This window comes from Podarcis tiliguerta (genome assembly GCF_965153285.1).
Source record: "Podarcis tiliguerta genome assembly, chromosome: 6".
Classification (NCBI taxonomy): Eukaryota; Metazoa; Chordata; class Lepidosauria; order Squamata; family Lacertidae; genus Podarcis; species Podarcis tiliguerta.
The window spans coordinates 42,373,682-42,634,904 of record NC_139539.1 but is presented as its reverse complement, the minus strand read 5'-3'; the positions used below and the strand labels follow the sequence as shown (position 1 = coordinate 42,634,904).

General features: G+C 43.2%; 11 protein-coding genes and 2 long non-coding RNA genes across 26 annotated transcripts; 5 read left to right on the top strand and 8 right to left on the bottom strand.

Moving 5' to 3' along the window:
- Window positions 1-3,288: 3,288 nt before the first annotated feature.
- On the bottom strand, window positions 3,289-9,528 carry LOC310679910 (pepsin B-like). The gene is made up of 9 exons (XM_083445855.1): window positions 9,399-9,528; window positions 8,927-9,080; window positions 8,048-8,165; window positions 6,755-6,873; window positions 6,171-6,367; window positions 5,596-5,718; window positions 4,752-4,896; window positions 4,442-4,540; window positions 3,289-3,634 (listed from the first exon to the last, which is right to left on the bottom strand). The coding sequence occupies exons 1-9, from the start codon at window positions 9,452-9,454 to the stop codon at window positions 3,482-3,484; spliced, it is 1,164 nt and encodes a 387-aa protein (XP_083301981.1). The 5' UTR covers window positions 9,455-9,528; the 3' UTR covers window positions 3,289-3,481.
- A 3,145-nt stretch (window positions 9,529-12,673) lies between these two features.
- On the bottom strand, window positions 12,674-21,873 carry LOC310679909 (pepsin B-like). Its single transcript, XM_083445854.1, has 9 exons — window positions 21,750-21,873; window positions 20,953-21,106; window positions 19,703-19,820; window positions 19,395-19,513; window positions 18,594-18,793; window positions 17,703-17,825; window positions 16,112-16,256; window positions 15,495-15,593; window positions 12,674-14,830 (listed from the first exon to the last, which is right to left on the bottom strand). The coding sequence occupies exons 1-9, from the start codon at window positions 21,803-21,805 to the stop codon at window positions 14,678-14,680; spliced, it is 1,167 nt and encodes a 388-aa protein (XP_083301980.1). The 5' UTR covers window positions 21,806-21,873; the 3' UTR covers window positions 12,674-14,677.
- Window positions 21,874-27,006: 5,133 nt separating this feature from the next.
- LOC310679907 (gastricsin-like) lies at window positions 27,007-36,736 on the bottom strand. The gene is made up of 9 exons (XM_083445852.1): window positions 36,504-36,736; window positions 34,096-34,246; window positions 33,566-33,683; window positions 32,889-33,007; window positions 31,530-31,729; window positions 29,988-30,107; window positions 29,218-29,365; window positions 28,373-28,471; window positions 27,007-27,387 (listed from the first exon to the last, which is right to left on the bottom strand). Exons 1-9 carry the CDS (start codon window positions 36,560-36,562, stop codon window positions 27,232-27,234), a joined length of 1,170 nt encoding a protein of 389 aa, XP_083301978.1. The 5' UTR covers window positions 36,563-36,736; the 3' UTR covers window positions 27,007-27,231.
- Window positions 36,737-40,641: 3,905 nt separating this feature from the next.
- FRS3 (fibroblast growth factor receptor substrate 3) lies at window positions 40,642-63,344 on the bottom strand. 2 transcript variants are annotated; one of them, XM_083445785.1, is made up of 8 exons: window positions 63,047-63,344; window positions 58,475-58,568; window positions 55,717-55,853; window positions 55,245-55,333; window positions 54,198-54,384; window positions 50,132-50,293; window positions 48,973-49,130; window positions 40,642-47,642 (listed from the first exon to the last, which is right to left on the bottom strand). In XM_083445785.1, exons 4-8 carry the CDS (start codon window positions 55,308-55,310, stop codon window positions 46,701-46,703), a joined length of 1,515 nt encoding a protein of 504 aa, XP_083301911.1. In that variant the 5' UTR covers window positions 55,311-55,333; window positions 55,717-55,853; window positions 58,475-58,568; window positions 63,047-63,344; the 3' UTR covers window positions 40,642-46,700. The 2 variants fall into 2 exon arrangements, with proteins under 2 accessions (XP_083301911.1, XP_083301912.1); XM_083445786.1 differs by lacking the exon at window positions 58,475-58,568.
- Window positions 63,345-70,464: 7,120 nt separating this feature from the next.
- On the top strand, window positions 70,465-96,622 carry PRICKLE4 (prickle planar cell polarity protein 4). 3 transcript variants are annotated; one of them, XM_083445766.1, is made up of 8 exons: window positions 70,465-70,870; window positions 86,634-86,802; window positions 88,002-88,109; window positions 89,511-89,648; window positions 90,282-90,485; window positions 92,556-92,742; window positions 93,874-94,197; window positions 95,290-96,622. In XM_083445766.1, exons 2-8 carry the CDS (start codon window positions 86,650-86,652, stop codon window positions 95,859-95,861), a joined length of 1,686 nt encoding a protein of 561 aa, XP_083301892.1. In that variant the 5' UTR covers window positions 70,465-70,870; window positions 86,634-86,649; the 3' UTR covers window positions 95,862-96,622. The 3 variants fall into 3 exon arrangements, with proteins under 3 accessions (XP_083301892.1, XP_083301893.1, XP_083301891.1); XM_083445767.1 differs by lacking the exon at window positions 70,465-70,870 and adding an exon at window positions 71,050-71,135; XM_083445765.1 differs by lacking the exon at window positions 70,465-70,870 and adding an exon at window positions 71,470-71,537.
- A 2-nt stretch (window positions 96,623-96,624) lies between these two features.
- Window positions 96,625-130,891, bottom strand: LOC310679857 (uncharacterized protein). Of its 2 annotated transcripts, XM_083445691.1 has the most exons (21): window positions 130,289-130,891; window positions 129,990-130,228; window positions 123,206-123,278; window positions 121,940-122,022; window positions 120,889-121,046; window positions 119,072-119,124; window positions 118,509-118,619; window positions 117,508-117,633; window positions 116,301-116,426; window positions 113,265-113,408; window positions 111,427-111,549; window positions 110,873-110,971; window positions 109,284-109,424; window positions 107,094-107,192; window positions 105,962-106,317; window positions 104,632-104,756; window positions 102,578-102,633; window positions 101,313-101,402; window positions 99,571-99,669; window positions 98,205-98,345; window positions 96,625-97,399 (listed from the first exon to the last, which is right to left on the bottom strand). In XM_083445691.1, the coding sequence occupies exons 3-21, from the start codon at window positions 123,266-123,268 to the stop codon at window positions 97,220-97,222; spliced, it is 2,373 nt and encodes a 790-aa protein (XP_083301817.1). In that variant the 5' UTR covers window positions 123,269-123,278; window positions 129,990-130,228; window positions 130,289-130,891; the 3' UTR covers window positions 96,625-97,219. The 2 variants fall into 2 exon arrangements, with proteins under 2 accessions (XP_083301817.1, XP_083301818.1); XM_083445692.1 differs by lacking the exon at window positions 113,265-113,408 and having other exon boundaries at window positions 130,289-130,696.
- On the top strand, window positions 102,164-102,894 carry LOC310679978. Its single transcript, XR_014512577.1, has 2 exons — window positions 102,164-102,552; window positions 102,754-102,894. It is a non-coding gene; the product is annotated as an uncharacterized lncRNA (long non-coding RNA).
- On the top strand, window positions 119,120-171,166 carry LOC310679992. Of its 2 annotated transcripts, none has more exons than XR_014512595.1 (3): window positions 119,120-119,246; window positions 119,541-119,809; window positions 170,845-171,166. It is a non-coding gene; the product is annotated as an uncharacterized lncRNA (long non-coding RNA). The 2 variants fall into 2 exon arrangements; XR_014512596.1 differs by lacking the exon at window positions 170,845-171,166 and adding an exon at window positions 122,668-122,713.
- Window positions 134,834-138,835, top strand: TOMM6 (translocase of outer mitochondrial membrane 6). The gene is made up of 3 exons (XM_083446002.1): window positions 134,834-135,048; window positions 136,107-136,211; window positions 138,476-138,835. Exons 1-2 carry the CDS (start codon window positions 134,927-134,929, stop codon window positions 136,201-136,203), a joined length of 219 nt encoding a protein of 72 aa, XP_083302128.1. The 5' UTR covers window positions 134,834-134,926; the 3' UTR covers window positions 136,204-136,211; window positions 138,476-138,835.
- USP49 (ubiquitin specific peptidase 49) lies at window positions 138,832-192,090 on the bottom strand. 8 transcript variants are annotated; one of them, XM_083445715.1, is made up of 8 exons: window positions 187,782-187,877; window positions 159,015-159,157; window positions 157,169-157,347; window positions 153,670-155,080; window positions 151,870-152,074; window positions 149,452-149,560; window positions 147,644-147,849; window positions 138,832-146,786 (listed from the first exon to the last, which is right to left on the bottom strand). In XM_083445715.1, the coding sequence occupies exons 4-8, from the start codon at window positions 155,050-155,052 to the stop codon at window positions 146,596-146,598; spliced, it is 2,094 nt and encodes a 697-aa protein (XP_083301841.1). In that variant the 5' UTR covers window positions 155,053-155,080; window positions 157,169-157,347; window positions 159,015-159,157; window positions 187,782-187,877; the 3' UTR covers window positions 138,832-146,595. The 8 variants fall into 8 exon arrangements, with proteins under 8 accessions (XP_083301841.1, XP_083301845.1, XP_083301842.1 ...); XM_083445719.1 differs by having other exon boundaries at window positions 147,795-147,849; XM_083445716.1 differs by having other exon boundaries at window positions 157,169-157,344.
- A 4,802-nt stretch (window positions 192,091-196,892) lies between these two features.
- MED20 (mediator complex subunit 20) lies at window positions 196,893-212,793 on the bottom strand. 2 transcript variants are annotated; one of them, XM_083445939.1, is made up of 4 exons: window positions 211,900-212,793; window positions 208,432-208,586; window positions 204,926-205,179; window positions 196,893-201,741 (listed from the first exon to the last, which is right to left on the bottom strand). In XM_083445939.1, exons 1-4 carry the CDS (start codon window positions 211,911-211,913, stop codon window positions 201,526-201,528), a joined length of 639 nt encoding a protein of 212 aa, XP_083302065.1. In that variant the 5' UTR covers window positions 211,914-212,793; the 3' UTR covers window positions 196,893-201,525. The 2 variants fall into 2 exon arrangements, with proteins under 2 accessions (XP_083302065.1, XP_083302066.1); XM_083445940.1 differs by having other exon boundaries at window positions 200,662-201,741; window positions 204,926-205,174; window positions 211,900-212,310.
- A 621-nt stretch (window positions 212,794-213,414) lies between these two features.
- Window positions 213,415-223,613, top strand: BYSL (bystin like). The gene is made up of 7 exons (XM_083445575.1): window positions 213,415-213,769; window positions 215,556-215,718; window positions 217,770-217,908; window positions 218,321-218,454; window positions 220,115-220,275; window positions 221,236-221,338; window positions 221,799-223,613. Exons 1-7 carry the CDS (start codon window positions 213,430-213,432, stop codon window positions 222,145-222,147), a joined length of 1,389 nt encoding a protein of 462 aa, XP_083301701.1. The 5' UTR covers window positions 213,415-213,429; the 3' UTR covers window positions 222,148-223,613.
- A 2,302-nt stretch (window positions 223,614-225,915) lies between these two features.
- On the bottom strand, window positions 225,916-247,450 carry CCND3 (cyclin D3). The gene is made up of 5 exons (XM_083445598.1): window positions 246,616-247,450; window positions 243,888-244,103; window positions 236,315-236,474; window positions 235,332-235,474; window positions 225,916-227,867 (listed from the first exon to the last, which is right to left on the bottom strand). The coding sequence occupies exons 1-5, from the start codon at window positions 246,802-246,804 to the stop codon at window positions 227,697-227,699; spliced, it is 879 nt and encodes a 292-aa protein (XP_083301724.1). The 5' UTR covers window positions 246,805-247,450; the 3' UTR covers window positions 225,916-227,696.
- Window positions 247,451-261,223: the final 13,773 nt, after the last annotated feature.

Here is a 261,223-nt window from a genome sequence, read left to right as displayed (position 1 = left end):
TTCTGATGAACATCTGAATGCAATAAGAAACAATTTAGCAGTGATGTCCCTGAAGAAAGATGCATACATCATGTGTCCCATAGCTTACTGGCTGTAACCAGGTTTTTATTAAGAATCACTCTTCTACTTTGCTTTGTAGATCCTGCAGTAGCTTCCAGAGAATAAGAAATGGCCACATGTTGCTCAGCTTGACATCAAAAAAGCCCTTCCCCATTTTACCATTTGTGCCAATTGTAAAGCAATATAATAGTAGAAGAGATTTGGCACTGCTGCTCCCCCACTTTTTGGTTTTCCTTATAATGTTTGAATTTCTTAAATAGTGCCCTTTCCCATGCCAGATAAAGCCTAAAAAATAATTCTGCCATATTCTCAATTGTTCTTCCATGATGTAAGCTTGGAGTGTTTGAAACAAACACAGAAAATGTGGTGTGGTGTATCATTTGGGCTGGGTGCTCTACCTCTCCTTCAAATCTGAACCAGTGAAGGCAGTGAATGTCCTTTGTGAGTGTCTGGAGGTGGTTGGAGGATGGATGGCGGCTAACAGATTGAGGTTGAATCCTGACAAGACAGAAGTACTCTTTTGGGGGGACAGGGGGCGAGCAGGTGTGGAGGACTCCCTGGTCCTGAATGTGGTAACCAGGTGTGCAGCCTGGGAGTCATTTTGGACTCACAGCTGGGCAGCTGTCTACCAGCTCCATCTGGTATGCAGGTTGAGACCCTACCTGCCCGCAGACTGTCTCACCAGAGTGGTGCAGGCTCTGGTTATCTCCCACTTGGACTGCTACGTAGGGCTACCTTTGAAGGTGACTAATCCAGAATGCGGCAGCTAGACTGGTGACTGGGAGTGGCCGCCAAGACCACATGACAGCCTAGGGTTACCACATGTCCGGATTTTTCCGGACATATTCAAGAATGTTGCAAAGATGGTTTGATACAACTGTGAAAAATGAATAGAAATATTTAATCCTAAGTATTTCAGTGAGGAGGTGACCCATTTAAAGGGAAATAATTTCTGCAGGTATTCCACATTTTTGAAAATTTAATTAGACAAAATGACAATGTGGAAGGAATCACCATTGGACAAGAGTCGAGCAAGATAGGATTAATTGCCGATGACCTCCTATTTGTGGCAGATCCACCTCTTTTAATACCATGATGCTGCAGGAGTTTGAACCCTCTGGTTTGGCTGCAGGATTTAAAATAAACTTTGCCAGACCAAACTATATTTAAAGGCTTCACAGAAAACTGCAGACTTGTAATTCCTCAGCACATTAATTGAATCTAGTACCTCTGAGCAGGTAATTTCCTTTTCAATGAATTGTGCATGTTCCCCCATTAAGACCTCGCATATATATACATACAAGTTCACAAGTGCACATACTTTATCAGGTGCTGGGCTTTCTGAGGTCTATAACTCCAAATATACCGTAAACTGGCAGTCACAGGCATCCCAGTTTCTGTGATATATGTGTTTCCTGTATTCTCATGTTCCGATACCAGTTTTCTGAGCAAATTTGCTGGCCAAGAGCTTACTTGCCTTCCACCCACCTTGTTTAGTTTCAAAAGCCTTGTTCTTTACCTTGTTTGTCTTAAAGGGCTCTAACTTACTCCATTCTCTCAATTTCTTGAAAACCTTTTTGCCACTGTGAGCCTTATGACTGAGCTCTTGTGTATTAATTGATTGCAATAATTTATTTATTCCCCTGTTTTTTCTGATGCTTGGCATATGATAGCTGTACATATACTCCTCAGTACTAAAGCATATACAGTGGTACCTCAGGTTAAGTACTTAATTCGTTCCGGAGGTCCGCTCTTAACCTGAAACTGTTCTTAACCTGAAGCACTACTTTAGCTAATGGGGCCTCCTGCTGTCGCTGCACTGCCAGAGCCCGATTTCTGTTCTTATCGTGAAGCAAAGTTCTTAACCTGAAGCACTATTTCTGGGTTAGCGGAGTGTGTAACCTGAAGCGTATGTAACCTGAGGTACCACTGTACAGCTTCAGGCGTTATCACCATCACCATGCTTGCATATTTCCACACCCACACATGAGCTGAGTAGTGCTTTCAAGTATTAGCTGATTACTTCCAATGCTCAGCATTGGAACTTGTGCAATTGGAAGCACAGATAGCAGTGGTTTGGTATATGCATGCCCTCTCAACTACTTCTACACAAAAGGGGACTGGATGGTAGCTGGGAGGTAAGTAGAACCCAAGAAAGCCTCATGACAATCCATTGGGAGAAGTATCAGTTCATCAAAAATATCCTAACAAAAACACACCATGGACTTAGGTCTCGGAGTCTGTCATCTTTATTAATGATTCTTTTCTGCATTGTGTCAGAAAATGATAGCTTAATATGAAATAGAATTTCCTTAACAGGTTTCTTCTTTTTTAATAGGCAGATAAACACATGTCTTCTTGGGTCAGACCAAAGGTACGTCTAGTATAGCACACTATCATCTGTAACGGGGCCATGAGTGGGGGCATGATGAAGATATTCATCTCCTGTTTGTCCCCCAAATCTGGCAATCAGTGAAACAATGTTTCTGAAAAGAGAAGCTCCATTTAAGCTATCATTGCTAATAACCATTGGCAGATTATCCTTCATTAATATGTCTGCTCCTCTTTAAAATCCATCTAGGGCTAACGGCTATCAACACTTTTGTGATACTGAATTCCAAAAGTCAATTGCACATTGTGTGCAGAAGTGCTTCTGTTTAGCTGTCCTCAACTTACTGCCAATCAGTTTCATTGAATTATATCAATTTCTGGTATTTTGAGATAATAATTAGTTACTCTCTTGACACTGCTCATTATATCATGCCTTCTTTTAGGCTTTTATTTTTCTAGGCTAAATTTATTAGATGATTACCATTATCGACGCTGGCAGTCCTAAAAAGATGAAACATCATGACTGCCAAAGTAATGAAATTTTGGACTATCAATGTGTTTATGTAGATTTATGACACATGTTGTACTTGGTTTTATGTTTCTCTTGGTAACCTGCAAAATTTTAAAGCTGATATTTTATTACTGAAGTTGGTTTTACACCTTGGGATAAATTGATCCCATCCAGTTTTCCAAAACTGGAATCAATGCCATAGAGGGTACAAATTTGAGTTCCTCAAATTTCATTATAGACTCTTAGTTCATGATTCAGAACTCATGATTTTAAGACCTGAGGAGTCACTGAAGAGACAAGACATAGAAAAAAGGAACAACCTAGATTGTTTCCTAAAATGAACCTCAGATACCCACACATACAGTATTGAAACAGACAGCTAGAAATTTGGCATATTGGTATTTATTTCTCGATAGCAATGGATCTCAAGAGAAATGATAGTATAAAAGCAGTAGCAGATGAATTGTGGAAAGGTAAGAATACTGCAATTTCCTTTACAAACAATGTAGAATGATTCTGTTGAATTCCCAAAGAGTAGCACTATTGATCCAGAAAAGAATTGGGCTTTTTTTTCTTTATCTAGGCTGAAGGTGCAAAGCCCACCCTGTTGTTGGCCATATCAAAGACAGAATAATACTCCTTAAGGAAGACATCACCCAAGATCCACAGTGGCTCCCCAGTTGGAGAAGGCAAGTACGTAGCCTCAATCTCAATTGTACAATATCCATTATTCTGTGGAACAAAAGAAAACAAGTTAACCCTGTGCTGGGGAAATAAATAAGACGGCATTCCAAGGAAGTCTGGAATAAGGACTTGTTCGCAAAGACACACTAGAGATCCACATTTGATATGCTCCAGTATGTCTCTGACCATCTACATGTCCAGATTCAGGGCTGGCCACAATGCAGACAGGGCCAATAGTGAGGCCAGCCCAGTGAGCATCATCTCCACTCTGGGAGAAGTGACAAAATGGAGGGATTCTTTTTCACTATTTTATAGGTGCTAGTACTGCTCATACTCTTGCTTTTGGCAATTACAGTCCGAGCAAACATCTCTTTAGGAACAATCTGCAACTGTAAATCGAGCATCAGTGATAGATCCATGTCAGGTCTATGGTCTCAAAAAATAAAATTAAAATGACCCCACAAAAAAGGTTAGGAGAAAAAAATACAAGGCACCATTACAACAGTTTTCCTGAGTAAATAAATGCCACCCCTTAGTATAAAAAACCAGACTCTTAATCTGTTGTTAAAACAGAAATCAGGTAATTTATAAGGTTTAATGACAGAATACGATAATGATGGAATAATAATAATAATAATTTTATTATTTATAATTGCCTCTTTCAGCAGGTCTGGGAAGGCTCCCTCACAGAGGGAAGCATTCACCACCCCACAGAACCCATCGCCCAGCCCTTCCCGACTCACTTTTATAAGCCAGGATGGGCAAGGATCAAGGAGACAGGTATTATGAACATAGCATGGTTCAAAACGCATACTGTTCTGGGGAATTATGTTTAGCAATATGGTATATACGTACATTGGTGACATAGGCAGATGGAGGCAGTGGAAACTGGGATCCGTTGATGATAAAGGTGATGGTGGGCATGTTCTGGACATAGTTGCAGTTCACCACAAACTGAAAATGAACAAATAAAGAGGGAAGGTTAACTATTTGTGTAGGCTAGGTTGGTTGAGTCATGTCCCCTGTAGAAAACAGGCTAAAGCAAGCAAAATATTTTCCGTTCTTTTTGGTGCATATAGCAAAGTTCTATGAGCACATTGTGTTTCCTGCAAGCAGCTCACTGTCTCCTGAGGTGTGGCTTTCTGAAATTACCTCATCTACTCACCTCACCATTGTATTCTTGACCACCTACAGCTTGCAAGAAATTCCCCATGTACTGCTGTGGGACAGCAAGTAGATATGTTCCAGTGTCCACGATTGCCTGGCAGCCTTGACTGCACCAGCCAGTAGCCTGGCTGCCAATAGCAAACCTGCAGAGGAAAGAAATGATATTAAGGCCCCAAATGGGTTCTCAGAGACTCACCTCTGTAGTTGTGCATTGTACACTGAGACAAAACGCGCCACCTCCTTCCACATATATTATACAGAAAATTCACTGTTTGAGATTTGGTCTTTCCCACCTACACTTCCTCCCGTTCACAGAGTTTCCCCATAGGATTCATCTTGTCATATATTAATTGGAGTAGATTATGCACTGATCCATCCAATCCATTTTCATCCTAAGATATTAACCCTATTGCTTCTCTTGAGGCTGGCACAAAAGAGTGATCTTTGGCTACGACAGAGTTGTTAATGGCCTTTCTGGATTTTACATGCATTCAAGTATGTGCACGCAATAAAGATGCAGACATTATATGTTTTCCTCAAGGCAACATTTTAGTTCCAGAAAATCTATATTTTCTCAGTTTTCATACTGCAATATATTGTTACTTGTTTGGATTTTTATTTTTAGTTAAATGCTATACCCAGCTGGAATATCCATTGATGCAATCGTTTCATTCCAGTCCCAAGCCCACAACACACGTATTCTAAAGCAGTAAGCAGGAGGAATAAAAGTACCCCACTCTGCAGAAAGGCAAAGCCATTTTTGTCACCTGGAAATGGAACATGTTTAAAGCAGGAAAGCACAGCTAGGTATAGATAAAATGGAAATAATGTGTGCCACTTACTCCTGAATACCAATCTGCCAGTAATATTCACGGGTGACAGGCGTCCAGGTAATTTGCCCAGAGTACAACCGATTGTCTACACCTCCCAAAACCATTTCCCCTCCATACTGAGCAGTTGGTTGGCTGAGAAAACAAAAATGGTTTAAAACAGACAAGGATTAGTTCTAACTACCTATAAATTTGATGGTGCTCTATAAGTCCACAGGTAAATAAGCCTAGAGAAGATTAGAGAAAGCATAAATGGAGAGTAATAAACAGTTGGCAGGTCAAAGGGGGAAAGAACAAATCGGGCACAGATTGCCCCACATTAAGGATCAGAATCTTACTCCACTGGTGAAAATCCATCCTTTCATCACTCCAGTGATGGTAATAAAAGGGAAGGTTGATTAAGAAGGGTCACAGAGTTAACAGAAAGCTTAATTTGCATCAATTGCTCGTACACTCATTCTCAACTGTCTTTTGTTACTGTAAGGATGGAACCATTTAGGAGTACTTTATTTATCCTAGATTGCCAGTAATTTCTCAGTGTGGTCTTGCACATGCCCCTGACAAAAATATCAGGTTTTGGATCTTACCGGGAGAAATAGAAGCTGAAGATGGGTTCAGAAAGCTGCCCTTGTCTTAGCATCTGCTGCATAATGGTGGGACCTGCTACAGCTAAGCCGGGATAGCCCATGCCTAAAATCCCATCAAAACTGGCATAGTAGAAAGGACTGGAAGGCTCATTTTGACTCAAGCCAAACTCCTGGTTTTGAACGACAATGTTCTGGACCTGGAAAGAAGGAATCAGTGGGGTTCACTTGCAACGTGAATCGTGATAACTGACAGGCAATACTCAACAGTTTAGGAATAATGCTACACGAAGAGACAATGAGTCCCAGTGGAGTGGATTCTTCAAAATGTGGTCTGGTGTCAATCTCAGCAAAACTGGATCTCAGTGGGTACCACCAATCACTGCTGTGCCTTAGGAACTTAGTTTTTTGCACTTGTTAAATTCAGATTTCGATGCTGAGTTCAGAACAGGATGCTTTCTTATACTGCAAAGGATTCCTGCCATTGGTAACTGGATTCCCAGAATTATTAGCTTTACCTTAGTTTGAATATTCCCAGAATGTGGCACACTTAAGGATGAGTGACTCACAGTGCAAAGTTCACTTACCTGCACTGTATCATAGCCTAGCATGACAGTTAAGCTACCACTCCCATAGGATAGTGTATAGGTCTGTCCATTGTTGGAGTAAGTGGAAGATGCACTGGGGTTGAACCTATGGTGGTTCCCTAGAATAAAAAAGAAACATAGAGTACAAATCTATCTCTATGAGGCAGTGAAAGCTGCCCATTAGCATGCAAGATTCAGTTTACAACAGATCTGACTTTGCTACAGACCCAGCCTATCACCCATGAACTCTTATATGCACACATAGTGAAGAGGCTAAAAAGGAGGCAACAGGAAAGGGGCACTTCTCACAAAAATATACAAGCATTGTGACTGCATTTACCTCAGAAGGTCACCATTGTTGGTCAAAAGAAGGGCCTGCACCATTTTAACATGGTTTGAGGACAGCTTCATAATGTATCTTCATCGTAAGAACATTTGTACATAAAAATGTATGATATGAGTGAAAATAATATACTAAAATGCATTATATAAGAACATAAGAAGAGCCGCTGGATCATGGTAATGGCCCATCTAAGTCAGAATTCTGTTGTCATGATGATCAATCAGATGCCTATTGGAAGCCAGTAAGCAGGATGTGAGTGCAAACAGTTTTCTCTTCTCACCTGTGATTCCCAGCAGCCACTATTCTGAGTCATGCTGACTCTGACAAAGAAGGTAGAAAATAACTGTTGTGGCTAGTATACATTAGGGGAAATTGCTTGCAGAAAATGTGTATATTAGACAAAATGGCATACAAAAATGTGTATATTGGGAGAAATGTGCACTAAAATATATGTGCATTTCTGTGAGGACTTTTTAAAAGAAGATTTGCAAACCAATGCAGTAATATGACAAACTGAACATAAGACTGGAAAAAATGAAAAGCTGAAACTGACAGATTTGTCCATCTTGATTAATGCAATATGCTATTGCTTTCATAAGATTTGCTTGCATTGACTATTCCTCCTGCACTTCTTAGCTGAGTAGCACCATAGTATCTGGCCATCACAACACCATTTGCTGTTTCTAACCCATACCGTGCACACACAATGCTCTAGTATTATATCTCATGATATGTTGAGAAAAAATAAAGAATTTGTACTCAAAGAAAGACGGGTTTGTGCCCAGAATCAGGGGAGGGAGGAGAATCTTAGGGTTGTCAGTCAATATATTATTATGATATTCCAAGTTTGAAAGCTGCAAATAAGGTTTGCAGTAAGTTTATTTCTAAACAAAATGAAGTGCTTACTTGAAGACAAACAGCCACTTTCAGCAACTGTGTAAAGTACTCACCACAGGCTGCAGTATTACAATACACAGAAGGTACCCAGAGATTGGAAGAACCTGTGTCCATGAGAACCAGGAAGTTCTGGGGTGGAGTTCCAATACTGATCTCTCCAAAGTAGAAAGACTGCCAAGGGAGAAAGCTTGAATGAGGTGGAATAAAGGAATTTCACCACATCTTTTAATGCTCTTATCATTTCACCACCTTGCTAATAATTTGCTACCAATGATCTCAAAGGGGCTATTTAGATCATGAAGACTTCAGTTTAGCAATGCATCCCACAGAGAAGGTAAGCTACACTACTCTCCAAGAGCATACAGCAAAGCAAACAGGAGGGTTATGCAAGATGCTAGAATCATAATCCCTAATCCTCTTCTCTAACTACCAACATCCAGACAAGAGATATATGCATCTTTGCTTGCCATGTTCATCCCAACAAAGGCAGTTGCATTTTCGTGTTTTGTATCTTCAGTAGAGGAAAGTGCTGTAGTGAAAACATCCACCTTCAAGTCCTTTCGGGATCAGTTACCCAGGCTTATAATCTTTAGTGTGTCTCATGGAATGCTCAGCAGACAAGTCAGCAAGCAAAGAAGATACCACGAAGCCATAACCCCCAAAATTAAAAGTAGAAGCTGAAATCATTTACAGTGTGTTTTGTTAATGCACACTGGACAAACATCTGTGTCTTGCTGTCATAAAACAGAGAGCCCCAATTCACACCTCTCAGCACATACGGTTGAGTGTTCAGTTCATTCTTCTTGTAGGGGAAATGGGTTGTTTGATGGTATTATCAACTGCTGAGCTCAATGTGCAAGTTCATGTATTTTCTCTACCACGCTGAGAGGGAGGAGGGGAAAGGTACAGATTCATATTGATGCGATACTCACATTCAAGTTGTTGGTTATTGGTTCGTAAGCAATGTTGTATTCATTCCAGTGGTATTTCAATGCAGGATCAGCATGGTGTTTCTTCAGAAATTCCTCCAGCACTCCTTTCTCCTTCATGTTCTCCCGAATGGATTTCCCTTTCTTCAGAATGACTCTGCATAAGACGCAAAGATCTCAAGAGACCAGAAGCAACATGGGTGGCCTTTCTGTCCTTCTGCTATGCACTCTTTCTTCATCTGCTTTCCTATATTTTGTTATTGGGAGCTACTAATAGCCCATTGTGATACTTTATTATTCATCCATTCATTCAATAAAAGCAAGGGAGTGTGTGAAAGAGAAACTGTCAAAGCCTGAGAAGCGAAGATTTAATTTTGCTATGGAACATTATAAGAACATTGGCTGAAGATGTATGACTTGATTTAATTTCCAGTCATATATTCAGCTCATGTGTTGCTATTGTTGAGACACTCACCTCTCCAGGCCCTCTGACAGGTGGAGAAAAGCCAATACCAGGATCAACCACTTCATGGTGCTCACTGTCTTGACCAAAGCAATCTTCTAGAGAATCCACAAATCCTTTCCACAATTACAGCTGCTTTGTCCCTACTTTTATACTCAGAGCAACTGTCCTCTACTGGCTTATCTGTTTACTCTAGATTTCCAATATCATTATGTACACTCAATATCTACATGTTCTTTTTTCTTATGAATGATAGGGAATCAAATTCTTTTGTTTAAAAGGTTTTAAAAAGCAATTTGTGCTTTTGATTGTAAAAAGATTTAGTTATAAGAACTGGATATGGAGCAAAGCTGTGCTATTGGGACAAATAAAAAAAATGGTGATAAGATATCTACAAGATATCTACTGAAATATAATCAGTTTCCTTGAAAAGTTGGTCATATTCTTTTCAGAAATTAGAAAGGCCAAGTTAATGATCACAGTTATTCTGACAAGTGCTTACATAATGCTGGATAGGCTCAATATTGATTTAATTGATGCCAACCAATATCAAGAGTAACTCCAGGTTTCTCTTCACTATAGTATTGGCCCATGCTGGACCATATAAAGTTATACTACCAATGAGGTATTTGAATCAAAACTCTGATCACATAGTATTTAGCTCCCACCAGCTAGAAGTTGCATACATATCATTTTTTTGTAAAGTTTTTTATTATTTCATTTTATAATGCATATAAAATGGAGGTAACAATTACAACATGATTTCCTCCATTATAGCTCTTATTCCAGGGTGAGTGGTACCAAGTGTCCAGTGTAAGATTTTGGACTGTTTCCCACTGAGTTGCAATTACAGTTTGTGCTGCTAAGTTCATATATAAGATCCATTCTTTTGACAATATATGTACATTGGTATCGTCACAAATATTGATGCACATTTTGCCAAATGATCATAATGATCTTGCTTCATCCCATGTGCAGTTCGTTGTATAATGTATGTAGCTTTCCTTTTCTTTTTTTAAAGGATATGCTTGGCAGGAGTCACACAAAACTGATCAGGAGGACTTTAAACTGAATCCTGCACAGCAGAGCAATTAAATGCTAGAAAATGGTATAAAATCATGTGCAGGTAACAGGGGTGTGAGTTAAGGCAGAGTGGGTAACCACTAATACATAAGGGGGGGGGGCAGTAAGGGAGTGTTTGGGGAGTGTAATCCATAGTTTTTGATGGCTCTGTACCAGGACTGGGGAGCATATTCCCCCTCAGTAGGCAAGATCTGTTTCTGCCTTACCCCTTGCATGCCATATTTTGCAGGTTGGTGGCATCACTCATCTGTTGTCACAAGGATTTCAGGTAATGAGCCTCTTTGAAGACGTGTTCACAACGCACCTTCAGAGAGATTTGCTCCAGGATCAAGAAAGTGTTTGTCCTGAAACGTCTTTTAAGACAGGATTTGCACTGAAACCATTTTAGCAGTAGTCACAATGCAAGCCCTTTCATGAGATATTTAAGCCACTATTGCAATCCACTCAATGGTGAGCAAGGAAACTGGAGACCGCTAAACAAACCAGGGTGGCTGCATGGGGAGCTTTCTGGCGAACACATTTAAAAGAGACACGAATGGGAATTGGAAGGATCTAAGGATCTGTCCTGCCTTCTTCTGGCTTAACGTTCTAGAGGAGGCCAGGTTGATAGGACTAAGGGCACATCTCAAAGAGCAGGGTCCTGGCAAGGCAGGTCTGGTAGTCCAGTCAATTATGGTAGGCACTGCCAGATCCCAATCAGGGTAGCAGGGGGCAAGGCAGGGTCAAAAGGCAGCTTGTCAGCACCCTGGAGAGCTCATAACAATCTTTGCTTGCTCGGACTCACTCAGGAAGAGCTGCCATTGCCCTGATCTGTAATCACTGACTCCTACAGCATGGCTGTGCAGCGGTATGAATTGGACAGGAGTTCCCCAGGCTGGAGGACTCTGTTGAAGCCCCATCATCTGGCCTGAGTGGTCTGTAAGGAAGAGGTTCTCTCTGCTGAATGTGACAGCCAAAGAGCATGATAGAGTTTTAGGAGTTCACAAGCTAAATATGAGCCAGCAATACAACACAGCAGCTAAAAAGTCTAATGTTGTTAGTCTAGGCTGCACCATCTAAAATACAACCTAGAATTACATTTGCCTTTTTAGCTGCCACATCACACTGCTGACTGAAACATGTCCATAGGAGCACAACAAAAATGGTTAGGGTCCTGGAAATCTTGTCCTGTGGTGAAAGGTTGATGGAACTGGCATGTTTAGCCCTAAAAAGAGATGATTAAGAGGTACTGGGGCAGTCATCTTCAAATACTTTCTGTGTTCTTCCATAGAGGATGGAGCAAATACATTTGCTTTCTGTTGCCACCAAGGATAGAATCTGGACCAATCTGGACCAAGCGATAGAATCTGGGTTCATACTGCAAGAACAATTATTTACACGAAATATTAGGAAGAGCTTCCTAATGATGCAAACTGTTCAAAGGCTGCCTTACAATATGGCAGACTCTTCTTCATTAGAGGTTTGTAAGCAGAGGCTGGATGGTCACCTGTCAGGAATGCTGGAGTAGTGATAATGCTTTATCAGTCGTGTTTCTCAGTGACCTCAACTGGACTACATAGCTGGAAAAAAATCAAAGGGCATAAATGCTGTTTGTAGTTTAAAAAATGCAGTGGTCTGCAATTTGCTTAACAGGTTTCTTTTTATTGTTATTATTAACAGATGCATATGAACGGTCTTCTTGGATCTGACCAAAGATCTATGTAGGCCACCATTTTGCTATCTATCAGATGCCCCTGATTAGCTCATAACTAGGGTACAATGAGGGATGCAGGTTGCGCTGTGGGTTAAGCCACAGAGCCTAGGACTTGCCGATCAGAAGGTTGGCGGTTCGAATCCCTGCAACGGGGTGAGCTCCCGTTGTTCGGTCCCTGCTCCTGCCAACCTCGCAGTTCGAAAGCACTTCAAAGTGCAAGTAGATAAATAGGTAACGCTCCGGCGGGAAGGTAAACGGCGTTTCCGTGCGCTGCTCTGGTTTTCCAAAAGCGGCTTAGTCATGCTGGCCACATGACCCGGAAGCTGCGCGCCGGCTCCCTCGGCCAATAAAGCGAGATGAGCGCCGCAGTCGGTCATGACTGGACCTAATGGTCAGGGGTCCCTTTACCTTTATCTAGGGTACAGTGAAGAGAACCATCTATTGTTTGTCCCAAGTATCTGGTATTATGTCTCATAACCATTTTAGCTATTGATAGACTATCTATAATTGGTTCAGTCATTCAAATTATATTTTTATTGTTAACATTTTTCACATATACATGCACATACACATATACATATGTACACACAGGCAGAGGAAAGACACAAGGTGATGGATTTCAGTCAACACAGCTTGTGAACATATCACATGACAAAATCTTTCAGTTGTGGACTTCAGTGAAGCTTCCAGATGGACAGCAGAACTGACCATAGAAAGCATTTCTGTTGTTATTGACAGCTTTCCTTGGATGGAAATCTTGGATAGGAAAATGGGCTCCTCCAATGTTTCAGTTTGTACTCTTCAGGACATATTTTCACTGATGCAGAATAATACAAGTGTTTTGAAGAGTGGAAGGAATCAGGACTGGCCCTACCAATAAGCAGAATGAAGCAGTTGCCCCAGGCAGTTACTTTTGGGGTGCCATGAAAGGGCTGCAAGTGATTAGTTATTTAATTTATTATTGCTGCATTTTTCCTCCCAAGAAGGGAGAAAGGTGCTTGTGGGGTTTTCTGCCTCAAGTACCAAAATTACTTGACCAGCTTTGGGGACTAGTCTGCACCTTAAGTCAGAGGGAACAATTTCCTGCTTCTGCTCAGGCAGCAAAATGTCTTGGACCAGCCCTGGACAGAATATGGTATGCACAGACTTAGAACATTTAGCCACATCTCTTGTGGTTCAACTGAAGGAAATAGCATGGGGAAATCAGGCAGGTGTCTTATATCATACAGAGAGTGGAATGTCTGGAAAGAGGAAACACTGAAGATAATTTCATGGAAGGTGAGGAAACATTCGATCTAAATCGTTTATGGGTGGTATTCATCATCTTTAAAATGTCACCCACATATATAAACTAACTTTATTGGAGACATATTCAGTGTTCTGGGTCAGATTATCATATGTGGTGAAACTGATAATTGAGATTTACTAATTGTTTTTAAAGCCATCTGAGAGCCAAGCTAAATGTTAATCCCATCATTTGTCCTTAAGCCTAGTATTTTTTCTTTCACAAATAGCTGACAATTCAGATCAGAGGCTTTTTTCTCTTCCCACTAATCTGGATTCCACTCCCTCTGAAGTTTTGAGTTTGCAGCTTGAGAGTGCTCCTGGACTTGCCACTGTCAGTAGAGGCATCAGTAATGGCAGTGCTCTGCGGTGCATTCTATCATTTCGGTCTTGAACACCAGCTGCAGCCCAAGCTGGAGATACATGACCTGGCCTTGGTCACCATGTATCAGGTTGGGTTACTACTATGCCATTTACATGGGGCTGCTTCTGGAGACGGTTTGGAAATTTCAGCTGGTAAAAAAACCTCTCAGCCTCCAGCATGCTAGCAGGAGCCTGAAGGTGTGAATATGTGACATTGATTATGTGCCAATTACACTGGCTGCCAATATGTTTCTTGGCCCAATTCAAAGTGCCTAAATAGTTTTGAGTCCGGTTAGTTAAAAGATTGCCTGTACGGTATGTCCCAGCCCATAATATAAGATCTGCTGTTTGTGTGCTTGCCGGTGAAAACCAGATAGGTTGATGAGCACACAAGACAGGCCTTTGGGGTGGAATAGTGGAACTCTCTTGCAGTTAACATTCCAGCTTGGCCCCTTCATTCTAGGATTCAATCAGGTATTTAAAATGTATTTTTTTGCTTAAGATTGCTTAGGTGATCTAATTCAGTTTCTCACAAGCACTCAGTGCTTGCAATAGCAAGGAAAGTGCACAGGGAGAGTCGTCCCCATGCAAATTTGGCTCCTTCCAGCCTGCCAGAGGGCTACTAATGTATGCTTCTTCCAGGGCAGAGTGCAGTTGTGATGGGGAGGAGGAGGCTACAATCTGGCAAATTGGAGCTTATCTCCCCATTTCAATGGCTCTCAAGAGAACTGATGACATACAAACTGGGACAGGCAGCCTATAGAAAATCCAGAAACTGCAATGTTCCTTCAAACATAATTTAATATGATTCTTTTGAGTCCAAGAGAACAGTAGCAGTAGACCGAAGAGGGAATGGCCTTTGTGTTGTCTAAGCTGATGGTGCAAAGCCCACCCTGTTATTAGCCATGTCAAAGACGGAATAATATTCCTTAAGGAAGACATCACCGAGGATCCATAGGGGCTGCCCATTTGAGGAAGCCAAGTATGTGGTCTCAATTCCAGCTATGCAGTATCCATTGCTCTGCAAAATAAAAGAAAAAGTGTTATAAGTTCCATCTCTGTTGGAAGACAATGTGATAAAGCCTTTTAAAAAGATGTACGAAATCATGTCCAGATTAGATTGCAAGTTAGAAATGTGGCTGCTCATCCACTTGCTATAATTATATAGTTGTAAATATACTTCCTAGAGATTGTTTGCAAGTACATAGCTCATATGGTAGCTATGAGAGTTAGATCCATAATGCACGTGCTCTAATTCTGAGTCTCTGACCACCCACATGTGCAAGTTTAGAACTGACTGTAATACACACATGATCAATAGGGATGCCAAAGCAGCAAGCACCATCCGTACCCTGGCAGAAATGACAAAATTAAAGGATTCCCCAACATTCATTTGTAGGTACTCTTACAAATCTTGCTTCTAGAGATAAAATCCAGAGCAGACTAGGCTTTGAAAAGATTTTTTGCATTTACAAATGTAGGGAAACAAATAAGATGGCAAGGAGAGACCCATGCAAGGTCCCCAAAATAAGGATCAGAAAAAATGACGTGAAATGCCGCCAATGCTATCTTTTCATAAAGTAAAGGCTGTGTTATCAAGAGTATTGGTACAATCCCTAGATATTCTCTAACGCTTAAGTGCCTTGGTGTATAATATGTGCCATTAAGCAATGTTGTACACTTACTTCAGAGATATAGGCAGAGGGAGGCAGTGGGAACTGGACTCCGTTAATGACAAAGGTGATGGTGGGCATGTTCTGGACATTGTTGCAGTTCACCACATACTGTGAAAGAAGACAAACAGAAGGTTTACTCAGTGAGCACACCAGGCCAGAGATTGGTCAGACTCAATCCACACTAGAAAATAGACTGGCAGACAACATAAGCTTGATTTATTCCAGTCACATACAGAGAACAGACACCTTTTAGAGTCCCCTTGTTTTTGAAAAAAATTATCTGAACTTGACAATTTTTATGTAAGCTGCCTTGAGGGGATTTTTGGTTTTGGTTTTAAGCAAGAACAGTATGGCAACAAATTCTAACATAAATAAAATACAAATGGAAATACCAAATACATAATAAACAAGCAATGTCAGAATTATCCTGCTGGATCAGGCTGAGATCCATCTTCTAATCCAGCATTCTCTTTACCATAGCAGTGAGGACAATGTCTCTGTGATCATCTAGGAGCACACATCTCTTGTACTTAACTTGGCTGTAGCATCCTAGGTGCAAGATTTCAGATGGAGCGTGTTCCCCTGTGATGAAGAGTGAGTTGCAAGAATTTTCCTGCTCCACCTACCTCTCCATTGTATTGTTCAGCTCCTATAGCCTGCAGGAATGTCCCAATGTACTGCTGAGGGATAGTTAGCTGGCAAGTGCCAGTGTCTACAATTCCTTGGCAGCCTTCACTGCACCAGCCAGTAGCCTCATCACCGATGGCAAACCTATAGAGATAAAAGCAAAGAATGTTGCAAGGACAACATTAGCAACAAAAAACAAAGCAGGCAATTATAGAAACACAAAGACTTTCTAATATTTAAGATGGAGGAGTCTTCACCTATAGCTACAAAGGGTTGTGGCCAATGCTAGTCCTACTCAGAGTAGACCCATTGAAAATAGCATGACCAATGTAGGTTCATTAATTTAAATGGGTTTTCTCTGAGTAGAGTTTAGCTGGATACAACACAAAGACAGCTATTATGGCCATGGAAACACATACATAGCCACATAAACTATAACCCAAAGAGGTTTACTTACTTCATATCAATCTTTCCTGGAAAGTAAAATCCAGTTTTCAACTCCATGCTGTTTCCCACTTTCAAATATGAATACCAAATCTGAAACATCCCAAAATTTGGGAATCTATTATGCTTTGAGTAAAAGAAGAAGCTTCTGTTGGAAAAGCTTGTAATCTGGGGGGTGCAGACAAAATGGTAATACCCAGGGATTTGCCACACACGTCCTGTTAAAAAGGTGATGGGAAAGACCTCTGAGATGCTGGAGAGATGCTACTAATCCATGCAGAACAGCCTTTGCTAACCTGGTGCTATGAGTCTTATTTGCCCCAGCCACTGTGGCTGATGGGAGTTGTAGACCAAAAGCGTCTGGAGAGCATCAGGCTGGCAAAGGCAGATTTAGGCAACGCTAGACAAAATGGACCAAAGAAGCTGCCTTAGTGTAAAGCAGCATCATAGGATTGCCAACCTAAGTTGCTGGAATCCTGTATTTTTGCAGTGTTCAAGGTGCTGGGAAGAGCATGGTTTGTTTCCTTTTATTAGCTGGTCCATCCATTATGACTGAAAGTGCTGCACAAAATATTGTGGTGCGAATCTCACTATTCCCTGGTGACAGGTGATGAGTGACTCATCTCATTTTCCCATGCCGCCTTCATTTGGCAGTCTTTTAGAAACAGAGAGCTTCTCAAGCACACCTGTCAGCAGCTTTCAGGCAGCATTTGTTTGCTAAAAAAACAAACTACTACACTTCAGCAAGGATATCCTCATCCTTGCAGCAATGAACACCGTTTTGTTATCTATTGCTCCTTCTTAGAATTATTTTTTTGTTTTGCATAACTCTCCCATTGAAACTAATAGAACTTTAAAGTGCCTAGCTTTGAATGGATCACTACCCTCCTGGTTTTTGAAGGTTCATTTCCAGTGCTGGAGCACACAAATACACCCACCTCTTGACGTGCAAGCATGCAGACACACACACACACATATTTTAAAGTAGCAAACAAGAATAAGACTATTCCCCTCTGTAGAAATGCTGCACATTCAAAGAGGCTGGAGACCTTTTGCTATCATCAGGATAGAGGCATGACAATGGGAAATCAAAGCATAAAACCATGATTAGCTATAGATGAAATGAGAATTATGAATATCACTTACTCCTCAATACCAATCTGCCAGTAAAGCTCACGAGTGACGGGTGCCCAGGCAATTTCTCCTGAGTACAGTTGAGTGTCAACACCTCCTAAGATCAATTCACCTCCATACTGAACAGTTGGTTGGCTGTTGAGTGGGGAAATGGACAAAACCAGTCAAGGCTAGCTTTATGAATGTCTTGAATATTTGCATACATAAAAGCAGGGAGCAGGGGAACAAACAATTGGGCACAGACTACTTCAGTTTGACAAATCCTGAATGACCACAAGGTTCCCCTCACCCCTCCCAAGATCAGATTCTCTCTTGATTGATAAGCATACATTCAAGGGAGGGAGAAAACCCATCCTTTCACCACTCCATTTTCTAAGCCAAAAGGATGGCTAAAGTGTATCAGGGCAAATAGGGGACTTGATTGTCATTTGGGGATCGTATGCATAAACATTGTAGGCAGAAAGGCTACATCTTATTGGTAGAGCATCTGTCTTTGAGGAAAGATCTGCTAATGGTGAAGGGCCATAACTCACTAACAGAGCATCTGCTTTGTGGAAAGAAGGTCACAAGTTCAATAGCCAGCATCTTCAGGTAGGGCTGTGAAAGACTCCCTGTCTGAAATCCAGGCTAGCTACCGTCAGATGGAGTAAAGGCCAGACTCAGTATAAGACAGCTTCCTATATTCCTATGTGAGGAAATTAAACCTTAGCATGTGTTGCAACCCTCCCCAAATGACATATTTTTAAATGGCTGGGATATCCATCTCAACTCTGAATGATATTCATGGTTTTAAGGAGCAGTAAGAATACTACAGGGAGTTGTGATTTAGTTATTCCAGATTAACATCTATGAGATCGATCTTTTGAATGCCTCCTGACAAACTTACAGATTTTTGCATCTCACCGTGAGAAATAGAAGCTGAAGATGGGTTCAGAGAGCTGCCCCTGCCTCATCATCGACTGCATGGCTGTGTATGACCCCCCTACAGCTAAGGCAGGATAAGCCATGCCCAAAATCCCATCAAAATTGGCATAGTAGAAGGGAGTGGCAGGTTCATTCTCACTCAGGCCAAACTCCTGGTTTTGAATGGCAATATTCTGGACCTGGGAGGAACAGAAGGGACAATGGGTTTCATTGGAGGCACAGCAATGATTTTGAGCTTGAATAAATCAAATTATCAATAGTAAGAATAGGTAACACATGCCATTTTTAGGAATAATGAAAAACAAAGAGGCGATGAGACTGTGGGCTAAACAAACATAATTTCCAATGCCTCACTGGGAAAGTTTATGAAGTTCTCCTTACACTAGACCTGGTTAATTTGTAAAGGAATGAATAAAAAGGGGTGGGATCATAAAATGACCTTTTGAGTTTTCTGCCTCAGATGTTAAAACAGCTTCAGCGGTCATCAGGATCAAACTACTTGTCCACCACAGCAAAGTACCCAATATGTAGAAAGTGGTGTGCAAAAAAAACAAGCAAACCCTCATTTCTGCCTATTGCAATAGTGGCATACAGCCAGCAATATCTGGGCCACAAGCTTCCATCTTAAGCTTTGGTTGGTCCCCTTCTTTCTTAGCTTGTGAAGTAAATTCTGGTTGCAATGCTGGATTCCGAACAGACTGCTTTTTCTTTGATTGACCAATGTTTGATGATTCCTAGAATGCCACAAAGTTTAAGGTGGATGAATGAATGGTCACTTACCTGCACAGTATCATAGCCTAGCATGACGGTCAGGTCACCACTCCCATAGTAGAGAGTATAGGTCTGTCCATTGTTGTAGTATGTAGAAGATGCACTGGGGTTAAATCTATTGTGGTTTTCTAGAGTAAAGCAAAACAAAACAAAAAGCACAATATCATGAACACTTCCTAACTGAGTCATGTTCTTTAATACATTGGCACATTCTATTGTTATTTTATGTCAGAATGTCAGTGCTGAGAGTTATAAAGATTTTGAATATATTTGTTTCATAGAAACAAATTTCTCTGCAGCTGAATGTTAGTACTCACCACAGGCTGCTGTACTACAGTACACAGATGGTACCCAGAGGTTGGAGGAGCCAGTATCCATCACAACAAGGAAGTCCTGTGGTGGAGTCCCAATGCTGATCTGTCCAAAGTAGAAGGACTGTCCAAGGAGAAAATTTTGGTAAGAAGAAAGATTTTGTCACATTTTTAAATACTGAGCTTCAATATTTCCCCTTCATTTCTACTATTGTTCTCACTTAGAAATGGCAGCTCAGATCATTTTCAAAATGCATCCTAGCCCATAATGGGAGGTAAGCAATAGTACTGTCCAAGATCATACAGTGGGTTGGTGGCAAGCTGTGTGCAAGAACACAGAATCAAAACGTCATCATTTAATCATCTTCTGTAATTACAAGCCCCATTGTTGGTTTGACTTCATCCCTATTGGCACACCCCATTGTGTCTCGAGACAGACAGATGCCGACCACCACAACATTGTCAGATTCAGGTAAGGGATATGCACACCCAGCCATTGCTGTTTTCACCCCAGTAATTCCCCCTTAGTGTATCTTGTAGACAGTAGAGGCTGGTGAAACCTAGACCTGGTGGGGTGCCTTGGAGCTTTCAGTTCTATGCTTGCTCACTGCATAGGGCTGATTTTGGAACTGCACCTAAGTTAAATCTCATCAGTGGTGTATGCAGGCTTAGATTTTTGTTCAGCGGCTCTCTCTCAAGCTTGTAAAATAGTAAAAAGGAAAACCACCAACTACCGAATGGTTGTCATAGAAAGATAACCACTCTGCAGGTTGTTAAGGAAAGAGTTTGATGCAATTACTCTCAGGTAAGTGGACAGAGGGTTTCAGGCAGCATACATCATTCACCATAATAAAAATAAAGCAATTGTCCCAATGTCATATAGTAAGCTTCATGACTGAGTGGGGATTTGAACCCTCGTCTCCCAGGTCCTAGTCCAAATCTCTAACCATTACACTACCCTAGCAAGTGACATGATTAGAATTACACTGCTGTTGTATACTCCGTTACCTCTAACCCTCCAGCTAGGTGACAAAGTGGGCAAGCTCACTTATTCCCCCATTCCAAAAGTGGAGAAGCACTTTCACTATTCAACCCCAAATTCATCATGGACAGAGACAGTGGTGTGAAAATAGTCTTGACAGGAGCAATTATGCTACTTTCATGAGGCCATATAACCTTTGACAGACTGAAAAGTGAAAAGGCAAGATGGGCAGAAGAAGAGAGAAAGATGCATATTTTATTATTTTAATACTCACATTCAAGTAGTTGGTTATTGGTTCATAAGCAATGTTGTATTCATTCAAGTGGTATTTTGATGCAGGATCAACATAGTTTTTCTTCAGAAATTCCTCCAGCACTCCTTTCTCCTTCATGTTCTCCCGAATGGATTTCCCTTTCTTCAGAATGACTCTGCATAAGACACAAGACATGCAGAAGACTTCTCAGGATGCCAAAAGCAACAGTGCTGGTCCCTCTGTACCTCTCCTATGCCCTCTTTCTTCATCAGCTTCCTCCTCTATTTTGGTACTGGGAACTGCTAACAGTCCATCGTGCTACTTTATCCTTTATTTTATTCATCATATTAAATTTTATTAAATAAATAAAAGCAAGGGAGTCCACAAGGCAGAAAGAATAAGTCTTGAAGCCTGAAAAACTAGGGTTTAACTTTTCTATGGAAAGATAAGAACATTGGCTGAAAATGTGTGACCTGATTTAGCTTCCAGTAATATTTCCATCACTACTCATTACTACAGGGCTCATCCAGACTGCCTTTTGTGTCACAGGTCTGGGATTTAAAGCTCTGTCTCCAAGCTTTTGGGTCCCTGCACTTTCCCTGGGAAAACCCAAGTTTTGCAGCTGAATTGGAGCAAATGGCAATTAGGTCTTCTGTGGATATCCATTTGCTTCAATTCAATGATAAAACACAGGTTTTCTTGGGGGAAGCGCAGGGACAAAAAAAACTGCTCAGGCCTGGAGCTTTAAAGTGCATACCTGTGCCTGGAAAACACAGTGCAACAGAAAGTCTGAATGAGACCCTAATTGAGACACTCACCTCTCCAGCCCCTCCGACAGGTGGAGACAGACCAGTACCAGGATCAACCACTTCATGATGCTCTGTGTCTTGGCCAGTGTGATAGTCTAGAGAATCTAGAAATCCCTTCCGCAGTTACAGCTGTTGTGTCCCTACTTTTATACCCAGGGCTACTCTCCTCTGCTGGCTTATCTGTTTACTCTTGATGTCCTCCCGTACCATGCATTTCCAATATCTACACTTTCCATTGCTTATGAGTGATAGAAAGTCCTTTGTTAGAGTGGTTTTAAATGCAACTTGTGCCCTTCATTTTTTAAAAAAATAATAATGAGTGATTATCTACAAACTTTTGCTAATACGGAAAAAAAAAATCAGTGATAAGATATTAATAAGCCAAATTCCTAATAATATGTTCCTACCCTTTTCAGAAACAATAAAGGACAATTTGATAATCACAGCTGCTGCGATGGGTATTTAAGTGTGGCTAGATACGTTCCATTTTTATACACTGAGTCGAACAAATATTGTAACTCCAGGTTATCTTCACTAAGGTATTGGGCCATGTTGAGCCATGCCCTTGGGAAGCTGTGCTTGCTAACATTATATTTAATTCCATGTTTGGGTCTCAGCTGTGATCAGTTCACATTTAATATCTAGGTTTTTCAGTTGATTAGTATGTCAAAGATAATAATTGTCAACAGCTCGAGTTCCCTAATAGAACTTAATGAGGTTTTGAAATAGATGTTTTCTGTTGCATGAACACATTTTCACACCTTGCGTATTTATGTAGTTCCATTCAGGCATTTTTAAATTGTTCTATGGAAGATCTGTGCATGCCAGTCCCACCCTCTTCACCACACCTAGTGGGAAAGTCTGAAGGGGGATTGTCAGCACATTCAGGGAATTCAGGGAACTCTTCACCCACAGATAAAATTTAAAATAGCTTGAATAGTAGAAGAAACTATTCCAGATTAGCGTCAATTACAGATGACGTACTTATTGAGCATTCATGCTAATTTGTTTGCACAAAGTGGGCAATGTCGGCTGTTTATTGAACACACTTTCTGATTTTTTGTGGGGGGGGGGTGGCTATAGGACGGTGTGCCAAGCTATCGATATCCCACACTTTCCACTTCAATTTCCCATCACTTTCCTAACTCCAAAAGATTCAACTTTTGGGGGAAGCAGGTAAGATTAGATGGGCCCATCAAAATCTGGTCCATCCAAGTTTCTTAGGGGGTGGGGCTAATTCTATCTCACTCCATTTCCAGGTGGATTTTAAATGGAAAATCCTTACAAATTCATGTGGAAACACTCTTTCTAAAACAACAACAACAACAACAACTTATGAAGTTCTCTGGAGGTTGCACACTACCTTGATTCAGCTATTTATTTGTTTTATTTTTTTAAAAAATATATTATAAACTTTAAAAAATAGGGCATCTGGCTACCCACAGCGCGGAGCAGCTAATACAGTGGTACCTCGGGTTACATACACTTCAGGTTACAGACTCCGCTAACTCAGAAATAGTACCTTGGGTTAAGAACTTTGCTTCAGGATGAGAACAGAAATCGTGCTCCGGCAGTGCGGCAGCAGTGGGAGGCCCCATTAGCTAAAGTGGTGCTTCAGGTTAAGAACGGACCTCCGGAATGAATTAGGTACTTAACCCGAGGTACCACTGTACAGGGGAGCTCCTTGATGCCTCATGTTTTGAATGCATCTGCAGCTTGTCCTTCAGACAGTAACAGGTCATTATGGCAGCTCCCATTTAAAGAAGCTAGGCAGTAGGCACTACACACCTGAAGCCCCATGTCATCATCTCCACCAGTTAAAACATTTTCCTAAGGGTAACTTCATATGGGAAAGGCAGGAAGTAAACTCTACTTCCACATTATTTTCAATCAATCAATAGAAGACACCCAAGACCATCTAGTTCATGATATTCTGTAGGAGATACCTTCCAATTGTTCTGACCATAGAGTATAGACTGGTTCATATGGGTTTCACTGGCTGCACACATAGATACAACACATACACACCATGCAAACCACACACACTTTCTCCATGAGCCCAATATCCACTGTACTAAGTACAAAAATGCCTGCATTTGTGCTACTAGGATTTATGGGATTGAGGGCACATCCCTGCACGCAGTGTCATTTTGTAATAAAGATCCAAACCATTGGAGGTTTTTAAGCAGAGGTTGAATGGCCACCTGTCATTGGTGCTTTAGCTGAGATTCCTGCATTGCACGGGGTTGGACTAAATGACTAGAGTTGGGGTCCCTTCCAGTGCTACAATTCTATGATTCTATTAGGATGGGAGAGCGGTTCCATTTAGTTTGTGAATCTTTACCTTGTGAATTTAACTTTTCTGCACTTATGGTGGCAATGTGAAATCGTGCACACCTTGGGTATTGGAGTCTTTGCAGAAATAGAATTAATATACAATTAATATACAGTGCCCCCTTTGCTAGCATTGTTAGGGACAATAAATGATTCTAACCAACAGCTCTGTGTTGTAAAGAGCTGTTGATCTTTTTGATCTAGTGGCATCACCTTTGGAGACTGGCAGGTGCTGGCGCTCAGGGAATGGACTAATCTTTTACTCTTGATATACCTGTGTTTGGATACTTGTCCTAGTGGGAAAACTGACCTGTCAAATATGTGTTGCTTTATGCCTTTATCCTTTGATGCAGGTTGGCAACTATTTATTTCATATGCACAGAGAAGAATACAGGAGACAACTACCTCCTACACATGGAGGACTGTGGAGGGAGCTGTTGGAGTAAGAGCTTTGGAACTTGCTTTGGTTTGCATGCATTTTTGGTGTTACTTTGGCTGCTTTGCTGTCTTCAACTATGAGACTGCTGTCAGGGAAAAGTTAAGGAGTTCAGAAATTTCAACTTGAGTTCTTTGGGAACTCTTGAGTGGATACCTTCCAGACTTGGCAGTTATTAATTTATCTATTAGGCCTAGGATTTCATCTGTTGTCACCACTATTTACCTCAGTTCCTCAGAGTCCCTTCCTAAGTTCAGGCATAGCTATCTGCCCTACATCTTCATTGTGGAGACACATGCAAATAATTGATTTGGTCTTTCTGCACTGTCATTTCCCTCCTTTAGCACACTTTTGTTTTTCTTCTCATCCAAAGGTCTGACATTTCCTTAATTGTATTTCTTGTTCCTAACGTGTTTAACGAATGCTTGTTGTTGGTCTTTATGTTTTTAGCAATGTGTTCCTTTCCCTCCCCCCCCCCCCCATCTCTTATAGGTTGCTTATTTCTTTTGCCAAGGTTTGTCTTCTGTTTTGTTCCCCTCACGAGATTATCATTTTTCTCAAGGAAGCCTTTCTGTCTCTTAACAGCTTCATTGACTCTGCCCATTAACCATGTTGGTATCCTCTTAGCCCTGGTGGTACTTTCCCAAATCTGTGTAAGCTTTCTAGCTGAGCTTCTGTTATTGTGATTTTGAACCCAGAAGCATTCCAGAAAGGATGTAGGGATAGCTAGGAAGTCTTGGAAATGGGGCTGAGAGAGGCAGAAAGACTTGGTGGACCCCTATAAACGTGATGTGAAGCAGGATGTTGTGGAGTGTTAATGCTGTGAACCTTCCCTATTTGGCTCAGCCAGTACTTATGTGAAAATCTTATATCACAGAAATCTCCAAAATCTCTAATGACTTTTATTTCAAGGAAACCAAATCCAAGGTGTGTGTTGGCATCCCTGACATGTTTCGCTGCTCAGAGACTGGGGCATCAGCAAAACAGTATAATATGGAGAACTGTACATTTGCCAGAAGAGCTTATTAGCTCTTCCTGTGATGCATACCCGCCAACATTTCTTCGATGAAAATAGGAATGTCCTATTCCATAATAATAATAATTTTATTATTTATACCTCACCCATCTGACTGGGTTGCCCCAGCCACTCTAGGCAGCTTCCAACATATATAAAAAACATAACAAAACAATAAACATTAAAAAAGCTTCCCTATACAGGGCCTTGAAATGTCTTCTAAAGGATGTATAGTTACTTATCTCCTTGGCTTGGGGGTCACAGAACTCCATACCCCCCCCCCCAACATTTATCTGATGAAAATAGGGATATCCTGCCATACCCTCCAATATTTCTCCCATGAAAATAGGGATGTCCTAAGGAAAAGCAGGACATTCCAAGTTCAAATTAGAAACTGGGACGGCTTCTGTAAATCCGGGACTGTCCCTGGAAAATAGGGGCACTTGGAGGGTTTGTGTGATGTGCTTCTGCTTAGCTCAGGAGGTTACCTGCAGGTTACAGATCTGCTCATTGGGGGGAAATCATTTATGGGTAAGCTTTTATTCCCACAGACTTTAAATGAAGTATCTGAAGTTCCATTCTAACTTTAACAATGGACTTTTCAAAAGTGCTCCTCAGTTTGTTGTTACACTACCAGTTGTGCTGGTCTCTCTGTCCTGGGAGACCCTAGTGGAGGGATAATTCTGGGGTAATGTGATGGTGAAATTATTTATTTATTTCATAAAATTTGATTTAACCCCACACCCCCCCCCAAAAAAAACACCAACCTCTCAAAGCAGTTTACATATGCGAATATAAAGGATTTTTGGTAACCCTCCCCAGGGTCATGGGGAATGCAAAATTCTGAAGCTTTAGGGAAAACATTGAGATGTCACATTTTTCCCCATCATGCTTCGTCAGCAGTTTCAGAAACCCACTCTCAGGGGCGGATTTTGGTAATCATTCGTAATATGGTGCCCTGTGTCAGGCAATAATTTGGGGCCCTCCAAATGGACCTTCTCAACTTTGGATCTTCTCCATTTTGCACCCCCTTGGCTTAGCACCTATGTGGGGGAACTTCCCACACTGCCCTAAATCTGATGCTGCCACTCTCCAGCAACACAGAGCAGGGCTTTCAGTGTGGCTGCCCCTGTTCTCTGGAACACATTCCCACTGAGATATGATAGGTACCCACTAGCTATACTTTCCAGAAATAATTAAAGACATTTTTGCTTTTCCAGACTTTTCCAGATGGATGAAAAGGTTTCTACCTTTGGTGTTCATTTTGTATTATGTTTAATACAGTACAATTTTTAAAACCTATTTTCAACTGTTTTACTCCTTTTAAAAATATCATAGTTATGTTTATGATGTGTCTGTGAATATCTCTCTCTCTCTCTCTCTCTCTCACACACACACACACACACACAAACACATTCAAATATTTAATAATAATAATATTTTCCCCCAAGCAAGTCAGGCAAGAACTCATACAATTCAAATTGTTATTTTATGATTATATTTTTATTTGCTTGCAGTTACTTTGGAGAGAAGCCCAGCAGTCATGTTGTGGATTTTCACAGCAGAGGTTTCAAATTTTTGCAGAGGAAACACCTCCAAGTCCTTAGAAAAGAAGGCTGGTGGATTACAGCATGTATCAGAAGGAATAAGCAGGTGGGATGAAGCAGGATGAGGCCTGGAGCAGCACAAAAGACTTCTGGGAGTGTTTATGCTACTGGCGCAAATCCAACCTGGTTGTTGCCCAGATCGTACACAGAATAGTAGGACCTAAGGAAGACATCACCAAGGATCCACAGAGGCTGTCCATTCTGGGATGGCAGGTAAGTGGGCATGATGCCAATGCTGCAATAGCCGCTGTTGTTCTGTGAAAGAAAAATCACAGTTAAATTTATTTGGCTTGGGAGTTGTCATCAACTTCATAGAATAATTAAGAAACTGCAGAGTAATGAGAGAACACCACATTTCAGCACACAAACTTTGCACCTGAATGTTGAATTTCAAGTTTTTTCCGTTTTCTTGGTCAATGTTTGGCTTTTATTAAAAAAGTATCTGTAAGATTGGAGATATACTTCAGAGGTCCAGACTAGGGGAAGCTCAGAACAAAATAATAATTAATAATTTGGTTTGTGTTTTTTTTAGCTTGTTATTTTTAATTGGATTATAATTGGATTATGATTATGATTTGATATGTTAATTGACTGTTTGTATTGGAAAATTAATAAAAATGATATATTTTTTTAAAAAAGTATCTGTAAGAGTGCAAACTTGCATTAGCAGCTGTGTAAAGTACTGTTGCACACTGACCCTACACAGAGGTGTAAGAGCACTGCTCTGCAGTCAGAAGGGTACAAACAGCATCCCAGTAATGAATGGTCCAGGTATGTTCTCCATCACTAGGGTACAAGCACTTTACACCTGCATCCTACTACATTGGCATAGACACTAACTACATTTCCTAGTGATTATTTTTAAAGACTGCTTTACATCACATATTCCCCTAGGTAGATGAAAAACCACATAGGAAGTTTAGCCAGAAGCAAGTCTTTGGATGAGACAACCATCCCTAAGTACTGAAACACCCACCAGCAAAAGGATGAAACCTTTTCCAGTGCCTGGTGCCATCAATCAGTATTAACTGATGTCTTTAATTATGTTTCCATTAATGCTTTTCACTGATTTTATTCTTACATGTTGTATTCCACCTTGATATTTGTTTGTGAAGGTGTGGATTAGGACTATTAAATAAATAAACAAACAACACATTTTTTGTGAAGGTGTGGATTATTAAATAAGCAAACAAACAAATAACTAACTAACGGGGAACAGCTTTTCAGTGGTCTCACATACCTGAAGGACGTAGGCTGAGGGGCTCAGAGGGAAGCTGCTTCCACCGATGACAAAAGTAATGGTGGGCATGCTCTGGACGTTGCTGCAGCTGACCACATACTGTGAGAGGAGAAGTATGGTAAGAGCTAAGCAGCAGCATATTTCAATCACTATTGCACTTCAAACATTACCACCACTAACTAAAAAAATGAGGATCCTTAGGTGCCCTTTCCCTGGTGGTTAAAACTGAAATGCAGATCTTCAATGGTTCGTTCAAAGTCAGGGTGGGAGTTTGTGGCAGGAAGATGATGGGGGAGTTTTCTGACAGCTGGTAACACTCCCCACTCATGGGCAGAGGAAGTGGGGTGTGGTGGGTACGGGCTGTCCTGGGTGTCACCATTGAGGGGGGTGACAAAATGCCGGGTGGCACTCACTGCGGGGCCTGTAGCGCGCCCGAGCCATGCGTATCTCCTGGGAAAGATGTGGTGGCTTGGGCATGCACAGATTCCTCGCTGCCCAAAGGGTCCATCAGCTGCCTCTCCCCCCCCCCCCAGCTGTAGGGCGGCTGAGTAGGAGGAGGCAGGCAGACTCCAGAGGCCCTGTGGTATGCCCCACCCCTATGGGCAGCTCGCCTCACCCTCGCCCTGAGTGGCATCCTCTGCCGCTGTCCCCACTCCCACCCAACCAGCCAAATAAGAGAAATATATTTCCCTGAGTCTACACTCCTTGCATTATCCTTTGAAGTGCATCCATTGTGTGAGGTCAAACAAGAACATGCTAAGTTTCATGGGTGCTGATACTGAGCATCTTCAGATTACTGGTGCTAAGTGGTTGTGCCCCCAGTCCACAGCTGCGTTCCCCCCTACCTCGCCATTGCTGTCCTGCTCAGCTCCAATGTATTGCATCAGCTCTCCAAAGACCTGCTGTGGAGCAGTGAGGAGGGATGTTCCGGTATCCACAATCGCCTGGCATCCCTGGCTGCACCAGTTGCTGATCTGGTTGCCAATATAGAAGCTAGAGGGGAAGAGTTAAAAAAGTTGTCAGTAGTTATATTCCTATTAAGATGATGCATCGAGGAGCCGCAAGACCATAGGATGTCATGCTTCCTTGCTTGCTTTTGATGTTTTCATGACATCATCAAAGCTGCCATGAGCTTTTCATAATAACCAAAAGCCGGATTGCAGTCTTAGGTTTTTATAATAGGGCTATAATAATCACAGCTCTTCTTTCCGCGTCCTGGAAGATGCAGAGAGCCAGAGCCAGAAATAAATGGAATAAGATATGCTTGCAGATGTTGAACTATAATTTTCAGCATAAGCAAATGATATTTGTATTTTAGTGTTCTGTTGGAAGCTGCCCAGAGTGGCTGGGGAAATCCAGCCAGATGGGCGGGGTATAAATAAATTATTATTATTATTATTATTATTATTATTATTATTATTATTATTATTGCTCTTTGGATCATGTTTCATGGTATGCAAAATAAGATGGGGGGAAATTACTCAGCTGGTCCAAGGGAAATAGATTTAAAGAGCCCAAAAACTCAAATCAAAGGACTGTTCAGGTTTTCAACCACAAGCCTCCACTGAAGCCTGATCAGGCTCCCAGTAGACATTATCTATGAGAATAGTCTCACCTTTCGATTGCAATTTGCCAGTAAGCTTCTTGGGTGACTGGAGTCCAGACAATCTGGCCAGAGTAGAGGCTGGAATCAACTCCTCCCAAAGCAAGTTCACCACCCTGGTTGCCCTCTTGCCTAGAAGGACAAATGCACAAGAAGGTGAAACACTTCATTATTTACATACATTCACTGAAAAAGACAGAAAGCTGGATCTGGAATCAGTCATAATTAAGAGTAGACCTGTCGCCATTTATGGAACAAGACTAAAGTGGGTCTACTCTAAGCATGATTAAAGCTGCAATCATAACCCCACTTATAAGGGAGTAAACCCCACAGAATTAAATAGGACTTCTGAGTAGGCATGGCCAGGACTGCACTGTAAGCCTGGATCCAACCTGGAGAGACTCTAAAATGGAAGGTGCTTTAAACAGAGCAGCAAACATCTCCTTTCCTTTATGTTTAAGTTACTTTGAATTGAATGCTATTATAGATATGTGGCCTTATAACCTTGCAACCAAGGTCCATCATCAGAGGCAATGGCGTATATTGGTGAGAGTGTTGGACCTTAGGCTAGTAATTCTCCCTCAAGCTAGATGCTCAGCCCTAGCATTTGTACAAAATAGCAAAGGACTATTTTGTGTTTGACATGTCTCAAAAATCCCATTACTGTTGTAAATTATTATTTATTTTTATTTATGCTCTACCTTTTTCTCCAAGGAGCTCAAAGTGGCATTTATGGTTCTCCCCTTCATCATTTAACTCCCACAAGAACCCTACAAGGTAGGTCAGGTTGAGGGGCAGTGACTGGCCCAAGCTGATCTAGTAAGTGTTGTGGCTGAGTGGGGATTTGAACCCTGGTTTCCCAGGTTCAAGTCTGACACTCAAGCCACTACACCATATTGGTTCTCAGTAAACTGCTGAATCTGAAAGCTGTAGTCAAAGAGAACCAACCATGGCCACTGAGGGGAGATTGTCATTGGACAGTGTTGAACAGGAATGAATGAATTTAAGATAGAAGTGAGTCAATAATTCCCCATGAGTTTCTCTTCCTTTGTATAGTTTGCCCATCACTGATGGGGGAAGGTACACTTCAAGGTTAAAGCAATGGCAACAAAATAGGAGAGTAGTTTCTGGTTTATATTGACTTTTCCTGAAAGATAAGGATGCCTGAGGAATTTGTGTTGTGAATTCCAATATGAACTGACATGATCTGCCCTTCCCAGACTGGCCTGTGGATCAGAATGAAGTTATCCTTCAGATTTCACCTTTCTCTGAAGTTTGCAAAGAAAAAGAATGCTTTTTAAAGTGCACATTGTAGAATAAAAAATGTGCATATTTTGTGAGAAAATATATGCAGAAAAGCATATATTCAAAAGTAAGTATTTAAATATGAATCTTCATGCAGATTTTTAAAATTTGTACTTATGAATGAACAAAGCGGGAAAGTGATATGGACTGGAAGAAGACCAAGCCACTGAAAGGTGCCCTGAGAAACTTATAAGAGGGATAGATGGAGGCAAGGCAAATGCAAAAGAAAAAGAATTTTTGCATCCGTACCCGCTCAGGTAGAAGCCGAACACGGGAGCATCAAGAAGGTTCTGCTGGAGCATGCCCTGCATGACTGTGGTGGCACCACCAGAAGAAATGGCAGGGTAAGCCAAGCCCAGGATGCCGTCAAACTGGGCATAGACGAAGTTTGTGCCAGGCTCGGTCTCACTCAGGCCAAATTCCTGGTTGGTGATGGAAATGCCTTGGATCTAGAATGGAATTGTAGAAAAGAGTCATCATCACAACCAAGCAGAAAAAGCACATTGCAAAGGGGAGAAAAAGAAACCTGCCAGAAAAGCACAGCATCAGATAGCCCAATATGCAATGGGGATATTACAAGCCAATTCACTAACCACTTTTTATCCAGAGAAACAAATGATCTATTCTAAATGGACTTGGGTCACTCAAAATATCTGGGAAAATGAAATTTCATTATCAAGATGAGGAGATGGTTGAACTTTCAAGCGTTCCTCTCTTGATTTTCTGTTCATTGGGACTTCATAACAATACCTAGAAATGTAGTTAGCTCTCTTCTTTTACCACCTTCAAAAATATAGTAGACTAATCTAATAAATCCCTTGAGCTAATGAGTATTATGCATGGAGTATAATAGCAGTCACTGCACTAGTGCAATGTCACTACCAGCTGCCTTGTTCCAAAGTAGAAATATCAGGTCTCATACTACTGTGACAGAGAAAGTGGCATCACTATAAAGTGGACAAGTGCCATCAAGAAATATAGCAGAATGGCATTGCACAAAGTTGTTGTGTGCCATGCAACTGGGGGGGGGGGGGGAGTGGACATGGTGAGGACAAGTGATAACAGGTTTGAGAAAGACTGCTCTCTGGTCACTGTGACTATGCACAAATCCTCTTGCCTGGCGCATAGTAGCAACTTCATAACAGTACTGAAATGGATGCACATATTCCTGAACTGGCTTGCCTTGCATAGATCAGATGCCACAGAGGATGGGCTTTCTTGATAATGACGCTCTTTCATTAAGTTCACAGAGTGCTATTGAAAAACCGATTGTTGAGGTTGGCTGTAATAGATCTCCAAGTATATTTGTACAAGAGGGTTTCTCCCTACCCGCCACTGAAGCTTTGGCTGTGCTCAAGGTCACTATACTTTGTTACCTGTGTGATCTAAGTGCATTGCATTAGGAATGTTAGAATGGATTCCTTCCTGGCCACTGAATTATTATCTATCTGCTTCTGTTGCAAGAAGCAGTTTTTAATATTCTGTTGGGAACTACCCAGAGTGGCTGGGGCAACACAATCAGATGGGTGGCATACAGTTGTTGTTGTTGTTGTTGTTGTTGTTGTTGTTGTTACTATTGAAACCAATTTACGGTGCACTGCTGCTTACCGTTACGGTATCATAGCCAAAGAGCCCAGTGAGGCTCCCAGTTCCATACTGCAAAGAGAAGGTCTGGTCGTTGGTGGAATAAGTAGAAGACTGGCTGGGGTTGAACAATGGGTGGTTTGCTAGTGGTAGAAATTAAAGAAAAACAGACTTGTGTCACTTTTAGGCCCACAACAAAACCAGGTTTTAATACGATGTGTGTCACTCTCTCTTCTCATCCACCATTGAACCTGAATCCGCAGCTGCGAGAGAGAAAAGTTCCAGCACCAAAATATAAACCCCAAAATCAATCTTCACCTTTGCTTTGCTTTGTTTAGAGCAGTGGTGGCCAAACTTGGCCCTCCAGCTGTTTTGGGACTACAATTCCCATCCTCCCTGACCACTGGTCCTGTTGGCTAGGGATTATGGGAGTTGTAGTCACTGGCTGAGGAAGAGGAGTGCAGGGGGAGTGCACCACCACCAGCAGCGCAATCCTGGTGGGGTGCCATCACGGCTGCCACACCTCCGCGCTGGGCGCCACACCCCTGCAGGCGGTGTGTCACGGCCCCAGGATGCACACCAGCCCCGCCCCCACCTGCTCTCCACCTCCCGGTGCCAGAGCATGAAGCTCCGCCACTGGTTGTAGTCCCCAAATGGCTGGAGGGCCACGTTTGGCCACCACCGGCTTAGAGGATACTCACTGCAAGCCTGACTCTGGCAGTAGACTGATGGCACCCAGAGGTTGGATGACCCAGTGTCAAAGAGAACCAAGAAGTTCTGGGGTGGAGTTCCAATGCTGATCTCTCCATAATAGGACATCTAGAGAAAGGAGTACATTGCCATCAACAATAGCCTCCCCACATTGATATCTGCATAAGTTCCCAGCACATTCAATAGGACATTTTGCACAATCGCCCCCAAAGGAAGCAAAAACTACCCATTATTGTAACTACCCAAAAACATTCCTCATATATATTTTTCTTCTTTTGATTTTTCATGCTCTCCCATATATTTTAATTTAGAGTGATGCACAAAGAGAACCACAATTCCATTCTCAAAACTTAAAATTCCCCTGATTTTTAATAGTCACATATTAGGACTCAAACACTGATTCAGCTAAGTCTGGACTTCTTATTCCATCCAGCACATGTTGAAATCCTAGCCTTGACTCTTTCCTAGTTTTGCTCTTTCTATGATTTTGGTAGCTTCTCTTAGCCAACCGTATACTCACGTCCATGTAGTTAGCAAGGGGTTCATAACCACTGGCATAGTTGTTGAGGTACTTGCTGGCAGGGTCATAATGATTGTCCTTCAGGAACTTTTCAAGGACACCCTTCTCCTTCATCACCTCCCGCATGGACTTGAACTTTTTCAGGGGAACTCTTTATGGGATGAAGAGTTAGACGCAGAGTCAAAAAGACAGCTGTAAACTCTTTGCATATTAAGTATGCTCAGTGGAATATCTTCAGACCATTGATGGAATTCTCTGGACTGAACCATATAATACCTAAGGCAAGCACACTGACTTCCATATAATTCCATCAGGGTTCAAGCTAACCTGACACCATCCTAACCTTAAAAGGCCACACTAACTCTCACACTTTGTTGTTAACAAGGAATGGAAAGCCAAGAGGGACACTTGTACAGGTTCTTCCACTGGACTTCCCTTATGCGATATTGCACATTTGTCCTTCCCTCCCTGCCCAAAACTGCTCTGTCCATCTTTCATCTTACTTGTTATTTAACCAATACCTACAGCTGCTGATTCAATAAAAGGTATTAGCTAAACTATTTTGGATCCTGTCTTTGTCCTTCTCAGTGATTCTCTTGCCTTCCTGTGCTTTGTCTGTTTAGGTAATGAGATCTACCACAGGGATGGCAAAACATTTTGGGCTCAAAGGCCACATTCATCCTTGGCCATTGTTATAGGACTGTGTGCCAGTGGTGGGTGCTGCCAAAAGTGGGTGTGCCCATCTCACAGTCTCACATACATACACACAGAGGCACACAGCTCCCTCTTCAGCTGATCAGCTGAGCGGTGTGTGTGTGTGTTATTGCCCACTAGCTGTTCATCAGTTAATGTTACACCTGACAATCAAGGAAGAATCAATTAGCATGCCAATTAAGGCTCTCTCTGCCCACCCCAGTACCTATATACTTAAATAATAATAAAAAACGGTTCTCCTACTGCTACCAGAATTGGGGTGATCTTGAGGGACCAAATAATTGCTTGTGGAGACATACACCAGGCCTTCCTAGCTCTAAGGGAAATAAGTTTTTTACCCGTATACATACTATGAGTAGGAAGATTCCATGGCTATTAACTAGCATCACGGAGATTGGAATCTCCATATTCACAATTTCCAGAGAGGTAGTTGTGTTAGCTTCTTGCAGCAAAAACAATGAAAAGTGTTTAAGATCCCACAAAACTCTTCTGTTTTTTTTTAGTGCTTACAGCATAACTCTGATTTGCTGAGGAGGACAGATAAATGGTGGCTGTCACCATCACCATCACACCTCCCATGAGCTTACCAAGGACATCTGCCTGGCTAATTTTGAGAAAAAATGCTGAGCTAAATAAATCATTCATCTCATACATTAAAGCAATTGATGTAGGGAGTGAATTGAAAAGAGACTGAAAAAGGCTTGCATAGGGAACATACATTCATCATACATGCAATTCTAACAATGCAATGAAATACAAATGAATGAAAGAAAAAACATTAACAGTATAATCCTTCCTGTGCACATCTTCTGAGAAGTTCGGCCCACTGAGTTCAGCAGCACTTACTTTCAGGTAAGTGTGTACAGGAGTGTTTTATTTTTTTTAATGTACATTTTGTTCTCACGGATGTTATTGGGAAATGCTATGCATCTTTGCAGTAAATGTCATGTCCATTTGACTGTCATGTCCATATGTCTTGAAAATTTCAAAGCACAAAGGTTTTCAGTTTTAAACAACTGGGTCTCAATTGCTTACTGAGAATCTCTGCCTTCGGATAGAATATTGTGGTTTTAAAGGCTTTTATAAAAATAAAGTTTCAATGACAAAATGCTCTATGTTGCACTTTACAGCTATATTTCTCACTTAACAATTCGATACAAGAGCATCGGTGCTATTATCTAAATCAAGAATAGCCAACATTGTGCTTTCCAAATTTTGTTGGACTACAACTTCCATCATTTATGACCATTGGTCATGCTGGCTGGGGCTGATGGGAGTTGAAGTCCAAAACATCTGGAGGGCACCCATTATCTAAATTTTATGAGCTAACTGTCACAATCATTAATATACTCAGAACGACTGAATTCAGTGCATTGTTCAGTAGACATAGGCTTGCTACTGAAATCCAGTAGAAAACAATGGATCTCAAGCTAGTCATTATGACTAACTTGGTCCATAGGTTTTTAAAGATCCTAGGCAGCAGTCCTAGGCATGTTTATCTGGGATTAAGCCTCACCCTGAATGCTTATTGCTTACTCCCAGATAGGAGTAAGTAATGAACGGCACATTATTACTTTACAGGCACATTGTGCTAAACATTCATACTTGACTGCTGCTTTTTTTCTGCCTACCAAGCACAACTGAAGCCAATAATCATCTGGAGAGGCTGCACCATGCCATTGTTCCATACTCACTTGACAACAGCACCCTCACAGAGGTGAAGGCACACCAGGGCAAGGACCAGCCACTTCATGGTGCCTTCTTTCTTCTGAGCAGTTTCTAAAGTGTATTCTTTCACTGCTGCACCTTGGTCTTAAGACACTGGGTAAGTGTTGGCATAGCAGGGTCCCTTCTTATATACCCTGAACGGTGCTGCTTTCACCGCCAACATGCAGCCAAGTCACATATCAGAATCTTAACAATGGGTCAAACAATTTTTCAAAGGCATTGCAGAACTTTTATCTCAATCACTATTATTTAATCGGAAAAGCAAATGATGTTTTGTGCTAAGCTCATATTTTGGAAGTAGAGGTTGACATTGGTTCTTATCATCATATATTCAGTTCTCTTTAAAGCACACACACAAGGCCCTTGCAAACTACATCTCCAGCAAGCACTTGTTTTATCTTTTACTTGTATGAGATATGATAGTTATAGGGTGTGTTTTCATAAGGGGGTGTTAGCATGCAGAACTTTGATTAGAATGGAGAAATATGAAGCCCTAAACAGTCATGTGATCTTCACTGTTTCCATCCAAGGTATTATCAGAAGCATTCCAGCATCACTAGAACCATACTATACCAATCGAGATTGAAAGTCAAATTATTTGACATGAACAGAAAAGGCCCACAAGGATCCAGTCATATAGAATGAGCAGAACAGCTCAGAATAGAACAGGGGTGCCCAAAAATTTTTCAAAGAGGGCCAGATTTGATGAAGTGAACATGTGTGAGGGCCAACCAAAGTTGTTGACCTTTTTTTAGGCTTGAGGTTGCTGAGGCTTGAAGTTGTTGAGCCTGTGAGCCTGTGATATATATGCATCCTTCTGTTCCATGAATCCCATGGTGGTATAGCATGCCTGCTCACTCAGCTCTTCAAGCTGTGTAAGCTCCCAATCTTGTGGATTTTTCCACCATGAGGTACATAGTCATTGGTCCCCGTTAGGTGATAGGGGAACTGCCACTATGTACTGAGCTCTGGGGGCATGGAAAGGGTCTTACGTAGAACAGGGAGAAAGATCAGTCCACTTACCGTATTGATCAGGAGATGCCAACCTTTGGGGGCCAATGGACATGTGTGCAAACTGGAGAAACTGTTTTGGGCACCACACGCATGCACACACGCGCACGCACACACACCACAGTCAAGCACATATCACAGCCTTCTGTGATAGAACACTTCTAAAAAGCCTAATTTCAGCAGGGAGAGGGGACACAGCAGGCTGGAAGGAAGGACTCTGTGCAGAGCCGGCCCACCCATAAGGCAAGGTAAAGTGTCTGCTTCAGGTGGCAGGATCCCCTTGGGCAGTAGATCTGGCCTCCAAGGAATGCATAGCCCACTGCTGCTGTGGTGGCGGCAGTTGCGCTATGCTCCTTGGAGGCTGAATCTACCATCTCTTCAGCAGCCTTCTCCCTCATGCCACCTCTGCAGCAACCTCTTGTCAAATAGTAGTTGATGCTGATCTCCCCTGCTTGTTCCCGATATAGATCTTTATTCTGCCCTTATTCCTCATCTTTTCTTACCCCTTGTTCCCTAGACAGCTCCCCCTATTTTGTGGTTTGCTTCAGGTGCCAAAATGTGCAGCCACTGGTGGGATGTGGGATGGAGACCCCTGATATAGAGCAGGGGTAGGCAACCTAAGACCTGTGGGCTGGATGCAGCCCAATCGCCTTCTCAATCCAGCTCACGGACAGTCCGGGAATCAGCATGTTTTTACAGGAGTAGAATGTGTCCTTTTATTTAAAATGCATCTCTGGTTATTTGTGGGACCTGACTGGTGTTTTTACATGAGTAGAATGTGTGCTTTTATTTAAAATGCATCTCTGGGTTATTTGTGGGGCATAGGAATTTGTTCATTCCCCCCCCCAAAAAAAAAAATAGTCCAGCCCACCACATGGTCTGAGGGACGGTGGACCGGGCCACAGCTGAAAAAGGTTGCTGACCACTGTTCAAGATGATGGAGGGAGGAAGTGCTGTGGCTCTGCAGAGACATACCAGATCAAATGTTACATGAACATTTCTTTCTGAAGCAACAATAGTTTGCTGCAATAAAACATCGAGTTTCATGACTTTTATTGAAGATGCATTTTTTAAAGTATGGAAATGCTTTTGTTCTCCTTTATTGTGTGTGTTTACACACTTTTAAATAGATTGTACAGTCAGGTTTGTGGGTTTTTCCAGAGCTCTCCTTAGGAGGTAGCTTCGACCAGCTTGGCTGAACTGAAATACAGTAAGCCCCAAACTTTCATGAATTTAACTTGTGCACATTCAGCGTTATGTGTGCGGCAAAAAAAAAAAAAAAATACTAAGGGGGTGGAAAAGAGGTGAGGTTCCAGGAAAAATGGCTTTGGCAAATGCATATCAGGTGTGATAAGGCTCACCTTAAGTGAATGGCTGTTTATCATTGCCCTCTTTATAATTAAATCTGCAGAGGGCACTAAATTTTCCACGTGGTGCGGATCCTGCCAGATCCTGGTTGAGGTGAATGGTACCGGGTGAGCAATTGTTGCTGCTTATCTGGTAACCAGCAAGGCTGCTTCTGGCTGTCCTTACTCAGGTGAAATAGGATTTGCTTTCCATCTTGGATAAGATTGTGACGGGAACGGGGCTCTTTTGATAGGCATTAGAATGATAAATTGAAGTGGGTCCTAACTGCAGTTCGTAATGCACAGGAGCTCTCTAGAAAAGGCATTTTAAAATGTGTGTGCAAACTGTATGTAGTCTGATCTGATTCCATTTGCAAGATTTCCAGTACAACAGTAGGAAAGCTGGCCACCCTGCATTGAACAGCATACCACCCTTTTCTACTAAAATGAGCAGAAATGCAGCTGCATGTAGCATCCAGCCAATCAATCCCACCCAACCTCCTACACAGGTATCCTAACTTTCATCTTCAGACACATCCTGAGATGGAACAATTCATAATGACCTGACTCTACACAATGGCATGTCTTCCTGAGGCTGGGGATCATTGTGTTTGTGTTTGGGTGCCCAAAAGCATTAATAAGTCTTCATCGTTCTGTGACATCCTATGGTTGTTCTAGACTCAACCAGCCAAGAATTTAATCTACATTGCAGTTACTGTAGGCCATGTGAGTGAGTTTCATGGCTGAGCAGAGAGATTTGAATCAGGGTTCCACATGTCCAAACCAAATATTTTAAATCATTCCAGCTTGTAATGAATTGGGCTCATTTGGGAGGAAGGGCAGGAATAAATTTAATAAACAACAAAATTGTCTTGGTTGGATTAAGTCATGAGAAGTAGGCATTCCATAGGGCCATCTCCATATCCCCCCACCCCCATTTTCCAGAAAATGCAGTGGGAGAGAATGCATGGTAGAGATCCAGGATAATTCTTAAAGCCAATGACTGAAACTTCACGTGGAGGATGTGGTTTTCCATAGCTCTGAAAAAGTGAAAAACTCAAATCCTGAGTTTTTCCCTGGTGCAGATTGTTTTAGGCTCTTAGAAACTGGCACATTTGTCAGTGAACCTCAACCCTTGCAAGTAGTTTCGGGACTTTATTGATGATGCCATGAGCCATGCTGACCCAAACATGGTGCAATTCAAGAATGAGACTCTGAATTTGAGGGTGTACCTATTTTCACCCCAATTTTCTTACAGGATGCCAAATTCTGTACCACTTCTGGCATGCTGTCTCTACCTTGGAATTGGTGACCAATTCCTTGATTGCCCCATGTCAAAACCCTCCATCCTTTAAGCATAGCTAAGTACATACACCCAAAGGCACACCCTGAATTCTGACACACAGTATATAGTGCTGCTGTTGGTGACTGAGGACAGCTTTGCTGTTTTCTCAAATGCATAGTGGATTTCTGCAGTTGCATCACGGTGAAAAACCATTTGGAGCTTGACTGAGCCACTATCTTTCTGAATAGGGTCAAGCTCTACACAAGAACAGGTTTAAGATGAATGTCAACTATAAGATCTGAGAGAGTTCACGTGACATCATACCCAGAGTAAGGATGGAGATTATGTAGAAGTTTTGTGGAAAGTCGGGGACTGCAGGTAAAGAAGGGAGATTTTGTCACAGCCAAAATGATCTTGACTCATGATTTGTTCACAAATCAAAACAAGCCACGCCTTCCAAAAGATAGTAATCAGATTTCATTTATTTTGGATACATTCGTAGTGCACATTAAAATAAGACACGAGCGCTCCTCAATCACATGGCACTGCTAATGCTATTTGCTTTGAAGGATACGATCGGATGAGATACAAAGAGAGAATGAACGGAGGATACACAGCAGGGACCAGTGAAGAAAGAAACCACAGAGCAGCTTTTGTGGCCAGAGCAGCTGGGCATCCCCAAGTGCCTTTGCTTTCCTGCCACATCAGATAGTCAGCAAAGACATCAGTACTAGTTAACTATGAAGAAAACTGCACAGGGTAAAAGCTTGAGATCTGCCTAGCTAAAGCTGAGCTTTTCAAAATGAATCACTTGCAGAGGAAATGGTATCCCCTTTACGTAACCAGATTCCTCCCTAATCTATCCCCTCACTCATCCTAGTCACTGGCTCGCATATGCCAATCTCGTAACTTCCTTAGCTAGTTGTTTAGATTCTTTCTCCTAAAGTAGCTGTAGGAATTTAGCACATTTTCACAGAAGTTCAGAGGTTAAAGTTCCTGAGAGGACACCGTGATGAGGTGGCCACAATCCCTAGGAAACAGAACACCTTCACCTTTACTGCCTGCACATCAGCAAAAATACTAGCAGATGCAGGTTGTCTTGCCACTAGAATGAGAGAAAATGGCACCTTGTGTCATTGGCACAGCTGTTAAAAAGACAGTGCCAATCTGCTTTTATGCAATCCAGCAATTAAAGAAAGTGTCAACAAGCCATGCGAAAATATAAGCAAAATAGTTGGGGGCAAATGTTAAGAAAAGTTACGAATGCAAATAAAGAATAGTCACCCTTTCTTCCACAAAGGACAAGATGACTCCCCACGCAACAGTACAGATACACTCATTATGGAGCAATGGCAAGTATATTGGGAATTAAGAGGTATGTGGACAGCCCTTTCACACTGGCTGCAAAACTAAAGTCACAACCAACCAGAGATTACATTTGACATACAAACTAACTTCAGTCGTAACGATTCTTGCTTGGCACTTATGTCACTCAAACCCTTTGTAAACACCAGTTAATCTTCATAATACCTCTAGGAAGTGAGTAGGTACCGCCATTACTCAGCTTCACAACTTGTAGTTTCTGCTCCAGCCTCATGAGAAATGGTGTGGACATTGTAATGGTAAGCAAACTTACCTACTAAGGCTCCTCTTTTAAATGCTGATTTTTACTACCCAAAGGATTTGGGGATAAACATCTTAAGATGTTCCGGAAGCTAAAAGGCTAAGAAAATTTTGAAAAACAGCAAGCTGGGAGATCCCCTTAGGATACAGATTATTGTTTCCCCACTATGAGACAAAGTTGATGCAGACTATACAGACTAACATGGGGATGAGATCACAGAAGTCATAAACCCATAGGTAGTCTAAGGTTGCCATTTTACTTTCCCTCCCCACTCATCCCACCCGACACAGGGAGACTCAGTGCATTTACCAGTTGTGTGGGAGGCAACAAATAATGACAGCTTTCTACATTGGCCATGCAAAGAAAAGCTATACTATGGGGAGGGAGATTGCCTAACACACTGTTGCTAAAAGCATGGGGTTTCCTGCAGGGTGAGGGGAACGTGGCGATCCAAGTTAGGCCAGAACAGGACATTGCCTTGGTGGTTGACCAAAGCATTGTGTTGAACTTAATTGTCTTTCTCATAGCACCAGATAGAGCTTTAAAAGCAGGTAGATATCCACTTGGGATGCTGAGCACCTTATATCCAGAGATGGGGCAGCACAGCAGCTGGTTTACAAAAGAAAAAAAGGCCTTTTTCTTCCATTTGCTTTATTAATTAAGGCTAGCATGGCACATGTAACAAATGAGAGAAAATAAGCTCCACTTGCACCCTTGAGCCACATTTTGTCAATGGCTGTTTAAAAGCAAGGCAAGTATGTGCAAATCAAAAGGTCAAAGACAACCCACTGCATGAAAACCAACACAAAAATGATTAGGAAACAAAGAAAATATTTTCTTGTCATAAGCTGGACTTGATGAGGCCTACTACTAGAACCAAATGTATCTGGTTTCATGCTGTGGAAGTTGATCAAGGGCTGAACTGAAGCACCTTGGACTTTCGTTTTCCTTATTTATATTAAATAGATTATCCATGAGTTTTCATTAAAAGCTCCAGGCTTATGAGGAAGAGTAGAAAGGTCCCACATGTGGCTGGGAAAATTACAATTATTTAAGATCCATTTTTATAATATCAATATTTATAAGATCAATTTTAGACTCTCTTTAAAATTATCATCCTTCCTCCACCCCAGCCTCTTTTTTGTGATGGAGGAAAGTCTGTCCCAAATAGGTCTACAGCAGGCAGCTATCCCAGATGTGTAGCTTTCTCCATCACTCATCTCTATAACGGGGAAAGCTGCACCTGTTGAATTTGTGCCCATCATGGACCTATTAATGAGTTTTTGTCAAGGGAAAAAGTGGCACCCCAGCACTTCTGGTCAAAAAGATTGGAAGAGCACCACATTCCATTGGGTCAGTGGCTGTGCAAAGAGTGCTTGTAGATCTACAAAAAAATTAACAGGCAGACTATGGGAAGAGTTGATGACAAAGGGACATACACTTCTGAAAGACAACACTAGGTGGCAGCCCTCTGCTTGTTTCGCTGCAACTGATTCAGTCTGTCTCTATAGGGCAATGAATACTAAAAGTTACACCTGCTTTAATGATGCTAGAGGTAATCAGATTCCCCCACAACTTTATTTTAAAAACAAAAAAACCTCGTACAAAATAAGGTAAGAAGAAAGACTATTGAAAGGGCATGCAGAGCATGTACCTAGTCTTCCCCCAACAACAAAACTCACAGATCTCACTTTGGTTGCTTGTTCACTTTCTCATGCTATATTCAATAGTGAAACAGTACAAAATGAGGTAAGAAGAATGGCTACTGATGGCCCTTTGCCTGAAAAACAAACTTTGCACTGAAATGTTTTTAGGAAAAAAAAGAAAACTTATTTGCAACTCTTCTTCATGCTGTTTTACTCTTGTCACCAGAAAGAAATCTCGGTTCGGGCTCTAAAATTTAGCACATCCATCTCTGCGTTCCATTGTTATCTTTATGATAAATCCAAGCAGCTTCTTGACTAGACAGTCCACCTTAATTGTGGGATCCCCTTCCCCCTACACCTGTGGTTCTTAAACTGTGGTCCACGAGACCACAATGGATGCAACAAGGGGGGAATCCTGAAGATTTGGCATCACCACTGCGGTCATCTGCCCTGCTGAAGCCATGTGGAGCAGCCGCCCCATGCAAGCCTTCCAAGGTGACCTCTCACGTGGCAGCTGCGATATTAGAATCAGTCTCGAATCCCAGTACACTGACTGACAAACATTTTCACTGGCTGTATTCACACAGAGGTGGGAAAGACAAGATGCTCGAAGGGGAGTGAGCAGGGGAACAATAGCTTGTATGGAGCAAGAGGGTCCGTACGCAGGAGCAGCTTAAGACACAGCAAGGTGGCTTTCCCCTGCTGCATTTCAAGTTGCCTTTACACTTCCTGTACACACCAGAGCAGCGGCAGGAGTGCCATCACCCAATGTGTGGTGCTTGATTTGTTTTTCCCCATGCCTGCAACCCCTCTGGACTACTATTCCAGGAAGCAGTCATCTGCGCACGTGCTGTCTTCTGCGCATGCGCAACGGCTGTCTGAACTGTGCACATCTCAGCTTAAACCAAATTGGGTGGAAGCTGATTTGAGGAGAAACACATCAAACAGAGGCATTTCTTGGGAAAGCACAGGATGCATGTGCAATGTGGCTAACGCCACATGGAGTGCACTGGAGCCAGAGGAAACAGTAGTGTGTGCACAGGCCTAAATTTATAAGCTTTTCACACAGCCTCCCACATGGAAGCTGTAGGATATAAGAGCATGGGAAACAGCTGTATACCATCAGACCATCAGTCTATCTGGCTCGGACTTGCCAGTATCGGCTCTCAAAACCTTTCTCAGCCCGACCTGAAGATGCCACAGACTGATACTTTGAAAGGGATGAGCTCTACCACTGAGCTAAGGGCCCTTCCCTCTGAATATGAAAATATGGTGACTGACAAAAAAGAAACAACTCAGAATAGTGGTCTGCAATCCAGTAGTTAAGAAAAAGTACCCATGAAGCAGCTTCCAGAAGTTCTAAAATACCTTCTTGTTTGGCTTACTGAACTTTCCCAGTGGCTTCAGACATACTGAGCTTTTCCAATGGCTTCAGGGGCACAAAGTCCATAAAGCTGAACAGCTTCTCAGGACTGTAAGGCGCTGCAGTTATCTCCGGAAAAGCCACCTCTGGGAGAAGAACTGCAGCAGCAAAAAGAAATGGCCACAATCACATTCCCTACTGTACGGTTATTTTTAGTCTAAACCAGCCCTGGCAGTCACAGTGAAACAAAGCCGTGCTTGTCAATAAAGTTATGCAAAAAGCTCTATTTAGACTCCGATTATCCACAAAAGGTGGGCTGGGATCCACCAAAGTATTCAAAGAAGCAGTGTGAGGGGGTCAGTAAGGCTGCTGGAATTGAGAGATGGGCACAATCAGGTGAGGTGGAGGGAGAGAAGTTCCAAAGGACACCAGCAAAACAGTGAGCTGCATCTAAATCCACATCCCTCCCTAGCACTACTATAAGAAGGCTGGCTTTTGGGAAGTTTCTGCAGAGCTACTAGCAAGGCAGTGTTGAAAAGTTTGTTAGGGGCTTTGTCAGTAAAAGGTAAAGGGGACCCCTGACCATTAGGTCCAGTCGTGACTGACTCTGGGATTGCAGCGCTCATCTCGCTTTATTGGCCAAGGGAGCCGGCGTACAGCTTCCGGGTCATGTGGCCAGCATGACTAAGCCGCTTCTGGCGAACCAGAGCAGCGCACTTAAATGCCATTTACCTTCCCGCCGGAGCGGTACCTATTTATCTACTTGCACTTTGACGTGCTTTCAAACTGCTAGGTTGGCAGGAGCTGGGACCGAGCAACGGGAGCTCACTCCGTCGCGGGGATTCGAACCGCCGACCTTCTGATTGGCAAGTTCTAGGCTCAGTGGTTTAACCCACAATGCCACCCGCGTCCCAGGGCTTTGTTAGGGGTTGGCAATTTACAGTCCCACGGTTCTTTTTTGCTGCAACGGTGGAGAGATGTGTATTACACCCAATAAGAAGAAAGGAACTTGAGCTACGAGATCAGATTTGTCGGCATGTGGAGCCAACTTTGTAAGTACATGGTGCTAGGACCATCCTTGCGTTCATTTCCAAACTTCTGCAGAGGAGCCGTGCTAGTCCGCTAAACTAAATCCCTTCCTTCCTTACTGCCACTATTTGGCCTTCAATTGGCACAGGGGGGGGGTGCAATCCTCCTCACATGACCTCCCCCGTCCCCACTGTCACAAAAGAGGAATGAACTACAAAGTCATTATACTCTATATTTACTTGGCACTTCAACTCTTGACATACATAAATAAATAAATTAAATAAATAAGTAAATAAATAAAAGGGAGACCCCCACCTCCCGGAAAAATAAATAAATGAATAAATAAAATTAACATGGATTTAAAAAATAAATATATTTCTGCATTCGTTCAAAAATAAAAAGGTATAAACTTTCTAGCCCTCATGCCCTACCTGTTTTGGGAGGTGTTTCTTCCTCCACAAATATTCCTTTGCTTTACATAAAAACCCCACATTCTGTCAGCAGGATCCTCAAGAGGATCTGATGAAAACGGGGAGGCTTTCCAAACATGATTCCTATATAAAGGGGCAGGGGAGGGGAGAACAAGTAGCACTGATCACTAATGCTCCCCCCCCCTCCCTGCTATCAAACAAGTCAAGTTTTCAAACACTTGGCAAGACTTCAAGAACTACACGGCAGGAGAAATGGGGGGGCTGGGAAGAGGCACAAATAGGCTACATTTCTCAAGTTAGCTTGATGGAGCCATCCCAGTGAGTCGCACTGGGAAACAGGAGGAGCAATGGGGAAATGGCAATGATGCGGTGATTAGTTGAAGAGCCGGTGTGAAGCCACAATGCGGTGCTCAGGTCGGCCGTTCCTCCTAGAGGGGCAGGTCAGTGCTGTTATGCCGCGTTTTCCTGGAAGTCCCGTCGTCCCGAGGCAGCGCCCTCTGCAGGCTGGACATGGCTGCTGTCTTTTTGAGGTCAATGACCGCATAGGAATCCGTCCTGCGGGCTGGGTGGGCGGCAGAACGTGAGGCACAGGGGACCGGGGTGCTCCGGCACCCTTTGTGGGGGTCGTCCTCCAGTTCCACCTGGATGTAGTTGAGCTGCCTCGGCTGTTCTGAGCAGGGCCGGCGGAAGTCAAAATTGAAGACGTTGGGCGTGCAGCTGCGGCGCCGCTGCAAGCAGCCCCCCCTGCGCAAGCCCCCCTGCAGCACAGCGCTTTCCGAGTTCATGTAGTTTTGCAAAGGGTCGTCTTCCTCGAGTTCCGGGTAACCGTTAGGGGAAGGCGTCATTGCATCGCCAGAGTCCTCCTCCTCCTCCCGGTCCTGCCTTAGCGGCTGGCACTCCCACACGGGCGGCAGCGAAGGCAGGTTCTCGTAGTGCAGCAGGGTGGCCCGGCGGTGAGAGCAGCCGGGGGGGTTCAGATCCTCACGGGCAATTTTCAAGCGCCTGGTGCCCCGGCGAAGCAAGGCACCTCGGGACGGCAGGAGGTCGTTGATGTTCTCGTACACGTACTTGGGGGTGAGGCATTCGTCTTTGCACTCGTTGTTGTTGTTGTTGGGGGTGCACATATGCCCTGCGCACTCCCAGTGGGGCCGGCAGAAGCCGTCGCATTTCATCATGTGCCTGTACCCAGGGGCAGGACCCAACATGAACTTCACCTCCCCTGGCTGTAAGTAAACCTGGGGGTTCCGGTCCTCTAGCGAGCAGTTATGGCTGGGATGGGAAACAGGAGGGTGGACTTCAGGCAAGGAGTGCATGCAGTGGCGGCCCCTCATCTCCTCCTCACCGCTGGTTGTGTTCACATAGGTGTGGGACTGCAAGGAGAGAAGATGGATGAGGAGGTGGCAAAGAGGAGAACAACTGCCAGCAAACCTATACATGCACCTGGAGGTGTTGACATGGCTGGAGGAGAGTCTGCTTTCAGAAGAGGAGGGACTTGCAGTAATGGGTCTGAGAGGCAAAGTAAGCATAAAGCAGAGATTGAGAACCTGTAGCCTGTGGTTCTCAACCTGTGGGCCCCCAGATGTTGTTGGACTACAACTCCCATCATTCCCGAGCTCTGCCCTTGCTAGCTAGGGGTGATGGGGGTTGTAGTTCAACAACATTTGGGGACCCACAGGTTGAGAAAGGCTGCTCTAGATGATGTTGGCTCCAACTCCCATCAGTCCCAGCCCGCCTGATCAATAGTGGCAGTTGTAGTCCAACCACATCTGCAGGGCCACAAGTTCCCTATCTCTGCCATTAGGTGGCATGAGACCTCCCTGAAGCAACTTACCACGTACTAAGCTTAAAATGACTACCTTCAAAAGTGAAGGTAAACTTGATTAGAAAGTTGCAATCCTAAATACACTTATTATGGAATTAGCCCTGTTTAACACGGCAAGGCTTACTTCTGAGTAAATATGCCTAGGATCGTACTAGCTTATACATAAATGACTACAAAGGCTTAGATTTAGTTCCCACAAAGCAGAAAGGGTTGTTCATTTTCGTTTTCATCACACAGCTCAACTAATCAAAATTCTCATTATTATTTTTTAAATCCTTGATTTAACTTCTATTTTTCTTTGTATTTTCATTCACCTTGCACTATTCATTGTGAACACAGAATTAATGAATTCACAATTTACAAATGAATCCGGGTAGGACTCATCATGAAATAGTCAGGCAGGGAGGCAGAAAAAATACAGCCGGTTATAGTATAAAGATAAATCACTCTGGTTGAAAGGAACCAAAGTTTGATGCCTGTGATACAAGTACAGTGTCTCCTTTTGCCACCTTCTATATCTTCATAACAGCTATGTGATATAGGTAAGGCTGAGAATTGATGACTGGCTCAAGGCAAAAACAATGATGTGTTTAGTGCACTTAAAATGTGAGACTGCACGTGTTCAGAGTATTTTCTTTTTGTTTATCAAGCTTGGCAAAAAAAAAAAAGTTTGGGTTTTGCTGAGAGCTGAGAAACTCCACAAGTTATTTTTTTAGTCTGCGAAAGCTTTTGCCGTAATAAATGCATTAGTTTTTAAAATACCACATGACTTATTTTGAGCTACCTTATTCCTTGCATTCCTTTTGCGGGGGCAGGTGGGCCCTATTTTCGGAATTGCACCAGGGCCTCCAACCACCTTGACCATAAGGAGAACTTACTTGCTCATCAGGGACAATGAGGGCATGTGTGGAGTCCTCGCCAACTGAGGAATGCCTTAGGCTGCTCATGGAGGCATGTCTGGCGGCAGGGCAGGATGGGGCCTCCACAGGGAAGCTGTGGAATCCGTTGGGAAACCCTGGAACTGTATATCCGAGAGCTGGAGAAAGATGAGGAGATCAGCCTTAGAGCATGAGCACATCTAGCAGAGCTTCCAAACTAGCCTTAGAGAATATCCTGTACACATTTGCAAAATAAAAACAAGCAAAAGGCTAGCAGAAGTAGATCGATCAGTGATGGTCTCCACTGTAAGGATATTGCTTATAAACCAAACCATATGGCTGCCTGTGGCAAAACGTAGAGATGTAGAAATTCCTAAGCCAAATCCAAGCACAGAACAAAACTTTCTTTCTCAACCCAATACAGACATCAAGAATCTAAAGATTCCAGGCAAGCTTTCTACAGTAGCTTGGATGGATTCTGACGGAAATTGCAGTGAAGTTCAAAACACGATCTGACAACTGCTGTTTTAAACAGTTGCCTTGGAAACAAGGGAGCACAAAACTTAAGACATTACAGTAAGCATACCATACGGGACACATGGGCACAAGTGCTAGGGCTACACTGGAGAAGTAGACTGCAGAAACAGCTTGCCTGGTAGGGCAGAGTTGCAAAGCTAGCTTCCTGGCAGGTGTGTTATTGCTGCTTACCAAGAGGGAAAGGGAGAGGGGGAAGCATGTTGGCATTGTGCAAGCAAAATAATGAGAGAATTGGATTGGCTCCGCTAGTGCACCTGCACCATGGCATACTCTTCACTGCTTCACCTTCCCAGTATATGGTAGCTAGCATTGCAGCAATGCTCACCAGAAGACTAGCTTCTGGTATACTGGCCTTCTGGCCTCAGCTATAAGCTCTTTACAGTGGAACGGCTGAGCTCCAACCAAACACTGATCATGCCAAATCCCCTGGGGATTGTACAAAAGGCAGGGACACTCTTGGGCCTTTCACAGGCCCTACTGGAAGGCTTGAAAAAGCCAGTTTGGCCTCATACAAATATTCCACCTCCCTGCTCACTGGAACAAACTGTGGTTGATGCCATAAAGCTAGTACACAACTCTACATCCCCACTCCCCTGTCTGACAAATTGAGAGATGACCTTACTATTGGGTGTCTGGGGTGTCCGGGGCAGTTCCAGTTCAGCAGCATGACTGTTCCTTGTGATGACAACAGGCTCTTCCACCACATTGATGCTGTTACACTGCATCAGTTCCTGCAGCAAGTTGAAAATCTCCTCTGCTCTTGAGCACTTGAATGCAAAAATTCCTAGGCAAATTATCAAGAGTGTTGGAGAAAAGAGGAAGATTTGTTTTAATGCCATGCAGTCTGGGTCTCCACACGGAAGATACTTACATAATGCAATGAAATTTACTGGCACGTATGCCAGTGCTAAGAGTTAGGCAGGGTTGGTGGTGGGGGAACCGATTTAATAGGAATTAATAAAAGAATCGTAGGAACCAAATGGATAGAGTCACCTGGATTAAACTGCAAATTAAAATCGAAACACCTGAGATTGAAAAGGCATCTTGTCTTAGAAGAGCCATTAGGGCATGCCATAGCATGGCTATTAAGTAAATATATTTACTTACTTAAATATATAACCCTATCCTTGGGCCTGAAGCTAGGCCGCCTAGATATCTTACAGCATAAAAAAGCAATATAAAGAAGGAGAAGGAGGAGTTTGGATTTGATATCCCGTTTTATCACTACCCTAAGGAGTCTCAAAGTGGCTACCATTCGCCTTTCCCTTCCTCCCCCACAACAAACACTCTGTGAGGTGAGTGGGGCTGAGAGACTTCAGAGAAGTGCGACTGGCCCAAGGTCACCCAGCAGCTGCATGTGGAGGAGCGGAGACGCGAACCCAGTTCAGCAGATTACAAGTCTACCGCTCTTAACCACTACACCATGCAGGCAGAAGGTAGATCAGGATGTACTGGTAGATTTTGGGGTGATCTACAGTAGATCAAAACAGGTTTCTGATTCCCAACCTAAATTAGGCAGCTGAAATGAAGAAAGAGAACCAGGATTTGACTTTTATGTTAAAAGGTGCTCAGTTTAGTTCTGGTGTGATAGAAGATCCTTACACTCAGAATGTGATCAGAGGCATGTTGTTCTAATAATGTGTCTTTTGCTACCGGCTCTAGATGGGAGATCTTATGGTTTTAGAAAAAAGCAAAGTAGATCTGAGAAATTTGACATCAGCACACCCCTGCTATAATGTACCTGTAAATCAATTAAAATCTTATTTATTTATGAATATATTTATATGTTGTCATCACATAAATAATATAAAAGTTGTTTAGAATAGTGTCTCTATATAATAAAAACACATAAAAATTAAAATCAAATACCATTGACTAATCCAAGAAAAGAAAACTAGCAACATTAAAATTAACCAAAGTCCTTTAAAAATAGTTATGATTCCACTGTGCACTTGCCTAAAGAGTAAATTCAAGGAGGCCAGGTAGGTAGTAGTGGACAGCACAGTGGAGCTGCATCATCTACCTTACCTCCCTCCAGCCAAATTGCTGCTGCATATTGGGGGACAGAGAAAAGGAGGCGCAAGGTGGCAATGAGGTTGGAGTGGTGCAAACAAGTCAGCAGGAGCACTGGATTTGCACCACACCAACCTTGCAGCCACTTTGCCCCTCCCCATTTTCATCCCAGCAGCGACTCAGATGGAGGAAGGTAGGGTAAATGGCATGCCCCCTCTGTGTTGTCCATTACTGCAGACCAATGTCCTTGAGGAGAGAGTTCCAGAGGCATTGAAATAGTCCTGCTCCTTGTCACCAGCCTGATGTTTGCATGCTGAGGCCACCAGAGCACAGCCTTCTGAAAATCTGCAAGCACACTATTTGCAAGACGAAGAAAGAACACTTCATATGAGAGACAAGGCTGGTTTTTGTCGTTGAAGCTCCTTGAATGCTGTACATTTTTCTCTGCAGGCAGCTATTTACAGCTACAGAGACAGACAGAAAAAGGTGGGGAGGGAAAGTCATGGTCTGACCAGCTTGTTACACTATTCTGACAGTGAAGAATACACTGAACCTGTTTAAACACATTCCTCTGCCACAGAAAGCGAGAATTCTCTTCGCTATCAGAGCACAATCCAGAACTGTTGGCCTAAATGAGGCATTTTATTATAATGTTAGGGTGGTGGATGTCTTCCAAAACAGTTTTGATGAAAAATTGAAATATATTTTTTCTCAACAATTCCATCCCTTCTCTTATCCACTCATCCTGCCCCTTTCTATATCCCAGTTAAAAAGAGGGAGACAAAAGGTGACAAAGAGAGAACGAGTGAAGAAGTAGCAAAATAAGGCTTGTGCTGGGCACGGTAAGCCTGTAATAGCAGAGGTAAGGCGTGAACAGCAAAACATGCCATTTTCCATTTCATTTGCCAGCTCAGTTTTGGAGTTATATCCTTTCCACCAGATCATTCTCATTGACTTCTTATTGACCAGCATGAACTGAAATGGGTACACGAATGGGAGGGACCCCCATTTTTATGGTATATCAAACTGCCAACACCTCCCCTTCCCCCATAAATATTTCTATCAATTGTCTGACTATACTGAGTTAACCAATCGGACATCGGCACGCACAAACACGCACAAAAAAACCATAGCAACCAGGACAAGAGCATGGCAACAACAGCTGCTATTCTGAAGGAATATGTTCTCGGTTTTCGAAAAAACAAAACCCAAATAACTCCTACTCTGTTTCTGCCTTATTGTTCCCAGCATAAAGGCAAGGATCGTGCAAAGAAAAGAAAAAATTATTGTTGTTGTTTTTGTAGTTTAAAAAAAACAAAACTTGAAGGGGAATAAAGAAAAGAAGGGAAATGCAAATAAGTCCAAAAGCACACACTTGTGTAGAGAGGTCCAAGGAAACAGCAGGGCCTACAGCCTGTGAATATGAAACCTGGCTTTCTAACTACAGCACTTTGAACATTTTTTGTGATTTATCATTATGTATTGGGTAATGCAGACACAAATTGCTGGCACAAACCGAAGTTGGCACCTGAACAAACCATGGTTTGCAAGCTGGGAGAAAGCCAGAGTAACCACAGCACGATCCACCCCAGTCTACCATCATCCCTGCCCTTCCCCCACATAGCCCATAGTATCATATTGCACAGGGCCGTCTTTACCCAGGGGTGCAAGGGGTGCAGGGCACCCCGGTGTCGAATTCTGGGGGGCGCCAGATGGCTGGTGGGTGCACAGATTCCCTCCCAAGCCTCTGCAGGAAACGCTTTCCTCCCACAGCGCCATGGGAGAGAGTTGTGCGCCCACCAACCAGATGCGCCCGCCAACCACACACTATCCGTGTATAGGACGACCTCATCTAATACACGGGGAAATATGGTAATTTGGGGACACTGGGCGGATCTTTGCACCCCGACACCACATATGCTAAAGATGGCCCTGATATAGCATGTGCATTAACACAAACCACAAAAACAAGTCGTTTCCTTAGTTAAAACAGAGGTTCAAACCATGGTTTCAATAGCACTTGCCAATCATGGCTACTCAGGAGAACTTGGTTTGGATTGGTCATGTATCTAAAGCATATCTTAAGAGACCCTTGCATGTGGTTCTCAAGGAATATCAAGGGATATTGCAGCAGGGGTTATGTGCTCTGCTAGTGACCATTTTCCCTTCTAATTTCTATTACTACAAAAATATTGGCTGGGCGCCTATGGAGACTAGAGATGGACCTTTGATATGACCCAGCAGGGCAGAATTGATCTTCTTATGATACGGTGTCAGCTTTCAATTATATTAAAACTTAACTGACTGTCTCGCTATTATCCATTTAATAGTAAATTTAAAATTTAAAAATATCCAATTATCAGACATATTTTAAAAGTGGTATAACTGCTATCAGAATGCCAGTAACTGAACGATCTGAGCGACCTCACAGTTTAGCAAAGCACAGATCCCAAAGTCCCGAGTCTCACTGTATCCACAAATGATCATAATCAACATTTCGCAGAAGGTGGTACTGAAAATTTGCCCTGTATATTACAGGAGGAGAGAATGGTTTCTGCACAAGGATCAGATTTACAGCATGCCATGAGGAGAGAAATTCGCTGTTATCCCAACTGCCTAGCCTTCTGTAGCAAGAACATTTTGAAGCCACTGTCCCTGCTGAGAAATGCACATACCCTGTCCAGTCAGGCAGCGGCGCCCACTCTCAAAGGAGAAGAGGTTGGAGTCATAGCCATAGCGTCGCAAGCAGAGGTATGGCCACCGAACAGCATCACGTTTGTGTGTGTGCAAAACAAGCTCCCTCTGTGTCAACTCCATAATCCCCGAGCCCAGCTCGTTGCCCTCATCGTCAACATTTGTCACCTGCAGAAACACCAAAACCTGTCGTCAGGAGCTCCAGGCATTATGCCAAATAGCACCTTAGTGGGCAGAACAAATACCATATAAAACAATATTCAAACGGGTTGTGTCTGCATAGCAAAACACAGTCCCAACAATATCTCCTTGATACAATTACTTTGGCTCTTGTAGAATGGTGGAATTCTTTTGGGATGACTTTGCTGTCAGGGAAATATACCAGTCAGTCCAATGTACCTGGAGGCTGCTAGCCCAGTCCACAACAAGATTTTAGGCACAAGAGTTGTTATTCTATACCCCAAGAGACTCCTGCCTCTATTAATGGCTATACTTGTACTCAAGCTATATCCCTATTACAAGCTAACCCAAGACTTACTACCCAACACTGGCCTAATAACTAAAACTACTGAGTGGAATGAGCCATTAAAGTGACTGATCTCATAAGTAATTTCAAGAGCCAGAGTGAGGTTCAACTAAAATGTCACAAAACAGCAAGCAAGCTTTCAGATTCTTCATAACTCTTCATCAGGCTAGATAGTAAGCCAAATGTGAGTTGGGGTGTATTTTTCTTATGGACCAAGATAGCTTTCCTTGCTTTTTATTATCTACTAAGAGGCAACTTAACTGGGAAGCTGAATGGCATGACCTCTGCACTACTACCAAATAAAACACACAGAGAACAGGAACCTTTCCAAACTCAAGGGGTAGCAATGCAAAACTACAGAAGGGTTTCAATTGTCTCCTCTGTAGAAATGGCTGCTCTTAACTACTTTAACACCTTGACGGCATGAAGTTTTGTGTGCCTTAACTAACTTTGAATAATTCTAGTGGTAGAACACTTTGAATAGGATGAATATGCATGTTACCTTAAACTTGGTGGGGTGGTGATCTGGAACACTGTCTCTGCATGGGCAGCTACAGCAACTCCCCATGATGTCAGCACACTGGGCAAATCCTAGAATGGAAGGAGAAAAAGATTTGCCAGCCCTCCAAACACAGCTTGAAGAAAAGCAAAACACAAGCCACCTCCCTTCTGCCAAACCTTGGAAACATTTCAGAATTAATGTCACTCCATATGAGCAGCATCACCGAGTGGCTGCAAGGGAATTTGTGTTTCGCAAGTGTGATTATTTTCAAATTGAGGAATGTTCGTATTCCATCCACGCTAAGGAAAAGACCAAAACAATGGCACAACCATTTGGGGACAATTTAATTGCTTTCTATATTTAGAATTATTCCATGAGGATAGTACTGTCAAACCTTAGGGTAGGATTTCAGAGATGAAACATAAATGAGGAAATAAAGCTCTGGAATCTTAATGCCTTGCTTAATCCTTACCCAGCCATGGCCATTAGTAGCATTTAAGGGGAGGGGAGGAATTCCCACTTTCCCCCCACAGTCCTCTACTGGGTGTCATGGTAACCAGGATGTCAAGACGTTGCCTACAGCTTCAGAGGAACTGTGCCATCCTTCACCTGATACAGAGAACGGAATCAAGAGAAACAGAAAGAATATTTAAAAGAATGCCGCATTCAGAATTTGCATTATTTGTTATCACAATTTTTAAGGGTTGCCTATTATTTACTGTAAAGTAAAACTGTATCAGTAAGGTTTGTCATCACTTTTAAAAGTTCATCTATCAGAATATGATGGATAGCAATTCACCCTAAAATGAACGCTTGGATTGGCAACAGTATCACTTTCACCTTTACTATGTTCTAGCCTTAATTCAGTTTCTCACTATAACCCTTTGCATAAAAGCAAGAAAAGAAATTGCCTTTGGAAAATGACCCAGGAATCCAGAGTGAAATGATGTTGTGCTCCATTTTGTTCTATCAGGCAGGGTTTGTTCATACGTTCAGATGCCATTTAGGAGCAGACACCTTGTTCTCTGTACAAGTGCATTTGAGGCATCACTTTGGCTTCTAATAGTTACAGACAAAGCAATTCAATGAGGGCAGGTCTGTGCAGAGTTTTACTGGTCTCACACCAGTCAGGGTAGAAGCTGGGTGGTCGGAGGAGAGAGAAATATATATGCCAATGCCAGGGCTGGCATTCTTCCCCAGCTCCTCAGGGGTACCAGAATGGTTTTGGATCCGTCAGCATCCTTTGATCCCCCCCCCCCAAAGAAAAAACTGTCCATGCCTTCTCCACTGTCAATAAAAGGCATTGGCAGTGGTCCTTTTTGTGAAGGCTGGAAGGGAACTTCCAAGGGCAGACCTCTCTCTGGCCACAGATAGGACTATCCACAAAAACCTACGGCTCTTGGGGTGCCCTTCCAGTGACTAAACCTTTGTGCCCTAAGGATTGTCTATTTTAGTTTTAACTGTCTGGGTTATGACTGGGGGTTGGGGCTAAAAGCTAGTGCTATTTTTCACATGCATTTTTATTTGGATAGCATTCTCAACATAGTTGAGTACAACGATTTACAGCATAATGTCAGCTGGTTTTTTTGCAATTAGTATTTCTCTTCCTCTTCTGACAAATCAGTGTTTTGAATAAAACTACTATTGGACCATATCGGACTGATTAAAGGAGATCTAACTTTAATTTAGAGACTATAAATAATATAAAATACATTTTTCTTGTATCCATTTGGACACGGATACTTGATAAAAGTGAAATTTTCAATTGCTACTTTAAAATGCACTCAACCCTGAAAATATGATTGCCTCATATTTAGGCAATTTAGAATGCAATCCTATACTCACTGACATGGGAGTAAGCCCCACTGAACTCAATGGGACTTCTGAGTAGACATATACAGAATTGTGCTAATACATCTTAAGTTGTGGCTTCCTTCATTTACATGTCTCAGGCAGCCAAGCTGCAGCTGAACACCTTCCATAGAGGTTGGCCCACACCCATATATCAAGTAGTTATTGCAGAAGTAATCCCCGCGACAGGGTGATCTCCTGTTGTTCGGTCCCTGCTCCTGCCAACCTAGCAGTTCGAAAGCATATCAAAGTGCAAGTAGATAAATAGGTACCACTCCGGCTGAAAGGTAAACGGCATTTCCGTGTGCTGGTCTGGTTCGCCAGAAGCGGCTTTGTCATGCTGGCCACATGACCCGGAAGCTGTACGCCGGCTCCCTTGGCCAGTAAAGCAAGATGAGCACCGCAACCCCAGAGTCATCCACGACTGGACCTAACGGTCAGGTGTCCCTTTAACTTTTTAATCCTTATAGGCAATAGCCTTTACTCAGATGGGTTAACACCACCCAGATCATTTGTGTATCGTTCATTTAAAATATGGGGTATACACACATAATCTTGGCCCAGTATTTGTATAAAATAAGTTAGTAGATGGTCTAAAGCTCAGATAACACATACTTTTGAATGACCTTCGCACAAAGCAGTGGTTTTTCAAACATGTTTTGGGGGACACCGGAGGTTCCTAAGAAGTGTATCAGGAGTTCTTGCAATGGAAAAGACCAGTAGTGACAGAAAAACTTCCTTCCCATTACTACTGATTTCCCCTTGTAATGTGCTGCCCCAGGAAAATGCTGGGTGTCTTTAAGGGCACACGCACAGTTCATGAGGCAACCTTGAGGTCTAATAGTCTTCTCCAGTGTCCCTTATGAACTGAGTTTGTCCCTCTCACAAAGCTTCCCAAAATCCTGTGCAGGTGTTCCTTGGCAGAGAAGTTGATGTGGGAAGCATTTCAACCAGGCAGAAAGTTTGAAAGCCATAAGCCAATTAGAACTGAGAAGTAAGAAATACACACAGACTAGTGTGGAATATGGTGGGTAATTTTTAATAAACGAGCAATGGGATTTCAGCAAAGCAAATTAGTAAAAGTGAGAAAATGTAGACAAGCCAACTTAGTCATTCAAGAAATTACAACACACCTGAGGTCTAAAGAGGATCATAAGATCATTTTTATCGACCAGGGTTTTAGAATTTCCTTATGCTCTGGATTCCAGAAATTCCTTCAGTGATTTGCTCCACTTCCTGGCCATGACTGAAAACTCCTCCTGCTCTCAGTAAAATGATTAATTAAAAAAAATAAGATGAAAATCAAACTAAAAAGCCTCTAGTGTCTTGGTTTATCATCAGGAATGGTGCCTGCCTTTTTCCATCCTCTGGAAGCTCACCTGTCTTCCATGTTTTTGTTGGCTGTTTTTCCTGCTGCCTCCAGCTTGGCTGTAAATTATATTTCCTTTGCACAGGCATGAAGTGCCAAACATTCTGTAACCAATTAATATACAACAAACATCACTACTGTATCTTACAGAGAAGTTCTTCAGGTTATACCCTGAACATGACTCAGAATATTTTCACAGCGGCATCATGTACAAAGCGCACCAGTCTCAACCTAGCATGTGAGGAGGAAAAGTAGGGTTGTGACATGCTAATGAATTTCAAGTGAAACATTATCAACTCTTTTGGAAAAAAAATTAGCCGATTCATCGCTAAAAACATCAAGGGATGTGGCATCACAACTGAAAGCTGATAAACGGTATCAAAATGTTACTTTTTATTTAAACCTCTAAGTTGCTTCCACACAAAATATTTACAGGTGATTGCTACTTTAAATTTGTTCTGCTGGCAGCTATTTCCCACGGCATCTGAACAGGAAAGAGTTACCATTGCATCCTAACAGAGCTCAACCTATGCAACAGGAAGTGCCTTCATAATGATACATTTCCCTTTTCTCTGTCATCATGTTAATTAATATATGGTAACTTACCTCAGACATAAAGCCTGCTGTAAAATTATCTTAACACAACAACATACAAAGCATATCAAGTAGGTTTTGAGTGAAAATTAAAATGAAATTTAAAGTATAATAGGCTTTCACAGTGTGTGTGTGTGTGTGTGTGTGTGTACAGCCAGGATCAAAATGAAAAGCTGGTCTTAACCTAAAGAACATTAATGATCTACCAGTCCTAAAGAATGTAAATCTGTAATGCATATTCCTGTAAAAAGTAAATCAAATTTCTAATATAGAGCATCATACCTGAAGGCAAACAACGTACAGGAAACTAAACAGACAGTGATCCGCACTAAGCACTCAGGTGTGTAAATGCTGGGCAATCTATATACCGTGGAACCTCGGTTTTCGAAAGTAATCCATTCCAGAAGACCGTTCGACTTCTGAAATGTTCGAAAACCGAGGAATAAAGAGCTGTCGGCAAAGTGAATGGGGAAAAAATGAGAAACATGCCACAGAAGCCATTCAACTTCCAAGGCGTGCTTGAAAACGGAAGCATTCACTTCTGGGTTTTCGGCGTTCAGCTTCCGAAGCGTTCAGCAGCCGAGATGTTCGAAAACAGAGGTTCTGCTGTATTTCAAAGTTCCCAATTTATATTTAGGATTAAAAGGCTGTCAACTGCCCAGTGGAGTAATGAGAGGGGACCTGGCAGCAACACAAGCAGGTCTCATCAGTCAAAGTAGTAGTATATTCAAACATAAATTTGTATTACGGAACTTGTATGCATCAGTTATGTGTCTAGCACCCAACAAAGTTCCTTGCTCATTTTAAAAAGGTAAAGGTACCCCTGCCCGTACGGGCCAGTCGTGTCCGACTCTAGGGTTGTGCGCCTATCTCACTTAAGAGGCCGGGGGCCAGCGCTGTCCGGAGACACTTCCGGGTCACGTGGCCAGCATGACGAAGCTGCTCTGGCGAGCCAGCACCAGCGCAGCACACGGAAACGCCGTTTACCTTCCCGCTATAAAGCGGAACCTATTTATCTACTTGCACTTAGGAGTGCTGTCGAACTGCTAGGTGGGCAGGAGCTGGGACCGAAAGACGGGAGCTCACCCCGCCGCAGGGATTCGAACCTCCGACCATACAATCGGCAAGCCCTAGGCACTGAGGTTTTACCCACAGCGCCACCCGCGTCCCTTGCTCATTTTAAGACACAGTTTAAAACTGTCTTCAAACACTTCAGTCTTGTAGATAATTAACATTTGTTTCCTGCAAACAATTTCCTTATTTCCTTCCTGGCATTAACCATGGTTCCATGCTACAATGCACTAACAAAAACCAAGTTTCCTTAGCCATGGTTTGCAAGATGGGAGGAGCCATCCCATCTCAAAATGCTCCCCAGGAACTTCGGGGGGGGGACACTTCCCACCCCCCCAGTGGGAGAATAATTTCTTTTTTGACAGACAATCTGTCTGGAATATATATATGAGTCCTTTTCAGAAAACAAATGATGTAAAATACACCTTAAAGTCAGTTGATCTATGGTAGTGAAATTAAGTGTTTTATTTGCTACCTATTTCAATTTCATGTTCCTGAGTACATCTTTCAATATTCACCTTTCCTACCCTGCGACAACTGCTCCCTCTATCAACTGAAGATCCCAACAGCCTATATACAAACAAACACTGATGTCATGACATCACATTTGCTTTTGACACCTGAATAGCTAACTGAACCACCTTTTCTTGTTTCACTGGTTGCATTTGCAAAAAGTGAAAGTAGGTAGAGTTCACTAGCACTGAACTAATGATAATTTCAAATAATTATATGGCTCTCAAGCAGACCACAAGCGAAGGATATACTCAGGGTTCTTCCATATTCTCTGGGTTTGTAAGATTACAGAATTGGTAAAGGGCTGTCACATGGAATATGAAGGAAGCTTGTTTTCTCCTGTTCTGGAGCGTAGGACCCAAACCAATGGATTGAAGTTACAAGAAAGGAGATTCTGACTAAACATCAGGAAGAACTTTCTGATTGTAAGAGCTGTTCGACAGTGGAACGGAGTCTCTCGGAAGGTGGTGGGCTCTCCTTCTTTGGACATTTTTAAAAGGTTGGATGGTCATCTGTTGTGGATGCTTTAGTTGAGATTCCTGCATTGCAGGAGGTTGGACAAGATAACCCTCAGGGTCCCTCCCAACATTACAATTTGATGATTTAATGGTTAGCTACTGCAAAAATTGGAGCTGAGAATCACAGCAGTAGCTTTGTGTAAAACCCTCATGGCTCCAAGGAAAATTTGGAAACTATGTTGGTTGTATCTACTGGACACTAAGGGTAGCTTTACATGTACAGTTTCAATTTGCAGATGTTATAAATCAGAACTGCATTCCCATTAAAGCCATGGCTGAAAGATACACAACTCTATTTTTTAAAACCACCTCACAGAGAACTCCAGTTGGTTCCAAGTCAATGGTTTTCAGCAATGTACAAGTGGCTTATTTTTATACCATTCAAATCTAGTTTTGCCCATTAAAATAATAATATGTGAAGTTTCTGCTTATCAGAGTAACAGAGTTTCTGGGCCCTGGACAACTCTCTGGATACTTTACCTGCACCCCAATTCTACTGCCGCCCAGTCTTGGTTCCCCTCCCTTCCTGCTTTATGCCACCAAAACCCTTGACAAAAAATAGAAATCATTTGGAAGACTGACCCCTGAAATCTGACTAATTTGCATAAATTATTCTGAGCCTAGGATATGACTGTCAGTCATATTTATTGCTTTTAGCCAATGGCCTTTGCACTACTTAGCACCTGTAATGCACTCATCACAGTTATCAAGGCAAGTTTCCCAAAAGTGCCAATATATTTAGCAATATAGATATAAATGGAAAATGGTACCACTTGTATCATTCCAATCCAAAACATGTCTGAAACTGCAATCCAATATAAACCTACCTAGGAGTAAGTCCCATTGAATTCACTAAGAGTATGTAGCTATGTATAGGATTTCATGGTGAGCCATACCTTTTTTGGAAACCCTTTTATTCTTTTCTGCTTCTTCAGAGCTCCTGAACCATCACAGGTTAGCTTCCCTTCCCACTATACATGGAGCAGCTGTATGCAAACTTTGTGATGTCTTAAAAGGACTTGCTTCTTGATAAACATTGAAAAATTAGCATGCTTAACTAGTTCCAAATCCTAGAGAGCAACTGCCAGTCAACGAAAGCACCGCTAACCCAAGGATCTGGCTCAGCATCCAATGTCGGACCTGACATCCGACGATAAAGCATTTGTGAAAAAGGCAGCAATACACAAGAGATGAGTGAAAAGAAATATAAAAAGCCAAAGCAAGCCAAGGCGATTGACAAGGAAGAAAGATGCAGAACATCCTAAGTGCCACCCTTCTGCTGGGCAGGACTGGGAAAATGTACTCCTGCTATGCAAAAAAAAAGGGCTCCAGCAACTGCCTTCAGTGTTTAGTCCGGGAAAGCAGGAAAAACCCTCCAGACGCGTTCACACAAACAGGGACGCAGGGTGAGAGCAGCGTCACAGAGAGTGAGTTACAGGGTAGCACACCGACTACAGTGATTCATCACTTGCATGCGAGGGAACGGTGATTGCTTGACTGTTATTTGCTTGGCAATAATAGTGCAATGGCTGAGAGGTGAAGAGAAACCATGAAAAAGGATGCAAACCCTGGGAGATAGATGGTGAAGGGAGGAGGGAGATTATTGGGGGGAGGCGACCCCTGAGAGGCTGCAAGGGAGCACACGAGGAAAACAGGCGTGCGAGGTGCCCATATATGGGGGGGAGGGGGCCACGACTTGAAAAGGAGGGTAATAATAGTAATGAATAATGGGAATAAATACTGGGCTGTGGAGGAGATACGGCAGGTGCGGGGGGGAGGCTTGCTGTCCTGGGGAGGGGAGGGGGTGACCCGGGACCTGGCCGAGAGCCTGGCCTAGGGATACCGCGCAGGCTGGCCGGGGGCAGAGAGGGGAGATTATTCCGTACCTGCGGCGTTGTCCAGGCGCGGAGGGAGCCGTCAGCAGCGGGGGGAGCAGAGTGGCCGCCGCCGCCCCTTCTCCCCAAGTCCAGCTCCGGCCGGGGACGCTGGGAGCAGCGAGCGGACGGACGCAGCCTAGAGCGTCACTCGCCGGCAGGAGGACCCGGGCCCAAGGCAAGCCGGGCAGGCGAGGGAAAGCGCCCACCAGCGTAGACTTTGTAAAAAGGGGGGGAAAGTAGAGTGATGATTTCATGGTCTAATGACGGGACTTCCTGGATGCTTTTGACGCCATTTCCCTCCCTTTCTCCCCCCCCCCCCCGCTGCGGGGCAAAGCGACAGCTGCCATTAAGAAAGCAAAGGGCGGGAGGCGGATCCGCCTGTGACCCCCCCACCAAAAAAATAAAAAAGGTTTCTCAACTCAGGTCTTGTTTCGTGTGAAATTTATGTGGTCTTTGTTAAAGCAATGCATTTTTAAGCATTAAAAATGGTCAACCCAAATGCCATATATAAGAGCTCCGTTAGCTGCAGATTTAGGGAACAGGGGCTGAGAATTAATGGCTAGCGACAACCCTGCGGTGTAGCCCACTGCTGGAATTGCAAACTGGAGGCGCAGCTAAGGCTGGAAGGGGATTGTCAACAAAAGCTGCAATGTCGCTCAACGTCCAACCCTACGATTCTCCATATTCTGTGTTATGATTCCCACATGGAAAGGAGGCGGAGGAGGAGGAGCAATCTTGTGTGGTTGGAAACATCTAGCCCACCTTGGCCGCTCGGTCCGTAGTCCTGGCAGGGGCTGGGAAGCTGATCTCGGCCACAGTGACAGGGAGGAAGGGGTCGGATTAACTCTTTCCCGATCAGCCCGTTTTGGGGACTCTAGCGGTTGCTTTCTTGCCGGCGAAAAGCCCTTCTCATCCTCCTCCTCCGCGGGTGACAAAGCATCCGAGGAGGCTGATCTCAGAAATGGCCTCCAAGCTGCTCTACTCAGTTGGTAGAGCAAGAGACACTTAATCTTAAGGTCGTAGGTTCGAGACCCAAGTTGAGCAAAAGGCTCCTGCGCGGCAGTGGGCTGGGCTAAATGACCCTCGCAACCCCTTTCCAACTATACAATTGTATGATTCTCCGATTCTCTGAAGCAGCGGCTGCGCGGCGCGGCTGGAGGTGCGGATCTCCTAATGTGGACGGACTCCGACTCCCATCGTGCCTGACCACCAGCCGCGTTGGCTGGGGCCAGCGGGAGTACCGGGATCACCACGGTTGTCCTTCAAAGCGCTGCGACCGGACTTTTGTGTCGCTGCCTCCGCCGCCCCTACGACGTAGCACCTGGGGTTGCAATTCAGTCGTTCTTCCCCAAAACCGGCGCTTGACTGCAGGCAATTTAATGCGCCACCGGCTCGCGCGCAGAAGCGCTGCGCTCTCGCAGCTCTGCTCGCCCGGCGCAAAATGAAAGTTCCAAGTCAAACCGGAAGCCGGTTAGTGTTCGGGATCCCGAGGGTTCTCTCAATGGCCGCCAGGGGGAGCTGGGCGCGCATGGCTCGGGTCGCAGGGTTTAAGCTTGTCTGTAGCGGACGCAAACCCAGGCGGTCAAGAATAGCCATCCTCTCCTGAATGTGGCTTTGCTGCTAGAGCGCTGAGCTAGAACCTGGGGAGCGTGCGGCGAAAACCAGAGTTCACAGCCCCGCTCAGCCATGAAACTCACTGGGCCAGTTACTGGGTTGTTGTGAGGCTAAAAATGAAGAAAAAGTAGGGTATAAATGTAATACAGTAATAGCAATCATATTACATGCGCAGGGCTTCATTTGAGCCAGGGCTCAGTTGTGGAACCTGCCTCTAAATGACATAAGTTGGCAATGACATTATGTCTGGCTGTGTGGATATAATAATAAAACTGCCTTTGAACATGTGGGGAGAAGTTTCTAGGCAGGCAGGATGGGTCGCTTCCAAAATACTTCCTGCTCCTCCAGGTTTCCAGCTACCATATAGTATTACGATTTTCTATACTATACTGCCTAATTTATTCCTTGCTTCCACAACGATGGTCTTTGCCACTCCTTTACTCTCCCAAACTAGTTTTTCTGGAGTTTCCCTGCTGTCTTCTCACTACTGCAGAAGGTGTGACACAAGGGTTCTAAATTAGGGCTTGGGAATGAGGCCATTGCATGCATACTACTGTGCTTGGGAGCCTTCAGCTGTAAGCATCCCATTCACAGGAGCAAACTGCTTTCGGATGTGTGTTGAGTGGCTCTGTGCATCATTATTTGTTTAGTTAATAGATTATTATTTTTTTATCCCACCCTTCCTCTTAGCGTAGCCTAAGGGCAGCAAACAATGAAACCAATTCAAACATTTCAACACAATCAAATATACTCACTGCTAAATAATTTCAAGGCTGGCTGGGAGATTTTCTTACAACCATTAAATGCCTGCATGAATATTAATATATACTCAAATAATGGAGGGGACAGAGGGCATTCCATAAGTGAGGGGCTGCTACTGAGAAGATTCTGTTGGGCAGTACTAAGTGGCAGCAGCACCTTTCTTTATGTTTTAAGAAAAAGATATTAATGACTTTTTGAAATGTGGATAAACAAAATAGGATTATGAAACGGAAAATATGTAAGCAGTTTACCGCTCGCAACTTAGTTTTCATACTCATTTTTCTGCAAACAAAATACTTGGTTTGCAAGCAAGATTGTAACAAGCACCTGGGGTGGGGGGGACAAACAAACAGCTGAACAGCAAGATGCTAAAACAGGGGTAGGCAACCTAAGGCAAATCGCCTTCTCAATCCAGCCCACAGACTGTATGGGAATCAGCATGTTTTTATGTGAGTAGAATGTGTCCTTTTATTTAAAATGCATCTCTGGGTTATTTGTGGGGCCTGCCTGGTGTTTTTACATGAGTAGAATGTGTGCTTTTATTAAAATGCATCTCTGGGTTGTTTGTGGGGCATAGGAATTCGTTCATTTTATTTTATTTTTTCAAAATATAGTCCGGCCCCCCACATGGTCTGAGGGACAGTGGACCAGCCCCCTGCTGAAAAAGTTTGCTGACCTCTGCTATAGAAGATGACACCTCAGTGATATTTTCTACTCATTGGTATACAGTGGTACCTCGGTTTTTAAACATCTCCATTGATGAACATTTCGGTTCTCGAAAGCCGTAAACCCAGAAGTAAATGGTTTTCGAACGCGCCTTGGAAGTTGAACATGCTACGCTGCTTCCGTATTGAGTTTTCTGTATTCAGTTTTCAAACGTTTCATAATTCAAACAGTTTTCTGGAATGGATTACATTCGAAAACTGAGGTACCACTGTAGTTTAGCTGGGGGTGATAAAAGGGAGATATGAATCTACTGCTGGCAGGAGCAGCTGACATGGAAGGGTAGTGTAGCCAAGCCACTCTCTTGACAGGGATGTTGCTGCTGCTTGTCTGAATGGGGCATGGTGGTAGTAAGGTCGGGACTGCACAGGCACAAGAGCAACAGTGTTGGATTGGCTAAGCTGGTGTGCCTTGGTAGCTCTGACCTTGCTGCTGCCCTGCCTGCCCCATCCAGGTAAGCACCACTGACACTGCTACTGGTTGGATGGCTCCTGCGCACCAGGCCTCCACACCAGCTACTCCTGATCTCTGTGGAATTTGAAGTAAATTGACAAGGATGTCTGACTCACAGTAGTTTGACAATGTCAGCAACAAAATGACCCCACAATATTATGCTGCTTAAATGAAGAAACTGGGGTGACTAGGTAACCAGGAATGGATTTTTGTGTTGAAGGCCTGAAAGTGTGTTCGGTTCTAGTGCTCAGAGGAAAATTAATGGGCTCAAGGTTCCTTGTACGCCTCTTGTACTTTGTTCCAATTGATGGATCTTGGGATTCTAGTAAAAAAAAAACCAAAGAAGATCCCTCTGTCCGCCCACCCCTGAGACAGGCAATGTTGTGAGGAAACCTTGGAAACACCCTCTGGGTGAAAGACCTTCCTTCTATCCCCACCCAAAGGTTGTGAACAATAGCTTACGTTTAGGCCTTTTGCATGTGAAGACAAGAAAAGACATTTGGAGGCACAGCTAGAGTGCACACCACAACACTCTGCGCCCAGCTCATGCCACAACAGTTGTCAAATAACTCACATGCATTCTTCCAACACAGATGGAACACCACACAAAAACCCACAACATGGATAATTCTCTTTCTACTCTCTCTTGCCAACTGCTACATGGGGCCTTCACTCAAAACAGTTTGTGCTGGCAAAATATTTAGTTTTCCCTCCCCAAAAAATAAAAAATCCCCATGGCATGGAATGCTGTTTTTTAAAAAAGGTGTGCCCCTGTTTTTCCTGCTCCATATGTCTGTTTATAACTGTCAAGTACATCCACTGATGCATGCCAGAAAGCACTAGTAGTGCCTCAGTAGCATTAATTAACATTATAAAATAGTAATGTACAATATGTTACACCCACGTACCACAGTAAGCGCCTAGACAGATTACACAGAATAATGTCTGTTTAGATCACAGTTCCACAGAGACATCCTCCAATAGTTTACATGCACCAGGTTTTGAAGATCAATGCAGTCATCTTTTTTTTTAAACTTTTATGAGTCAGACTTTGCAATAGCCCAAGAATTACATTTTCCTCTGAAGTGAAAGTGTTGCTGCATTTTTAGCCCTAAACCACTACAGAAGATATGCTCATTATGCTGTGTCCTTAAATATAAGTTTGGAACAAAGTTCTTAAGACAAAATGCTATGGGCAAAGAAAAACAGAGGCCAGCAGGAACTATCTGTAGAATTAGGTCAGGCATCATAAAAGAAAAGACACTCAATGGTTCCAAGACAAATCTGGATACACTTATGACATATATTGTATGGGGTCTTATTTTTGTCTCTCAGTCATGTTTTGACCAACTCTTAGTTTGGGGTGGGGGGGCAAAGGGACATCCTTCCTGGGAAGCATCAGGGATTGCCAGAGCTCCTGATAAAATGCTGAGTGTTGACTGGCTTCTACCCTAATGAAAAAATAATGTTGGAGAGACCCCTCTACCCTCAAGTTTAAGCAGATCAAAATACAAGGAGGAATTCTCACTCGGATCAAAGGGGGTAGTAATTTTCTCTTTGACCAGCAATCAATAGTCCAACTGCTAGAAACATGTAGAGCTCTGCATTGTGCACAAAAACTAACTTTGGGGTAGCGTACCTTGTTCATTCTTGCTCTTTGCTTACAGTGCACTGTGGTCTGGATTATGTGAGTTAATTTAGCTCTTAGGAAGCTTAAGCAGTAGCCTTCCCAGACAGACATCCTCCTCTCATTTTGAAGCATCTGGGCTTAGAAAGCCTCTCCACCTGTCAGGGCTGAGCCATAGGGAGTGGTAGGAGATGAGCCAGAAATCGGGAGCCATGGGTTGAGGAGCAAAGCCAGAACCATAGGGCAAGCCAGGAGCATGAAGCACTCAACAAGCCAGGACTGGAGGACAATCTCTCATTACACCCATACCACATGTGTAAAAAGCACACGGCTTCCCCCACAGAATCCTGGGAGCTGTAGTTTGTGAAGGGTGCTAGAAATTATGGTGGGAGCATTACAGTTCCCAGGATTCTTTGGGGGAAAGTCATGTTCTTTAAATGTCTGGTGTGGAGGTGACCAAAGGATCCAGGAACATACTAAAGCTTGGGAATACTGTTGTCCAGCCCATCTGACTGAGCTAGGAAGCCCTCCTTATACCTCTTCCCATTTGGGAGGATCCAGTGGTAAACTGGGTGCATGGAGTCAGTCCAAGGCCTGCATAGACAGGTGCTGCAACCTGAAGTTCAGGTGCACTGAGTCCCAGCAGCTCCTCACACAACCTACCATGTTGTCCCACCAAGGTATGGGGCCATCTTCCCCAGGAAGAGCAGCTCTCTGAGCTCTTCCACTTCCCAATGCTTGTCAGATGTGGTGCAGGTCACATTAGGTGAACAACAGAGAGCCTTGTGGCACTTGAAAGAGAAGCAAATTTTATTAGCCATAAGCTTTTTGTGGACTAGTTGCAAGGAAGGTTTGTTTTTGCTGCAAAAGACTGCTAACCCTCATTCTTAGGTGTATACCTCCTTGAATTCAATGGGACTTCTGAGTGCATATGCATAGGATTGCACTGTTGAATGCTTACTCTCAGCTTTGTCTCTCTCAAACAATGTCATTTAACTTATTGAACAAAGAAATGCTGGAGGGAAATACTAATCATACCAAAAATACACAAAGGGGAAAGAGGCCCACCAGGGTAATGGAACAAAGTCCAGAAGAGAGGGCAACTGAGATAACGAGGCTGGGTTTCCAACCTCACAGTGAACCCAAATAGCAGATTACTATTTAGCAAGCAAGGGCTTCGTGGGAACTGTATCTTTATAATACCTGCCTCAACATTATTGAGAAAATATGCAGGACTTTTGGATTCTATAGAGCCCCTGTACATATTCCTTTAATTACTGGCAAACAGGGGACAGATGATATATTGCACAATGAAAAAGGGATGCCACCAGGATTACTTGGTGGCACCATATTGTATATGGGTGTCCCCTCCTGCAACAATCTATGGGCAAGAACTGCTGCTTATGTATACAATATATATTTACTTAGCGTGGCCTATCACACAGGACTATTATTATTTACGGTATGTGATTTCTTACACGCCCTTCTAACATTAGTTATAGGAATAAGATGAATCCTGAATCCTCAAATTATAGTCACACTGCAGCTACCACAGCCGTAGAGACGGGGCCTTCCCATTGGTGGCTTCTATCCCATGGAACTCCCTTCCAAGAGATACACAGCTGACTACAACACTTCCAAGTTCTAGATCCGTGGTTCCCACACTGAATTTTTTTATTGGTAAGAAATACGTAGGTTGGAAAGCGCAACTAGGATCGTCCTCAGTGTCACTTGATGTTCTTGCTCTCATTTTGAAAAGGCATCTATCCATATTCTGGAAATAAAAATATTATTTTGATACTCTGTTATAGTATACCGAAATATTTAAATGTTCCTTTGATTGCCCTTGAACCTTCCTGCCACACTTGCTACCTTCTCCTGGCACACCCTTTGAGAGCCACTGTTCTGGATAAAAGTTTTAAAAAATCAAAGCCAAGACCTCTGCTTCCCCTGGCTTTTAACTGAAGTGTTTATTATTGTACATGCTTCTGCAAGAAGCGTTTGCCGGGTGTCAGTTTCTGCTACTTGGGACTTCAGGGCTTGCTTGAACCCGCTGCTTTGTTGCAATCCGAACGGCGTCTTGTAGCTTTCATGTTTATTTATCTCTTGGTGGGACTGTCTTTTCGCTGTCAAGCGGAAGCCATCTCGAGAAGGCGTTCAAGCCTCGAAAGGCGACTGGGGGAAGCAGCTAACATAAATAAAAGCAAAGGAAAACTGGGAGGAGAGGGAGGGGCAGGCGCTCTGCCTTCTGCTCGGCTTCCTCTGCCATTGGCTCCCTCCGCCGGCTGAGGCTGCACAGAAAGCTCTGTAATTAGGACCCCGCTGGCCGACACAGAAGAGGAGCCCGTCTCCTGGGCGAGGAAAAGACGCAGCAAAGGAAAAGCAGCGGGAGGGGAGGGGAGTCCGGACGCCCCTCGTTTCCCTGGTTTCGTTTCGCTCCCCGGCATTCCCACCGCTGAGGGCTGAGCCGGGAGGACTCCTGTTGCCAAGGCAGGTGGAGCGCGCGGGGAAAGAGCTCCTCGCCGCCTCCGCCCCAGAAAAAAAGCAGCGTCGAGGGCGCGACTGGCTCCTGCCGCTGCGTCCGCCTCTTGCGTTCCCTCAGGAAGGAGCCGAGCCCGGGGGGGAATCCAGGGCGGCGGCGGCAGCAGCAGCAGGTAATGAAGGTGTCCGGGGCGTCTTTCCGCTGAGGAGGCGGGCGGTTTCCTGAGGGGCCGCTCTCGGCGCCCCCCCCCCGGGAAGCCTGGGGGCTGTGGGGAGGGGGAAGCAGCGGGCTGGGCTGGTGGTTTCCTGGTAGAGGAAAGGGACGAGAGACGCCGCCTGCGACCTGAAAGCTTGTTAGTCTTCCTTAGCTGGAGGAGCACCTGCTCTGCTGGCAGAAGGGGCCTGGGGGTTGGTTGGGTCAATCCCCGGCGTCACCAGGTAGGCCTGAGGGAGCCCCCCCCCCCCCCCGTTGAGAACAGCTGCCGGTCAGTGTAGGCAGTACTGAGCTAGAGGGAGCCGTGGTTTGAGGCTGGGCATGAAGTGGTTCAGTCCTGTGCAGGTTTAGCAAAGTGCTGTAACAAGGGGGTAATGAGGCTCTCTTAAAACCAGTGCAATTGTTGGACAGATTCTGGATTGCACCAGCATCCTGGAGGTCTTGTGTCTGGAGAGAGAGAGAAAGGGGCAGCCTGGGATAAGGGATAATCCTTTTAAAATAAGGGACATCTGCTGATGTTTATTTTCCCCAGATTGTTGTTGCAAGCTTCAAACTATTTACAGTAAAGCTGCAACCCTTACATGGGAGTAAGAGCTCCCTTGGAGCTCAATGGAACTTCGACCCTGGTAAGTAAGAATAACGTTTCGATCCTAACTGGTCACAAATATCACATTTCGTTTACTTGGGATTACAGGTTGCATCTTTAGTCCTCTTCTAAATCTTTTGTTGCAAGTGAGTGTGTACCTGTGTACAGGCAGCCCGTAAAATGTTTCCTGCCTTGATAGTTACTGAAAACAGAACCAGATGGTGATAATTTGGATGAGAAAGAAATATTTCTTCGTTATCCCTCACCTGTGGACAGAAATAACAATACATGCAAAATCTTTCCCCTCTTTGTGGCTCCATAGGGTACAAGTTACATTATTAACGTGTGGCTGCACCCATGTCTGTTTCATTGCATATACAGGAACATGTTGCCAGCTGGAACCTCCTCTAGCATGCGCATGGAGCAAAAGTTGTGCATCCACCACATGTGTATGTATAAGACCAGTAGAAGACAAGTTAGTTAGTGTGACAGCAGCACACAATCTGAAAAGTATGACCCAGGGTGCATTGCAGCAAAGTCAAAGATGCTGGAGTACTTTTTTTTTTTTAATAGATTGCACATTGTCTGGTTGGTAACTTCAGAATAGTGCATCCTTGGAACACACATAAGGTACATGTGAGTTTCAGTACAGAGGATATACCCATGTAGAATTTGTGCATTTGTGAAATATGCCCCTTTCAAAAGGTGAGCCTGTAGCCTTTTATTCCTAAAGCAGCCTTTGCCAACCTTGTGCCCTCCAGATGTTTTGGACTACAACTCTTATCAGTCCTAGGCTGGGGATGATGGGAGTTGCAGTCCAAAATATATAGAGGGCACTAGATTGGCAAAGGTTGACGTAGAAACTACTTTCTCTCTGTTAGAGTTTAAAATGAAATCTGGAGAAGATAATGAATAGATTGACAGGTGTATGTAAATGTTAGGTAGTTGTTTTGAGTATGAGGTCTGCTGAGATTTGTGACTACAGTGCTGAGTCTCTTTGCATTCAGGCGCATGGTGATCTGTCCTGGGCATTCTACACTATTGACAGGTGCATCTGCTGGTGCAGCACTGATAGGGGACCTGAAATAATGTCAAGATTGGTGTGTCTGCCAGGTTTTTCTGTATTGCACCAAAAAGAATTCTGATAATTTAAGAAGTACAGTTAATACTTCCTTTAGGGAAACAGGAGCTGTCAGGGCTTTAGTTTAAGCTTGCCTGAAGTTTTAAAACCTGGGAATCTTTCCCTTCAATTCAGATAAAGGAAGCAAGGCTGGCTCTGCTTACTCCGACTTCCCTTTTAACTGCATTCTGCACATGCTCAGGGGGTGTTCTTTTTCAGATTCATCACATATTCCCAGAATGGGCCCTGTCAATGAAACAAGTTTAGAGTCTAAACTAGGGTGGGGAACATCAGACCTGGGGGTGAAATGTGCCCCCCAAACCTCTCTCTCTGGCCTTTGGGACTCTGCAGGCCACACACCCTCCCTAAACTCCCCCAGCCCTTGCTGGCTCTGCTTTGCATCATCCCTAAACGTTTTTGTCTGGCAGGACTATGTTCTTGGAAGTATGATCATGCTGCTTGCTTGCTTGCCTGAATGAAGAGCAGAAAGGATTGTATAAAGGTTTGATTTGCATTCATTGCTCCACCATCTTTTGCTTCTGGCACCACCCACTACTGGCTTGTGGCTCTTTTTCTGGAAAGGATTCTCCACTTCTGATGTAAACCCTAGTGGTCACTTTCTCGGGTTAAGCATGGGCATAATGTGTCCCACTGGTATACATTACCTATGTCAATTATATTTTAGGGATATTTCTGTTGGAGAGTGGACTAACATCAGGCTCCTCGGTTAATTCTGTAACGTCGAGGTCAATCCCTTCCCCACAGCCAGATTGTTCCTAACTGAGATTTGTGCTATTATTCACAGGGGGAGCAACCAATAAACAATTTTTACCGGAATTAAAAAGTCAGTGCCCAAGCTAAAATTTAACAACCCTAATTCAGAACTATTGAGGCTTTTCTCCCTGCAGGATACTGGTGGAAAGGGGAAGCCCACAATCCAAAGCACACGTAATTCCATGTTGGTCATGAGTAACTAAGTGAGACTTATTTCTGAGTAAACCTGTTTAGAATCAGTCTGCATTAACCCTTTTAAATGCTGAGGCAATCTTTAGGTTGCAGATAGGATGTGTGCATGAAGTTTAAGTGTCCTTCAAAACTCCCTGCAAATTCACTTTCCAATGGAAAAAGCTCCCATCTAGCCCTCTGCCTGATGTGCTAATTTTCTTCATGCAAGGAGGTTACATGGGAAAGCATTCAAAAATACAATCCCTTACATGTAGTCATCAGCAGTATAGCCCTAAGAGGATACTGTACTACTATATGATATAGATCAGCCACTAATAGTGCAATCCTAATCATGGGCACGATCTTGTTCACTCACTCCATGGCTGCAAGGATTTGTGTGTGTGCAACAGCACTTCCCTTCTTCTCCTGCCATGAATACCCTGTGCCCTCCCCAAATCCCCTCTGGAGTGTTAAGGAAATCTCAAGAGCAGATTAGGGGGTTAGGCAGAGGAAAAGGAGTGAGTTTCATTGTTGAAGCAGAAATCATTTTGTGTATGGAGTGAATCAGGTAGCACCACTTTAGATACAATCCCATGCCTACTCAGAAATAAGTCCTATTCTAAGTACTGTAGACATGGTAATTGTTCCTTCAGACATTGCAATCAACAGTAGCAGGTGTATGATTGTTCACTGTAGGTAATTCACAAAATCAAGATTCAGAGGTTGTTATCACAAGGTAGTTATCCAGAATACTATTTTCCATCCAAACAAGCAAATAATTCCAGACTATTCTAGCCATACCCCTTTGCTGTCCACTGAGTATTCTAAATATCAGTGGTTAAATTTTGGCCACCCAAAGAGATAATCCCACCTTATTTTTTTAGTGAAAAATACAACATGAAAAAGAAGTGAGTCCAAAGTTTTTTTCTATTGTTGGGAGTGGTTGCTCTTTGTCAAAAAGTTTCATCTGATTTATTGTAGTAGTCGTAATAATAATAATAATAATTTTATTATTTATACCCCACCCATCTGGCTGGGTTTCCCCAGCCACTTTGGGCGGCTCACTGCATCAGAACATACTAAAACATCAAACATTAAAAACTTCCTGATACAGGGCTGCCTTGAAATGTCTTCTAAGAGTCAGATAGTTGTTTATTTCCCTGACACCTGAAGTGAGGGTGTTCTACAGAGAGGGCACCACTACTGAGAAGGCCCTCTGCCTGGTTCCCTGTAACCTTGCTCCTTGCAGTGAGGGAACTGCCAGAAGCCCTTGGCACTGGAGCTCAGTGCCCAGGCTGAACGATGGGGGTGGAGACACTCATTCAGGAATACTGAGCCAATGCCGTTTAGGGCTTTAAAGGTCAGCACCAAAACTTTGAATTGTGCTTGGAAACACACTGGGAGCCAATGAAGATCCTTTAGGATCGGCGTTACATGGTCCAGTAAGCCACTCCCAGTCACCAGTCTAGCGGCCACATTCTAGATTAGTTGTAGTTTCTGGGTCACCTTCAAAGGTAGCCCCACGTAGATCACATTGCAGTAGTCCAAATGGGAGATAACCAGAGCATGTACCACTCTGGTGAGACAGTCTGCAGGCAGGTAAGGTCTCAGCTGGCATACCAGGTGAAGCTGGTAGACAGCTGCCCTGGACACAGAACTGACCTGCGCCTCTATGGACAGCTGTGAATCCAAAATGACTCCCAGGCTGCACACCTGGTCCTTCAGGGGCACAGCTACCCCATTCAGCACCAGGGAGTCCTCCACACCTGCCTGCTCTGTCTCTCAAATACTGTGCAGTCAATCTGTTATCCGCCATCCATCCTCCAATTGTCACCAGACACTCACACAGGACCTTCACTGGTTCAGATTTGAAGGAGAGGTAGAGCTGGGTATCATCTGCATACTGATGAACGCCCAGCCCAACCCCCCTGATGCTCTCTCACAGCAGCTTCATATAGATGTTAAAAGCATCGGGGAGAGGACAGCACTGAGGCACCCCTCAAGTGAGAGCCCAGGGGTCTGAACACTCATCCCCCAATACCAATTTCTGGACACGGCTCAGGAAGGAGCGGTGCCCTCGGCTCCCAACTCCTCTAGACGATCCAGAAGGATGTCATGATCAATGGTGTCAAAAACCGTTGAGAGATCCAGCAGGACCAGGAAACAGCTTCCACCTCAGTCCCTGGCTTGCTGGAGATCATCGACCAGCACAACCAAGGCAGTTTTAGTCCGATGATGAGGCCTGAATTCCGATTGGAAGGGATTCAAGCAGTCCACATCCCCCAGGCATGCCTAGGGTTGTTCAGTGACCACCCGCTCAATCATCTTACCCAAGAATGGAAGATTTGAGACTGGCTGATGGTTGGCCATATTGGCCAGGTTCAAAGATGTTTTTTTAAGAAGTGGTTTAATAACCGCTTGTTTAAGCAGGTCTGGGAAGACACCATCACAGAGGGAGGCATTCACCACCCTGTGGAGCTCATTGCCCAGCCCTTCCTTTTTATGAGCCAAGATGGACAAAGATCAAGGAGAAAGGTAGTCGGTTTCACTTGTCCAAGAAGCCTGTCCGCATCCTTGGAGGTAACAGATTGGAATTGATCTCACACAACTTGACAAGACAGGACTCTAGCACTCTCCTGCCCTGGCCCCACTACCACGGTGGAATCTACGGTACTTCTTTCCGAATCTGAGCAACTTTATCTGTAAAACACTTTGCAAAATCATTGCAGGAGATCTTGGGGTCCTCACTAGACCCCAATGGTGAAGTTGGTTCCATTAGATTGCGGACCACCTGAAAGAGTCTCCTGCTGCTGTCTTCTGCAGATGCAATAGAGGTGGCAAAGGAGGTCTTCTTCGCTGTCGCTATCGTCACTTGGTAGGCTTGACGTTGAGCTCTAACCTGTGTTTGGTCTGATTCAGAATGAGTTTTCCTTCACCAGCGCTTTAGCCATCTCAGCAATTGGTTCCTCTCCCTCAGCTCTGGGGAAAGCCACGGGGCCGTCCAGGCTCCATGAAATCAGAGGGAGCTTTGGAGCCAAACAGTCAATAGCCCTGGTTAACTCCACATTCCAGCAGGCCACCAGGAAATCACCAGAAAGGCCATCAACATGCAATAAACATCCCTTACCACTCTTTGGAAACCGTTTGGATCCATTAAGTGGCAGGGGTGGACCATCCGAATCGGTCCCACCTCTCTGCAGAGGGTAAGGGTCACAGAGAAGTCCAGTTGCACCAGGAAGTGATCCAACAATGGCACTTCTTTTGATTCACTTTCACTTAGTGTCAGATCACCCATGTCCATAGAGGTGAACGCCAGGTGTAAGGCATGTCCAGGGCTATGAGTTGGGCCACACTTATTCAGGGACAGCCCCATGGAGGCCATGCTTTCCATGAAGTTCTGAGTGGCCCCTTGTAAAGCCGTGTTGGTATGGATGTTTAAATCCCCAGGACAAGCAAACTAGATGTCTCTAAGCAGGTTTAATAGCATTGCCCCAGCAGCTGGACCAGGCCCAGCTGGGGCAGCAACTGTTCCCACTTGCCTGCCCAGGGACCTGGTCTCTGCAGTCCTCTCTGCAGTTCTCTTCACTTCTGTAGCAGCAGCAGCAGTCCTCCAAGTGGGGGAGACAGCAGTCTCCCCAACAGCTGCCGCCGCCACAACAACAACAACAGGAGTCTCTGGGTTGGGAAGATGGCAGTCCCCCCCCCAACAGCTGCAGCAGCAGTTATCCCTGGATAACTGGTTGCATAGATAAGACAGTGCTTTTGAGGTTATTACTGTTGTGTTGCAACTTCAAGGTCTCATGGTAATTTTGAATGTCATGTTGTTTCCCCCTTATGCTGTTTCTTACCCATAGTTTCCTCATTATGCTATCCCAGCACAGAGGTGCGTTAGTCTGCCCTGCAGCCTCAGCCTCTTCCTGCTAGGTGTGGTGCCAGTTGTGGTTCATCATGAAAAGATTTACAGCCGTTCCCCAGTTGGCATTCGCTCTGCTTCCCCATCTCAGCTACAATTCTCTTTTTTAATTTTTTTATTGCAGAACATTATTGTTTCTGATTTATACAAATCTGTTCTATTTGCTTTGGGGAAAATTTGTTCCTCTTTGAAGAGGTACAGTTTGGCATGAGATAAGACCATGCTGATACCACACCCAGGCTGATTACAGCTGTAAACTGAAAACATTGTTTTCAGGATGATGTTTCGGCTGTGGGGGGTGCCTCATGCCACATTGCAGCTCTGAAAGTCAAATGCAGGTCAGGATGGAAATTAACCTTTCCTTTCCACACAGTGGGGGCCAGAAGCACAGCCTTAGATTCATAGCACTAGGTGGGAGTCATGGGAAAACATAGCAGATTGTGAGCATGAGCACAATTTCCTCTGGTGATGCATTATGGATGTTTGTGCTGCTAGGGATTGTAGGTGTGAAATAACACCTGCCGTGTGTTTTGTCCAGGGATACTTCTCACAGTTTCTACTCTTCTTTCCCATCCCTCCTTCCTTCTGATTCAGTGAATCCAGGTCTACCCCAGGTACCAAGTATTCATGTGATGACAATGGTCATTTTTTGTTGCATATGACTTTGCTGCTTGTCAAGAGAAGACCAATCACATTGTGGCCTGGGAGGCAGGTATACCTGTGTATTCTAGTAGGCAGGAATAGTATGAGGTACATCAGAGGAGGTTTATTTAAAGTTAGGCTTTCTTATTGGAGGCTACAAAACAGTAAAGTAGAACATTCTTGCCATCAACTCTAGCATGTGAGGGGGGCAGTTTAATTAAATTATATACAGTCGTACCTTGTATCCCGAACGCCTTGCAAGTCAATTGTTTTGGCTCCTGAACGTCGCAAACCCAGAAGTGAATGTTCCAGTTTGCAAACGTTCTTTGGAACCCAAACGTCCAACGGGGCTTCCACAGCTTCTGATTGGCTGCAGGAGCTTGGTTTCCAAACGTTTTGGAAGTCAAACGGACTTCCGGAATGGATTCCGTTCAACTTCCGAGGTACCACTGGTGATGGGAGTGGAAGTAATTTGGAAGTGGAGTAGGAGGACATGGTAAAGGAAGACATGAATAATTGCATTAATTGGATGAAATTGGTGTTGTTATAATGAGGCTGCTATTGGAACGATATTGGAAAGTCAATAAAAATATATATTTTTAAGAACATTCTCGCCATTTTGCATGGATAATCTACAGAATGGATTTTCATGTTATACTTCTATAATAAGGGCAATGCAGATCAACAGAGAAATGCAGGTGTGGTGGGTTATTTTCCTCACCATTGTTGAAACTTCCCTTGCCTGGCCCAGGGCTCCATCATTGCAGAAGATCTTTTAGATAGATCACTTGAAGAACAGAGGGTTCAGTTTTCCTTCCCATTGCAGAAATGAGCCAGGCAGGAAAGGTTTAAACCTCTCCTCTCAACCTGGTGCTGCAGTGTTATTCACACTGTTGCTTTGGTTTGGAGTGCCTTTGGGACTGGACCTGGCCTATGAGTCAAGAGGTTCACCACTCATGAAGTCGTAAAAAGAGCTTGCTGGGTCAGGCCAATGGACCATCCAGCCCAGCAATTCTCTTCTGACAGTGGCCAACCTGATGTCTATGGGAAGCCCACAAGTGTGACCTGAGAGCAGGAGCACTCTTCCCTCCTGCAGTTTCCAACACCTGGCACTCGCAGTCAGAAGGATACTGCCTTCAACGTGAAGATAGCCATTGTGTTGGTAGCCCTTGGAAGCCTTTACCTCTTTCAAAGCTGTCCCAAGTTGGTGGTCATCGCTGCCTCCTGTGGGAGTGAAGAAGTACATTCTTTTCTGACCTGAATCGTCCAATGTTCAGTTTCATTGGATGTCCACAAGTTCCAGTGTAAGGGAGGAGAAGAAGAAAATTTCTCTGTCCACTTTCTCTGTGCTGTGCCTAATGTTCTACACTTGTTTCATATCACCTCATACTGGCCTTAACTAAAAATCTCCATATGGTGGGCAACCTTTCCTGATAGAGTTTCTTCATCTCCTTGATCAGTTTGGTTGCTATTTTCTGAACCTTTTCAACTCTATAAAGATGCTTTCTGGGTGAGGTAACCAGAAATGTATACAGTATTTCAAATGCAGTCGCACCATAGATTTGTGCAATAGCTTTTTAAGACAGTGGTTTACAACCAGTGTGCTGTGGCACTTTGGGGTGCCTTGAATGGTGGCCAGGATTCTTCTTAATTGTGTCTTGTGTCTTGGAGCAGCACTGCCTCTGCTTGCTGCTCCAATCCTGTTATTCCAGTGTTTGGCCTACAGGTTTCTAATCAGACTTATTTTTAATAAGTTCATTGTCTTCAGCATTGTTTCCTCTGAGCATAGGCTGTCCTGGAAAATCCTATAGATGGATATTAAATTTGGTGATGGGGGTGGAAGTAATTTGGAAGTGGAGTAGGAGGACATGGTGAAAGAAGACATGTGCTAATTACTTCCATAAAATAACAGTTTCTCTTTATACTGTTCATATGGTTTGTTTGGTTTTTTAATGTACTTTTGGTGATGGTGGCTGTTTTGGGTTTTCATTTTGAAAGGAAGATGGGATGTAAAGTGGGAAAAGGAGTAAGTTTAGTAAAGGAAGCCATTCCCTTTGAGCTGGTAGGCAGGATGGAATTTACTAATTACCAGGACTGATTACAAAGAATTGTCAACAGCCAACAGCCGGCCTGATTGATTAGTCACATAAAACCACTGAGTTAGAAGCACATGAAAGGATTAATTCTCATGGAAGGATAGTTGCCAGATTAAGCCAGATGGTAACACAGTTTTGTTTATTTTTTCAGCTTCGTGTTGTGGGTTCACAACATTTTTGATGAGTTACACTTTCTCCCCAGCCACCCCTGAATTAAAATTGAAGGCACATTTCACCCTTACATTGCAGAAGATTTACCGTATTTTAGATTATACAGGCGACAACCATTCTGCGCAGGGGTTCCATTCCTGTACCCTGTGTGCATCGGCATAGCTTGTATAAGTGCCCACTCCATCCCATTTTGCCCCCGTTCTTCCTTCCTCCGAGTCCAACCCGTGCGTCTGCGATTACGCGTCAATTTGATGCATCTAAAATGGTCGTGCCTGTATAAGAATAAAGGTTATCCACCCTCAGCATTGTTTCTGTATGAGTTCCTGTTGTAGGCATTACTTTTGACTTGAAGAACAATGATATAGGGCCATCTTCTCTGAGGCTGGATTAATCTGCTATGTGCCTGCATCATGAGTGTCTGAATGAGCAGGTACACCTGATGGTAGAGGCCTGGTTGAATCACCATGCCCCCGCAACAAACTGCTTGGAAAAAGACCAGGCCCCAGCAATAAATAATAGGCAGGAAACTGATAACCTCTTGGGTAGGTACTTGGGTCTCTCGAGACCCCTTGTTTTGACTGATTTATTTCTCACAGCATCTCGTTCTCTCATCACCATAGCACAGTTTTCAGAATGTCTGTTTTTAACGAGTGCTACTAAAGCTTTCTAGCTTTATGGCGCTGCTGGAGACCACCTGAGCCATAAGCAAAGCAGGTAGTGCAGATGTCATTGCCACTTCTGACCAAGTGGAAGGTGGGAAAGCTTGGGTTTTTCCATTGCTCAGTCAACCTACTTTTCCATGAGAGAATGGATGGGGTGTGCTTAAAACAGGTGTAATAATTCATCATATATGTGACCCGTTGAATCCCAGCCCAGTGCTGGCTGAGCTCCAGTCCAGTAAAGCATCCTTTGTTAACTATCCTGTCATGGGGCGTTACAATAGGGATGGTCCTCCCAGCTAGGAATTATTCACTAATGGTGTTCTAGGACTATTAGAGATTAATTATTTCCCCTTCCAGCTATTCAAATACCATAAACTATGGTGGGGGAAAGCACAAGCTGTTTAAAATTGTTCTTTTAATTTGTACTTTTTTCTTTTGGACCCATGATGGTATTTATAGGTGAGGACCCAGGGTAGCAAGGCTGGTCTTATCCGTATGTTAGGATTACAATGTGCAAGCTGTTTCAAGTGTGGATCCCCCTTGCTCACGACATGGACTCTCTTCACACAATGGCAGTGATCCACCTGGCAACCTGTTGTACGCATTACAGATGCTGCGTAAAAAAAGCTGTCAACTGAAAGCTGTCTCAAGTGACTGTCATGTGACAGTTGTACTAAGTCAACAGTTGCCTTCATGTTTTGTGGGTGGTCAAGGTGTATGGAGCTTTTAGTTTTGATCCTAGGCCCCATCCTGCAGAAATCTACTTGCAGAGAGAATGGGCGCTATGTGCTGTAGTGTGCTGAATTCATAACTGAAAAAGCTTTGAAGCAAAACAGATGTAGGGAGATAAGTGAGGTTTTTATTCTATTCAAATCTCTCAACAATTTGCTGAGCAAGATTGCATCTCTTGAATCCCTGTTGAATATGCATTTTGTGGTGCAAGGTTCTTCTCACCTGCATGATTACACCACCTTCTTTGCATGATAATGCCCTCCTGGTGAAATCAAGCCGGGCTTCGTTTTTACATGTTAAAATGTACTGGACTTGGAGAGAGATGTGATATACAGCTAGACAAACCTGAACATGGTTATTTCTTGGAATCCAGAGAAAGAGCAGTCTCCCATGCCTTTTATTCCTTAGCTTTAAAGATTAACAACTGTATTATGACGTAATTTGTGTTTTTTTTCATCAGATGAATGAAGTGTAATCCTAAATTAGCAAGTGGAGGGGGGATGTAGAGGAGTGAGATCAGAGAGAAATTAAACACAAAAAGAACAGACACTGGAAATTAACTGAAAGCAAAATTCTTAGGGTCATCAGTCAACAAAGCACTATTGGTGATGCTGGCATTGGTAAACTAGTTAACAAAAACAGCATGGTGACCAGTCTTGATTACAGCCACAGCTGATAGAATTTAATTGTCTGATAAAATGTATTTCAGTGGTTTGCTGCTGAAGTTTCTCTTGCCTTCAAAGTTCCTTTATTCAATATGGCCATCTTAGAAAGTGCCCTGGTGGGGTTACATTTTAGGCTTTTGCTTCATGCAGTCTGGTGGAGCAGACTGTGGTTCACAAAACAAATCTACTGTAATAGATATGTTGGTCTTTATGGGTGCCACAAGACTGTTGTTTTTTCTACAACAGACTTTGGCTGTTAAAATGTCATACATCTAAAACATATTCCCCGTCCCCAAGTATCCTGGGAACTGTAGCTTAAGGGTGCTGAAGTGTAGCTCTGGTGGGGCAAACAGTTCCCAGGATTGTTTAGGGGATGTGTGTATACACAGCCTAACATGACTACCCTTCTGGAAACTTCTAAGTTATCTGTGCTACTACTGGATTCTGGGAAGTAAGGTGATGGGAAACAGCAGAATCTGAACTTTTTGTTTTCCCTCCTGTTTGCTAGCTAATTTGCTGAGTTAATTATTGACCCAAGTGCACAGCAGCATAACCCGAGCTCTCTGCACTAATTACATTGGAAGAGGCAGCTCTGAGCCAATGACAGGCATGTGTGGCTAGACCCGAGAAAAATAACAGCCTGCTTATTAGGCCAAGGGATTTCAGTTTGAGGCTGAAGCTGAAAGTTTGCAGCTTGGCTCTTCCATTCTCTAAGCTGCAGTTTGCTCTTTCAGGTGCCTAGTTGCCCAGTGTGCCTCTGTGAATAGTGTTGAAAAAGGCAAGAGTAATGGTATAACTAACAGGACTGTAAAGGTGAATTTGTGCAAAGTTGTTTTCAGTCTTATGTAAGCTAACAAAAGAGGTCAGGGAATATTTTGTATTAAAGTACAAAGCACTTGGGTGGGTGGTTAAACTATAAAATAGACTTTCTAGAACCCCTCTGTGTGTGGCTCAGTGAAATGTCCTTTAAACAACCTTCTGCATGAAAGAAGCCCTCCAGAGGTTTGTTGCCTACAGTTTCCATCCTTCTTGACCATTGGCCATGCTGGCTGGGGCTGATGAGAATTGGGAGTCCAACATTCATCTGGAGGGCCGCAGGCTGTGGAAGGCTGTCTTTATATCAGACAGAACTCCTGTGTGTCTGTCTTTCTGACTGAACAAGGAATTTTGTGCTAGCTAGACAGAAGGAGCTTTCACATCCCTGCATGCTGAAACAGTATCCTTGTTGTTGTATATATGATCTTGTCACCTCCTTCCACTCTTTTCCTAAAAGCATAGCTGCTGATCATTCATCATGACTCTGTTGCATCTAACTAACCCTTCCCCAGCCCCCATCCAGAATCATCTCTTTTCTCTCTCTCCTTCATTTGGAGCTGGGACAGGAAATCTAGCTGGAGAGGGTTAGACTCTGGGAAGACATCCAAGCAATCACAGCAGTTGAACTGAGCCATCAAACTGCAATCTCTCTTTTGTTTTGGAAACAGATACACGGGAGGAAGGAAATGAGCAAGTTCTGGAAAAGAGAGCTGGGAGATGAGTCCACTTCTTTCCATGGTGTAACCATTAACCAGGAAAGCTACCCAGTGTGAGCCCCCAGTGCCCCAAGCTTCAGGGAATGATTAACACTGCAGGTTTGTAAGGGTGTGGAGGGGGGAAATATTTCCCCCCCACACACAGAGGGGAAGAATAGATTACAGCTCATCCTAATGCCCGAAGTCAAAGTGTGCCTGTCTCCCGAAAATGAATTTATGGGCAGCAGCAACATACTTGGCTTGCAATTATGACAGCACTAGAGAAAATACAGCAGTTAGCTCTGACTCACACAACCTTTTTGAGAAGATTCTATGGCAGCCTCATCTGAATTAGCACAGTCACAGTGTTGATAGGTTTGCTACACACCCAGATGCCAGCATACATATCAGCAACTGTATAACATTTTGCACACAATGGTAATGGATTACGCTGGTGATCTGGGCATGTGCCAAGCATATGAAGGCAACCAGTCACAACACGAACATTAAAAGTGTGTTGATTGAAATTTCTATCCCGCCTCTCAAATCCCTGAGGAGGCTTAAAGACCAAATAAAAATAATTGCAGCAAATTGGCGGTATTGAAACCCTAAAGTAGCAAAATTAAAACCGCAGCTAGATTTCCAAAGGCTTGCCTAAAATGGCAGGCTTTGCAAAGCATTAGGCCTAGTTAACAAAAGCAACAAATGTTCTGGGACTTTACCATTTCAGACTGCAGGCAGGGGATGCCGGAGAGACAAATTCCAGCTTAGCCTTTCTCTCACATCCCAGCCCCCAAACAGAAAAGCATTCAACCATCCAATTTCCCTTCCACAATCTGAAGTGCTACAGGTCTGCTACAGTTTTGCACTTCATTGGTTGCTTGTGTAAACTATTTGGCTTTATATTAAGGGGGTAGGGGAGAGAAGGTTTTAACCCTTATCATAAAGAAAAGTTATCAAGGTTTGATCCAAACTTTCAGCAGTTTTTAACACCTTTTTTCTTTTTAAAAAAATCTTTTAAATTTTTTTTTCTTGGATTACAAAAGTACATACCGTATTTTTCGCTCTATAAGACGCACCAGACCACAAGACGCACCTAGTTTTTGGAGGAGGAAAACAAGAAAAAAAATATTCTGAATCTCAGAAGCCAGAACAGCAAGAGGGATCGCTGCGCAGTGAAAGCAGCGATCCCTCTTGCTGTTCTGGCTTCTGGGATAGCTGCGCAGCCTGCATTCACTCCATAAGACGCACACACATTTCCCCTTACTTTTTAGGAGGGAAAAAGTGAGTCTTATAGAGCAAAAAATACGGTACTTCATCTCTGTTTTCCACTTCTGAGGGTCCTTTTTCAGAAAAACAGAACCCTTATATTTTGATGTAACAGTGCCATCTAGAGTGTCTGGGGTTTCAAACTAAGGTAGCAGATGGGAAAGAGGACAGGGGCTTCTGCACCTTGTAGCAGTTGGGGAAAACTGACAAGCCATCTCTGCTGGAATTCTGTCTTCTACACAACTGTTAAAGTTCACCTGCAAGGAACCCCTGCAAGGAATTCCTAAATGGACCAATTTCATGGGTTTTATTTCCAATACAGTACATCTTGCTACTGAAATGCCTTTCATACAACATCTCAGCTGGTCTACAGTGGCTAGTTGTTCTGTAATGGAAGTTCAGAACTATTAAGAAAATGGAACCCACGTCTTTCTGATTGGCTACTTATACCAATGACATCAGAGACAGACAGCTTCTTTCTCCATTGGTTCACACCAGTGGTTGCTTGTGAGGAAGGGAGGCATAGGCAGTTGGGTCTTTGCTGGTGGCCACCACCACTCCCGCCCCCGCCCCCCGTGTCACAACCGCCTCATCCTGCTCCATCGCCATCTCAACAAATGTAACAGAATTACTGCAAGAAAGATGCTACTGCCTCTGCCCAGTCCTGTCACAATTCACTGCTGGCTCATACTGCATTCTTTCTAAGGAAATAGGTCTCAACTTCCTATAAATGTGTGAAGTATTTTCTTAGTTGCCTTTTCTCCTTGGAGCTACCCAAAGACCAAAGATGCTCTGTAGGGACTTGCACTCTTTCTCTGAACATGTTTTCTACATCTTTTTTTAGCATTCGTCTCAGGGTCCCAACACTACTCAAGTAGATAAAACCCAAGACACTGCTTAAGAAGGCAAAATGTAGCTAGGCCATATTGGTCTTTTTATTTTGAAAATCTGTGTATGATTTGTTGCCTTCATTTTCCTCCAGTGAGCATTCTGCACACATGACTAAGTCCAACAGGTGATACAAAAATGACAGCAGCACCTGTTTTTTTTTTCAATGGGTGCTGCTGTCAGCACCTGAACTCTAGCCCCTTGCTTAGTTATGGAAGCAAATCTCCAAAATTTTGTGCAGCACTTGGGAGGATCCCGGTTCCAGGAGCCCATGCAGCACAATGTTCTTCTGGATATAGCAGTATTTTGGCTGTGCTCTTATTGTACTGCATTAACTTTCTGCCTCTTACTGTACACCAAATGATCTTGCTAGAGTTTTAATGCTCCTAAAGTTCTCAGTGATGCTTCCCATTGAACAGATGAATGACTGAGATGCTCACAGTTATTGGTGACTTTGCTATGTGCATTTGGGGAGTCTATCCAAGAGGACCCAGTCACTTCACACAGGCACTTCTTTTCCAGCGCTTCCGTTCTGCTGATGTCTCAACCAAGCCCTACCTGGTCCCAGAGAGAGAAGGCTCCATGCAGTGTAACACTGGCATACCTACTACCTGCTTCATCTTCAGACAGTGATTCTGGCTGCGCCCTGGAAGATTACTCGGGGCCTGTCACAGAAATTCCCCCAGCAGAGGTAAGGCAGAACTTAATGATATATTTATGTGGAAGACTGTCCTAAATGTTGCAATAGTTTTTCCTGGAAATCTAATGGCAGGTTTGCCTTTTCTCCATTTTCATCACTTCTAATTGCTGACAATGGCAAGGCTGTTGTTGATTATTTTACTTCCCTCTGGGTTTAGAAACCAAAAGCACCCAGGGCAATTCCAGACAACCTTTTTTATTGAGCATTCATCTTGATTTGTTTGCAGGTAGATTAGACCAGGGGTCAGCAACCCTTTTCAGCTGTGAGCCGGTCCACCGTCCCTCAGACCATGTGGTGGACCGGACTATATTTTGAAGGGGGGGGGAATGAATGAATTCCTATGCCCCACAAATAACCCAGAGATGCATTTTAAATAAAAGGACACATTCTACTCATGTAAAAACATGCTGATTCCCGGACTGTCCGCAGGCCGGATTTAGAAGGCGATTGGGCCGGATCCAGCCCCCGGGCTTTAGGTTGCCTACCCCTGGATTAGACAATGTTGTCTATTTAATGAGCAAATTCCTTCTTATATGTCTGTGGGGAGGTTAGATGACGTTGTTGTTGTTCCACACTTTCCACTGCCTTTCCTCATCACCTCCCTTGTTGCTAAAAGTCCATTCTTTGGTTAGGTTGCACAAAACTCCCAATCAACTCTAATTGTGCAATCTGAATTTGATGGTATGTGATTCAGCTCCACTCCAAAGCAGCAACAGCCAGGAAGTGCCCCCAGATCTGTTCCATCGGTGCTGTGGCATGCCCTACCTTTTCTGGGTTCTGATTCCATGGAAAGAAGAAGAGTTGTGGGTAGGGCAGTCAAAAACAGCAGAGCAAATTTGGCTGTGTATTGCTGCTTGCCCAAGTACAAATGCAGCAGAGAAAGGTTAGCTTTTGAGAAACACAGCCTTTTGGGGGATAGGTTTCTATGCTGTAAATGCATGCTAATGCAGACGAATGCTAAGCCAGCTCTCCTCTCCTTATTCTGCCAGTTCCTTTTCATTAGTCCTTCAGCAGGAGACCCAATTCCATTGGGCTTTACCCTTTCCCACGGGAAACATCTCAGATCTCCAGCCAACTCTGCCAGGGGGAGGGTTGTGAGGGAAGACAGCGGTGCAAGCAGGCATTGTTCCCCAAACTCATAGGGAAAACACAACTCCATCTCTGCCTCTCAGTCTTGTTTGCTTTTGCAGGTGTCCCCAAACTTTGACTCTCACTCATCAGATGCAGTCTCTGTTGCCACCCAGAACCAGCTCCGCATCAAAACTCTCCTTCAGCAGCTGCCCCCGCAAGACTGCGATGTAAGATTCTCGGACTTCCCATCCTGTCTTCATTAGGCAATCTTGCCTTGGTTGGAAAAACTGATTAAAACTACTCTTTTCCAGACCACAAATAGTTGGGTACACGTTTTATGCACCAATAAATGTTAACACAGCCAGTGCCTCTAAAGTGGTTTGGGACAGATTTGTGCTCTTATTCATAGCCTTGGAACCACACTGTAATTCTAATTAAAGTCTAACCACACAGCTTCATATTTATTCTATGGAAGTACTGCAAAAGAAGCCCCTTTATATAAGTGAAGGTAAAAGTGTAACATTGCTTCAGTTCAAATTTTCTACCTTCATTTCCTTCCTCTAATGGAATAAGACAGGTAAAGAGTGCTACTGGGAAGGAAGAACAGGAAACGAAGATTGACTTATTTAGCTCTTGCTATTCGTTCCCAAAATTTAGCATTCAGAAATTTAGAGACTGTGTACTTGTTTCTGCACTTGCTGATCCCCTTGGGTAACATACATATTCCTATCACAAATTCTTTGTTGCCTCAAAATTTTTGTAGCTCTAATGACATACTAGGAGACCAGTAAGCCAGAGTTTGCTATAAATTCTGTACTAATGGAAGGCTTTATAAGACACACCAATTAGGAAGCTAGACAGAACAGCTAAAGGAAACTCCTGACTCCACTTGTCAGAGTCTGCTGCCACCTAGTGACTGGACCATGCAGTGACACTGTCCACACAAATAAGTTCTCCTTGCACTCTGTTTGAAAGACTGGCTCAATTAAACCCAATAGTGCAATGCCTTTGTTCTTTTAAAATCTTAGTGTAAAGATGTATGTGATGGACAAAAACATTCCAAGGCACTAAGGAAAGTCAGTTAGTTAGCCTGCAGTCATATTCAACATACTTGTTAGAAGTCAGTCCCATTGAGCACAGTGGGGCTTGCTGAAAAGACACGTGCAGCATTGCATGTGTTAAGAGTTGGGTGACAGTTGTCTACGCCGGTATCAGGATTTACTATTAGAAATAAAGTAGAATTTATTTTGTTATGTACTGAAGTTCTCACCCTGGGCCAGCAGGGGGATACTGTAGATAGTTTTCACTCAGGTCCACATATGCAAATAAGGGATCGAAAGTGACGTTCAATGATTGGATAGTTACAGAGAAAGGTTACTGTTGCGTTCTAGTGGAGCTCTATCTAAGCAGGCTGGCTGAACCCTTCAGTTCAGTTCTGTTCTGGCCTGTGAATAAACAAGAGCTGTTTGAAGAATCGCTGTGTCGTCTGATATGTTCACCGACAGCTTAACATATTTGATGTCCAGTTCTTCTGAAATCAATTGTGGATTGTTTGATAGCAGCTGTCTGCCTGGAGAAAATCTGAATGCTCTTTTGGGTCTTGACACAATCTTGTGCTTTTATTTAAGGCAAGATATTGCCCATCCATTGGTGAGGAGGAAAGGGAGCGGCTACGGATATTTGCTTCACAGCGACGGCAGGAATCCCTGGGACAGGGAGTCACATGCCTGGTGCCCCCCACAACTCACGGGTGCTTTTGTAAAAAGGTGAGCCATCCTTTCTTTAAAACTGGACACTAGTGTTCTCTTGGCTGAGATGCCTAAGTCTAAGATCTGGGTTTGCTTTCCCCTGGCTAAGCATAAGAACTAGAGAAGATTGACGCTACACACATGTTTTCTGTGGATTGCCATTTGCTCCAGTTGAGCTGAGTGGGTTTTAGTGGGGAAAGGTCCAAAGCTGTAAGCTGCCCAGAAATGCTGTATACCACCCAGAGTGGCTGAGGAAACCCAACCAGATGAGTGGGGTATAAATAATAAAATTATTCTTAATTATTATTATTATGCAAAGGGGGGCTCTTGGATGCAGAGCTTTAAAGTGCGGACTGTGCCAGGAAAGGTAACTGTGGATAAGCCTTTTATTATGTATTAATTTTCACTGATGTCAGGAACCTTGGAAGCCTGTTGTGAGGCAGAAAGACACAATATTTAATGAAATCCCTTTTCACAAAAAATTGTTGAAACGAAAAAGTTGATTCCCCCCTCCCCAAAAGGCTAATAAGAGGGTATCACATGTCCATGAAGATCACAACCTGGGTTGTGGGTAGCCAGCAATATTGTATTGCAGGAAGAGCAGATAAAGATGCACCATAGATAAAAAGGTCCTTTCTGCTTGATTTACAGTGTGGTAAGAGGTTGATAAGAGGTGAAAAAGGTGTTTATGCGCCTAAGCTGGGAGACCAGAGCTACTGGCATCCTGCCTGTTTTGTCTGTCACACCTGCCACCAGCCCCTAGTAGATCTCATCTACTTCCAGCGAGATGGGAAGATCTATTGTGGCCGGCACCACGCAGAATTCTTCCGCCCACGCTGTGCTTCATGTGATCAAGTAGGTATACGCATATAAAAACACTTGGGGTCTTGTGTCAATTCCTAATCTCTGCTTGAAACTATTGATCTTAATCTACCACCTTCAATCTGGTTAGGACTTGCAATGAAAGATTGAAAACTTCATAGGGATTGCAAGATTTCTTTCTAGAGATCAACAGTTACCTTATTTATAATCTCCACCTATCCACAACGAGGTGGTTATTTGCCGTCTCCAAAAGACCAAACTTTTCTTTCTGTAGTAAGGTAAAGGACCCCTGGACAGTTAAGTCCAGTCAAGGGTGACTATGGGGTTGTGGCGCTCATCTCACTTCAGGCCGAGGGAGCTGGCGCTTGTCCAGACAGTTTTCCAGGTCATGTGGCCAGCATGGCTAAACTGTTTCTGGCACAACGGGACATCGTGACAAGTGCCAGTGCACGGAAACACCATTTAGCTTCCCGCCACAGCGGTACCTATTTATCTACTTGCACTGGTGTGCTGTCAAACTGCTGGGTTGGCAGAAGCTGGGACAGAGCAATGGCATCTTGCCCCGCCGTGCAGATTCAAACTGCCAACCTTCTGATCAGCAAGCCCAAGAGGCTCAGTGGTTTAGACCACAGCGCCACCTGCATCCCTTTTACCTTTCTCTGTAGTGAGAAGTATCAATTAAAATGAAGTTATATTGTAAGCAGGGAGATGAGGTTTGTAGTTATACAGGGGAATGAAGTTTCATCCACCTTGGGTGTTCTTTGACTATCCCATGAAGGCATTCGGATACCGTGGAGGAGCCCTCCCAAATTTAATCTGAAACGTTCTACAGTGGTATCTTACAGCAGGCCCACTGGTTCACTGTGGTATGACCTGCTAAAGGCACAAAACTTATTTCCATGATAAGTAAATATAGGCATATCTTGGAGATATTGTGGGTTCAGTTCCTGACCCCCATAATAAAGGAAATAGAGTAATAAAGCGAGACACACTATTTTTGGGGTGTTTCCCGGTGCATATAAAAGTTATATTTACACTATACTGCACTCTATTAAGCCTGCCCCCCCCCAGCTGCAGATGTAGAAGGGGGGAAACCCAGCTCCAGCCCTAGCCAACTCCATCGCTGTAGAGGTGCGGGGCTTCCTTCCGCAGGAAGTGACCAGGCTGCCTGCAGCTGCACCTGCATCTTTGTAAGAAGCAATATCTGCAAAGTGCAACAAAGTGAAGTGCAACAAAACTAGGTCTGTGTGTATATACTAGGCTTGAGGCTAGTGTTATGCATTCTGCATTTCCACACAAAAAATAATGCCCAAGTTTGAAAATCTGTTCTGTTTTTATGAGAGTTGGTGTTTAAATTTCTGTATTTGCGAAGATAAGTTAGAAATTACGTAGGCTGGATTTGGTGAAACCTTCAAGCCTTAAATTCCAGTAGCCAGGAAATAATGTGACGGCACAGTTCCCATTAAGGGGAAAATCAAAATAAAACAATACGTGAATAAATATATGATGTTTCCACAATGTGTTCAGTTCAGAGAATTTTATTTTGGGACAGAGTAGGGACACAGGTGGCGCTGTGGATTAAACCACAAAGCCTAGGACTTGCCGATCAGGTAGGCGGTTCGAATCCCCACAACGGGGGTGAGCTCCCGTTGCTCGGTCTCTGCTCCTGCCAACCTAGCAGTTCGAAAGCACATCAAAGTGCAAGTAGGTAAATAGGTATCGCTCTGGCGGGAAGGTAAATGCCGTTTCCATGCGCTGCTCTGGTTCGCCAGAAGTGGCTTATTCATGCTGGCCACATGACCCGGAAACTGTACGTCGGCTCCCTCAGCCAATAAAGCAAGATGAGCACCGCAACCCCAGAGTCGGCCACGACTGGACCTAATGGTCAGGGGTCCCTTTACCTTTATCTTTACCTTTACGTACAGCCTTGCTTTTAGGTACAATAACTATGCTGCCAATTTTGCTGAATGTAGTAAAGCTTTGGTGCAGAAAGCTTCAATTTCTTGGTCTACAATGACAAAAGTACCTCAAAGAATTAGGAGCCAAAATGCACCCCTCAGCACACTGCATGCTTGATATCTGGCATTCTCTTTGCCTCTTTAGCTGATCTTCACCTCGGAGTGCATGGAGGCAGAAGGCATGCGCTGGCATGAAGAGCACTTTTGCTGCCTCGAGTGTGACTTGCCCCTGGGGGCACGGCGCTATGTCATGAAGGGTGGCCAGCCCTGCTGCTGTGCTTGCTTTGAGAGTCTGTACGCAGATGTCTGCCAAGCCTGTGGAGAGATCATTGGTAGGTGCTGAGCATTTCTGTGGTCTTGCATAGAATGCAGTAGTGTCTGGCTGCTCAGTGACAGATGGACCTTTTCTGTTGTAACTGCAGTCCTATACTGAGTGAACTCCAGTGAACTCGATAACCTGTTGCTCATGTAATACAAAGCTAAACCATGCCTTTGCATGAAGCTGCCAGCCAGCTGCTTTGCTCTTCCTCTAGTACTGCTGCGTACTGAGCCGTGGTTTGACTTCCATGCTTTTCACACAAGTCTCACTCCAGCCAAACCGCAAATCATAACAGACCTTGGTTATGGCTCATGGTTTGTCTGAAATGTAACAAACCATGAACCCGGGTTCAGATCCAAATAATGGATTGGCTCACAGCAGTAGGACTGGAGAAGGAGCAAAGTGGCTGTGATCTCCTCTCTTGTGGCCCAGAAGTCTGCACACTGACTAAGCTATGGCTTATGTTACTGTAGCATGCAAGATGAGCCGATGGATCTTCTGAGTAAGGTATTGCACTGCACTATTATTCTCCATGCATTTCACTAATCCCAAGCCTTCTAAAATATTATTTGCAGTAATTGGTTTAATCATTCATAGTATGGTTTTAGAAAGCTTTCCCCTTGGTATAAGCATTTAAAGCAATCGTATAATAATCAGACAGATTCTAAACCTTTCAGTTAATATTATTCACATAACTGGTAAATGTAAAAGCCTTACAAAAATCCAGTCACACCCTCTTCAAACTAGAGGCAATCTGGTAAATGATGAAGAAACATCGGTATGACTCTGTAGCACCATTGGCACTACAACTTAACTCTCTTTGTGATCAAGCAGATGGATGGTAAAAGTTTAGCTTGTATCATGCAGGGGCTCCTGGTGGAGAATGTGATAAACCATAGGCTGGCTGGGTGAAGTGGCCAAATTAATTTTCAGCCTGTATTATCTCATCATCATACTGTCTTAGCAGTGTGAAAGCCAGTTTTCCTTTTACTTTCTCATTTGGGGTCTGAAATGTACCTGGACATATCCCCTATTTAACCGGGGAGGGGGGGCGCAAGGAGGCCACATCAGCAATAAATGGAAACGAAGTTCTGCATTGAAATTGCCTATAGTTAAATTAATGTGCTTTGTTCTGCTCTTGCAGGTGTTGACAGTGAGCAAGCCACCCTCCAAGGTCAGCACTGGCATGCCAAATCCTGCTGCTTCTGCTGCAGCATTTGCAAAAAAGCACTGCAAGGCCAGCTGGTCACTACTCAAAATGGGCTTCTCTTCTGCTCTGAGGCCTGCAGCTTAGAGAAGGAATCGGCCTTGTCTTCCACTGGCTCAGATTCCTCTGACTCCGCTTTCATCTCTGTTCCATCCCCTGACTCAACACCCATCTCGAGAATTAGATACAGCAGCCCAGGCTGTTCCTCTGCAGCTGCAAGAACCAACCCTAATGCCTGTGAGGAAACAGCAGATTCAGATGGTAAGATGTCTGTGGTGATCAGCCTTCAGCAGCAGGGATAATGATATAGGCACCTTTGAGCCAAACCAATAGAAGGCTCCCCAGTCCCACCTTATTCTACTCCTAATGTAGTGTTGATTCCAGGATTTTTTTAAATAGTGATGGGGGGAAAGGTCTCTTGAGTGACTTAGTTAGCTGCCCTTACTGAGTGAGCTTGCTGCCGTAACCACAGCACATTTGCTTGCCATGAGGCCCAATCCACACTGTTACACAGAAGGGGCAAGAGACGCTTGCTTGCTCCTCCCTTGTCAAGGCTCAAAAAGAGGTCACAGGGCTCAGCCCTGGCGAGGTTTGGGCTTCACTAGATGCCAGATTCTGATTCCAGATAGCATCTCTGCCCGATAATAGAAAAGGTTGATGTTTATGCTTCTTACATGTCTGTCCTGATAAGATTATCTACAATGGAGAAGGGGAGCCTGTTGCTCTCTAGATCAGGGTGTCCTCAGCAATATTGACACACACACCCTGCCAGCCCTGACACTAGCTTCCCAAAGCTGGGTAAGCAAGATGCTGGGCTTTGGGAAGGAGGCATGAGGGTTCTGACAGGGTCCTTGCATCCCTTTCCCATAGCCCGGCACCTTGCTTAGCCAGCAGTTGTGTGTAAAATTTTGGCCTTGCTCCCACTCCCCCTTTGGTGACAAAGCAGTGTGCAGCCTGCAGGTCCCATGTCAAAGTACTCTTGGTATATAAAGTTGGACTGCCCTTCTCTAGATGTTGCTGGACTGCACCTTCCTTCATCCCCAATTATTTTGTCATGCTGGGTAAGACCAACGGCTGGAGGAGAAGCCACACAGCCTCCCCTGCCCTTGCCTTACAGACTTTATTCAGCAGTCAGACTTGGGAGTTTAGGGTCGTCATACAGGCGACTTCTGTCTTTTCAGACCCAAGACCCACTATTAAAGCAAACCTGTATTTGGGGATCCATTTCTTAATACTTTACCATATATTTGCATGGCAGTGTGGCTGCTCCTGTTGCAACCCACCTTGGATTAAGGCATGACCCACCAGTTGAAGACCAGTCCTCTAATATATGCTTGTTCTTCTTATTACCAGCAACGGAAACACCTCACACATCTGGGGATTCATCACTGTGTCCTGAGTTCAGGAGCCAAGAAGAAGCAAGCACTATTTTCCGAAAGAGAATAGCTTCCCAGCAGTTTGATAAAACTGAACTTCTGACTGATTCTCCTCAAGCAGAGCGGGGAACCTCTAGCCCCTCTAGGCTAGAGGTAGTTCACAGCACTGTCAGTTTAACGGAGAACCAACTGCTAGGGTCCACTTTCCCACTAACACCTCAGCAGCAAGTTGGAGACGATCCCTTTAGGGGCAGCGCCTCCGAAGCCCCACATGCATCAGTGTGGAACAGGGACTTCTCGCAAAGGCCACCCGAGGACAGCATGGGCAAGCAGGAAGCTGTGGTGGAACAAGACGATGCTTGGTGCCCTACTTGCTCATCCTCTTCAGATTCTGACTCTGAGCCAGACGGCTTCTTTTTCGGAAAGCCCATCCCAAAGCCTGGGGCCAGGCGGATTGTTCTACCCGATATGGAGCAAGAGACACTTGGCAAAGGCATAGGGTGGGCAGCCAGAGCACGTTCAAGCAACAAACACTGCAGTATATGTTAGTTTGGGCTGGTGGGGAGGAGGGAGAAGAGAAAGGGAACGTAGTTCTTGGATACCCGAAAAGTGTTTGCGGGGGGGGGGGTGGAGGTGGAAATAGTGTCACAAGCAGACATCTTATGTAGCAATGCGGTTGATGGGTGTGTGTGCTGAAAAGTGAAAAATCATCTCCCTACAAGTGCAAAGCTGAGGAAGAACTGCGAATAAGCAGACTTGAGAGAGAAGCCAGACTTTCACATATACAGAGGTTTGCATTGCCAGTTTGGTCACATTGTGCATTTTCAGAGGCTTTAGAACTGGCATTTTCCTCCTCAAAGGCCCGCAGCTGCTCCTTCCCCTTTTTTCCTAGTTACACAGGGAAGAAACATGTAAAGATTAGTATAATTCAGCAGAGCCTTGTGGGCAGGACACTCTCAGCTTCTAAACTCTCTACTACAGCATGAATACTTAAAGAAGTTCACTGGTCAGCACATGCTGTAGTGTAGAGCGTGTGAAACAAGGCTGTGCCCCTTTGTTCATCACCTGCACACATTTTGCACAAGTTCCAAGATCCTTCTGGCTCCCTACCAGCTCATCCTTCCAATTTCTGTGTTTTCAAAAGGTGCAGTGTGAAGAATAAATAGGTTAACCCTGCCTTAATCATTGAATGCTTGACTTGGCAACTATAAGCATGATGCTAAAAAAAATTATACAATTTTATCTATAGTTGTCTGAACAGTGATAGTTCAGGGAAGCCACATTCAGCAAATAAAGACAGCTCCAAGAGATATGTTGGATCCATCAGTCATTTTTATTAAAAACATCTTTTTAAAGTTCTCAGGAAACAAATCTAAAAAGCATTTCACAAGAGTTTTGTGGGTGGGGGGCTACTAAAGCTGCTGCACCGGCAGGAATCCTCCATTTTTCTCTCTGCCTATAATAGCAGGAGAGCCGTGGTTAAAGAGATCTACAAAATGCAAAATTAGCCATCCTACTTGAAAATCTTGATGCAAGATTAAAAGGCAAACCTTTCCAATACCTAACCCTAACAGGGTGGTATGCCAAAACCAGCTTACCACTCCCATTCTACTTACTCCTGCAATGAATTTCTGACACCTTTAGAAGCCCCTGGGGTAAGTCAACACTTCTCAAAACAATCTACTTCTGAAAAAATGTCCTTATGAGATGGTGTTCTTTTTCTCCCATACTCTTAAGCATCTGCACAATACTTCCAAGCCTTGCCATTGCTGCTGCAGTCAAACCCCTTGGGGTTTCTCATCTTCCACCAAGAGGAAGCTAACCTCAGTACCTCAGCTACCAAATCCAAAAACATGCAGCTTCCCATCCCATTCACTCTGTTGTGCAACATGCCTTAGATCATCCTATTAGATGGCATTGGCCAAGTCATAGCTGTCAATGAAGTCCTTCAGCATGCATTCATAGTGGTTCCCGATCCTTCTCAAGTTCGCCCGCAAGGCTGCTTCCATCGCCTCCTCCATGCATGGCTTTGTTTCCAACAGCATGGCAGTCACCACTGCAAAGTTGAGGAGGACTCGCTGATAGGCCTGCAGGAAAGGGCAAAGTGTCTGTCAGGCAAAAGTGCCAGCAATCTGAAGACTGCCACTCTACACCAGTCCTACCTCACTGGTCACATTCAGCCCAGAGTCCTGGCACACCAGAAACCCAGATTGTAAGAAAACAATTTTAGGTGTTCACTATTTTTTCTAAGGGATTATTTATTTAATGCTGTAGTGGGGAGATAGGCTGTAGCTCAGTGGTACAGCATCTGCTTTGCCTTCAGAATATCCTGGGTTCAATCCCTAGCATCTCCTGGTAGGGCTAGGAATGCCCTGCCTGAAACTCTGGAAAGCTGCTGACGGTGTAAGATAACACTGAGATAAATGGGCTAATGATCTGACCAAGTATAAAGCAGCTTCCTATGGTGTTGCCCTGTGTATGAGGACCAAGACATGTGCTTGCAAAGTATTTGCTGCTTTGTTTAATTTTAAATGTCAGTCAAGACAATTTGAGATGTCGCAAAGCAGTATGTATACACTTCGCAAACTTGCTGTCAGAGGTGTGAACCTTTTTTGAGTCTTGGGACCATGTTTGTTTATAGGCGTCCCACTGGGACCCTCCAGCAAATATGGCTGGAGGATAGGACTACTCCCCTAAAACAGCCTTTGTCAACCTGGTTCCCTCCAGATGTTTTGGACTACAACTCCTCTTAGTCTGCGACAGGCCCCTTTATGCTTGGCCTCGCACAAGCCTTTTGTGTCTGATACAGGAGCGAAAATAGCATGTGACCTTCACAATAATCGTGCTTCAGATCTCCCAGTTCATACTGACATGCCGAAGAGGCTCAGTTACCTGCTCTATCTCTTCCTTTCTTGCTAGTACAGCTGCAGAACGGTCCTCAGAAGTCCTTGAGGATGATGAAAAGCCATCTTTCTCTCCAGCACACAGGGAATGAGTGGGGTCTGCATCCTCACTGCAGGTTGCTGCCTGGATCTATAGAGATTTTCCCAATGGGATAAGGTGTTAACATGGCCTAAAACGAAACTAGGGGTGTGTCAAAGATAGTTTTTGCTCTTGCACAAGGAAGACAAGATCACTGGCTCACAACAGAATGAAATTAAGTATTTTTCTGGTGAGGGTGCTGACAGTAGACGTGAAACCCAGGTGTGTGGGCGGGGCTGCTTTCAGGTGTCACAACTAAGATCTAGGTATCGCACAATGATGTTTCATTAAGCCAGATGCTTCTATGGGCTGTGGAAATGATTCCATTATCTTTTGCATCTTGGCCTTTACAGTGGGAAGGACAGGGACCTCAGGCCTGGGGCTGAATGTAGTCCTCTAGGCCTGTCTATCTGGTGGTCAGAACCCTTTCCAGGCCACACTTCCTCACTGCTCTGCACCCCCATAGTTAAGGGAGGCCACTCTCCAGTTTGTCCCCAGGTAGGAATCAGTTTAAATAATAGACAAGGTGCAGGATATCAAGCAAGGCACTCAATAGGTACCCGCTTTATTTATTGCTGCAGCAGGACAGCAGCCCCAGAGCAAGTCTGAAGGGAACGTCACTGAGCAAAGGGTTTTTACAGCTTTTATACATTTCCCTAACTGGCAAAATAAAGCAAGACACATGTACACATCAGTTCTCTTTGTACTTGTTACATAACATCCTTCTCCTGATGTCTGGCCTTCAATTGTGTATGTGCCACAAAGTACTTGATTGCGTACAATACAAGCTAGCAACCTCTACTCAGTGACATTAAACAGAAAGTTAAAAATTAATCAAAAACTACACAGGAAACTTTCCAACATTCCTTCCACAAAACCAAGCGCTTTTGCCTGTGGAATGCGTCCTACTCCTTTTCGAACATGTCCTTGAGCTCTGATTACTCCCCTCTCGCTTGTCTGGATGGAGGATAGAGAGGGGCATTTGAGTGTGTATAGAAACTAAGAGGGGGGGGAGCACATTCGTTGCTCCACCCACTCTGGCCTCTGCCCCTCCAACCTTGGCATGTGACTCTCCAAAGGTTATGCAGAAGGGAATGTGGCCCCCAAGCTGAAAACTGTTCCCAGTCCCTGTTCTGCAGCAAATGACTGGCACAGCCAGCAGAACTCAGAAATAAATGCATCAGTTACAAATACCAACATGTGGACTAAGGGGAAAGACACTCTTGCTAGTCCAGGCTGAAGACCAGCCATTGCAAGACTGAATCTTCCTTCCTACCGGGTCAGGCAATTCTGTTTCCACCGGCTGTAACTTTTGTGCAGTCTCTGATGAGACTGGTGTACCACCAGCTTGGTCCCCTTTGGTTTTCTTCTTAGTCTGTAGAAACCAAAAAGAAAAGGACCTAATTGGATCTCCTCTCTAACAAAGCAAGGCTTTGTTCATACCAGAAAATTAACACTGTTACCCAATCAGGAAACTCTGTAGTGCATACTGGTTGCTTCAACTGGATTCGTTTGCCAACAACCCAAGGAGGATGTAAAGGATTGTTATCAACCATAGAATCATAGAGTTGGAAGAGACCACAAGGGCCATCGAGTCCAACCCCCTGCCAAGCAGGAAACACCATCAGAGCACTACTGACATATGGTTGTCAAGCCTCTGCTTAAAGACCTCCAAAGATGGAGACTCCACCACACTCCTTGGCAGCAAATTCCACTGTCGAACAGCTCTTACTGTCAGGAAGTTCTTCCTAATGTTTAGGTGGAATCTTCTTTCTTGTAGTTTGGATCCATTGCTCCGTGTCCGCTTCTCTGGAGCAGCAGAAAACAACCTTTCTCCCTCCTCTATGTGACATCCTTTTGTATATTTGAACATGGCTATCATATCACCCCTTAACCTCCTCTTCTCCAGGCTAAACATGCCCAGCTCCCTTAGCTGTTCCTCATAAGGCATCGTTTCCAGGCCTTTGACCATTTTCGTTGCCCTCCTCTGGACACGTTCCAGTTTGTCAGTGTCCTTCTTGAACTGTGGTGCCCAGTTGGCAGGATATCAAAAAACAAAACCTTTGCCATATACCCCACCTTGAATTATTTGAGGAAAGGGTGTGACATAGACTTAGCTTTCCAGCAGAGCTGGTACCGACGAAAACAAAAGACGAGCAAATGGATGGAGGGCCAGAATGACTGGGAGATCAGTTAAAATCTCCACTCACATAATGAAACTTACTAAGAGCAGTCACGCTTCAGCCTATGTGAAAGGGTTATTTCAAAGGTAGTGGTATAATCCATATCCATATCCTGAGCTCTGTAGAGGAAGGGTAGATACTAATCTGAGCATCGGAGTGAAATAACTCCAAGACACCTAAGGACACCAATGAATTTGTTCTTACCGTTTACCCTGTGGACTAAAAATCCCACCATGAACTCCCAAGGATGTTGACTATCCTGTCAACAGAGTATACACACTAGTCACATGACTAGTTTCCAAAACTGAGTGCCACAACAGAAGGGTAGATCTCTTCCTGCTGCTGAAGCAGTTGGAGCATTCTGAAGTGCCTTATATTAGAAAAGGCATGATCTAGTGAACTGATACCGCTTGGAAAACTCCACTTACTAATAGGCAATCACTGCCACCTCAACTTGCCTGCATTTACATGGTACCACAAGGGTAAGAGAAGCACACTTGTTCGGCTAAAGAAAATGCTGGAAAGATACACGCCAAGGTATGATGATGTTGACGACGACAACCACCACCTTCCACTAAGAAGATAACTCTGTACTGGAGAGCCTCTATTACTGAGAGTTCATGCTATCATTGGGACCATGCAGGTTTTATACTCATTTCACTGGCTTGACTTGGGTTATGTACACAAAACCCCTGCTGGATCAGACAGAAACCTCATCTAGTCCAGTATACCGTTTCCTGTGCTGGTCGACCAACTGCCTAAGGGAAGGCTAGAAGCAGGACACGAGATCACACACATCATCATATTAAGTACACCCATACATTTCTTCAGCTACCTTGGTAGATTTTCTTGCTTTCTCTGAAATTGCTGTTGCCTTCTTCTTCTTTTCAGTTTTCCGAGAGGATGATATTTTTTTCTTTAACTTCTGTGAATTGGATTTCATTTTACAGGGCAGGAGGAAGAAATAAATAAACAAATAAAATGGAGTCTGAAATAAGCCACCACCAGAGATTTGTGGGATAAATGCCCACCTTTGTAAAACTAGTGCACCATGTCAGACCAAAAGCAGTGTTTGCTTAGATAAGGAACAGGAAACCTGTGGCCTTCTATTGGTTGCTGGATGCCAACTCACATCAGTCCTAGCCAACATAGCCAATGGAGAGGAATGATGAGAGCTGTAGTCTAACAAGATCTGCATGACCAAAGGTCCCCTCTCCCAGGCAGAGGTTATCTTGGCATTTAAGTAGAGGAATCATTATACAGTGGTGGCCTGTATAATAAACGTAATCTGTTCTGGAAGACCGTTCGACTTCCGAAAGGTTCGAAAACTGAGGCGCAAAAGGCGGTCTGCCAATTCAAGAGACAATTGTGGAAAACAACAGATACACGCAGGAGAGCCCGTCCAACTTCCAAGGTGCGTTCGAAAACAGAAGCATTTACTTCTGGTTTTCAGCGTTCAAAAACCGAAACGTTTGGCAACAGAGACGTCTGATAACCAAGGTACCACTGTAGTGGCACATGAACTGTACATGCTCAAGGGCTCATTTTGAGAGACAGGGAGAACAGGAATCTCATTCCAGCTCTCTTTCAAACACCTCCACTGATATTGTCAGAGATCTATTCACAGCTTAATGAAGCAAAACATGCTGTCTTGTGGAGAAGAAAAGGCTAAGGAATAAACTCTACACAAATCCAGAGTGGAGTCCCTAAGATGGCTGGATGGTGCCTTCTACACTTCCTTCTGGCAACTCCTGCAGCCAAACTGGTGCCATATGTAGTGCTCCGCATTCTTTTGGACCACATCAGCAAGGCCAAGGGGGTGGGGTGAAGGTCTTGTTGCCTGGGCAGCCCAGGATCTCCATACACATTGCCCAGGCTTGCATCATAAAGAGGTCACTTCGGTGCTGCTAGCACAGCAAGAACAAGGAAGGCAGCTGTTATGAGTTACCAGTCTCTGCAGCCACTGCAGGTGCTGTGATTCTCCAGTGGTTTGACCTCACCTCCAGAGGTGCACTCCATTGTCTTTTGAGACAGATGGATGCCAGCAATTATCAAGCATATGCCAATTTAAGCCAGTAAAATATAGGCATCTTCTCTTACCTCTTTGGGGCTCTCACGATTGTAGGAATGTGGTGCTTCGTACAATTCACTTCTTTCTGCAAAACAGAGATGTTAGACAGCATTTTGCTTTGTGGGTGGGGAGGCATGGCTTCCTAACTCTGGGGATAAAAGAATGCTAATGGTGATTAAAGACCAAGTTGTTTTTTTTGCTCTAGTGACCTAAGAAATGCAACTGGAAATGGACCCAAGTGCCAGATTATGTATAAAACGGACTTGAGAGCTTTACTGGTATTGCAGCATACAAATGTTGAAACTCTAAGATCAACAATAAAATGTGTAGGAATATTGAAAAGAGAGTTATATCCATGGAATAATTATATAGAAAGTGCATAAAATGCATATGTGTTGTTGTTGTATGCAATGTTTGGGAGGAAATAAGACAGTAAATAACAAACTAAATATTGATGTATGTAATTTTTATTTCTTAATTATATTTTGTGGTAGTATGGCTGTATTGTTTTTTGAAACAAAACCATTCAATAAAAATTATTTTAAAAAAAGAAGAAAGTGCATAAAATGGCAAGAGAATAAGGTTATATAGAGTTCTATTAACATTGCTTCAAAATATCCTCTGTTAAGCTGCTATATTCCTCCTATTATTGATTAAAATTAATTCAATAAGAAGTCTAAAAAGAACTAGGCTAAAGAATATAAAAAAATGTATTCGTAGCTACCAAGCTGACATGGAGCTGATGGATAAAACTTAAGGGAAATCCTGCTGCAAATGTTGAATAATTTGAAAGAAATAGTTTATGAAAAAGATATAAATTGTAGAAGATCAACAACAAATATATAATACCAAATGGGGGAAATAAGAATTTAGTCAGAAAAACAACAATTATAAAATGTAATATAAAAAGAACTGAACAGTAAGAAAGCATGTTAATAGAAAAAAAGGAAAATGAGGAAATGTATGTAATCATAACTGTGAAAACATGTGAAGACAATCTATGAAATACACAGTTCAGGGAAAGAGCAAAAAACAAAGGGCCTCAAGAAAGAAAGGAACTCTTTCCCCTTCCTCACATATATCATTTTCTTCCCCTGTCAACACTGCAACTTTTTCGGTATCTCACCCATATGCACCCCAATTAAAGAACCACTTTAGCACTTAAACAGCCAAGCCAGGATACTTTGTAACATCAATCCCTCACTGCCAAAAGACAACCTTTTGCTTTGTTGTATCATCTTAATTGAGGAAACTGACAAGACCCAGACCATAAAGTTTACAGAGGCACCATTTGCTGGGAGGAGGATCTTATCTAGTTCGTTCCTTGGCACCAAAATCTCTCTGGCTCACATTCCAGTACCAGGAATGAGTGTCTCTGATCTTTAAGCTGAAAGAGAACTGTGGCTGCTTACCAACCAAGTTGTGTTTCAAGGTTTCTCCCTTCTATCCTCCCTTTTTTCCAGTACACTGGGGTCCAAACTGGTTCACACGAAGTGATTGTACCAAACGCTTGGATAACAAAGCCCCTAAGTTACGTGACAGTCAGATAGACTTGATATGCTGGGAAACCTGCTCTTTCACACACTGACAGTTATCCGACAAGGGGCCTTTTACACATTCCTGAAGTCTCCGAGAGAATAACCAGTCATCTCTGCAACTGCATTTGAAATACTGCTTTTTTTCACTGTGATTCCTGTTTCCATGAAGTCCTGTTTCCATGAAGACATGTCTTTTGCTACTGCTCTGCTGGGCAAATCAGGTGTTTTGCGGGCTAGAGCAGCAGCAAAAGGCGTGCATCTTTTGCTCCCGCTGTGTCTGGCAGACCAGCAGACTGGAGCCGGGCAGGGGTGCAGATCCTAGGCGCACCCATAGCTCCTAGACATCTCCATACAGTCACAAAAGGTTGCTTGCCAGTGGCAAAATGCAACTGGCACAATGGGAGCATCAAACGTTGATCCAAAAGGCTACACAGCTTGGAGAGAACCCTTTCATGCCAAGGAGACAATATTGTAAACACTAATATCTTTGTCCCTTCAGCTGGAACATGAAGATTCCCATTCTGAACTGCCCAATAAAAACAAACCTTCTGGGGAATAGCGATGACTTTTTTTCTGAACCAAGTAAGAGGGAGGGGAATCTCTCTCATATAAATTCTTTCGGTGTGGATTGTAGCAATATCCACAGTGACAGAAGCTGGTGTGCTCTCTCCTGTGAAAAGAAGCACATGACACTTGAAAAGTTGCGCCCGCCTGCATTTTGAACACATCATCAAGAGCCTGACTGTTGTTGCTTCCCTGCATCCCAAAACTCTAGGAACAGGCCAACTGGTAAGGTGGGTGGCTAAGACTAATTTGCACAAAACTACAGTCCCCATGGGACGCGGGTGGCACTGTGGGTTAAAGCCTCAGTGCTAGGGCTTGCCGATCGAAAGGTCGGCGGTTCGAATCCCCGCGGCGGGGTGCGCTCCCGCTGTTCGGTCCCAGTGCCTGCCAACCTAGCAGTTCGAAAGCACCTCCGGGTGCAAGTAGATAAATAGGGACCGCTTACTAGCGGGAAGGTAAACGGCGTTTCCGTGTGCGGCTCTGGCTCGCCAGAGCAGCAATGTCACGCTGGCCACGTGACCCGGAAGTGTCTTTGACAGCGCTGGCCCTTGGCCTCTTTGAGTGAGATGGGCGCACAACCCTAGAGTCTGTCAAGACTGGCCCGTACGGGCAGGGGTACCTTTACCTTTACCTTTCACAGTCCCCATGATTCACCAAGGGAAGCCAGATAGCTAAGCCAGTTTCATTTCAGTTTACAGTACAAATGTGGCCACATGAGTTCAGCCTGAAACCCATTCAATTCGGAATCCTTTCAATCTATCCTATTTTGCAACAGAACTCCCCATTTCCCATGGCTCATTTCTTTCTATGCATAAGCACCACCAAGAAGGCTCCAAATTATCCTAGTTGTCTCAGACTCCTTTCTTCTCTATGCCTGGCATCAATATCATTTTATATGATTCAAAACTACCCAGTTTCTAAAACAGAAGCCCGCTACCCTGGTGTTCCCCCACTGAGTTCCAAGAACTGTAGCCTTCTTGCAGGGCCGGCTCGTCCCATTTTGCTGCTTGAGGCAAAATGGGAAGTGCCACTCTGCTGAGCCCGGCCACCCTGCCGTCACTTGTGCTGTCTGCCCTGCTACCTCCACTGCTGGCAGAGAAGAAGCACTGTCACCAGCACTGATTCTGAGTGAGATTTCGCCTGAAATTGCATGAGATCTTGGCCAAAATCAGCACTGATGCTGCTGCCGCTGGCAGAGGGGTACCCACAAGCACTGATGCTTCTGCCGCCTGAGGTAGCAGCCTCATTCCACCTTACGGATGTGCTGGCCCTGCCCTCTAGCTTTGAGGGAATCTCAGGTTATGTTCTTGCCTGCAAGGGGACAAGTTGCTGCTTCCAAGGGATCGTTCTCGTCTGTGAGGAGATCTTGAACGGCGAATATGCAGTTCCCTTGAGGCATGGCTTGCTCTAGAATGCTGTGAATCACTGCTGTGTTGTCCCTTTTGTGAACGAGGGGACCGGTCGCTGCTTCCATGGGATCGCTCTCGTCTGTGAGGGGATCTTGAACGCTGAATACGCAACTGTTTTGAGGTCCTATTTGCGCTAGAATGCCTCAAATCACTGCTGTGTTGGTTCTTTGGTGAACTAGAACAGTATTCCAGCCATCTTTCTGTATCACTTTTTTGATCACAGGAAATGAGGCTGTGAGGTGGGGACTGTGAGAGCACCTGGCAAAAGAGCAGGGTGGTCAAATAAGGTACAACAGCAATTTTGTTCATTTGACAATATTTATTTAATTGCCAAAAATCTCTAAGAAGTTTATATAAGTTAATATAAAACAAGTCTCCCCTCTTCTTAAATATCTTACTGCTTTCAGTGAGAACTCAGGAGAACCCAAATGCTAAGCAGACACAGCTAAACTTTTCCTGATCTGGGCTAGGACTTTGGACTCATGGACTCACTGCTGCCTGGTGCTACAAGCTGTCTCCTTTTTCTCTATCCCTCTCTAGCTCTCTTCCGAGGACCCTTTCCTTGTCTCAGTTTTGAGTCTCCCATCCTTGTAGAGCCCAATCATTAGTGCTCTTAGTTTGATTATCCCAGAATCCTTACAAACAATGATTAAAACCACAGTCATGCATTTAGGATGCCCTGAAAGCCACGTTTTTATTTGTGACCAGGAGACTAGTGAGAGGGTCCCTCTTTTCCCATTTTCTTTTTAATACTCCCCTTCATGTCCTTTAGAGCAATAGCAGGGAACCTTGGGCTCTCCAGAGGTTGCTGGACTACAGTTCCCATCAGCCCCAGCCAGTGTGGCTAATGATAAAGGATGATGGGAGTTTTAGTCTAACAACTTCTGGAAAGCCAGAAGTTGTTAGAGAGTTGCTTTTCTTGCTCCTCTCTTGCCAGCTATTTTCCTCCCACCCCTTGCCTGCCTTCTTGATTCCATTCTTTCTCCACCTACAGCTCCCTCCATAAAAATAATTTTCATCATTTTTCAACTTACCAAGTCACTGTCATGTTCAGAGACTCTGTGACACTTTCCAACTTCGTTCACGTTGCAGGGTGGCGCCTGACGATCTTCAGGGGCCCATACATTTTCAGCCTGGAAAGAAGCAGTAGGGTAGGAAGATTAATGATGCCAGATTGGAGAACGAGGACAGCAATGAAATATAAGGATAAGCAATATTCTTCTAGGTAATAAAAGAACATCCCACTTGTGAGATCCTGCCCCTTATTGTTACCACCATTTCTACCCCACAGGAAGCAGTGTGCCACAACAGGGAGCCTCTGAATTGTTGCCATGCCTGGGGAAGGCAGGGCCTGGTGAAAGAAGAGACATCTTCCTCAAGACCAGTGGGGAGGGGGGGAGAATAAAAACCACTACAGCCGAGAGAAGGGTCACGTGGAAATAGGAAGGAAATGACTCTGAAGGTTCTGAGATGGCAGCAGGCAGAAAAGGACAAGCTAAAAAATGAAAATATGAAAGGGGAACATTTTATTCATTATGTTTGCTGTGGTATTTTTTGCCTAGTAAAATGCGTAGTGTGGAAGAAGCCCTTGTTAATGAAGCACTAGAAGCTGAATTAAAAGTTCCATTTGAGTTGCCCCTTTGGGATTTTCTATCCCACCTTGCAGAACTGGTTACAAATGGATTGGCTAGGGAAACCCAGCCAGATAGGCGGGGTATAAGTAATAAAATTATTTTTTATTATTATTATTCAGAATTTACTAAGTAGGCCCAGCTATGTTCTCAGGGATCAAAGACACAAAGATGTTCCCGCACTCTTACCTTTTCTTTTTCTTTTCTGTAAATGATATTTATTAATTTTTCCATTTTAACAAGCCAATCAAACCACATTAAACATTCCAAATTATACAAATTATCCAATAATCAAACAATCCAAATGTTATGCCAAATTATAAATTTTTGGGTGGACTTCCTATGCTCTGAGGTTGGGGGGGGGGTTCTAATCATCTCATATTTCTGTTGGTTATTTTGCAGATTAGTTGTGCTGCAGAAGGTATGACCTATTCAACAGGGTACTGAGAGAGCTACATGCTGCTCTTTATATACTATACCCAATCTCTGACACTGCTTGATTACCACAACTTAACAGCACCTGCTATACTGCTTCACAGCTGTAAAACTAGGTCATGTTATTTGCTCTGGCCTTTAAAGAGATACACATCTTGTGAAACAATAATGAACCTTAATATTTAAAGAAACCCTTCAACAATTTCTGCTGCTTTTCATAATCATTTCCGATAGTTCCCATAAGTCATTCTGATGTTAATCTTTCATTGTTTTCAACAGCCTCCGAGTTCATCCGGCAAGCGAGATAAATCAAAACAGTGTGTTTCTGTGTGGGTTATGTCTTTCTTTCTTTCTCTTTCTTTCTTTTTCTTTCTTTCTCTTTCTTTCTTTGTGCTTCCAATCCAGCTATAGCATTCCACTTTCACTTTCTGATTTTTATAGTTGCTTGCAACATTCCAATATGGAGGAGATCTGACTTTCTGCCAGTTGTACCAGGCATATGTCCAAAGTTTCTCCACCTTATCTCGTCCAAGCAATTAACGCCAACAGCCTTGATTTTTCGCTTGCAAAGCCATTTCCACACAGTTATTAATTGTTAGAACCATATTACATCAGTAAATGCAATATTCTCCAGTCTCGCTTGCTTGGATAAATAATCCGGTAGTCAGTCCTTCCAGACATTTTGCCAAGTAACATAGCAAAACAAAGTATCAAAGTGAAACAAAGAAGGCTCACCCCCCCCTTTCGTTCCGACACACTAGCTCCATGCAGATGATAATCCTCCTTCCACTTGAATCCTTTAGCACCTCAGTGGCTGAATTAATTAGCAGAGTAATTTCTCCTCCCTCACTTAGAGCATGTCCATGACTTAAATCCAATTTTTCATCTTAAGAAATTGAAGTTTGTTGCTCACGGAGGTGACTTTGGAGAGTTGCCAAGAAACGCAGGGTGCTTTCCATCCAGCGGCCCCTGCCCCCCCATTCCTTCCGGATTTGGGGCCAGGTGTTGGGGAAATGAGGATGAGACTGCCACGCCTGACCCTGGGGGAGTTGGGAGGCTGATTACTCCAATCTCAGCCTCTAATTACCCATGCAAACGGCTGCGATGGAATTCCAGCCTCCTCCATGACACCAAATCGGAAGTCCCTCTCAGTCTTACCTTTTCATATTTTTTCTCTCTCACCAGCACAGGCACAACACGAACATCACTCAGGGTACTTGGGAGGTTGGAGGAGCTAGGAGCTAGCACAGCAGAGGACTGATAGAGGTCTTCATCCTTAAGACTGCTGGTGATTTGGGTCTGCATCAGTTTCAAGTGAAAACAGGGTTAGAATAGTCTGAGACGAGTAAATGACTGGCTAGTGATACAAGAAGTTTTGTTTCCTCATTTCTAGGACATACCCTCCCCCATCTCTCTTGCCAATTCTTCCCACATTATCTCTATTACTTGTAACATAACAATCTGATGCAGACCATTTTTTAGGCTATAAATATTGAACTGGAAACTTAGCCAAAGCAGTGAGGTGTGCTAGAATTTCACCCGTCCTTGATTCTCAATCTGATTCCTATGTGATTTAAAATTAAAACAAGACAGTTTGGCTCTGTAGCAATATAACAGGAGTTGATAAACACTGGGGTGAGAAAAGGATTCGCCTGGTCAATATTTTACAACAGGTAATCCTCTCAGCTCAGAAAGTGGTTTTCTTCCTGCCGGATACAGGATTCTCCATCATGTAAATTAAAGTGGAACAATATGTGCTTCCCAGTAAGCCACAGACCAGTAGAAACTGGCCATAACCCAAAGTTAACTTTAAGATGATTTTTTTAACTCTTTTAGAAGGTTGCAGAAGAACCCTCCTCATTTACCCTCCTCTCTATTCCTCCTACCGTACTTGATATTTTGAAACCAACTCTGACTTTAGAATCCTTTCAAAAGCCGTTTACTTCCAGGGAAAGAAGGAGAGTGTAATTTAATACCAGTTCAATGTCTTCCTTTCCCTCTGAATGATTAGCATTTATGGTCTCAGGTAGGAATAGTATTTCTACAGCAGGAGGTGAGCCAACTGTCAGGAGTTTCATTCTCTCTTGTGCTGCAGTGTGTGACTACTAGATCACATGCTCTGTGTGTTGACATTCCATTCTTTGGAAGCGTGCGAACAGAAGGAACTGTACGCCGCTTTGGTCTTCTTTGTTCTGTTGTTGTCCTCTCAGAGAAGAAACATGCCATAATGGCTCTGTTCTTTATTTTGATCCTGTAAATAAATCACTAAACCCAGATGCTACATATCCTCAGTCTCAGCTTCTTCTAAGCTCTGCTGCTTGCTTGAACATCCGAAGGAGTGAATGCTGTGCTATGCTGTGTTATGTGTTTTGGACCAGTGCCAGAAGAAGGCCATCTCCCACCCAGAAGCACCAACACCAACATGGCTGAAATGGTCTTTGGGTGGGATGGCTTCCAGCTTCAGGAGAGAAATAAATATTAAGGACTGTGGGTTTGCAGGGATAAGATCCTAATTGCAATCAATATGACCAAATATAATGCCTGAAAAGTTCCATTTGAGTTGCTTCTTTGGGATTTTCTACCATACCTTGCAGAACTGGATACAAATGGATTGGCTGGGAAAACCCAGCCAGATGAGCAGGGTATAAATATTATTATTATTATTATTATTATTATTCAGAATATACTAAGTAGGCCCTGCCATGTTCTCAGGGATCAAAGACACGAAGAAGCTCCCGCAGTCTTACCTTTTCATATTTTTTCTCTCTCACCAGCACAGGCACAACATGAACATCACTCAGGGTACTTGGGAGGTCTTCATCCTTAAGACTGCTGGTGATTTGGTTCTGTATCAGTTTCAAGTGAAAACAGGGTTAGAATTGTCTGAGATGAGTAAATGACTGGCTAGTGAAACACAAATGATCAGTATTGTTTCCTCATTTCTAGGACACACATTCCCCCATCCCTCTTTGCCAATTCCTCCCACATTATCCCAGTTACTTGTAACAGAACAAGCTGATGCAGAACATTTTAAGGCTATAAATATTGGACTGGAAACTTGGCCAAAGCAGTGAGGCATGCTGGAATTTCACCCCTCCTTGATTCTCACTCTGAATCCTATGTGATTTAAAATTAAAACAAGACAGTTTGGCTCTGTAGCAATACAACAGAAGTTGATTTACCCTCCTCTCTATTCCTCCTACCGTACTTGATATTTTGAAAAAGGCTAACCAACTCTCACTTTAGAATCTTTACAAAAGCAGTTTACTTCCAGGGAAAGAAGGAGAGTGTAATTTAATACCAGTTCAATGTCTTCCTTTCCTTCTGAATGATTATCATTTGTGGTCTCAGAAAGGAATGGTATTTCTACAGCGGGAGGTGAGCCAACATGGCTGTAATCGTCTTTGGGTGGGATGGCTTCCAGCTTCAGGAGAGAAAGAAATGTTAGGATGTTAGGAAAGAAACTGTGGGTTTGGAGGGATCAGATCCTAATTGCAATCAATATGACAAAATATAATGCCTGAGTGTTTCATGCAAGGGCAATTCAAGTACAGTGGTGCCTCGCAAGACGAAAAGAATCTGTTCCGCGAGTCTTTTCGTCTTGCGGTTTTTTCGTCTTGCGAAGCAAGCCCATTAGCGGATTAGCGCTATTAGCAGTTTAAGGGCTATTAACGGCTTTTTAAGGCTTAAGGGATTAGCGGTTTAGCTGCTAAAAGGCTATTAGCAGCTTAGCGCTTCAAAAAAAGGGGTTGGGGAGCGGAAAAAAACCTCAAAAATTTTCGTCATTTTCGTCTTGCGAAGCAAGCCCATAGGGAAATTCGTCTTGTGAAGCACCTCTGAAAACGGAAAACCCTTTCGTCTTGCGGGTTTTCCGTCTTGCGAGGCATTCGTCTTGCGGGGCACCACTGTACTTCATAAACATGCTTCCATTGCCACCAACAGAAAACTGTACAAAAAGCATGAAAAGCAATTGTAGCCACTGCAGTGGCTTTGCAAAGTTCAAACATTCCTTTTGCCATTCCTCCCACAGCTTTAGCTCACAAAAGTCACTGCAAACGTAAACAAAACCCATGTCCCTTTTGTTTTAAAAACTGGGTTCCCCCCCCCCATTTGTTTTGTTATATGATTTGGGTTAAAAAAAATATATTTTTTAAAAGATCTTACACCTGAGAGGTGGGAAAGTCCCACTACACAAGCAAAAGCCATTCCACTCATGCAATGAATTCATTGGATCCTACCCAAAGTGCTTTTACTTGATGGCTTCAGTTAATGCAAACCCTAAATCACGTGACAAGATTAGATAGGCTTGTGGTCTGTAAATAGCCTGTGGATTATTATTTATTAAAGTTACCTGTCACTTTTTTAGCAAGGTAACTCAAAGCAACTTACAATCAATCACATACACTAAAATTGGCATATAACAAAACAAAGAAAAATGTAAATGGCAATCCTGTTTTAAAAGGCAGGAGCCCACAAATAATGAAAAGTCAAACACTGGGTTTGCTATTATGCAGAAATAAGAGCAAATCACAGTTAATACAAACTCCAGTTTGCTGATCACCTCCAACTCATTGTTTGAGATCATGGTTTGTCAGGACCAAAACAAACATGGTCTGTGGCAGGGTCAGAATTTAAAACAAACCATTTGTTTTCTTGCTATGTCTGAACCCAGAATATTCTCCAGACCATTAGCAACAACTTCCCAACAATTGTCATCTTAGTCACAAGCTTGCCTCCACACTTTAAAGGGCTAGAAATATCCATTTTTTAAAGCAGCAACAACAAATTGCTCAGGATTTGAACAAGACCTTGTGGAGCACAAACAGCCTCATTGCTTATCCCTTTTTAGGACTACTCCAAAACATGACAAGGCTTATACATTTGCAGAGTCTTTTGTAAAATACCAGCTCCAAATAAACTAAGAACTTAGCACCAAAGAATGCCCTAGGCCTAGGCAAATATTCACAGAACTTTCAGCAGAAGATGGGCAGCAGTTTTCTAGCAATCAACTCAATGGTGACAGCTAACTAATTGAAAATAAAGCCCTCATCTCCAAAACAATAGGCAGGATACCAATTTCATCCTAGCTTACTTCACCCAAATGGCTGACTTGCAAAGGGGGGAAAAAGTGGTTCATACCAATACAGGCAGTTCCTTTTTTGTAGTATGAATGCCTTCTGTGGTCACAAGTGGTGACTGGTCTTCTATAGATGCTTCAGCAGATGGAAAAGGTAAGGCCTGGCTGGGAGGTTGTTCAGCTGCCTGCCTATCTTTCAACTCCACCTGCAAAGTTGTGTAGGTAAGGAGAAATTCTGTTGTTCCAGTGGGGAGGGGAACTCAGCCCAAGCTTCAGAGAGAAGACTTCAACAAGACAAGAGTATCCCTATATCCCAAGCAATCTTTACAAACTTATTACAGTGGTACCTCTGGATGCGAACGGGATGCATTCCGGAGCCCCATTCGCATCCTGACGCGAACACAACCCGCGTCTGCGCAGGTTGCGATTTGGCGCTTCTGCACATGCGTGTGACGTCATTTTGAGCGTCTGCGCATGCGTGAGCGGCAAAACCCGGAAGTAACGGGTCGCCACAGAGCGCAACCCAAAAATGTTCAACCTGAAGCTACTTCAATCCGAGGTATGACTCTACTAAGAGTGAGAGTCCCCTCTTCTCTTTGAACCACAACTAGATACACCCAAACAGTACCACAGCCACAAAGAAAAAGAAGCAGGAAGATTGTAAGAATAGAAGAAATAAATAAAAAGGGCTTCGGTTTTCTGTCTGTCAGTTTATATATAAAAAGATTATTCAAAATATTTACTCCAGGATGATATCCAACTGTTCCTCCTTCTGTTAGATTATAATTGCCCAGTCTTCAGACCCAGACATCTCAAGTTCATTCATTTTGACACCCCAGCCTCCCTAGTCATTAAAAGGCACATCTCATATAATATGGCTGTAGAAATCACTACTAAGGGATTATACAACAGCAATACAGAATGAAGAAACAAAGCACTTACACCTCACCTTTCTCATCCTAGCTACCCGTCTCCTTTGTAAAGTAAATCTTGTATTCTGTTCGCAAATCTAGGCTGAAGATGTGACCTCTAAGAGAGTTTATTTGACGTAAGGGCATGGGAAGAGAAAGATGAAGCAGCAGCGGGCATGAAGAGAGGAAAGAAATCCTGTAGAGCATTCAGGAAAAGTAAAAACAAAAACAGGAGGAACCTCTAGAGAATACACTTGAGTACACCACTGCAGCAAGGCTATAGGAGGGAAGAGTTTAATTGGTATGCCCATGGGCTTTAACACAACTGGAGATTATACACAAACATTGCATGAAGGAGAGTGTGGCAGAAGGAGTCCAAATTACCAGCAGTTCTTATTTGACAATGGCAGCACCAGAAGACATAGTGGAGGAAGGTATAAAAGGCCACAAAGGGGGTGGGGTGGGAGACATACAGGGCCCCGGGTTGCCTCAGCCTCAATTTCAATCTTTCCATTGGCTCCCCACAGTAGTGATCCTACCAGCACAAGCCTCCTTAACCAGGAGAGCTGGGCATAGGGAGGTCTCTGCCTAATCCAACACTACCCCAGTCTGGAGAAGGTGCATGTGCAAATAGCAAAAAAATAAGCTTCCATGAAAATTCAGAGGATGACTCTGTGAGGCCTATGAGGGTCTCAGAGTATGAATGGATATGAGTGAGTAAAGCATGTGACTCTGAAGATAAAGAGATTCTGAACATAGAAATAGATTCTGAAGAAGAAAAGGGGACTGTTGAACCAGCTAATGTAACGTAATGAACAGGATGGGCAAGCAGATGTACCAGATGTTTGGATGTCTCAGAGGGCATGCTGAGACAAGTAAGTGTTCTCAAAGGACATGCTGAAACAAATGCCTGTTCATGAAGATAATAGGGGGAATCAGCATGACAGAAGCTATCAACTAGACCAACCCCCTGCAATACAAGAAGGTGTAGTTGTCCCATACAGGGATCGAAACTGAAACTATATAAAGGCTGGAAAGTCCCCGGCACAAGGTGTTGCTATCCTGCTGCTGAGGTGGCAGCCCAAAGACTCTTAAAAGAAACTGATAAATTATTTTAGTGGGTCCACCCATTTGGTAAGTATGAATGAGAGGAGAGAATGAGTTATTATTAGTTATTACCTGTTACGTCAAGACATCTTGTCGCAATCACAACCCGCTGTGGCAAATCTTAACTAATTAACATTAATTATTAAGTAGTTGTCTTCATTCATTAACCTTTGATTAAATATAACCAGTCTCAATGGTTGATTCCATTGTTCCAAACTGACTTATGATTAAGTGACATTATTGATTCAGTGCATGTTGTAATTCAAATTTTTATAGTGATTATGAACACTCTTCTACTGACGGTGGGTTAGCTACAACTCACATACTTATGCTATGCTACAAAAATGGATTGAAATGACACAAGAAAATCTGAGCTTTCTCCTTCATGTGTATGTACATAACCACACACAGAGAGAGAATGAAAAAGGTAGCTAACGAAACAATAAAGGTAAAGGTACCCCTGCCTGTACGGGCCAGTCTTGACAGACTCTAGGGTTGTGCTCACTCAAAGAGGCCAAGGGCCAGCACTGTCCGAAGACACTTCCGGGTCACGTGGCCAGCGTGACATCGCTGCTCTGGCGAGCCAGAGCCGCACACGGAAACGCCGTTTACCTTCCCGCTAATAAGCGGTCCCAATTTATCTACTTGCACCCAGGGGTGCTTTCGAACTGCTAGGTTGGCAGGCGCTGGGACGGAACAGCGGGAGCGCACCCCGCCGCGGGGATTCGAACCGCCGACCTTTCGATCAGCAAGCCCTAGGCACTGAGGCTTTAACCCACAGCGCCACCCGCGTCCCAAACGAAACAATACCAGGTCACTTTTCACACTTCCTGAGCAAGGGTTGGGCTCTCCAGTCTCAAGAGGTGCACATGGTTCAACTGCAGAGGAGGAACAAGTTATGCCTGGAAGAGTCCCAGCCCAGAGAAAAACAAGTCACAAATCCCCACTACTCAGGCCTGCTCCAACACATGGGCACACTTGTACACTGGCAGGCGGCACAAGCCAAATACTAACAGCAGTGAAATTGAAGCCAAAGAATCCACACCCCTATGCAAATGAAAAAGAGAAGGTTTTTCATACCACCACAGGTTCTTCCTTTACTGTGGCTGGAAGGCCTTCTGCTGTCTTGGGTGGAGCGTGCACAGGTGACATAGGGGCAGTCTCGCTGGGAGGGTCTTCAGAGGTCTGACTGTCTTCCAACCTGACCTGCATAGATTTGTTAGAGGATGATGATCACAGAACTATAGAGTTGGAAGGGACCCCCAGGAGAATTGAGTGCAACCCCCTCCAATGCAGGAATGATGAGGATGACTGCTTTCTCAGTGGAGAGTTGAACTTAACCCAACCAGTGTTGAGAGACGATACTTGAACAAAAATGGCCTTGTATCCCAATAAAATATTACTGCTAAGGTGTGAGGCTTTTTTATTATTTAGAATACTTACATCCAGCTTTCTACCTGATGTAAAGTTCTCCCAGTCACAACAGCTGATACCAATTTTAATGGGGTTTTATTGTGATAATATTTTTGAACTAATCTTGGGAGCCTCAGGTTGCTACATTTTAGTACAAGATACGTCCCTGGCCTACCCTTATCTTGAGCTCAGGTTGGGCATAACCAGCCTTGCGTGGGAGACTGTGGGAACATCACTATGCAGGCTCAGCAACTCAGCAGACCGGACAGCTATGTACGTGCTACGCTCGCTTCAGGGTTATGGTGCCCAGCTATCAATAGGTGAAAACATATAGGGCTGGGGGGTGGGGTGGGGAAGGAGGGCTACTTTCATCCATTTAGAAGTTTCTGGAAGCAGTGGTCAGCAGCTGAAGTTACACTGAGATGAAACACTCACAGATGACTGACCAACAAATGCTGTCTGCAAACTGCTGCATCACGACTGCCGATAGACTGTGTTTGCCTAAGCCGTTGCTAAAGAGAAAGGACTGAAACCTAAGTATGCTGTTACAGCTATTGCTATTATGATTGTAAATAGTGCTACTATGATGCATTTATGACCAGTCAAGCAATAAATCACTTGAGTAAGTTGTACAAGGCCTGTGAGTGTTTTTTCTCAAAGTGTAGCTTCAATTGCTGACCACTGCTTCCAGAAACACTGCTAAATGGACGAAAGCTTCTAACAAGGTGCCTACACACAAGTATTCTCATGCAGCGAAAGGGTGATGCACTGTGACCTTTAATAGAGACATGGAGGTCACTAGGGATGCCATCTTCCACCCATATCGCACATCCCAGCTACATCTGCTCTTAGTAATGTTTAGGGAGCTGTTTACCTCAATTTCTTCTTTTTCCTTTGATGGCACTTCCTGTTTGCTCTGTGGGCATGTTGAGGAAACAGAGGGCAAATGAAAACTGAAATCCTTTGCAGACATGATGGTTTTGCTGGACTTCTGATCCACCTAAAGAAATGCCAAGCAGGAAGGGGGAAATGAGCAAATAAGAGACATTTATATTACTGCTGCCAGTGCTGTGTTTGCTTTAGGATCCAACACGGCTCTGGAAAGACTCACTGAAAACCTGTTTTGGATCCCAAGGAATCTTGGGAATTATAGAACTATGAGAAGGATTGCAAGGTTATTTCATTTTTAAAGGGTCTGCCACTGGAGAGCCACTGCCAGTCAGAATAAGAAACAATGTTCATACAGATCAGGGCCTGGAGAACTGGAGCCAGATGCTGTGTTTCCCCCACCCTTGGGGGGGGGTCATTTTGAAAGATGGGCAGGCTGGCTCATCCATCAATCGCTTGATAGCACTACGAGGTCAAGTGATCCATTTCCCCTTTGTAGCACCGGGGGAGGGCGGATTTTGGCCCAGTTAAGTGAGGATTGAAGTTACAACCAATAAGCACTGACTTCAAGCAACACTTTCTGCTGGGTCTGTTGTGCTAGAGAACCCACACAGCAGAGGCAGGGAGGGGTGAAACAGAAAGACAGGAGACAGATCTAGATGGAATCATGGGAGAAAGGGAAGGAGGAAGAAAAGGAACTCTCATTGATTGTGGGGAGGGGGGATGAGAGAAATGAGCCCCCACAGAGTGCTGCAACACTACTTAGAGGTTTCCTTTCAATCAAGCAGTATGCAGATTTTGTTAAATAAGCCACATTTTGACAAACATCAGAACACATTTCCAGGATTTGTTTCTACATTTCCATTCAGTTAATGCATAAACCTTTATTCTCTCAGCAACCAGGTAAAGCCATGTTACTCTTCAAAATATTACAAGTTCTTCCTGCTCTGAGAAACCACAGGGAAAACATCCCTTCACAGCAATTACCTTGGACGTGTCAGTTTCTTTCCTCAAACTTGAATTCTTCTGCCCTTGTTTAGATTCTGGTGTTGCTGATGGTCCTCCAGTTTTTTCAGAATTATTTCCCTTTTTATTTGGCTGTAGCACAGGAATAGAAAGATGAGTCTAGTGCTGCAAACTCTAGCTTGTTCTGACAGAGCTTCAGCACCTTTACCAACAAAAATGTAGCAGGTGAAGCCTCCCCCCGCCCCTGCCTTTGGTGTTGTCATGAAGTGATGGGGAAAGCTTCTCTAGCTATTCCCCCCATGTTAGACAGCTGTTCAAGGCACAAGAGCCGTGTTGGAAAATAATGTCGACAAACCCTGAACAGTGGGATGTCAAAAAGAGGCAAAATGGCAAATTTTGCTTGTGTATCTCAGAGGCAGTCTGAATTAGTTAGCTACTTCTTCAACCATACAGACCAGGCACATAGTCTTGAGAAATCTTCTTCCCAAACTTTACCCCACATCACACCATCCCTTGATCTCTGCCCCACGTGTAAGAGACACCCTCCCTGTAGGAACTAGCCACAACATAGATTCATCGCTTACCGTCATATTGATTAAGCACGAAGAACGGGATGAGTTTTTAGAACGACCTTTTCCTGCAGATAGAGAAACAAACTCAGCATGCAATGCCTCTGCCGCAACCTGAGAGTTTGGATGTGTGGGACAACTTTCCTTTGTTAAGTCTTTCCAGGGCAGATGGATTAGTACTGGAGTTTCAGTTTCAGTTTCAGATAAAGGTAAAGGGACCCCTGACCATTAGGTCCAGTCATGACCGACTCTGGGGTTGCGGCGCTCATCTCGCTTTACTGGCCAAGGGAGCCAGCGTACAGCTTCTGGGTCATGTGGCCAGCATGACTAAGCCGCTTCTGGCAAACCAGAGCAGCGCACGGAAACACCGTTTACCTTCCCGCCGGAGCAGTACCTATTTATCTACTTGCACTTGACGTGCTTTCGAACTGCTAGGTTCGACCTTCTGATCAGCAATTCCTAGGCTCTGTGGTTTAACCCACAGCGCCCCCCGCATCCATGCTCTTCCAAAGATCAGGTAAAAGAGAGGAGAGACTCTCTCAGTGGATAGAGCAAATGCTTTGCACTCATGAGGGTGCCACTTTCAAATCCTAGCATCTTCAGGTAGAGCTAGAAAAAGTTTCTATTGGAAGCTTTGGAGAGCCATTGCCAGCTACAGAGTGACTGGGTAGAATGCAGTTTCCTACAACATATTCCTGAAAACTCCTGCTGTTATTTATTGTACAGTGGTACCTTGGGTTACAGACGCTTCAGGTTACATATGCAGAAATAGTACCTCGGGTTAAGAACTTTGCTTCAGGATGAAAACAGAAATCGTGCTCCAGCGGCATGGCAGCAGTTTCAGGTTAAGAACGGACCTCCGTAACGAATTAAGTACTTAACCCGAGGTACCACTGTATTTATCTACAGAGCAGGAAATCTATGACAAGCTTTTAATTTGAGCCAGTCTTCACTCGGGGCTCACCAACCTTAGCTTTACACTACAATTCTAAGGACAGCTCCAGGCTTTCCATGTCTGTGTCCAAACATTATTTTTTGCCACACTGCTTTCCCCAAGAAAACCTACGCTTTACCGCTGAATTGAAGCAAATGGTAAAGATCAGGTTCTCCTGAGGAAAGTGTGAGGCAAGGGGGGGGGGGGAAGCCCTCAGACAAGGACTGGGAAAGTGCAGGCCTGTGCCTAGAAAGCACAGGGCAAAAGCCATGTGTGGACAAGCTCTAGATCCCCACTCTACGATATTTGAAGCAATATTAACGAAGACTACTTTTGAGTACATGCTAAATGCCCGTGTCTTTTCTCTAAGCACAAAGCTGTCCCTGCCACACATCTGGAACAGGCACTCCTAGCAGAATTGAGCCCCAGAACCTCTCCTTTTTTATTTAGCTGCTTCGGGTTTCAACTGCAGATCTTGGAAGCTCAATGAGCCAAACAGGTCAGCCTAGCAGGGCCATTCTCTCAACCAGGGAGGCTGGTTCTAGTGAAAAGCAAGCTTTTGATATTGGGAGAAGTGAACTAGTACAACTGAAACCCAGAAATACAACCCCAAGGCAGATAACGTGGACATTTCACCACATTATTATTATTTTGTTCATGTTTGTACCACTTAATAAAAATCTAAAAATAATTTAAAAGTGGCATTCAGTAACATTTCCTAAAAGATAAAAACAAAACTATCTATCACAAATAAAACTGTGCTCATTCAACCACAAACATAGCATGGATGAGTGAGATTTTACGGGGGCACTGTCCACCACGTAACTGTGAAATGGGTAGAGGATCAGAGAAGGAGATGGTCCAATATTCAGTCCCACATATATCTTTTCAGCCTTGCCTCTGTTTTTGGTTGTTGCTCCCAAATATTTAGCACTATGTTTAGCTCCTCTAGGATGGCCTCGGCTGGAATGTGCCCCACTGAAATATCCTTGAGAGTGATTCCAACCACGGCCTCTGTAAGCAGCGTTGTAGTTGTGAGGTTTGCCACGATGTACCCTGAAGAAACACAAACACGGTATTCTGCATAAGCTGCCTTTACTGTCATCAGTCATGAGCTGTAAACCAGAGTTGGTCAAGTCACCTTAGAAGATTCAGCTCAGCATAGCCCAGGGATGGGGATCAGTAGCCACCCATATGTGGTTCAACTTCAGCTCCCATCACTCCCAGCCAGCATGACTAATGGATGTTTTGTAGTTTTGACTTGCTAGATGAACAAACAGCCTGCTGAGCTGCTTTTTTAGAAATGTTAATTTTAACGTCTTATTAGTTTTTACGTTGCTTCATAACTTAATTCATAAGCTACTATGAAAATACATTTTGTTAAAAGTGTGGGATGAACATATTCATGTTCTGCTAGAAAGTTTAAAGTTTAGCATCTTTTTATTAGTTTTTAGTTTGTTTATTAACTTGATTTTGTCATTAATTTATATTATACTTTGAAAAAGTGGGGACAAATATGTGTATAGGTAAAGGTAAAGGTACCCCTGTCCGTACGGGCCAGTCTTGACAGACTCTAGGGTTGTGCGCCCATCTCACTCAAAGAGGCCGGGGGCCAGCGCTGTCCGAAGACACTTCCGGGTCACGTGGCCAGCGTGACATCGCTGCTCTGGCGACCCAGAGCCGCACACGGAAACGCTGTTTACCTTCCCGCTAGTAAGCGGTCCCTATTTATGTACTTGCACCCGGGGGTGCTTTCGAACTGCTAGGTTGGCAGGCGCTGGGACCGAACAATGGGAGCGCACCCCGCTGCGGGGATTCGAACCACCGACCTTTCGATCGGCAAGCCCTAGGCGCTGAGGCTTTAACCCACAGCGCCACCCGCGTCCCTGGACAAATATGTGTACATGCATATATAATATGAATAAAAATAAAATGCAGAAGTCACTTACCAAGCAGGTGGTGTATCTGGGCAGTAGTTGTTGTCCTGCTGCCAATCCCAAGAGTCCCTCCAATAGTTTGCATTTTGCGAATTCTGGGCAGGGGAAAACATTTCACACTGTTACTAACCCACAACTAGACTAACTGGTCAAAACAGGAAAAGGGAAAGAACAGTTTTGAAAATGCAAGAACTGCAGCTTACTAACAGCGGATAGCTCACCTCCAAATCTCAGGTACCAGAAGCAATGCAGCAACCCCAGTTTCCCTCCTTTGTAACTTTTATAACTTACTTGATGATTCTTGTTTAGATTATTAATTGGTCAATGCTGCCAGCTCTGCTTCTTTCTTTCTTCATTTGTCCCCATGCCATGTCAGATGTTATTTCAACCCAAAAGATATTGGAAGTTATAGTCCAAGACTGCCTGGAGGGCCACAGGCCCCCTTTCCCCATCCTAAAGAATGGTGTTCAAGGTAGAGAAATGTGAGTGCTGACTCGTAAGATTCTGCTAGCTGATGCTTACTGGAAGCATTGGAACAGGGAGTTAGAATATGCTGTACAGTCTAAACAATGGAATTTGCTTTAGTATCCATATTTTCCTTTAGATTTAAAACTCAGACTGATTCAGCAAAAACTGGTACTTTGGGTATACTGAACTCCACAACATCTTTATAGGAAGGCACTGTTAATTAAAACTTTAAAACTACAATTTGACTGGTATTATATACAGTGGTGCCTCAGATTACAGACACTTCAGGTTACAGACTCTGCTAACCCAGAAATAGTACCTCAGGTTAAGAACTTTGCTTCAGGTGGTGGCACGGCAAGCCCCATTAGCTAAAGTGATACCTCAGGTTAAGAACAGTTTCAGGTTAAGAACGGACCTCCAGAACAAATTAAGTTTTAACCCGAAGTACCACTGTACATTTATTGTGTGTCCCACTAATTTTATGAAACAACTCATTTTTAGAATTGGGAAATATTGTGCTCGCTTCAGCAGCACATACACTAGAATTGGGAAATATTATTGAGCAAAAAACAACGGTAGAAAGGTTTTTGTTAAAGCTCTTTTTCTGCAGAAAATGATCAAGCTCCCTGAATGTTATCTTCATTCCTTAGGGACAAAAGCCATTCTAGATTGCTGCAGCTTTCAGTAATAGATATTCTATTTCTTTTACAGCATAAATATATGTTAAAATTACTTGAGTCAACCAAAGATCAAGACAGTGTTGGGGAGGGTAAAGAAGACTTAACCAAAACAGCAACAACAACAACTTACGGCTGTATAAAACCCAGGTCCATACTGTTGCCTACCCCAGAACTTGGGGTAACCCCTCTCCATATTTCAAGCCCTGTGGAAGGAGGTAAAAAAAAAAGACATTTCAGGATACTTTCAGCTTTTCAGCCATTACTGTGCAAATTAACCAGGCAATTCAGAGTACAGGCCAAGCCTCTTCCTTCCTCAGTTGAACAGCTGCCTGTCATCTCAGGTCACATTCAGCCAGTTGACCTAGGCTCTGCCCTAGGGAATCAGACAGAGATAAAATCATCAATTCCAGGTTCTAGGGCAAGGCTGGGAAACATTTGGCCCTCCAGCTGTTGCTAAACTACAACTTCAATCAATCTCAACAAACACAGGTAATGACCAGAACTATGGGACTCGTAGTTCAACAACATCTGAAGCAGTAAAGCGTCCACACACCTGATCTAGGGCATGCCCAGAAAGTGGAAGGAGTGCAATGGTACCTAGAATCATAGAATCATAGAATCATAGAATCATAGAGTTGGAAGAGACCACAAGGGCCATCGAGTCCAACCCCCTGCCAAGCAGGAAACACCATCAGAGCACTCCTGACATATGGTTGTCAAGCCTCTGCTTAAAGACCTCCAAAGAAGGAGACTCCACCACACTCCTTGGCAGCAAATTCCACTGTCGAACAGCTCTTACTGTCAGGAAGTTCTTCCTAATGTTTAGGTGGAATCTTCTTTCTTGTAGTTTGTATCCATTGCTCTGTGTCCGCTTCTCTGGAGCAGCAGAAAACAACCTTTCTCCCTCCTCTATGTGACATCCTTTTATATATTTGAACATGGCTATCATATCACCCCTTAACCTCCTCTTCTCCAGGCTAAACATGCCCAGCTCCCTTAGCCGATCCTCATAAGGCATTGATTCCAGGCCTTTGACCATTTTGGTTGCCCTCCTCTGTACACGTTCTAGTTTGTCAGTGTCCTTCTTGAACTGTGGTGCCCAGAACTGGACACAGTACTCCAGGTGAGGTCTGACCAGAGCAGAATACAGTGGCACTATAACTTCCCTTGATCTAGATGCTATACTCCTATTGATGCAGCCCAGAATTGCATTGGCTTTTTTAGTTGCCGCGTCACACTGTTGGCTCATGTTAAGTTTGTGGTCAACCAAGACTCCTAGATCCTTTTCGCATGTACTGCTCTCAAGCCAGGTGTCACCCATCTTGTATTTGTGCCTCTCGTTTTTTTTGCCCAAGTGCAATACTTTACATTTCTCCCTGTTAAAATTCATCTTGTTTGTTTTGGCCCAGTTCTCTAATCTGTCAAGGTCGTTTTGAAGTGTGATCCTGTCTTCTGGGGTGTTAGCCACCCCTCCCAGTTTGGTGTCATCTGCAAATTTGATCAGGATGCCCTTGAGTCCATCATCCAAGTCGTTGATAAAGATGTTGAATAAGACCGGGCCCAAGACAGAACCCTGTGGCACCCCACTAGTCACTCTTCTCCAGGATGAAGAGGAACCATTGATGAGCACCCTTTGGGTCCGGTCAGTCAGCCAGTTACAAATCCACTGAGTGGTAGCATAGTCAAGACCGCATTTTACCAGCTTCTTTACAAGAATATCATGGGGCACCTTGTCAAATGCCTTGCTGAAATCAAGGTAGACTACATCCACTGCGTTCCCTTCATCTACCAGGCTTGTAATTCTGTCAAAAAATGAGATCAGGTTAGTCTGACATGACTTATTTTTCAGAAATCCATGCTGACTATTGGTGATCACAGCATTCCTTTCTAGGTGCTCACAGATTGTTTGCTTAATGATCTGCTCCAGAATCTTCCCTGGTATTGATGTTAGACTGACTGGGCGGTAATTATTTGGGTCCTCTCTTTTCCCCTTTTTGAAAATAGGGACAACATTTGCCCTCCTCCAGTCTGCCGGGACTTCGCCTGTTCTCCAGGAATTCTCAAAGATGACTGCCAGTGGTTCTGAGATCACATCTGCCAGTTCTTTTAATACTCTTGGATGCAGTTCATCTGGCCCTGGAGACTTGAATACATCTAAACTAGCCAAGTATTCTTGTACTATCTCCTTAGTTATTCTGGGCTGTGTTTTCTCTGCTGAATCATTTCCTCCAAATTCTTCAGGTCGGGCATTGTTTTCTTTATCGGAGAAGACTGAGGCAAAGAAGGCATTGAGGAGTTCAGCCCTTTCTGTGTCCCCTGTTTGCATTTCACCATCTTCTCCTCTGAGTGACCCCACTGTTTCTTTGTTCTTCCTTTTGCTACGAACATACCCATAGAAGCCTTTTTTGTTGCTTTTAACCTCTCTAGCAAGCCTGAGTTCATTCTGTGCTTTAGCTTTTCTGACTTTGTGTCTACACGTGCTGGCTATTTGTTTGAATTCCTCTTTGGTGGTTTCCCCCCTTTTCCATTTTTTGTACACATCCTTTTTTAATCTTAATTCAGTTAAAAGTTCTTTAGATAGCCACCCTGGCTTCTTTAGGCACCTTCCATGTTTCCGTCTCATTGGTATTAACCTCGGGTTAAGTACTTAATTCGTTCTGGAGGTCTGTTCTTAACCTGAAACTCTTCTTAACCTGAAGCACCACTTTAGCTAATGGGGCCTCCTGCTACTGCCGCACTGCCGGAGCACGATTTCTGTTCTCATCCTGAAGCAAAGTTCTTAACCCAAGGTAATATTTCTGGGTTAGCAGAGTCTGTAACCTGAAGCGTATGTAACCCGAGGTACCACTGTATCTGCTTTAAAACAGCGAAAGTTACAGTGGTACCTCAGGTTACAAACTCTTCGGGTTACAAACACTTTAGGTTACAAACTCCGCTAACCCGGAAGTACCTCGGGTTGAGAACTTTGCCTCAGGATGAGAACGGAAATCGCGCGCCAGCAGTGGGAGGCCCCATTAGCAAAAGCGTGCATCAGGTTAAGAACAGTTTCGGGTTAGGAACAGACCTCCGGAATGAATCAAGTTCATAACCCGAGGTACCACTGTACTCTGCTTATGCACAAAGGTACTCAAGCGAAGGTGGCAGAATTGTTTTTAAAACAAAGCATGATATTTCTAGTTTATAACTGAACTCAAGAGTTGCCCATAGCTTCTCACTTTGTTGCTATCTAGATCAGAAGTGGGCAGACTTTAGGTGTGAGAAAGGTTGCATCCACATCATACATTTAAAGCACTCTTATACAACATTAACAACCATGGCTTCCTCCAAAGAATCCTGGGAACTGTAGTTTGCTGCCAGGGGAATTGTAGCTCTACTAGGAGTAAACAACAGTTGCCAGGATTCTTCAGGGGAAGCCATGATTCTGAAAGTGGTATAAATGTGCTTTAACTATATATGGTGGAAATCAGTCTTGTGCTATGATGAATGTTTGTTCCATCTGCATAGGCATTTCAGCTTGTGAGGTGATGATGCCCTCAACCCCCCCCCCCAGCACACTGTTTTGGGGTTCTCCCAACTCTCCCATGTGGGGGGAAGGGGGGATCTGCATTGTGCAAGCGGAGGTCATTGCACAAGACTTCCACTGAAAGGGCTCGGTAGCTGAATCCTGCCCATAGCAAAGCAACAATATGCCATTTAGAGTAATCATGAAATGATAAATGGTGCCTGCAAAGTCCTTGCATGGTGCTCATCAAGATCCACACATATTTAATTTTTTGGGGTCACGAAAAGAGTTCGGCTGCTATCATTGTCAAACTTGACCTGTGGGAGCATGTGGAGCTAACAGTCTGCCACACTGGCTAAACCCAGTTCTTCTCCTCTGTCTTCTATCCATCATCCTACTGCCAAACTTTGTCATGCTGTCTGCTCTAGATCTGGAATGGTTTGAGCTACAAAATGATCCAAGGGTAGGAGCAACTCCTCTATGAGGAAAGATTTCAATATTTTCAGTTTATTAAAAATGTGAACAGCGAGGACATGACAGAAGTTTATGGGATTTTGCATGGTGTGGAGAAAGTGGATAGGGTCATCTAAGCAAGCTGAATGTTGAAATATTTAGGACAGACAAAAGAAAGTACATCTTCACACTGTAGCCAAATAGCCACATAGGTAGCCCCTTTGCCCAATTTAGAACGTGCCTTTCTGTATTGTATGCTTCTCTCCGTATTTCTGTATTCTTGTTTTTCTTTTCAGTTTACCAAAGCTGTGCCATTATTTGCAAGTGAGGAGAGCATGAAGCACTTGTAGGGCCCCCTGCTCAGTTAACAGAGTTTAGGTATGCATACTAGTGTAAAAACAAGGGACACAGGTGGCGCTGTGGGTTAAACCACAGAGCCTAGGACTTGCCAATCAGAAGGTCGGCGGTTCGAATCCCTGTGACGGAGTGAGCTCCCGTTGCTCGGTCCCTGCTCCTGCCAACCTAGCAGTCCGAAAGCACGTCAAAGTGCAAGTAGATAAATAGGTACCGCTCCTGCGGGAAGGTAAACGGCGTTTCCGTGCGCTGCTCTGGTTTGCCAGAAGCGGCTTAGTCATGCTGGCCACATGACCCGGAAGTTGTCTGCGGACAAACTCCGGCTCCCTCGGCCAATAAAGCGAGATGAGCGCCACCACCCCAGAGTCGGTCACGACTGGAACTAATGGTCAGGGGTCCCCTTTAACTTTACTAGTGCAAAGGAAAGGCTGGTACAGAGTCAATTACACTGACCAGAGCCAGCTGGAAGATCATAGAACTGCAGAGTTGGAAGCAGGGTGGATTTGATTTAAATCATGACATAAATCACTAGTCAGTAAAGACTTGATTTAAATCATTTTTTTACAGAAAGACTAATTCTTGCTGGTATAATCTTAATATTTACAACTAGATGAAGGTTTCATTTTTGGAATAATAAATTTTCAGTGTCGTTTTTACATTTATATCAAAAATTACCGATTTGGTTATACTATTAGAAATACATAGACCGATAATTATGAAATTATTGTGAGGTTTAATAAGTTAACTGCTTATATTTGGACAACTTTTCTGCTGTACTTTATTGGAAGAAGAAAAATAATCATTTCCTTCATAACAATTTAAACAATTTATTTAACTAAAACAATAACATTATAGCATATGTATCCATGTTGGTAAACCAATGTGGTTAAACAATTTAAAACAAAAACAAAAACTTAGACTGAGTTTAGCACACATGAAAAACAAATCCTTATTCCTGATGAACAGCCTTTGGACTATAATGTAACTTAAATAGAAAACTCTCTTTAGAAAGATGTTTTCTCCAAAAGCATTTTATTTTTTAAAAATCCGATTTAAATCTTAAAAATCTGGTTTTTTTAAAAAAAAATCATTGATTTTTATCCACCCTGGTTAGAAGAGACCCTGAGCATCATATAGTCCAATCCCCGATTGAGGAAGAGACCTTGATAAGATACAGGGAGTTTTAGGTAGAAAACAACTCCAAATATGGGGTGTCTAACTTTAAGGTCAGGTAAAGAACCATGAGCTGTTCAGATGTTGCTGTAACCAATAATATTGCAGAGATGATACAGGCATGAGGGCTTCATGTATTTAGAATGCCATATAGATGCCTTGAATTCTTGTATTGCGGCCTCAGCTTTTGGAATTATCCACTGGGGCACCTTTCTTTCTTGCTGCAGTAAGTAATAAAGCTGCTCTTTCCACCACACCTTTTGTCTTGAATTGGGAAGAAGGACGAGGCCTATTTTCAGGGTAACAACGCAGCATATAGTTAAATTATGGCATTTACTTCTACATGAGGCCACCAACTTGGACGGTTTTAAAGATTAGACAAATTCACAGTGCGTAAGGCTACCAACCACAATGGCTGCATACTATTTGGGTAACGGAGGCAGTAAGCAATCTGAACACCAGTTGCTGCAAATCACAGTGAATAAAGGGTGAGATGGAGAAATCTGGGCAATCCTCCGCAAAAAAAGCTTAACAACTCTGTGCCATCTCCCCCCATTTTTTAAAATTTGGAGGCATCTCATATACAGAAAAAGATGGTACTCTGGTTGGCCTGTTATTTTCGCCCACCCATAGGGAACCCACTTAAGGACTCTATACGGGCTCCAGAATACCCCATAAGGGAAAGGGAGCAGTTTTTCTTATAACACCACATACAAAATCAGAGGGCCTGAGGCATGGGCGTAGCAAGCATGCAGCTGTGCCCCCTAAATCAAATAAATAAATAAGAATACTTAAAATGACCAATTGTGTTAAAGATAACTCTGTTCTGCCCACTCCCAAAATAACTCCTGGCTATGGCCCAAAACAGCTACAACTCCCTCGAAACCACAAAAGTTAAAATTCTGTAGCAGTATAACTTAAACGGTTAGCACTGAAGGAGAGGGGAACAATACCTCTGAAACGACTAGCCCTAGACTAAAAACTTGTGCAGCTACATGGGCATAGCCCCAGATCAAGTAAAACAATAGAAATACTTAACTGACCAATCACGTCGGTTCTGCCCCCCAACAAAAGTCCTGGCTGTGCCCATGTGAAGCTAACTTACAAAATACGGTGACCGCAATATTTAGGAAACTAGTTTTGCCCTTCTGCGCGGGTAATTTTTTTTAAAAAAGGGAAACTCTTCTCGTTCCCAACAAGAAGGCCTCTTCATTAAGGAAAGCATCTTCCTCAACGCAGCACAAACCCAACTGGCCGCTCTCCGCCCCGCCCTTCATACAATCGCTGTTTCAAAGAACAGGGATGCATTTCCATAGTATCAGCTTTTGTTTTAAAGGGGGGGGGGGGAGTTACATTAATGAACTTCATTTCCCAGAGGTCTATCAGCAGCATATTACAGCCTCTACCAGCGGGATCTTTCAAAAGTCTTTACCTTTGAGCTCCAATCGCTGTTTCTCTGTTGCTGGAAGAAACGTGGTTGGGAGGAGAGCTGCGCGCTGCGCGTTCCGCCCCAAATCAAACCTGGCTGAAGCCTCTCGGTGCTGCGAAAAGACGAGGGCAGCCCATTGAAAGAGAAAGCGAGGAGAAAACTTGCTCGATTTGTTGTTCCTCTCAGCGCCTCGGCTGCCGAAATGAGGAAGAGGCGCCCAAAGGCGCTCCAAACCAACGCCGCTGCTTCTGTGTACGATTGTCACCCACCGTAACCCTGGCGCGGGCTCTGCTCTCCCCTGCAGGCAGCTAGGAGAAGTGAGCCGGAGAAAACGCGCGCGCTGAAACCGAAAGTCAGCGAAGGAGAAGGCCCGCTTTTGAGAATCCCCCTCAGCTGCGAAAGGCTGTCGGGAAAGCGAGTGCGTCTCCCTGGGGCTGCCAAAAGGGCATAAAATCTATATGGGTGTGATTTCTTTAGAGATCGCTGCAGGCGTCTTCTGCATGGAAGGGGAAAAAGAGAATTGCATGCGGCGATTGATAAGGCTTAGCTGCTCAAATAGCGCATTGCGCGGGTACTTTCTTCTCCATTCCATTAACTAGTTAAGGCTGTGTCGTTATCTCCGCATTTCAGCTACTTAGGGAGGAAGATGGAAGGCTGAGGGAGATGACGGCTTGCAGGCTGCTCGCCGAGTTCCCGCCCTGACGTGGGTTGTGAATCTAAAACTTTTGCAATTGCATGGCTCCATTTCCTCGCCAAGGGCCGGGTATAGGTAGAAGCTAAACAAGCTATAGCTTAGGGCCCCATTTTGTTGGGGGCCCCCCAAAAAATTAAAGAAAAACACACCTGGATGTACATTTTCAAAATTTTAAGATAAAAACCAAAATAAAACCTACAGCTGGACATATTGCTCTCTCTCTCCTCTTCCCAAGAAAAGAAAGGGGGAGATGCTGAGTAGTTATCTGGAGATGCTGCGAAGTTGTCTTTCTGTACATTCCTTTCTCGCCACCCTGGCACCAGCCCGGAATGTTAAGTGCGCATCCTGTCCTGACCTTCTTATCTATCTGTATACATCTTCTCCTTCTCACCCTGGAATGAGGTACCACTTTAGCTAATGGGGCTTCCCGCTGCCGCCACATGATTTCTGTTCTCATCGTGAAGCAAAGTTCTTAACCTGAGGTACTATTTCTGGGTTAGCGGCGTCTGTAACCTGAAGCGTCTGTAACCTGAAGTTTCTGTAACCCGAGGTACCACTGTATATGGAAAAGGTGAGCAAGAATTAATGTGAGTTTCCTGAAAGCATCTGGTTGGCAACAGGATAGAGCCATTGGCCTGATCCAGCTGGCTCTTTTTAGTTTCTTATATTCATAAATCAACACTAAGACTGGCGGGTCCTGGTTTCACTCAGTCGATAGAGCATGAGACTCTTAATCTCAAGGTTGTGGGTTCAAGCCCCACGTTGGGCAAAAGATTTATGCATTGCAGGAGGTTGGACTACATGACCCTGGAGTTCTATGAAGAGAAGAGCTAGTCCTCTGAGGCTGCAGTCCTATGCCCACTCACCTCAACAGGTCTTCCTTCTGAGTAGATGTGCATAGGATTGTGTTGTAAGTAGCTATATCTCATGACATGAACGTAGATGGCCTAAGTAAGTTGAGAGGTACCACTCATGAAAAGGACTGAACATGCCCCGGTTTGGAGATCTTCAGGGGAGGCTTTTATTTCAGTCTCACTTTAGAATTGTAAGAGTTTGAGGGGACCACAAGGGTCATCTGGTCCAACTATTTGCCCAGTGTGGGGCTTGAACCTGTGACTCTGAGATTAAGAGCCTCATGCAATCCTGCAGTTTGGTGAGGGGCCTTCCCATCTGCCTTCTCCCTGCTTTCTTAATGGCCCATCACCTTTCCTTTGTTCTCTTAATCTGTATATGTATATCTGTGATTGCCACATTGATGACCTGTGACAATAGTAACTAATCAATGCCACCTGTTTTACAGTCATACAGGAAATCAAGATCAATAATAGTGAAGCCCCAAGTGAGGTCACAGTGAAATCAAACTGCATATAATAGCGGTTATTTTATATATTTGCAGGTTTTTGTTAGAACTGTATGCAATTAAGGGCCACTAGGTGGCATAGAAAGTCTGTGGTTGTTCCTTTCCTTGAAAATTATGTGTGATTATTTTTTCCTGTGAGGGCCACCCAACAGGCATTCCTATACCATGCAGGTAAGTCCAAATTGTCCAGGGTTTTCTGCATTTGGACAGTGGTTTCTCTGGCAGCCACCAACAGAAATGACAACAAATACTTTGCTAAAACATCCTTGTTTGGCCTCTAAAGATTGGTAGCAGGAAAAGCTCAGGTGTAAAGTGGAGGTCCTGGTGATACTAATTCCTGGCATACTTTTTATTAAAAGTTGCATATGCAGGGGCATTCCCACCAAAGATGGTGGTGTATGCCCTTAGCCTTACATCCTGTCCACATTCTGACCAAGGAAGTAAATGTGAGCTAACTTTATCAATCAAATTAGTGAAGTTGCTTTGATGCTAGCTGATAGGGACTTTATGGGCTTGCTGAACCAATGTCTATTCCAAGCAGCTTCTTCCATTTAAAATCCCAAGTTGTCTTACCACACTATCTTCAGACCCAAGAATGGACCAAGTTCCAGGAAGATCTTATACATGAATAGACAATGCCTTTCCCTCACCCAACACGTACCAGGAATGGCGGACTATTAAAAATTTGTTGTTGTTGTTGTTATGTACTGAAGTGTTCAGCCTGGCCACCAGGGGTATTGTGTAATGTATATAGTTTTCACTCAGGTCCACATCAGTTAATTTACGCAGGAAACCCTGGGGTGTGGTTGTTACAATGTTGACAGCCGGCCGCCTATAAAAGCAGGCCGGCTGAGCTGGTCAGTTCAGTTCAGTTCCAGCTTACTATAAAGAACCACTTGGAGAAATCTCTGTGTCGTCTGCTTTGTCAACCCACTACTTTATTATTATTATTATTATTATTATTATTATTATTATTATTAGAGGAGTATTAATAGTGAGTGGTAACTGAATAACAAGCAGGCATTCTAACCATATTAGAAAATCAAAACAATAACTGGTAATCAACAATCTGATTAGCTAACACTGTGGTCATTAAAGAAAATTAATACAGAGAGAATTGAGAACCTTCAGTTGGTTTTATTATTTATTGAATTTTAAATGTTTAATTTTTTGTTATGTGCCACCCTGAAAACTGTTTTAGTCTATAAATGTTGTAAGTAAATAATATAAAATAAATTGACATAGCTGGGAGTAGGAAGAAAAGCTTAACAAAAACCTAAGTGCTACAGTGATCTAGAATGGGTTTTCACTCTCCTTTGGGGGAAGGTCTTACAGGCCTTCTTGGGGACATCACCATGAACTCTGGGCAGAACCTTCTCCTAGGCCACTTCCATGGCTTTAGAATTGGAAGCTAGCCTTCCTCATAACGCTGCAATGCTTAGCCAAGATTTGTTTGTTAAAAGTATTTGTATCTGCCTTATCACCAAATGCCCAAAGTTGGGATAATTATATGGGGCTGGGGTGCAACCCATTTCTAAAACAAGGACTCGTTGGACCCTTACACTAAAATGGAGTTTAGTAGATAAATGGAAGTTTAGGAAGACTCAAACCTATACCAGTCCTGTGTCTACCTTACAACAGAATTTCAGTGCAGGGGGTTGCCTGGTTATCCATGCTCACTATTTTGGTTTCTCCCATGGTTGTCTCTGTTTGAGTTACAATAGTTTAATACAGCTCCAAAGCAATATCTGTCTCTAGGCATAATGAGGCATAATTGTTTTCTCAATTATTTGGTCTCCAATTGTTTAATCTGCCAAAGTTACACAAACTTATTAAATCCTTCAAAGCAGCAGGGGGTTGCCTGGTTATCCATGCTCACTATTTTGGTTTCTCCCATTTCTAAAACAAGGACTCGTTGGACCCTTACACTAAAATGGAGTTTAGTAGATAAACGGAAGTTTAGGGAGACTCAAACCTATACCAATCCTGTGTCTACCTTATAACAGAATTTCAGGCCATGATGGGCCTTGCCTTGCCTTGCACCCATGATGGGGTGCAACCCATTTCTAAAACAAGGACTCGTTGGACCTTTACACTAAAATGGAGTTTAGTACACAAATGGAAGTTTAGGAAGACTCAAAACCCATACCAATCCTGTGTCTACCTTGTAACAGAATTTCAATGCAGGGGATTGCTTGCTTATCCATGCTCACTTATTTGGTTTCTGCCATGGTTGTCTTAGTTTGTCTAATAAAGGCAAACAACTTTATAATGCTCTCCTAGTGCTAGTCGGTAATAAAACTTTGCAAAGCTAAGCAGTGCCTGGTATGGTTTCAAACTGGATTGGGTACTGCAATGTTGAGATTCCTGCATTACAAGGGGTTGGACTAGATGACCCTAGGTGTCCCAACTCTACGAGTCTATGATTCCAAAGAGATTTCGTTGCAACACGCTCCGCTTCATCAGAACGCGGAAGTGGACTGAAGTCCAAGGGACCTTATGAAGGGTGCCGTCACAAGCCACTTCTTTCTTTTGCTACGACAAACTGACACAGGGCTTTGATAATTTGATAATTCAGGAATTTGATAATTCAGTGAGTTTGTCTTCTCGGTTTCCGGAGTCCGGCGCTTTTCTCGGCAGTTCGGTTGCAACTGAGTCGCTTTCCCAAAGCTGTTCCTCTCGAGACGTTTCCGGACTACAACTCCCATCATTCTTGGCAATGACGTCCTGCATAGCCGGGGCTTAAGGGAGACGCAGTCTCTATGGCTAGAGTCGCAAGCCGTCGCGCAGGAAGTGATGCATTACGTCGGCGCCAGCCGAGGTTCGATGTTCCTGGGCTGGAGAAGAGCCCTCGTGCGTCGCTGAGGAGGTTCCGAAGCAGCGACGATGGCGCCGGGCGGGCAAGCAGCGGGCGGCGGAAGCAGCTCCAGCGCGGTGACGCCCGAGGGGCTGCGGGGCTGGATCCGGGGCGCCTACCGCTTCGCCACAGACCGCAGTGACTTTCGCAGGTGGGAGGAATATTGATACGAAGGAGCTTCGGTCCCCTTCCAGAGCGGTGGGTCGGGGAGGGAGGTGGCAGCCGAAGCAGGGCTGTGCGGTGTCTCGCCTGGCCTGCTGTGAAGCACGGGGGGCCTCGCTACTGTAAGGATGTACAGGTCACTCCAAAGTTAATGCGCAGTTTGACGTTCACGGTTTTAAAAGGGCCTCGTGAGGGGTCCTGTAGCTGGCCAAGTAAAAAACAGATTAGGTGTGTCTGAAGGGTACCGACTCGCCTCAACACATTTCGTTTTCTGTTTCACAGCTTCGTCTCTTCAGGGTTTTTAATTTTTTAAAACAACAACATTTTTTTTGTTATTTTCAAAATAAAATGGAATACATCCCCCCCAATCTAACATCACTCCCTTCCCACCCTCAAAAAACATAGCATTTTCAGTGTTGAAAAGACTTCCCCCGATAAACAGGAACTAAAGAACAAGCAAGCATTAAACAAAAAGCCAAAACATCTCTCTAGGTTTTCTGCCCATGCTAAATCTACTCCCAGGATCCCTTGCCCTTCTGCTTATCCTCATTTTTCCATTATTGCAGGAATTGCATTTGCAATTTTTCTCAGACAGCTCTTTTTATGTCCTCTTGCTCTGCAAGTTTTGAATCCATTCTGAGCATAGATGGAAGCAATCTAGCTTGACAAATATTAACATGTAGTGTCCATAGGAAAACTGAATCCTGGGTTCTCCATTACACTAGCTAAATGCAGCCTCACCTCCAGAGGAACTTGTGTAGTGAGGAAGCACTTCTACTGCACTTTGGTTAAGGCAGGCAGTTTTGAATAGAACGTTCTGTTAGTAACATGGCTGGCCCTTTATGCTGCTATATATAGTGCAGTTCTGGGGATTTCTTGTCAGATGTCGGTCCCACTGAGTTCAATGGAATGATTGCAGTAAGAATGTCGTATCTATTCATATCTGGTATTAGTGTCTCTAGGCCAGAAATCCAGCAGAATTGTGCATAAATTTTGATATTAGCTACCAGTTTTCAGACTCTTAACCCTACTTTGTATTTGTTTCAGGAACCTCATAGTTAACCTGGGTCTCTTTGCAGTGGGAGTTTGGGTAGCTAGAAACTTAACAGACATCGATTTGATGGCACCACAGCCTCCTGCATAGCAGAAACGGTGAGTAGACAAGATTGTGGAAATAGTGCAGATTATATATATCCTCTTAATTTGTCTCATTGCAATCAGATCAATAGTTAAGTGAAGGGCTGAGTAAATAGGACCCTGCTTTTCTGTGCAAACTCAGGCCTCATGAGGGTCACCCTTTCATTCTGGATGAAAGGAAAATATTTTCCTAATCCAGGCATAGGCAAACTTGACCCTCCAGATGTTTTGGGACAACAATTCCCATCATCCCTGACCACTGGTCCTGCTAGCTAGGGATCATGGCAGTTGTAGTCCCAAAACATCTGGAGGGCTGAGTTTGCCTATGCCTGTCCTAATCTAAAGTTAGAGTGAGTACTTGCTACTGAAAGTTGAAAAACATCAGAAAGGGAAGAGCTACAGGAAACTGTCATGAAAAACTTCTTTATGAAAAATTCATACTCCCTGTTCCAGAACAGGGTTGAGGAGCCTTTTTGGCTCAGGGGGCAAGATCTTTATCTGGCTCCATCCTATGGACCAGCTTTGACAGGTGGACAGGGCAGGCCATGCCACATGATTGGGGGTGGGGGTGGCTGAGCGCTCTTTACAGGGGTTTCTCCTCTTTTAAGTCAGTCCCCACTCCCCTGTACTTGGATGGGATTGTGGGGACTGAGTGCAAGAGCAAGAGCTGAGCACTCTTGCAGCACCCTGGGGTGATATTTTAAAAGGTTGCAGAAACTGCTGCAGAGTGCCTGATTGCTCTCTTAGGCCCAGTGATCAGCAGAATCCACTCCTCTCCTGATGGGGGAGGGCGTGATCTTGCTTCCTGTTGAGGTTGGGCATACCCAAGAGCTTCCCGTAAGGAGTTGTCTGACAGGCCCATACTCAGCAGGATTGCTCTCCCTTTGCATTGGCTGATGTGTAGGGAGAGCTCTCCTTCTTAGTATTGGGTCCCCACTTTGTGCATTGCTTCAAAGGCTCTGGACAACCAGCAGTTTGTCAGGCCCTTTGGGAGCTTCACAAAGTGGCTTTGGGAAAGCCACCCTTACCCGATTGTCATCAAGGGTAGGGCATATGAGTAGGGCTTGCACAAAATGTACTGGTGGGCCAAGCCCAACACACAGGGTGGAGGTCCCCCACCCCCACTCTAGAATGTACTATTACCCCCAAAAAAGATCTAGAACAGGCATAGGCAAACTCCGGCCCTCCAGATGTTTGGGGCTACAATTCCTATCATCCCTAGCTAACAGGACTACTGGTCAGGGATGATGGGAATTGTAGTCCCAAACTTCTGGAGGGCTGGAGTTTGCCTATGCCTGATCTAGAACTTTCATAGTCTTGAAACTTGTGATTGCTATTACTTTAGGCATTCCGAACTTCATGGACATTTCCACAAATGTTTGTATTTCCATAGAGTTAATATGACACAGGGTTCCCTGTGTAATTTGCCTTAAACAATTCAATGATATTTTTAGTTACCTTTATAGTCAGTCATTTTCAAGCAAGGAGAATAAATTGAAAGAAATGTCTATCAGATAATTTTGTAACCAAGCGCTGGATAGCTGAAACTGTTGAATATGTTTAGACTTCTGTTCCATAAATTAGACTGGCAGTTCCCAAACTATTCTGAAAACTTGTTGCACCTTAGGTTGAGCTATGAAAACACTGTTTATATTTCTCTAAGCTTTGTTTTATTTTATGTTTCACCTGCCTGACTTTGTCTGGGGGGGAAATATATTAAATACTTCCTGAGATTTTGTGTTTGTAAATTATTGTTAGTATTTGGATAACTTCTGTATCAACTTTTTAATTACAATGTACATCAAACTATGTTCCATCTTTCCTTAAAACAAGTGGACTTGAGCTGTATCTGCCAAATTTCCCTGCAAGGTGTGATTTCTTGGAAGACCAAGTGCACACAGTTTTCATTTTTTTACCCACACAGTTCCAGTTCAAACATGTTCTAAGCATGTTGTGATTAGATATGGAATTATTAAAGCAAATTTGGATGTTTATGTTGCCTTTGCATACTGAGGGTGATAATCAAAGTGAGAATAGACCTACTGAAATAAATGAACTTAAGTCCCTTGATTTGAAAGGCCTATTTTCAGTATGCTTTAGACCGGTATCACTCTTCAGATTTGTTTTATGTTCCTTCTGCCACAAAGCTAGTTTGAAATGACAGCTGTGTTGCACAAGGTATTAATAGTTTATGGGGCCCTGTCCACTTATTGGAAAAGCTGTATGTTGTTCACTTGTGTAGTAGCCTATCATCTTAGACGTCCAACTTTTCCTTACAGATGTGACTGAAGTAGATCTGCGTGAAGTCTGAGTTTCCCTCTTGCTTTATGATCAAATGAATTGATTCATCACTGCGTTGATTTACATGGGATGTTATCTGCAATGCAGCTTCTATTGAAGCAATTGGAGGCATCAGCATCGTGAGTGAAGGACTAGAGAAAACACTGAGGCAACAATTTACCTGTACATTTCTTTTTATCATGTTCACTTCACTCGCTTGGGAGCACCGTTGAGTCCAATTAATGTAGTACCTTTGTTCTATTTTTGCCAGAAAATATAAGTTCTTTTGCAGATGGAATCAACTTATGTACCAAGAGTTTAACAGATTCTGAAGTGTGAAATAAAGACATGCCAATGCATTGGACTTTTTCATTTTAATAGGAAATTTCAGCTTACAAAAACAAGGTAAAAAGAGTAAAGATTTACAAAAATCATAAAAACATGATTCATATTTCACACTTAAAGAAGTAACAAGCCCCAGTCCTGTGTTTTTAAGTAGGACATGTTAACTATTCAAAGGGAAAATACATTTTTAAAAGGCCTAGGTGACCCTTTACTTATGAACAATTTTCAGCCAGCATAAAGAGTTGTGTGGTATTGTAATTATGATGGTATATTGTATGTGGAAAAGGAACTGTTTGGTGTTGCATAGCATTTTGGTGTCTTGGACTGCTCTATAATGCCTCTGAGGTTAACAGAAAACCACTTGTTTGTTTGTTTTTTAAATCATATGGGCTGGAATGCTGTTGGTCTTGTAGAAGAACGTCATCATCATTACAATGTCTCTCTTTAAAGTTCCCTTTAACAATAGATTTGTGTTTGTTCATTAGAGCCACCCATTCCTCCTTCCCATATGGAGATAAAAGGTAGTTGAATTCTAAGGAGTTAATGAGACTTCAGTTGCCACCAAGGGGGAATGAAATCATAGGCCCTGCGGGGATGGTGTCTGCCCAAGTCCTATGACACACATTCTTGAGTAGAAAGAACATATTATTCAGTATATTTAGAAAAAATTCCAACTTACAGTTTTGTACCTGTTTATAACACACCTCTTGATCCTTTTTATTTATAAACTATTAAACCCAGTTCAATACAAAATGTAAAAGATGAGTAGCTGTGTTTCAGTAACATTTATGCAGTGAGTGGGTAAAATCAGTTGCTCATATATCGATCTGTCCTCCATCACTACCTACCTCCAACCCCTTTGGAGCTGAGGCAGTCTTAATCATTGCCTGAGTGCGGCTAAATGATCAACACCAAACAATCAGTAGCTACAAGTATAACTGCAGTGAGCATTGCCTTAAAGTTCCCCTGCAAATTACTAGTAGCCATAAATCTGCATTTAAGACAAAACTGTATACTTTTTTTTTTTACTATACCTTAAATTACTGCTAAAATAATGTAATCAGAAGTGTATGGCTTTGGGGAGCTGTGGCAAATTTATGTACCTATGTAAAGAACTTTTGTGAAGTAGAGATTATACTACTGTAAGGTGCTATTTCAGAGATCTGATTTTGTGCATGTTAAAATTCTGAAATCTAATCAAGAATTTTCAGAACACTTGTTTTAAAAACATTTTGTGGTGACCATTTTTAAAAGTAGTGGCAGAAATTTGTTCTCGTTTTCTGGCTAGACTTACACACTCATCTTCAGTGGAACTTGTTTCTGTGTACATGTGATTCGGTTTACATTTTGAGGTGCAACCAGTGCCCACTGTGCAATGCATTTGTTATACGTGAACTTAAGCGCAGCAGAGTTTCTTTTAATTCAATATTTAGTTATAGTAATCTACTTTTGCCTTTGAAAGCTGGACCAGGCAAAAACGCCTAAAATTATGTGATTCGGTAACATAAAATTTCTTTGCCAAATATGCTGTAGTCAACCATGCTTCTGGTCAAGACCATCTCTGCCACTGGTGGTTAAATAAGAGGCTGACAGTACTGACTGATGGGGAATGGGACCAGATGCCCTTACCAGTGGGTGGTGGAGGCTGCTAGCTCAGTGCTGTGTGCCTGCACAGTGCTGATCTCCAGCTCACATGCCCTCTGCTGCTAAGGTTGTCAAGTCCCTTCCCCCCAGTGGACATGACATTACATCACACATCTATGATATCAGAAACTGTCAATGGGATCTAAAAGCCTTTTCATGTTAAGTTTTGCAAGTTTGATTACAAGATGGTGCTTTCCTAGAATATTGGACAGCTAACAAGCTGTGTGTTTAGTTCTAACCATTAATTTTTTTCCTAAGTCTTGTTTCATTGACATTGTTTGGAGTATTAGTTATTTTGGATTGAATGAAGTCAAAAGAAAATAGAAGCTGAAAGACACACAAAGGTGCTTGGTTGCAACGCTAAAGATGAGAATTGTACATTGAAAGCTGAGGCTTTCACACCTGTTTTGTGCAGTAGTGGACAGGACACCCAACTATATAGGCAGTGGGAGGATGGATACAAGGAGTGTGTGTGTGTGTGTGAGAGAGAGAGAGAGAGAGAGAAATGGGAAGGTGAGGCTACTTCCACTCTATATCAGTGCACTTAAAACATGGCAATCCTAGCTTGATTTTAAATTCAGTTGATGCTACTTGTATACGGCCAATATTTTCTATGAAAAGAAAGCATAATTTTTCTGCAATCCAATGTACAGTATCATCATTGCTATGTTTAGCATTTCTCTTTTTCTGACATCCACATGACCTGAACTGAATTTGGAGGCCATGGTTATGCTTACACTTACATAGTTCCAATGCATTCTGCACTGTGTCTGTCAGACTTAGGCTGATTGAAGATGTACTTGACAATGCAGCAGTGACCATATGCCTTTATCTTACTTGAGGTGCTATATTTAAGGATAACGGATATTGCTAGTTAAACTAAATGCTAGGCATGATATCATGAAACAATGTTCACTAGATGTTCACTGGATTCTATTAAGCACCTTTACATATAGATGTTTAGCTTCAAGCACTCATACGTATCATATACTATCTGTATAAAGATAGGGCTGTTTGTCCTCCCAGGAACTGGAAATGGAAAGAAGCAGTACCATGGTAGAAGAGAACGGATGTCTTTGCAAGGCACCAGTCAGCAATTTCATAGCCTTTTCCAAACTGCTTTGTCAACAGATTGCTCCAGGCATTCTTAACCTTTCACACCAAAATTATGACGTACTTGCTTCAAGAGGAATAATCCTAATTTGAAAAAACTTTTTACTGACAAAGATTTAACACAAAAACCAAAATTATGATCTACTTTTGAGCAAATCATTTGCATTATTAGAAATACAGTCTTTAGACACATACAGTAAAATACATCAAGTTGCTGGTAGGAACCATTTTTCCCATTCACATACAGATATGAAATGTAAAAAAGCCAATACTACTAAAGTATTGTAAAGACACAAATTTGGGAGGGGGAGAAAATTAAATTTGTGTCCCATGCAAAATGTAATTAGATACAAGGCACCAATTTTTTATCTTAAAAAAATTGTTCACAAAGCTTTATCGATTGGCAAAACTAATCCCACAACTTTCACCCCATTCATACAAATTTTCAGTCAACAATACTGTTTAAATGTGGCTGCAGTTTGTGTTGGGGATAATTTGCTGACATTCAAAACTCATTTTCTCCTATCACACATACCTGGCACACAAAGCATATTAGTAAAATGGATCTTTACAATCAGAAAGAGACAACATGTATGTTTTTAAAGTTCTCCTTGTGAGTCCATAGGACACATTTAACACCAATTTTTTTTGTAAGGTTTAACCGATAGGTGTGTTATAGTTTCCCTGAAGTGCACGCACACACCTAGGGCAATATCTAATGCTTGTCATACCTGGAGGAGACCCCCTGCTTCAAGGATGACTTGCCACGGGATATCACCTCTATAGTTCTAAAGCAAATAAAAATAAGCATCTGCACAGTTCAACTTTGCAGTATAATAGTGAGTCGTTTGCTAGGATGCTCTACAAATCAACTTGTTTGCTTTGTAAAGTTAGGACTATTTCCCCAGTGCCTGTAGGAAACTTCTGATATAAAAGGATTCCATTAATATTTCCCCCTTTCTGCACAAATTTAAAGAACAAGTTAGTTGGTTGAAATTTTATATTTAAAATATGAAAGAACAAGTGAATAAACCGGCCTCTGTCGTCCTCTGCCTTTATTTTGGGGTTGCAGAGATACAAGGGGGAACCCATTGTTATACTTAATATGGACCTGTCACTGAAAGTAGCAATTCCCTTGTGGAGTATTCCCCCATACCCCTCAGTAACATTTAGGCACACCCATCCTCATGACATCATTGTATGTCCCCCCCCCCATTGCTGGGCCAAGGAAACTGTGCTGTCACACTAGGTTGTGAGCCAAAATGTAGTGATAGGGGGAATATTTGACCTGGAGACGCCATTTTTGTCAAGGGCAATGTCTAAATCTGCCTTCAGTGAGAGGAAGTGGGCAGTAATTCAAGTGGTCCAAATTTGATGAAAACCATTAGTTCCTATTTCAAAGCCTTTTAGTTCAGATCACTGCCTGCTTGCACTTCCACAGACTTCCAAGACCCAGAAATCTTACATCAAGCTAATAAAACCCTTAGCTAGCCTAATAAAGATTCATTTTCAAAACTTGATGTACTGAATTGCTCCATCATTCTTATTTTTTTTTTGTAGCTAGTTTTAGCTAGACACACAACTAGTTTTGCTCTATTGACAACGGGAACACTTGTTATACCCAACTTATTCCTGTGTGTATACTCTTATAGCCGGATCCTAAACATGTTTACTCAGAAATAAGTCTCACTGAGTTAAATGGGCTTGCTTCCTAACAAGCATGTTTAGGAGCATAAACGCTAAAGTCAATTGAATGATTTCCATGGGTTAGCAAATGTGGATGTGCTTTTGGTCATATCCTACAAGTACACGGTGGCTCTTGGGAGAAGTGAAGCACCTTTCAGTGCTAAAAGTTTTTCAGGGTTTAACACATATGCAACAAAGGAGCTGAATGCTAGGAAAATTAACACGGGAAGGTTAACTGATTGGTTATTCTGTTAGGCTTCTTTGTAATGGTAAGATATGGAACTATCAAGAATGCCAATTGTTATCACATTTTCTGTCAACCAGGACACTTTAAAACAGTGTACAGCTTAGCAAGAGCACTGCTAGCAGTGGACAGATATAAAAGAAACAGCATAAAAAATGCTATACGCTATCGCTTCCAAATAAAAGCTAATTATTACAGAAACCTCACAGTGTTGGAAACAGCAAGCACAATTCAAAAGCACAGTTCCTTCTTCCCCTATCCAGGTAACTTTCAATTGCACTCATTTCCACATCTTGTGCCACCCCATTAATCACATGAGAGGCAACTACTGTCCAAATCTGCTTAGGAAACACAAAGCATTCATGGTACCCATACGACCCTCCCACCTACACTATGCATCTAATTTAGGCGTCAGCTGCACCTACTAAAAAACTTAAGAGATGTTTGAAATACCCAGTCAAAAGATGAGTATTAACAGTAGGCTTGCCAGCTCCTCCATCAAACTCTAGCTACACCTTTAACAGCAGCTTGATGTGGAGGCAACAGTAGGTGATAGTGTTTATCTTCATGCTGTGAAAAGCTCCACATCTATTGTCTGGACATCAAGTTGCTACTAATGATCAGTTTAGGCTGTGGTCAGTTGGCAGCCATACTACTGAGAAATCTGGTTTCAGAGCTGCATTCAGTAGTGGGTGTTGCAGGTGGGGTTGCATTGCTTTCCTGGCTCCCAAATACAGCAATGCTGCCACGTACTGGGAGGGGAAGCAGCAAGGCAGTGGGGAGCTCAGCACTGTGCACAGGAGCCCTGTTGCCATGCCCTGTTGTTTTGCTGCCTCCCCGTGGTAAATGGCAGCAACGCAATCTTTGGAAGCCAGAATAGCAATGCAGCCCCATCTGCTACTGCAGTGCTGCATCATGATTTGTAGGGATTCAGCTTTCTATATTTAAAAACACTGTTGTGTCTGCTCTCAAGACAACGAGTATGAGCTGAGCTTCATTAACTGAATTTCTTACTAAGGATGCTTGCCGATAGAACTTTCTGGAGTGGTATGCAGACATGCTGATCAGTACACCTGAACTTTTTACTACCAGTCCAAACAGCAGAAGAATGTCTACTGGAATCAGTGTGTGCTGCACAGTCCCAAATCATGGCTGTGTGTAACAAACCCCTGCTACTTTCTCCCTACTTCCAATGCAAGAAGGGGCAAACGCTTAGATTTTTGTCATTTTAGTAAACTTGCTATTTACTAATATCAGGAGGCTATCAATGGACTTGGAAAGATGGGTTCACAGTAGCCACAGAAAGCAAGAAAGCACTTGAGAAAAACTTGTGCACACCAGACTCCTGTCCATCTTTTTGAGATCCATTTCCCCCAGAAATTTCTAATTTACATTGAAAAGCTCAATCCTATACTGAGCAAGACTATCTTCAGGAATTTTGAAAAGACCTGTGCTCTTTGCCAGAATTGTTTACTGAAATGCATGTGTTCTGCTCTAACAGAGGAACCCTGTAGCAGATAAACACTGATATTTGATCATTACAATTGCAGGATTAGATTTCTCAAATTTTGTGAAGCTCACCATCCATATCAGAGTCGAACTTCACCTGATTTACAATGATGCTGCACTGATTTCTGTCACAATTTAACTGGCCTATTTCTTATGAGCAGTTAGGGGTATGATTTCTTGATACAACTGGTGGCAAAAAAAGAGCCCCGAAAGCCTAGTTACAAACCCAAGGAGAGTTATCTTTATCTTTGTTAATACACAATTGTAGGATTTTTATGCTATGGTATCAATATTTCCAAGTTCCAAAGCAACAAGTTGTTTGTTTAGCCACACAGAGTCCTGTCCTTTCTACAGAGATGAAACAGTGGTAATAATTAAGGTCAGCAAGAGCTCTTAATGGTAATTCTACACAGGGTAGGATACTAATGAATTGTTACTTCTTGTTCATGTGCCTAAGCATACTGTGATGACAAACACTCACAGTTTGGAGCTAGTTTTCTGGGGGTTAGAGAATGAGGATGGATACCCTTCCTATTGCCCCCAAAAACACTACGACAGGGAGGAAGTTGACAAAATTCAGGACACTATTAGGGCCTCTTCTTGCTTTATCTGTGTGATGGCTGCTACTTCCCTGTCTGTTCTTCTTTGCATCTGAAAAGTCTTGCACTTAGGGCAAGAGTTGATATGTTCCAACAGCAGCAGAAGAAAAAGAAAATGAGTAATTAGTACAGGAAATCTAATCCTCAACTGTGAAACTGGGTGGAGTCACGTGACCAATTCATATGGTGATCATCATGTTATAGCCAATACATAAGGAAAGCCCCAAAAGCCAAGGCTAACCCAGAACAACTGCAATCATTACAGTGGAAAATGTAGACTGTAAATTCAGTCTGTATAATTCTGTATAATTTCAGCTTTTGTTCATTCCAAGAAACCAGAATGACTTCAGGCGACAAAAGATGAAATGCCCATTACAAAAATAATAAACAAGGGTTGATGAACACATTTTCCTAGTGTAAAAGATCTTAGCATGTGTTTTAGTACAGTACAACACCATCTACCCAAATTACATTGGGTTAGAAAGATGGATGGTGACTATATTATACACTGTATAATAACTGGCTACGTTATTAACACCAAGAGGTGCAACAACAGTTCACCACATCAAGAGATCAAGGATTAAGTCAGCTGTGCTGATTCATTCTTTTTCTGGAGGAATTGTTATATTTATGGTCAGTTTGATGGCTTTATCTCCTGGTTGAACACAGAAATTTGAATGCACCTACTTTTCCATGCCATAATGATTTCTCTTTGAAAGAAGATAAATAGTCCTAGACATTGGAGGCTGTTACTCTTTGTTTTGTTTAGAGGACGAAGGGTTTTACAAATACATCTGTCCTTAAAAAAAATAGATGTTCTGCTACAATCTCATCGAACAGTTGCACATAGTAGGAGGCCCACTTTTCCGGACTGTGGATCCAAATAATTCCTGCAGCAGTATTTGTTCCCGCCAAGATGAGTGAACTCCAAAAGGCTTTTAAAAAAATAAAATAAAAATAAGCCAGTTGATGCTTCCTTTCAGGGGAGTGTCAGTCTTCTATCTTTATCATTGTGTTTGGACGGCACCTGAGCTTGAAGTTGTGTTTCTGAGATACTTGCTTTGCCCTGCACGGTTCTTTGAGTATAAAAAAGAATGTAGGCCTGGGTTTTGCATACCTCCTCCACACTACATACATTCAGTTTGGAGTCATTGCAGTGGACCCAAAACCCTAAAAAGGAGAGGAAACACAATTTATTAATGGCAGGGATTTATCCTGACAAATAAAATTTATTTTAACTGGTCCATAGACAGATGACCCCTTGAGCTTCTGTAGCACTTCTATAGAAGCTACAGAGAGAACCACAATATAATGTGCCCAAAGGGACATTTGTATTGAACAGCAGCCCCATGTGCTCAAAAGCAAGCCATTTTTGAAACTCAAGGGGACTTTCCAAAGCAGTTTTTGACATACTATGGTTCTGCTGCTGTTCAAGGAATACAAGTCAACAATTCCAATAAGCAATCCCAAACATATGGCTGCTCCTAAAAGGGGCTTTCTGGGTCTCAGCCAAATATACTGCTATGTTATCTAAGCTTCCCCATTTTATAGTGTTATCCTGGATAAAATTCAAGAAAAGATAATTGTAATTCTGCTTTTCTCCAGATGGCTGGGGAAATATGCTGTATTAACATTTTGAAGGGAGATGCAAGACAATAAGGAAGTGAGGATGTTCTCCATTCAGTGTGAATTTATCATCTGAACAAGTCTGCTTATAGTTTGTAGAAAGAGAAATAGCAATTCACTGAGCAAGCAAAATAGTTTAATTCAATGTGGATATTAAGTAAAAGAAAAATAGAATATGACTTTTCTTTTTTAGAGCAAGAGCAAGCAATATAATCTATTCTGAATGACTACAAGCAAGAAGAAAAGCAGTTTAATTCCTAGTGTTACCAGCAGATATACTACTAGCAATGTACTGCGGAAACAGCTATAATATTGCAGGAAACAAATACATTTTTAAGAAGTGGTAATTCTACAAGATGCAATCAGTTAAAAAAGTTCTCCCTATAAGAAGGCACACGCACCTCCCTCTGTGTTGTAGCAATATGCCGTGTAATGTCCTGAGCCAAACCCTTTCCCGTGATGCATCACCACAGCCGAGAGGTCATAGACAAAGGTCTCTTTGTCAAGAGAAGAGAGAGTGTCCCTGCAGCAGTAAGGTTCCATGTTTAATACCTGGTCAAAGAGGACATGGACCCCAATCTTCTCACGGTGATTACGCCCAGACCACCTGCAATACAAAGGCATGCAATCAAAAGGGCTTTTTAAAAAAAATTGGCAGGGGCGCTGACAGCTGTAGCACAGCTATAACAAGATTTCAAAGAATTATGATATTCTGGATAGTGTACTTGATGAAAAAATTCAACTGAATGGTCCTAATTTATTGCATTTAATATAGTCTGTTGTACAATATGAAATACAGGCTTTTCTACATGCTTTTGTAAAACATATTTCTTCAACAATATTATTCCATGTAATACATTTTGAAAACTGTTCTGCTTTTATTTTCAAACTACTTTTATTATTTTCTGAAACTGATGATCAATAAACCATTATTTAGTAAAGGACTATCATCAGGCTTAGCAGTGATTCAAATAAGCTTCCTAGGTCGTTAGCAATTACATTTTAATAAACTCAAAAATAATTACATTACCAATTAGAAATAAAAATACATCTCCAAGTTGGGAAGAATATTTTCTGCCTTCTTGCTTTCTTAGAAATGTAAGATGGGTAAGTCAATACTATTTAGTGGATGTAAGTTGGCCCAATAAAAGAACTCCCATTCATTTAGGCATAAATATTACAAAAGGGTTTTTCCTGCTAAAAGATAGGCATGTTATACTGCTCAGTCTAATTAAAGAATCTTGTTCTGAGGTTTTAAATATCTGCAAAAAAATGGATACAACAAACAAAACACACTTTGTGAAAAATCTCAACCCTGGAGGTGGCCAAAATAGAGATCCTCTTTAACATAAAATTAAGCAGAATTGTACAATTATCTACAATCACAACCTGCTATGGGATACCCACTAACAGTGAATAGTGATGACATTTAAAACAAGCTAATATTGGATTCAGAATTCTCATTTTTAGGTGGAAAGGATAAGCTTACTCATTTGGTTACAATTTCAACAGATGTCAGCATCAGATATGTTAGAGGAAGCTCTACAGTTACAACACACAAGCCTGTTTGATTATGCTTTCATTATAACATATTGCGGCTGCAAACCCATGAACTGCAGCGGTTGTGTTGTCACTTCTATCCACAGATCTCTCTATTCAAACTTACTCCACTGGTGCTCCTATGGTAGTCAAAAGGCTGAGTCAATTCCTCTCACATCTACCCTCCCGCGAGGACATCAGCCTTTAATGCCACTTTGAAAGACAAATCTCTTCACTGCCCTGCAGATTCATGACTACAGTACTTGGAAGAATTCCAACTTGCAATAACTTGAATCCATTTACAATATCGGAAGAACAATCAACAGGAGTTCAAGCATAGCGCTTGGAAAGAAGTAGGGATGTGAATTCAGAGGCACAAATGCACATTGCAATACAGTGGATAATATTGTGCTAGAACGGTTCTAAAACAAACAAGGAGCCTCTTGCTGTGTGCATCAGATCTTTTTTACAAATGGGTGCTTCATCTGTGCTCTGTTCTGACAGAGAATCAAAAAGGGACATGAAACATTCTTACATTTCTCTTCAAAAGTAAAAGGTATGTATGGGTTGCCATTTAATAAAACGTCCAGTAATAATATAAAAATTATATCCACACCATTGCTTCAGATACAAAGGCGATCCTTTATTCCCCCGCCCACCTCCAATTCACCTGAATCGTTTAAGGTGCAGCCGGAGGACCTGAGGTAGTCTGTAGATCATTAACTGCTTTTTAGCTTCACTTAGAATAAGAGGTTTGGGAGAAGATTTCCGCCGTTTGCCTACGTAACAATTAAGAAAGGACAAAACAGAGGGCAAGTTACAGCTTCCTGTCTTTGAAAGAAAAAATTACCAACTGCAAGTCTTCTACCTTTCCACTTTCAGCAGCCGGAAACTAACAATAAAGCTGCAAAGTGTGAATGCTATGGGAACTTCTCCTCAGGTCTCTCTCAGCAACTCTGTCAGTATGTGAAGTTTGAACCACATGAATTTGCTGGAAATTTGAAACATGCTTTATTTCCTCTTGCAAGTCATTTTTCAACCATCTGTTTATGGTTTCATGCTGCTTATTTGAAAATTATTTTCAGCACAATGCTAAGCACTTTTACTTAGATCCAAGTCCCATGAAGTTCTATAGGATAAATTCCCTTGCTTAATGACAACGTCTGCAGAGGAGAGAGACTGATGGAGCCACCAGGTTAGGTAGAAATGATGAAGACATTTTCTCAAACTAGTATTTTAAAGTAAACTCTACTGAAACATACACACACCTCACATAGCACCAGAACAATTCCTGAGAAGATTAGTAGGTTAACGGCTAGTAATTTCTACACTTTAACATTTCAGAGTAATTCAAAGCTTCTAAAAACACAACTATGTAAATACACTTTGCACATTGTCGATTCAGATGCAAACAGCAAACCATGGTTTGATTAAACCAGGAAATTACTCATTCAGATGAGTGTGTAAGAGGAGGCGTGTGTGCAAACGCAGGACTAATCATACAAACAATGGTTTGGAGGACTGGAAGTATTACTTCTAAACCTACACTTAAGTCTTTTAAGATGCCAGAAGACTCTTTGTTTATATCTCAAGAATAAACATATGTCATCAAAGTCTTTTCCACAGCTGCCCATTCCACTGTGATACCAATCCCTAGAAAACCTATTAAAAATAAATGACAAATACTCACCTGAACATATTTTGATATAGGAAGTCTGAATAAAAACCATTCCCAGCCATACATTATAGCTGACATCTATAGTTTCTCCTTGATCTTTTATGATTTATATCCTATTCTAAAAGTCATAGTTCCCTTATTAATTATCTCAAATAGTATCCCAAGGTTTTATCTATGCAACCCAACCTCAATACACATTATTTTTGAGACTACATGGCAACTTTGAATAATTATCAAGAAGGAAACAAAGGAGGAATGCTAACATATCTTGAATTCGGCAAAGTGTGATTGGCAAAAATTTATAGTTATGTACCCCAATCCTAGGACAGCAATCCACAAATAAAATTGGAGATAATATGCAAGCACGGGTGTATTAACGTGTTTCCAAGGTACTATCATACTGACAGATTCAAAGCAAAGCTTCAAATGCAATAAATCCTCAGTGTCAATGTTTAAAAACAGGCCATTCTGTGTCTTCATGAATACACAGAAAAGAACACATGAAAATGTGTGTAGCTAAACGCTTGAGGAAGGCTACAACAGTGAAGTATGGCGTTTCCTGTGTGAAGAACTCTTTACCTAAGGCTCTCAAATTCTATTCCTGTTTTTAATAACATCCTGAAACGAAACAAAAAACCAACCCAATTTCTGCCAAAACCAACCCAAGCAACTTTTAATCTGCAATTGATACTTCCTTAAACCAGACAGAAGCCTGTCACCTGTGTCAGAAGCTGTCACCAGGAAGGGTGGGAGGGAAGAGTTCTCTCCAATACAGAAAGAATGGAATGGCTCTGTAAGTTCAGCAGATCAACTGGGTATGCAAACTTACCCAATATCTATAATTAATTTCAATTGTTGAACCCTGTTTTATTGTTATCAGTTTCTTTTAAAAAGCAAACAACACAGTTCCAGCCTGCCTGCATTATCACCATAAACATGCATAACATTAGCAATGGATGATGGAATCACTGTAGTTGTTATTCTTCTGGAGACATTACTGCTTTTCCTCAATGAGCTTTCCTTTCTGTTTTTCAGAACATGAAAGACCCTAAAAAGAACAGGTTCTTCCTACAACCATGTCTCTACCCTATTCGGTTAGGAGAACTTCTCTCTTTTAGCAATCTGGCAAATTATTATTATTATTATTAATAATAATAATATAGGACTTCTTCCCATTACTTTCAGTAACATTTCAGTATAGTTATAAGTGGAGTAAAACCCTTTTACCGTCTGTGATGTTCAACATCAATATCGCTGATAGCACTATAAAGCATTATTTATTATTAACAACTTTTTACAGTTTTCGGAACTGTTGAATGGAAGGTCAAGAATCGTGGAAGCACCTGTTACAGTGTCACCAGGCACAATGGAAAATTAAATCTGTAAGTAACACATCAGTCTTTCACTTACTGTTGCACTGGTCACATGCATAAATCCTTCCTTCCAAAGCTTCTGTTTCTGTGAATTTGGCCAACATTTCAGTCAGCATGCACTCCGTCTGATTAACAGGCACAATCCCTTTGTTGATGGAGTGATACCGTTCAGGAAATTCCAGGGAAAGATCCCAGAAAGGTTCCACAGTATTAGATTTATAGTTACATGTTATACAAGTGACCTGGCAAGAAAAGGTTTATTTATTAAGACATACATTTATACAGATACTATCTCATAAGACACTGTGAGGCCGGTGAGTGAGGCTTAGCAGCCAAGAAAATATGGCTTATTCTGTGCTCTAAGTAAGTCTGTAACAATCTGTAAGAGAGAGGTTCTGCTTGGAAATTCCCAGATACGGACAGAGAGGCATCTTCAGAATAATTTCTATTGTTTGATCATACTGCCTTTGTACAGCTCTCTAGTCTAAGAATGAATTCAGTCCTACTGAAATCTATGGCTACTATGACTTCAGTTCTGTTAAAATGAAGTTCTTAATAGGCCTGAATTATTTGCTCAAATTAAAACTTTTCATTCAAAATTTATATATTAAAAAAATTCAACTCCATTAAGTAATTCCTCTAACTTGATTTATTGATAAATGCCCATATCTATTTAATTTTCTTCATCGCTATAATGAGTTGCAGAATATAGTTCTTCAGTTTATTGGTATGTTCAAGAGGATTTTGTTATATGATACCAATATTGCTGTTTAGTGGGTAATAGGTTTGTTTTTGTTAATTGCTTCACCAAGAAGAAATAATGTATTTTACCCAGTTTGCTAGACCAAACCTGCGAAAAGATAGCTCCAATTTATACCTAAAGCCAATGGCATTATATGCACTGATTTCCTCCCTGACTTCCAGTTGTAATGAAAGCAAAGTTTGTTAATCTGGATGTAATGACATGAACCAGAAAGTGGGGTGGGGTGAGGTCAGAGCTTGTGAGGCAAGGAATCTTGAATGTCCAAGATTCACTCATGTAATGTCAAGCCACCACAGCATGGTGTTACATGAGAACTGCCTGTAATGTCTACTTAGAGCAAGCATTCCCAACCTGTGGCCCTCCAGATGTTTTGGCCTACAACTCCCACGATCCCTAGCTAACAGGACCAGTGGTCAGGGATGATGGGAATTGTAGTCCAAAACATCTGGCGGGCCGAAGGTTGGGGATGCCTGACTTAGAGTATTATATACCTGGGAGCTTCTGAATGAGGAACATAATAGTATGATATTTTGCAAAAATGAAAACAAAAACGGGAGTGGAGGAGAAAACTTTGCCTCATTCTCCCAAAAGATTCTGATGGGTTAACAATGTAGTTTGCAAAAGCTAAGTGGAAACAGCCAAAAGCACCTAACTAGGAGGAGAAAAAAAATAGTGCCACAGTCATGCTTTGCAAAAAAACAACAACAAAACCCTACACCCATTATATAAACAAAGCCTATCTATCCCCAGCCATATTTGGAATAGTAAGTATAAACTATAGCAAAGACTCTAACATTGTTCTGTTAGCAGCATGAGTTGCTGAAAAGGGAAATTAATCCCTCCACCTGAATCTTCTGCTAAACCTCACAATCCCCCCACAATTGCAATAAAATACTACTACTACTATAATTTTGTTCCATTAGAAAAATATGCTGAAAATGACAAATTTCACTTAAGGTATACTACAAATTCTCCTTTTGCCAGATACATGCATTAATATTTGGTTATTCATAAATACTGTCACCAAAAAGTGCCTCTAGCTTTGATAAACATAAATTTGGCTAACATGCATACCTGACTGAGCAGCTGCCCATGGAAGATGGTGTTCACCACCTTCAGGACCTGCTTGGTGAGCTTCCTCTGTGAAAAAGGGATGAGGATCCTGCGTTTTGTTCCTTCAGATTCCAACTCCTGCTGCACTTTGTCCAACAATTCACAAAGAAATTCCTGAGCATCTTGCTGGTCATAACCTCGAAACGCTGGAATCAAACTCCACACAGAGTGCAGCATGGCAAAAGGAGAGACCGAGGCCCACTTCCCAGACCACATGACTCTGAAGAGCGTGTGCAGTTCGTGACAGAGAGAGATGTGCTTTGAACTTGGCTCCTTGGGCTGTGTAAGTTCTAAACTTTTGCTTATTGAGGACCCGCCATTTAAGCCAGCTGGCAGGCTCTGCCTGCCATATGAACCCAGTTGATCATTCCTCCCTGAATCGGTTGGAGCAGGCCCATTGACCAGCTTTCCAGACATTCTAGACTTTCCATTCACGGTCTTAGCTAAGAGTTCTTCAGTTTCACAAAGATCCAGCGTCAAGAAACATTCTCTAAACTTTTGGAGGTGACTTAAAACTTGAAGGATTGAGTTCATATAGCATGTGTTGCCTAGATTCTTTAGTCCAGTCACACCAGGAGTCATTTGAGGCTTGCGCCGGATGGAATAGAATTGTTTGAATTTGCTATTCTGCACTCGTCTTGAGGTAGGGGAACTTGCTTCCATATCTCTGAATTTCCGAGGAATGAGATTCTCTCTGCGGATGTGCGACAAAAGCCGGGCACTTTTTCTTGGAGGCGTGTTTGCCAATTCCTCCAGCAATCTCCGCTTCATTTCTTGACGCCTCTGCCTGGCCACTTCCTTCTTCCTCTCCAGCTCTTCCAATTGTTTCTTTTGTTCTAGTTTTCGCTGGCCTCTAGAACTCTTATCAAACCAGGTCCGTAGTGCTTTTGCTAGCAATGACTGCCGTCTGTACCAGAGAGCTGTAAGCATCTGAGGCTTTCCCTGAGGGGCCCTCTGATGACTGCAAACATCCTCCCCCAAAGCCATTGACCGCAGCGTCCTACCACTTTTAGCAGACGGATCATGCTTCTGGCTTTTAATTGCAGATAGAGAACTTCTAAGCAATTTCAGGTCACCCTCGGGATTATCGTTCAACACATAGTCTTCGCAAAGGTAACAAAACACGTACAGGTCGTTAACTTCCATGGCCAAAGGATGCCTGGTCTCTTCGAAATGCTTAAGTGCATGGTCCTCAATATATCTTCCACAAGCCACATGGGAGCATTTCAGGCAGGCCCAAACAGATTCCGTGGTGTTGCAGTCCATGCAGTGCCACTTCTGGGGGTTCAGAATAGAATGGTCCTGGGCAAGTCGTAGCCGCCCAACATGTTTGCATCTATCCATGTCTCACATAAAGCTCCACTGCTTTAACCTTGCAAAGGAGACAGAAAAGAACTTAAGTAACTGCACACATTAAAAAATACAGTCATATATTATTTTTTAAAGCCACCCCAAAAGCCTGGGCAGTGTGTATGGAGGTCCTGGGCTGCCCAGACAACAAGCCCACCACCCTTTGGCCTTGCTGATGTGGTCCAAAGGAAAGCAGAGCCATACATCTGGCACCAGCTTGGCTGCAGGAGTTGCTGGAAGGAGACATACAAGGCGCTATCCAACTGTCTTAGGGACTCCACTCCAGATACTCCATGACCATATGTTGTATAAACAAAATTAAAATTGGACTGCACAATCTCTAAACACACAATGGACCGACTCACACAGAAAGCTTAAGTATGGTTTAGCATTACAAGGGTAAGCCACAGTGAAGTCTTGGGCTTGTGTTATTCTCCCATTTCTCCTCTCTTCATCCAGTGTGGCTGCACTTCCAAATTTCTTCCTGGCAGCAGTCATGTACAGGGCAGCTCACAGGCCCAAGACTTGTTCACATATTGTTAAACCATAGTTTAGCACTACATACAAATAAGGTCAATGTCTCATTTGTACGCAACCTGAATTCCATGCCAGGAAAGGCACATTACTGCACAGAAAACATTTATTCACTAGAAATAACATTACTAAATCATATTATGCTGTTTTAATAGACTTTTTATCATGCTATTTTTCAAGGCTTAGCTCTTCAAGAACAAACTAAGTTATGAATTATATAGAGCTGCTGCAATCCTGAGCTGTAGCAAAGACAAAACATTTGCTACAGATTGTGGTTAAAAAACAGAATGTTTAACCATGATCCCAGGGAAGAAAAACCTTGGCCTAGCGGAGCAACAAAGCAGCTGTCACCTCCCTGGGAGGCAGCACGTTTGTGCTAAACCGTGGTCTGGCTTAATGTTACACGCAAACATGGCCAATATGTCCACATCTACATATTTGTTTCAACTTAATTCTGAATTAATATTTAAAAATTATTTTTCTTTCCCACTGTTTTGAAAATACTCAGGAATCTATATCAACCGGTAGGGAACCACTATCATTCGTGATAGGTAGAAAACAGAATAGAACACTTCTTCCAGAAACTGTACTTAACATTACATAGTAAGCTCACTTAGCCTTGAAATTCTCTAGAATGATCAGGCTTACAAGTATAACCAGACCTCTTGTGAGCCACAGACAATTTGCAGAGGCATCTTACCCATCCTTATACAACAACATTGGCCCAGGAATTCTCTTTGAGGCAGTCAATAAAAATCAAGAGTTAATTAAAAATAGAATTTTAAATCTGATTTTTCAAATGTTTCATATATAGCTTTTCTTTTAAAAAATAAAAAACCTTTTAAAAAACTGACTATAATACCAACAAATATATTTAAACCTGCACTTTAATGCTCTTAAAACCAAAACATGGCATTCTACCTATTACCGAATTAAATGCAACCTTTATATTTAAAAAACAAAACAAAACTAGGGTAAACATATCTGACTTGGGGCTAAGTATTATAAATAACACCAAAGCCAGATTCACACATCATGGTTCCAGTCCAATATGCCCCTGTTATATCAGACTGGGAATGAGCCTTGTGATTGAACACTTCCCCTTCCCTCTCTTCATAAGCCAGTTTTCTGTGATGTCTGAACCACGAAAATGAAGTTTAAAGCATGCTTACAAACCAAAATATGACCTTGGATGGACTCTCTAGATTAGTGCTTGCAGGTACCCTGTTGCAGTGGTTGTGCTGCAAGCTGGTTAGCTGATTCAAGAATGTGGTGCTGAGAGGTTTCTGCTCAGTCCAATGACACTGCGGAGTCGCATGATGACCAGGCCTCAAATCCCCACTTGGACATGAAGCTCACTGGGTGAAACTGGGCCAGTCCCTGCCTCTCAGCCTAACCTCCCTCAATGGGTTGTTATGGGAATTAAATGAGGAGAGGGAGAATCTTGTATGCAACCTTGAGCTCCTCAGAGAAAAAGGCGGGATATAAATGCAGACCAGTTTGATAGGTGGGAGGGATCCATGATGTCAGGTACATTGCTTCCCTTTGCAGAAAAAAAGTTCCTTTGCAGACTTACTTGAACTCGAGCAGATTGCAAAGTAAGATCCCTGAAGCAGGTCCCCGTGGGTGTTGCAGTCAGTGCCAATCAGCTGGTCAGCACGCCTGCAATGCTCCATTTCGGCAGAGATCAACTATGCTTGGGAGCTCTGATTGTGAACTGCAGGATGCAGCTGAGGCGGGACGGGGTGGGCTCTGCTGGCCAAGGAAAAATTGAAAGCAAATGTTAAAGCTCTCAATTATTCCTTTACAGCCATGTTTTCTCCTTTCCGACACCTGATGTCACAAGTGGGTGTGGTTTGAGGAATATGGCCCCCGTGACTAAATTAGCAGAGGTTCCCCACTGCGGATCTACATGAAACCATCACAAATGAGGCAGCCGTAGCTGCAGGTTTTCTCGTTCTGCTGCCCACTTAATGAAATTCTCACCTTGTGCCTACTTTGTTATCTTTTCAGCACCAGATAGAGATCTTTTAGTTGTCCCAGGTTTCTAACTGTGAAACAGTGATGACTTTATTGCTGCCAGTTTTTAACTGCTGACTTCTACTTCAGTTTGTTAATGTTTCCATTACATCCATTTTATTTCTATTCTGTAAATTGCTCCAAGAATACTTGGCGACACAAAAAATTTCAAAATAAACATAATGGAAAATACACACTTTTATGGGGGAAAGTTGGTATACCTATTCACACTGACAAACATGGCACTAATAAATAAAATAAATGAAAAAAAACATTCTTGCTAACATTTTTAGGACACACAGAATAAATGCACAATGTACACCTATGGCAGAATTTATAAATAAACGATAAAGCTTGTGTTGTATTGCATTAATTTGTAACATTTCTATTAAATGTCTAGCATCTTTGTCAGGGCTATTTGTAAACAGAAAGATGGCATTGTAACTTTCAGTATAAATGGAAGCTACTGAGTTCTTACATAAAACAAAGGTATACTGTCATTAAGCTATGCTTGTACCTGCAGCATTAATGGAAAAGTGCTGATAATCTCAGTTTCTTCCTTTAAAATGGCAATAACAAAAAGTTTACTTAGATACTTGCTGGCAGATTTTAATTTTTTTATCCTATTAATCAAGGGTGTTAAGCAAAATCCTCCTACGAAACAATTTCCGCCCTCCCTTCCCAACAGGTGGGCAGGGTTTGTGACACTGAGTGGGCTTACCTGGTCTGGTGCCTCCCACCTGGGTCAGGGTGGCTATCGTCCCGCCCCCAGCCTGGGAGGACAATGGACGGCCGGCTGGGGGTGGGGCAAAGGCCAAGGAAAAGAGGGGTTCAGCACGTGGGCTTGCAATAGGATGTGGTACCTTATGAAATTCACTTTGCAGACTTGTCTAAAACCATGGGATACATTATCAGCAGGACATAATTATTCCTTTAATAGCAGGAATACAAGAAAATGGCCACAATAAAAGGAGCCCCACATACACAGAGGGTATACAGTCATACCTTGGGTTGAAGTAGCTTCAGGTTAAGTATTTTCAGGTTGCGCAACCCGGAAGTAATGGAGCGCGTTACTTCTGGGTTTCGCTACTCGTACATGCACAGACTCTCAAAATGACGTCACGCGGAAGCGGCAAAACGTGACCCGTGAACACGTGCAGTCGTGTGTTACGTTTACTTCAGGATGCAAACGGGGCTCTGGAACGGATCCCGTTCGTATCCAGAGGTACCACTGTATTAGCTCCAGGTCATAAGCATATGGGCTTCTTTCCTCTGCAGGTGCTGATGCAACAAGCACTCTTGTTTGCTCAATTTGCTGAATTACAGCATGCGTGCATGCATGCAAAAGAGAAAAAAGACAGGCCAGACATCAAAACAAGTTTAAAACAGAATACAATACTCACCGATTCATATTTAAATATTCCCGCAACTCAACGATCAGAGGCTGGAACATCCCCATTGCAGTCAATAGGAACTTCAACTGTTCTTCAGGAATTTACTTATAACTTAGATCTTCATCAGAAACAGGCAATGCAGTGTTATAGCCCTAAAGAGAAAGTATTCCTGTGAAACATATATAAACAAGAAATAGGCTGTGCAGCTTTAGAACATGAATCATTCCTCTAGTGGAAGAACTACTGCAGAGAATATATTTTTAATGATGGACAAAAAACTAACTAGACGGCACAATTATAGCACAGCCATTGATGAAGAAATGTCAAAAGGAAAAAGGTACTCTGGATTTCCTTTGTTTCAGAGCTTTAGCTTTATAGAAGTCTGCTACTCATATACACTTGATTCAGTCTATTACTGCTAATCAACTACCTACATATTTGCAAAGCAAAATCTAAAAAGGAAAGGCCAGCTAAAAATACGCACATATTGGATCACTTTGATTTGGATGGCTGAGAAAACAGCTTTTTGTAGGGAAATTCTACCATCCATTCAACTTTGATTCACACAGGATTTTAGAACATATCTATCTGTGCATGTACAATGCAAATATAATATGGATTACGTGCCTCCCCCCACTCCAAACAGACAAAAAACCTAGTTAACAAGAGGAACAAATATTGAGTTTAAGGAGGGCAATTTACAAGGGAAAACTAACTTGTCTGAATGCAGCAAAAGTCTGAATGCAGCATATTAACAATATGGACAGAATGCATAGTTTCATCATCCCTACGCAAGACACAACCTTACAGTGATGCTTATGATACTACAGTACTTGCTGCTAAAAAGAATCCTCACACACCAAAAACATCTGTGGGTACATAGTAAATCATTCCTCACACTGTTCTGTGCTCACAACTAGGGCAGGCTAGCTTTTCCTGGAGGATCCTTTTGTCCTTAGAAGCAATCCAATTTATCCTCTGACATCTAGCCCCATGGGGAATCTCTCTATTTGCATGTCTTTGGCCTCCCACTAAGCAGATTTCAATAGGTATGCTGAGATGGGGTTGGCCAGGGGTGCCAATCTGGAGAACTTTCCCTGAATTTTAGCAAACAACAAAGGAGTCACATGGGATTTGGGGGCAAGAAAGGGGGTGGGGTGGAAGAGGCAGAAGGGAGTACAATAGGGAACTCCCCACTAAGATTATCTAAGACAAGGAGAAGTGTCTTATTTCGTCATGAGTGGCAATTTATTCAACAGAAACCTGAGACTTGCATGAGGTGAAGATAAGCAGACCTAAAATCTAGAGAACTAGGAATATGTCAACCAACTAAATTCAGTCCATTAACTTAACTCTTTAGTTATCATTCCAAGCTGAAACAAAATCTAGGCACATGCAAACACATACCTTACAACTTCATTGAAGTCACCCCACTCTCCCAACACACAGCTTGTTCTATTCCCCACTGTTACAATCTGGATTGCAAGCTCCTCACAACAGGGACTTGTTTTGTTTCACTTATTTTGCTATGTCACATTTCAGATATATTGATGGCACTATACAAACAATCCCAAAACCTACAGCAGAGCAAGCCTGGCTTTTAAGCAACATAGTACAAACAACAGAATCTTAAGATTAACCACAAAAAATCTAGTTCTAAAAGAAAAATCATTCACAAGAAATATTGTATAAACTAACTGTAAGGCATCAATAAGCATGTGGTATGAGCCACATGATTTACTGTACATGGAGGTTTGAGGCAGTTTTTATTAAAATCACTTTCCAAAAGGTTCATAGGCACAGAGTTGTAACCATCATAGTGTCAACAGTGGTATAAAACTACACCATTATTTGACTATGCATGTAAATCACTAGTATTTTTTTTAATCCTCAGACAGACCAGGAACCAGTTTAAAAAAAAAAAGTATTTCACAGGGATGGATCTAAAACAACAGACATCCCCTGTATGCACTGTTGCTTAACTCATTAAGAATCCCAAGAGCATGTGGTAAAGTACTGTAGTTAACTTGTAAACAGTGCAAATACAAAATCTGTGAACTGTTATCAGAAAGGTTTAGTAATATTGATTGGAGGAAAGAGTATCAAAAATAACTATTAATAGATAAGAGAGGTGAATTAAAAACAGATGTGTATCCTTCCCCACTCAGTTTTACTTTTTCTGCAACGATACAAGATATCTGAGCTTATTACTTTATATTGTGTCCTTTTTCCAAGGAGCTCAGAGTGGATCTCTTTAGCTTCTCAACAGCCATGTTAGGTAGGTTAGACTGAGAGTGTGTAATTTGCCTATAGCAAATTAAGAACTCCCCAGTAAAACTTAGGAAGGCTAGTAGCACAGGAGGGATCTGAGGCAAGGTCCAAGCATGGGTGCAGCCAAGGGGAACCAGGGGGGCCCCGGTGCCCCCTAAATCAAGTAAATAAATAAAAATACTTAACGAACTGAGGTTCTGCCCACCCCAAACATAACTCTTGGCTACGCCCATGGGTCCAAGGCTAATATTCCAGATGCTAATATTCCAGATGCTTATTCTCTCACCCCAAAACATAAGGAAATGGGAGCAGGAGAGCAATCTATCTGAACAGACTTGTTTATGGAATAAATTGAGTGAGTCCTGAAGCTGTCTCCTCATCAAAAGTCCCCATCACCACATCTGACCTCTCCTGCTGCCTTAAACAAGACCAGCCACAAACACACAGACGTGAGGCAGTTAGCTTAAACTTGGTGATCTGTTTTCTCTGCCCCTTTAATAGAGTGTGTCCAAACCAAGTCACAAGCTTGACATGTCACATGAGGAATAGGAACACAGTCCTCTTCTTACAAGTTAGAAGCCTCTAGAAACCTCCTGAATCGTCAGACAGCATGGTCTTTCTTTTTTAAAATTCTCACGTCGTTTGGTTGAGAAAAATAAATTAGTACTCATTCTTCACGGTTCACTATCTGTAATTAGCTCACACTATTTTGCAGAGCAACGCTGATCCAGCTCTATAACCATTACATTGATAAAGTTTCCCAAGACGGCTTCTATATACCAGTATATACTTAGATTTATACCGTATAGGTTTGAAACTGTGTTCCAACCAGCATGCTTGTTGATAACAACACACACACAAACCACTGCCAGTTTTGTGTGTTTTGTTTTTAGCATTTTCCCCTTGAAAGTGTTTCCAGAGCCAAGAAAAGCAGCCAGCTGCAATTATAATGGCTGCATAATGTTGCCTGGATGGGAATGAAGCCAGAGTGTTTCATTCAGATATTGGACACTGTAAAAATTAAGACAAGAGTAATATATGCAAACCACACCAAGGAAACAAGAGTTTTGCCAAGGACTTGAAGAAATCCTCTGATAGAAAACCAGATTATCAGAACATCACTCAAGTGGGGCCCAAAAATGTAAAGTATAAAAACTCAAATTAAAAAACAAAAATCTTTACTGATCTGATCGTCATGATCCTATAACAGCTCCAACTGGAGTTGGTAATTTACTTAAGACCATGCCAACAATGTGGTCCTGCAGATGTTGCTGGAGTACAACTCCCATCATCCCTGGCTTTCAGGCATACTGGCTAAAGCTCATGGAAGTTATCTAGAAAGCCTGTCATAATTACACACAAAAACACCCTAGAAGTATGACACTATGCAACCATACTGTCCAAGCTATCACTACACCATCATCAGTAAAGCCATGCATAAATTCCATCAGACTTAACCACCATTTGATGGTTCCTAGTAAGCTGTTTTGTTTTTTCTATCCCACATCTTGGCAGCCACATAGTAGAGGACACAATTTGTAATGACCAAGGGGCCCTTTCCCCTAGCCACACATGAGACACTCCTCTGGGGGTGGGTCCTGCACAGCTAGGAGTAATACTTACCCTCTGTCAAGAGTTGTTGAAAGCCCCAAAGTCTTGATCAATATCACAGAAAATTGACCTCCTGCTTGTAAATAGCAATGAAAAAGATATTTCCATGAGTGGTGGGTTTCACTGCCTTTGGTCAAAGCTTAATATGGATTCCCATGTGCTTAACTGTGCTGCAGTCAGTTTTAAATATCTGCTCCAGTCTATGTACTTCTGACATATTTTCTATTTTGACAGCAGAACCTTGTGGCACCTTAGTCTAACAAGCTTACTGCAGCATACGTTTTTGTGGACTGCAGTCCACTTCATCAGACTCATGAAGTGCTATCGTAAGTTGGCAGGTATATATACATCTATGCGCATAAAGTAAAATGAAAAGAAAAGAAAGACATTTAAACAGAGGGAAGTGAAATAGAAAATAATGTAGCCTGTGATAATTTCACAATCGCTTAAACGTATATGAAAAATAAATACAGTGAGCATTTGTGCAATTGGTAAATTAACTCCTCTGGTAGGATTAAAAAAATGTTATCTGAATTCAGATCACAGGGGATAGAACTGAACTTCTTTGTAAGTTGTAATTCAGAAGTTTCACAGTCTCATCTCCTCTGAAGCTCCATTGTTCAAGAGGGACAGTTTTAAGGTCAACAGAGTCTATGCCCCCAGAAGCTGAAATGTACTCCTACTGGTTTCTGAATATTGTCCTTTCTGATGTCTTGCTTGCAGGCAGTATCCCCATCCACCACAACTTAAAACAGCTAGTCACTAGGTACAATAGGACATATAACAGAGACACAAACAAAGCGACCAGCTGATGCCAACGCTGCCCCCCTATCTACTTTGGCAGCACTATTACAGAACCTAATAATGTCAGCCACAACGTCATGGGCTCACTCACAGCTCATCTTACAGTGTGATATATGCTATCACCTTCCAGCAATGCCCTTTTGAATATACATAGGTCAAGCAGGCCCATCTCTACACAAATGAATAAATGTATACAAATCTGGCACCAGAAAAGGAAAAATTCTGCAGTATGAGAAGAACAAATAAACTTCACAAGGAAACTCCAGCATAATTCAGCTGAATTGCAATTTATGAAAAAGTTTAACTTCCTTCATTTGGGGCTGAACGGACATAATGGTTTCTTGTTCTACTACAGGAGTTAATTTAATAGTGGATGCAAAGATAATTCTATTATTGCCAGTCACCACTGTTGTTAAGGGTCACTGTGCTCATTTTGCATGCATCTAATCTCTAATTGTACTGTCACTTTGCAATGCTAATTGTGCCTTTAGTGCTGTGGTTGAAGAATCATTTTGCACTCATTTAGGCTCTACTAGAATTGTTGGCTGTAGTCCATGAAATACTATGCCATAAAAGAAATCAACTTTAAGGTGTCACAAGACTCTTTGCTGTTTTTCTTACAAAAGACCAAGATGGTTGCTCTTCTGGAAATTATTTTTGCATGTGTATTTATTTCCGTAAGATTATATATAGTACCAAATCTATCTTACATGGTTTTATCAATATGAATTAATTTTTTGTAATGGCTTAAAGCCAGAACTTTTAAAAATAACAATTAAGTAACCCAACCATGTGGGAAGGGGCACATCATATGGGTGCCAATCAGAATCAGCATCCTGCCAGAGAAGCAGTGTGCCAGTTCTGTAGGATCCATGTGGTCTGATTAGAGAGAAGTGGCTCCCATGTAGCTATGTTAACATAGCATGACAGAAAGGATAGCAAGGCAGAACAAAATGGACTCCCTTATCTTCCACACTGTAGTACTGCCATACCCAGGATACTATATCATTAACATATTTATGTCTCACCCTTCCTCTAATTGCTCAGGGCAGTGTATATGGGAGATAATCCTATGTTAGCCTCATAAATAATCCTATGTGATAGATTTCTCCAAGAAAGATGCTGACCCAAAGTCACCAACTGAGATTTACAGATTCAAATACAGGTTTAAGTCCAACATCCTACATTTGCTTTCTGTGTCAACACCCAAATGTTTTAATTATTTAGGACACCATGTTTATTTTACCTGGCTTGATTATCTGTGTACAGAGTTAGGCAAGATTGAATTCCAAAGAAAAATTGTTGAATGGGTGGCATACAAATGCCGAAGGTAAATAAAATAAACCCAAAGAAGATGAATTTGGGGGAATAGTCTTAACATTAGTGTATTAAACTTGTGATGAGTTCCCTAATGTCTTGTCTACATTCCCCCCCCCCGAACAGCCATGCCTTCAGCGTGCATTTAGCAGATGGTTTTTCAAATGCAGAGATTAAATCAGTATTTTTTATGTTCCACTTTTATAGGCAAGTGCAATATATACATATACATACAGTGTGTGTGTATTCCTAAATGTCCTTGCTTTTTATTATTGCTCCTTTAGCATTAATTCTGAATAGCTTGTTCTTAAAAATAGTTAATTGTATTTGTGTTGATACCTTTAAGCCCATGTCAGTACTCCTCAGCAAGGGACTGGGATGCTCACCACATATTTACTTCACTAGTTCTCCTTCTTGTATAGGAGATGTGATTTTAAAGAGTTCAGTGCAAATGTGACTTTACTAAGGATTGGGCCTCTTCAGAAAAATGGACAGAAAAACTATTAAACCTATAAAACATTTCTGTTATTTAGAAAATGTGTAACGTTGTCTACTAAGAGTGGTGTTTTGTTTTTTGTTTTTTGTTTTTGCATTTTACAAGCAGTATTTTAGAAGAGCTCTTCATATTTCAGCATTACGCAAAACAGAGAGCATAAAGTTCTTTATGGCACCAGTTTCCCCAACATTTTAAATTTCAAAGAAATTGGCTATGTTTGAAAGGAAAATACTCAGAATAATACTGCAAAATAATAAATGAGAGAGGATCAATAAATCCACAAACATCTATGGATCTCACTTTTCTTTGCTCTGCTGCTTACACTGTCAGTTCGCAGCACAGGCTGTAAACCTAGGAACACATGCTTTGGACTGAAATTCCACTGAAATTAAAAAGGACTCATTATGCACATAAGTGTATTTAGAACACAATGCTGGCAAACACTCTAGGCTACTATAAAGAAGCTAAACACTCCTCAGCAGTGCTATTTTTCTAGAAAAAGAGGTGCCAGAACTCACCATGAACACCTCTCTTGTTCTCTTATAATGGCAATGGAGCCCATCTGAAATGTGCTGGAACTGAGTTCTGGTGAGTTCAGGCTGAAAAAAGCCATTTTTCTCAGTCATTTCTGTGGAAATCTAGCAATTTGACCTGTCAATAAAATTAACAGCATATTGCTGATTGGAAACAATATTGCAAATTATTTGTACACATATTTTAAACTGCTCCACTAACATAACTCTTCTCATGATTAAAATAATTGTATGTTACGTTGTGTATATATGTGTGTGTGAGGGAAAGAGGAGTTGAAGGGAGAGTGGAATGAGAGTTGTGGTGATGGAAGACATTTTGCCAAGAAGAAGAAGAAGAAGAAGGTGGATTACTAGTTCTAACCCCATTCATCTCCAACTTTAGTTTGCTGTGAATTTGTTTTCATTGCTCCTCAAATAAGCATTATGCTGTTAACCCTGGGTAATTGTCATTGAGCGGCCCTCCTGATACCAGCATTCTGCAGCTTATCTAAAATGGGCTGGGAGCTACAGAGTGGTGGTGAGGTCAGGGCTGTGTAGCCTTGCTAGTGCACCCATACAGTCCCAAGCTCACCGGCACTGTGCCCTGGCCTGTCCAGGTGAACTGCAGCAACACCAATGTCAGAAGGCGGCTCTGCTGCTCCACACCACCACACAAGCTGCTACTGTCTACCTGATAATGTGTTAACAACACAGTACAGGTGAGCCGAAGCAAGCTTCTCTGAACTCAATTATCATCATCACCATCGTATTATTATTTCTGTTTATATCCTGTCCTTCCTCCTGAAAGAGCTCAATAATAAAAAGAAAGTTTATAACGTTATTGTAAAAATTATGAAAAGGTTTAAAACACGTGATCTCAGGGTTGCCAGAAACAGTGTATTTCAGTCCTTCAGTGCCTAGGTAAACAGGAATGAGGATGCGGGTTTTGGTGGCTGCTCCCAGACTTTGCAACTCCCTTCCAAGAGAAGTTAGACTGGCTCCATCCACTGGTGGAGGAACGGGGGAGCGCACTGCCCCCGGCACCATCGGGGAGGGGGGGGCACCATCACGGCTGCGCCTGGACACGTGTCAAGCACCCCCACTGCACCAGGCACCACGCCCCTGCGGGCAGTGTGACACGCCCCCAGGAGACATGCCAACCCCCGAGGGCGGCGTGACACGCCCCCGGTATGCGCGCCAGCCACGTCCCTGCCTGCCCTCCGTCCACGGTGCCAGAGCATGCCGCTTCGCCACTGACTTTATCCCTAATGTCTGTCCTCTACTGGCAGGTGAATACCTTTCTGTTCCAACAGGCCATTTAGAACTGACTGTTTTTGAGGAAAGGGCTAGTACTGTGATGTTTTTAATATCTGCATTTTTAATGGATCTTTTTATACTATCTTAATCCTATTTAGTGTTTAATTACATTTTAATTATTGTCTTTTTAGCTTTTTCTGTTTTATCTGTGTAAGCCACCCTGAGGTCCGGACTGAGAAAAAGGTGAGATATAAATATTATAATAACCATGTTTTTAAATTTATCCTGAAAGTCAATATGAAGGAGACAGGTGCACCTCACTACGGAGGGAATTCCAAAAACGGGGAATCATCACTGAAAAGGCCCTGCCACAGGCCACTGCCAACCGAGCAGCTCCTAGTGGCAGCACCAATAACAAGTCCTCACTGGACACTCGAAATTAGTAAGTGTTTGATTGGCTGGCAAAGCTTTTTGTAAAAAGGAACGTTACAGTTAAGTTATTACATTAAGAAACAGGAATAAATCATTTCTCAATGAAAGCCATTTTTATCTTTTTAAGAAATATATTCATTGATAAATATGAAACACACACACTAGAATGACATCAATATTTACTACAATAATTTCTAAGTTGAAATGTTGATCCGACGCTTGAAGTCTTTTGAACAGTTGACTGCATTTGAAACTCTTATTAGTAATAATAAAAAGAAGAGAAAAGACAGCCTGTCTACCTTGCACAAGGTCTGCTTTGCACAATTCATGCAACTAGCTCCCTGCACTTCTCTAAACATCAAAATGAAAGAACCGGTTGTCAAAAGGTAGCAGGTGGCCTGTAAAGCTGTGTTTGATTTCTAGCCTGGAGTTGGGTCATCACTGTTACAACACAGTTAGCATTTTCTCTAGTCTGTTAAAAACATTGCTGCTTATCTAGTATAGCAGTAAGCTTCTGTAATGATTTTTTAGACATTCTAAGGGACAAATATAACCTCAGTAAACAGAGGCATACATTTCTGGGCAAATGTACCAATTAAAAAATCACATTCCCCGCTCCCATAAAAAACCCTGGTAGAAACAGCCAACTTTATTTTAAAGTGGGATTCAGAAGTAGTGTCATTGATGCTGTTCAACAGATGGAGGAAAATAGGGGTTACTGACAATTCATTTAAGAGTGGGCAACACATAGACTAGTAGAACTGATAAGAAGGCAGAGAAGGCACATATCAGCTTTTAATGCCAGTTGAAAGTGTTTGTTTGACTACAGTGTAGAAATGTTTAGCAGTGCTGGTCCTATTGGTGAAAAATTGGCCTGAATTTATATACGTTATCTATTGCTTTTAATACCAATAGCCATGAGGATTAGATAAGAATTCAAACAAAGAAGAAAACATTCAATTTTCTTGCATTACTTATAAATTAAGTTTAAAAAAATGTTATGTTTTAACTGACTGATACAACACGGGTGTCAATGAATAAACTGATCTCAAATAAATTATTCTTCCACTGTGCTTTCCTGGACAGAAGATTTTCTGCTGTGATCCATTTAGGAAAAACTAATCAAGATTGCATAAAATTTTGCATTATTAGGAGAGCTGAGCCATTCTGGAAGAACATGCCACACATTCTCAAAAACATACCTACTACTCCCTCAAGGATCAAACTCAGGGAAAACTGGCTCTGCCAGGTTTTAGTACAAGCTAGATTGTAAAGTGTTGATTGGCTGGCACATATGATGTCACAATCCCTCCTCCCCAGGGCAATTTTGCAATTTAAGACAACCACATAGGAAGTTCAGTCAATGAAAAATGTACATGCAGTCCAACAGCCCTTCTAAAGGATGGAGGAATGGGTAACACCGATTACTCAGTTAGGGTTAGAATTGCTGGTAAGTATACCTGTCAATTAAACTGACACAGAGAAAGAGCACACCATGCAGGAGGAAAAACAATGTGGTGTCTGCTGTGCACACTGCACACAGCAAAAATGCCTTTCAGACTCTCACAGGCATGGATGGATTAGAATGGCCTGCAAGGCGGGACCAGATTATGTGCTTAAAAAAAAATGTAAGCCAGTCTCTAGTCCTCAGAGATGGAAAGTTATAAGGCAAAATCTGCAAGCACCTTCTAAGTGATTTCTTTGAGATAAGTCAGTCTGGCTACTACCCCCCCCCCCCAGTGTTTTTAACTAATGAGTGAAGTCAGAACTTGATTGATGAGTGCATTGTTTAGATCAGGGATCAGCAAACTTTTTCAACAGGGGGCCAGTCCACTGTCCCTCAGACCTTGTGGGGGGCCAGACTATAAACTGAAGAAGATGAAAAAATGAATGAATTCCTATGCCCCACAAATAACCCAGAGATGCATTTTAAATAAAAGCACAAATTCTACTCATGTAAAAACACCAGGCAGGCCCCACAAATAACCCGATACACATTTTAAATAAAAGGACACATTCTACTCATGTAAAAACACGCTGATTCCCAGACCGTCCGTGGCCCAGATAGAGAAGGCGACTGGACCAGATCCGGTCCCTGGGCCTTACGCCTACCCATGGTTTAGATGCAAGGCATTAGAAATTCCTGGAGGCCCAGAGAGCTACTATTTACCTCTCCCATTGAGGTAAGTTAGACTGAGAAACTGACCTAGTGAGCTTCATAGCTGAGTGGGGATTTGAACCCTGGTCTCCCAGGTCCTACTCCATCACTCTAAACACTACACCAGTGGTGGTGAACCTATGGCATATGTGCCAGAGGAGGCACTCAGAACCCTCTCTGTGGGCACATGTGCCGTCGCTCCAGCACAGAGTTCGTTACTAGAAAGCCAGGATTCGAGACTTGCCATCGTGACGCAAACACAGGGATAGATTTGTACTGGGTGCTTCATTATTTTGCTCAGAATTGTAATCTTTGTTATGATTTTCTCATGCAGCATGTTTTATATTCCTGTGTTCAAAATTTTTGTAGACTCCAAGTCAGGAACACCCAAAAAGGAATACAGCAAAAAAGAAAGGGAAAAAAAGCAAGAACAGAGAGTGGAAGATCGTTGAATGCAATAGGAAAGCTTTCTGTCTTCTGTGCAATGAAAGTGTTGTGTGTCACACATCAAGTGTCAGACGGCACTTTGACACCAACCACAAAAGCATTGCCCAGCTTGGTGAAACTGAAACAAAAGAGTTTCTCAAAGGGAAACAGAGGAAATACCATTCCCAGTATCTTAAGTTTTTGCAACTCTCTTTATCAAAACTGCTATGTTGTCTGGGAGTAATTCCCTTTTTCATGATTTCCCAAATAAGGATAAAATTACTGAACAGACAACCACAAGATGTAGGGGAAACGGCAGAAAGGATGTTTTGTGATAGCAAAACCTTGCAGAGAAAACTGCAGGTTTTTGAAAGAGACCTTGGACAGCTGAAATATTTTCCAAATTGAAAAAATGCATTTAGAAAATTCCACAACATTTGCAGACAATCTTACAAGCCATCGGGAAATCTGCAAGGAATTTCCTAGCGTTGTAGCAGTTGTTTATTCTAAACTGAAACCTCAGCACAGTGGTACCTCGGGTTACATACACTTCAGGTTACATACACTTCAGGTTACAGACTCTGCTAACCCAGAAATAGTACCTCGGGTTAAGAACTTTGCTTCAGGATGAGAACAGAAATCGGGTGGCGGCGGCGCAGCAGCAGCAGGAGGCCCCATTAGCTAAAGTGGTGCTTCAGGTTAAGAACAGTTTCAGGTTAAGAACGGACCTTCGGAATGAATTAAGTACTTAACCCGAGGTACCACTGTATCTCAGTTAAATTGCTGCATTGGCACTTGGTGATCAAGAAGCGGTTTTGGGTTGCTGTTTCGACACTCGGTCTCTCAAATGTTCGCCATCACTATACTACACTATGCCGGCTTTACATGCTTGGCCGCTGACCTGTACGCAATCACACAAGGCAGAAAGTTTAAAAGCTCATCTGGTGTGGAAAGTGCTTTTAAGCTCTCTGCGTTGCTTACTGGGCTCTGGAGGCCTTTGTGAGATCTCATGGTGCCATCCGAGATCTCGTGATGCCTCTAGAGTCCATGCGAGAGCTTCCGAGAGATGAATAAGACAACAGGAGTGTGACTTTGCTTTATCTCCTTCATCTCTCTGTGCTTTTGATACCACTGACCATGGTGTCCTCCTGAACCATCTATGTGGGATAATTACAGTGATTCCACTTCTATTTCCAGGTTCAGTTCTCGAGAACAGCACTGTTTTGCAGGGTATGATTTTATCTGCAGTGCTATTTAACATCTACATGAAGCTGTTGGGAGAGATCATTAAGGGATTTGGAGCACATTGTCAACAATACGCCAATGAAACTCTATTTCTCCATAGCCTCTTTCATGTGGTGGAAGCTGCCCTTTGAAATGTGCTTCCCATGCACATCAGGCACACACCCATAGTATTGCCATTTAGGTAAAGGTAAAGGGACCCCTGACCATTAGGTCCAGTCGTGACTGACTCTGGGGTTGCGGCATTCAACTCGCTTTATTGGCCGAGGGAGCCGGCGTACAGCTTCTGGGTCATGTGGCCAGCATGACTAAGCCACTTCTGGCGAACCAGAGCAGCGCACGGAAACGCTGTTTACCTTCCCGCCGGAGCGGTACCTATTTCTCTACTTGCACTTTGAGGTGCTTTCGAACTGCTAGGGTGGCAGGAGCAGGGACCGAGTAATGGGAGCTCACCCCGTCGTGAGGATTCGAACCGCCGACCTTCTGATCGGCAAGTCCTAGGCTCTGTGGTTTAACCCACAGCACCACCCGCGTCCCCGGTGCATTTAGGTGCCTGCTTAAAACTCAACTGTTCACCCAGTCTTTCTCTGAGGGGGTGATCCAGCTATAGTGATGTATTAATCTGATCTAATTGTTTGTGATATATTTTGTACATATTTTATGAATGTAATTTTATTGCTGATTTCATGCTATTCAGCACGCCAGTTTTTGAAATAAATGAATAAATAAATAAATAAATAAATATTTGTGTGCACTTCAAATCTAGTGGAATTGTGCCAAATAAGGATCCTTTATTGCAAAACAATTAGTAAGCCTTTCTAGTTTACAGCTAAGCACAATTATGTGCCATAGTTCCAAAGAAAAGTTCATGGAAAAATACAGATCTGTCAAGGCTCAGTACATATAGAATGTATCCAGGTCTAGTTTTTTAAAATAGAAGTAGACAGGCCATGTCAAGCCTTCACAGGCAATGAATTCTGAATTCAAGAAGTGTCGTTAACAGTTGGAAAGCATGGAATTTCAAGGACTTCAATATAAAGTGGAAGGTTGTCATGAAGCCAGTAGTGCAAGACCTCTGAGAGAAGCCATGCATATACCACTGCAAAGTGAGAGGAACAATGAAAAGAGTACCAAGCTGCTATGTAATTTCCCAGTTAAAATGGGACAGTGATGAAATATGTAATATAATTGGCACCTGTGACAGGTTATAAGCTAGCAAGATAATTTCTGACGGGGAGGAAAGCGCATGCACATATGCATACACACACATATACAGCTTCTATCCCAGAAACTTTGACCCTGTTGGATGGATGGAGAACTTCTAGCATGGGACAGACCCTCTCCTTTTAATAGTTCCAAAACCAGTTTGGAGTGAAGCAATTTTCTTCACATTTCTCATCTTTCTTTGTAATAATTAATTGGGGGGAAACTGTTATATAAAGCGAGCAATTGTCCCAGAGAATAATTTCCTCATTAAGCATGCAAGAACCTGAAGAAATTAAAAAGGATACTAAAAGCTCTGTCCTGATCATGTTTATGCTTCAGATTGTATTAAATAGGATAACACACTTGGTGGTAGAACAGTTAACTTCAATGAATGGAAATATCAGAACAAACTCTAAAATGCACCATCAAATAATGCTAAAAATCTGGTTGTTCCATTTCAAATCTCACTTGCTAAATAAGTAAAGTGCCAGAATTCATCTGGCTTTACTGACCTATTATAAAAATGATCAGCTTGCAGAAAGCCAACATATGAATGAATGAATAGTTTCAAATTGCTGTTCCACAATCAGACAGAAATGTCCGTACGTTATCTACAAATTCTATATAAATTGCCTTATGACAGTGCATGTTCAGTGTACAACTTGATTAGTCTCTAGAAACATAATGCCAATGTCTTAACTCTGTTGCTTTAAAATCCACCCCTTATTTAAATACACACAGCACCAGAGCAAGTGTCAAACTCATTCCCACCACATTTATGCCAATACAGAATGCTTTAATCTAGTTCCTTTTTTTAAATGAAGGACTATTTTGAGATTATTTTGGAACTGGAATAAAGACTATTTGGGGTCACAGCTGCTGATCTTTTGAAGAAGCCTGGGGAACAAAGCACTAGTGAAACAGAAATGCAAACCAGATTCCTTTCTCAAATTATTCATTTAACATTTCTGATCATACGTCACTTCTTAAGTCATCTGAATGCTCAAGAGATTCCATAGGAAAGCTTTCCACCCTCTGACTTTTTAAAATCAATAATAATAAAAACATATTCAAACGTATCTTGTGTGGTTTTCTTTTTATAGAAAGACTTGTCTGTGTGTGTGTGAGAGAGAGAGTAAATTCAGCTGTAGGACAGCATTTCTCAATTGGGTCTAACGCCACCCACTGAAATGAACTCGGAGATTATGAATGCCGTGCAGCACTTCACAGATAAGCATACAGAACAAGGAAAAATAGCCATATTCACTATTTGTTAAAATTGCTCAGCTGCTATCCCATGGCAGTCATATAAGCAGGCACACAGCTGTGGCCCACATTTCCTGATCTGAGCTTTCACAAAATGGATAGAAATAATACAAATGCAGGGAGTCTTACTACGTATGTCCATCCCCTCTTTCGTGCAAGTAATAACCAGACTGATCTGCCATGATAACATTTTGTTTTATTTTTCATGATCAGCTGTTCAATACCTAACAACCTTTACTGATTAAGGCTGTGTGACACTTTTTATGAAAATGATGAATTTCTCAGGTCCTCACATCATTATCTGAATACAGTTTATCCCCACAGAACAGGATTCTGGGGAGTCCTTGATTGTTTTAGAGGCTTATTAGGGACTGAGAAGATCATCAATGGATCATAAACATCCCTGAAAGAAAACATGCCTATTGCAATGTACAACGGAGTGCTGGTTGTATTCTAAGAAACATAGGAAGCTCTTTTATATACTCTTATTATTGGTTCATTTTACTCAGTACAATCAAACCTCGGCTGTCAAACGTTCAGCTTCCGAAATGTTCGACAACCAAGGCGCAGCTTCTGATTGGTTGCAGGAGCTTTCTGCACTCAATCGGAAACTGTGTCGGATGTTCAGCTTCTGAAAAACGTTCAAAAACCAGAGTATTTACTTCCAGGTTTTCGGCGTTCAGGAGCCGAAACGTTCCAAAACAGAGGCATTCAAGAGCCGAGGTTTGACTGTATTGTTTACACCCAACTCTCTGTGACTCCAAGGTTTCTGACTGGGGACGTTCCCAGCCCTGCCTGGGGATGCTGGGGAACCAGGCTCAGAACTTCTGCATGAAAAACATGTGTTCTGTCACTGAGCCCACCCCCTAAGGCAGACATTCAGTCTAGGAAGTACAATGGTGGAGTCAACAAGGATCACAAAAGTGCCCTGCATTGAACTTCGACACTAGAAAAAATTATTCAATCTTGGGTCCCCAGATATTGTTGGACTACAGGCCCATCATCCCAGGTCATTGACAAAGGATGATGGTAACTGTAGTCCAACAACATCTGGGATTCCATATATTTAAAAAGGCTGCCCTATAACATGCCCTGGAACCTTGGCTGCATTAAAAATTTCCACAGCAAAGACGACAATATGGGAAAGATCTGTTGAATATGAAAACAATTGCCATAGAATAAGCTGTTCTAAAGACTTTTCTTACATTGCCGTAAGCAAGTATATATAGTAACCTACAAGAGATTTACAACTCACAAAAGTTCTCAAATGCTGCTTACCATCAAAAGCACTAATAATAATAACAACAGCTCTTACTTTAGCCCTGTTATGGCAACAGTTTCAAAACCAGAAGTTTTGAGAGAGATCATTTTAACTGGAAAAATTGCACAGGATTAAACCAGGGAAAAACCCACCTTGCAATGTTGAATTCCTCACGCCACATAACATCTAGTTTGGCCCTTACTTCAATTTAACAAATGAAGTGTCTATCCTTCATACTCAACTCCTTTATCTTTCATACCAAAAGGGTATATACATTTATGGCACAATAATGACTATATTTTGGAAAAAAATAATAATGAATGAATTCCTATGCCCCACAAATAACCCAGAGATGCGTTTTAAATACAAGCACACATTCTACTCATGTAAAAACATGAGGCAGGCCCCACAAATAACCTAGAGATGCATTTTAAATAAAAGGCACATTCTACTCATGTAAAAACATGCTGATTCGCGGCCCGGATTTAGAAGGCAATTGGGCCGGATCCAGCCCTCGGGCCTTAGTTTGCCTACCCATGCTCTACAGGATATCCACATATGACTTCAACTGAACAGGATCCTCTAGAGAGAATACATAGTATTACGTAAGCCTGATTTTAAAATGTATGTCAATACAGAAGTTACACACTTCCTAAGATGATTAATGGAGCTCATTAATAAAAGCCTAAGGGAAAACTCTGCCTCAATATTCACATGTGTGCTTAACAAAAAAGGAACTCTTCAACTGAACCTGAAATGTGAGAGAGGGCAGGGTGACATACTGGGAGAAGCACTGTCTGAGATATTCACAAACCACTTAACAAAATTGATGTTAACATGAATGCAGCTGTAAACAGCTGACATGTTAATATTCATATATTTCAATTTTACTATTGAATATGAAAATAGTTATAATGGACACTATAACAACAAGCACCTCTGCCAAAAGGGGAGAGTTTAGTTTTGAAATACTTGCATAGATTCTGCCATTGCTACTTTTCAACATAAAAGTTATGGACACCTACCTAAAAGTAACAGGCTGTTATCTAGCCCTTCAATGCTATACATTGCTTCACACATGCACCTACCATGGCAAGTTTCCCCTCTGCTCTGGTAAGCTTGGGAAGAGGGCAAGGGCTCATCCCCACAGTTGTGCTGGCCTTAAGGGTATTCTAGCAGGGTCTGAAGTCTTGGTTCAAGCAAAAAGTAGGTATGTAAGGAGAATTCCTAGATGCCAAGGTCCAAGTTTCAGACAGTACTCTTTGATGAGAGAACACCAGCAGAGATTTAAAATCATGCAAAATCATGCAAATATAGGCTGTTAGACCTTTAAAATATGCTCTTCCAAGTTCCTTGCAAGGTTTTCCTCTTCCCCTAGCATAGAAAAAGACCACATGTTTGGTAAGCTAAAAATGATTTACAGTGGTACCTTGGTTTACTAACTTAATCTGTTCCAGAAGTCCGTTCTTAAACCAAAACAATTCTTAAACTGAGGCACGCTTTCCCTAATGAGGCCTTCCACCACTGGTGCCCTTCCACCGTTCAAATTCAGTTCTTAAACTGAGGTAAAGTTCGCACACCGGGACACTACAGAAAATAATATGAAGACACATACACTGCTACCCCTAAGCAGATCTGGGCATGGACAGTAGCAGAGTTGCCACCTTTTTTAACTGACCCCGTGCCTTAGCAGCAGCCTAGCACACAAAACTTAAATAGGAAAAGCTTTTGCTGTTGCCTTATCTCTACCACCTGATTATTTTCCACTTATCAGATGGCTTTTAAAATTACAAAAGCAGAGCTACTAAAATGGTTGGCAACCAAGAGCGATAAGCAGTACTGAAAAACTGATGCAATAAGCAGAAAACACTCAACATGGAAATCAGATACAATGAAAAGAAACTTCTTTTAGCAAAAATGGGTGATCTGTTAAGAACCCAACTTTTTATTAAGCAACAGAAGCAACTTCAGATTTAGAATACATATCAATTTTATTGCATAGGAATTTACTATATAAAGATGCAGTTCTCTAAAAGAAAAGAAAAAACATACATGAGACTGGTCAAGCAACACAATGTCTTTTGGGGGAAATTGCACACTTTGTCTGAATACAGAAATGCTATCAGCATTAAAATCCTTTAGATTTATAGAGCAAATGTATTTCTGGTCGTGGAGCAGTGAGGCAGAAAGGAGTGGCAAGGTGTATGAAACTCTGCTGACCACAGCAGCAGGTTTTAAAGGAGGAGAAAGTTGGTGTCTAGCTTTTTTGTTATTCTAGCTCCAGGCTGGGCTGCCTGGAAAATTGTTTTATACAGACAGGGTCTCGAATTGCTGTCTGCAACTATGCCAGAGCATTCTGCAATAACTGGACTTTCCAGGTCAAGCGCAAACGATGCCCCACATTGATTGCATTGAAGCAATCCAGTCTTGAAGTCACCAATACCTACACTACTGTGGCCAAGGAACAGTCATAGCTGGCCAAAGCTGCTTCTAGCTATGGAGACTACCTGGGCTTAAAGTGGGCTCCGTAGTTCATTTGCTGAAGCAAGGACATTCCCACCTGCCCTTCAGCTGTTGGGCAATAGGAGCGTGCCTGCTTCAAGAAGGGAAACCACTTCTTCTTCCTTCCAGTGGTGCTCTTTAAAGCAGCTCCTTTCAACTTTCAAAATCAGAAACTGAAAGGAGCAGCATGGAGCAACTTGCAAAGGGCTCATTTTGGCTGTGTGTGCCTGTCCCCTCTTGGGGAAAGGCATGCACAGCCAAAGAAAGCAACCCCTTTTGGAAGAAGCTGTCTTTTGGAAAGATTGGCTGTGCATAGGACTTCTCCTGTGGGCAGCTGATACTCCCAAAAGGCAGCTGGCTGCCCCTGTCCCGAACAGTAGATAGGGAGTGCACAAAAACAGTTGCTTTTGCAAACGGCTTTCAGGCAGCACTGCCACCATTACTACCATACTCTTATTTGGGCCTCCAGAGGCTCAAATAGGTGAACATGAACTGTCTGAAAGCCCTCTGCGAACAGCAAAACTGAAAGTTCTGGGACTTCAAAGCACAGCATCACTTGATGTCATAGTGATGTCAGGGGATTGACAGATGGGCAGCCTTACACACCTGCTAAATTTGGCCCATCTGGGGTTGAAGAGATAATAATGATATGTTATCTCATCAGAAAAGTTTCCATACCCCACAACAGACTCACTGAGGTTAATGGGCATGACTTAGGTTCCTTAATTTCAATGTGTCAACTCCAAGTAGGACTAGTATTGAATACAACCCAAAGTGATTACGGTAAACCACAACAGTGAAACTGTTCAGCCTTCATAGCAATGCTAACATTGCCAGGTGTGAGATTAAACAATGGAGTTCTGTATCAGACTACAAAGAACCAATATTTTTTCCCCAGGTTGCCAGGAGCTATCTAAAAGCACAGTTTTTGATCTTTAAAAGTTGGGTAGCAGTATCATTCAGAACATATAGATATAATAAACACTGAAGTAGAATTCAACTTTCTCAGTTAACGCTAACCTTTTTAATCCTCTCCTTAAAAGCTACCAATTTCAAGCATGTTTTGTATATAGCATTTTGCAACAGTTTCATAACAGTATCTTTTTTAAAGTTTATTTTAGCACCTCACCCTGCAACTCAGCTTTCCTTCAAATAAGACCATGGGGTGGGACTGGGAGTAAGGGAGAGAAGCACATTAACAGCCTGCTAATCAAGGTCAAGTGTTTGGAGTCCTGAACTGTTCATTTTGTTGTATGCCAACAGCTCAGCTGCAAATTGATATGGGTTGTCTGCTTTTTTTCTTCCTTTTCCATCAGAAAGTGTGACAAAACCTGCAAAAACAGGTTAGACCTCTTTACTAAAATTCTCGAAGCTTGGCAGTGAAATATAGTTTTAGTACTGTATACCTCTTTCAACAGTAAGGGACTACATTGATTGACTTTCAAAAAGAAGGTAATTTGCACAAAAGTAGTGGTCTTCAAATACACTCTTTGCCCCATGGCTGCTTTAGATGAAACAAAATTCATGCAATCGAAAGTTTCAGATGTGTTAATCCCATATGTAATATTTATAAACTGAGTTAAAATTTAGAACCTTTATACTGTTGTTCACAAAATAAGCAGGCATGTCAGATTATGAGACCAGTTAGCATCTATCCAAGATTTTAGAACATTCTGTGTGGTTTGAAATACCAGCTACCAGAGAACACAGAACAAACAATGTTAAGTTTTTACCCATTCACAAAGCAAAAATTACAACAGTTATCTTAACACTTCATGATCACATTTCAGAAAGAATTGAGGAGGCTAGACTTAATTTAAACTGTGATGCACAGTTCTCTAGCAATCAAAGCCTTTCCTGCCCAAAGAGTCTGCAAAAGTGAAAGGAAGCAGCAAAATCTGATTCCATAAAAACCTAATTACATTGTCCACAGGATACTTATACAATGAAACCATTAAATGTGATACTATAGGAAGGGGGGGCATTCCTAAATGCAAAACCATACAATCGGTATGAATTATTAAAATAGAGACTTAGATTAATTCAGCAAGTAGCAAAAGCTGTCACTGAACAGTACAGTTTTAGCTGAAATTATGTGAAACAACAGATACACCACTGCAATGATCAATGAAGGCAAATATTTCAAGATAATGGCACAGTTTTAGAGCATGTTTCCATCTGTGATGTTCCTAGTCTTCTGCATTCTTTGGCAGAAACAATCATAGTAACTGCATACACTTAAGCAACTTCTGATTGCTACTCTTGTTTGTTTGCAATGCAGGCAGAAGCATATTGGGTATGCACAGTATGGCTGCAGGCTGAGAACTAGATGCAACTTGGAGTTTATCTATTGGCAGCTCAACCTCTGATTCAGCTGCAGCAGCAATAATACCATTCCACCTTGTTTGCTGAATAAGATCAACCACTTCTAAGAGAATTATGATCTTATCACAATAACTATGTATCACAATGGTACATAGTTAAAGATATTTTGAAAACTATATCTGCATCTACATTTTAAAATCAAGGGGGGGGGGAGGCCCATTTAGGCTATCCCGGCCAATTTATTTATTTTAAACCATTCTTAAAATATCTTGCCTCTAACATAGCTAGTAAAAATAGCTTACAGTTAAGGATCTTTGTTCACATAACCACCTGGGTATATTGTAGCAGCCTGAAAGCCTTGTGTGGTCCCCCCCACTTCGCCCCAAATTCTTGGTCAGAAACTTGTCTCTAACTACCAAAACAAGGTTTGGCTTTCAGCACATTCTGGGTTTCATACTTTCTCTAGTACTTGAGTGTGCATGCACAACCTTTAGAAGAGCCGACAATGTGGCTAGATTATTGTATGAAGAGGTGTTCAGTAAACACCTAATTAAAAAGAAAAAGCAGTAAAACCCTGGTAGGGTCAAGAAGGAAATGCTAAAGAAATTTCAAATGATCAAATGAAGGATTTGGTATGTAAATAGATCCCATTTTTCTACCACAGGACCCTCAAAGCAGCTACATCAGTTGCAAATGCCATTCAAGCCAAGCCCCAGCGAGCCTTCCTGACGGGACACTAGGTCACATAAAGCGTAAGACAATTCCTTCTACCAATTATTAAAAACATCCAGCTAATGCTTCAAAACAGTTAGGCAACCTGACAAAAGTATGTTTATCAACCTCCAGAAACCTGGGCAACAGGGCAACAGACAACCTAACAGTGTACTACATGATCGTTTACTACATATTTGCTAAACATTTCACAAGTAGTATTAGTTCAAGCCCGTGAAACATTGGAAGGAATGCTTTCACTGAGAATGGGCTGCTGGGGCTCTGCCTCCTCCAGGCCTCTATGCTTTTTTTGTCTCTTTTTTGTCAGGCATCAACTTCTGCTTACCGTCTGGATATATACATGGCCTACAACGGTACTCTTCCCAAGAACCTGCATTGTCAAGTTGGCGCTTGGTCAGTGATTAGTGAAATTTATTTTCCTCCTGTGTCAGCTGCTTTAAAAGAATTGCATGTGCATGTGCAGTACACAGTCCGTTTTACTCTCACTGCGTCCAGCTTCACTCTTGCCGCAAAATTATATATTGAACCATCTCAATTCTACTTCCTCACCTGGAACTCTTCAGATTTGCCTCTAGTACAGCACATCGAAAACTCACATACACTCATTTCCCAGGCAAACGAAGGTTAGAGAAGTTAATGCTATAATTGAGATTTTGGGAACTCTTCTAAATTTGGGGCTAATTCATCCACAGCTAGCTACTAAGAAATGTGGGTGTCTCCACAGTCCTCTTTGCCTTTCCAATATCCATTTCCATCCAAAGAACATAATTCTTTCTGTGCCTTTCTCCATGTGAAATAGCTTCCACCAGAATATTGTGTTATCATAGCAACTGAATCCACAATGGGGTGGGGGTAGGGAGGATTCCACCCACTGACCTTTTAGTAAAATTTCCTCAGTCCCCACTTCCCTAAGCATATTGCCTGCTCTCATCATCGTTCTCTTAGTCTCCCTGCTTCCAACATTTCTTTTCTATGCCTTCTGCTTTCTGCTGTTTTCACTGCCCCCCTTTGTCCCCAAATCCATTATATTTAGGACCTGGTACTTCCTTTCAACCTTTCCATCTCCACTACTCTCCATGCCTATCCAGTTCTCCTCCAGGCTACTGTAACATCACAGCGGTTCAGCCAGTAGTTATGGAAGCTTGCAGACTGACAGGCAACAGACAGTCAATGTTTACAGTTAAGCTAAAGTGAAATGGAGTGTACCACCAGAAAATGATCAGGGGGAGGTTGAGAGTTCTTCATCTCTCCTCCACTGCAGCTTCATATTTAGAGGTTGGAATTGTAATACTGCACAGGTAGCTCCTACATTAAATGCGTACTGCAAATCCATCCTATACAGTGGTACCTTGGTTTAAGAACAGCCCTGTTTATGAACTATTTGGTTTACAAACTCCGCAAAACCAGAAGTAGTGTCCCGGTTTGCAATCTTTACCTCGGTCTAAGAACGGAAGCCGAACGGTGGAAGGGCACCGGCGGCAGGAGGCCTCATTAGGAAAAGTGCGCCTCAGTTTAAGAATGGTTTCTGTTTAAGAACGGACTTCTCTAATGGATTAAGTTCGTAAACTGAGGTACCACTATATTAAGTGGTGGTTAACAACATGTACAGTGGTACCTCGGGTTAAGTACTTAATTCGTTCTGGAGGTCTGTTCTTAACCTGAAACTGTTCTTAACTTGAAGCACTTTAGCTAATGGGGCCTCCCACTGACACCGCGCGATTTCTGTTCTCATCCTGAAGCAAAGTTCTTACACTATTTCTGGGTTAGCGGAGTCTGTAACCTGAAGCGTATGTAACCTGAAGCGTATGTAACCTGAGGTACCACTGTATTTACTGTGTGGAGGAACAACAGTCAGGTTGGGGAATAGAAATGGCATTTACTTGCTCAGTGAGTGTGCCAGTCCTGGCTCCCTATCATTGTTATTTATTATTATTTTGTGGTTATGTACTCTGAGCTTTCAAACCATCCAAGTTTGCCCAAGACAGGCTTAAAATGATGCTGCAATCATGATTCTTATATAGCATCTGATTGCTAATGAGGACTGGGAAAGGATGAACAGATAGAAGTGAAATCCAAGTAAGAAATCTAACTACTGATTGGCAGGGGCCCTACCCCGTTCAAGAAGTCCCAGGGCACAACCATTATTGATGGTCTTTGTCCTCCCTTAGTAACTCATGTGTGGGGTTTTTTGGGTGCTGCTAAATCTTTAGGTTCCTATGGCAGCCTTGAAAACTTTTCACAAATCACACTCATAGGCACAAAACTGAAATGCTTTGTCTCCAGTTTAGAGCTAGTAACTATTAACATATAACCACACAAGGTTATTGAAGTGATTTAATTAAGTGTATGATGAATCACTATTATGAAAGGCTATTCAGAAGTTACAGCTGGAATGGAATATGACAGCCTTCGTCTTGATGTGGAAGAGTCATCAGACACATGCTGCATCAACATGTTGTTATAAGGGGGAAAACTGCTCCTTTTCTCTTATGGGGTACCCAAGAGCCCGCAGAGTGTCCTCATGTAGGTGCTGCTTATAACAATGTGAAGAATGATGATGGCTGCCTGTTGTTTGCACAGCAAAGTTCAAGATGCTGGTTTTCTTGCAAGAGGCTTTCAACAGCTGGACTCCTCAACAGATTCTTCCCCAACCTGGGTACGTTCAAATGTCTTGGACAACTCCCATCAACCCTAGTCAGCACAGCTCTGCTGGCTGAAGCTAATAAATGTTATAGTCCAAAACATCTTGAAGATACCAGGTTAGCAAATTTTGCCTTAATATCTAAATTTTTATATAGACAGAAGGCAACACAATACATGTACATGTACTTGCAGGACTAAACTAGATGAGATGTGATATCTTTACTCACATCCCCTGCCATTGCCTTTTTGATTAAAAGCAACTGGAGGGGGGTGCTGGCAGCATTTGATAAGGGCCACAACATTGAAGGAGGTTTTAACCCCGCATACTGTTTTCGCAAACTCAAATTGTCACACACACAAAGCTGCTATTGCCCCACTGGGAAAAACACACCTCCCCAGTGGTCAAACAGCACCTTTTGGTTGGGGATATAATTAAATCCATGAAAATGGCATTTTTGGGAAGAATTAAAATCTCCCTATGACTGTTTAAGGAGAAGAAGTGGAGAGATCTTCCACATCTTGTCTATCATGGGCTTTTGGTGCTGTTAGTCCAGCTCTAGAAAACATGCATTTTATAGAAATTTCCCAGTGCCCTAACCTGGTTATTCAGGAAGCAAGGAAATATACTGAACAAGCTTTTAATCATGAAGGTAGGGCTTAAATAATCCTAGAGGCCTAGTCACATGGGTACCTAAAACTGGCAATATTAATTCAGTTCTAGATAGCAGACTGTTTTCTGATGGTTCAAATATATTTAAAATAGAAGCCAAAAAGCATGAAAAAAACATTTAGTCTAATTGGTTTAATCTAAATTCAGTCTTCTCCACATCCCGTCCCAACAAGAGCACATGTGCAGATGTTGAAGCATTTTCTTCAGTTTTCTAACAATAATACCAGCTATCAGAAGATGACAGAACACCCTTGGGGAAACTCAGGAGTACATTGCAAATGCAGCCCTGCTTGCTTCTTCCCATCAGCAGCATCAAGTTCCTTCTGTTTGTTAGGCTATATTAGGTTTTTCCTCTTAAATATTATGGGGTACAACTGCTCAACAAATGTTTGGGTGATATATAGTCAGGCAGTTATTTTATTTAAGTTATTTTAAAAATAATAGGACTGTCAAATTATGGGGGGGGGGGGCGCCTCTGTGCTGCCAGATATTACTTCCTGCCAATTCCTTCTTACATGTCCCTGATAACATTAAAACCCAGATTCTTCTGTTTTCACTTCTTTTCCTTGAGTGCTTAACTTCCTCTATCAGCCAACCTCTTATCTGCTCTTCAAGGTTGTTTTTTTATGTCACAGAAGTTTAGCCAATGATACAAATGACTCACAGGTAAAGCCAACTATTTTACAGGAATAAAAGAGAAAGAAATGAAAAACAGTTGGAGATATTTTTTTTGTAAATTTACAAAACTATTTTTTTTTAAAGTCCATTTTTCCCAGTAGTGATGTATGGAAGTGAGAGCTGGACCATCAAGAAGGCTGATCGCCGAAGAATTGATGCTTTTGAATTATGAGAGTCCCATGGACTGCAAGAAGATCAAACACATCCATTCTTAAGGAAATTAGCCCTGAGTGCTCACTGGAAGGACAGATCCTGAAGCTGAGGCTCCAATACTTTGGCCACCTCATGAGAAGAGAAGACTCCCTGGAAAAGACCCTGATGTTGGGAAAGATTGAGGGCACAAGGAGAAGGGGACGACAGAGGACAAGATGGTTGGACAGTGTTCTTGAAGCTACAAACATGAGTCTGACCAAACTGCGGGAGACAGTGGAGGACAGAAGTGCCTGGCATGCTCTGGTCCATGGGGTCACGAAGAGTCGGACACGACTAAACGACTAAACAACAACAAGAAGAAGGGATAGAACTAAACTTAAATTTGATTAAGTTGAAATTATATTAAACTGTATTTACTGTTAACGCCTTTTAAAAGACTATCTAGATGTTTGATATCCCTTATTTTTCTATATATTTTGAATAGATACGAACATAACATGAAATCCTGATTTATTTATTTTTTTACAGATTAGTAAAGGGGCAAGGAAGAAACATGTATCATTAAAAACATGGTGCATTCATATTCTGCACTTTATTTAGAAATAAAACATTTTCCTACCTATATCCTACAAATGTTTCAGTTCTAAATAAACTGGAGAAAATAGATTTCAAACAGGAATTAAAAATTTCGTTGACAAATATTATTAATTTGGTGTGTGTTTAAAGTTTCCAGCACTTCAGCATGAAATTCAAACTTGCTTTATTGGGGGAGGGATAAAACTTGTTTCTTCACAATAAAATTGGGCTTAACACAATCAAAGAAAAACACACAGCTTCTCAAAAGCCTTAGGAACATTGAAAGGAACTAGAGATGCCTGACTTGACATCTCTTATTTTTTTGACATCATTTAACAAACCACCTAGTTTAAAGTTAATGCTTAGCCCTACCCCTTTTTCCACTAACAATGGGGGGGGGGGGGTAGAAAAATGGAAAACTTTGATGAAGTAAACAAAAAGTCTTACTTCCTTCTCTCAAAGATCAAAGAACCAACACATTCTGAAATAGCAAGAAGGTCAGGCTTAACACTGCAATCTTTAAGTATGCATGAAACACACAGCTTCTCACTAGCTGCTTTCCCCCTACAAGATCATGCTCATCTGGCAAAAAAACTAGTTAATGTAACATAAAACAGACTTTTAACATTCTTTCACATGTGCTGATGTGTTCAATAAAAATGCTTTTTAAAGCATGTAAAACCTTCCTTTAACTTTAATGTGGTAATATATACAATTTATTTATAAAAGGGGAGAGAACAGCACTACACGAAAATCATTATCTTCAGAATCCCATTCTTTTTTCATACAAGGGCAGCATAACAGCACTGACTTCAATAGCATAGTTGCTGTGTGACAAACAGCGTTTGCAAATGAGTTATTACGAAAGCTGGAAGCATCCTGTAAGGCTAAGTGTTCTCATTTGCATTAACTCCAGGGACACCCAAGTTCCATCATATGGTTCCATCCCTGGAACAACTTCTTCAGCATTGCTACACATATAATCAAACCAACAACAGAAATGAGTTCCAAAGTACTTTAGTACAATGCTTTCTCTCAAACCGATTTCATACTAATGTTCTTAACTTGGAGCAGAGGGAAGGAAACCCTGTGGGATTAAGTGATAATAGATCAATGCGAGTCAGAGCACAATGCTCTGAAAAAAGAAGTTAGAAACATCACACTTGAAGTGAACCACCTAAGCATCTTCCAGCAAACAAAGAACTGCTCGCAGCTTAGCAATACCAACGTGCACCACCCTGCTTGCCCATCGTTATTTTAGCTCTCTTCCACTTTGCCTGTGCTAGCACCCGCAACAATGTAATATTCCTCACTACAACCCTTGTTCCAAGTCTGGCATCCTCAAACTCAAACTTCTAACTCTCTTGCTGCTGCTTTCTAGCCATTAAGGGCCCTATTCGTTTCACAAGCATTAAAATGGGGAGCTCCTTGTCTTAGATCTCAGCAGCTATACCATACACACCAGCCCTTAATTTCCTCTCTCCCCTTCCAATGCCTCCTTTGAGGGTCCCTACAACTTTAATTTCTAAATTGTTCTTGACTCAGTCCTCCCAACCCTCGGGTTTCTTTTCGCTTTTGTTTCTCTGCCTGAGCCTTCAGGTTCCCCCTGTCCAACATATACCCCTGGCGCTCAGATTGTACAAGAACCCCGTGTCTCTCCAACCAAGGCAGTCTGGCTTGAGCATTTAAAAAACCAGCTAGTTGGCTGCTGCCTTTGCCTGTTCAGCCACAGGCGGCAAATCCTGTCATAGCCGCTCCCCCCCCCCCCCAGTTGGCGAGGTTGGTGCCCTTTTCTGCCCTCACGCAGGGCAAGCTCCCTGGACCTCTTTCCCCAAGAGGAGATCCATGCCCGCCTCCCCTTCGGTGCGCGCAACCTCCCATCTGGCGGGGGGGGGGGCATTCCTCCTCCAGCCCCTCTCCTGCTTAGGGGTCAAGACCTCTTCCCCTCCGTCGGCCTGGCCAGGCGGGGAGGCGAAATTCCCTCCAAACAGGAAGGAGGGGCTTAAAGCAGCACAACCCCCACCCCCAATATGGAATTTGAGCCCCAAAGGGGTGGAGCCCCCTCAAACCTCCTACCCCAAATCGGGGGTCAAGCCCCCCCTCTACCCTCAGCCTCCCTGGGCCGCGGATGAAGCACCCCTCTCCACCCCAGCTGTGGGTCTTTCACTTCCCCCACATTTAGGGTTTGAGCCCCTAAGGGGGTAAAGCCCCCTCCCCCCCTCCGGCCCCTTTATTTACCGCCATCATCAGCACGCGCGAGCTGTCACCAAGCGCGAGACACCCCAACCGGTACCTGACACGCCCCCCCGGCCGCCATTGGCCGCCGAGCTCGCCCCGCCCCGCGCTGCCGTTGGCTCAACCGCCCGCCAGACACTATTTCCTTCCCACTCCCGGCTTGGGCCGCCCTACGACGAGTCGCCATTCAGCGAGCACGTTTACGCTACCTGCGCAAGGGGGCTCCCGAGAGTTTTCTTGGACGGTTCCTTTTCTTCTCGGCGTCATCTACGTAACACGAAAGAGCGGGAACCCTCTCACTGATTTACGCTAGTGACGCGTCAGATTGTGTGGGGTGGTTGTTGTTGTTTTTAGTTTTCCCGAGAATCCGAAGATTCTTCGGAACAGTTCGTCCCTAACGGCGTGGCAGCCAAAGCAGACGCGTTTGCCGTCTCTTGTTCCCCCGAACTGCTAGTTTACGGCACTTGCGGAAGCTAACCAAATCCTATAAAAACCAGAAGCGGAGTCTCGGAAGGAGGGTCCGGGGAATACGTTAGCTCCGCCCCCGGAGCTGTGACATCCGTGGGCTTTGTGAATCGCGGGGGGAGGAAGAGGGGGGTTAAGTTTGGTTGAATCACAGGAGGGTAAATAAGGATGTTTCAGAGACAAAGGGGCTCTTAAAGACGCAGGACCCCATTTCGTCGGTCGCCCGCCTGTCTCTCCGGAGCGTCGCGGAGGGCCTGGCCGGGGAGCTTGGGTCTTGCGGCGGCCCTGAGGGCTCGCAAGGGACGGGGAAGAGAAGCCTCCCGAATGTCGCTGCTCCGCGACGGCCTCCCGAGACAAGGGAAGGGGCAGCAGCTTGCACGTTCACATGGCCCAATGTGTAAACACACGTGTATACACACACGCAGCGTGCGCGCGGCCCCGCAGGGTTACTGCCTGGCGGACGCCACGCGGAGCAGCGGCCGAATCCTGCGCCCCGTTTCCCTCTCCAGTCGCAGGTCCGGCTGGAGAGCCTTTTGCTTCGCGGGCTGCTCCAAGCGCCGCAATAGAAACCGGGCTAAGGAACCCACACGGCGTCAAAATGTGAAACTTGCCGCTTTTTAAAGTATATATAATTTAAACAGATATTATGTGCCCCCCCCTTTTTTTGCCTTGTTTTACCGTCAGGAAGGAACTGATGACATGGCAGCAGGTGAATAATCTGAGGCAGGCAGAGACTGCACGGACGGAAAAGCAGGCTCCGTTGCGGCCGTTTTGAATCTCCTTGTATGCTTGTATGTATAATGGGAGAAATTAACGTATCGTACAGAATAACTTTGCAGCAGAGGTGTCGGCAAATTTATTCAGAAAAATCGTCTTTCAATGAATCTTTCTTTTTGGGGGGAAAAGCATGTGGTAATATGCACTTTCAGGGGGGAGAAATGCAAGATTTATACCTATCGGACCTTAGCATTTTTGTGTGGAAATGCTAATTTTTGTGTGGAAATGCCCTCCCCGCAAATCTACCACCAGATTACAGCTCACATCTATATCTGTTGACTGCAGTATAGAAATCCAGTGCTTTGTGGTGCTTCTGTGACAAAAGCATGTATCTTCATTATTAAAGTTAACATGCAGAGGTTCCCCAAATGTCAAATTTGTTGTTAAATAACAGCTTTCATTCATCCACAAACTATACTGTAAAATATAAGGGATTCAGCACTTCATGGCCACAATAGCATAACACATGGAATGTTCCCAAAGCCACTATCAAATCATTGCTTGCATCCATTTCTATGGACTCCAACATAAAAACCACAGCTCTAGATTTCCCTAATATCCAGCCTGTTAATTCTGATATTTGGGCCATTCCCAACCAGGTACTGTATTACCTAACTGGATTTTGGAATTATTGTAATGGACTAAGACAGCTTCCTTTGCTTTTTGTAGATCTAGCATTGTTGTAGATAACAAAGATCAAAGGCTCAGACCCTTATTGATCCTTATTCCCCTCCTCCCATAGAATTCCGCCCTATCTGCCATCAAACCACAAATCACATTCATGTCTATGAAGTGCATTATAAACTTGTGGTGTGATGCTAAAGTATGAACCAGATTCATAGGTTATCAGTCCCTACTCCAGATTTGGGGAAACTTTAGGCAAGCTGCCCTCAATGGGCCACCTTGCATACTTAGTGGGGACCAGCTTGTTTGTGGGATGGCTGCCTATAGCAACAGCACTGAGCAGAGTTCTGACCAGTGCACCTGAACTTACCTGCTGCATCACTCCCCATTGTGGAAAAGCAGGCTGTTTACTTGATGATGGCATCAGCATATCAGATGCTGCTAGACTTGTATGCAGGTGTCTCGTATTGATATATTTGTTGTTTTATGCAACTTTTTAGACTGTTATTGTCACCCAAAGCGGCTAACATCAATTTTAAAAAGAGCTGGAGCTGTTATCAGGACTAGAAACTAAAAGAACACACAAGCCAAATGGAAGTAAACAGAATAGGAAGGAGATTAGTTCTTCTTCAAGGTCAGAACAAAGTGGCTAGGCTGATCTTCTGCAGCTGGTGTTGTTGCCTGAATGCTCTTGTTCCTTTGACCCATGTGGTGGATCACTAAACTGCATGTTGCAATTGTTGCAGCCTTCTTAATTAAGAACCTTCTAGCACTGGACTTACTTCATCCACCCATGCTTCCCATTGGATTATCCAGGGAAGGAATGAGTTATAACCTTCTGTTGCAATTAAATCTTGTTGAGCAACAAGGTCTTCCTGAGCTCTGGTTTGTTCCTGTATGCTTGATTATTGTTTAGTCATGACTTTTGATGTTTCTTCCTACTGTTTTGTCATCTGGTCCTGGTTTACTTCTTGATCCTCAAATTTAGTCTCCACTCTGTGCACACAGATATGAGCTCGGATCATCTATGGGAGAGCCATGTCTCAGATACATGTGATTGTGCCACTGTGCTTGTTGTATTGTTGGCATCCTTCTGTCTTGAGAGTGTGCCTCTGGGATGAAGTTAAACCTCCCTGGGGCACAAGCCTGGGCAGTGTGTATGGAGGTGGTCCTGGGCTGCCCAGACGACACTGTGATGGAGCTGTAATTTTTACAGTGAAATCTGTGTGGATGGGCTTGAGCTATGAATAGATGGTACACTTTTATGGTGTAACAATTTTAAAATAAGAAAGAAAGAGGAATTGCCCTGGATCTACATTCTTGTTTTGTGATGGTAACATAAGGACTAGATCCATGTATAATGATGGCTGATTTGGGAAGCCTCCAGGGAGAAACCATGAGGGTCTAGGATCCTTGGTTTAGCACTCTGATGGAGACATGAAGTCATGGGTCTGTGATTTTGGTAGCACATTTTGTGAATACGGATGTGACTCATGATTTGGATTTGGACCATTTCCATTGAGAAACCATTCTGATGAGCTCCAGGTCCATGTTTTGGCACCACAGCAAACTGCTAGATCCATGGTTGTTATGGGGAAGGATGTGAACTGTGATTTGAACTGTCGTGTGCGTACAAAAATAATGCAAATTCAGCGGGATCCTGTAATTCAACTAGATCATACTTTTACTTTCCACTCCCTCTCCAAGGGGTATGAGAAGTAGTGTAATGAACCTTGTGTGAAGATTGGCCAACTGAAAGTTAACCCAGGGTGAATGGTAGGCTGATTATAGTTCTGGTTGCCATGTGAACTAGAGGGCGGGGGGGGGGGCGGCTAGGCCAACTTGGGGGGGGGGTGTTGTGTTGGGAGAGATCTATCTGAAACCTGAAAAGACGCTGCCTAATGGCCCTGTGAGATCTTAGTTAGGGATTATAGGAGATGCCGCCATCCACAAACAAGGCACTGAAGTGAAGATTCCTGTCATAGTCCACCATCTGTGATGAAGGTTGCCAGCTGAGCAGTACAGCTGCAATAGCAATAATCAAGGCTATGAAACATCTTGCTTTTTTCTCTGTGTACTGTCTGATTTTTATTTTATTTTATGTTAATTGGTTAGCTACAGCAATAATTTAGGTTTAATATCCCAGACATATCTTATTTGTTCTGTAACATTGAGTTACCATACTATTGCTTTGCTTGTCTAAATTCCTTGGGGCTTTTCTTGACCCCAAAATAAATCTTGCCAGTGTTTGAAAGCATCTAGCTGTGCGTTCCTTTTTGGCTGAAATTCATGCAAGGAGGGTTTGCACACCCACTTGTGGATCGATTGCCAAAGAAAGGACTATTGACAGGCTAATGAAGTGAGGTGTTCAGGGCACAGATCACCCTGAATAAAAATCATAAACTTTCTACTCACTCTGGTCCTTTCAGTTGGCTGATAAAATAAATCCAAGGGCACGGAGTAAAAAATCTGAATTCCTAGTTGTGTTAAAAAAAAACCTGTATTAGCCAGAGGGCAGTTTCAAATCTGTTATTTCAGTCTTTAAAGGGTAAAGGTAAAGGGACCCCTGACCGTTAGGTCCAGTCGCAGATGACTCTGGGGTTGCGGCGCTCATCTCGCTCTATAGGCTGAGGGAGCCGGTGTATGTCCGCAGACAGCTTCCTGGTCATGTGGCCAGCATGACTAAGCCGCTTCTGGCAAACCAGAGCACCGCACGGAAACGCCATTTACCTTCCCGCCAGCGCGGTACCTATTTATCTACTTGCACTTTGATGTGCTTTCGAACTGCTAGGTGGTCAGGAGCTGGGACCGAGCAATGGGAGCTCACCCTGTTGTGGGGATTCGAACCGCCGACCTTCTGATCGGCAAGCCGTAGGCTCTGTGGTTTAGACCACAGCACCACCTGTGTCCCATTTAAGTCTTTGTTCTTCTTTAAAAATGTTTTCTCAGATATGCAGAAAACATTTTTAAAATATCAGAGTTTTAGAGCAGTTTCAACTTTTTAACACAATGGCAGGTAATGATAAAATCTGTGATCCTGCTCCCAGGAGGCCGAGAGAATCCTCTTGGAGAAGTACTGAAGTAGGAATGGAAGATTTGTTAAAAAGTGATTAGTTTAATAAAGCACTTCAATGGCAAACACTGGCAGTAAACTGAACCTTTGCGGGCAAAGTGGGAGAGGGGTGTCAACTGGAAACAGGGATCAAATCCACCCCACCGCAAATTATGGGCATGTTTAGGATCAGCCCCCGGGGATTGCTTTTTCATCAAGATAAAAGTGCTTGGTTTAACTTCTTACTAAAAATTACACTTATTAAACAGCATATTTATTTAGTCTTAAGAATGCTGGTTTCTAAAAATAAGCTAACCAGGAAACAGCAGAAAGCAGCTGTTTTACATAAACTTGTGTGTGTGTGTGTGTGTGTGTGTGTGCGGCATGAATTGCCTCAGCAGATACAAAAGACAAAAGATGGGGGGGCACCTTAAGCAGAAAACTCAGAGTGAGGTGATACAGCTGGGGAACACAACTGCTTCTCATGCTATCAAAGTGCCACAGTTTTACACAGAGGTGAATAATTTGACAGAATAGATCAGAAATTAAAGGAACTGATTTTTATTTGGAGGAGACACTTCATAACACTAAAGCATTATTCTGCTGTTTAAAACAAACGGCTCACGATCGAGATATGACCCATGGGATGTGTCAATATGCCCTATATTGTCTGAGGCCTCAAAGCAAGAAAAGATAGGTCACGATTGCCAGTCATCAAATGGATAAACTTTACTCTTTGCACGCACAGGGCAAAAGTCCCTCATGATACCGACTAGATAAAGTGGTGGTAGCTCCAGTGAATCCAAAACTCACAAGAACCATGTGAGGTAACAAGGATGCAGGGACTCCACTCACAGATTCATGACCCAAAATGGTGTACATTTTGCATATGCATTGGTGCCTCTGGAAAATTAAGGTAACAGGTGGTTGGAATTCCACCCACATGACATTCTTCTGCCATATTAGCAGAGTATTAAAATGTAATGTATCCAGTGCAGCGCTAAACAACTCTTCTGTCAGTGCAAGGACCTACAGTTGTGCAACAGGACTTTCTCCCCTACCCTGACTGGTCCCCCTAAAACAGCTCTGGTGGTTTTTTAGGTTCTTTGGAGCAGATCTGGGGAGCATGCAGAGTACTCAAGTGAGGAGAAGTCTTATCACACAAGCATAAATTCTTTTCCAGGCAGGACAGTTACTTAGCGCTACATTGGATGCAAGCTTGTTTTCAGACAGGGCCTGCAGCAAAAGACTTCAGCATGACCTTCATTGGCCATTCCCTAACAATGCCACTTCAGGGGTGCCAAAAGATGTGAGGTGGCCATCCAGGAAGATAAGCTCCTTTAGGCTAACCAAGTCAGGGCATTGTCAGTCACCTCTTTGATTTTGAACGACAAGCTACATGTCTGCTAATAATATACTGACAATATTTTTATAACACTATACTGTACTATATCAAAATTCTTTAACAGAAGACATATAATATGTGCATGGAATCACAAACTAATAAGAATCAGATAAATGTTCCATAACCAGGAATGGTAGGATTGGTAAGTGCCTCTTTGATTTTGAGCATGTTTGTAAGCGCACTGTGGATTTTACTGAGCATTTTTCAGATCCTTGGTAGCAGCTTATTAGGAGCCATAAGAAACCTAACTTTTAAAGGCCTGCCCCTGCTCCAAAGGGGGGTGTGTGTGTGTGTTTGCATATTCCAACTCCCAGGCAGTTACTGTTGTTTTCAAGTTGCCCAGCAAGAAATGCACCCTGTAACCTGCAAAGTTTTAGGGTGCACTTTCTGACTTGTGTTTACTGGGCCTGCTGTTTACATGTTTTGCTTTTTAAACACGCTATGCATTTTTAAAACTTTTTTAAAAAAAATGCCGGATACAAACCTTTTGAGCTCTGGAGCAGTAGTGGAAATGTTTAATGTAGCATAACAACAAGCGAATAAGCTGCCCCCCCCCAAAAAAAAACACTTGAGGGAAGAAAGTATGCCAGCCCAGCTTCTCTTGTCACTCTGACTGAACTCCAAAGGCTGAGAGAGAGCAAAGAAGTCGCCTGGTTCTAAAGCAAGAAGTCGCCTGGTTCTAAAGGGGACAGGGGAGCGAAAGGACCTCTGCGGTCTTTGTGAAAAACCTAACGATTTGTATTGGCAGTTAAGAGTGGGAAAGCCAGCTCAATCCTTCATCGGCAATGGCAAGAAGGACGGCGATCATCTGCGACTCTAACATTTCTAGGGGCGGGGGATTCCGCCCTCACTCCCAAAGATCGAAGAGTGACTGGCCCGGCAAGGTGGACGCATTCCTGGGGCCTCGTGCCCCTTCTCAATGGGTACTTGTAGACTGGAGGCGAAGGGCGGAGCTTCGTCGCCTTCTTCAGGCCTGGCCCCGCCCCTTATTCTCGGCTGCCACGGCAACGACCAAAATTATGGACAGGAAGGCGGGGAAGCGGGGGGGGGGGGAGAACCGACTGCCGGAGGTTTCAGGGAAGCGCAAGTCCTTTGTGGAAATTTAAGGGATTTTTTAAAAAAATTCAGTCACCATTGTACACGAGGCGGCATGATTTAGTTTCTGTTTCTATAACAGGAGATGAAGAGCAGGCAGCCTTTCTAGCCCGTTCATTTTTTAAAAAAGCATCGGGGAAGGTTTTTAGGGGGTTTTTTTGTGTTAATTTTAATTACATTACAAAAGCTGATTCTAATATCTGCCTCTATTTCTGCAAGGCAGCCGAAATCTCTCCCCGCATCCAAAGCCGATAGCTCATCTAAGGGTTTGTTCACACAAAGATTCATATAGTGTGCAATACACAATATGCAAAAGAATGCACAGAAGTGATCTGATCTGGGGTAGTTTTCCCCTACTATGATTTGGCTAATTATAGTTGCCTGCTGTAGGCTATTTCACTTGTCACATTAAACACTCTCTCATACACACACAAACACCATTGCTTTGCTGTTCTGGCCCAACAAAGGGTTTTGATTTAGACCCTCGCCAGACTCCTGCTTAGATTTCACTAAGCTTTATCCACAATTGGTCAGTTTCTATCACTGACCTGCCAGCTTCCATCATGCCATGGCATGCTTTGTGGTAGCTCCACTTTGGGAACAGTCCAGCTGTCTTCCTCCCCCATATCAAAGTTCTAACCCAGGCTCTGGTAATTTTGAAATAGAAATGTGGCAAGACTAAGTGTAGGTCTCTAAATTAGAACCAGCCCCCCTACTGAGGACTGAGTTGAGGGTGGGGGAGACCTGCAGCCTGTTTTTGCAGTGAACAGTTGAGAGCTGCTGTCCCATGTTTTCTTCCAATTCTAGAATGCTCTATGTGCCAATTGCTTTCAAATATCCCCCTCAGACTTATTCAATAGTAGCATCTTCCCTTATGGTAAAGGAATGCTTGCAGAACCCACCAGCGCTTAGTTTGATGCAGTGCCATCAAAGGATGAAGGCAAGAAAATCCAGTTATATGCAGAACATTCAAAAAGGCTTTAAGAAACCTCTCAAGTGTCTTTTTATTTGCATGTTTTCATTAGACATGCTGCTGAAAAACTGTAACGGATGATTTTAAAGTAATGCTGCTTACTTTTGTATTTTTAAAATACAATTTAGTGACATAATTTTGCATTTATACCATTTGGGAGAACGTTATCAATATTTTAAATAAAGCAAATTTTACTACTGTATGTGGTCACAGGCAAAACAAACTAACTTAAGAAACCCCCAGACTTATTTGCATAATGTTTTATCCAAGGGGAAGGGTGTAATTTATGAGTTGTGACAGTTTAGTGGCAGTTAAATGGCTTTTCCTAGGGCCTTGAAGTATGTGAGAAGTTTTACCAGAATATCTCTACACTGAGGGCTTCCTTCAGTGTACCTGACAGTAACAGATTTTTCAAATGAGCAAGGATAGTCGGTGCTATATCTGAAAAATGGAGGCCAGTTCCACACATCTCATTATACTTCTCAAGGGGAAAGTATTGGGACATTAGCTGCTTGGATATGAACATTAATTAGTAACCCTTGCCTGAAATCTGCCAAAATAATGCTAGCTGTAAACTTGGTTACCAACTCGGGTCAAGGCCTTGAATAAAATACAGTTTCTCTATTCCTGTGTTGATTATATAGCCTCACAAAGATCATCTGGCAATTTCATACCTTCCAATGTTTCTCCAGTGAAAATAGCAACAGCCCATTCCATCATCATCATCATCATCATAATTTTATTTATACCCTGCCACTCTGGGTGGCTTCCAATATATATAAAAACATAATAAAACATTAAACATTAAAAAAAACCCTTCCCTATGCAGGACTGCCTTCAGATGGCTCAGGTATCGGATAAGTCCATATCCTCCAACATTTTTCCAGTGAAAATAGGGACCTTGGATCAAATCTAAGACTGTCCCTGGAAGACAGGGACACTAGGATGGTCTGCAAGTTTGTTATATTTCTTATAAAAAGCTTGCTTGCTTATTTATTTATTTATTTATTTATTTATTTAAGCATTCATTTAAATATGACTAGAAGTCTGGGTACAAGCAGAATCTTAAGAGTAGAAAAGCACTTAGGTAAGCCATCCTCTAGCTGAAGTCCCATTAGATATTGTGCTGTGTTCTAGCATAGCAGAAACCACACCTTTACCCTTTCCTATGTGACAGCCCTTCAGGTATTTGAAGATTTGCTATCATGTTCCCTCACAGTACACACTTAACGAGATTTTAAAAACATGAAGTGGTTTAGAAATGCTTTTAAATAAATACATGTGGGTATATAAATCTGCTTTCTTCAGACACTTCCAAACTCTGATGTAGCTGAATGCGTCCCTTGGTGTTTATTTACAAAAACCAGCTTGGTGAGAAAGCTTGATTTTTGACAAGTAAGGTCCCAATCCTACACATTCTGGCTTATTCATAACACTTATAGTACTGCTGGGCGGTGTTAGATGTTAAACATTGTGATGTTTCACCAGCCACATTGCGGTTTGGTGCAATACCACGATGTTGAAACAAGCTGCGTTGGCCCCAGCCAGGTAGACGCAGGGTGAAAGTGCCGCACCTTTCGCCACCAGAGCTGGGGCCCTTTCACCCCAGTGCCTCGCAGGCTAGGGCCAATGCAGCTGGCCCAGGCTGCTACTCAGCTGGGGGGGGGGGCTCTCCCTCCCCCCAGCTGAGCGAGCCCTGATGCCTCAACAGCATCAGATTGCTCAGATGGGGTGGGGGGAGGCTTCTTCCACCCATCTGAGCGATGCGGCGCCACAGTAGCATCAGGCTTCGTGCAGCTGTTGTGTAGAAAAAGCCCCCCCCCCCCCAGCTGAGCAATACGGTACTGTTGAAGCGTCGTGGTTGCTCTGATGGGGGGACGGGACGGTTTCACAGAGCCCCCACCCCACTGCCGGCTTTGGCAAGCCAGCGCCGGACTGGGGGCTCCGTTAAATGCAGCTTGTCTCTCCCTCTGCCCCGTATGAGGGCAGACTGCGAAGTCTTTTTCACTCAGCGGTATATCACTGGTGAAACCACCGCTCTTCTGAGTCCCTCTGCTAGCAGCACCCCCTGGATGAAGTTGCGCTGCTAGCAGAGGGACTCAGAAGCGGTGATATACCACTGAGTGAAACCAACTCCTCATACTGGTCCTGGGCGATATATCGATACATCGCCCAAGCCCATCTCACAGAAGCTAATGTTTCTCCTCCCTCCCTCCCCACGCAAACACATTTTAGAACAGAGGCTTATGTTAACTCCTTTAAAAGGCAGAACATCAACAAGCCAAAGGTCTGAGCCTTGAACTTACCCACTGCAGTTAATCAGTAAGCATGGGAATCAAAACTTATTAAAGTCAAATGAAGTATAGTTCATAGATCAGGTTCAATTTGGTTATTAATATGTTAAATTTACTTGCAGTACAAACCATTTTCCGCACATGTTATGAATCAACTTGTCAGATCTTTCTGGGCTCATAGCCAATGGATTGGATTGAAAATACCAAGAAGCTTTTCTAAGTGCCTTAATGTTTAGATATGCAGGCTTAAGAAATGATTGCCTACCAATAAAAATCATATGTAATTAATAGCTTTGGCAGAATTTCTTTGTAGGCAGTGAATAACAGTGATCATTGTATTTCCTTATTATTTGTATAGTTCTAATGTTTCCTAGCAGCTAGAGGTCAATGGATCAAATATAATTAGTGCTGCAAGTCAAAGTAAATATTCTCCAGTCAAACTTATAACTTTCTTTTTTCAGAATAGATGTTTTATATAATTTTTACAACTTTGCCCAAATGCAAATTCTGATTAACAATAGCTTTCTTTTAAATGATCAATCTGCACATAAGTTGGGAGAAAGGTTAACATACAATTCAATGCACCTGGATCCAAAAAGTACTATTTGCATTTTGTTCAGACCAGGAATACAGCATTTCCCCCTCTGACTCTCCAAAAAAGTCCCCTTCCAATCCTGTAAATTAAACATTCTGCCTCACATGCAGTAAAGGCACTACATTTTCAGAGTTTACATTTTGAACTTGCAGCAGAATCCATATATGGGCAGAAATGAAAAGCAGTTGCTACCATGCACTCTTCACTCAGTTAAGTTGGGGCGAAGGAAAGAGAAGTGTTTGATTTTTCCAGTGCTGTATTGAAAAACAAGGAATCACTATGGCAAACCACATTCTGGGCTTCTCTCTCCCCCCCCCCCCCGCCTCCCGCTGTGCCATATGCCACATTATGCACACAGCAGCCTGATTTGCATGTCATAGTAAGCCAAAGTATGGCTTATCAGGGAATGTATGGCTTATTTAGGGAAGTTTTTAATGTTTGGTGCTTTATCGTGTTTTTAATATTCTGTTGGGAGCCTCCCAGAGTGGCTGGGGTAACCCAGCCAGATGGGAGGGGTATAAATAATAAACTATTATTATTAGGACCTCATAGCTGCTTTTCTCTTCCCCAGTCTCTTTTACTGTCAAGCTGCACCGAGTTAGGCCAAGGTTTGACTTACTGCATCATCTGACCTCAAGCTTGTAGTAAGACATTCTCCTCACTAATCAGGAGCTCTATCCAAGGTTTGCTCTTGGTTTACAGATTGTGGCTAGTTGGGCAGAGAGCTGAACCATGGCCCCAGTTACAGAAAACACACTAAGCCAGACTTGGCTCCTCCTCAGGTCTTTTTTTACTTCCATGCCACACTAAGCTAAGGCAAAATGGCTGTCACCTCCACTCTGGGAGTGCAGTAAGCCATGTTTGGGCTTAGTGTGATCTGTGAACCAAAACTGCCTGCACTTACACAAGGCACATCCCTTTTTCCTCAAAATGTGTTTTGGATCACCAAGGGTGGTTGGTACTCTGACTGGCTCTATGCTCCCTACAAAAATTAAAGCAAAATATGCTTTCCCCAAAAAATTACTCCGCTTCCCCGTCAACACATTTCAGGGCAAGAATGTCAATGTTAATGGGCAGAAATGCTCCCATAGTCCTTATGATAACCACTCATTTGCCACAAATAACTCCTACTCTGCCTTCTGCTCCCCCCCCCCCCCCAGTGCCATGCACAATCGTCATATGCTGTATAGTGGTTTCAACAGCACCAGCCCAACAGTACCAAATGTATTGCTATCTCAGCACAAAGGTGGCACAAATTTTCATTACTGGAGCACTGGTACAATGTTTCCTTACCTGCACACTATTACAAAGATCCTGGGGCTGAAGCCTACAGCCTGTTGCTACTACACAGAATAGCACAATACCAGGCTAATACACAAATAGGTCAGGGTGAAGGGGGAGGCAATTGTAAAGCTGGGGGGGGGGAGGTTTACACAGCCAATCCAAATTCTTTATCAAGATTTGGACTCCATTAATAAAGAAGAGAGGGTCCTAGATTAGTTTTTTCTTCTTTTAATTTGGGAAGCTTTAAATGCAGTAAACACAACAAACTGTAGAAGTAACAAAACATAACAAATAAGTTTTAAAACACAAACAAATAAAATAAGGTGAACATGTTAGCTTCTTTAATAAGCATCATTCTTAATATTTTTGAGAACTTTCAAGGTATGCATTTTTTTTTATATCATCTTCAAAAGATAATGATGCCTTGGTGATTTTGACTGAAATCTTGCTCTGTACAAGTTTTGCACTGTCAGGGCTTTTATCTGTTCCAGCAGAAAACATTAGTCAAGAAGGCAGAAGAATTAAGCCCTAAGACTTCAGTGAAATGAACCTAAAGCCCAAACATTTTATTCCTCTCAAATGCTTTTTGAAGATAGTGAGATGCCAATAACTTAAACACAGATAGGCCAACAGATAATTTATCTTGCTTGCTTCAATGAGATTTTACATTTCAACCCAAAATATAAATCTCCTGCAAATTATAGGATAAAATCTATAAAATAGATAACATCTACAACATTAATATGCTAAATTAAAGTTCCTTTAATAAAAGCCATATTAACATATTTTCACTCTCATAGAAATTTCATATTCACTCGTAGCCAGTCAATGAAATTAAGGACCCCCAAAGCCCATTCTCCTATTTCTATGCAATTTCAACCTGTGCTCCTTCAAGATGATTGTTTTCCTCCAGTTTCCACTCAGGGGCAGGAATCTTGCTTCAAGAGTGGGAGGCAGATCTCTGAGATAGCAGTCTAAGGCAAAGTATGCCATTATTATAAGAGAGGCATACCCCTGGAGGTTTGAGATGAGACAGAATTAATTCTACCTCTCTTAGGGAGACAGACTGCATTGATTTAATGGGAAACAATTGCGATCTGGACTACTGGGATGGAACTGCAATTTCAACCGACTATTCAGCAAACTGATTGCTCCCGTGAAATAAGGCCTTACGAAGCTTTCCTCATCTGATTCCTGCGACAGGCCCCTGCTGCTGCTTGCGAATCTTGTTGAAGAGTTCCATGTACTGGACCATTGTGTCAGCCGAGCTGTAGATGCTGTCGTGCTTATTGCCAAACACAGAAGGGATTCCGGGAGCGTGGCTTCCCATGAAGCTTTGCATGAACTCCATTAACAGGTTCCAGCAGTCGTTGGCCACCACACACGGACAGTATTCCACCTGGCAACAGAAACAAAAGCTCTGAAGCAGCCAGCAGCCAACAAGAACTCTCCAGCGGGCAGTTACGATTCCATCCCAACCTCTCAAAAAGCATTATGTTTAGTAGCAGTGGAGAGGCTCACCCATTTTTTGCAAGAAAGATTGCTGGGGGTTAATGGAGATTGCGAAAATCCTGAGGCGCTTGAGAACTTTCAAGCAGACACTCTCAGATTCTAGCTCTATTTAGGGTCGTATCAAACACTGCTGTTTCGTTCAAACAGCAGATTTCTATTTGTACTATGGAAATTTCCTCTCCGTTGCAGCCCCCACCCGTGTACCCTCAAAATCTGCTCCATATGGTTGCGGGGTGCTCCAGAATAGATTTTGGAATCGCATAGTGTGAGGAAAGGGAACTCCCACTGTGCAAACAGAACGCTGGTCAGGCAGCACTGGCTACAACCCTTAAGCTTGTATGGGCTTATCACTGCAAGATTAGAATAAATGCCAAAAGCAAGGGCAAATTCAGTGCCTTTTTGGGGTGGAGTCCAGAATACTGGAAGTGTGAATATTATAAAGCAACCCCCTTCTTTCTGACTCATAGCAATTTTTTATTATTATAAAAAAGCGTAGGACTAAAATTAGCCAAAGTCACAAAACTTTTGCTCATGTCACAAATGTTGTATTAATTCTGGGTTCTGATCAAATCCAGGCTTTGGCAAACCTCTTGGGGGTGGGGAGAAACGGTTCCAAAGCTGAGGAATTGCCAGTAAAGTTACCTCCCTCTAGGATTTTACTGTTCATCCTCAGCAGATGGAGACACAGCTCTCAGCTGATTAGAGACAATTACTGAACCCAGAGGTGGAAGTAGTATCTATACAATATCACTGCAATGCCTAGGTAATTGACAAAGTGACACAGCAAATAAGTACTAGGTACCGTAGCAATATGAAAGTCTCAGCTTTTCAAGCGTATGCCTTTGGTTCTGATCACTGGATCATGTCTTTGGCTGAGATCAACAAGGCCACCTTGTAATTTGTTTTAATTAGCATTCATTGCACAACAAAGGTTTAACGCTACAAATCCAAAAGAAAAACTTTGTGTAGGTTTGTGTACGTAGGTCTATGTTCAGAGCTTGATAACCACTACCCATTCAGTTCTCCATAGGCATTGGATTAGCCTTGTTTAAAAATCAAAACCATGCCTATACAGTGGTACCTCGGGTTAAGAACTTAATTCGTTCTGGAGGTCCGTTCTTAACCTGAAACTGTTCTTAACCTGAGGTACCACTTTAGCTAATGGGGGTTCCCGCTGCTGACACCGTGCAATTTCTATTCTCATCCTGAAGCAATGTTCTTAACCCAAGGTACTATTTCTGGGTTAGTGGAGTCTGTAACCTGAAGCTGTAACCCGAGATACCACTGTAAATCAGCATAAACAACTCAAATATAATTTGTGAATTACACCCTCTCAAATGCACTTTGATTAGTTCAGAACCAAAGACAGCACATCCTGTTCACAGGAAAAAGTTTCATCTGTAAAAAGGATTAGGTCTTTGATAATACTTTTTTAAATTGTTGAAATTTAAAGACCTGTCTGGATTGCTGAGCCAAAGTTTAATTAGTAACACAACCTCCATTCTAACAAATGGATTACACTTTGAGCACAGGTGTAATATGCCAAGAGACTCTCCTGTCAACAATTCTGTTGTAGCATTCTGCGTTAATGGCAGTTTCTGGACCAAGCACAAGGGAAACCCCATGTAGAATGTATTTAAGTAGTGCAGCCTTGAAGTTACCAAGATGACCCAGTGCAGGAATGGTTGCAGCTGTCTGCCCTCTTTGCCACCAAGGACAAGGTTACATACCTGCTCCTTCAGAGGGAGTGCAACCCCATCTGTAGCAGGCAATGGACCAGCTTCTTAGACACAAAAACCACTCGCCCACAGAGCCTTTCTTGCTAGGATTCAGTCTCATCTTATGCCCTCTCATTCAGCCCACCATTGCATCCAGACACTGGCCCAGAATCTTCACTGCCTCTTGCTTTTAATGCTATGGACAACGAGAGCTGAGCGTCACCAGCATATTGATGGCACCTTGCTCCACTTGCCCCAGTGATAGCCCCTAATGGCATCAGAGATAGAAATGGCAAATTCTGAATCTAGCAGTGTAAAAACAGCCACACACACACACACACACACACACACACACACCATTACACTACTCCAAGGCTACTCAACTTCAGTGGCACTGCCATAATTTTCAATTTCATTGTTCTGTATGGGACAATGACAATAAAGATATCGTATATCGTAAACTCCACGTTAGCACTGGTATGCATTAGCTTTTTAAAACATCTTGAGGAAAAGCAGCAGTGGACTCTGCTGGGGCACTGACAACTGCCCAAGGATGTCGCCCCAATGACACCAGGCTTTCCCTCAACTGAAAGAGCTCAGTGACCTCGAGCTGTCAGCTGTCTGAATCTGCTCTGCCAAGAATTGCCCATCCATCCATCCAGTTTTCATTTTTCATGAACTAGGTATATATTCGCCCCCTAAAAAGCTCATGTTATACAATGCCTACAAAACACTCTATGGAGAACAGTTACACAGCTAATGTGCTACAAGTGGTGCTTAGTAAGCTCATTGTAACGGGATCACTTCTTTCAAAGCCTGTGTGCCAAGAAAATCAACCAACTTGTGGACCCTCAGGTTGAAATAGTCACGGCTTTGCACAGAGATAAAAGATCATGAAGGGAAAGAAAGACTTCTCAGCACGTGTGGAGAAAAAATTGAGTACAACATAGCAACTCCCTTTTTGAGATACAACCCCTTAACCAAAGTGGGGTGGGGCGGGGGATATGGGAAGGGTTTGTGTAGGTTTCATGAACTCTGGACCACCCTGGTGCCCTGCCTGTGTGCACACCAAGCTTTAGGCTCTGAGGGGAGAAACCAGGTACTGTTATGTCCTATGGAAGGACTGGGGAACGTGTGGCACTCCAGATGTTGTTGGATTCCAGCTCCCAAGAGCCCCAGTTAGCATGCAGTCCACACCACCTCAAAGGCCCACGAAGACCGTCTCACCTCCTATATACTTATTAGATACGTTTCCTGATTCAGTAAACTGTTTGCTAAACCTGTCCTGAGCTGGAGCCATGTAATATATTACCTCATATGCTGACTTCCCCCCCGTTTGAGGAGCATCCTTACCTCCACAGATATACCACGGGCGCTGGGCCCCATGGTAACAGTGCCAATCTTCACCAAGAAATCGCAGTACTGGTACCGGGTTCCCCGGCTCTCTATCTTGTTCCCTTTGGCATTCTGAAAGAAGCCTTTCAGCTTCACCATCAGCACGTCAAAGTTGGCATCCGCTATGAGGCAAGGACCATTTTCAAAGAGAGCGAAGCAGCTGAGGGGATATTCAGAATTGTGCATCACATACATCAGCTTGGCAGCCTGCCCTGAAACAAGAGCAGCATTACTTTCACCTCAAGGTTGTTATTCCTTCCCTCTTAAGATGCTTTAAAATGAAACATCTGTTACATTTCCCTTTGTCTCTTTGCTGCTTGACAACCACTGGGGCGGTTACAGAATCTCTACGTCGCGCTGGTCGCTGAATGGCTTTTCCAGGCTAGCAAAACACAATCAATGTTATTTTACTTAAAGAACCACGATCTTGAGATAAATGAGCATTTGTTATTTCTATATACTTCAGATACACATCCGCTTAACCTCCTTACAAAAGTACACTCAACAACATTCTTTTACAAGATGGAGAGAAGAGGGGTTCGACTATAATTTGAACTACAACAGTCACTGCAAAAATCTTCAGAAGCCTAATGAATCTATTGTGGCACAGTACTATGCAGAGCACAAGGAACACAAGACCTGGGATTGTATCAAGTGTGGCAGCTCTATTGGCACAATGGACTTCTGCACACACAATAGAGCATCTTCTCCCTCTCTGGTCTCCTCCTCCATGATCTTTGGCTCCCCATGTACCTTCAAAGTCAGCTCCAGAGGGTTGGGGACAGAATAGGGTTGCCACATTTCAAAAAGTAAAAACCAGGACACCCTGAAAGTTGTTGAACTTTTTTTGGACAAACCCAGGGAAGATCCAGACGTATGGCAGCCCTAGGGCAGGAGGACAGGAAGAAGTCCTTCACCAGGAGAGCCCACTCTTCCCTGTCCACCTCTGGTAGGTCAGGGACAGCAGGGGAAAATGCTGCCTTTTAGAACTCCGTGGTACTTCGGTAAGGAACAAAATACGTACAGTGCTTCCAATCCTTCCCCTACCACTGGAGTGGGAGGGGTGGGGGAAATACTGCCCTCAACGTCACCTCTAAAGAGCACATAGAATGTTTTGTCTTCCCAACTCAACTTGGAGTCAAAGACCAAGTTGTAGGGGCTGGGAAGCCACTTCCTGCGGCTTGCTAGGCTGGATCCAGCCCACAGACTAGCCAGCCCTGCATTGTAGCCATGCCCAAGTAGACATTAAGCACTAAGATCTGCATCTCTGTTACACTCCAGAGAAAGTTTGGCAATCCCCTTTAAAATGAATGGATTTGATCAATGGATCAATTCAGTAATAGCAAACGTTGGTCCTACTATACCAGTGGGAATTGTACCAGACAGAAACGATGCTTTTGGTCCCGAATTTGCAGGATTTGGGGTATATTTGTGGCCTATTTCTTTCCAGTTTTGAGTGGTGTGGGTTGTATTAGACTTGTCTTTTATATATGTTTGGAATGGATGTGATTTTAGACTTCATTCTGGTCTGTTTTTATATCTGATTTTAATGTCTGTAATGTAAGTTGGTATGGGTTGTTGTTGTTTTTTAAGGCAAATACAATGATGTGTTAGCAACTGATACAACAGTCCCCTGTGCTGCAACTGTTTTAGGATTCCAAATAAGATGCATCTTTATAACTAATCTAAATGAGGCTTTAGAAATACCTCTTTAAAAAATCACTGCAGGGTTTCTCTCCAGATTAAACTAGTAGTTATACAGGCAGCCTAATCCGATCTATTTTTAATTCAGATGCTCACTGTCACTAGGTTTAATAGGGCTTACTCCCAGATATGCTTACAGTACAGCTCTAGTGGTGTTTTGCTGTTTTTCCTCCACAGTTTTAATGTGCTTAGTGAAAGCTAGGAGTAGGGCATTGATTCAAGCCCTACTGAGGAACAGCAGAAATATATGTATCTCCATGCTAGCAACCATAGATCAAGCCATGTTTATGAACCTGAGGCAAAAGGATGGGCGCCCAAGCACACTGCTGACATCTAGAGGGAAAAATAATTAGGAGAAAGTGGCAAAGAACATTTGCTGGCAATCCAGAACAGCAAACTCCCTGAGCCATATTCCAGGGTGATGAGGAATACACTGAACGTTTCCAAGTTCCTTCAGGAAATCTGGCTCTGTAAAACCTCAGCTCCGCTAATTATCTTCCAGATGAATTTAATTCAGGTCTAACAAGCATCACATAGCTTGTAAAATATGTTTTGCTTAGATTAATGGAACCTTGAATCAATCATTTGTCATTTGGAAGACACAAACATTGCTGAAATGTTCATTTGTCAACAAGTTTTGGTGTAAAAGTTTCTTTCAAAGACTTACTTGCAGGGTTTATCTGATGATGCTAAAAGTGCTTAATGCTAGTGGGTTGGATCCTGACTAATGATGCAAAGGTCCATTGAATTGCAGTCAATGGAACAAGCAAGGATGCTGAAAAGGGTGTGTGTGCGCAAAGAGGTACATCCATACCAGCCCAAAGCCAGTGGACAGTGGGTACATGAGATTTTAGTTTTTTAAGTAAGTCTTGATCCCTTTTAGAACAAATATTATAAAGCAAAATGTATGGGTGTCATTCAAAACCCATTGCTTTGTGAGATATGAACCCACTGTGATCGCTGAGTGCTAGAGAGAAATTTAGATTCATACAACTTGAAGAGAAGACCCCCAAAGTCCTTCCTTCATTGCCCAGTGAAGGGACTTCCTGGGCCATTTTTAGGACTTCCTGGGCCACTTTAAATTTTTCTCTCTAAATTCCTACAATGGAGAAGAAAGTGGTTCATATGAAAGTGATGTTCTCGATATTCCTTAGTAGAGAAGTGATGGTTGCAAAAGATAGCAGCAAAGACAGGAGTTTATGTTCTTTCTGACACAGGTTCAGTTTAATGCCAAAACTGATATTTTTCGGAGTATGTGTATATATTTTTTAAAAAATACCCTGCTAATACAAACACAAATAAAATCAATCATTAGTATATCGATGTTACAGGGGCTAGATACTGTGTTTGAGAAAGCATGAGTTACAGCCCTGCAAAGTACTCCTGTGCTGTCATACTTTTTTTTCTTTTTGCGGGGTGGGGGGGGAGAGAGGAGTAATGTATGACACCCCTGCAGTGTAGTCCAGGACTGTTAGCCAGCCTCTGGATGTGTTGGATTTATGTATTTATTTAGGAAAATGCAGTTAAGGCCACTGTATCAGCTACATGGTATGTGAGAGGAGAATTAATTAAGCTTTTCCATCCTTGGGGGTGGGGGGAAATATGGAGATTCTTGAGGGTGGGTTGTTGCTGCTTGCATAAACACTAAAATGGGTGCACCCGTGTTAAGGGCTCAAATCCTTTTTGGTAAATAAAGAAGAGAATGAACAGTGGCGGTTTGACCTGCTGTAGATTTAAATTGTAGGAAATTAAATGCTTACCTTGATTGCCCATTGTGGAGGGTGCAGTGTGGTACGTTTCGCAGTCTACACAAAAGGTTCCCTGTTTCTCTGCTCCAAGCAGCTCAAGCTTTCTTGTTAAAATTTCAACTGTTTGCTGGACACTCTTCCCCTCCGTCACTGGCATCTGGGAAACACTAATACAGGAGAAAGGATTTCAACAACAACAACAACAAAAAACCTCATTGATCACAGCCACTATGTACTTTAGTTCATTATATGCTACCCAAGGAAGCCCATGTTTGTAACATCTTTATTGTCAATATTAACATAGCACTACCAGTGCATATGACCCCTTTGCAAAGTAGATTATAGTAAAAACAAATTTATGTTGTTATTACAGTGGAACCTCGGGTTACATATGCTTCAGGCTACAGACGCTTCAGGTTACAGACTCCGCTAACCCAGAAATATTACTTCGGGGTTAAGAACTTTGCTTCAGGATGAGAACAGAAATCGTGCAGCAGCGGTGCAGCAGCAGCAGGAGGTCCCATTAGCTAAAGTGGTACTTCAGGTTAAGAACAGTTTCAGGTTAAGAACAGACTTCAAGAACAAATTAAGTTCTTAACCCGAGGTACCACTGTATATCTATTTTTAATTGCTAACTGCTCTGGGATGTTTCATGGGCAGTGATAAACAAGTAAATAAACACAAAAAATTCTCTGCCCCGAGAGGCTTACCATCTAAGTTTCAATAGTGTGGGAGACATACCTGGTTTTTGTAGACTATCACATAATTTATCTAAAGCCACTTTCAAAAACTCAAATAATTAATAAATGGGGACTTATGTATATAGGCTAAACTGACATGGAAGAGTGTGGAGTGTTAACTCAAGCCACAAAAATTATCATACTGTGTGGAATCTGCTTTATAACCAAGAGCATTTTGTAACTACAAATACAGACTTATTAACAGTTACTTGCAATAGTTACAACTAGGAAGACAGACTGGAAACTAGAAGCGAGTTGCTGTTCTCCCACTGGCTGTGTTGATATGCCACAAGTAACTGAGGTACTGCAAGTGTGTGAGTAAACATTTATGGCCTGATAACTTTTATGATGTTATTTGCAAGGCTGTATAAAGAATTTGAATGAGACTGAGAGTGAGGTAGACCAGACAAAATCTGCTTGCTTCAGATGTTTTCCTACACACCTTGAATGTGCCATGCACTAGGTATCACTGGCAATGAGGCGCAAAACTAAACACATTGACAATAATTTATTCAGTTGGTTGTCAAAGCTGGTAGACGTACACACACACACACACTTGTAATGGTGTATTAGTGAAGAAACATACATTTAGCATAGCACGATTTTTACCATTTAAAAAATGTTGTATGGCGGGTACAGGTTGTTAGAAGAGAAATAAGGTACACAGTGTTTTTTCTTTGTTTTGAACCTGCCCATTTACTAAGATTATCACACAAGGGCCTATCTGAGAGCCCCAACTTTGAAGCATAGACAAGACCTTCTCATGAGCATATGCCCAGGTTGAGGAAGAAATATTTGCTTGACACCTCTCTTTTTTTGCTAATGTTGGTCCCAAGGTAAAACGGTTTTATTTTGAAAGAGCTTTTCATCATAGATAGCATAAGGATGCTCTTGTTGTTTATATTTACTAGTTTTTGAGACTGATGTGTTGCATTTGGTTTGTTTTTCCTTTATGTACCACTGGGAGGAACGCAGAGAGAAGAAACACCATGGTGCCCCTTTAGCAGCAAATCCAGATGCCTTCATCTGCCCCACCTGCGATAAAACATGTCTCTCCCTTATCGGTCTCTAAAGCCACATCTGGCACTGTAACTCTCCAGTGGTCCTGCCCTTACATGAAAAGAAGCTCAGTGCAGCAACAGTATCATGAAAACACTGTCATGAAAATTATTTTTAAAAAGTAAAAAACGTTCTAGTTTTTCTAAAAATAGTTTAAAAACAATAGTATTATCTCAGCTAATGATTTCAGGATTTCCAGGAACAGTATCTTTCAGCCATCCATTGGCTCAGTAAAGAGGAATCTTTTCAAATTCCTCCTAAAAATCAATAATGAGGGAGGGCATTTCACAGGTGGGGAGCTGCCACTGAGAAGGCCCTGAAATGAATCAACAACAAGCCAACAGCCCCCAGTTGTGGCACTAGCTGCTTCAATATGTATATTTTAAATATTTTTTATTGCTGTCTATATTTTTACATCATTCTCCTGTAAACTAGTGTGGAAAGGCTAGCTATTTTAAATGAATTAGGGTGCAATCCAAACCACAACCAGTGCCTGTCCCCCTCAAGCAGGTGGGGGAAAGAAGGGGGCAACTTGCTGTGGCAGCCTGAAGCTAGCCAGCAATCAGGCTCAATTCTGTCATGTGATGGCAGTGGGGCTGTTTTTGGATCCAGCTCAGCCCTTTCCCAGAACTTCAAGGAGGCTTGGATTGCTATGCCCGTAATACTGGACTCTCTGGATTCTCACAGGGATAAAATGGGGGAAGAGAACTGTGTTTACCACTAACAAACAGCACTTGCCACATTGGAAGAAAGGTGGACTTGCAATAAAATACAAAAAATCTGTAATTTATATATCTAAGGGTAAGTCAACAGCAATAATTGACCAGATCCCACATGGCCCTTTGTTAAGACTTCATTGTCAATTGTCTTCTCCCTTTTTATCTCCTGCCTTGAGTTTCCACCTAGGTTTAGAGGATGTGTTGCTAATGGGGCAACCTAGCCAGATGGGCAGGGTATTATTATTATTGAATCCAGGGAAGGGATGCGGTGAAGCTGTGGTGGTACCAGCAAGCACATGCTTGCCTGCATCCAGCCTCTAATGTCAATATGCTCTATTGTTTTTAACACTCAATTGGAAGCCGCCCAGAGTGGCTGGGGAAACTCAGCCAGATGGGTGGGGTATAAATAAATTATTTATTTTATTATTATTATTATTATTATTATTGTTGTTGTTGTTGTTGTTGTTGTTGTTGCATCCACCCAAGGATGATGACATGAGATCAGCTCGCAGAATCCTGACTCTCTGCGTCCTTCATCTTCTCAGCCTGAATGACACAAACTGATCTCCTCTCTCATAATCAGGCAACTGCCTCGGCTATTGCAACAACCCCCAGTTTGCGGAGACACGCAATTCGTTCACACAGCCAGGTCACCTACCTATACCCTCCCCGCTGCGGAAGGCGTCTCAACGGCAATTGCATCTATTTGAACAACCCTGCCTCCCGCTGCTGCTGCTTCACGAGCATCTTGACTCGCCTTGTCTTTAAAGCGCCGGTAACCCAATTCTACTACAAAACCCGCCGTTCGCGTGTTCACACGTTACAGTTCTAAAACCTATCCTTCCCCAACTCCTTTTCGAAGTCTTTTCGGCTACTGATCGTCTCCCAAGCACCATCAACCTGCTACAAACTCTGCGGCAGCATTCTGCAAATGAATCAATACCCGAGTCAAAATGCCGTACCAGGTGACTCCCATGCTTCCGACGGCCTCCAAGAGAGACTGGGGTAGTCCTTGCAAAAGAAAAAGAAAGAAAGATCGATCGCGGTTCCAAGGCGCTTCCCTCTTGCCCTTTTAAATGCGTGCAGAGAATGGTCTTCGGGGCGTCTGCACAGGAACCTCCTTGCCGGAACAGGGACGAAGAAACAGCCTCGCCTTCCACGCTCTCACAGAAGAAAGCCAAAAGGAAGTGATGCAACCGAGCTGAGAAAGGCCCCATCCAGAACCAGCCACCTGGTGCTCCAAGCAGGTAATGCAGAAGCATCGTCCAGAGAGGAGCAATGGGCATCTATGAAGCCATCCTGCCAGATGGAGATCCGGGTCTGGATCAGTACCTGGATGAAATGGGACCAGAAGGAAACCCCCCACGGTGGAAAAAAGACGGATTTTTATTTTTTAATTTAAAAATGTAATAAATAAGCGCTACAGCTATAAACCGTAGTATGTGGGATTTTGGTCTGCAAAGCCAAACCAGTTTCAGCGCCAGCTCTAACCTGCGATGATATTTCAGGGTTGTGTTGTTGCCATGCGCTCCAGCTTCACACCCCACCTACACTGGGAGTATTCCTACATCGCAGGGTTGTTGTCAAGCCCCCAACGTCAACACCACAGAGCTGTTGTGGATGGCATGTGTTTTCTCCGCCTTGGCTTGAAGCATGGATCTGTAGTGTGAGGACAGGGGGCTGCATCGCCACGGAAGTTTGAACAGGCAGAGTGATTCATATGGGGGATTTTCCTTTGAGGGGGAGGATGCACCAAATAAGCTCTCCATCAGCAAGGGAAAGCACGCCCGACTTTGCCGCGGCCATTTGCCCCAGAGCAGACAGCGCAGCGCCGCCAGCGCGAGATCCCGGGATTCCGCCATTGATTGCTATGGGCAGCTGTCACTTCCGGCCCCGAGGGGCATTTTAAAATGGCTTCTCTGAGCAGAAACTAAGAGGGGTGGCCCACACTTAGGCAAACTCACAAAGACTCACTTAAAGAATAACACAGTATTTATTTGTATTTTTTTAAAAAAAACATATTTTTATATTAAAGATTTATTGGTTTTCAAAAGTATGTGCAATGTCTCTTTTTTCAAGTTACATTTTCTACAGATCAGTTTAATCTGTTGAGACATTAGTGTTACATTAGGAAGAAAAGGGGGAAAGAGGTGAAGGGGGGCATGGTGAGTGGGGGTGGGGTGGGGTGGGGTGGCAATCCTTCTATTCTACTTAATGTATGTGTGAGGTTTTGTGTCAGCGTCGCTTGTGCTATTTACTATTCGCTTGTGTTCCAAGCCCAACCTCTCTCACCACCAAAGGAGACTAACACAATTTATTTGACCGTCAGCTTTCGCCATAAGCAGTGAGGCTTACTATGCCTCAATAGCTGGGGATGCCGCAAGAATCTCTGCTGTAGAGTTCAACGGGAGCCTGGAAACCCCCTATCCGGGCAACGACGCGTCTCTCTGCATTCATAGCTCTGTAGTGGGAAGGGTTTCCCACGAGCGCGCATGCGCTTTGCAACTGCCCCTCCTCACACGTGTGCCGGCTCTTCAGCTGCGGGGGGCACCATGCCGAAGGTGAAGCGCTCGAGGGGCTCCGGCGGGGCGGCGAAGGCGGCGTCCGTTCCGCTGGCCGAGCAGATCCTCCAGGGCGACTCCGTGAAGCCCGTGACGAGGGTGAAGCGCCGGGGCAAAGCGGGGAAGCATGGCGGCGGCGAGGACGAGTACGTGGACGAGAAGCTCTCCCGGAGGATCCTGGAACAGGCTCGGATCCAGCAAGAGGAGCTGGAGGCCGAGCACGGCGCCGCGGGCGCAGGCGAGCCCGAGAAGGCGAAGACCACCGTCCTGGGTGAGCGTCGCGTGGGCTCGCCGGGGTCTCTTCTTTGCTGGGCCGCAGCTCAGAGGGGGCGGGGGGGGTCACTTGCTTTGCTTAACTCCAAAGTGGGGCTGGGAAGGACCCCTCTCTGAGCGCCAGCCCCGCTTGGTTCCCTCCAGGTGTCGCTGGGCTGCAACATCTGCTCTTGCTATGCTATCCCTGAAGGAGCGTCTCCACCCCTATCATTCAGCCGGGACACTGAGGTCCTCCTCCGAGGGTCTTTTGCTGATTCCTTCACTGCGAGAAGTGAGGTTGCAGGGAACCAGGCAAAGGGTCTTCTCCGTAGTGGCGCCCACCCTGTGGAACGCCCTCCCAACAGATGTCAAGGAAATAAACAACTGCAGTCATACCTCGGGTTACAGACGCTTCAGGTTGTGTTTTTTTGGGTTACGGACTGCCGAAACCTGGAAGTACCATAATGGGTTACTTCTGGGTTTCAGCGGTCGCACATGCACAGAAGTGCTAAATCGCGCTTTGCGCGTGACAGAAGCACCGAATCGCAACCCGCAGATGTGCTGCTGCGGGTTGCAAACGTGCATCCCACATGGATCACATTTGCAACCTGAGTGTCCACTGTATCTGACTTTTGGAAGACATCTGAAGGCAGCCCTGTTTAGGAAAGCTGGAATCCACAAGCATAGAATCATAGAGTTGGAAGAGGACACAAGGGCCATCGAGTCCAACCCCCTGCCAAGCAGGAAACACCATCAGAGCACTCCTGACATATGGTTGTCAAGCCTCTGCTTAAAGACCTCCAAAGAAGGAGACTCCACCACACTCCTTGGCAGCAAATTCCACTGTCAAACAGCTCTTACTGTCAGGAAGTTCTTCCTAATGTTTAGGTGGAATCTTCTTTCTTGTAGTTTGGATCCATTGCTCCGTGTCCGCTTCTCTGGAGCAGCAGAAAACAACCTTTCTCCCTCCTCTATGTGACATCCTTTTATATATTTGAACATGGCTATCATATCACCCCTTAACCTCCTCTTCTCCAGGCTAAACATGCCCAGCTCCCTTAGCCGTTCCTCATAAGGCATCGTTTCCAGGCCTTTGACCATTTTGGTTGCCCTCCTCTGGACACAATTAATGTCTGATGTTTTACTGTATTTTTAATATTTTGTTGGAAGCTGCCCAGAGTGGCTGGGCGTGACATAAATAATAAATTATTATTATTATTATTATTTTATTTATTTATTTATTTATCATAGATGGGGCTGGTGGAAGTTGTAGCTTATAAAGCTCTGGGAGGCCTGTAGACAAACCCAATAGGCAGTGCTTAGTGGCCAGAAAATGCTAACCCACTTGGTTGGGGGAGGAACAGAAAAAAGTGACGAGAGAATGGGAAACAGATAATTTTTGGAATAGAGTTGGATATTGGTTTGAGGTTTACCCTCCAGAGCAGGAGAAAACGAACTTGCTCCATCTTCCATGTGACAGCCCTTTAGATATTTGAAGAAGGAGCATTTCATACTTAAGTGCTTTGTTGCAGGTTCCACGTGTTATAGTTATAATTCTTTTTTGTTAAGTTTCCGAGACCTGAAAGAAATAGCTGCATAGGAAGCTGTATTGTACTAAGAGACCATTGTTCCATCTTGCTCAGTATTTTTGACAGCAACTGGCAGTGGCTGTCTAGGGTTTCTGACAGGGGACATTCCCAGCCTTATTTAGTGATGCCAAATATCAAACCAGGGCAGACGCTCTACCACTAAGCCAGGATTTATTTATTCTGATAACAAACCTGTATTTGTTCTACTCTTTCCAGGACCTGCCTCAAAGGACAGAGATTCAGATACAGATGATGATGAATGGCCAACACTGGAGCAAGCTGCAGCCATGGGGAAGGGAGAGTATTGTGATGAGGTAACTGTGAATCCAGAGGATGAAAAAGCCATTGAGATGTTCATGAACAAGAATCCACCACTGAGGTAAACACTGGAGTGCTCAAATCCTGGCAGTTGCTTAGACTTTATTTTTTATGTTGTAGTATTTATAGATTGCTTAGTGGTAAAAAGTTAGACATGGAAAGCAAGTTGACAAACAAAAATAGAAATCATATCAGCAGATACACACACACACACACACACACACACATATACATACACATTATACATGTCAACTTTACATGTCTGGGTAGGCTTCCCTAAACATAAATGTTTTTAGCAGGTGATAAATCACTATACAGAGAAGGTACTTGCTTAATGTCAATGGGCAGGGAGTTCCATAGTGTAAGGAACCAAAATTTCAAGACGGAAGTACCTACAAGCACAGAATGGACATTGTGTGGGACTTGTAAAAGTGCCTGGGTGACCATATGTGGAGTAAGGCTGTTAATGTTTTTGTCTCTGAGTGAATTGAGCTTGAATTAGGCTGTGTTGTTGGACAGCCATCTGGTAGGGAAGATGTATGTATACTCTTTCCCTTACCCCCTTGTCCATTCTCATTTATACAGTTTTTAAGAATGTGTAATGTCCTACTTCTTCTATGACAGTTATCCAATGTAAAATTAATTGTGAACCATTTCCTTTCTGGAAGGGGATTAACGCTCGTTGAACTGTGTACAGGACTGTAAAACTATTTGAAATTGTTAGGCTTCTAGATGACTAAGTTATCTTTGCTGTATGGTTTTACCTCCACCCCCCACCCTGAGTTTCATCACTTCAATGAGCCCTGGGTGCAAGTCCCTATTTTGTATTGGTTATACCTGAGAGGGTTCTGAGTGAAGAAAGAGAATATGAGAGAGTTTCACAGTGGTTGTTTTCCTTCCTTATGATCATTTGTGGTGTTGTATGTGCCTGTAGTACATGCAGATAGTCCATGAGTGGAGAAACTTTGACTCTCCAGAAGTTGCTGTACTGCAGTTTCCATCAGCCCCAGAAAGCATGGCCAATGGCCAGGGATGATTGGAGTTGTAGTTCAGCAACATCTGGAGGGGCAAAGGTTGCCCACCTCTGATAGAGTTCCACTTAAGCTGGTAGTCTCTGTACACACAGCAGATCTTGGTGCTGCTTTCTGAAGCCAGTGACATCCCGGCAACAACTGCAGTCTTATGAAGGGGAATTAAAACTTGTTGTCAAGCTGTGTACAGGAAAAATATTTGATTTTTTTAGGCCCCCAGGTGACTAGGTACCTTGTGTTTTTCTATATCGGACTATCTGCACATTTTTGCTAATGTATGCAGAGAAGGGAACAATTGAGTAGAAGCCATTTAGTATTACAGTGATACTTTTATGTGTGAACTGACCCTTAACACAATATCTCATCTAAGAATTCTGGCACTGCTTTGCTTATGGAACTGGCATGATTTCATCAGATTCTCAGCAATAAGTAAAGCAAGCTAGCACCCAAGGATACTTTTCAATTCTGTTTTTGTTTTTGTTTTAACCAGCAGATGGTGCTTTAGTTATTATTTTAGGCATGCCGTCTTTGATACTGCACGAATAGCAGGAAGCCCAATTTTCAGCCCATCTGTTTGGCATGCCCAGTAATGACCCAGTTTCCTTTCTCCAAGATTGGAATGCAGAGCAGGAACCTATGGCCCTCATATGACTTACCCAAGTTAGAATTTCTTCATGCAAAATAGATTTGGGCTGACACCTCTCTTTTGGCATCATGCTATTTTTGTGAATTGAAATTTTAATTTAACCTTTAAAACTTTTGATAGCTGCCCATTCTTGTTGTCAATATCTTCATTGAGCTAGAACCCCAAGATCTTGTTCCTCAGCAGATGCCTGTTGCCACCTTCAGTCTTATTTGTATTGCACAGCAGCCTTTTTCACTGAACAGTACCCGTATGGCAGACAGTTCACTTAGCAAAGGTGGGTAGCCATGTGAGCAAGGGATATCACATGTGGAAACTTCGTCTCCCCTGTTAAACGCTAGGCTGGGAATCAATCTTATTGTTGCCTCTGCTGCTTTGATTTGCCAATGAGCTTTCTAAGTTCCCTGATCCATATTGTTTCCTCTGGATACCCATTAGGCGCACCTTGGCAGACATTATCATGGAGAAGATCACTGAGAAGCAGACAGAGGTGGAAACTGTGATGTCCGAAATATCTGGTCGGCCCATGCCACAGCTTAATCCCCGTGTTCTGGAAGTCTACAAGGGTGTCAAAGAAGTAAGAGTAATGCTACTTCTGTGCAAATAGGTGTGTGTACTTCTGCACACATCAAGTTGGACTTAGTCCAGCTGCTGCAGCGTTTAGAAATCTTAGTTTAGGGCAACTCTTTGCTTGCTCTGATTTACCACCCATAGCATGATCGGTGTGGGTGGGGAACAGCTAATGGCTATGTTTCCATACTGGCACTATAGGTTAAGATGATGCATTATACGTATGAATATTAACTAGAATTTGTTTCCATGCTGATAAACTGGTACAGATTTTGCTAGTATGCGGAAAACTCAGAATATCCTATCTGAATGCTTCTTAAAATACATTCACTGAAGATCTCTTAAACAATGGGTATAAACCCTGGAATAAAGTAGCTTTGTCTTCCTGTCATTCACCCCCCCCCCCATTTCTTTTTCAGGTGCTGTCAAAATATAGGAGTGGGAAACTGCCTAAAGCATTCAAGATCATCCCAGCCTTGTCCAACTGGGAGCAGATCCTGTATATCACAGAGCCTGAAACGTGGACAGCAGCTGCCATGTACCAGGCAACAAGGTAGGACTCCATCTATGACACTGCAGGGAATAATGTGTTGTCTTGAAGGTTTCATCCTGCCCCATCCCATGAGCTGCCACAATTCCTCTGATTCTTGCTTTTTGCTCTGCTCATCCTGCAGTAGGTCGAATAGCCAAAATACAGCACTATGCAGCAGATGAGTCCTTATGTTCAATGACCTACAGAAATGAAAGTCCTTGTTTCAATAATACTGATACTTATTTCTGCAATATCACTGACCTACACATGGGAAAAGTAAATGTGTGGATTGATTACAGAGCAATTCGTGTTTATATTTCTAATAGCTCCTTTTCTTTCATTTGGGGATCGTAGCACTACACTTCACTTTTTAATGCATGCACATACACATCACCCTGTGCTTAAGTTTGCTGCTTTTCAGAAGTGGAAAACCCCCCCATCATATTCCTGGGCACGAGATCAGATTCTGCCCCCTGCTCCACTCCCCAGTGTGTGAGCAGTCAGGTTGCTTTGATCTCACCACCAGCACCCCTCCTCCCATCTACTCAACTACTCCTGCCCAGTATTGCAGTTGATGAGGCTCCTCTTGTAAAAAGAAACCTGTTATTTGACAAAGCGTATCCAAGCAGGAACAAAGAGAATATGCAATGTCTGATTAAAAAATGACCTTTCTATCTGTGGCAGCGTTTGAATGACCCTTGTCTAAACGAACTGTTAAGAAACTAGCAGAAAGGTACGAATTGTTGTAAGAAAGTATTAGAAAGTACAGAAAGAGTAAGGTAATAATAAGTACATTCATTCCCAGAAAGTTTATATGCATCGAGAAATGATAGGAAGTCTATTCTATGTTAGCAAAAAGATAGGAAAAAAGAGATTGCATAAATTTAATTTAAGATTATTAGTACACGATTGTTTTCATCTTGGTATATTGTGTATGTTATCTATGCATTTCAGTAAAGTATAATGGGGAGGGGAGACCTTTCTAGCACCATCTCTTTCAGCCAGGAGGACCTAAAACAGAGCATTAGCACCCAGAGCTCTTAAGATACAACACAGTGGGCCCTGGGAGGAAGCCACAAGTGTAAATGCATCTGATGCTTGTTCCGTGTTCTCTCGGAGAGAGAACTTTGGTTCCTCTTCCTCTTTGGTGATACACAGTGCAGTGTGCAGCTCTGGCGAAAGACACAGGCCATTCCTAAAACGAATCTCCTCTTACACATAAGCCATTAGGAATTGGTGTTGGTGGTGCATGGCTAGTTGCCTGACTCTGATATATCTTGCATGGACATCTCTTTTCTTTTTTATGAGAACAAAATAATTTAAGGATCTGGCTTTTTGTGTGTGCTGCTATCCTTGTTTCGGATTGTATTTTTATTTTATACCGTTGTAATTTGCCACTCTATTTGGTAAAGAGGAACCAAAACTGTGAAGGGTTAGGTTGAAAAGGCAGCATAGAAACGTGTAGATAAATAAAAATGATTCCGCAGCCGCAAAAGCTTGAAGTATAAAGTCAAGATGGGGGGTGGGGGTGGCAAGGTGGAATGCTGCAGTAATACATGGGTTGCATAATGCAAGCACAAGGAGGGAAGTTGACCAGTTCTCCAACTATCCTAACTCAGGTTGCTTCTCTTTTTCTCCATTTCCACCCTCTCTCCCCAAATGCCTTTGTTCCTTTCCCTAGGATCTTTTCCTCTAACCTCAAAGAGAGGATGGCCCAGAGGTTCTACAATCTGGTGCTTCTCCCGCGAGTCAGAGATGACATTGCTGAATATAAGCGCCTCAACTTCCATCTTTACATGGCGTTGAAGAAGGCCTTGTTCAAACCTGGAGCCTGGTTCAAAGGTGAGTGGAAAGTTGACCTTGGAGGACGAATACATGGAAATGAGGTTTATCCAGGGGTTCATATATTTTGCTATAATAACACAAGTGCCTGCTGGATCAGGTCAACGACCCATCGGGTCCAGCATCCTGTTCTCACAGTGGCTACCCAGAGGCCTGAAAGAAACCCTCAAGCAGAATCTCAACCCAAGAGCCCTCTCCCCTCCTGTGGTTTCCAGCAGCTGGCATTTGGAAGCTTTGCTGCCTCTGGAACACAATTCACGGTAGCTGAAAATTATCAAAATATGCACTTGATAAATACAGTGGTGCCCCGCAAGACGAAATTAATTCATTCTGTGAGTTTTTTCGTTCTACGAGTTTTTTTGTCTTGCGAAGCACCAATGTGTATTGACGGTTTCCCATAGGAATGCATTGGCGGTTTAAAAAAAATAGGTGCAAGACGTTTCGTCTTGCGATCCAAGCCCATAGGGAAATCCGTCTTGCGAAGCAACTCAGAAAATGGAAAACTCTTTCGTCTTGCGAGTTTTTTGTCTTCCGAGGCATTCGTCTTGCGGGGCACCACTGTATGCATTTTCAACCCCAAATACAGAATGGAATTATGAGTGAAATCATTACCAACCTGACTGCTCAGTCCTGTCCCCATCCCCCCAAGTTGGCAGTTTTCTCTCTGACAGGCTCCAGTCCCAGATGTAAGACAGGAGAGGAGGAAAGCCTCAAGGGGAAGCTGCTTCTGGGGTTGGTGAATTATTCTTAAACTTGATTTTATTGATAAATAATACTGAACTGTGCAGAGGTGTTGTTAGTGTGGTATGTGTGTGTTGCATATTCTTAGATGCGAAAGGTTCCTCTAGACGTGAAAGAACTGAATGTTCCCCCCCCCCTTAAAAAATAGTTTTAGCCTTTGATGAAACACTTTCTGTGTCTGTATAAGAGATGACTATATGATGCTCCTCATCTCCCCAGGGATCCTCCTCCCCATATGTGAGTCAGGAACATGCACACTTCGAGAAGCCATCATTGTGGGCAGCATCCTCACCAAGTGCTCCATCCCTGTCCTTCACTCCGGGTAAGAAGAGAGAGGCTAATTTTGAGGTGGAAGGGAAATTGCACTAATGATAGCAATAATAAATAATTTTATTATTTATACCCCACCCGTCTGGCTGTGTTTCCCCAGCCACTCTGGAATGGTAGGACTGGATAGACTTTCCTGCCTTTTCTCCCATGCATCTCTCTCCCCCCCCCCCCGGGGGGGGGGTCAGAAACACCTTTGCTGTCTTGGGGAAAGTCTTCCTAAGCCTGCATGGGCTTCCCCATTACAGATTGTATTCTGAACCCACGCTTGTAGCTGGGCAGTGTGACTATCAAAGGAACCTGCCAGACAGTACTTAACTAAACTGTGGCAATTTCCTTGTGTCACTTTTTCTCTTCCCTTGGCTTTCATGAATGGAGGGTCATCCATTGATGTGGACCTGCAACAAAGCTTCATTTGCTCCTCCTGCTTTTCTTCCCCTCCTCCACCCCCACAGGGCTGCTATGCTAAAGATTGCTGAGATGGAGTACAGTGGCGCCAATAGCATCTTTCTCCGCCTGCTCATTGACAAGAAGTACGCCTTGCCTTTCCGCGTGGTGGATGCCCTGGTCTTTCACTTCCTCGCCTTCCGGACGGACCGACGCACCCTGCCTGTCCTCTGGCACCAGTGCCTCCTGACCTTTGCCCAGCGATACAAAGAGGACCTGTCCTCAGAGCAGAAAGAAGCCCTCTTAGAGCTGCTGAAGTTTCACAGCCACCCCCAGATCTCTCCAGAGATCCGCAGGGAGCTAGTGAACTCCAAGTGCCGGGATGTGGAGGGGATGCAGCCAGTGGCAATGGAGTGAACGGAGGATGGGAAGGGGGACTCCACAGATTGTGATCACAGCAGAACTTCTGAGTCAAAGGCAGCTGCTGGTTTGAACTTGAAGCTACAGCACGCTGCTGAACAAATAGGGTTTGTACCCTCACTGCTTTGATCCACAGAAGCCTTATTTATGCAGGGTTGAAAGTATTTGTAAGCCCTCTGCCCCCTTTTGACTCAACATGCATACATGGTGATTAGAAACCAGCATCCCTTCCATGAGAAATGGGTCCCCCTTTTTGCGATAGAGCTGCTGTTAAAGGGCTGCAGTGACTACTTGCCCCTTTTGAGGTCCTGGTGGATGCTGATCAACAGCAGGGAGATAAACTGTTGAGCTGCAGATTAGTAGGGAGGAAAGAGCATCTACCAACTGCAGGGGGTTGTCATTGCTCTGTAGGATCTGGCCTCCAATGGAAATACTGGTAGTCAAGAATCTTACCCTTTTACAGCAGGGGGGACCAGTCTTGGTGGCCCATGAGCTGTATCCAGCCTTTCTGGCCGGTTTGGCTCAGAGGTGGCATCTGGCATGTTGCTGCTGGTCTCGCAGGGGCTGTTGGGTTGACCCTTCTGTGATGAATGTGGGCTGCGTTGCTTTTGAGGGTGACACAACCCGTGCCACACATTGTGCCTGAAAGCCATAAACTCCCGAACTGGCCGTCCACTTGCCTTTCCTGGTTGTCAGTTGGGGAAAACTGCATTGGGGTGGGAAGCCTCTGGCCCTCCAGATGTTGTAGGAATCCCCACATCCCATTTGCTCCAGCCAATGTTGCAAATTGCCGTGTATGGTGGGAGTTGTAGTCCAGCTACATCTAGAGGGCCATAGGCTCCCCAACCTTGAGCTAGGCCTAAGCTGTTTCTCTGAACAAGTCTTTGGAAAACCATCTTACACCCAGCTCAGCACAACTTGCCTGAGGCTTGTATGCTGCCTCTGAGCTGGGCTGTCTCCAGCACTGGAATAGAGAGATGCTCCAGGGATCTTTTGTGATGATATGAAGTCACCTCAGGTGTTGGGGTTGGGCTGCTCAACCCCCACATAGCTAGACTGGCTGAGGAAGACTTGGACCCCTGGAACAAGTTTGCCATTGCCAAATGAGATGCACCGAGTCCCTGCTGTCCCATCCTCTGTTAATTTGATGCTCTTCCTATTGTTTTCCCATATAAGCAGCAGCCATCATGTATGTCATCAGGTTACTGCAGCTGAGCACCCCATATTCTCGTCTCTTTCTCTAGGTAAATGTTCATAGCTAAATCTGTCAACTGGGTATTTATACATTTGAAGGTTAGATTTTTGGCTTTCTGGGTTTCTAAGGCTATTCATAGTACAGCTCTAAAAATAAAGGCATGCTAGAGCTTGGTTAATGCCCATACTGCTGGTATATAAACCCAAATGAGGTGCCTAAGTTTGAAATTACACACAATGCCCAGAATAAATATCTGAGTAACCAGCAACCTTTTTTCAGAAAAGTTATTAATTAAATTTGTATATTGTCCTTCATCCAAAGAGCACAGGCCAGTTCACAATAGAAAAATACACAAGGAGAACACAAAATACATAATAAAACAAAAGCAAGCCAATAATCCTGCTCTCACAAACACATTTAAAAGGCCATGGAATGCTAATCAGATAAAGGCCTGTTTAGAGAGAAAGGTTTTGATCTGGCACCAAAAAATGTGTAATGAAGACACCAGGCGAACCTCCATGGGGACAGCATTCCACAAATGGGGAGCCACCACAGAAAAGGCCCGTTCTTGTACTGCCACCTTCTGGACCTTTCGTGGAGGGGAAACATGAAGAAGGGCCTCAGATGATGATCACAAGAATCCCAGGTTGGTTCATGTGGGGAGAGGCAGTCCTTGAGGTATTGCAATCCTGAGCTGTTTTAAGGCGCTATATGTCAAAACCAGCACTTTGAATTGGGCCCAGAAATTAATTGGCAGCCAGTGGTCTGGCCAGGATTGGTGTAATATGCTCAATACGTATATTGCTGTGACAGAATATATGTGTAAAGAGCCCTGGATGTTCCAGTATAGAATACATATGGAGCATACATAGCTCTTCAACCACATCTCCAGGTGCAAGGAGTTTTGCATGTTGCATTTTTGCCTGTCACACAACTGTTCAAGGTGAAGGATCTCCACTGGAGGCTTGTGGCTCAAAGCTCTTGCCTATTCCTTCCTCTGAGGGAGGAGAGAAGTGCCTCTTCAAAAGATGGTGTTTTCTTCCTGCACCATTAAATGCAATTGCTTCCCAGTTAATCAAGGGCACCTTGTTAAGTGATCAAAAGCTTCTTAAATACACCAACCACATTTGGTGACTAAAGATTGTGGCTCTAGTCTTTTACAACTTGTGTGTGTGTGTGCCCACCCCACCCACCACTTCCCTCCTCCCTCGTTACCAAAATGGTCTGGTAAATTGGACCATATTTCAAGTTGCAGCAATATTTAGGTTTTTGTGCTGCTGAATTCGAGGCGTCCCCTGAGAACTAGAAACAGCTGTGAACAATCACTTGTGGTGATCTAACAAGCCTGTTCCCATAATGGCTTCTTTCCATGGTATATTTTCCCTGGTTTCCCTCTATTAGCAGCATGGGAACAGCAATCTTTAACCAGCTTGATAGCTAGGCAGTGGGGGAAAGTGGACACAGCTCTCACACAGGGACTTGCCAGGCCACTGGGGGAGTGAAGGAAGGCTCTGTGCTGCCCTCTGGCTGCCCATCCTTGCTCTAGATGCTTGGGGTCCTGCTGCAGCCACGTTTCTAACCTTTGTTAACGAGGATATCAGAGGGCAACCCTCTCCTATTGGTAAGGCATCAGCAATGCTGGCCTCCTGTGCTTTGCAGCCCTAGGGCCGCATTAAATGTCTGAGCGTTGATGCCCATGTTCACAAAGCAGTGCTGTTCCAGCAGCAGCTGGGTAGAGAAGAGTAATTGGTTTTGAACAGCTTTTAGCTCCAGGGGAGATTTGGTTGAGTGGCTCCTCTGTGCAGTAAGTTTGTTTGCGCTGGGAAGATGTCCCCTAGGACAGCCTCTTGCCCGAGCGCAGATTACAGAACAATTTGCACGTCTCCCATCTATCTACTTGGCATCACTTAGCCGAAGTGGTCACAGGCGAAAGCTGTTAACTCCATGCAGAGCTGGTAAATGAGCCTGCTGAAGCCGCCTAGTGCTGGTACGGCTGGAGATCTCCCATGCCTATTGCCTAAGACAAACCTGCAAGGATGGGTCTCGGACTAGAGAAAGATGTCAAGCTAAGGAGAAAGCTCTTCTGTATGCCAGGGCAGCAAGTGGCTTGGGGTAGAGCAGCAGGATGGCCAGCAAGCTGACTGCATCAGTGTCTTGGGTCACTTCTTTTGTATTGCTTGTAGGAAGAAGCAGCTGTGTGGTTGTCCTTGCAAAAATCATGAAGTAAATAGGGTAGGAGGGGGAAAGACTCATGAAGAGAGACAGGCATAACACAAAGGTCTTACAAGAATACTGGTTGCTATAAACCTATATAGAACAGCTAGCCAGCTATCTAGAACAGCTAGCCAAAGCTGCTACAGCCAAGAGGCCTCCCGTGTTTTGAAATCAGCTTGTCAGAATCGAATTGTTAAAAGTGGATTACGTTAGCAAGGCAGAAATCAAGAAAGCATTCTTGTCTTTTATTCTCAACAGGCCGATTTCTTAGAGCAACAAGTCAAGCAAGCTGTATTTTAGATGCATTTGGTTCTTTTCAGTCTTATTTCCATCACCCAGGAAAGAAGACAAGAGAGTGCCAATTTTAAAAAATGCTTTATTGCAGTATGGTAAAATATCAGTAAGGTATAATTTCCTTAACAGGAGGGTTTCGAGTGACAGTGACTATCATATTGACAAACTTTATTCAAAGCTCTAATATATAGTTGGGTGGATGTATCTATAAAATACATTCCTTTCGTCTTCAAACTTCTTCCAATAGACTTACTTATCAGAAATGCTGGTAGCACATTAATTTTGACTAATCGGCATAAGCACAATGAGGGAAAAGGAAAGGCAAAAACATAGTAAGAGAGAGGCTTTTTCCTGTTGGCCAAGGTGACGGGTCTCCAGTGGTGTTTTAGGTAGCATCAGTTCATGTTTCTTTTTCCAGCTGGAGGGTTGAATAATGAAATGCCACTAGAATTCAAAAGACAAAGTTTGCTCCCATTGCTACAGTTCCCCCACACCAAAGGTTTCTAAAGTCTCTCATAAAAGCAGCATTTAGGAAAAACACATACACACCTTTTTCCTGAACAAAACACACAAGAACAATACAACTCTCTAGTCCAGTGCAGTCGCAGCTCATTATATTGTAAACTCTTTAGGGGAAAGAGATCACTCTTAACCCCCTTTTTATTTGCTCAGAATAGATTTGTATAGCTGGACTTCCTTCTCCTCCATCACCCATCCCTTGCATGTAGCTCTCCTGCCCTTTTTTGTTTCTTTTTTGGCAGTGAAGACAGGAGGGAATTGTACATACAAGTATAGCAGCACTTGTTGGGTGTACTCTGATTGGGAATGACCGTGACTCTCAAAGTAAGCAGCCCAGAGAGGTATGGAGGAGGACGAGGAAGGACATTAAGGCACTCTGTTATATGGCAAAAGGGATGAATCAGGACAACATACCCTACTGAGCTTCTGATCGTGCTTTGTGGCCTTGTAAGGTTTGATCCTCACAATAAATAAAGTAACTCTGGTCTCACAGGAGTAAGAGAAGGCAACTGGTGCAGCAAGTAGAAATTTCCCCCTTGGGTTTCTAGTGAAGAGGGGATTCTCCCCAACCCCCAATATTTTATATGGAAAGCAGCACTTTACAAGCACCTACAAAAAGCGAGCCAAAACCCACTTATTTCTCCTGAACGGGCTAAAAGACTCTGAAGGGTTAATGGATTGTGATACTATTAATAATCAAAGGAGAACTAAGACTTCCTTGGGACTGGTAAAGAGATTCCAGGGCTGGGCTTTAAATATAGCCTGGTCTCTCTCTACCAGGCGCTCACACACGGCCGGGTGAGTAGAGCGGCTTCAGCCAAGGATGTCTCAGGTGCATGTTTCAACTTCATGTTAAGAAGGAGGTCTATATAACAAAAGTGCGTTTTCTCTCTTGACAGACATGCAACAGGCATGCAGCAAAGATTGGGACAAAACAGCAGTGATCAGCAGCGCGTCCTCCAACGAAGCAAACCCAAACTGAAGAACTTTTGAACTGACGCTAAGTTCACCTATCCTTCCCGAGTTCAAGCGTGGCTCAAAACACCACAGGAAGGTCCCCTGATCCTAGGAAAAACCAGGCTAGCAAGGCAGAAACAGTCCAACTGCAAGGGGCCCTATTCCCTTTTGGAGTCCCTCCCACGCCATTCCTCCAAGACCCAAATCCCACAGGGCCTCATTACAAAGGTTATGCTCATGGGGTCATTTTCTCCCACTCCCCTTATTCTTCAGTGATCGCATTGCACAGGCAGAATGTTCCGGGAGGCTTCTTTTCCTGCGTTAAGTTCTACTTGCTGGGAGCTGGGTGATTGGAGGGAGGGGCTGGTCACAGGTTGATGTCTGTGACATCCGTAGGTGTGCTGGTCAGGCTGACATCCTGGCTGTCAGGGTAAACGGCATCCTTGGAGGGGCTGTACTCTTGCCGAGGCTGTGAGGTCTGTTTCAGGTTCTCTGCTAAGGCCACCTCAATCTGCTCCTGACAAGCTTTCAGGCAGTCCTGGGGAAGAGGAGAGAAGAAGGGGGTGCTGTTCATTTCCACTTAAATTTTCACTGCGGCAATAACAGAGCTCCTTCAAACATCTATGCTTTGGTTGGTTTGGACGATAGGCTTTTCTGCTCCAGTGAAGGAGCACATTCACAGTGAATTCCTTCTTCAATATCATGCAGAGGGGTCTGCGGGGCAACTAGCATCCTAGTAGAGTTCCGATTATTCTATTATTCTTAGATATGTATGAACAGGAAGGTCTTATGAAGTAGGGTTAGAAATACCTTATCCTTGTTCCGTATCCTAAGCCTGAGACCAGGCTCAAGCATTCTATATAGCTGACCAGTACCTGATGGCAGAGACTATGCCTCTACTTGAAAAAAATTAAGTGTTTCAAATATGAATTCCAGCAGGCTAAATTACCCTAGTTGTGCCTCCACACATCAAGCAAATATTGAGTCTGAATGCGGCTTCTGTGAGTCTTTCCCTTGGAGCCTTTTGAAAATACTTATTAAAAAATTCAATAGCAATAGTCTCAGTCTGCAGTTCTCAAGACTACGATGCACGTTAGATCAGACCAAAGGCTCATCTAGATCTCACAGTAGCCAACATGGTGCTTTGGGGAAGCCTGCAATCAGGACAGGAGAGCAACACCATAGCTGGTACTCTGAGACATGCCACCTCTGAGAAAGGAGGCGGTACAAAGTCACCCAAGCTGCTAGCCATTTCTATATCCTGTAGGGGCGAATTTCACAGTTTAGGTGTGAAGAAATACTTTCCTTTGTCTGCCCTGAACCTTCCCGTGTTCAGCTTCATTGAATGACCTCTAGTTCTGGTATTATGAAAGGAGGGGGGAGACTTCTCTGTTTCGTTTCTCCACACTCTGCAAAATTTAATACGCCTCTACCCTGCTCCTCCATACTTGGCTTTGTTCTTAAACATAAAAGACCTCAAATGTAGTCATTTTTCCTCACTAGCGAGTTGCCCTTTTCTGAACATTCTCCAGCTCTACGATACCCTTTTTGAGATTTGGCCACCAGAACTAAACACTGTAGTCCAAGTGCGGTGACAACATGCGTTTGTGTAACACTTTTATGATCTTGGCAGTTTGATTGTTAGTCCCTTTTTCTAGTGCTCCCTAATACAAATTTTGCCCTTTTTAGAGCTGCTGTACACTGGGTCAACATTTTACTCAACCCATCTAACACACCAAAATCTCATTCCTGGTCAGTCACCAACACTTCACATCTTACAAACTTTTATGTGAAGTCAGAATTTGCCCTAGTCTTTATCATTGCTTTTTCTGCTCAGGGCTTGCAAAGCTCTGTTAATCAGCTGATTGCTGGCACTTGGGAAGTCCTGTGCAAGGGGATTTGCAAGCTCTGCATTCAGTGCTTCCCAAGAAACAATAATCAGCTGATAGTGACAGGGAAATGCTGTCCACTTTTTTACCTTTGTGGTTTGGTTTCAAACTGCACAGGCAAAAAGGGAATCACCAGGTGTCACTGTGACATCAGTTGATTGACAAGTGGGTGACCCCACCCACCTGCCAAACTTCGCTCACTGGGGGGGCCCTTGGCATGGAGATAAAGTTCTGGCCCACCAGCCAGATCCAATTCCCCAACCCTATCCTAGAGAGTGATCTAATTTAGTGTGCTTATTTTACTTATATTTATTATGAAAAGCTAAAAACTTCAAAACTGCCAAGCTTGCCTCTTACTTATTTGCAACTGGCACCCATCCTTGTTACTAAGGAATTTAGAAAATGGAAACACAAGGCATTGCAAAAAAATTCCCTCCCCAAACCACTGATTGCTACATTAAGTACCTGAAAGATGTAGGCTTTCAACCCTAGCTACTCCACACATGCAATATGTTCACCCCTCCCCCACCATAGAAAGCGTCCATTATAATCTATAAGCCTTAGAATATAAGCCCATGAACTTTTTACAACAGTGGTTCTCAATTGGTTGGTCCGTGGAACGTACTTGTCAATTGTCCGGGATATCCCGTTTTGGGGGCAGTGCTCTCACGTAGGTCAGAAGACGTGTCCCCCGCCCCCACGCATATAAACAAAAACTACCACAGAGATATCAAAAATTTTAAACGTAGGGAGTCCATGGCATGGCTTTTGAAAAATGGGGTCTGCACTACTTAGCTAATTGGGAACCACTGTTCTAGAACTTTCTTCGAAGGCTAATTGCTTTTATGTCATAGCACTAGAAAATGTTCAGCAGTACACTGAACCCCCCCCCCCCACACTTTGAATGCACTAGCCTGCATGTGACTGAGAATGCTACTGTCAAGGCAACTGCATTAATGCAAGGGGAAATCTTGACCTTACGCTTGGGAGGAGCCGCATACAGCAACGATTTGAGATGAGGAAACCCCTCTCGTTTTGCAATGAGTCACGGTGGTGAGCCCCAATGAACCCCATCGCTGCTGCACCTCCTCCTCTAAAGGCCAGGGTTCGCCCTCTTGCCCCAGCTTACAAGAAAACTGACATTTTGCACTGCAGAGCGTCGGGGTTCTGATTGGATCCCCAGCCAGCTCCCCGAGGCTGGGTCCATTTGCAGGATCCTGCCACATACATAATCTTACAAAGAATCCACGTTTAGTTCTTAGAAATTGACAGAGGATGTGGCAAGTAAAAATAGCAACACCCAACACTCCTTCCCCAAGACAGTTCCAGTAACTGTGGCCTCTAAAACCTCCACCCAACAGAAGCCAGGGCTCAGCAAAGGCCATTCTAAATTTATTGGCCAGTTTGTGGGTGCAAGGGAAGGAACGGGAAGCAACGCTGTGAAAGGAGGAGGATTGATTAAAGGAATTCAGAAGCACTTGCATGAGTTTATGCATGGGAACCGAAAGCTGCTTTTTTGTGAATTGAACCTTGCAAGTCTGTTTTGCAGAGGGGATTCCAGCACTGTTCAGAAACCGAGGGACTATTAAGAGTGGTAAAACGCATGTGCTGCATGAAGAAAACCCCAAGTTGAATTTCCAGTTTCTTCAGGGCGGTCTTGTACCCTGGAGAGGTGCTACTGCTCAATGGAGAACAAGGCAGCTAATATCTTTGACGCTCCAGATAATGCTGAAATACAACCCCCATAATCCCTAACCACTGGCCATGTGAAAGAGCTGAAGGCCAGAAACATCTGGAGTGCCATCAGGTTAGCACTGATGAACCAATGGAAGGCACCCTTCTAAAGAACTTGTGATCTTGCAATGTGGCTATGATGAACCAGTGCTGTATGTCTACAGGAACAGCATGGCCTATTGCCAGCCATAAAGATTCAAACTGACCCTTCAAAGCATGTTTCTGAGCTTCTGGAAGTGCCCAGTGAGTTGTAGGCAAGAGAGATGCCAGCACAAGACATGGGGCAACTCAGGGATGGAGGGTGGGCAGTAACATGCTGGTTAATGTGATGTAACACCAATGACAAAGCAATTCGTATCTAAATGTGTTTATCCTCAGCTAATCCTGACAAGCAATTAATTAAATGGATGAAACTGACATATTGATAGGAAAGGAAAGAATGCAGGTGTGGAGAAGATATAGGAGGTATAAGGTAAGTTCAGATCACACAAATCCTATTCTACATCCTTTTCATTTGTGAGCCAGTCTCCACTACCCTCAGTCTCACACTTAACTTTCTTTGACAGTGAGGACTAGAAACATGAGAACAAAAACTCAAGTCTCGGGATTTTAAAAGTTGTGCCAGGTGATGTGGCTTGCAACAGATACCCAAAACAGAAAGATTGAATAACTACGGACAGCATATCGCAGTATGTACAAAGTCCCAGACTAGCAGCCTAAACTCATGTTCTGAAGTAGATACAGAGCATGTTCTCCTGACTCCAAGTAAAAATCAAGCAAAACTGGAATGCAGCAGAAATCAAAGGTTGATTATGACTGAAGATGTTATCTAGCCTTGAGGATGCATGTTTACTACAGAAGATGAACTGGCAGAGGGAAAAAAAAGGTACTATCTGGGTCACTGGAACCTGCACAGTAACCAACAGCTCAAGAGGTAACCAGAAAAACAACCAAATCATGAACCCTTTGGCTGATATTAACCAAACTTCTTGGTAGGCTCCAAGCACAACATCTTAATTGGACTGGTACCTTTGTAGGCAAAACATCATGGAAGCATCTATTAAAATGAGGCAGGCCTAATATGAATACCAGAAAGCCTACCCAGATATATAATTTAGTGATGTATGCTTCTTTAATATGAAGTAGCATTTTCACCTCAAGAGGGCCAACCAAGTGAGAACAGAGCCACAGTTTGAAGCCCCTACCCAGTGAACCTTCAGCAAAAGCCTGTTGGGCGTGGCAGATGAGATGGCAGGGGACACCACAAAGAGGCATCTTCACCCCGAGCTTGTCTTCTAATTAACTTCAAAATGACACAAAGAGCAGAAGTGCAGCCAAAAGGAATTGGGCAAAGGAAAGACCCTCCCAATCAGCAAGATAAGCTCAGCGTTCCAACGTAGGCTAGGCCCAAGCTTCTTTGTGGCACCAAGCCTTGGCTACTTTTAGTGCTTCTAATCTGCTCTTTATGGGTCACTTTTGTAATCCTCTCCCCACCTTCCACCTGTTCTCTGCTGTCTTCGATCAACTGTGCTCACAGGACCAGCATTCAAACTCCGCCTCATTCACAGCAGCAGCTTGCAAGCAGCTGGCTGCGAGCAATTCAGAGACTAGGGAAAGAGGCCAAAGAAAACCCAGCAAGAGATAAGTTTCTGCTCCACGACTGTCAAGCAGCGATGGCTGGATCTGCGGGAGAGGTCCAATCCCAGAGCCTTCGTTCCGCCTTTCAGCTTTTGCCAGGTAGCGGGAGACACGAAAAGCCCAGCTTCCCCCTCCTCTCTGATGCCCCTCTGGCACCCAGGGAGGGCCCTGGAATTCTGCTTGAAATGAACTTCTTTGGCCTCCATGCTTGCCCCTGACAGGAATCTGACACTGCGCCACATGAACAGATGCTAAGCTGGTTCTATCCCTTCCCCATCGGCCAGCCCAATCCCTAACACCTGTCCGTTGAGGTGGATGGCTGTTTTTCAAAGGCCTCCTGTGTACCCGGGACAAAGAGGAGCAACTGATCTCGGACCTCATGCAAGCCATCGGTAGGAGAGCCACCTGCATCATGCAGCCATCACCCATTCAGCAGCAGGCCAGGAGCTGGCACGGCACATTTGGGAAACGTGGTTGGGCTTTAGAGAAACAGCCAAATTCATGTCAACCCCCGCCGGCCAGGGAAAGAGACACAGCCACTTGCTGCGCTGGCTCTGGACCAAGAAGCGAACACTAGCTTGGGAATCAGGAGGGGAGGGAAGGATAGAGAGGAAAGCATGCCAACCATGCAGTCTTTGCATTGAGTAGGCGAAGAAAGCCAACGGTGTCTTCCGTTTCTGGAGGATGCAAGCCCTTCCGCATCAGAAGGGAGTTTAAGAAAGAATGGGCTCTTCTCAATGGATACCCGGACATGATGAAATAAGCTGTTCCGTGCAGAATCTCGTGCCAAATTAAGTAATTAGTCTCCAAGCTGCTGAAAAAAGGCCCATTGTCCTTGACGTCACAAGCTGGGATGGCTGCTCTTACAGCAGGGGTGGGGTGGGGAAGAAATGCAGCCCTCCACACCTCTCTGCCAGGTCCTTAGGAGCCTCCTCGGGCCACGCCCTTAGCTGGTCCTGCTTTGTATCCTGAGCATTTGCAGGAATGCATCCTCTAATAATGCCTCCTGCTTGTCTGGATGGAGGATAAAGAGGGCTACAAACGTTTGTAGAATATGGCTTGCGGTACAAAAGTGAAATCTACATTTGGTTCCCCACCCATTTTGCCTCTGGCCAGGGCCAGAGCTTGTATGTGGCCCCTGAAAGGATGTCCATAAAGGGAACACAGCCCTCCGGCTGAAAAAGTTTCCCCACTCTGTCTAATGGGATAGCACAGGTTATGGAACTGCCCTCATACCAAATCTGGGCTGCCCAGCTTTCTCCTTCCACTGCAGCTTTTCACCCTGTATCCATCCAAGGGGGATTGACGCAGAAAGGAGAGGCTGCAGAACTCCAGGACACCTTGCACAATATTTTTGGGCAGCATGAACAGGACGATAAACCGAACCACAAGATCCAAAGGATCATTCCAAAGGATGGTAGTATACTGCAGATACTTATGACTCTACCCTCTCTGCGCCTACAATATGATGGCGCTATCAGAAGACCCACAGGGTAAGAGAAACAAAGGGGGCCCAGGCTGGAAATGTCACAATACATGGTACAATAGGGGCTTGTCAGACATCTCTCCCCCCCCCTTCCATGCACTAAGTGAGTGAATGTGTGAAAGGAGGACTGCATCTGCTAGCCCTGTTCCCACTGGCCATGCCCTTCTGGTGCCTGCATGCAATAATAAGAGCCCTCCACATGTACAGCTATGAATTTCTGTGGAAAAGAAATAGCCTATCTGCTAAAACCAATTTTGTTGACATATATTTTAATTTGTTTTAGTGTAACTTTAATTACGGTTTGAAATACTTACCGGTAAATACCTGTTTTAACATTGTATTTTAACAACAATTTCCACATTTTTGTTTTTGGTAAACCGCAAGGGGGTTCTATTTACAATCAAATGGATTATAAATTTTGCTAATAAAACACCCTTCTCAGATGAAATGAATGATTTTTATATGGCAGGGGGCCCTGGGGGCTGGTTAAAGATACTGTTCTAAGACACACTTACTGCAGAGCAAGACCAATGAACTCAGGAGGGCCAACTTCTGCAGAGGATTACACTAAGTCACTGGCACGGAATATATTAAGGAAATATGCCCCCAAATTGCCTTACCTTGACACAGACCCTCTTGCTTGATCTTGTGTACAGTATGTCTGTCCCATTCCCCATTTATTTCTCTCTGATATAATGGGCCCTTCCTGCCTCACAGGTGTGCACTTAGGTTATAAAATAAGACAGCAACTTTCAGTCCTGAAGCCTTTCTTCCCAAAAGAGCAGCTACTCCACCAAGATGAATGGAGCAGAGGTTCTCTCCAAACATACATCTCCTCATGTGCTTTGTACACTTAAAAAAAGAGGTGGCTGCAGCTCAGGCACTTCCTGGACTACTTTTACAATGTATTCATTGATGTGATATGCTTTATTGCTGCAGGTTTTCCTGGCCTTATTAGCTGCCTTGGACATCTAATTAACATAAAGGTTGGATTGAAATAATCGTCATCGTAATACTGCATGGCTGTCGTGTGCCTCTAAAACAAAGAGGCTGACAGGTAGAAGATGAGGCACATTAAGTCCATGCAATAGTTTCTGCAGAGAGATGCCAAATGCCACTTCATAAGTAAAAGCAAGATCTCTGGACTTGGGCAGATGAAGCCAGAGTAAGTTTGCCTTGAGTCAAAAAGCAAAATGTAAGCAGGGTCCCAACTCCCCAGAACCAGAGCCCTGTTCCCCACTGAGCCCATACTCACCACCTCTGTGCCAGTAATGCTAGCAAGCAGTTCCGTAAGCTCCTCGCCAGAAAAATCATCGGATGAGGTAGAGAGGCCATGGACTGCCGCTCCAATGCTTCCAGTAGCAATCATGGATGGGGGATACATAGCAAATGTGTAATCTACAAATTCAAGGAGAAAGAAGAGAGGGTGACAGGAGAAATGATGACACGAATTCTTTGCTCACTACAGCTTCCAGCCAATTTGTGATAACAGCACCCCACAAAAAAAACACATTACCATCAAGGTCTTTCCTGTTGCCCTTGAGAGGTCCTAGGACTTCCCACCATCCAGCTACAGTATCTTAAAAGCATGCAATCCATTAGCTTAAAGAAATAGTTTGCCAACGGAATATTATGAGCAGGTTTTCCAGGAGTGGCCTGGCCAATGGACAGGAGGAATGCTGAAGTCATCTTCAGGCATTTCTCGTGTGAAGGAAGAAAGTGAGTTGAGAGGAGCTCCCACCCCCACCGTGTTGAGGTGTTAACTTCAGATGGACAAATGGATTTTACCATTCTATTTGGTGGGCTTACACATTGCATTCTCATTTAAATCAAACAAAGACAGCACTCTGCAATGGAGTTGTACAAACTGTCCCAGCCCAAAAGACTATCAAGGGAGAGCCAATTACTTTAGTAGCCAAATGCTAGATGCTTCTGAGAGCAGAGTGCTGGGGTGGATGTGTCTTTAATATGCAATGTGGCTTTTTGTGACAAATTTCAACAAGGAAACCTTATAAACAATAGTTTGCCTAATATTCATCAGTCATGAGAAACCAAAGAGGTCAAGGGTTCTGCTACCAATGGGAAAAAAGCTGGGTGTCTCTGAAAAATGAGATCCTAAGATGCCACTGATAATTTGTTTAGTATAGCTAGGGATAAAAATCAAGTTCTGTTTCATTTTAGCCTGTAATTTAACTATGCTCCACCATTCCAGGGAAGGTCACCTGTCACAGGACATACCTGTAGCACACAATGCAATGAACGTCTGTGCATGCTTCTTCACCAAGTCCACCTTCTGCTGGGGAAGTGAGAGCCGCTGGAGAATATGATCCAAGAAGTCATTGGCTATCACTGACACTAGGTCCCACTTTAGTTTCTCAAGGACTAAGAACTCCCAGTCCTGAATGAAAACACAAGAGAGTGTTAAAACAGAATGGGCTTTTGACCAACTTCACACTACAAAACAACAGTGGTTCAAAAGACACGTGATGTATTTCGTAAGACATATCAACAAAAGGTTACAACAGCCAATGATCAGGGATGCAAGGGGCTTGCTTTGCTGGGATAGTCCTGTGGAGATAATGCGGGATCTGCTAGCATTCATAAAGATAGGAAGATATTGAATCCTGCTGCAAAATAGAGATCAGACAGTGGCTTGATGTATTAGCCAAGAACTGCAGCTTGTACACTACTCCTTTCATAACTTCTGCCCTTGATTAACCACAGAATGCCATGTTGTCCAGACCCAGAACTATGGTTAGTTTAAACAAGCCAGCTTCAGTCACCGTGGTTTGTAGCTGGCTTGTTTGAAAGTAACTGCAGTTAGTATAAACCTCAGTTTGCTGGTCTGGATGACACAACAAACAGGAGTTAAGCAAGAGTGGAGGTAAACATTTCTGAACTCTCCCTGGCCACTTGGCAGGACAGGAGAATGGCCAAACATGAGGCTCACTCTGTCCCACACATGTCATACAGAACTGTAGTGAGTGTGACATGAGAATGTGGCCAATTGCTCTCTGCCCTCTTCCGTCCTTTAGTTGGAATTGCAGGCAAGTATGCCTTCTGCTATTGCTCATGGTATATGTTGACCACTCTTCCTCTCTACTCTCCTATGGAATGAATTTACAGGTTTGAGTAGAAAGCAGAGCTATACAACATCCAAACCCACCAATGTTTTCTCATCTAAGCACAGAATACAGTCAATTAGACACATCAAAGTGGACTGGTGCACTAGCCCTGTGGAGAGCAAACTGCACTCTAGGCTAACATTCACAGAAACTCCATGATGCAAAGTGTGCACGTGTTATTATTATTATTAAGACCCAACACTTCAGAAGTTCAGCTGCTTTTGGGGTCTGCAGCAAGAAAGCTGCCTTCCTCTTTTGCTTAAAATGGTATCCCATTTTTATCGCCTCCTTCCACTTGTAGCAATGCCAGTTCATGGCAGTTTAGTTTGTAGGAAGAAGCAACCCTGGCAAATGGAAAGGGAACAGAGGAGCTACAGCGCTTTGCTCAAAACAGCAAACATCCTTTTCCTGAACTTTCCCCTGACACTTCACAGGCTCAGTTTGGGTCACTTAAAAGAAAACAACCACCAACACAGAACAGAAAACTTAGCATGCCGGACAGCAGTGATGTTACATAACTACCACTGCAGTTCTTCAGATAGCGACAGGGGACCTGAATGCTTGCATAGCTGTGAACAGAAAGCCCCTACCCCAAACACCCACTTTACCCCAGTTTCCCCCTGAGGAGGTGCCCCCGCTCCAACACCGCAAACTGCTAAATTCCTTAAGTTTAAAAGCAATGCAGAGATCTGACACAAAAGCCATTTAAGGGAGAAATTGTGGCATTCTGCATGCACGTGTCTCCCCTCCAATTTGCCCAATCAGCAGATTTTGTGCCTAAAGCCCAAAATGCATTCTAAACTCAAGAAAGCTGGATCCAAACGGAGTACATTGCAGTTAGATCCCATTTGCTTCAATGGGAACAAAGTTTTAAGCCATGACTAACAAGTTGTGTTGATTTTACTGGGACCCAAGGGCAACTAATTTACTCTGGATCAATCCCAGAGCGATTCAAGAGCAGTTTTGCATTTCTTCTGTATCAAAATCCCTGGAGAGGGGAAAAATACAGACCTGGACAACTTATGTGGAATTTGCACATGACCCCTTCAGAATCTTGGACAGGGCTAAACACACAACGTTCTGGAATATACTTTGCGCATGCCTGCCCTTGCTTTCTCATCAAGATTTCTTTCTACATTTTTTTCCATGGAACCCTTAGTTTACTTTCAATACCACAACTTCCTCTATAGACATTTCTCAATAGGCAGCTGATGAGCTGCATCAGGCCTCTAAAGCATCTCCAACTGGCTCTCTGGTTCTTGCCCGCCTTCACCACCCATTGGTCTCTCCCACCTTTCTCCAAAAGCCTGCAGTGGCTACCACTAGGCCAGCTCCAGCCACCATGTTTTCTTATGATGCTACAGCTGCACGATCAGCCACTTGGGAGACATGGTGACTGGGACTGGGATAGCAGCAGCTACTGTGAGCCACAGATATATGGACAGCGCTACGTCACAGAGACACCTCTTAAATTCTTTGGGTTTAAAATCCAGATTCTGAAGATGTCCCAAAGGCACTCTGACAGTGCAATTTTACACCATGTGTTACTTTATGGAACAGATTCCCTCTTCACATCAAAAACAGCATATCCACACATCAAACTACCAGAAAAAAAACTGCAGAAAAGGACAACTATCCCAAATGCAGTTTGCCACCCAACCTACTCAGCAAGAGATAGTGAAACAGGGAGGAAAGGAGTCCATTGTGCAAATAGGAAACTTCAGTTGAATGTGCACTGTTGCCTCTTCTGCAAGAAAGGAAAGCTAAAGGTGCTATAATCCTTGGTGAAAACTGAAACCACTTCAAGCAGTACCCTTCATAGCTTAGGGTACAGTCAGCACCCACATCCACATTACCAAGTTGAAAAAGAAGTGTGCGTACTGGGTAGCCTTAAGAAACAGAAGCTGCCTGGTTTTTGCAGGCAGATGAATGAAGCGATAGAATCCTGAAGTAGCAGATGGACCATCAGGCTGCAGGCGGAGGGGTGCCATTTTTTAAATGCTCTCCAATGTAAATATTCGCCACAAATATTCTGCTTGAATATATGTGGTGCCTTTATAGATAAAAATACTAACGTATCAGAGAGAAAGATCCTAAGTTAGCCCTCTCTTATTGTTATGCTTTGTTCCCTATTTGTAGGGAATGTTTTTTATTGGGGAGCATTAAAAATGTGACATGCACACATTCTCTGTAACCTGAAGTAGAACAGTTCATTCTACCACTTCATGCCCAGGGAAGTTCATAAAGAGCCAATTGAAGCACAACAGATTTCTAAAACACTGGGAAAGTTTTCTTGCTCCCCATGGTGATGCCACAGCTTATGATCTTTGGGAAGAAACAGTCTCTGACATCTATGGAGCAGTCCAGAGCATCTTAGAGAGCAAAAATCCCAAGTGCTAGGCAGACCAGATGGTTATTGAGAAAGCAGATCCCATCAAGCCAAAGACCTTGTGACCTGTTGACATGAAATGCTCCTCTAGCCATCTCTGCAGCTAAATGTGCACACAGCAAGTTGGCTGAATGAATGAAGTGCAAGGCAACTTAGATAATACCCGTGGACGGAAACCCAGCTTCCTTCAAGTGGATAAATTCCTTGTTGCATCATTTCCTTCTGCTAAGAATAACTTCATCATGATCTTGAATGCTGAGCTGCTGTCAAGCAGGCATCCTCCTCTTCTGCAAGAGGAAATTGACCTACTGGGAAAGTGAGGCGGCTTTCCTTCCAGAAGTGGCTGAGGAGCTGGCTTGATGCTACATCCTGATAAGGCACCAGGATGTAGCCATTGTCCAAACCTTGATGAAGACGCTTTCTCCTTCCTATCCCTGGATCACTCTCACTGCCCCGTTGTGAAAGTAGAGAAGCACGGGACATTATTAGCACACAGGAGGGAAGTAGCAGATCTCTGCGGTTGTGTAAGTGAAGCATTAACACTCTCAGTCCCAGGGGCAGATGCCACCCTAGCGTTACCCAAGGGAGCCACTGCCCCTCAGTCACCTGAGAGTCCCTTCCTGAAGACCAGTGTTTCAAGTGCAGGTCTGGGATCAAGGGACAAATTACCATCGCAACCTGGTCTCCTGGTTGTTCACCCACTGGCTTCTAATAACAGAAATCTTCTATTTTGTTTCTGCACTAGGCAATGTACAGCGACTCTGGGTTCATCTTGTGTTAAAGATCCGCTTCCTAGCATGTGTGATGCCTTTAAATAGAGAAACCCACCTTTTCTTCTTACTCCTGGAGACAGGCAGCTGTAGCTCACAACCAGAAATACGGCCACAATGCATAGTTTTCCAATGGGCAAAGGTGGCCAGCCTCAAAACATTGAAAGCTGCTTCTTTATATCTGATCAACACACTTGGCCTAAGAACACTGCCTAGTCTGGACTCCTAACTGAAGTGGGAGGAAGCTGAGTCAAGAGGAACCTTCTCATTCTTCTTACAACTATTTTCTTGCTCTATAGTACCCAATGAGCAGAATGTTTGTCTTAGTAGCAATGGTTGTACTCAGCTATCTGTTGCTTCTACAACATCCCCCATCTTTACAGGTTCAAAGGAGCATTAACAGCCCAGAGTAGCTGGGGCAACCCAGCCAGATGGGTGGCATATTTATTATTATTATTATTATTCAGTCAGATATCAAGATGAATTAGAGGCATTCATGAGTGAACAGGAACTGCTTGCATGGCCCATCCTACAAGATTAGGACCAAAGGTACAGACAAGTATGAAATTTAAATTCACAGCAGACCTAGATACCTTGCTAGAGAAACTTTTGAACACTAACTGGGCAGAACCTCCGCACCCCCGTGAACACGTAGTACAGCGGTAGCCAGCATGGTGCCCTCCAGATGTTCTGTACTACAACACTCATCATCCCTGTTCATCAGCCTTCTGGCTGGGGCAAAACATCTGGAGGGCACTACAATGACTAGCCCCGGCCTATTAAAACCCAGCAATGCTTTCTGTACAAGCAAACCTGCAACTAGCCTGTACTAAAAAGGAAGGCCCATGGAAGCCATGGGGATTCCCCTGCTTGCATCTGCATTAAGAAAAATCCTAACTGCTCTGACATCATATCTCTGTTCTTCTCTACCCACACATTCTAATTTGTCAGACAAGGTCATTCACACATCATCTCAGCCTCCTTTCAGAAAATTCCAACCAGGGGGTGATTACCAATGTTTGCCTCTATAGGCAACCTTTCTGAAAGAACACCTGGCACACTGAGTGACATGCACTGCAGTCAAAAAGTGGCTGTATATATAAAGCCAGATTTTAAAATATTTAAATCAGATTACAAAAAATTAACTGCATAAGCCTAGCCCCACACTCTGTGGGTTGGGATATAGCTGCACAAAACATGGCAGACTGAATGCTACTCTGCTAGGGGTAGCCAGGGTAGGGTCCTGAAACTGAGCGTTACAGGGGTGGGATAGGGCTGGATCCTAAGCAATTCCATTCTCATGAAAGGGGCCTGGCATGGGGCCCTCAACTGTGCCAATCTAGAGATGGTACAGCAAAAAATGAAATACAACCAGCCTCCTTTTGCCCTGGTCAGCAGAAGCAGCAGAGCTTTGGATGTGGTGGCCCCCCACATTTCCAACTTAGGCTTAGGATTGTTCTGCCTGGATTTCAGTTACATTAAGTATCATCTAAAACACACACAATATAAAATGGTATCTGAATGTAATACAAACAAGCACATTAAAAGGCTACATTCATCATCTTTTAAAAGTAAATCCACCACACTTTATCAAGAATATTGTTAACCTACTTCTCTATTAAGAATGACAGAAGAACAAAACACTACTTTGGAAATCAAAAGTTTAAGCATGACCCAATGGGCCATGCATTATATTTATTATTGTGCAAATTGTGAATATTTACCCCCAGCCTTTCAAGCATAATTTCCAGCCCTTGCTTAAGCAAAATCCTGGTTATGTAGTCTTCAAGTAAACAATTTTGCTTAGGTTCCTTACATGTGCATAAGGACAGCAAAACAGAAATCATACCTAAAATAAATTCTGTAGTGGAAAATGGGATACCAGAGATTTTGTATTATGTGAATGATTTTGTTTACATGTTTATAAAGCTAAACAGAAAAATGCTGTCCTAAAGATTATAAAAGCAAGACTTGAGATGCTGTATTATGTATAGAAGCCCTATTTAGTGGCAAACTGATTGTGTTTTAATGCTTAAAAGCAACCAAGTAGAATGTTTATATGTTCAGGAAATATATGAATTAGGAAGTTAGAAATTTGGTTTAAATCAGTTGTTCAGTCCCTTTGCTTTGGTGGTTTAAATGTCCCTGATTTAGATCAATCCATCCTGCTGATGTCAACGGATTGCAGTCTCCTAAAGAAGTACAGTCCTGCAGAAGTCCCTCAAAGAGAAGAAACAACTTTCCTTTCCCAAGGGGATTTGTTCTAAATGCTAAGAGCTCTTCATTGCCCTGACAAACCAGCCAATCTTTCACCCCTAATTAGGCTCTCAATCCTAAATGCAATTATTAGGGAAGAAGGCCTTCTGTACACAGCAGGACTTACCTCTTAGCAAACATGCATAAGATAGGGCTGTAAGTAACACTGCAACTCATGCTTGAATTTAACGTGCCTCCCAATAGAAGCTTTTGGTCTCTAGAAGTCCAGCGCCACATTCAATCCAAAAAGGTTCAGTCAGAAGACCCAGTGAAAACTCAGCAGCAGAGAATCTTTGGACTCCTTTTTTAACATTTTCAGAACATGCATTGCATTAATATGAAGTCCGCAGTTTGAAAGAACTGTCAGGTTATTAACCAGTGCACCCGTCATTGGCTAAAAATTTAGATTAGCGCTCACAGCAGAATCCCATGCATGTCTTCTCAGAAGTATGACCCATTGAGTTGAATGGTGCTTACATCCAGGTAAGTAGGTACAGAACTCTAGCCTTAGTCTAACAACTGATGACTTACCTGTCAATAGAGAAACTATTTGCCATCAGATCATCGCCAGAGAATATGGCCATACCTTGAGAACACATACTTATGGAAGCTCTACTGAAGAAGTACCATTTTCCATAGGATACATTTATACCTGTTCATCATGCTACTGATTCACAACTAGACCTGCTACTGGCAATGGCGATGCTGCTATAATGTCTGCACTTCAACAATGACCGTTCAGTTTGGTAAATCAGATTTTGCTACCTCTGCAAAATTCAGTGTTTGTCCCAAACATTCCAGGGCAGCCAACATCAAAGGGACAGTGCAAACAGTTACTGGATTCAGAGTAGCGTGTTCTGTCCCAAATAGAATTGGTTAGCTAGTGTGTCCTCTTCAAACACTGCATCCTGCACGATTCCTTGCTCATTGCAAGAGAATATGAGAGGGGCACAGGCTTCTTTCCAATATAAATTGTGCATTGGGAACAAACCTGGTTAAATGGGATGAGTGAAATCTCAGGTGAACTGCGCATACAAAATAATCAACAGCTGAGTTATTACGATGGGGACGTAATCAAGAATAGAAAAATGGTGGTTCCCACAGGCATGGGAAAGCATCATGTCTACTTGGGTGTAGCAAGAGAAAGGAAACATATAGGATGCATGGAAAACAGCAACTAGAGCGCCAATCCATGATTCAGTGGCAGCGAAAGTAGGCCTGTGGAAACAGGGAGAAGGAATCTTGTAACTGAAGAGGAAGAAACAGCTTACCAAAACTTCACGCGGGGTGATGGAATTGTCTGTGTAAATGCAGAGTTTCTCCACTGTTAAAGGCATGGTTTCTCGCAGCTTGGAGGCCAGGAGCATACACACAGCCCCAAGAAGCTGCAAGTGGTTTTTGCGGGTGGGGACACAGGACAGGTAACGATCCACGTAATTCATGGCCAAGGGGAAAACCTCTTCTTCGCACTTCTGCTCCTCACAAACCTGACAAAAACAACAAAAAAGAGGGTTTATAAATGAAACAGCCATCCACTGTAGCCTCTGTATGAAGGTTTCAAATATAGTTGCTATCAAGGTGCAAAGAGAAAGCAAGACAAACTTAGTGACTTCACTGAGCCATACTATATTTTCTGTAAAATGGGAATAGTTCCCTTCTCCATAGGAACCTGTAAAAACACATAAAAGTTGATACAAGACACTCAGGTACTGTAATTTTCAGTTCTTTAGAGAAGGATTTGTAGCATTTTCTAACAAAAAATATCCATGTCATATGGTGATTTTATGATATTAACTACTTAAACCATGCTGTTGTAGCACTCTGATTTATTGATTTATATTTTACCTCTTTATTTTTCTTGAAGAGACAGTGAGGCAATTTACTGCTCTGTAAAATAGGCATATTAACAAACCAACTTAGTAAGCCTCCCTTTTTATTAATCATAACCCAACCTTTCCACCAAACAAAGTCAAGGGAACTAACAACATTAATAAAAACAACAACAGAACAATCCCTGGAGCATTTACCTAGCAGAGGCAATGAGCACCCTCAGATTCCATATATTCAAGTTTCATGTACGGAGTACAGAAGTCCAAATGTTTCAGATTTTGAATATAGAGTGAGGAATTGGGGTTTGAAAATGCTGGTAGCATCTCACACACAATGAGTAAGAGCCCAACCATTCAGACCCATCTTATCCCAAATTCCTCTGGCTGCAAAACAATATGAGCCCAGCCTTCAACCTCTTAAGACTTGTGCCATTGATTTGACTGGTGCTTGCCCAAAGGAAGCCATCAGATGAAGACAGCACTGTATTAACTAAGACCTTTCTCCTCAAATGCAAACCAAAAAAACTTCTGACTTCCAGTCCCTTATTCCGACCACTGGCTAGACTGTTACCAAGGCGCTGCCCACACTGAATTAAGTCAGCTTAGTAAATGAAACACTGAGGTTTCTCCTTTTGCAGAAGCCCATTTTTCTTTGCTGGCAGTTTTCCTATATCCAAAAAGTGAGGCACTTTTTGTATGGATTTGCTGCCATTTTTGCTTCATCATTTTTCTTTAAGTGACACTGAAGCAATTTACACTTCTGTAAAATGGGTGCAATAAAGGAGGAACTTTCTAAGATTTTGATATTAACCTCAGTCATCCGTTTTAAATATGAAATTAAAAAAACAATAGCCCAGCCCTACAAATAAACCAACAAAATGTCATACTTCAAAAACCAAAAACTCTTTATTAGTCTACCTGCCTAGAAGGACAGCCAAAAAGTGTACTTTGGGGAATCAATTACTTTCTATGGAGGCCACTCTTACCTGCCACAGGCAATTGGGAAAGCTACTTTTTACAAGCCTGAATTTATTAACTTCCTGACACACAGGACAAATGACAATTTATTCTGAATACTTTTCAAGAGCAATCGTTTGCAGGGAGAAGGTGTGGGGGGGGGAATATGTGCATCCACACAGCACTTGTCTCTTAAAGAAGCATAACAGCCCTGTCTCCCATAGGCTCTTCAACACGTGCTGCTCTCTCCATTTCCAAGTCTGGGAAAGCTTTGCCTGTTGAACTTCTGCCTGCTGCAAAGCAGTGCAACCTGAATTAAGGCAGCGAACCTACCCCAGTTCCATTTCTGATACTAACCCACAACATTTATTTGCCTGACATGCGGAGCAAACCTTTACCCAACTTTTACTTTTGATGCAATAAGTTTAAAATAGCTCCCTCCCCCCCCCCCCCAGGTGGAGATGATCTTAGTATTTGTGTCACCCTGTACTCGCAGCCTCCCTTGCCGCTGCCTCTTCATCCTGACCCTCGTTTTGTCAATTTGTAGATTTTAACTGCGGGGAGATTAATCAACCCCATGATCTTGCGCACGAACCGGGCGAGCGACTGGCGACCCCTAGAGGTCACGTTGCACACTGCGGAGGAAAGGTGCATGCCAGGGTGCTTTTGAACTGCCCCTGCACCGAAAGACAGAACCGGAGGGGGACACACAGGCCTCTTGGAGCTCTGCTTCAGTCATTCCCATCCACGCTCATCACGACCCACCGGCCTCTCTCCAACCCAGGCAAGCTGGCCCACGTACCCGCCTGTTTTTAAGACTCATCGGTTCCGGTTATAATACGTCTTCGATCCCCCTCACCTACTGCTCCAAAACGTCCCCCCACCCGGTTTTCAGAAGAGGTTGAATCCCCCACCCCGGCTCTCCCGCCGGATCCAGCCGATCGCAAGGCCTCAATCCAACGCGCACTTCACCTAGGGACGCCAGTTCCATTGAACTGCACGAGATTTACTCCAGAGTAAGCACCCCCAGGATCGGGCTGTGATCCTAGACGTCCTCGCCCAGGGCAACCCAGAGAGCCTTACTCCAGAGTAAACCCGGCCTTAATGGGAAGTAAGGGAAAGGGTGTCGTGCGAGCCGGGATCTGATCCCGCGAGCGGAAGGGAGGACGGAGGGCATGAGGGGGAGGGGGGGCAACGGGATCCCGGCACAGACCTCCAACATCCAAAAAGCCAACATCTTCCGCATGTAGGGCTGGATCTCCTTCTGCACGCACTGGAAATAGGAGACCCGGGGGCTGTAGCGCTCTTCCTGACTCAGGAGGTTCTGCAGGACCCGGCGGTCCCTTAGCAGCTGCGGATCCCGCTTGGCCCGGATCACCCCCTCCACGCACAGCAGTTCCATGTGTCCGGATCCGGGGATGGGAGGAACGGAGGGGATCCGAAGTGCCGGTGGGGGAATCTGGCCGCTGCAAGGCGGGGAGCTCGGAGGGAGGGAGGGGAGGTCTCTCTCGCGCTCGCAGCCCGGGAGCAGGCTGGATCACCCAGCAGCAGCACCGAGCCCAGCAAAGCAGCCTCCCCTCCCCCTGGCTAGGCTCCTCCAGGCTCCCGGCTGCAGAGAGGCGAATGAATGTGCGGCGGCGAGAGCTGCGGAGAGGCGGAGCCGGGGCCCGGATCCTCCTCCTCCTCGGGAAGGTGGAAGGAGGAGGTCTGGTCTGCTAGGCTGACTGATGCCTCCCTCCAGGCCACGCGAGGCAGCTGCCATCATAGGGGAGGAGAGACCTCCTTGCCACTCCACCCCTGCAAACTTTCTTTTCCCCCTACCAGAATGTTCTTTGCAGCAGAGGCTTTCAGATCTGCAAACCCCCCCCCCCCACTTCTCCATTGTCATTTCATGACCTCTTGCTCCTCACGCTCCGGCTTCCTCCTGACAAGCCAGGGGCATATTCTATTCCTAGGGATCACGCAGTGCGCGCTTGGCAGGGAGAGGAATGCCGCCAGGCATTGTTGCGCATCGCTTTGCCATATGAATGGAGGAAGCGCCGTCCTGCAGAATGGCAAGGCGCAACATCCGTTTCCAAGGAAGGGCCTTGAGGACGGCTCTGGCTGCAATAGCCCCGCCGCCCGCTGTTGGTTCCAAAGACGGGGTTCCCACGAATAGGATTACGTCCCTGTGGAATCCCAGATCTCTCAATGGAGCTGATAAAGGCTCCGCATTGCCATGCTATCTTGCAATACTCCCATTGCATTCTGCAGCTGCTGTTTTGCCTCTTTTCAAGGCTGTGAGAAAAAAAAGAGGCTGTAAATTGGTAGTGGTGCAATGGCTAAATGTTTGCAGCTGCAAAAAGCAAAAACAACAGCAGAAAATACTGTGATAGCCTCTGGCATCTATATCAGCAATGTAGCCAATTTGCTGGTTTAGGGAAACAAAAAGCAGAATCTATGCAGGGAAGGGGATCTTGTTTTCAGAGATATGTAGGGCCAAATTATGACCTTTAGGGGCCCCAAGCACTGAAAATATTACAGTGCCCGCCCCCCATATGTAATACAAAATGAAATGAAATGAAAGTTTAAAAATCCCAAATTTATTGCAGCATATGACAGGATCTGATTTCCTCATGCAGGTGCACACACACACACACACAAATTTGCACTCCTGCTTTGCTGGTTCCCTGCGCACAAAATGGGTCTGCCTATTGGGTAATCCAGCACTGGTTATATGTGGTGTCCAAGTAAGTGGACTATGGCTTAGGGTTACCAGATGTCCCTGGGACAGTCCCCGGATTTGCGAATAAGTCTCCGGACAAATTCCATCCGTGGAATGTCCCCGGATTTCATCTAATGTCCCTGGGAAACGCAGCAGGGCAGTCTCAGCAGCCCGTAGCAGTTGGCTCTGGCTGGCTTCAGGAGCTGCTTGGAAGTCCCCATATGATGGTGGTGCAGGGGCTCTAAGATGCAGCTTCCGGGCTACCTCTACCTTCCCTGACCCCAGCAACTAAGCTGTGAAGGGAGGCATCATGCTGCCTATCGGAGCAGCCTCCCAACTCCTACTTGCATGCAAGCAGGAGCGGGGCAGGGATATCTCAGCTGTGAAAGTAGGCTTCACGCTGCCTATCAGATCTTGTGTGCAAGGATGAGGGGGCAGGGATCTCTCAGTTAGGCAACGGGAAGCCTCCCTTCCCAGCTGAGGGATCCTCACCCCCTCCTGCTTGCATGCAAGTAGGAATGGGATTGGGGCTGCTCCGATGGGAAGGGAGGCATCGCGCTGCCTGAGCCTCACCGCCGCTGCTCTCGGCCCTCCTCAAGCCTTCCATGCCTGATCCACCGCGCACTACTTCACCCCCACCACCAAAGAACCAACAACTCAGGGGCTGCCCAGGCTCATGGAGAAAGGAGATAGAAGCCTCGGAAGAAGGGGAAACATGGCGGTTAGGGTCAAGGTGGCAGCCGCCCCTCTGCCACCGCCATCGCTGCAGCATCAATGTCCCAAACGTGTAGTATTTATTTATTTAGAGTGTCCCCGGATTCATTGAAAAAAATCTGGTAACCTTACTATGGCTATATACTCATTACTAGATTAAAACACAAGTCTTTCATTTTCTCAATTCAGATTGAAGCTGGTTTGGGGGGGGGGAATGCATCAAAATACAGTGGATGTGTACACATTGCACTAGCCCCCACTGCTAGTATTGAAGTCATGTATATGTTATGCTACCTATAGCCCATATCCTGTAGTTTCTTGACAAATGCAGTTTGATGTGTTTCCCTTCAAACCAGATTCTATCCAATTTGAAAACATAATCCATAATCACTGCAGTTAACCTGAAGTGTGAACATTTGAGACAGTCATTGTGTGTGCAGAGATGAACAGGAGTTTGTAGGGTGGGTGGTGGTGTTTTTTTGCTTGCAGGTGCAGGGAAATTAAACAGGTAAGGCATACCGGGCAGAGACACCTTTGCTCCTCTGTGGTGTGTGCAGCAATGTGCAAATGTGTAACTTGCAACACATCAGATGGAAATTACCTTGCTGTGCTTGAAGCTGCTAGTGTGCACATAGCCAGTATTTCATAAGAAACAAGATGAACACAGGATAGACATGGAGTGTGGCTAATGTCATGTGTGCATTGCTTGCAAACCAGTAGTGGGATTCCACTGGATACAGAATAATACACAGTCTAAGAAGCATGGCATAGTTTATTCTAAGCTAGTTCATTCAGAAGCAAGTGTGATGAAATAAACATGACTTATTTGCATTTATGTTTGGAACACTGCTTTCCATTGCTTATACGTGGCTGCTTACAACAGTTTTAATGAAGCACCTTTTCAGCACTAATACAATTGTTTTTTAGTTAGAGTAACCATCTCTGCACAGTGCAGTACTGCACACAAGATTCTAAATTTCCAGAGATATAGTCATGTTACCTATCTCTTGAAACAAAAGCAGAAAAGAATCTTATGTTATTATATTATAGTTTTCTGAAATGGCATGATACTAAGCATTTTATTCTCAACCCTTTCCCTAAGCATCTCTAACACAAAAGTTGCCTTTTTAACAATTGCTGCCCAATGAGTTGATGTTTTCATTGACTATGTCCCAAGGTCTTTTTCCTGAGTAGTCGCATCCTGTTCTGATCCCATCAGCCTATACTGTATTTTAAGTTGCTCCCCCATGTGCATACACTACATTACAGTGAAACTTGTCATTATTTGCCATTTTGTTGCCCATTATCCAAATTGGAGAGATCCTTTTGAAGTAGATCGCAGTCTACTTGGATTTTCACCATCTGCAAACTTGACTGTTTCCCCAGCTCCAGATCATTTATAAATGTTAAATAGCACCAGTCCTCAGCACAGATCCTTAACACATTACTCTTTATTTCTCTCCCATTGTTCATTTCTACCACTAAGGAGGGGCCCACTGATTATGGGGCAAATTCCAGAACAGTAACCATTGTAGCAGCAAAAGGATTTGCCTGCCTTAGAGGACAATCACTTCTAAGAAACAAATAGTTGTCCTGTGGCACTACCTTTCATATGCAATGTAATGAATTGCTTTACTGTGGCACTAGCTTTCACATGCATTAGCCTGCTTCCTTAGACAAAGTATTTCTTGAAAATGAAGAGGACAGGTTTAGAAGACTGAACAGACCTTGAATACTAGAGCACTAAACATATGAATAGCTGTAGGACAGAGAGGACAGAACTAACCACCTTTCTAGGACAAAACTAACCACCTTTGTACTGAATAAAGCCAACTGGCAGCATCTTCTGGACCTAATAACATTTGCTATGCAATCAAATACTTATTCAGATAGTTTGATATATCCACACACACACACACCCTGCCACTGTCAACAATGCCCTTCTATGTTGGCGAAGCATGGCAATTCCAGAGAATTTAATGGTCACAAAGAAAAGTATTTCATTGGAAACTCAGCCTGTTGACTCATTACCTGCTTAAAACACACCTAGGTCATTATTTTTCCTCAATTCAAATCAAAGCTGGTTTGTGGGGGAAACACATCAAAACACAGTGTTTCATTAGAAACAACAGGATAGATGCAGGATAGAAATGGACTAGCTAGTGTGTATATACACCATTTCCAAAGCCAGCGGTGGGAGTACATTTGTTGGAAGCTGTCCAAAGTGGCTGGGGCAACCCAGTCAGATGGGCTTGGTATTAACAACAACAACAATTAATATCAAGTAAATAGGAGTGTGTGCATAGCCTGAGATACTTGGGGATACAGTCTCTCAAGTCACTCTCACAGTTTTTAAGGAGATATGCAGGGATGAAGCATAAATAAAAATTGCCAAACTGTTAAACCCATCTCCCTTTGTCAAGGGATCCTGCCATAACACATTTAAATATTTACCACATGGACCACATTATTAGTCTTTCTGCCCCTGCCCCAATTCATTGACCGCTGATGACAAAAGTATGGAGATGCTTGTGGGGAGAGATTTGTGCAATAAGCAGTTCTCTATATTATGGCCAGAATGGGAATAATTTGTCATGTGAAGCCTTCCCCTGCCCCCTGCATATTTCTTGGTGCAACAATAATATGTATTCCAGGTCAAGTTGAGAAGGATATAAATAATAACTACTCTTAAATTTGATAGCAGTTCTCAATGATAAGTTCAGAGCAGCTGGTCAAAGTCTGGTCTAGATTGAGATTTCTGTGTTGATGACAAAACTTTACTCATGAAGCTTCTCTGGAAAGCTTAGTAATTAACAAGTAACAAAAGCATGGAATAATACTCAAGAAAACTCAAAGTAATATGAACACAAATACAAACAAATAAAAATACTCTGTTAGCAAGTGCTGTGTCAAAAGAATTTCAGAAGGTGATATCACACTCATAAATCCATCTTTAATAGCTTATGCTTGGATTGCATAAAATCTTCCAGTCTCTGTGGCCATTAAATATTTGAAGAATCCATGAGCCAAATATCTGTGTTCACCAGTGCAGGCCAGTCAGCTGAATTTAAACGATGGTTACCTACCATTCCACTTTTTTGGCCGACATTGCTTGGTTTGCACAAAGGCATCAAGTTCTACATATTCAGTGAAAAAAGGCAGAGCCTGTACTCTTTGCCAAACATTGGGAAACCAGAGCACTGGATTCTCGTTCCTTAGGTTTTCTGGATCATGTATTTTGAAACTGAAGAGCGAGGCCACACACTAAACACAGTCATCCCTGGCTTTATCCAGGGTTGGCTCCAACTCAGCATGGAATATTCTGAAGCAAAAGCTAGCAACACTTAGGAGAACAGTAAGGAGGAGAAAAAATAAGGTTGTTGCAAAATAGACCAAGTGTTCCCTCCAGATGATGACTTGGCAAAACCAGGGCACCCAAAGCCACAGTATCAGGCCAAGATGGCAAATCATAGACTGCAGCAACCCTGAAAAGCCCATTGAATGGCTATTTGGAAGGAAGGGAGAGGATGTTAGGGAAACAAGAGTTTGTTCATTGTTGACTAAGGATGGACAACTTCCTGGCTTTCCTGGCGCAGAACTTGGCAATCAGAAAAGGAAATTCTTGTAGATTTTTTTAAATGGCACTGGGGGTTTCTGGGCTTCCAGTATAACAGCTATGTTTTTCTTTGATGAATCATAGAGAATTATCAAATTTTTTTGGTATGTGGATGTTGGAAGAATAATAGCCAGCTTAACTAAGGGTGACAGATCTCAAGCAATTGAAGTGGCCAGCTTTAGCAATCTGTCAGGAAGATGCTGACTGCCGCTTAAGTAGAATGCACAATTAATGTAAATCAACCTGTTTATGTGCATAATTATGATGATTTACAATAATTAGGGATATGGCAAAACTAGAGATTTTCCCCCAAATGGGATTATCTTTTCCCCTCTGTCACAGACTAAATGTTGCACAGAGATGAACCCCAAAATGCTGAGGAGTGTTCAATTCAGTGGGCTTTTTTGTTTTGTAAAATTGAGCAGTTAGACGGAGATCCCAATAAATGTAACCCCAATTGTAGAAAGAACCAAGTTATTCACCCTACAATAAAAACAATGTATGGAGTATCTGAAGAATGTATGGAGTATCTGAAGAATGTATGGAGTATCTGAAGAATATAGCAGAAAGAACTATGATTCATTATTGCCAGAGGCCCCTACACCTACAAGTTGCAAGAAATTTCACAATCAAACCTTGCTTTGTGGAGGAAGGTAATCACAGATGTATCATGCATATCAGCAACTAATCAAACAGTGAGCAACGCGACTCCTAACTATCTAACATGGTTTGAATTAGTACAAGGCTGTTTACGCACATCCCCATTTATGTCCAGCGTACCCCCACTGCTGGTTTGGGAAGCAGTGAACACATGACGCTAGGCACAATTCACATCTATCCTGTCGTTTCTTATTAAATACTGCGTTTTGATGCTCCTTACCCCGGACCAGCTTTGATCTATATTGAGAAAAAGAACAGCCTAGCTGCATTTTAAGATGGTAATGTGTACACAGCCCAAGTGTTAAAATGGTCTTTCTTCTCAACATTCAGGTATCAAATACAGTGGCCTATTCTGCAAGCATAGTCCTCACTGATGATCTGGATTAGAAAAATGATCTCTACTTTACTTTGCTTTTTTTTTTTTTTGTCTACAGAATAAATTCCATCTATTTGTGCTGCAAAAGAGAAGTTTCAGATTCCATTCCTGTGTGCCTGCACCAAGCAACACACACACACAGCCTGGCAATGAACAAGGATCCCCGCTCCCTCGTTAAGGGTATGCTGCTGTGTGGTCCCACACATATTGCAGGAAGAACTGCATTGGCTATGAGTCGTTGGTGACAAAGTCGGTCTGTACTGAAAAAGAAAAAAATAGACAGACATTTCAGCATCCGCCTCCAGCCATAGCATTTTGTGTACAGACATACCAGTATATAAACACAACATTTGTCCTTTGGCTAAGATCAAGTCGGGGTGTGGTGAGAGAGCTAGGGGCATCCATGACTGAGAAGGAACAGTTTTCTTTCCCACTGCCAGATGGTTATAATAAAACTCCCCCAAGCTAGGTAGTTCAACCAGTTGTCCCTGGACCAAAGCAAGAAAACCTTTGCTCTATAGTATAGGTATAAAACTCCATCTATTACATCAACAAGAAGAAATAATGCTTTCTTGACTGTTGACTACTCTGAACCCTATCTCGGAATTTAGAAGAAGAAGAAGAAGAGTTTGGATTTGATATCCCGCTTTATCGCTACCCTAAGGAGTCTCAAAGCGGCTAACAATCTCCTTTCCCTTCCTCCCCCACAACAAACACTCTGTGAGGTGAGTGAGGCTGAGAGACTTGAGAGAAGTGTGACTAGCCCAAGGTCACCCAGCAGCTGCATGTGGAGGAGCGGGGAATCGAACCCGGTTCACCAGATTACAAGTCCACCACTCTTAACCACTACACCACACTGGCTCTCTGTGTTTAAATGACACTGGCTTTAAATGACAGCCATGTCCATTAGGAAATCTGCCTCATGACATCTCTTCATGAAGTTCTCAGAGTCCACATTCTGTTCATCCTTCCCTGTTATAAGCATGACTAAAACATCATTAATCATATCATAATGAAACTTCTTAATATATCAACATGAAAACCTAGCCCACACATATCATCATCATATTATGAAGACTAGGGTCGGAAATACCCCAGATGACTCTTAAAAAGAAAGGTAGTTTTGTAATATTATTTATAATTTTCTGCTTTGGGCACAGGATCACAAAAGGTTTATAGAGATCAATTCATCTCAACACCCCATTCCAGTTAAATAAATATTTTGATGGGGAGGAAAATAAAACGACATTTTCCCAAGCTATAACTAATGCAGAGTGGGACCCTCCACTTCATTAATAAATTTTACTGTCTGTAATTTGAGCTATCTGGTGATGTGGAAGTTGCATGCAGTTTTTTCTCAAGTAATTCCCGGAACTGCATCCAAGCGCAGGGTGGTGCGATGTATATGGCTTGTATAAACTGCTATTAAGGATGGTTATGTTGGAATTCTCTGCCTGGCATTCTAATTGTCTGTGTGCTGTTTGTTATTTACTTGTTTATTAAATTTGCAACCCCTTCCCCTGAAGTCTGCAGTAGTACATACTAGCAAGAACTGTATCACATGTCTCCCTTCCTGGCTCCCGCTTCCATTAGAGAGAGTGGAGCAGTCAGATTCTGAGTATTATCAAAAGGTGGCAAATTGTTACTTATTTAGTTTATTGTATTTTTACTGCCAAGGAAGGGGGTGTGCTTGTGGGATCTCTCCCCCCCGCCCCCGCCCCCCCGGTGCCAAAATATCTTGCCCAGCCTTGGATCCTTTGCCCTTGATTTGGGGCGGCAGGGGGAGGGGTACCAATTGGGGCTCTGCTTCAGACAGCAAAATGCCTAGGGACAGCACTGATGCCATGAATATTTCTATTGACTGAGGCAGGCTAGTGTGGCTGGAGCTTGTTAAGACTCTGGACCCTCCATCTACTTACTGTCTTCTTTATCACCGTTCCTCATCAGTCTGTATTTGTGTAAATCCACAAATTTTCACAAAGAGATGACACAGGTGATCACTCATCTCAAAGAAGCTGACTCTACAAAAGACTGATCTGAACTTCCTAGCTGTCTCGGAAGGGGAAAGCTAACATAGCTATGCCTATGCTCGTTTTATTGAAAACTGAGGTCAGGAAGTTTTACTCCCAGTTTATGATTAAAAGCAGAAGTCTTCTACCCTAGTTATATATAAAAATGTAATTCCTCATACTCTTTCCTGTTGCTTTCAACTTAGTGACAGATGGATCCTAAAACATATTTGCTTAGACAGGTGACTCAGGTCCTAGCAAGTACATTCAGGGTTGCACCTTAAGGGTGTAACTACACATTCTGTCGCCACCTGGTGTCTTGAAACTCTGTTAATGGATTCTTCTTTGCAAAACAGCAACAGGGGGATAAATTGCAGCTGGCAGCAGTGCCCCCATCTACTACTTTCCTCTGCTAATTTGCCTCTCACACCTTCCTTCCCTGCCCCCAGCCGTGGTTCCGGCTAAGCAGAGTGATTCAGGCAACTGATTTAGTGTATCTTAGAAGGGCAGCATCTTGTTAGCACATTTATTACCACTATTATTTATACCAAGGGTGGGGGAAAGGGCTTGCATGGTTTTCTGCCTCAGCTGCCAGCATAATTTGACCTCACCTTGGGGACAAGGGACACCATTTGCTGCTCTGCCTCAGGCAGCAAAACGTATTTGGCTGACCCTGGTGTTTGCGATGCTCATCTTAAAGAAATTGGCCAACATGCAGGGGTGATGGCAGAGTACAACTGTGCCTCCACCACAGATTACAGCAAATAACTGCATGGAACTCTGTTTCTACCAATGGCAAAAAACCCTGATGGATGCAGGAATCAAACAACCCCAGCTTCCCTCCACATCCTCCAAAATGGTGGAGACAGCAGAGAACAGTTGCAACTCAATTGTTTAAGGCTCCCCAAGCAGCTTACATGAATTTTTTTAAAAAAGATTAGGATTTAGTGTGGTGGGAATGAATCAAAGAACATGTGCTAGTTCTCACCCTCAAAGAATTCATGTGCGCAACTGTATTCTTATTTAATGTAGCTAGTAAGCTTTCCTTACCTCCATTAATTATCTGTTGTCCATATGACGTTCTCCTCTGCCTTCCCACATGTTCTGTTCCCTCAGTCCAGATATTCCCATACCAGGAATACTCTGAAATGAAGTAAAAGAAAATCCAGGTTGAGGGAGTGGAAAATGTGGAAAGGCAGTGATTTGGAGAAGAACATCTTATAGACAATGGAGAATTAATGGAGGTATAGGAAGCTTCCTAGCCATATTAAACAGCTGTATGGATGAGCTCCTTTAAGTGGTGAGGAGGCTGTGTTCATCCCCTTGTCTTGCTTTGAGCTGCAAACAGGCTGGCTTCCAAGAAGCTTAAAGGACTGCAAGGTGGTGAACTGACCTGAAGGACAGCCTTCAGCAGAGACCAACTTCCTTTCCCTTAAATTGATCTCGATCCAAATAAAGATGGAGCAGAGGGCATTATTGCCACATATCTTTCCACTGCAGTGCATCTAGAAAACCTCTACAACCCATTTTTGCTAAACCTACGTTTGCTGCCACCTCACCCCCCAGGGTTTTGTCTTAAATCATGTTTCCCCTGTTATATTTAGTTATTGAAGCCTTTGGCTGTGTACACACAACCATTTACTCTGTCTCCAGTGCACTCCCAGTGATGGTGTTTGGCATTAGCTGCGATCCACTGGATTAGCTCTGGTGGTACAATTGTAGCACGCTGATCTCCCTGCTGCCTGGCTCAGCTGGTTCAGGAGGGTCAGGTGAGTGCCATCTCACTATCACACCAACCTCTATGGCCACAGGATGTTACCTATGTAAAAATATGAGCAAATGGCCTTGGGGGACAGGGTTTGGTCACTTCTGGTGGCTGATTTTCACTTTTCGTCTGAATGGCTGCTTTGATATGTTACGCCATAGCATGCAGAACATTTTAAGCCACTCCTAAGTCTGCAGACTGATTTGCCTGGCAGGCTGCAGTCATTTTGCGTCAAGGGAGATTGCATATTCTCAGCATTTGAAGCAGGATATTTGGTACCTTGGAACATGAGATCCATCCCTAAGCTTAGCTGCTGTAATGCAATTGCAACATGGAATGCAGCTCCATGCATTATCATGATGGACACTGGTTGTATTGCACTTGAGATTGTGGGTGTAGCCAGAATTTTTGTTAGGGGGGCAGGACTTTTTGCAGGGGGGGGGGGCAGGACCAACATGATTGGTCAGTTAGTTAAGTATTTCTATTGTTTAACTTGATCCAGAGGGTCCCCCTACTTTGTCTGTGCCCATGCCTGAGACGTCATCAGTGGCAAGTGATTCTTGGACAATAGCCAAACCTTGCCCATTACACTGACATAGTTCTGTCTGCCCTATGAACACCCACAGCCATGTTGTGGCTTTCAAAAGTAAGTTTGTTTGTTTGTTTGTTTGTTTATTTATTCACATTTTTTGCCAAAGCAGAAAGGCATAAAAAATAGTAAAAAGTAAAAAATGATCGGGCACAATCATTTTGTGAGCTTCACTCACAAAAGTACTGGTACTCAGAAAGGTGGCTGGCTTTCCTCTGCAAAAAGGAAATGCACACGCAGTCATGCACACAGGGCTCCAATGAACACACAAAATGATTTTTTTAAAACTACGAAACACATTTACAGTGGTACCTTGCTTTACAGACGCTTCAGGTTACAGATGCTTCAAGTTACAGACTCCGCTAACCCTGAAATAGTACCTTGGGTGAAGAACTTTGCTTCAGGATGAGAACAGAAATCACACAGCAGTGGTGCGGCGGCAGCAGGAGGCCCCATTAGCTAAAGTGGTACCTCAGGTTAAGAACAGTTTCAGGTTAAGAACAGACCTCCAGAACGAATGAAGTTCTTAACCCGAGGTACCACTGTATATTGCTTTCGCAAGGGATGTAGGGGATTGCACAAAGCAATGCACAAGAATAAAACAGCAACTATCATTTTTAAATTGCATTTTAAAATGCTTTACATTGTTATTGGAGGGTGAGTGCTCCTTCAGTGCATCCCTCAAATGTGAGAATGCACATTTAACCTTATTTTTAAAAGAAGCAAACACAGTAAGATTCCCTCAACCACCCTAGCAATGCTGTATTATTTTATGAACATATTGCTTCCCTTTTTTTTTTTTAAAAAGGCTGTGTACTCATTTCTCTGGATTGTACATCTGATCTTTCAGAGGTGTGATGTAATATCCTTGCATCACTATTGTGACATCTTGCTTGGGGTGTTGTACGGATGAAGCAATCAATATGCCCCATCCTCAATATTTATTTGCAGTGAGAGCAATTTGTTGGAGTGAAAAAGACATCTTGAGAAATGTAACTGACTCTCCTTTTGAAAAGCATAACTATAGGTTATTATTTGTTTTCTCTGCAGCAGGAGCGGGCAGACTTCAGTCTTGCTGGGTCTACCTTTTAAAAACTAGTAGCTGTGACAACATTTCTCAGAATACATTTTTCTGAGAAAATTTTTGATGTTTGTTTTTCTTACCCCACCCCCAGCAAAGGAAGATGTTTGGCAGATTCCCCCCCCCCCATATTCTCCACCATATGTGTGTGTGTGTGTGTGTGTGTGTGTGTGTGTGTGCTGGCCACCATCTTTCTCTCACAGTTCCAGAATGACATTACTGTATGTCCAGAATATTGTGGGGAATGCAAAATGGTGGCCAAGCTGTCAAGCCAATATAGTAGCTGACACGGTGCTACTTACTCCTGTTGGATAATTTCTCCTTTCCCTGGAAATTCAGTGAAATGTTGTTTCCTCCCCCCACCCCCACCAACCACCCACTTCTCTGGAGAATTTAAAGAGGCCATTTGTGCATAGCTGTATTTGTTGTAAAGCATCTCTTCTCAATTGAGACATAACAGTAATCTTTGTTTATATGTTCCTAATTGCACACTTAGATAACACTTAAATAACATAAGAAGTGTGGCGAAGGATCAGATCAAAATCTAGCTGATCCAGCATTCTTTGCAAGTATCCCAGCAACCAGTGAACCCTAAGTTATCCACCAGAAATCAACTAGTTGTCCATCATCTGCCCATTCATATTCTACACACTACAGCAGTTGCAAGTAGACAAATTAAGCTAGAAACTGTAAAAGCTGAATGAGGTGTGGAAAGCCCCTTTAGCTTATTTATAGTGAATTCTAGGGAGTTCTCTGTGGCAAGTTTTATGCAAATAGGGAAAGAGCTCTCAAATGTGTATTTTTAAGTATATTCCTGTAAATCCACCTTGTTATTCTCCAAGGCATCACATTGTCTAGATTCTGTCTATTAAAAAAGAAAAAAGGAGGAATTGACATGAATTGAGTAATTTAATTGCATTTGTAGTGCTACAGCTCAGCTCTCTGATTCAGTAGTAAATGCTACTGGTTTCAATTCAGTATTCATATTCAAGTTAATATGTTTTGCACTGATGTTTTGGTTACCTTTCCCTACATACAGTTTTTAGCACAACATGTTTGCATTTCTCATGCATTGTGCACAATGCTTACATCTTCTTCAAGTTTGCCAACTAGCCTGGAAGGAAATGCCTGGTTGCTTTATTTTCCTTGTGGGCCAATTGCCAAGTTCTTTTGTACAAAAAATGTTGGCGCTTATATTTTTTAAAAAAATAATGCTGGCTTGTTTGATCTGCTTTGCGTAGCACTAATGCAGTAAGAATTGAGGATGCTTATCTGTTTCAGCACATCATTTCACACCGTAGAATCATAGAATTGGTTGGAAGGGACCCCAAAGGTCATCTAGTCCAACCCTCTGCAATGCAGGAATCTTAGCTAAAGCATTTGCGACAGATGGCCACCCACATGCTGCTGTGGACACTACCAGATGCCTTGGTTATGGAGTGTTCGTTCTGGTTTGTTTGATGTTGCTATCCCACACTTTCCAGTCCATTTCCCCATCACTTTCCTTATTGCAAAAAGTCTAATGCAGGGGTTGTACAAGAGCCACTTTAATTGCAAATTAAATCCACCTGGCTTTGCTACTATGCAATTGAATCCCACCTGCAAAATAGTGGAAGTCTGGAAGCGGCTTTAGAGACTGCAATGCACATATATGTCCTTCCTCTTTAGCCATTCCCCACAGGTTTTGGAGGCAGTCAGGGTGGGTGACAGTAGAGCAACATGGCAACAACAGCTGTGGCGATTGTTCTTGTGCCCACTTATCTGTTTAGTTTCTTCACCCTGCTGACCTAAAATCAAGTACAGGTTCAGCTGATCCCCTAATCCAACATTAACCACAGGGGTCAAAATAAAGCTTTAGATATTACTTCTACGCCGTCAGGAATGCAACAGGCTCTCCCCTAAGGCCAGTCCAAGGCACTGCCATCTGCCGTATGGTTCCGCTTAGGGACCAGAATTATTCTTTCCAGTAGTCCTAAAGGTTGCATTTCATCTGCAGAGATATTGTATTTCCCCACAACAAATTGCAGTATTTTATGCCTGGGAGAATGTGATTCTCCCCTAGATTCTGCAACCATTCTTACTATGATTCCTTTGTGGCAAGTGACTGCACAGGTGTCACAATCGTCACTGACATTTTTTGTGATGTACTTAGTGATAAGAGATAACAAATGCTCTCATGCAATTTTGTGAAGCTTCACATTTTTATTTTCCACTATTTTATTGTTTCATCTTTTAGTCTTTTAAAAATGTATTTTCTATTTTAAAAATTCTTCAGAGGTTGTCCAGTTTTCTTCCTCCACCCCCATC

Excerpts from the sequence above, each read along its gene's own strand:
- LOC310679910 (XM_083445855.1), bottom strand. The coding sequence starts at position 9,454 with ATGAAGTGGTTGATCCTGGTATTGGCTTTTCTCCACCTGTCAGAGGGC. Across the intron at positions 9,081-9,398 it reads CTGTCAGAGGGCCTGGAGAG|AGTCATTCTGAAGAAAGGGA; the intron begins GTGAGTGTCTCA and ends CGTCTTATGCAG. Across the intron at positions 5,719-6,170 it reads TTCAGCTTCTATTTCTCCCG|CCAACCAACTGCTCAGTATG; the intron begins GTAAGATCCAAA and ends TTGTTTTCTCAG.
- LOC310679909 (XM_083445854.1), bottom strand. The coding sequence starts at position 21,805 with ATGAAGTGGTTGATCCTGGTACTGGTCTGTCTCCACCTGTCGGAGGGG. Across the intron at positions 17,826-18,593 it reads TTCAGCTTCTATTTCTCACG|CCAACCAACTGTTCAGTATG; the intron begins GTGAGATGCAAA and ends CCCACTCAACAG. Across the intron at positions 15,594-16,111 it reads CTGAACAATACAATGGAGAG|TATGTGGTGAACTGCAACAA; the intron begins GTAGGTGGAGCA and ends CTTCTTTCACAG.
- LOC310679907 (XM_083445852.1), bottom strand. The coding sequence starts at position 36,562 with ATGAAGTGGCTGGTCCTTGCCCTGGTGTGCCTTCACCTCTGTGAGGGT. Across the intron at positions 33,008-33,565 it reads CTGCCAGAGTCAGGCTTGCA|CAAACCACCCATTGTTCAAC; the intron begins GTGAGTATCCTC and ends TTCTACCACTAG. Across the intron at positions 28,472-29,217 it reads AGCAGGACAGCAATGGCGAG|TATGTGGTCAGCTGCAGCAA; the intron begins GTAGGGGGGAAC and ends CTCCTCTCACAG.
- FRS3 (XM_083445785.1), bottom strand. The coding sequence starts at position 55,310 with ATGGGGAGTTGCTGTAGCTGCCCATGCAGAGACAGTGTTCCAGATCAC. Across the intron at positions 50,294-54,197 it reads CCGCTGCCTGACTGGACAGG|GAATTTTTGCATTCAAGTGC; the intron begins GTATGTGCATTT and ends TAATTTGCCTAG. Across the intron at positions 49,131-50,131 it reads GACACCCCAGACACCCAATA|CTCTCGGATATACAGTTCCA; the intron begins GTAAGGTCATCT and ends ATCTTTCTCCAG.
- PRICKLE4 (XM_083445765.1), top strand. Across the intron at positions 86,803-88,001 it reads CAGAAATTCCCCCAGCAGAG|GTGTCCCCAAACTTTGACTC; the intron begins GTAAGGCAGAAC and ends TTGCTTTTGCAG. Across the intron at positions 88,110-89,510 it reads TGCCCCCGCAAGACTGCGAT|GCAAGATATTGCCCATCCAT; the intron begins GTAAGATTCTCG and ends CTTTTATTTAAG.
- LOC310679857 (XM_083445691.1), bottom strand. The coding sequence starts at position 123,268 with ATGGAGAGGGGTTACCCCAAGTTCTGGGGTAGGCAACAGTATGGACCT. Across the intron at positions 121,047-121,939 it reads CCAGATACACCACCTGCTTG|GGTACATCGTGGCAAACCTC; the intron begins GTAAGTGACTTC and ends GTGTTTCTTCAG. Across the intron at positions 117,634-118,508 it reads AAGAAACTGACACGTCCAAG|GTGGATCAGAAGTCCAGCAA; the intron begins GTAATTGCTGTG and ends GCATTTCTTTAG.
- TOMM6 (XM_083446002.1), top strand. The coding sequence starts at position 134,927 with ATGGCGCCGGGCGGGCAAGCAGCGGGCGGCGGAAGCAGCTCCAGCGCG. Across the intron at positions 135,049-136,106 it reads GACCGCAGTGACTTTCGCAG|GAACCTCATAGTTAACCTGG; the intron begins GTGGGAGGAATA and ends TATTTGTTTCAG.
- USP49 (XM_083445714.1), bottom strand. The coding sequence starts at position 155,052 with ATGGATAGATGCAAACATGTTGGGCGGCTACGACTTGCCCAGGACCAT. Across the intron at positions 149,561-151,869 it reads TGCATGTGACCAGTGCAACA|GCAAACGGCGGAAATCTTCT; the intron begins GTAAGTGAAAGA and ends ATTGTTACGTAG. Across the intron at positions 146,787-147,643 it reads TTGCTACAACACAGAGGGAG|GGTTTTGGGTCCACTGCAAT; the intron begins GTGCGTGTGCCT and ends TCTCCTTTTTAG.
- MED20 (XM_083445939.1), bottom strand. Across the intron at positions 205,180-208,431 it reads CTCCACAATGGGCAATCAAG|GGCAGGCTGCCAAGCTGATG; the intron begins GTAAGCATTTAA and ends CTCTTGTTTCAG. Across the intron at positions 201,742-204,925 it reads CCCGTGGTATATCTGTGGAG|GTGGAATACTGTCCGTGTGT; the intron begins GTAAGGATGCTC and ends TTCTGTTGCCAG.
- BYSL (XM_083445575.1), top strand. The coding sequence starts at position 213,430 with ATGCGCTTTGCAACTGCCCCTCCTCACACGTGTGCCGGCTCTTCAGCT. Across the intron at positions 218,455-220,114 it reads GCCATGTACCAGGCAACAAG|GATCTTTTCCTCTAACCTCA; the intron begins GTAGGACTCCAT and ends TCCTTTCCCTAG. Across the intron at positions 221,339-221,798 it reads ATCCCTGTCCTTCACTCCGG|GGCTGCTATGCTAAAGATTG; the intron begins GTAAGAAGAGAG and ends CCACCCCCACAG.
- CCND3 (XM_083445598.1), bottom strand. The coding sequence starts at position 246,804 with ATGGAACTGCTGTGCGTGGAGGGGGTGATCCGGGCCAAGCGGGATCCG. Across the intron at positions 244,104-246,615 it reads TGGCTTTTTGGATGTTGGAG|GTTTGTGAGGAGCAGAAGTG; the intron begins GTCTGTGCCGGG and ends TGTTTTTGTCAG. Across the intron at positions 235,475-236,314 it reads CATTGCATTGTGTGCTACAG|ATTACACATTTGCTATGTAT; the intron begins GTATGTCCTGTG and ends TTGAATTTGTAG.